Below are 248,128 nucleotides of genomic sequence, written 5' to 3'. Positions count from 1 at the left end.
TACCAGGCCCCGTCCTCCGGCCACATCAGGGAGGGGTCAGTGAACAAGTCAAGGAGCGACGGGAAGATGCTGTGAGCATGGCCAGGCGCGTGCAGGGGCAGCGGCTGCTTCCCCTCCCTGCAGAACACACCACCTAAGAGAGACGCTGCTCATAACTGGAGATCAGCAACATGCCCAGTTCACAGACAGGGAAACAGAGGCACGGTGGGAGCAAGTAACTGCGGAGGGGGATCAGTTATGGAAGGAATGCAATGGGATGAGGCCCAGGTATCTACCCAAAAGAATTAAAAGCCAGGACTTGGCTGGGCGTGGTGGCTCACGCCTGTAATCCCAGCACTTTGGGAGGCCAAGGTGGGTGGATCACGAGGTCAGGGGCTCGAGACCAGCCTGACCAACATGGTGAAACCCTGTCTCTACTAAAAATACAAAAATTAGCTGGGCGTGGTGTTGGGCGCCTGTAGTCCCAGCTACTCAGGAGGCTGAGGCAGGGGAATTGCTTGAACCCGGGAGGCGGAGCTTGCAGTGAGCCGAGATCACGCCACTGCACTCCAGCCTGGGTGACAGAGCGAGACTCCATCTCAAAAAAAAAAAAAAAAAAAGCCAGGACTCAAACAAAAACTTGTATGTGAACACGCGTAGCAGTGCTGTTCACAATGACCAAAGCCAGGAAACACTCAAATGTCCGTCAACCATCACTGGATGAACAGACAAAGAAAAGGTGGCACATCTCAGCAGTGGAATAGCATGCGGCCATGAAAAGGAAGGACACTCTGATCCAGGCTGCAGTGTGGACGATTCTTGAGAAAATGAGGCTGAGTGAAAGAAGCTAGACACGACAGAATGTATATCACATGATGCCATTTCTACAAAATGCCCAGAGTGGGCACATCATAGAGATGAGCACAGACGGTTGGTTGCCAGGGCTCGGCGGGAGGAATGGGGTTTCCCATTTCGGGTGATGGAAATGTTTTGGAAGCAGAGGTGATGGGGCTCCACCCTGTGAATGAAGCCAGGTTGCATACTTTAACATGGCGAATTTTGTGTTATGTGCATTTTTTCCCGAATAAGAACAGGACGCCGCTGTGGAGGGGAGAGACCGCTCACGGGGACTGGATGGCCAGGAAGCCACTGCTGTGTGCCAGGCCCCTTCCAGGCTTGGGGTCACGCCCCCTCATATTAGGCGTGGCCACCACCACTGACTGTGGTCCTTGGAATGCGAGTAGAAGAGATGAATGTATGTGATGGACACTTCAGGGACAAAGCTTTTAGGAACTGGTGCCCTGTTCTTCCACTCTCCCCCACCACAGGGGACCTGAGGCCTTGTGTTGAGACAGCACCGGCTGCAGGCAGTGGCGGAGCCTCTGTCATTCAGGTCCCCAAGCCACCAAGGAGCAAGAGACCCATCCCCCACCGCACCGACCAGCAATTCATGGCGTGAGCGAGACCCACACCTCCATCAATAAGGCCACAGAAGAATCAGGGGTGTGTGTGGCTGCAGCAAACCCAGATGGTCCTGGCCACCCACCTGCCCTGAGGGGCCAACATTTGAGCTCGGCCCTCAATGAGGTGAGCAGTGACCGGCCTAAAGGAAGAATGCTCCTGGCCAAGGGAGGAGCAGCGGGAAGGCCCCACAGCAGATGTGTGCCTGGTGTGTTCAAGGACAGTCAGGGGCCGGCAGAACCCGCAGTGGGAGGCACAGGCTGTAGGGTGAAGCACTGTGCTTCCTCGTCAAGGGGTGGGAGCCCCTGACGGTTTTCAGCAGGGAGGTATGCCATCAGATGTGGGCTCTAGGAGGACACTCGGCCATGTGGACACTGAGTACGTTGAGAAGCAAGTGACAGAATCCCAGGCTTCCCAGTGAGGAAATTTAGGAACTCACATAACGGGAAGTGCAGAGGGACTGTGGGCTCCAGGACAGGGTGACCACACCCAGCTGTGCCTCTCTAAGATTTTCCCCACCGTCATTCTCAGGCAGGTTCCCCTCATGCTCACAAAAAGGCTGCCTGTCTATCCGGGGACAGGAGGGAGCTCAGAACCCACAATAAGCCTCTGGTCACCTGTCATTGGCCCAAAGCTGGCTAGGGTAACCCACCCTAAACCAATCACTGGCCAGGAGGAAGGGTAGCCAATCTGTGATTGGTCAGCAGTGACAATATAAAAGCCTCACAACCCAGCCATACAGAAAAGGCTTTGGGAGCTCAGACCCTCAGAAAGCCCAGCTCCAGCACTATTCAACCACTTGCCATAACTCCCCACTGCCTATAGGGCAGAGCACAAACTCCTGAGTATGGTATTCTAGGCTCTGTGTCTCTAGATGATTTCACCCTTGCAATGACCCTGAGAAGTTAATATGATTACTCCCTTGAGAGATGAGGCAACCGAGGTATGGGGAAGTTAAGTAACGTGCCCAAGGTCACTCAGCCATCAGGTGGTGGTGGCAGGACTCACACTCAGGCAGTGGCCCAGAGCCTCCTCTGCCCACACCGCCAGCATCTGACCAGCCCCCTCCATGGACGGCCATGATATTTCAAGCCGCTGCCTGAGGTTTTCCCTGCGGGTCATGCCGTTCACTCCATGGCGGGCACGTTTGCTCCCTGGTCTTCACAGAAAACCAATTCGGGCGTCCCCCACTCAAAAAGCCTTCCTGGGCTCACTCCACTTAGCAGCCTGAGGCCTCGCCTCAGCACTTCCCCTGTCCTGAGTGACCTCCAAGGCCTCGCCTGTGAGAACGAGAACGAGGACGAGGCTGGGAACAGGGCGACCTGAGACACTGTGTGGAAAGGACGCCCTGAAACCCCCGTGGTCCCTGCCCTGTCTCCAGCCTCCCTGCCGCACCAGCAGTTTCTGCTGATGGCCCCAGTGTAAACACACCAAGGCGGGGGGAGAAGAAGTGTCAGCCCAGCCTTAAACAAACCTGCTCAGCCGGAGATGGGGAGCAGGCTCGCAGGCAGCATGGGCTCTGGCTGGAGGGATTTGGATGGGATTTAAGCAGGACTTGGTTTACAGAGGGAAAAAATAATTATCTACAAGGCCTCGGATAAAGTAAAGCCCATTTGTTCCTGAGTGAATGAAGGAACACGTGGAAACTGACGATGTCTACCTGAGACTGGGCTCAGACAGTTACTCAATGGGAGCCCGACTGGAGGCTGGCCGTAGGAAACAAGCGGGCTGACCCCCTGTATCCACTCGAACCGGCATCTCTGTGTGTGCGCAAGAGCCAAAGGCCGGCTCAGGCACAGCCACCCTGGCAGCACATCAGAATCATGGCAGAGTCCTTAAAATGCTGTGACCGGCCAGGCACGGTGGCTCACGCCTGTAATCCCAGCACTTTAGGAGGCCGAGGCAGGCAGATCATGAGGTCAGGAGTTCGAGACCAGCCTGGCAAACATGGTGAAACCCCATCTCTACTAAAAATACAAAAATTAGCCAGGCATAGTAGCGGGCACCTGTAATTCCAGCTACTCAGGAGGCTGAGGCAGGAGAATTGCTTGAACCCTGGAGGCGGAGGTTGCAGTGAGCCGAGATCACGCCACTGCACTCCAGCCTGGGAGACAGAATGAAACTCTGTCTCGGAAAAAAAAAAAAAAGTGCTGATGACCAGGTCTCTGCCCAGACCATTAAAGTCAGCCTCCCTGGGCCAGGCCCGGACATCTGTGTTTGATGGGAACTCCCGGTGATTCTGATGCACAGGCAGCCATGGGCACACACGGGCTCACTTGGCCCCACACAGCCACGGACCAGACCCAAACCACAACTGTTGCCTCATTTACTCCTCACACGGCCCCAAACATTGCTGTCCTCACTATGCAGATGGGGAAACTGAGGCACAGGGAGGCTAAGTAACTGCTTCTGGTGGGAGGCGGTGGGGCCTGGGTTGAGATCCAAATTTGCCATCCCAAAATGTCCCCATCACCCCGTTGATGAGTCATTTTTTTGTTGCCTCCTCCCTCAGATCAGGGTCCCCAGGGCAGATACTGTCCTCATCAGACCTGCAGTCCTCAAGGCTGCGTCCTGCCTCCTGACTTGCTCCACAGGCACCTGTGGGGAAGGGGCTGTGTGCTGGCATGGGTGGTCCTGGGTCTGAGTCCGGACTCTGCCCCCTGCCAGCTAGGTGGTCCAGGGTCCGCATCCCACGCCTCTGAGCTGCAACCCCTGGGCCCCTGGGTAAGGGCTGGGTCCTGGCAGGCTTCAGGGTGGGGTGGGGGCTGGTTCCTGGGTCTGGGACTCTGGGGGAGGCAGCTCTGGTGGGCAGGGAGGTGTTTCACCCCTGCCCTGCCCCTGCCCCTGCCCAGGTGGAGGACATGACACATTAAGTATTCCCCCGGACGGTGGACAGTGCTGGGAGGCTTCCCTCACCCTGCCTGGCAGTCCCACCTAGATGGACCCAAATGCAGAGTGAGGAAGTGCAGAGCCCATGGCCCAGCTCCCAGCAGGAAGAACACTGAGCCAGGGGCAGCCTGGCCCTGAACACTTGTGGGACTTTGGCAATTACTATGCCTCTGGGCTTCAGGTTCTTCATGGATAAATTAAGGAGTCTGGACCCAATCCAGTCGGGGCCATGTTGCCTGCTCTGCTGGTCCACTGGGCCGGTTGCCCAGAGGGCCGGGGAGGGGGTGTCCATCCAGGCTCCTGGGGAGCAACAGCCTCATTGATTGGTGACGCCTGCCCAGGACCAGCCAGGGATGAGGCAGGCGTGCGCCAGGGCTTCTCTCCTCCTGTCACCCTGCACCCACAACCTGGGAAGGGAAGTTGGCATTAAGCTACACATTTCTGCCTCTACTGGTGTACAGGCCTGAGGGTGATATGCAAGTGACTGAACAATTAGAGAGCAGAGGGGTTTCTGTATTAAAATTTTTAAATAAATTAATAATAAATACAAATCAGTGGAAAGAAGAAATTAACAGTCACCTGCTTTCTCCCGCCCAGAATTAATCCTTGCTAATGTCCTACGAGGGTTGCTTCCAGTCACTCCAGGCAACTTTTTGCTGTTCTTTAAGGAAGAAAAGGACGTGTGTTTATAGAACGGCACGAGCTCACCGTAAAGATGTCACACACGGCCAGGATGTACAAAGGTGAAGGTTGAAAGCCACCGGGACACTGCTGCCTGGAACTAACCCCACATGGTGGTGGCCGGCCCCCCGGCGGCCTTCTCTGCCAGGGTCCTGGAGAAGGACAGATAGACACATGGTCAGTTGGACAAGTGAGGCGGATCTTCCACAATCCATTTCTCTTTGGATGTTGATGGGGCTCATCTGAGGCCCATCCCAGTCTCTCTGACAGAAATCTGCCCCTGAAGGAGGGTGTGGGGCATGGGGGCAGAGAAGCCCTTCCCAACAGCTGACCTGGCTCTAACTCTCCAACTCTCAGCGTGGCTTTAGGGACTGCCTGCCCCATCTGCACTGAACGGGGCCGGACCACACCGTGGTTCTAACCCACGTGGGTTTTCAGACCCTTCACAGTCCCAGTGGACCCTCATGGCACACACATGGGCAGTTGCACACACACAAAGTCTAGGGGTTCGTGAAGCCATTGGAGCTGCCCAGGACCCCAGATCCAGAACTCTGAATCAAAGGATGTTGCCCCCCCACCCACCCCAGCTAAAGGGACGAAAGGTTCTAAGAGCTTCCTCTTGGAGAATATTTTCAAATGACCTGACTGTCCACCTGCCCCACACACAGGTGTCTGGTAGAAACAGAGACTGGACTGGTGGTCAGGACCCCAGGGTCTTTGCTGGGTCTGAGAGGGCCACACCCCCTTCCCTACCCATGACCATGCCCAGTCTGCCCACTCCCCAGACACCCACAGGCGGGACACAGCAACCATCTGCTTCTAGACACGATCCCGCAGTAGCCCATCCCCAGCTGTCCTGCCCCTGCCCCCAGTGATAGGAGGCCCCACCCAGAACTGGCCCTCAGCCGTGACTCCCGCCTGAGACCTACTGCCCCTCCCACCACCCACCAGTGGGGTCTCTCCTCCCTCCCCTCCAGGAAGCCCCACCTGCTCCACCGACCGCCAACCTTAATCCCACCTGCCACGCCAAGCAGGGCCTTTGGGGACGGGGCTCCCCCAGGTCTGGCTGGGGTCTGCAGAGTTTCTCACTTGCAGCCCTTGCACCCCATGGCCGGCCCTTGTGAGGAACAGCACAAGGTGGCTCCGTGCCCTGCTGCAGGGCCACCGTCATGAAGATACTGCCGTCACCACCATCGCTATCATGACGGCCAATTGTCCCTTTGTGTTTGTGGATCTGCTACCTAGTTTCCTGCCAGGCTCAAGGCTCTCATGCCCCCCACAGAGAAGGGCCTGAGTCGCAGGGTCAGGGAAGGCGCCCAGTCTGGGCACAAGGCTCATTTCCTGAGAGCAGGGTGGGGGGCGGGGGGAGTGGGGACTGGAGCCCAGAGTCCAGCTCATCAGAGGGAACGCAGGGCCCAAAATCCAGACGCTCACCATGACCCTCTTCAAAAGCAGAGGCCCGAGCAGGATGGGAACCGGGGAGCTGACCATCCAAAAGCACCCCGGCCATGGGCAGCCACCCTGCAGCCTGAGAACGTGCTTGCCCTACCCAGCCTCCCTCACCTCTTCCCTGAGCTTCAGCCGCTCCCAGGAATGTGCCTGCCCTACCCAGGCTCCCTCACCTCTTCCTGAGCTTCGGGGGCTCCCAGCCGCCCCCACCAGCTAAGCACCTTCCGGGCCTGCTCTCTGTCCTTCTGACACGCCTCATAAGCAGGAAGTGGCCTGGGGCCCTGCACAGGCAGGCCTGCTGGATCCCAGACCCCAGCAGCTCTACTGTGAGAAAGATGTGGGGAGCGCCTGGGAGGGAATGTGGGGAGAGCCTGGGAGGGGATATGGGGAGAGCCTGGGAGGGGACTTTGAGCACCTCCCCATTCCTCACTGGAAAGAGGACCGCCAACCCCACCCCGGGACAAGGCGCAGAGGTCATGAGAAATGCCCTACGTAGGGCCACCTGGTCTATGAGAGGCCTTCTTAAGGGGGCCAGAGTAGATGGGGGGTAACCTGCATCGGGTTGAGTACCCTGACTGCTGACTCCAGCCAGAGGATGAGCCCTGATCTCGCTCACACACTGAGCCCTGATCCCGCTCACGCACTGAGCCCTGATCCCGCTCACGCACTGAGCCCTGATCCCGCTCACACACTGAGCCCTGATCCTGGTCACACACTGATCCCCTACCCTGGTCACACACTGATCCTTGGTTCTAGTCACAGCCCGAGCCCTGATCCTGGTCACACAGTGAACTCTGACCCTGGTCACAGGCTGAGCCCTGACCCAGGCCTCACACTTGACCCCCCATATGGCCCCACGAGTTGGTCAGGACAGAGTCCAATGCTCTTGACTCCAAGTGAGCCAGCTGAGGCTCTGAGCCATGAAACCCTGGCCTTGGTCAGGGGCCATGCTGGGACCTGAGCCCGGGGCTTAGACTTTGAGCCTAGTTCTCACTCCCACCTCCAAAGCACCTGAGGACCTGGCCTCAGCTGGTACCCTGGAGGAGCAGTGACAGAGTTGGAGGAGGTAGCCCCTCCTGGATCAGCACCCATGGGGCTGGAGGCAGAGAGGGTCTGTGCCCCAGACAGTGAACAACGGCCGGTAGGGGTCCAGAGCCAGGCAGAGCCAGGGCTGCCAGTGGGGGCTGAGCTCCCCTGGGAGGCCTCCAGGAAGACCGCTCAGGACAGAACAGGCCGATTTTAGGGGGTAGCAGAGACAGGGAAGGTACTTCCTTAGTGAGAGACTCCATAGCTCTTTGGACAACCTCAAACTGGGCCCCACCAGCAAGGGCTGGAATTCCGATCCCAAGGAGTCCTTGTCTCAGCCCCCAGGGCAGGTCCCGGCTACCCGCTGGTCCCTTCTCCAAGTCTCAGGTTTCTCGTCTGTAAAATGCAGGAGACAATCAGGTTCACAGTGGCTTGTAGAAACTTTTGAGGCTGTGTGCATTTCAGGGTCTGGCTCAGATTTTAGAAAGACAGTGAGATGCACGTAGCGGAGGTCACATACACCCCATGGGGTCTGGGAAGCACCTCCACCACACACACTGATACTTCTGCCACGAGCCTTATTGGTATGCCCACCGGGAGGGATAAATGGATGCTGAATACCCTCGGGTTGGGTCCAGTCAGTTTACGCGGCTGAGTGAGCTTGTGTCAAACCTACCTAAATGCTTCCCTGTCTCAGAGAAGTTTGGATTTCGGGGTCCTGGGCTGGGGCTTCAGCAGAGGCACGTGAGATCTGGTCTGCAGCCCCCGCCAGGGCCCCGCCTACCCTGTTGGGACCGCCCATTGGCGGGTGCCATCCACTCCCCTTTGCTCGGTTCCCAGCGCCCTCCCCCGCCTGCCAACCGGGAGACTTGGCACCAGCCTTCCGGAAAGTAACCTACCCCGCCAACAACAGCTTCCCTCCTCCCATTCCCGCGCACTCCTCCAGGGCGGCAGGCAGTCGGCAGAGGCAGCAGGCCTCTATAAATAGTGGCCCTGACTCCTCCACCGCCTCGCTGGGGTTGTACCCCCACTGCCCAGATGGACAGACCCAGGTCGGGAAGGAGACAGGCTGGGACTTGCCCAGGGCTCCCCTGGGAGGTAGGGGTCAGCCCTGGTGAGTAGGGGAGGAACCCACTGCAGGAGGGTCTCCGCACAGGGAAATGTGAGGCTCACAGCCATGGGAGCCGGTCCGAGGCCCTGGGCTCACCTGAATGGTTCAAATCCTGGCTCCACCTCCCAGTAGCTGGGTGGTTCCTCAGAGCTTAGTTTCCTTGCTTATGACAGTGGAGGTAACATCAGCGGTCCATCCCACTGCCGCCATCCCCCAGGACCACTGCATCCCTTTCACTTACTAAGAGATGGTCTCCTGGCCCCTAGGAGGAGAGGGCAGGGTGAGCAGGTCCAGCTCTTAGGAGCCAGAATGAGATGAAGCTGCTGCAGGAAGGACTAAGGTTAGAAACGGGAAAGAACTTCCTGTTCGTAAGAGCAGTGTGTGCCACCCCGGAAGGCTCTGTGGGAAAGTTTATACAGGCAGAAAAGGGGCCCAAGTGCCTGCAATGGGGCCATGGCAGCCTGGAACCCTGCCCTTCCCACCCATTTTTAAAATGAGTAGGCATTTGCATTTATTGAGCTTCTACTATATACCTCCCCACATGCTCAGCAACAGAAAGGAGGAAGAAACCAGCGAAACGTTGGCCGTGTCTCAGAGGAGTCAAACATTTGGCTGGAGACAAACTTGGCCCAGGAAAATCCCAGCAATTGATCCAGGCCCAGACTGCCCTCAGAATTCAGGGCTAAGACAAACCAGTCAGGGCAGGCTTCCTGGAAGAGGTGGCCTTGTGGCTAGAGGCTGGTTTGGATCCGTGGGAAAGGCCTTCTAGGTGGAGAGAACAGTGGGGCAGAGTTGTGCAGGTGGGAAGGCTCTCAGGCTTCTGCAGAGACAGTGAGGAGAGACCTTGGGGTCACATTCTCGGTCCTGAGCTTGTGGCCAGTGCTTGGGAGGGCTTGTCCCAGAAACCCGGAACCCAAGTGACTTCCTAAAAGTTGTTCTCAGAGCCAGAGGGTTCAGAGCCTGGGTCTCCACGTCCTGCTCCTTAGAGGTCACCAGTTTCCCTGCCCACCAGTGCCAGATGTCCAGCCAGTAGCTTTTAGCCTGTGCTGGCCTAGGCCATTTTGGCCACTCACAGTGACCAAAGCTCATTGCTATGAGGGAAGGTGGAGGGGTTGGGCAGAGAACAGCAGCTGCCACTGCAGCGTCCCCACACGGACACTACCCCTGGACATCCATGCTCCCTGCTCCTGGGCCAACGAGGAAGCCAAGGTCAGGAGAACCCGGGTACCCGGGGCCGCTCCTCTGAGGCCTGCCGAGCAGACAGACACAGACAGACACAGCTATTCCTGTCCCAAGGGGCCATCGGGGGCTGGGAAGTGCTGAAATAGAAAGCAGGTCCCCAGCCCTGCTGGGGACGTGGCCTGTTCTTGACCTGGGTGGACTGGGCCAACTCTAGAGGGAGTTGCAGCTCAGCCCAGCCTGGCCAGTTTGCAGTGGCTGGCCTGGGCCACCCCGGGCAGGCGCCTGGGCCCAGGAGGGATCTTAGACCTCACACTCTCTCCCCTGGGGTTCCCGGGCTGTGGGGTCCTTGTCACAGTTCCCCAGGTGATGGGTTCCTGGAGCTTCCAGAGAGAAAGCTCTGGCAATCTGGGGGCTTTGTAAGGGCTGAGAGACTCCAGGCCTGGTCCCAGCTCCACCCTCCTAGCTACATGACCTTGGGCAAGTGACTTTGCCTCTCTGAGCCTCCCTTTCCTCTTCTGAAGATGGGAACAGGATGCCCCATTATAAGATTATTTGGGGGAATTAATAGACCTGAAGTGCTTCCCCTGTGCCTGGCCCGCCAGAAGCTCTCAGTGAGCAGCAGCTGTTATAGGCTTGTCTCAGTGAGCGCTGCATGTTGAGTGACTGACCTGCTAGACCAGGGGTTTCAACCCGTGGATCACATCCCAGGAGGGCTCCACGCAGCAGTGCCTCATACTCTGCCCTGTTTTGTGTTCCAGTGCCTGGGATAAGAGGTGCCAAGCAGGGCCCGCATGGCCACCACCCCCAGCCACCAAGCCTGCTGGACCTGTGCTTGCTCTGGCACCTGTGCTGATCCCACTAGAGCCCCTCCCTGGCTGGGCCAAGTGTCAGAGGAGGCTGTGGAGAGAGGGAGCAGGGCCAGGCCCCTGAGAGGGTCCCGGGGCTTCCTCTCTCCCTCTCCCTGGGGAGTCTATTGCCACAGCATCCCCAACGTGGGTCAGACCCCAAAGGCTCGGCCGCCTCCTCAAACCCCAAGTGGAAGGTCCCGGGGTGGTGGGAGCCCAGTGGCCTGGCCTCTGAGCTCCCAGGTTCCTGCCTGACTCTTCAGGGGCCCAGCTGTGTGAGCCCGAGGGAGGGAAGGGACTTAGTCCCCTTGCTCTCTGTGAGGACCCTCACCAGGAGGTGGGCGGGATGAGAAGTGCTGGTCCAGGCACAGGCCAGGTGGAACGGGACACACGGGAAGCCCCCCACGGTGGCAATCCTCTTCCTGCTGTCTCTGCCCTGGGGGAACCCACCACTCACCCAGCACCTCCTGGGCTGGCCCTGGGTGGGCCTGGAGACCCAGATGGTGGGAACTGCACCCCCTCCCAGCTGTAACCTGGCTGGCCACAAGAAGGCCAGGGCGTGAAGGGGCACCCCTGCCCAGGTGGCAGGAAGGCTGGCATGGAGCTGAGCTGCCTCGGAGCTTCGATAGCTGAAGCCCCTCTCCGGCCTTCATCTCCACATGTATAAAAGGTGGGGCCAACTTGGCGGGTTCCAAGATCCTCCGGTCCCAGTGTTCCCCCTGAGGCCCTGCTGCCCCATTCTGTAAGCTAAGACTCAGCCAGCCCCACACACATTCCACACTCCACACTCAGACCTCACCCCAGGCTCCTGGACCCATGGCAAGGCCAGGCAGAGCCAGTGTGAATCCTGGGAGAGCCTGCAAGGCTGGTCACCAGCAATCCCTCCCAGATTGGGTCTTAGGAGCCTGGGGCTTTCCCTCTGCTTTCTCACCAATAAGCCCCGCGCCGCTGTCCCCCGCCATTCCCTGCGGGGACCCTCCCTGGGCTCCATGGGGCTCAAGGCTGCAGCTTCTTCCGTGTGGGCCCCTTCAGCAGTACCAGCCCACACTGAGTCTCACCACCTTGTGCCAGCCGTGGCCAGGGCCACAGCCCTGCCAGACCCCACGATGAGGCAGTATTCTGTGGGTGCCCCTTCCCACAGTCCATGAGACTGGGTTTAACAGAAGGGTACTGGGGGGCTGCAAGCCAGGCATGGTTCCAGCCAGGGTCTGCATGCTCCATTTGCTGTGTGACTTTGGACAGGCCTCCCTCCCTTTCTGGGCCTCAGTTTCCCTGTGTGTAAGAGCAGATGGTGAGACAAGATGCCCTGGGGGGAACCCTGAGTGTTTAGCAGGCATAAGGGGGTGCCTTGGGGCACCGAGGGGGCCAGCCCAGAGGGTAGCAGTCCCAGCAGCCACCCGAGGATGACTCCCTAGAGCCCCAGAGCCGCGCGCTAACTGTGCACCAGGCACAGCACCAGGTACCCTGGACGTCCCCAGTTGTGGCTGGGTTCCAGGCATTCAGCCAAGACTGGCCTGGATGATCCGGGACTCTGGGTACTTCCCCACCCACCTCTCAAAGGCTCTGCCCTGCAGGGTCTCATAGCCTGCCCTGGTTCTTCTAGCCTCCACCCCTGGAGCCCCGACACGCTCTGCTACCGTGGGGTCCGCGTCTTCCCCTCAGATAGGAGGAGGCCGCAGACTGGGCCCAGGCTGCCCCCTCACTGCTGTGGGCCTTGGGGCTGGTCCTGTCCCTGTACCCCCAGCCCAGTTTCCTTGGTTCCCACTGTGGGGCTGAGCCTCCCTGTGGAGCTGTGATGTGGCCGGCAGGACCCAGCGCTTCCTGAGAGGAGGGACGCCCCTTCCCAGCCGTGAGCACAGGCCACAGGGCCAAGGCTGAGGATCAGAGCAGACAAGGGAGGCGCCAGGCTGGGCTTGAACCCAGGGCTGCACAAGGGGCCCCCACATTCCCTGGACGTGCAGGCTCACCTCTCCCTGGGGCAGAGAAAGGCTCCTGCCCACCCCAGCTCAATGGCAGGTGCCTGCCCGCTACCCAGCAAGTCCAGAGTGCAGGAGAGGGCCTGTGGGCACTGGACCCCCCAGGAAGGAGCCTGCAGGTCTCCCGATCACCCCTCATCTGGAAGCTCTGCACTCCCCTTCTGCCCCTCCTCCATAGCTCTGGCCTCTCGAGTAGGTGGGAGTCCTGCAGAGCTGGCTGGCATCACCCCACCTTCGCAGGTCCCCTTGGGAGGACCTCACCCCTGGACACATGGCAGGAAACAGCTGCCAGGGTCCCGGGGCTGTTTACATCCTCGAGTGGCACCAAGACGAGGGTCCCTCAGGAGGACAGATGAGGTCTGCAGTGTCAGGCACCAGCAGGGGTGGCAGAACCCGCCTGTCACCACCATCTGCTGTTCCCCATTATCCTGTGCCCTCTCCACCCTGTGGACTGCTCAGTGGCCTGTTGTTGGCTTCATCCCTCAGGATGGGGACCCTACAGTGCCAGCACTGCCCGTGATGGGCAGGGCTTGTCAGTCTTGATTGCAGCCTTATGGGATTCCCAACTGCAGCTGCCACAGCGAGAGGGCCTTGGCGTCACAGGCCCATCCTCCCGGAAGCACAGGCTCTCGGACCCTCTCCGGGGTCACCGCAGCTGCAGGGTCGGGCCTTGGAGTCAAGGCCAAGGGTGGAGGACAGGAGCCATGGGTCCACCTGGCTCCCATGGAGGTTCACAAGGGGCCACTTCTGCCTCCTGCCCAGGGTGGCCTGGTAGCCCTGCTGGTGGCTCATGTGAAGATATCATTGTGGCGCTTCCCTGCACCCTGTCCCTTGGGGAAGGAGGAATGGTAGGCTGCTGATGCCTCACCGCTGGCGGGGCCTCCAAGGATGCTTCCATGGGCTTGAGAGGGCTCTCCACCAGGCCCAGTTCCCTACAGTGTCTGCCCAAGGGGCCCCTCCCACCCTGCAAAGTGTGCCAGAGCCCAGGATGAGCAGCAAGTAGGCTGGAGCCCAGGATGAGCGGTCCTGCCCTGCGAAGGGCCAGTCAGACACACCTGAAGGGGTCCTGACCCTGGGCACAGCCACTCTCTGACATCTGACCCCTGACCCCAGTCACAGACAGCCTGGCCTGACCTGCCAGCTTGGTAAAGATGACAAGGAGGAAATTGTCCCTGTGCCCTGTCTCCTCTGAGGGTTGTGGAGTGTTGGCCCTGAGCTCGGGACCCCCATCCCTGGTGTCCCCCCAAGAGGATGCCTGGGTCCTGCTGAGAAGAGTCTCCCTGGGGGAGGAGTCAGGGAGGCTGGCCTGGGCTGTGACCCCTCCCCAGGCAGTTCCCCGCTGTTTGCTGGGGGACCGTCTCTGAGATTTCTCTGAGAACAAGCCTGAGAGTGCAAGGCTGGAGCCCCAGGCCCTCAGAGGTGGGCATGAGGCCTGGCACTGGTGCGGTGACTCAGCCACCCTCGCCTGCTCAGGAAATCTGAGCCTCCTCTGGCTCCAGCCCTGCCCAATCTGGGCTGCCTCCAGGCCACCCCCACACAAAAATGACATTGCATCCACCCCCACCTTCCACAAGCCCGGTGAAACCCTGCCTGCCAGGAGCCAGTCCTGGTCCAGAGAGGTGCAAGAGGCTGGTGGCCAGAGACTCCTGTGCCTCTCTGGGCCTCAGTTTCCCCAGCTAAAACAGACACAACGATGTTCTAAAGGAGATAATTGTGCCTATGGGCTCAGCCCTGCAGCCGCAGGGAGGCTGCTCCAGAGTGAAGAAACCATCCTTTCCCAGAACTTTCAATGGCTCCCTGTTGCAGCACTCTGGTACCCATAGAGGCTGCTGAGACTCAGTGTAGAAGTCCCCTGCCCACTCCCAGCTTTGCTCCCCAGGAAATATTCTGATGGCCTCCTGTCCCTCTGCCCATCTGGGCTGCCTGCCTCCTGTTATACCTCCCTCTGCCCCTTCCAGGAAGCCTTCCCAGACGGCCTCCCTCCCCAGCAGGCTGGGTCAGGACCCTAGGGCCCACCTACTCTCTCCTGTTGGTCTGCATTACAACCAGCCTGAGCTCGGGAAGGCCCAGCCCCTCCCTTGGGGAGCCTTCCCTGAGTCTCCGGTGTGCAGTACAACCCACTCAGCAGGGCCTCGGCACTCAGGCGGCTGGAAGGTTAAAGTGTGAGTATCAGCAGAAGCACACGGGATGGGAACAAGAGGAGATGGTGCTCTCGGCAGAGGAGACACTAACTAAATGGCCCCAACCGCTCCCCGACAACCCCCGCTGCCACCCCAGGCTGGCCACAAGGCCTCCTGGCTCTGAAGCTGTCTGGGGAGAGTGGCCCTCCAGCAGCCCTCTGGGATCAAGCCTGTTGATGAGCTCACGCTTCCTCCAGCACTGAGGTCCGGGTCCCACACACTCTCCCCACCTGCTGGCCTGGGTCACGTCCAGGTCTTTCCCACACACCTGACCCCACATGCCACATGCCACCGGTGCATGGGTGCAAACAGAGGCCCAGATGCCAGGTGTGCAGGCTGTCGGTCACGGATACACACAGACACAGCCAAACCCAGGACACATGCAAAACAGAGAGCCATGCAGGAACCCAGGCTTGCGTGGGCTGAAGCTTCCGTGCACATGCCCCCTCCCGGGAAGGAAATTGGGCTTTCGTGTGCTCCCACCTCCTGTCCCACACACAGCACACACAAGTGCCAGCCACCATCTCCTGGATGGTGCAGCTGAGACTCAGCCCCTCCGTGCCTCAGTTTCCCCCTCCTGCCCCGCACACAGCACACACAAGTGCCAGCCACTGTCTCCTGGATGGTGCAGCTGAGGCTTAGCCCCTCCGTGCCTCAGTTTCCCACCTCCTGCCCTGCACATGGCACACACAAGTGCCAGCCACCACCTCCTGGATGGTGCAGCTGAGGCTCAGCTCCTCTGTGCCTCAGTTTCCCCCTCTGTCTCCAGTGGGTGTGGGGACTCTGGTGCCCCAGGCCCCTCTGTGCCTCGGTTTCTTCTTCTGTCTCCAGTGGGTGTGGGGACTCTGGTGCCCCAAGCACCGTCCCTCAGGCTCTGAGCCTTGGCTCCTCCTGGGGGCGGGGAAGGAGCCTGCCCCGCCCCCACCCTGCCTTTGCCCAAAAGGAGCCCCAAGCGCTGGCCTGACGTCAGGCCCTAGGAAGGCGAGGTCCGGGCTGCATGCAGAGCTGAGAGCTGAGGACTCCCATCTCCAGCCTGCCCGGGTGAAGCGCGGTAAGTGCCCCTGTGGGCTGGCCCCAGCCTCCCTCTCCCCAGCTTCCCTAAACAGGAGGCTCCTGAGCTGCTCCCTGCAGGGGTTCTCACCCCCAGCCAAGCAGGAGTGGGAAGGGCAGGGCAGAGAAACTGCCTCCAGATCCGGGCTGGGGAGAGCTCAGAGCAGGTCCTGCTGGACAGGGAGCCATTTCTCAGATGAGAAAACAGAGACCTGAGGGAGAACATGGGCGTGAGCTGGGCTGGCTGCATAAGGGGGAACTGCTCTGCTAGGTGCCCACCCAACTCTGGATTTCATTCATTCACTCATTCATCCCTCCGTTCAACACTCACCGAGCATCTGCTGGGTGCCCAGAGCTGGGTCTTGGTTTCCCCATCTGGCAAGGCAGCAGGGTGGCCCACAGGCCAGGCCAGGGACAGAGTTGGGGGACCCCAGAGGCACTTGGCAGGCTCTGGGGCCTCAGCCACCACCACCCCGCAGCTGGGGCAGGGCCATGGTGAGGGCTTTGTGGGCATGGGCTCCAAGCGCCATGCTCCCTCTTCAGAGTGCCCGTCCTGCCATCCCGCAGCTCAGGCCCTCTGCAGCAGCCTTGGTGCTTTCTCTACCCCTTAGGGGTGGGGAAACTGAGTCCCAGGGAAGGCTTGCTTGCCAGCCCTCAGTGTGGACCTAGAAGCTGGCTCCAGCCCCGCGAAGTTCGCCCTGGGACTGCGCTGTGAGAAGGCGGCAGGACAGGGTCCCGAGGGGGCAGCGGGCTGGGAACTGGCCAGCAGCCAGGGTGCTGGCGGGGCAGACGTGGAGCAGCTGGCGACCTCGCAGGACGGGGAATGCACCCTGCAGGAGGCTGGGCCTGTTCACTTGCCCTGTCTTCTTCCTTCAACAGCTGGTCATCCTGGGTCTTCCCTCCCCTCTCCCCCCAGGACTCATCCAGTCGCTGGGCTCCAGGGCGGTCTGCTGAGTGGCCGTGGCAAGTCGCTGCCCCTCTCTGAGCCACACGGTGTGGGCCCATCAGCAAAGGCGGGGTCTGCGGCTGGAGAGCCAGGTGTGGGGGCCATGCAGTTTGGACCATTTCTGAGCAGCTCCTGGAGCCCACGGGGTGGCCTCGTTGTCTTCTTGTTAAGTGGTATTAGCATCTCCTCTTTATAGATGAGGAAACTGAGGCTCAAGGAGATCAGAGGGGTGTTCTAAAATCATCCACTCCATCACTCAGCAGTGACTCAGTGACTCAGAGGGGCCAGCCAAGGCCAGGGCCCCTGAGGCACTCCAGTTCAGTGAGGGAAGCACAGCGAACAGGAAAGCAGGGACATAGGGACCTGCGCGTGGCAGGGCACCGCGAAGGAAGCCAGGCGGTGCAGGCGTGCGGGGCTGCGGGCTCTGGAGGGCCTCCCTGAGGAGGGGCGTCAGGGCCCAAAGAACCTTAAGTTGATCCCCTCACCATACGTCCCAAAGCCCTCCCCACGCCCCCGGTGTCTCACAGAGCCCTGAACACAGACTCTCCTTCCCACCTCTGGCCCTTCATGCTCACTGTGCCCTTCCTGCTGCCGGGAGCGCTGTTCCCTCTGATTGTCCTGAGGCCCATCCCGGCCGTGACCAGCCACCTCCCACCCTACCCTGAGCTGTCAGCTCGGAAAGGTGGGGCCAGGTCTGCCTGGGACCCATTTGTGCCCACAGTGCTGGGGTCTAAGTCCTGGTCTGACACCTCCAAACTGCACGGGGCTGTGTGGCCTGGGGCCTCTGATTCCCTCCACACACAGGGCTGGGTGCCGCAGAAGGCTGATCCCAGGCACTGGGACAAAGTGCCAGCAGGCAGATTGAGGCAGAGCTCAGCCCCTCCTGCACCCCAGCTGGGTGAGCCTGGACGCATGACTTAGCCCCTCTGTATTGGTTCCCCACAGGCACAGTGGGGTCGGAAACACCCACCCAGGGGCATCTTGAGGGAAGTCAATAAGACCCTGGGAAGGATGAGCCCAGCGGGTGCCCTTCAGATTGCGGGATCATAGCTCTCCCCCTGGGGCAGGGGCGTCCAGGGCACTAGGGCATCAGAGGGGCTCAGGGAGGGCTCTGTGGAACAATGACTGTGGGTGCCCGGAGCCTTCACCAGGTGGCACAGGGAGAGAAACAGCATTCCAGGCAGAAGGAACAGCACATGCAGAGGGAAGAGGCTGAGAGGACCAGGCTGAGGATCTTCAGGCGGAAGGACCAGGCTGAGGCCAGGCAGGTGTACATGACAGAATGCCTGTCCCAGCAGCTCCTGGAGAGGCTGAGGTTGGGGAGGGGTTTCAGGAGCTGCTGCAGCTACGGCTATCCCAGCTAGAGGTGAGCAATGAACCCGGTGATGGGGAGGAAAGGAGGGGCTGGTGGGTGACACGCAGGACCTCCAACTGGCCATGCCCCTCCCAGAGACACCCAGCTAGAGGTGAGCAATGAACCCAATGATGGGGAGGCAGGGAGGGGCTGGCAGGTGACATGCAGGACCTCCAACTGGCTATGCCCCTCCCAGAGACACTGGTGCTTCCGTTAGAGCCACAGTCTCAGCAAGAGGGCTCTCAGCTGGTGGAACTGAGGCAGAGTCGGGCCAGATGGGGCCCAGGTGTCCTTCCCCACAGAGCTCAGTCTGTGCCCACCAGTGACATCTCTCTCTGCACTGGGGTGGAGGGAGCCCTGGCCTGTGGGCGTGGGGGACAGGCAGAAAGACTTGGCTTCTGGCCAGGGCCACCTGGGACTTGCTAGGTGACCTGGGGTGAGTCTGACCCCATTTGGAGAGCTCAGCAAGCACCCACCTGCCTCTTGGTGGAAGAAACAGAGGCTCAGACTTATCAAAAACAGCAGATGATATTCAAAAGCAGATGCTGTGAAACCAAGAATAATCATAAAAATAAACAGGCAGACAGTTCCCCGAATCATGGCTATTTTAGCCCTGGAAGGCCATGAGGGCCACGCCGTCTGGGGTGCAGGCTCAAGCACACACAGACCCGTGGTCACACATGCGGCCTCAGGGCCCCGAGAATCCCCTTGTGCACAAACTCCTGGTCCAGAGATGCCTAATCCAGCCCCTCTGCTCCCCAGCCCGCACTCTGCTCCACTCCGGCCTGTGCCGGGTCCTGCCGGTGGACCTGGGTCTGATTCCCAGCCCCACCAGCTCCATGCTGGGTAACCGTGAGGACACCACTCACCCCTCTGGGCCTCCAGTTCCTCATCTGTAAAACCTGGGATTGCTGTGTGGATGCAAAGCGCCCTTAGCAGGTGCTCAGAGCCCCTCTGTGGGGAAAAGACTGGGCCCGTCCTCCACACGTCCATAGACAGCACACAGGGTCCTGAGCCAGACCCCCAGGCAGGCTCAACAGCCACCCTGGGCCATCTGCTGCCCTGGGGCCGGGGCCACTCTGCTGCCTGGTCTCACATGTGGCAGGACAGAGGCAGACAGGCTGCTGGGCAGCCAAGAGAGAACTCCCAGGTTGGTGGGGTGGGTTTGAGAGGAGCCCAGGGAAGTGAGGACATAGCCCTCCCCACCCACCGGCCAAGGACGGAGGCCGGCATGACCCTGGTGCCCCCCTGGAGGCCTCTGGGCAGGTGCCAGCACCCCAAGCCCGGGGGTCTGGCCTTCCATGGCCGGGTGCCCAGCAGAAATTCAACAAGCTGTGGGTGAGGGCAGGGAGGCAGCAGCCCCCATCAGTGCTCTGGGCATGGAGTAGTGGTGTGGCCATTGGGATGGATGGAGCAGGAACCCCCAGGGAGGGGACAGGGTCAAATAGCTTCCATGCTCCATGCTCGCTCCCACCCCTTGGAAGTTCCCAGGACCGTGAGTTTTACAAAGGCTCTGAGAAGTCCTGCACTGAGCACACGTGTTGGCCCTGGCCTCTCCCCACTTGTGAGCGGGCTGGTCCAGACAGGGCCCTATCCAGGTGCCAAAACCAGGAGCCTCCAGTGCTCTTATATCGCACGCCTCCCATGTTGGGGGTGTCTGCAGTATTTCTCACTTAGTCCAGCCACCCTGCCTGATTTCATTCATTCATTCAACAAATATGGTTCCCAAAGTCTCAGGTGAGGGAACTGAGGCTCCCAGTGATGAAATCATTTGAGACTACCTTGGCCAACATGGTGAAACCCCATCTGTACCAAAAATACAAAAATTAGCCAGGTGTGGCACGGGCACCTGTAATCCCAGCTACTCCAGAGGCTGAGGCATGAGACTCACTTGAACCCAGGAAGTGGAGGTTGCAGTGAGCCGAGATTTCGCCACAGCACTCCGTCTCAAAAAAAAAAAAAGAAAGAAAGAAAGAGTGGTGATGGGAGATAGAGGGTGGGAAGGAATGTAAGTGTGGACACAATGGTCAGAGTGATTAGGACGGGCTTCCGGGAGGAGGTGTCAGCCTTGCTCGGCTGGGAGGACTCGTGGGTAGTGAGGATGGGGCTGGGGGTGGAAGCCAATTCCAGACCAGTACCAAGACACTGGGTAGGCAGGTTTCAGAGGGGGCCAGGCCAGGTGGCATTCACCCTGAATGCCAGGGTGAGAAACCGGGCCACACCTTGCCAGCCCTGATGGGGCTTGCTCAGGGCGTTCATTCAGACAAGGGGGAAGACGGGTGCTGCTCTCTGCCAGGCCAGTCTGGGTGCTGGGCTGGTGGAACAGATGGGAGCTCAGCCCCCACCCACAGCCCCGCCTCAAGATGCTCAGAGTCCAACAGGGAAGCCTGCAGCACATAGCAGCGCCGTGGGATGAACCCTGGGGTTGAGGAAGCGCAGGGTGCCCTGGGAGGATGCACCAGGGAGAGGCAGCCCAGGGAGGAAGAAGGCTTCCCTAAGGAGGCAAATCCAAGGGGAGTCCCAAAAACGGGCATGAATAAGCCGAAAGGGAGAGCAGGAACAGCTTGGGGATGGGCCTGGAGGGCGCGGGGAGTGTTTAGGCCCTGCTAGTAGTTTCGCCTGCAGAAGCATCAGTCAGGTGCAGTGACTGGAGAGGCACATCCCCAGCCCTGCCCGGCAGTCCAAGCCTCAGGCCCCTCCCAGGGAGAACCCCCAACCCGGCGGCAGCCCCGCCTAGGAAGGCTGTTTTGTGATGTGATACCTACGGGGAGGGCGTGAGGGACATCCTCCTTCACCCTCTGCCCCCTCCCCTGGAGGAGCTCAGCGAAGCCTTGAAAGGCCGGGGCTCTGGGAGGTGTGCCCACCTGGAGGGGTGGGGGCTCTGGGGGTCTGCCCACCCGGAGGGGTGGGCCAGAAACAGAAAAGAAAGAGATGCCGCAGCACACCTGCCCCTGCCCCGCCACACCTGCAGCAGGTGCTCTGTCTCAGCCAAGGCCCAAGACAGCCCTGCAGGGCAGCGTGTCCGGCCATTCCCACTTCACAGGAGGAGACACTGAGGCTCAGAGAGGACCCACCCAGGTCAGAGCCCTCCCTCCAGGCTGGCGGGGGCAGTGAGTAGTGTGGGAGCTGGACCTGGTCTAGGCTGCACACCCAGGTTGGAACAGAGCTTGCCCCCTCGCCCTCTGGGTCCCCCGCTGGCAGCTTGTCCCATCCTTTCATCACTTCCTGTGTCTGAGCCCCTACTCTGGGCTGGCACATCAGGACAAGAACCCCCAGGGGAGATTCTATTTTGCCCACTCTACAGATGAGGAAACTGAGGCTCAGAGACTGTAAGGCCACATAGTCCGTTCAGAGATGGAGCCAGGCTTTGGCAGGGCCATCCAGGCCAGAGCCAGGGCTCCATGGCCACACTCCAGGTCCCTACCCTGCTGGGTCTCCACTCACTGACTCTCAGCCCTGGAGAGCAAGCCCTCGTTCCCTCTGTTCTGTCCCCAAGGAAGTACCTGTGTGTGGGTGGGGAGCAGAGCTGGCCTGGGCCAGTGGAAAAGAGAAACCTCCCAGCCCTGGCACAGCCTCCAGGCCCTGAGCCCCAACACCATGTCAGCACGATCAGGACACGGTGCCAGTCCCTGCCCATGAGACTCTGGCCAGTTGGCCCCCGCCATGGAGTCTGCTGTCTCAGACAGACCCAGGGTGCCTGCCAGGAAAGAGGGAGGAGACAGGACCATCTCCCCCACACCCAGGTTTGGCTTAGGGAAACTGGGCTTGGGGACAGGGCCCTGCCTCCCCTCTCCGGCCGGCTCTGAGGGTAAAACCATGCCTCTCCCCTCAGTCCAGGCTACCAGGGCGAGGCAGAGCTGTGGAAGGCACGAGTGACCCCATTCAGCAGATGAGGACGGCCAGCCTACTGACCAGGCCCAGGTCTCAGCTGAGGGAGTGGCAGGGCTGGACTCAAACCCGGGCCTCTGTGCTGGTGACTGCTCATCACCCGGGCCCTCCGGAGAGCAGAGTCTGTGCCTCTCCCACAGGCAGAGCCAGGCTGTCCCAGGAGGGGCGGAACCTTCTCCTTTCCCCAGGCACTCGCCAGGGAGCCACTTCCATGGGCCCCTGCAGGGTCTAGAGTCCCCGCTTACATTCCTCCTCCTTCTGAACAAAGAGGGTGGTGAGTGGGAGCCCCAGAGAGGCCCCTTAATAATCGAATCGGGACATCCGTCGCTGTGGGAGGCAGGTGGGGGTTGACAATATGGAGACAGAGACAGCCAGACGAAGCTGGGAGAGGAGGGCAGAGACAGGGACAGAAGGTCCGGGCCAAGGGCCCACGTCGTGGCTGGGATCAGGGCTCAGAGCACCACAGGAATCAACGCCCATTGTGCTATTAGGATTGGGGTCAGTGTGTGACCAGGGTCAGGGCTCAGAGTGGGACAGGGATCGAGGTTCATCACATTACTGGGATCATGGCTCAGTGTGTGACCAAGATGAGGGCTCAGCTTTGTTTGAGATCAGGGTCAGACCCTTAGTGCGGGGAATCAGAGCATGCTTTGCTAGCTCCCTCTCCTCTCCGGTCTGGCCTCTGGGGTGTCCGGCACATTCTGCCCATCCCCCCAGCTCCAGAGGCCGCAGAGCCCCCACATCCCTAGCCAGGACCCCAGCACGGCAGCGTTGCTGGTGAGCCTGCTGGGCTGGCCCTGGGGAGTTTTCTGGGACAGCAGAATTCCCAGGGGCCAGCATCACCCTGGGACTCACTCCCAGAGGAAACGTTCTGTGTTGTTTATGATTTGTCTCTGATTGGGACACTAATATAGGCCCCGTGCAGACAAATTGGAAAAGCAAAAGGCACATAGAAAGGAATCCCAAAATACTTTTTTGGCCATGCAGTCCCTCAGTCCAGCTGCAGAGCCGCCTCGGCCTTTTCTGAGAGCGTTTCATCCACAGCAGGGGAGGGACGCATCTCCTTCGGGGGGACCTTCTGGGGCTCCTGAAGCCCACAGCCCTGAGACGCCAGGTTCCCAGCCCCCATGTGCCCAGCCTCCTCTCCTCCCCTGGCTGCCTGCTGTGCCCCAAATCCCCTGTCTCTGGTGGCCCACCTCGGCTGAGGGAAGACAGATCTATTCATCCAACAAATGCACCCATCAATGCCCGCGTGTCAGCGCCTGGAGATAGAGAGCTTGCTTGCAGTCGGGGGGAGCTGGGAGCTGAGCCTGGGCCCTTGTGTGGTGGGGGTGGCAGGAGGGGCTGGGCACAGGCCTGGGCAGCACTTGACTCATCCCAGCAGCCTCCAGGGTAGCACACACCCAGGGCTGGGATCCCAGAGGCAGAGGGCATGCTGGGTGACCTCATGCAGGCACTGACCTCTCTGACTCTGAGGAAGAAGGTGGCCGCTGACTGGAGGGACCTGGCCCTCTGAAAGCAAGAGTTCTTTTGCTGCCCTGAGCCAGGCCAGGGGCTGTTTGAAGGCAGGGCTCATTGTTCCCCAGGGGTGGGATGGGGCCACACACTGGTCAGAGGGAGTGGCGGGGCACAGCCTGTTTACAGCAGGGGCCACCAGGAGGGGAAGGGATAAGGGTCCTCCCTTCTCCAGCAGGTGGGGGAGGGGCGCTGTGCAGAAGAAACGGCCCACGAGCCTCCCCACCCTGCCTGGCCCCAAAGGCTTCTCCTTTCTCCTGAAAAAGCCAGAAATGCCCTTATATGGAGGGTCAGCCCAGCTCTAGGGTGGGGGTAGGGCCGTTAACCCTTCATTTATAAATAGAGGGATAAATCACTGCCGAGTTAAACACGCCAGGGCAGGAACATAAACAGAGTGGGTGGCTCCGGCACAGCCCCTCGCCCGCCCCCCACCCCGGCCCCCCTGCCCAGGCCAGACGGGAGCTCAGTGTTTATTTGACTCACACCCTGGCTCCAGGCTTCAGCCCCAGCCAGCCACCCCACAGGGGCCTCTGTCTCCTTTTCCGTAGTTTGGGGGGATCATAGGGGTGCCCGCCTCTCAGGGCCAGTAGGAGCCTGGGGTGCCCAGTGAGACTGGTCCTTGGCTCCCATGCAGCCCCACTGGACAGCCTAATTCCCTTTGTAAAGCTCCCTCATGTGGACCCCCATCCAGGGCATTGACCTGATGCTGGCCTGGGAGGAGGGGAGAACAGATGGGTGGTCCCAGAGGATGGGGGCCATGACGGTGGGTGTGGGGACAGGGGAGTGGGCAGGGCAGTCAGAAGTCCCCACCATGAACAAGGCTCTGTCCCAGCAGAACTGGTTCATCAGCCACCAACTCTGCTGGCGCTGCTGTGCTGACCCGCTTGCTTAGTCACCCCAGCAGCAACGCGATCCCAGTGACATGGATTAGGAAGCAGGTAGAGAGGTTCAGTGGCCTACCCGAGCAAGCACACTAGTCAGTGGCACAGCTGGGGCTGGAGCCAGGCCCTGGAACTGCACACTGGAGCCCCGTGATCTTGCCCTTATCAGCTCTCCATCCTGAGGACAGCCCTGCACTGCACGTGTTTCCACCTCCTCCTCGTGCCAGGACGGTCGCAGAAACCTCCATATTTTGTCAAGTCTCCATGCTGGCAAGTGCCAGTCCTGGAATTTGAACACGTGTCTGACTCTGAAAGCCTGTGCCTTTTCTGCTGATGTCCGAGGCTCCCTCTGGGTAGAGCCAAGGTAGCAGGCATTTGAGGCCCCGGCCAGGTGAGGGCATGGAGATGGGGGCTGCTGGGCGTGCAGGGGCAGACGGGCCAGCTGAGTTCTGGGCCTCAGGGCAGGGCTTAAGGCCAGGCTGGCGCCTGGGGTGACCTGGTCTCCTTGCTTCCAGGCCTGGGGTGTGCTGGCTGCCGTCATGCCCTCTGTGTCTCCAGCGGGGCCCTCGGCCGGGGCAGTCCCCAATGCCACCGCAGTGACAACAGTGCGGACCAATGCCAGCGGGCTGGAGGTGCCCCTGTTCCACCTGTTTGCCCGGCTGGACGAGGAGCTGCATGGCGCCTTCCCAGGCCTGTGGCTGGCGCTGATGGCGGTGCACGGAGCCATCTTCCTGGCGGGGCTGGTGCTCAACGGGCTGGCGCTGTACGTCTTCTGCTGCCGCACCCGGGCCAAGACACCCTCAGTCATCTACACCATCAACCTGGTGGTGACCGATCTACTGGTAGGGCTGTCCCTGCCCACGCGCTTCGCTGTGTACTACGGCGCCAGGGGCTGCCTGCACTGCGCCTTCCCGCACGTCCTCGGTTACTTCCTCAACATGCACTGCTCCATCCTCTTCCTCACCTGCATCTGCGTGGACCGCTACCTGGCCATCGTACGGCCCGAAGGCTCCCGCCGCTGCCGCCAGCCTGCCTGTGCCAGGGCCGTGTGCGCCTTCGTGTGGCTGGCCGCCGGTGCCGTCACCCTGTCGGTGCTGGGCGTGACAGGCAGCCGGCCCTGCTGCCGTGTCTTTGCGCTGACTGTCCTGGAGTTCCTGCTGCCTCTGCTGGTCATCAGCGTGTTTACCGGCCGCATCATGTGTGCACTGTCGCGGCCGGGTCTGCTCCGCCAGGGTCGCCAGCGCCGCGTGCGGGCCATGCAGCTCCTGCTCACGGTGCTCATCATCTTTCTCGTCTGCTTCACGCCCTTCCATGCCCGCCAAGTGGCCGTGGCGCTGTGGCCCGACATGCCACACCACACGAGCCTCGTGGTCTACCACGTGGCCGTGACCCTCAGCAGCCTCAACAGCTGCATGGACCCCATCGTCTACTGCTTCGTCACCAGTGGCTTCCAGGCCACCGTCCGAGGCCTCTTCGGCCAGCACGGAGAGCGTGAGCCCAGCAGTGGTGACGTGGTCAGCATGCACAGGAGCTCCAAGGGCTCAGGCCGTCATCACATCCTCAGTGCCGGCCCTCACGCCCTCACCCAGGCCCTGGCTAATGGGCCTGAGGCTTAGTCAGCAGGGCTCTGCCAGGGGCCGAAGGTCAGGACTCATCTGGGCATGCCAGCGTGGACACCCACCATGCCAGGGGTGGCAATCGGTTCCATCTCAATTGATTGGTGATGGCTACCCAGAACACCACATTGAGCGTCTAAGGCCACTGTGCTGTGGTTGATTAGCAATGTCTGCCACTGGCTCTGATGGGATGTGGTGGCCTGAATGCTGGTGATTTGCTGTTCCTGGGGTATAGCACGTCCACTGAAAACTCACAGGGGTAGCCGGGAGCTGCTCCTCACTTTGGCCAGTTTGTCTCCAGAAGGAGTTCCTCAGAAAAAAGGGCAAAGTGGATTCCATTGATTAGAAGGATGAGATGAAAAAGAAAAAAGAAAAAAGGACAAAGATTATTTAGGTGCTGGGAATTCCCAAGAGAGTTAAGAAACAACCTGAATTCCCGAGAGAGCTAACAACAACAATGCTCCCTCCAACACACACACAGGAGGAAGGACAAGGACAGAAAGAAAAGGCCAGGGAGCATTCGTGTTGCATTAATGGAGGTGGGGGGGTGCATGTCTCTGCAAGACCCCCTCACCTGAGGCCTCCGTGAATTGCACGATAAAACGGCAGACACCCACAGTGCTCTGCTGTGAGCAAGCACTTTGATATCTAGGTTGCACTTGAACCCACAACAACCCACAAAGGAGAGGCTATTTTTCATCCATTTCTTGGTGCTGGAGGGGTCAAGTGACACACACAGGGGCCACAGCTGGGAAATGGCAGGGTCAGAATGAAAACCAGCCCCACCTCCTCCAGTGCCCTTGCACCTCCTTCCACGGAGAGTGCACGATCTTCCCAAAACCCCCACTCTAGGAATGGCCTCAGAACGGCTCGCCTGCTGCCCCAGGCAGAGGCAGTGCTCACAGCCCCATCCTATGGATAAGAAAACCAAGAACAAAGTCACGCAGCAGTGAACCCAGGCATGCCAGGTTGTGGCCACCATCTCCCCATGCAAACAGCCATTTTCCTCCCCTCCGGGGGCAGAGAGGACATGACCAGCTGCTCTGGCCCAGCTCACTATGAGTCCCCATGCTTTCACTAGGGAGGGAGCTTTTCTCTGGCTGGGGCCTCTGATCATCTCCTCAGAGCTGGACTCTAGGATTTCCTCCCACGTGCCTTCTGCCGAGTGTCCAAGCTCCCAGCCCTTTCAGGACTGGTAATGGGGAAGGGAGCCTGTGGTGAGGAAGAGGAGTGTGGGACATCCCTGGCACTTCCGGCTCTGAGGCCCTGCCATCAGACCTGGCCATAGCCACTGAAGCAGGCGAGTTGGGCTCAGGTCCTCAGGCCAGGCCTTTGGCTACAGAGAAGTCCTACACACTCAGGGTGACCGTGGCCTGTGTGGCTGGGAGCAGGATGGGGAGGAGGAGGAAAAGGCCGGGGCTCCCCGATTCAGCTCGAGGCAGAGTCTCCTGTCCCCAGTTTAGGGTCCTGGACTTTATATCCCCATGTTACACATGAAGAAACTGAGGCTCAGAGGGAGAAAGGGGCTTGCCAAGGTCATAGAGTGAGTGCCTGAGTCATCCAAGGCCAGTATTGTCCTCACCAACCCCAGCTGTGGCCATGTGGAGCAGCTGAGGTGGGGGGCACCAGCCCAGAAGAGTCAGAGGTGTGCCCAGCAAGGTGGTGGAACTGGGAGTGCTGCCAGGGCTACTTCCTCCCTGGGTCCGGATGCCCGAGAAGCAGTGGGTATCACCATGGCCGCCAGCATTCTTGATACTTACCAGGCACCAGGCACAATTCTGGAACCTTCCCCCAGCCCCCAGCTCTCGGGTGCTGCTCAGAGAGGGGCCGTGGCTTACCAGGGATGCGGGTTCCACAAGGCACAGGGGCCCAGCGTTCGGGAAAGGACACGGCTGGGGGACAGGGCTGTGCATGCAGAAAAACCCCGCTGACCACAGGTGCAGCCTTCACAGCGGCTTTCAGGCAAGCAGGCACCAACAGCGAGCGAGCCATCATTCCCAGGGCTGCGAGCCGGCACCCACGTGGTCACACGCCTAGAGCTGAGGAGTGAGGGGTCAGGGCTCAGGTGTCCTGCCCAGCCCAAGCCATGAGCTTCTTCCAGGCTCATGTGGCCCACCAGTCCCTGAATGGCCTTGCTTACCTGGGACCCCTCCACCCACGCTCACAAGTCATCCAGGGCCAGGGACTCTGGACTCCATTCCTCCAGGGGCTGTGGGTCCTCTTGCTCCATCTTAAGGGGCGCCCAAAGCCCCAGAGACTACCTGCCGGCTCCCACTCCCGCCTCTCAAGCAAGCTCTGCACGTGGCCTGGAGTATGACACCCCTCTGCCCTTGGTCCCGCACTGTACTGTGAAGACCCCTCCAGCCCGGGGCTGCAAGGAGGCAGGGGCCAGGGGGAAGGAGTGCTAAGGTGACGGGGAATGGCCTGGGCAAAGGTAAGGCCAAGCGCCCGCCTCGCTGGGGCCAGTGAAGGGCCTTCCATGCAGCTTCCCGGCCCCTCCCCTCCCCTACCAGTCTTCCCGGCCCCTTCCCCGCCAGTCTTCCCTGCCCCTCCTCCACCAGTGTTACCTGCCCCTCGAGCCTTTGGCCTCCCCATCAATGACCCCCAGCCTGGCTCCATTCCTGGTTGTCACTCTAATTCACACTAAAGAGTGAATGGCTGACACTTGAGGATTGCTGTGCTTGAAGAGGCAGGGCTTGCAATTTTTCTGGAACAATCCCTTTCTTCAGGAGGAAGGGTCTCTAAGGTAGGTGAGCCAGGTCCCCTCCTTGTCTCCAAGTCTGAAATCCCATCATTCAACTTGGGTTCCTCGGGCCTCAGAGGCTTCTCAGACTATAAGAGGCCGGGAGAGGAAGGACATCCTGTCCGAAGCAGGTGCGTCCACTACCACTCATGCTGGACAGAACAGGCCGCCTGTCTTCTGTGGCCAGGGACACAGGCTTGGGGCCCATCCTCAGACCTCTGAGAACTGCCTGCCAGCCCCCGATGCAGAACCCTTGATAGGCAAGCCTCAGTTTCTCCACACCCCACTCCTCTTTCTCCTCTCCTCAGCCTTACAGCTGGAGGGCAGGGGGCTGGGGAAGGGGGTCACCCCAGTGCCCTGGACTGGGCCCCACAGCTCCCCCGGCTGCTTGCTTCCTCCTTCTGACGGCCAGCTCCTTCCCACTTCAGCCTCCTCTGTGGGCACCGAGGCCCAGGAGGTTCAAAAGTCAGACCAAGACTGTCCTTGGTCCCACAGGGGCAGAGGTAAGATCTGTGCGTGCCCCCTCTCCACACTCACGGGGACAGGGCGTGAGATCTTCGCACCCCCTCCCCATGGTCTCCCTTTCCAGATTTTCAAAACGCCCAAGTGACGTGAAATGGTGTGTGTATTTATATCCGACGTAAACAATCTCCTTCACGAGATGTCCTCGTCTGGAATTAAAGCTGTTTATTCTATTCTTGCCCACGACTCTGCTCCTGGGCTGGTGGGGGACATGGAGCTGGCGGAGGGTATGGAGCAGGGTGGCAGCCCTACGCACGCTCCAACTCTGTGTCCTGCGGACCAGCAAGGCTCCACAGGGAGGCAGCGGCAGTGGTTTTGTGGTTTTGTCATCCCTGCTGGGAGGCAGATTTAGGGGCCTTGAGCCCTGCCCAGCTCTGATGGGCAGGGGATGGAGGGGGCACAAGTGGCTGACTTGCCAGCAGGGTGTGGGCATAGCAGCTGGGTGGGGGGCATGGACCAGCAGAACAAGGGGCTCCATCCCTGATCCCGACCCTGCCTACCCAGGGCAAGGACGTGGAGGTGGGCGAGGCAGCCAGACCACCCACAGCCACTGAGTCCTATCATATCAGCAGAGATATGGCCTAGAGGGAGAGGGAGGGGATGGGTCAGCTGGTCCAACACACCAGGGAGAGGGAGCACTGGCCTCCTTGTGGGCCTACTAAGTGCCGCTGAGTGGCCCCTTCACTGAACCTGGGAGGGTGAGATGACCACCTCCATTCCTAGAGGAGAAACTTAGGCTTTGGGGGTGGCCAGGGAGGGGGCTCAAACCAGGGCCCCCAGGTGCCCAGTTCTTTGTCTCTGGTCTGGCCCAGCAGAGCTCTGGGTGGGGAGGCGCTGTCTGGGGGCTCATCACTCCCACAGTCTGGCACCCGCGGCGGCCGGAGGCGTCTGGATGTAAATATTAGGGCCTGTTTAGATTAAAGCTCCATTAATAGCAGGAAATGTTGCCTGGGTGCCTGCCCCAGCTTCCTGGAGGCCTGAAGGCATGGAGCGGGGTGGGGATGCACTATCTGCGCTGGACACCCCCCCGTGTGCCCTATTGGAGCTGGACACCCCCTATCTCCACCCCCCCACGCACCCTGCTTGCCACCTGGCTTAGCAGTTCTGACTCCAGCCTCCCTGCCTCTTCACACACAGCCCCTCCTCTCTCCTTCAGGGCCTCTGCAGCCCAGCGCTCTGTGTTCCCCACCCCGTCACCTCCTGGGGCAAGTCCTCACGGGATGAGAGGGGACCCACGTGGCCACATCCGCCCACCCTCCAGAGCTGGGCCCCCACCCGAAGGGGTCTGTGCACCCAATTCACAGAGGAGAAAACTGAGGCTTAGAGACATCATGGGACCAACCCAACGTACCCAGGCGCCACCTCAAAAAGGAGCTGGAATTCCCCTCCCAGCCCTGCCTGACTCCAGGGTCAAGGCCACCCCCTACTTCCTGACCCCCCATCAGAAAGCTGTGGGCCAGGGAGAGGGAGCAGTCAAGCTCAGCGTCTGCAGAAAGTCTCTGGCTGTGGAGGGGCGGGCCCAGGTGCAGGAGGGAGTGGAGGGGTGAGTAGGAAAGGTGGGAGGAGAGAGAGGGGCCGAGGGGAGGGGCTGCAGCTGGAGGGCCAGGACAGGCCTGGGGAAGTGGCTCCGCCCATGAGACCACACTCTCCTGCTCCCAGTCCTGTCCCCTGCCATTCCCTCCCCATGGATGGTCCCTCACCCCATCTCCTCGGACCACCTCCTGCTCCATGACTCCTGGCCCCCGCCCCACTGGCCCAGCAGCCTGTGCCCAGCCCCAGCCAGGGCCTTCCGCTTGTCAAGTCCCACCCCCTCCTCTGCCCCTACTCTTCCTGGGGCCGCCTCTTGAAGCTGATTCCTCCCCACCCCACCCCAGGACAGGCCACAAGGCCCAGCCTCGCCCTCCAGATTGGACCCTGCCCCACCTTTCCTCGGCCTCACTGAGCCCTCAAGGACTCAGCACGGATGACCCCTTCACCATCCCTCGGCTAGTTCTGGGCCTCCAGGTGTGTCTCCCTAACTCTCCCCTGCAGCACCTCTCTGGAACTCAGCTGGAGCTGAGGCCAGGCCCCCTGCAGAGCCCTGGGGAGTCCTGAGCTCTCGTGGCTCAGCTGCAGGAGTGCTCAGATCCTAACCCCATGTGGCCAGCTCCAGGGAGAACAGTCAAGTGTTGGGCACAGGACGGGGTCACCCAGGAGGGCTCCAATGAGGAAGAGGTGCTCAACGTCATTCCCTCCTGGTCCTCTCTTTGCCCACCTGGGCCAGGAGGGACTTCTTCCAGATGACTCCCAGCTGGGCCTCTCCTGGAGGGTGTGGTGCTGGGAGCGCCAAGTGCCGCACAGACCTGGACAGGCTGGCAGGGCAGGGGTGTCGTACCCCCGTTTTACAGATGAGCTCACCTGCTGCAACCACACACCCTCCTGCCTAGTCCAGCTCGGCCCCTGATTCGCTGATTCCAGGTCACCTCTGAGCCTGGGCTTTGTCCCTGTAGGTGGGAGCCTAACACCAAACCGCAGGTGCCCCTCGCACCCGCCCAAGGGAGGCAGCGGAGGCCTGGCCGCTCGGGGGTCCCCCTGAGACCTCAGCCATGTCCCTGCCCCTCTCTGGGCCTCAGTTTCCCCATCTGTAATCCAGAGCTTAGAACAAATGGTTCCCTAGCCCTGGTGTGCGAGGTACCCACCCAGTGCCTCTGGGCCCTGCCCACCTCCTCTGCTGCCCCGGCCCTCAGCACAGCCTCCGCCTATCACGCCTGCATGGGGACGCCCTCACAAGTTGACGCCAAGGGCTGACGTGGGAAAAGCTCTTGTGTTTATAAGCCAGCCCCAGGCTCTGTGCCTGTCCTTCTCCTACAGCCCCCCAGCTTCCCAGGGCACCGGCGTGGGAGTCGTGGACAGAGAGGGGAACTCGCCCAACACCACAACCCAGGGAGGCCTCGGGACACTCTGCTGAGATGGAGTGGGGGTGGGGCATGAACCTGGGGGGGAAGAGTGGGCCAGGTGGGCTGTCACTTGTCCTGCACTGGAACATCAGGGACCCGGGTGCCTCCCTGGCATGTCACAGCATCGAGGGGCCCCTGGGTGTCCAGCGTGCTGTCTGACCACCCAGTGAGAGCTGCCCTTCAGACTACCACTTGACCCCAAGGGCCAGTCAGGAAATGCCACATCATCTATGTGCTCAGTATTTCAATGACATTATAGCATCACTGGGTTTTGGGAATCCTCGGTGTTTTACATAATGGGAGTCCACAGGCATCTTCAGCCACCAAGAGTTCCCGGGGGAACAGGCACTGACCATCTGAACCTGGTGTGCCTGGGTGGGGCTCCCAGGGGACTGGGAGGGCTGGGTCCACCACTCTCCTGGTACCTGCCCTGCTGTCCATGAGAGGCTCATCCCCTCCCAAATGCATTGCACATTTTACAAACTATTCTGCTTGGAAACTCAGCAAATGAGCTACCTGTCGGGGAAGGGGGCAGCACCGGGGCCCAACACCCATCAGACTTCACATCGGGGCCAGCCTGGGGGCTGAAGGGCATCGGATCCCCTGTGTACTGCAGGCATCCAGGCGGTACCAGTGGCCTGGGGTCAGGGTCCTCCACTCACCCCCACGGGTGCCCCTCTTAGTGGCCTGGTGGGGGTGCAGGGTTGAGGTCCAGGAGTCTGAATCCCCCACCTCAACCATCCTCTCCAGAACAAAGCCATGGAAGGGTTTTGGGGAGCTCCCAGAACCCTAACTTGGGAGATCACAGAGAGGCTGCCACAGCCCAACCCAGAGCAAGCCCTCCAGAATACAGCCCAGGTAACAGGATGGCCCAGCCGCCAGGCCCCTGAATCACACTAGCCCCTCGGCAAGTTACATGTCTTTCCTAAGCCTCAGTTTCCTCCTCTGTCAAGGGGAGATTGCGGACACCCTCTGCCTTAAGGCAAGGTTGCGGGAATTAAGTGAGTGTGTGTGGATCTGTGTGTAGGCACGTGTTATGCATGCCTGCGTGTCTGTGTGTCTACATGTACGCAGGCATTCATGTGTACATGCAGGAATGTGTGTGTGTGTGTGTGTGTGTGTGTCTCAGTCCACTTTCTGTTGCTATAACCACATGTGCAGAACACCACAAACTGGCTAATTCCTAATGACTAGGAATTAATTGGCTCAACAAATTCCGGAGGCTGGGAAGTCCAAGATGGAGGGGCCCCATGTGGTGAAGGCGAGACAGATAGAGAGACAGACAGAGACAGAGAGTGTGCCAAACTTGTCCTTTCCTAAGGAACCCACTCCCAGGATGATGAACCATTCCCTGCTTTTACCTTTTGTTGCTTTGGGGGAAAAAGAACCATTCCTGAGATAACGTATTAATCCATTCATGAGGGTGGTGCCCGCATGACTCAAACACCTCCCAGTGGCCCCTCATCCCAACACTGTCACACTGGTGATCGAGTTTCTGACATGTGAACCTAGGGGCACCCGTGCAAACTGCAGCAGTGTGCATGTGTGAGTGTGTGTGTCCATGTACCTATGTACAGTCATGCGTCACTCACTGACAAGATACATTCTGAGAAATGCATCATTAGACCATTTCCTCATTAGGGGACCGTCACAGACTGTCCTTACACAAACTCAGATGGAACGGCCTCCAGCACCCCTCGGCTCTACACCGTAGGCTTTGCTCCTAGGCTGCAAACCTGTACCGCGTGTTACTGTACTGAGTCCTGTGGGCGATGTAACACGGTGATAAGTATGTGTGCAACTAAACAAATCCACACATAGAAAAGGTAACGCACTGTGCCACAGTGTTACGATGGCTGGGACATCACTGGGCAACAGCCATTTTTCAGCTATTTAGAATCTGATAGGACCACGGTCATATACGCAGCCCATCACTGACTGAAACGTTGTTATGTGGAGCATGGTTGTATATGTGTCTGCGTATCTGTGTGTATGTACGTGTATATGTATGTGAGTCTGTGTGTACATTGTGTATGTATGTGCATATGTGTATGTATGTGTATATGCATGTGAGTCTGTGTGTGTGTTTGTGAGTCTGTGTATGTATTGTATATGTGATGTCTGTATGTACGTGTGTGTACTGAGTCGCTGTGTGTGTCTGTGTATGCACGTGTGTGTATGTTTGTGTTTGTATGTATACATACATGTGTGTGTATGTGAGTCTGTATATGTGTGTGTACATGTATTTATGTTTGTGAGTGTGTGTATGTACCTATGTATATGTATATATGCATGAGTCTGTGTATGTGAGTCTGTGTGTGTGTATGTGAGTCTGTGTGTGTCTGTGTGTGAGTCTGTGTGTGTATGTGAATCTGTGTGTGTCTGTGTGTGTGTATGTGAATCTGTGTGTGTCTATGTGTATGTGAGTCTGTATGTGTGTATGAGTGTGTGTATGTGAGTCTGTGTGTGTATTTGAGTCTGTGTGTGTCTGTGTGTATGTGAGTCTCTGTGTGTGTATGTGAGTCTGTGTGTGTATTTGAGTCTGTGTGTGTCTGTGTGTATGTGAGTCTCTGTGTGTGTATGTGAGTCTGTGTATATGTGAGTCTGTATGTGTGTGTGTCCGTGTGTAAGTCTGTGTGTCTGTGTATGTGAGTCTGTGTGTGTGTGTGTGAGTCTGTATGTGTGTGTATGTATGTGTATGCGTGTGTGTATGTGAGTCTGTGTGTGTATGTGAGTCTGTGTGTGTGTATGTGAGTATGTGTATGTGTGTGTGTGTGTGTGTGTGTGTCCTCCCATGGTGTTTGGCACTCAATCAGTGATTGAACTGAGCTAATGAAAGGAGCAGGGCTGTCCTCTGGACAGTCCCCAGCACGTTCATTCATTAATTCAATCAACAGTTTATCTACCCACCCTGTGCCAGGTATAACTGAGGGTCTCACTCCCAACAAAACGTCTGCCTCCCCATACACACCCTTACATCCATGCACCATGATCACAGTGGCCAACCCCTCCAATGGGGCTCATTCCCCTGGGGCCAGCCCTATTTGCTCTGGGCTTTCCCTGGAACTTGCACACACATAGGGGTGGGCAGAGCTAAGGGGGCACATTCTGGGCCCCAGCCCAGCCTGGGCGAGCCCCTCCAGCTGGCCCCAGCCCCTCCACTGATCCGCTGGGAATGCCGGCAGGATGGAAGTGCCTGGGGCATGTGACCACCAGGTGGCGCTGCTGGCCTGGGAGCGGCTGCAGAGGCACCAGGACCCTCTGACCTTCCTCTGCCGCCTGTCTCTCAAGGCGTCGTCCCCAGAGCTGAGCAATCCTGGAAGAATGCTCAGAGGATCTGTGACTTCCTGACCGGCCTGGGAGAGGTTCTCGGACTGCCCCTCCCTCTAGGTCTCTTTCCCCACCTAGGGGAGGGCTTGCGCTCAGGGGTCACAGCCTCGAGAGAATGTCTGCACTCCTCCTTACCTGAGTGGCCTTGCAGGTTCCTTTGCCTTCCCAACTTGGGGACAAGTGAGGGCGTCTTCACTGTGTGCCTGCCCCATGCCAGCCTTGCAGATGGAGCGCAGATGGAGTCGGGTACAAGTGCCCTCCACCCTCCACCCTCCACGCACAGGCAGGCTAGCTCCTCCCTCCTCTGTATACCCGGACAGGAGGGGTTCTTATAATGCCCTCCTCCCAAGCAGAAGGAGGCTGAGGCTCAGCGAAGTGAGCCCTCACTCTGCCCGGGGCACACAGCTGGGGGCAGAGCCCACTCCTCACCTTCGCCTTCTCTCCAGGTCCCGAGGCGGTGTGCTGCCTTGCAGAGCGAAACTGTTTTCCCTGTTGTAGAGATGGGTGGGGAGCATGCTGGGAGACAGAAAATGCCCTGTCTGGAGTCACCCCAGCGAAGAGCAGTGGGGCTGGGGCTGGGCAGCTGTGTAGGGGTCAGGGGGCCGCTGGGGAGCTGCCTCTCCTTCTGGATGACAGGCTGCACTTGCACTTGTGGGGGGAGCCAAGAGCCCCACGGCCATCCATGGTCCTCAGGTTAAAAACCTCATTCATCACCTGTGAGCCCAGAGAGGTCAGAGCCCCCCACCCCGAGTCACACAGCCTGGCAGCCGAGATCGCTGTGTGGGCAGGAGCGAGAAACCAGCCTGAGGGCTCAGATGTCCTGACAGGCAGTCCTGAGCATTGCCAACCAGATCACTGGCACCTGCCCCAAAGCCAGTGGCGAGGGAGAGAGTGCTTGGGTGTGTGTCACTCGGCAGTCTCTGGCCCCTTGGGTCAGGCAGAGGGGACAGGCCCCACCTGTAGGGACAGAGGGAGACAGTGACAGTGTCCAGTAGACCCTGGCCCGACAGCTGGGCCACGCCCCTGCCTGTGTATCCATCTGCCCACTGTGGTTCAGCTGAGGGGGGACTGGCCTGGCAGGTGGGCACAAGGCCCAGGCCCCAGATTCCTGGAGAGGTCGGTGGGAGCTCCTGTCAGGGGGCCCCAGGGAGCGGGCAGTGTGGCCACTGGGCCCTGAGACCCTCTGGGGAGCCAGGGCAGGGCCAGGCCAGGGGTCTTGCCAGCCCACTCCCACTCCCGGGCTCCGAGTCGCCTGCCAGCTGTCTCACTTCCTTCCCGTCCACCGGCCCGCAGGCCACCTGCTGCCACCTTCTCCAGCACTCGCTCTGCCTCACCCATAGGCCTTTGCTGGACTGGGGGAGGCCAGAAAGATGGAAACAACTCCAGAACCCCAGAACCTTGATTCTTTTTGTTTGTTTTTAGTTTTGAGGCAGGGTCTTGCTCTGTCGCCCAGGCTGGAGTGCAGTGGTGCAATCACAGCTCACTGCAGCCTCGACCTCCTGGGCTCAAGCGACAGCCACCCTCACCCCAATGCCCACAGTAGCTGGGACTACAGGCACATGGAACCATGGTCAGATCTTTTTTTTTTTTTTTACTTTTAGTAGAAATGGAGTCTCAACATGTTGCCCAGGCTGGTCTCCAATTCCTGGGCTCAAGGGATCCTCCTGCCTCAGCCTCCTAACGTGCCATAATTATAGGCATGAGCCACTGTGCCTGGCTGATTCTTTAAACCAGGATTTGAAATCCTTTCTTCATATCTTGTCCCTGCAATAGCTAATAGTTCTAGAACCTTCTATCCATTCACTTCCCTCTTCCCCTGTGGCATGACCCCCACAAGTCTCTCACAGAGGAAGCCTCAGGCCACAGTGCTTACCAACGACCCCTCTAAGGGGACAAGTTGGGGGCCAGCCTGAGGGAAGGGGCTCCCACTGTGTCTGTGTGGGAGCCCTTGGGAGACGATGCTGGCCCAGCAGGGTGGGTTCTGGGCCTGCGGGGGAAGGTGGCGATGCCACACCTGAGAGCCAGCCCAGGGGTCCGTGGGGCCACGGGTGCAGGGGAAGGTGGACAGGCCGAGTGGTCAGATACACTGCCCACCCCTAGGGCCTACCTGAGCCCATGCTAGGTACATAGTGGGGCTGTGTTTGTGGGGCTGGGACCAAATCCCAGGTCCAGCCCTTGACTGTTGTGTGACCTTGGAGCAGGTGAGTTCACCTCTGTAAGCCTGTTTGCTCCTTGGTAAAACAGCCATACTCACGCTAACTTCTTGGGTGGTTGAGATGAAATTGTGGGAAAGGGACAAGGCATTCAACTTAGCACCACACACAGCCCATCTATCATTCAGCAAGCATTTATTGAGCACCTACTATAAGCCTTGGCATGGAATCAGGATGAATGAGGGACAATCCCTGCCCTCAAGGAGCCCGCAGCTGCAATCCCGGGCAGTGAGGGCCTGTCGGAAATGTAAGCTGGGCTCAACTGCCTGCTAGAGAGGTGGGGAAGGCTTTCCAGAGGAAGTGACATTTAGCTGGGTTTTGAAGGATGAGTAGGAGTTTGCATCTGGAAGTGCATCTGCTGCAGCAGGAACTGTCGGGGCAGAAGTGGAGATGCGGCTGTGTTGTGGAAGCACAGAAGCACAGGGGTCACAGGGCCTGGCCGGCTGGCAGAGGAGCCTCAGGAAGGTCACCTCCCCTCTCTGGGCCGCAGTTTCCCTGTCTCTAGATGAGGATAAACGCGCCCGCCTCCCAAATGGGATAGTGGCTGTGGCAAGCGCGGGGTGAATGCTAATGTTCTCTATTTAATTTTCCATGTTCTGTTTTGAGGCCAGTCAGGGTTATTTCTGTCCACACTCGACTATTTCCAGGCCCAGAGTCCTCCTTTCCCACAGAGGACAGCGCTGGGCCTGCCCCAGCCCACTGTCTACTCCCAGGCCGTGGTGGGAGGCCAAGGGCAGGGGGCACCTGGAGAAGAAATGCAGACTCAGGATGGATCAGAGGCAGGGTGGGGACCCAGCCACCCCAGGAAGCCCAGGGCTCCAAGGGCCCCGTTTGGTGTGCCCAAGGCCGAGCAGCCCAGTTCCAAGCCCCTTTTCCAGGTGAGGTGGGACGGAGGATCCCATGTAGTCAGGGGAAGAGAGCAGAAGCATTCACCACACCCCCCAGGACTGCCCCGCTGCTGCCCGGCCTGCCCAGGCGAGGAATCTCCCCATCCCCACAGCCACAGCCTGGTGTGCCCCACCCGGCCTCCTCCCTGTTCTCTCAGCTTCCCAGTTCCCACCATCACCCCCATTCCGGCCCAAGGGGCTGACCCAGGGGTGTGACATCAGGGAAGACAAGAGGTGGGGTTAGGGCGCTGCCTGACCTCCTACAAAACAAGCTGCCTTCCTGGTAGCCCTGGGCAGCTGGCCCAGGGATGGCCCATGGGGGCCCCGCACTCTAGCCAGGTTACCTGCTGCTGGCCAAGAAGCTGGGTGCTCTGGGCTGCCTCCCTGTCCCTTCTGCAAAGCCCCTGATCCCCACAACCTCTCTCCCACCCTGAGAGCCTGCCAGGGGGTCCTTCCTGGCTGTCCCTGGGCTCAGTCTCCTTGTCGTGGGGCACAGGATTGGGTGGCAGGAAAGAACAGGGGTGGCTGGGGCTGGGGCACAAGGGGGGCAGGGAAGAGACACAGAGTGCAAGGTGGGGAGGGACAGGCACAGCTGGAGACGACAGTGTGTGGAGGCTCCAGGCAAACACATCTCACCTCCAGCACGTTCTCAGCAATCCATCAGTGTGACTGCCCCTGGAACGTGCGGGGGCGCCAAGGCGGAGTTGCAGAGGCTGTTACTGATATGTATCGTGGGGTGAGTCGGGGTGGGGGACGCATATCCCCACTCAGAACTCTGCATCGTAGATCCCATGCGTCTTGACACCTTCGTCTGCTAACATCTAGAAACCTTAGCATTTGAGAACCTTCAGATCCAAGGGTTCTGAGAGCTTAGAATTGTAGGATTTGTGAATTCTAGAAACACAGGCAAGAAGATCACCTGTAGGGTGTCTCCTCTGCTCATGCAGCCTGGAGGGACCTCTCGGTGATCCCCGGCCAACCCCTCCCCCGCACTCAGCCCAAGAACCAGCCTCAACCACCTCCCTTCCCAGCTCAGCCTCACCTGCTGCCCAACCTGCAATACCTCCTCCCATCTCCCATCCTCAGACGGCCCATCCCTCCTGCAAGGTCCAGTCCGAAGTCGTCACCTCCCCCAGGAGGCCCACCCGTCCTCCTCAGCCCAGCCTGACTCTCAGGATCAGGCTCACCCTGCGGAGGCTGAAGCCACCAAGTCATAGTCCCAGTCCCAAGGGGAAGACAGGCCTGGAGCAGGGAGAGGTGTGGGCAAGAACACAGCCTCGGTCCCACAAAGAGGAGTTCAAACCCCCGCTCCAGCCCAAATGGCCCGGGCAGTGCCCTCACTCGTCTGCTTCAGCAGCCTCACCCGACCACTCACGATGGCTACAGATGGAAACTGCCCACGCATCTCTCAGCAGCTGAAAGGATGACTCCACAGTGGACGATTACTCAGGTGTAAAAAGGAGCAAAGCACTGGCACATGCAATAATGCGGAGGGACCTGAAGCCACCGTGCTAAGTGAAAGAAGCCAGACATGAAAGGCCACGTGGTGCTCACACCTCCAGAGATGTCCAGAACAGGCAAAGCCAGAGACAGAGCACAGACGTGCTAGCCAGGGCTGGCTTCCTTGGAGGCTCCCAAGGAGAATCTGTTTCCCTGCCTTTCCAGCCCCTGGGGGCCCCCCTGGACTCCATGGCTATGGGGGCAGGTGCCAAGGCCCTGGAGCAGGGCACGACCACCAGGACCCATTGGGAATTGGCATCTGACTCCCTTCCACCGCCCCGGGTGCCCCCATTGAGGAAGAGCAGACTCTCAGCAACTGTGCCCAGAGTGGCCTGGCCCATCAACCATGTGCCCCCTCAGCCTTCCTGCAGCCATTCAGAGACAGCAGTAAACACTCCTCCATCCCAGTGTGTGGGCCCAAAGCTGAGATCCCAGCCCAGGTCTCCCAGCTCACAGCCCTGCCCAGGGCCACCCTCCTGCTAGACGTCACCACATCAATGAGCATCTACCCCGTGCAAGGAAGAGGCCGGCGATGGGGTCCAGGTGAGGGGACAGCCAAGCCCACCAGGCGGTGGCCTTCCCTCACCTGCCCATTCTGGGCTAGGTCAGCTCTACCTGGAGCCCGAGCCCAGGCCCCTCCAGTGCCCTCTGCTGACTGCAGCAGACTGACCACCCTGGAGACCCTCCTGCCCCTGCCCCGAGACCCTCCATGCCACCCTGCCTCCAACCTCTGTCTTCTGCCCCTATTGCCCCTTCATGGTCCTGCAGGCCACCCATGCTCTGTAAATCCAGCCCACCTGGGCACCCCATGAGACCTCGGACCGGTCACATCCTGGTCCCTCCTCTTCCCCCACCCCCACATCCGACTGGCACTCCCTTTGGGCAGCTCCATCCGGTGGTGTCCTCTCTGAGTCCCAGGGCCTGCATCGGGTGGTGTCCTCTCTGAGTCCCAGGGCCTGGCACTCAGCAGGCCCTGGGGACATCAACCAGGGGCCCTTGAAGCTGTGTCCCTGGACACAGTTTCCCTGCCCCAAGCCCTGGCACATTCGGCCCAGGCTTGGCAAAAACTCCTTGTCCTCCAAGGACTCGGCTGCACCAGCCACTCAAATAAATTGATGTTCCCATCTCCGCTGACTCATGGATGAGAACATCGGGGTTCCTGCCAATGGCCACACACACCCCCAGCCCCACCAGGGAATAGCCCTGCACCCTGCAGGGACAATGTCATGAGCCTGAGAAGCCACCAGCTTCCCCTACTCCATGAGCACCAAGCTCCAGCCTGCTTGAGCTGTTGGGGGCCCCCTGCCTTGGCACTGTTCCTAATAGAGCCTAGGACCTTGTTTGAGCCCTACAAGGAAGCAGGGACCCCAGGCATCATCTTACAAACAAGGAAACTGAGGCTTGGGGAGGGGAGGAGCTTGTGGGTCCAAGTTCCCTGCCGGCTGTAACACTGTAGGAGTCAGAACCTGGCCAATGCCTGGAGGGGGCTTCCTTGGCCAGGGCTGAGCCTCAGGCTGCCCCCACCCCATCTCTCCCCGACTCCCATTGCATATGGAAACCAGAAAATCAATCCTAAGACCCCCAGCCAAATGAACGGACCCTCGTCTTGGCCAAGGACATTCCAAAGTGAACCTGAGAAACGAGTTCAGGCCACGGTGGGAAGCGGGAGACGGACATACCTTGTTATCCCCCCTCCCTTTTGGAATGACTGGCAGAACAGTCTTTCAGTCTGATAATAAACATCTCCCATCCATTCTCTCTGCAGTCTGCTGCCTGGAGGCTTCATCTGCATGATGAAACCTCGGTCTGCACAACCCATTATCTTAACCCAGACATTCCTATCTACCGACAATAACTCTTTCAACCAACGGCCAATCAGAAAATCTTCGAATCCACCTATGACCTGGAAGCATCCCCGCTTCCGGTGGTTCCGCCTTTCTAGGCGTAACCAATGTACAGCTTATGTGTATTGATTGATGCCTTGTGTCCCCCTAAAATGTATGAAACCTAGCTGTGGCCCGACCACCTTGAACACATGGTCTGAGGGTCTCCTGGGGCTGTCATGGGCCCCCGGCCATTCATCTTTGGCTCAGAATAAATGTCTCAAACACTTTACGGAGTTTGACTTTTTGTTGATGTATACCTCCAGGGAGGCCTCACTGCAGACTTACTGGGCCGCGGGGGCCTCAAGGACCAATATGGCCCCTCCTCTTGGAACAGACGGCCCCAAGCCAAGAGGACTTGGGGACCCTGTGGCCCAAACGGGTCATTTCACAGAATGGGAGACGGAGGCCCACGTGGGGAATGGAGGAGAGCGAGGTGGAGCAAGGCCCTTCCCAGCCCTGGGCGGCCCCTTGACCCTTTTGTTCCCCCTCGCTGCCAGGCCTGTGACTGGGTGGGCCTGGGTCTGCAGCCCTACGGGGACCGGAGGGACAGCTGAGTGAGCAGAAGGTGCCTTGTGGCCAAGGCACAGAGGCGTCAGGGCCCAGCTGCGTTCAGCAGGAAGAAGGTCTGTGAGTGGAATATGGGGGTGCAGCAGGGTGGGGGGCAGCCAGCCTGCAGCTCAGATGCTGCGCTGGGGCTTCGGCCGTGACCACGCTCAGCCTCTGTGTCCTCCCCGGTAAAGTGGGAGGAATCGCCTTCCACACAGGACTCAGGGCTGGGTGAGGGCTGGGCGGCCACCACCACCTGCCCTGGGGCAGCAGGAGCTGCAAAGCCAGGCTCAAGGCCTGGGGGAAGGAACCCGGCGCTGGGTGCCCAGAGTCCAGATGAGATGGGTGTGGGGGGAAGGAACCCAGCGCTGGGCACCCAGGGCCCACACGAGATGGGTGTGGGGGGAAGGAACCCAGCGCTGGGCGCCCAGGGCCCACACGAGATGGGTGTTGGGGGAAGGAACCCGGTGCTGGGCGCCCAGGGCCCACACGAGATGGGTGTGGGGGGAAGGAACCCGGCGCTGGGTGCCTAGAGTCCAGATGATGGGTGTGGGGGGAAGGAACCTGGCGCTGGGCGCCCAGGGCCCACATGAGATGGGTTTGGGGGGAAGGAACCCAGTGCTGGGTGCCCAGAGCCCACGAGTTGGGTGTCGGAGGAAGGCGACCCCACCCAGGCCACCCCAGCCAGGGCTCAGGGACTTTGCCCACATGTTACCCTCTGGATCTTTCGGAACATTCTGCTGAATAAAAACTGGATTTAAAAAAGAGGCCAGGCACGGTGGCTCATGCTTGTAATCCTAGCACTTTGGGAGGCCAAGGTGGGCAGATCACTTGAGATCAGGAGTTCAAGACCAGCCTGACCAACATGGTGAAAACATATCTTTACTAAAAATACAAAAATTAGCCAGGTGTGGTGGCACATGCGTGTAATTCCAGCTACTTGGGAGGCTGAGGCAGGAGAATCACTTGAAATCTGGAGGCAGAGGTTGCAGTGAGCTGAGATTGCGCCACTGCACTCCAGCTTGGGCAACAGAGTGAGACTCCATCTCAAAAAATAATGAAAAATAAAAAAGGTATATTCTATGAAACTCTATTTGGGGTGTGATCTCATTTTTAACAAGTATTTAAGAAGTAGGCTGGTGCAAGGTGTTTCTAAATGCTTCACAGTGTTATCTCTAGCAAACATTTCATCTGACGGTCTTTTGAATGAGTAACTCCTGAACGTTCGGCAGAGGAGGTGGGACAGAAGACAGAGGGCAGGCAGGGGCGTCTCCCTTCTTATCAAGGTATGACTAAGGGCACAACCTTATTTCCAAACAGAACAGTGGACAAACCGGGAGAGGGAGAGTCTGGAGAGATGAAGCGATACTATTAGTGCGGCTGACATGTCAATCACGGGGCTGGCACCGTTCACAGCTCTGAGGCTGCTGGATCTTTCCTGCCTCTCACCTCTGCTCTGCTCAGGCAAGCCTAGCCAAGCAAGGACTGGAGTGGGGGTGCTGTTTTCCAGTTCACAGAGGAAGTCACAAGGCCCTAGGACACTCAGGGCCTTGGGAAAGCCAGCCAAGGACCAGAACAGATGTTTCGGCCTGACAGCACCTACTCTTGGGTTAAGCATCACCCTCGGTTTGAAAAATAGAAGTGAGGCCAGGAGTGGCTCACGCCTGTAACCCCAGCACTTTGGGAAGCCAAGGCGGGCAGATCACTTGAAGTCAGGAGTTCAAGACCAGCCTGGCCAACATAGTGAAACCCTGTCTCTACTAAAAATACAAAAATTAGCCGGGCGTGGTGGCGGGCACCTGTAATCCCAGCTATTCGGGAGGCTGAGGCTGGAGAATTGCTTGAACCCAGGAGGCAGAGGTTGCAGTGGGCTGAGATTGCACCACTGCACTCCAGCCTCGGCGACAGAGCAAGACCCTGTCTCAATAAATAAATAAATAAAATTTTTAAAATAATTAAAAAAAAAAACAGGCCGGGCACGGTGGCTCATGCCTGTAATTCTAGCACTTTGGGAGGCCACGGTGGGCGGATCACTCAAGGTCAGGAGTTCAAAACCAGCCTGGCCAACATGGTGAAACCCTGTCTCTACTAAAAATACAAAAAATTAGCTGGGCGTGGTGGCGCACACCTGTAGTCCCAGCTACTCAGGAGGCTGAGGCAGGAGAATCGCTTGAACCTGGGAGGTGGAGGTTGCAGTGAGCTGAGATCGTGCCACTGCACTTCAGCCTGGGTGACAGAGCGAGACCCCATCTCAAATAATAATAACAATAATAAAACAGAAGTGGGTAGGGCACGGTGGTTGACACATGTAATCCCAGTACTTTGGGAGGCTGAGGCAGGCAGATCGCTTGAGCCCAGGAGTTCAAGATTAGCCTGAGAAACATAGTGAGACCCCGTCTCTACAAAAATAAGTAAATAAATTAGCCAGGCATAGTGGTGCCCACCCATAGACCCAGCTACTCAGGGGCCTGAGGCGGGACGATTGCTTGAGCCTAGGAGTTCAAGACCAACCTGGGCAACATAGGAGACTTTGTCTCTATAAATAATTTTTAAAAATTAGCCGGGCCTAGTGGCACACCCCTGTAGTACCAGCTACTCGGCAGGCTGAGGTGGGAGGATGGCTCGAGCCCAGGATGTCGAGGCAGCAGTGAGCTGTGATCGTGCCACCGCACTCCAGCCTGGGCAACAGAGCAAGATCCTGTCTCTAAAAAGAAAAAAAAAGAAGAAGTATTCGTAGGAGGATCACAGAAGACCCCCAACACCCTGGTGATGTCACCCTGAAGTCCAAGAGAGCCGAGGCTGGAGTCTCGAGGAGAAGGACCCGGCCTGGATTGGGCCGCAGCCTCGGCGCTGGAGCCAGGCCTAAGACACTGCTCTCTATCACGCTGGGTTCCCCCCGCGGTGCTGCACAGCATGGGCTGGGCACCCTCTCTGGGATCAGTTTGCTCCCTGCAGGATGACAGGGTGGGCAGGGACGTGTATGGGACTCACCACCCACAACAAGGACCCAGGTCCTTCCCCATCTGGCTGGGGTCAGCCTGGGAGGGGCAGGTGTCCGCCTGCCTGATGCATTGCCTCCTGCTCACCACCCCCAAGCAACACTCCGGTCACTTCTTACTTCCATACCAGGTCTTCGCACTTGCTATTCCCTCTGTTTCCCATGCCTTTCCTCAGGAGAGCTCCTATGCCTCCAACACACAGCTGGGCCGCTGTGTGGTCTGGGAAGCTGTCTCTGAGCAGAGGCAGCCACTGTGCCCCATGCCCCGTGGGCCCTCGTCCTCACCTCCATTCAGCTGTGGCCCTGCTGGATCGTCACCATCCAAGTTGATACTCTCTCCCAGGGCCCCGTGAGCCCCATCAGTGCAGGGAGAGAGGCCGAGGGCAGTGGGAAGGTGGGGCGGGGACACACCAGGACACAGGAGTCTGCTGGATCATAGCCAAGTGCGTGGGGCCCACCCGACCAAGGAAGAGCAGTGGGACCCAAATTAGGAACTCCCTTGGGAGGGGAGCAAGCACTGGAGAAAGCCCAGCCTGCCCTGCTGCCCTCCGCATCCCTGCGGGCTCCTGCCCCGCTGCCCTCCGCGTCCCCGCAGCCTCCTGCCCGGCTGCCCTCCGCGTCCCCGCAGGCTCCTGCCCGGCTGCCCTCCGTGTCCCCGCAGGCTTCTGCACCTCTAGCTCACACCACAGGCTGCCCAGGTGGGGACCTGACCTCGGCTCTTCTCACCCACAACCTCCTGCACCAGGGCCAGCAAATGCTGCCCCTCCTGCTGTTCCCCAGCTTAATTCCCAGCTGAAAACAGAGCAAAGGCATTGGCAAGACCAAAGCCACTTGTTTCCCAAGGACCTGGATTCTGAAGCGGGTGCCCAGGTGTACGGCCACACTGGACACCCTCTTGATCATCTCTGGAGCTGAGCTAAGGCCAAGGGCTGGCCCCAGCCCTGGCTGCCTAGTGACTATGCCCAGAGGCCCAGCACAGAAGGCGTAGCCTGCGGAGGCGCTGGGCAGAAGGACGGAGCCCTGAACATGTGCAGAGGACACACTGCCTGTGGGCAAGCGAGGCTGTGGGACTAAGTGAGCAGTGCAAGGTGCACCACCCGCCGGCAGCCCTGGGCAGGGACCCCCATCCATCTGCTACGTGCTCCCCCAAGGCCAGCCAGGTGTCTCTGCTGGAGACAGTCACAGTTTGTGATCTGTTTATCTGATTAGTGTCTGCCACAGACTGTCAGCTCCAGGAGGGCAGGGTTCTGTCCTGTCCCTTCCAGCTGGACCCCCACGTCCTAGCATAGTGCCTGACGTATCACATGAGCTCGGCCCATATTTGTGAGAAGAAGAGGAAGAGGGAAGGAGAGGCAGGCACCCCAGGGCCGACACGGAGGGCAGGTTGGAGGGTCTGGGAAACTTATTCAGAAGATGGGCATGGAGCATGAGTGAGTTAGCCTCCACAGCAGCTCAGGGTTTGAGTCCTGAGAGCAGAGTTCAGCGCAGGTGAGAAAAGGCCACATCCCAGGAATGAGGAGCTGGGCCTGACACTTTCCTACGTGGCCGCGGACGGCTCTCCTTTAGGGACCACGTGCACTCGCTGCCATCTCTCTCTGGCCCTAGGAGGGACGAACACCCCGATACCTCCATTTTCACAGAGGAGCAGCGGGAGGCCCAGAGGTGAAGGTCCTCACCAGGCATGCAGCTAGGGTCTGTTCCTAAACCTGTCCTGTGCTGCCCCAGGTGCGGACAGGGGCTGAGGCTGAAGCAGAAGCCGGCCTGCTTGCCTGCTCTGTGTTCCCTGAGAACCCTGGCTGTCTAGTGGGGGCAACCCTGGCACGCCCAGAGACCCCGCGCTGTGGTGGGGGAGCCCCTCACAGGCCCAGGCGCAGGTGCATGTCCTCCCTGCCCCAGAGGCCCTCGCCTCCTGCCGCTGCTGGGGGCCACCCTGGCTGAGCGCCCACCAAAGTGTGAAGTGCTTCCCGAGGGAGTCCCTGGGGAAGCCCCAGCCCCGCCTGCTGTGGCTGCATCAAGGAGGCGGCCTTCCTTCCGGGCCCATCGCCTGGGCCTCTGGGGTCAGGCCTCGGGTCACCCTCCGGCTGGGACAGGAAGCCTGACATGAGTCTGGAGTTGGGGGTAGGACAGGGCCGGGAGCCAGCCCAGCGGGATGGGGATGCCGGCTGTCTGGGCAGACACCGGTGGGGTCAGGGAGGAGGCTGGGGCAGGGTAGCTGCCCTGTGACCTGCCCCCCAGGGATGCCGCAGAGCCCAGGCCCGCTGCTTCCCTCCGGTGCAAGCTGGGATGGGCTGGCAGCTGAAGGGAGGGCCAGGAACCCCACCACAGCTCCAGGCCAGGCACCATCATTCCTGCCCTGGAAAAGGGCTTCCTTCCAGCCTCCCTGACTCTACTCCGGCCACCACAGCCCGATGTCCATGTATGTGTCATCCAAGACTGCGGCCTGAGTCTCATCCAAGATGTCATACAAGACTGCAGCCTATCTTCTGAGTACATGAGGTGCAGCTAGTCTGAATTGAGTTGTACGGTAAGCATGGAATATGTCCCCACCTAGTATGAGACAGACTGTGAAATATCTCATTCATAATTTGTTATATGAATGACACGTTTAAATAATATATTGGATATATTAGGTTCCATAAAATATATTACTAAAATAATTTGCATCAAATTCTTTTTCCGTTTTCCTAACGTGGCTGATAGAAAATTAGAAATTATTCACGAGGCTGGCATAAGATTTCTAGTGGAGAGTGCTGTCTCTGTGCCGACAGAGGGAGTGTCTCCAATCTAATTCACACCAGTCCCTTCCTTGCTTAAATAAAGCCCATCAGGTCAGGGGAAAGTCTCCCATGTCCAGTGTGGACTTCTCCCAGGACTCAGTCTCACCTCTGCCCACCAACCCCACTTTCCAGCTGCCCCGTGGTGCCACATCTTCCAGCTGCCCCCGTGGTGCCACATCTTCCAGCTGCCCCCGTGGTGCCACATCTTCCAGCTGCCCCTGTGGTGCCACTGCTGGGCCTCTGTAAGCTGCTCCTTCTCTAGGAGTGCCCTTCCCTAACCCTGTTTCCTCCTTTGTCTAGGGATGTCTTCTGGGCTTTCACAGATGCCTGGAGTGTCACCCTTTCTTCAGTGCTCCCAAGCCCACCTCCCCTGTCCACCCCCAGCAGCCCCTGCCTCAGCCCCGCTGGCTTGGGCTCCAAGAGGCGGGGCACCGTGCCGGGGTCAGGGGATTGAGCAACTTGCCTCGCAGCATCAGTTTGCTCATCTGTGAAACAGGTGCCCCATTCACGGGACCCACATCCCAGGCAGTCACTCAGCTCAAGTGAGGTCATCTAGACAGCTCCCTCAGGGCTGCCGCACAGAAGGGAATCTTTGGCTGGAGGATTAAATGTCCAGGTCACCAAGCTGGCCACCCTCCTGAACAGAGCTGGTGAATCTTGAAAGAAAAAGAAAAATTGTTTCCTGAGCAGCAGCCCCGAACTGGGCCCGAAGGTGATCGCTAAGCAGGTCTGGCCCGGCGCCTCTTAGTGCTGAGAGGGCCCCTTCACTTAGGGCAGGGCTGGCTTTCAGACCAAACCTGGCCAGCCACCTGTTTCTGTAGGACTGCAAGCTAAAATGGTTTTTACATTTTGAAATGGTTGAAAAGAAAACTAAAGAAGGGGCCAGGTGCAGTGGCTCACACCTGTAATCCCAGTAGTTTGGGAGGCTGAGGCAGGCAGATCACCTGAAGTCAGGAGTTCAAGACCAGCCTGGCCAACATGGTGAAACCCCGTCTCTACTAAAAATACAAAAATTAGCTGGGCGTGGTGATGTGAGCCTGTAATCCCAGCTACCAAGGAGGCTGAGGTGGGAGGATTGCTTGAACTTGAGAAGTGGAGGCTGCAGTGAGCCAAGATGGTGCCACTGCATCCCAGCCTGGGTGACAGAGCGAGACCCTGTCTCAAAAGACAAACAAACAAAACAAAAACCAAAGAACGATAATATTACATGAAGTTCTACTTTCAGTGTCCATGAATCAAGTTTCCTGGGAACTCAGCCACACCCACTCCTTTACATCTGCTGTAAGGCTGCGTGCAAACTGCAGCTGCAGAGGTGAGTCTTACAACACAGACCTCACAGGCCGCAAAGGAGAAAAGATTTACTCCCTGGGCCCTTCCCAAAAGAGTTGGCCAACCCCTGCCTTAGGTAATCCTCCAACCCCTTGGGTAGGTGCTATTGGCCAAGGGGGAAACCGAAGCACAGGGGGGCTAAGTGTGTCCCCTGAGGGCGCCGGCCTTCAGCTGTGCTCCTACCCATCATGATGCCTGGTGCCCGCCCCCATCCCCAGGACCCAGAGGTCAACTACGAGTCCTGCTTTTCCCGCCCACCTCACACCCGGTCTTGGTGTTGTCTTGTTTTGTTGGCTGTGTGCCGTGTTTAGGAATCACTCACACTCACCGGAGGCCCTCGTCTGCTGGGCGTCGCTCCGTGCCTCGCACACATCTAAACAACCTTAACAACCCCCTGTCACCTGCCGGGGCTGCCAGAACAAAGTTCCACTCGCTGGGCGGCTGAAACAACAGGCATTTATTGCCTCACAGCTCCGGAGGCCAGAAGTCTGAAATCAAGGTGTCAGCAGGCTGGGTTCTTCCGAGGGCCAGAGGGAAGGGTCCGTTCCAGGCCTGCCTCCTTGGCTTGCAGAGGGCCATCCTCTCCTTCATGTGGCACATCTGTCTCCGAATCTCCCTTTTTCCAAGGACACAGTCACATTGGATTAGGGCCACTCCAACGACCTTATTCAACTTGATTACCTCTGTGGAGACTCCCTCCAAATAAGGTCACATTCTAAGGACTTCAGTTTGAATTTGGGGAGTCACAGTTCAACCCACAACACCCCAAGAAAGAAACTCTCCACCCCATTTTACAGATGAAGAGGGCTGGGACCCCTGCTTCAAGTGGGCTGGGGGCTGCAGCCCTCCCTGGAGAAGGAGGCTCCGGGAGAAGGTGGCTCCCAGCCTGGTGGGGTGAATCAAGTTTACCAGGGCAGTTGTTGCAGCTACATTTCAAAATCTGGCCCTTGCAACAGCCTCCTCCTCCTCTGCCTCCTCCTCGATTAATTGACCTCAGGCACCCACAGGGGTATCGATGTCTCTTCTCCCGGTCCCACCCCACCTGGGGAGCAGCTCTGGCATCTCCAGCCCTGCCGCCCCACCGCCGGTGGGCATATTCTCCGCTCAGCCTGCTGCTGTCTAGCCGTGTGCCCCAGCAGGCGTCTCTCTGTGCCCACCTGTGAAATGGGTGTGATGAGGCTCGAGTGAGTTCGTACCGTAGCAGGAAACCCCGAAGGAAGCCCTGAGCCCTGGAAGGAGCTTTGCGGGAAGCAAGCTGCCGGAGACCCCACCATAGGCAGTCACAGCCATCTGCTGAGCTCCGGGGTGAAAGCTGGCAAGCTGGGGAAATCTCTTTAGTGCTTAGGGCACTCCTGCAGGGCTGGACTCGCCTAACGGCGGGGTAGGCAGAGTAGGACTGGACCTCAGGCTGCCAGGCTAGACCAAAGCTTCCCCTCCTCCGCCCCTCCTTGTCCCCCCGGCCCCTCGCCCTCCCTGGCCTCCAAGTCCCCACCATCTCCAGTGAGGCTGTCCGGACGTCTGTGTCTTGAGCTGGTCCCAGCGTCTTTGTTCCTGCTCTGGAATAGGGATGGCTGAGAAAGCATTTGGGAGGGGCGCTGCGTTTTAGTTTAGATTGGAGGGCATGGGAGCTGGGCAAGGCCGGGCAGCATCTGACTGAAGGAACAGTGTGTGCGAAGAGGCCAGAGTGTGGATGACCTTTGACCCCAGGCCCTCTCTGGGTCCTTGCCCCCGCCACCCCCACCCCCGCCTTCTGTGGCTGCAGCCCTCGAGGGGGCTGGCAGCCTTAGAGGGTCTCCAGGCCTTGCTGTTTTCGCAGCGCTGCTCCTTCAGCCGGGAACGCCTTTCCATCTTTTCCGTCTGCGGAGACCCTGCCCGCCCCTTACCTCCTCCCAGGAGTCCAGCCCCCGTGTGCCCGTCACGTCCCTGGGCCTCAGCTTCTTCATTCACAAAGTGGGCTGATCCTGTCCTTGCCGCCCCTCGTGGTGGGGGTTGGTTGTAGGGTCGGCAGAGCCCCCGGGAGTACAATCCTCTGTGAACCGCAGGTCCCATGATGTGCTATGTGTGTCGGGGCCACGGCAGGTGGGGGGCCTCAGACCCCAGCATGGCAGGCACCACATGGCAGCTTGCTCAGCAGCCCCAGGGCCTCCGCATCCCCCGGGGGGTCGCGTAGCAGCAGCCACACCACGGGGCACTGCTGGGGTCAATGCCCAAGGCCGGTTGGGCTCAGGACCAGGGCCGGCTGTTGTCTCTTGGTTTTTCTTCACTCTTCTGGGTTTGACATCGAGGGACTGCCACGTGCTGACGCGAGAGCCCCCTCTCGCCCCCAGAGCTCAGAGTCAGAGCCGGGGCTGTGCTTCCCGGGGTGTCATGCTAGGTGACCCAGACTGAACGCTTCTAGTTCCCCAGCAGCTTCAGGGAGCCTGAGAAGCTTCCGGAAGGAGCTCACTCTCAGGGGTGCTATGGCCTTGGGGCTGAAGAGCTTGTGTCTCATTGCTGCCGTCTCATTGCTGCCCCCTTTATGCAGGGCCTATCACCCCCTCCTGCAAGCCCTGTGGGCCGGTCGGGCTGCATTCCCTGTCACGGATGAGGAGACTGAGGCTCGAGGCAAAGGCTCCTCCCACCCACTGTGGGCAGAGTCCTGGAAGGAGCACAGTGTTCTTGAAGGAGCCTCCAGGGATGAGCAGAGACCTTATTCAGGTGACCCCAGGATTATGGCAGATGAGTGTCCTGGAGCCACCTGAATGGGGGATCAAGACCCCCCAGCCCCACCAAGTCAGCACCTCCTATAGCAGGCTGGCCTTCCTGGAGCCTCCATGTGGCACCACTTCACCCAGGGCCACCCATTAGTCCCCTGTTCCAAGGGCCCATGAGGTGGGTACTGCTGGTGTTCCCACTGTACAGGTGAGGAGACTGAAGTAGAGCCCAGTGCTTCCCAGTGGCCAAGATTGGAGCCAGGATTCCAGCCCAGCCCCCTCCACCACACCCCACTCATGGCAGCGAGGGGAGGGAGGGTCCCCAGACTCCTCGTCAGGAGAGATACGTGAGGCCCAGAGGAGCGCAAGGCCTTCCAGAGGGCTCCAAGCATGGCCAGGACAGACTACACCCTGGACCTGCACAGCTTCTGGTGGCTTCACCCTGGGGAGCCCACAGCCCGGGCATGAGACTTCTGGTCTTATGTCTTCTGCAGGCCGGTCAGCAAGACTCTGTGCCTTGAAAGGCCCTGGTTGGGCGGAGCAGCCATGTTTAAGGTGGGTGGGTTTTGTTCCTCGCTGGCCTCCCACAGACCAGGCTCTGGGCTGGGCACCAGGACGGGATGGTCAGCCTTAGTCCCTGCAGAAGTCACCATGGCGTCATCACGGAGGCCGCTGGGAGGTGGGAGCTGCGCATCAGGGTCCTCCCCTGAGAGGCATCTGTCCACCTGATCGGTGCTGTGCGTGCAGGCGGACACTCAGGAGCCTGCACACAGGACTCGCCTGGTCAGCGAGGCCCACATTTCCAAGCCCAATGGGCCCACAGGACAGTGGCAAAGAGGATGTGGCTGGCATTCCTTGCAGAAAGGAGGGGTCTCCTCGAGGGGCACCTGGAGACACATCCCAGAACAGCTGCTGGACCGAGAGCCAACAGGGCGTCTGGCACAGGCAGATGGAGCAGCAGCCGCTAACAGGAGGACAGGCGGGGTGGCCTTGGCTCTCAAGGACCCCCACTGGGGCCCAGGCCAGGGCAGCAGGAAGAAGGGGCTTTGGTCCAGCACCCGGCCAGTTCGTCTTTCTCTGAAGCTGTTCAAACCCTTAGGCCCAGGGCAGACTGCCTCAGGAAGACGTGAGCGACAGACAGAAACGTGTGTCAGAAAAAAGGGGCAGGGGACAAAATGAAAAGCAAGACACCCTGGCGCTGGGGCATGGGACACTGAGGGACTGTGTGTGTGAGCAAGGGACAGGAGGGGTGTGTGTGTGCCTGTGCAGTGGGGCACACCCAGCGGGGCAGGATCCGTGGGCACACATAGACCAGCGGGACAGTGGCAAAAGGGGAGTATGGGACAGCCGCCGGTGTGTGCATGTGGATGTGTACATGTATGTGCATGCACACGTGTGTGAGCCTGTTCACCTGCAGTCTGAGGCAGAATGTGGGCATGCCTGTGCACTCTCAAATCCCCATCTGGTGCCCCGGTGGCCCCCACTCAATGGGCTACAAATCTGTCTCATTGGCCTCAGAGAAGCGAATGCTCACAACAACCTATACCAGTGCCATGTGCTATACACATGGGGAAACTGAGGCACAGAGCGGGGAAGCAGGTTGTCTGATGTCATAGCTTGCAGAGAGTGGAGGGGACTCCAACACCTGGATCCAATTGTGCCTGTGCCCTTTGACCCCACCCCAACTTGGGGCCAGGGTAGCCAGGATGCATCCTCCAGGTGGGCCTGGGGTTCATTCGTCCATGAAGCCAGCCCCTCACGGCCCTGGAACAAGGGGGCTGAGCTGTGGTGTGTGTCACCTGCTGGGCCAGCATTCAGAGCAGAATCCATGACCCTCCCGGGCCTCTGTGAGGGGAGGTCACGGCCGAATGTTGTAGATGTGGGAAGTTGGCCTCAACCCTCCATGTGATCTCCCCCAGTCACAGACCGGGCTCCCTGGACATGCCTGCCTCCCACGGTGGCTGTGCACCTGCCCTCACCCTGGAAGCTGGTGGGGCTGAGGCTTTGCCTGGAGACCCAGGAGGGTCAAGCCCAGCTCCTCAAACCCATGTTCTCTGGAGACTAAGGAGGGTATCCCAAAGGCCCAGACCCCCCACGGCTAGGGGCCCCCAGCCCAGCTGCGACCGCAGAAGTCCGTGCTCTGGGAAAGAGCAGGTGGGGAGGGCATAGCCTGAGGGTGCTCCAGGTGTGGGGTGCCAGCAGGGTCAAACCAACCTGGCAGGTTGAGCAAGAACTGGGTTAGTCTTGTTCATTTCTGTACCCCACCCCTGCAGGATGAGAGTGACCTTATTACCGGCCTTGAGGACAGCCTGGGGCAATGGACAGAGGGGCCAGGGCTCTGCCTTCCCCTAACGAGTGTCCAGGCCACTGGGCCACGCCCAGGCCCATTTATGCATCGGTAAAGGGTGATCAGAATATGGCCCTAAAATTGCAGGTGGCCTCAAATGAGCAAGGGATGAAAAGTGTTTAGCATGGAGAATGCTCCATAGATGTCAGCTGTCATTGGTCATCGAGGCTCAAATGGCATCATGGCTGTGAGAGCAATGGGGTCATACCTGTGTCAGGAACCTGAACAGGAGTTGAGTGGGGAGCAGGGGGTGAGGGGCCCCACAAATGCCCAGTCACCTCTGAACTCAGAGATGGTATACTCCCACATCCAGCCCTTTGACCAACACAAGGCTCCAGTCTTTTTATTTTGTATTTTATTTTATGTATATTTATATTTTTATTTATCTATTATTATTATATTTTGAGACAGAGTCTCACTCTGTTGCCTAGGATAGAGTATAATGGCATGATCTCTGCTCACTGCAACCTCTGCCTCCCGAGTTCAAGTGACTCTCCTGCCTCAGCCTCCCAAGTAGCTGGAATTACAGGCGCCCACCACCATGCCTGGCTAATTTTTGTACTTTTAATAGAGATGGGGTTTCACCATGTTGGCCAGGCTGGTTTCGAACTCCTGACCTCAGGTGATCCACCTGCCTTGGCCTCCCAAAGTGCTGGGATTACAGGTGTGAGCCACTGCGCCCAGGCATTTTTTGTATATTTTTATTTTATTTTTAATTTTAGTTATTTATTTACTTATTTTTGAGGTCGAGTGTTGCCATGTCGCCCAGGCTGGAGTGCAGTGGTGCAATCTTGACTCACTGCACGCTCTGCCTCCCGGGTTCACGCCATTCTCCTGCCTCAGCCTCCCGAGTAGCTGGGACTACAGGCGCCCACCACCACGCCCGGCTAATTTTTTGTATTTTTAGTAAAGATGGGGTTTCACCATGTTAGACAGGATGGTCTCGAACTCCTGACCACGTGATCCACCCGCCTCGGCCTCCCAAAGTGCTGGGATTACAGGCGTGAGCCACAGCACCCAGCCCTTATGTATATTTTTAAATTTTTAGTAGAGACAGGGGTCTCACTTTGTTGCCCAGGTTGGTCTTGAATGCCAGGACTCAAGCAATCCTCTCACCTCAGCCTCCCAATGTGCTGGGATTACAGGCGTAAGCCACCGCGCCCGGCCTTACTTTACTTCTAATTCGAGTCCTCTTGCTGGGGAAGAGGCTCCACTATTAATGACCCTGACCGCTCTTGGGATCAGCAGTCTGGACTCTATGGCTGGATGACTTTGATGTGTCACTTAACTGCTCCAGGCCTCAGTTTCCTCATCTGAGCAGAGGGAATAATGATAGCACCTGGTCCAATGAAGCAGGCTCTTAGAGGGTTGGATGAGTTGCTGTGAGAGGTGCAGGCCCTTCAACCCCACCTGCGCCCTGGCTGCTCCTGCCCTGTCAGCAGGCTCAGGTCTCCTCCTCCTCCCAGCCAGCCCCTGCACCCCAGCCCTTCCTGCTTTGGGGCCTCAGAGTTATCCCGGGGAGGCAGCCCCCTGCCCCTCCAACAGCCCACTCTCTCCCCAGCCCTGTCTCTGGTCTCTGGGGATGGGTTGCAGAGGGAAGGGGTGGGAAGGAGTGAGAAGAGGAGTCAGTTTTGGAAGAATTCTCAGATGGAGAGGCCTCAAAGGAACTGGTCGCCTGGTCCAGGCCTCGGGGTGCAGGAGTGTCAAGAAGGAAAAGATGATTCTGGAAGCTCTGTGAAGAGGGACATGGAGAGAGGGCCAGGCTGGACACCAAAGCCGAGGTCTCGGGGAGGTGGGAGGCCTGGGCCTAGCAAGCCAAGGCCATGCAGCTCTGTCCTCCCAGGCGCCCACCTGCCCAGTCCCTGCACCTGCACAACCCTGCACAGATGGCAGAGCACAGGGCCTCGAGGTCCCCCAGGCAAAGCCTTCAAGCGAGAGGTGGGCAGATGGGGCCTTGAGGCTGCAGGGGTTTGGCCATTCCATCAAGCTCCCAGAAGATGGCACCCACCTGGGGACTCAGCCACCAAGGTCCCCACACACCCCAACGTGCCCCGTGTTGGCTTTTTTCTTTCCAGGGCACTACCCACCCTCACCTGCTCTGCTGCCCTGGCCTCCACCCACCCTTACGCACCCGTCCTCCCCCTTCCACCCGCCATCCTTGTCTGCCTCACGCAGGTTCATTCCTTTCCATTGTCTTCCAGACTCTGGTCCACCCAAGGTGGGCGGCCTGCAGAGCAGGGAGTGCCCACCGGCTGCTAGAGCAACTACTGTCACCTGGCAGGAACTGTCACCTGGGGCCCCCTCAGAGCCCATGAAGACCCACTGTCCGATAACTGAGCCCTCTTCGCGCACAGGTGACTCCAGCTCCCAACACTTGCCAAGCACTCATCTTGGCAACCAGCCTTTGTGCCTTTGCTCGGGTGGTACCTGCTGCCTGGAATGCCCTCCTGCTCCCTCCTTCAAGTGACCCAGCCTGCAAAACCTCCTCCAGAGAGCCTTACTGAGTACCTGGGGAAGAATGCCTCCCTGGCCCTTCCTGAGCCTCTAAGTTATCTTGGTGTGTTGTACAATTGAGACCCAACTGGGCTGCCTGGGAGATGGGAGGTCATTCAGGGCTGGGACTGTGGCTAAGTGGCCCTTGAGTCTGTAGCACCTAGGACAGGTCCTGGCACAGAGAAGATGGTTCTCAAATGAAAGAGAAAGAATGATGAATGGGGCTACTGGTTCAGTGAAAAGAGACCAGGACACCCTGAGTCCACTTTAGGGCTGTGACTGTCACATGGCCCTCATGTTGAGTCCTGGCCTCAGTCAAAGACTGAGTCCTGATCCCACTCATTACTAATCCTCATAACTGACTGTCCTGATCCACACTGAACTCTCTAGTCACATTCTGAAACCTGATCCTAGTCACAGGCTGCACTGTAACCCTGGTCACACACTGAGCCCTGATCCTGGTCACACACTGAACCCTGATCCTGGTCACACACTGAGCCCTGACCCTGGTCACACACTGAACCCTGATCCTGATCACACACTGATCCCTGACCATGGTCACACTCTGAGCCCTGATCCTGATCACAGATGGAGCCTTGACCCTGGTCACATGCTGAGCCCTGACCCTGGTCACATGCTGAGTCCTGACCCTGGTCACACTCTAATCCCTGATCCTGGTCACACACAGAGCGCTGATCCTGTGGTTCACATTGAGCCCTGACCCTGGTCACACACTGAGCCCTGATCCTGTGGTTCACATTGAGCCCTGACCCTGGTCACACACTCAGCCCTGATCCTGGTCAAACTCTGAGCCCTGACCCTGGTCACACTCTGACCCCTGACCCTGGTCACACTCTGAGCCCTGACCCTGGTCACACTCTGAGCCCTGATCCTCGTAACACACTGAGTCCTGATCCTGGTCATACTCTGAGCCCTGACCCTGGTCACACGCTGAGCTCTGACCCTGGTCACATGCTGAGCCCTGACCCTGGTCACACTCTAATCCCTGATCCTGGTCACACACAGAGCCCTGATCCTGGCCATACTCTGAGCCCTGACCCTGGTCACACTCTGAGCCCTGATCCTGGTCACATGCTGAGCCCTGACCCTGGTCACACTCTAATCCCTGATCCTGGTCACACACAGAGCCCTGATCCTGGTCACACACTGAGCCCTGATCCTGTGGTTCACATTGAGCCCTGACCCTGGTCACACTCTGACCCCGGTCACACTCTGACCCCTGACCCTGGTCACATGCTGAGCCCTGACCCTGGTCACACTCTAATCCCTGATCCTGGTCACACACAGAGCCCTGATCCTGGTCACACTCTGAGCCCTGACCCTGGTCACACACAGAGCCCTGATCCTGGTCACTCTCTGAGCCCTGACCCTGGTCACACTCTGAGCCCTGGCCCTGGTCACACACTGAACCCTGATCCTGGTCATACATTGAGTCCTGATCCTGGTCACATGCTGAGTTCTGACCCTGGTCACATTCTGAGCCCTGATTCTGGTCACACTCTGAGCCCTGATCCTGGTCACATTCTGAGCCCTGATTCTAGTCACACTCTGAGCCCTGATCCTGGTCACACACTGAGCCCTGGCCCTGGTCACACACTGAACCCTGATCCTGGTCATACTTTGAGTCCTGATCGTGGTCACACACTGAGTTCTGACCCTGGTCACATTCTGAGCCCTGATCCTAGTCACACACAGAGCCCTGATCCTGGTCACAGACTGAGCCCTGACCTTGCTTGGACATTAATCCCTGACCCTGGTTATATGTTAAATCCTGATCCTTTCCTCGACTTAGCACTGGCTCTCATTTTACCCACTAAGCCCTGATCCTATTCGCTTCCCGGCTGAGCCTGACCCTGTTGACTGAATCGTGACCCCTTTGCTATCTGCTGTGCCCCTCCCTCACCAGGTAGCCTGGAAAAGTGCTCCCAGCTCAGCTCCACCCAAATCAGAGGTGGGCCTAGGAAGTGGCTGCTCAGGCTGTGGTTAAGGAGGGTGGAGCCTCCCCTCCCACTCATGGGTTGCCGGGCAGTCCGCTGCCTCCACCCTTCTCCACTGGCCCAGGGTGGCATCAGCACAGCCACCCCCACCTCCCAGCGTGCTGTCGAGGGGCTGACCCCGGGCACTCAGCCCAAATACTCAGAGCTCCTTGGAGCCGGAGAGCCCAGTAAACACCCTGGAAAACAGGCCTCCTGGCACCACTGCCTCGGGAAATGGGGTCAGCCCTCTCTGCAGCCTGCGTTCCTGGCTCCGGACCTCAGGCACCCCGGGCAACTTCTACTGGGCTCTCCCATCTCAGGGCCAGACAGTAGCAACCCTGCCATGGGCAGCTGTCTAACAGGCTGCCACCCTTGACCCAGGATGCCCTGCCGCACCCAGTCACTGTGGCCCCAGTTGCCTTTGGCTTTAGCATTGCTCTCTCCCACCTCCCTTATTTTTTCTCTTTTCTTTTGAGTCAGGGTTTCACTCCCATTGCTCAGGCTGGAGTGTAGTGGTGCAGTCTCATCTCACTGCAGCCTCAATTTCCCAGGCTCAGGTGATTCTCCCACCTCAGCCTCCCAAGTAGCTGGGACTACAAGCGCACCACTATGCCCAGCTAATTTTTTGTATTTTTAGTAGGGACAGGGTTTCACCATGTTGGCTTGTCTTGAACTTTCAGGCTCAAGTGATTTGCCCACCTCGGCCTCCCAAAGTGGTGGGATTACCACTGGCTCACTGCAGCCTCAAACTCTCGAGCTCAAATGATCTTCCCTCCTCACTTTCTGGAGTAGCTGGGACTATAGGTGGGTGCCACCATGCCTGGCAAATTTTAGAAATTTTCTGTAGAGACAGGGTCTCACTATGTTGCCCAGGCTTCAGTTGATCTTCCCACCTTGCCCTCCCAAGTCTTCAGATTACAGGCATGAGCCACCATGCCCAGCCAAAACCACTATTTGTTAAGCGCCTGTGGGGTATTGTGTACCCACGCCTAGACCAGTGCCCAGCATGAATGGGGCGCCATTGAGGCTTTGCTGAGCCAACGAGGGCTGGCTTCACTCCCACATTTTCCCTGGCTTCTTCTCACTAGAGCCTTGGCAGTGAGGTACTAGCACCCCACTTCACAGGCGAGAAAACTGAGGCTTCAGGAGGCTTATGCAAGCTTTTACAGCCGCATCCTACTCCCAGCCCTCCAGTGATTCCGCCCTGCAGCTTCAGTGTTTACCAAGAATCCGGCCACGGCTCCTCCACTGCCAACACCCTGCCTGCAGCCATCAGCTCCCTGAATTGTCAAGAAGCTTCCCACGTCCTGTGCCCTCCAGCCACCCTCAGCAGCAGCCTGAGCCTTTTTAAAACATCGAGATCCCTGAGTCCCTCCTCTGCTCAGACCCTCCTGGGGTTCCTGTACCCCACTCGGGGGGGCTTTGCTGGCCACCTGCTATCCATAGCAACACCCTCCTTGCTCTGCCCTCTTTGTGTATTTAGTACCACCTGGTCTTCCACTATGTATTTATTGCTATGTCCTTGGATGTAGCGCCCTTGAGAGCAGGGACTTTATCCGTTTTGCTTCACACTCCACGGGACCCTGACCACCCGTGCTTCTTGCAGAACGGGAGGATGCATGAATGAATGCAGGCGTGCATGAACGCAGGAGCGTGTGAGCCCGTGAGTGAACAGGAAAGCATCAGAACCAGGATGCGCCTCATTTCCACTAGTTTCTCCAGGGTGTGCCGTTTCCTACAGGGCCTCCTCCTAGGGGAGGGCACATTCCTGCACCCACCTGTACCCTAGACAAGATGCAGCTGGGAGCCAGGCCAGTCACACTCGCTCATTCACTCCTTTCTCGTCCGTTCCTTTGCAAGTTGTGAACTGTGTACCAGGGACCCAGGGACGGACAGGGTGGGCTAGAGCCCAGCCACATAGTGCTCACAGTTGAGGGCAGAGGGTCGAAGGCAGCTGGGGCTGGAAGGGGGCTGGCTGGCAGGGCCAGGAGAACTGCAGCAAGGTGGCTGAGGGCAGCCCTACTGTGCCTGATCGTGGGGTAGGGGGTGTCTAACTCCCACTGAGAGATGAAGCTAACTCCTCTTCCCGTTCCCTCTCTTCCTTCAGGCCCTTCCTCAAAGTCCCCTTCAAGGGGGACTCTGCCTGCCCCTTTCCCCGCATTTCCACAGCAGCTATCGCTGGCCGGCTTACTGCATGTCACTTGCTTCCTTGCTCCTTGGCTGTCTCTCAGCTGGGATGCAGATTCCAGGAGGTGTGGCCTCCCTAGCATCTATGTCAGAGTGCCTGGAGCAGAGCAGGTGCTTAGTCAATGTTTAGTGAATGAGTGAATGAACGAATGAATGATTAGAAATCACATAGGCCAGGCTTTGGCACCCAGGTAGGTCTCAGTGAGTATTAACTATTGGTGCAGTGACACTCCAGGTGAGCTCTGGTCCTGCCCTCACCTTTTAGGCCCCCATCTGTAAGGGGAGACCAGAACTGACTCCACAGGGCTGCTCAGAGGCTCCAATGAGACTGTGGACAGGACAAGCACGTTGTAAAGTATAGGCGGTTCTTTAAATGATGATTCAGGACTTAAAGCCTAGGTGGGCCTTATTTTTGCTATGTGCTGGGGGAGGCAGGAATTATTGAGAGCTGGGGTGGTCTGGGAGGGCTTCCTGGAGGAGGACACATGGGACAGGCAGACCCAAGGGAAATGGTGGGCACTACCGGCAGGATGAGCAGTGTAAGCAAACGCAGGAAAAGGGAGAGCCAACCCAGAGGGCTGAGGAGGCTGCTGACTAAGCAGGGGCAGGGGTGGGAGTCCAGAGACGAAGCTGGGCTGAGGACCACGGCCTGGAGGGGATGTCTGGGAGGGAGGCTTACCCTGGGTTCTGCCCTGCCCTGGTGCCATCAGCAGGTGGGGCCTGCCACCGGGGTCCTGGGTGGGGTGACCCCAGACACCACCTGCCTTTACCCTTCACTGTGAGAAGCCGTGCCGGATGCTCCACCCTGCTGGCCGCCCTGGGTGGCTGCCTCCCTGCTTCCTTTCCAGGTCACCCTGGTCATTTGGTTCATGGCTATGGCTCCAGTGCCAGCCCCTGTACTGGGCCCTACCCCTCCTCCCCATCCTGACAGGTGGGCTAGAGATGCCAGCAGATGCAGCAACCACTCCACACTCTGACAGTCTAGGAGCCCCTGGCAGGCCCTGTGACCTTGTGGAAGGGGGCACGAGGACTCAGAGCCAGATGGCCTGGGTTCAAACCCTGGCACAGTCACTGACTCGATACGTGACCCTAGGCCAGCTACCTCCCCTCTCTGTGCCTCAGTTTCCTCTTCTAGCAGATGGGGAATCTAATGGCAGCCAGCGCAGGGCTGCTGTCAGCACGAGATGACTTTGATCAGGCGGGGGCCCAGCTGGCTTCGGAGCCCTGTGGTAACTGATCCGCATCATTATCTGGGCCCTGACCAGCCCAGCTGAACAAGCACTAGCCAGCCACTGCCCCACTAGGCTCTAGATCCAATTTCTCAGCCCCGCCCCATATGCCCCACACGCGGGCCTCAAGGAGCTCTTTAAGACCCCCATCTGGCCGCTCGAAGGCCTCCCCAGGAAAGAGGTCAAATGCTGAGGCCCTCAAACCTGGACAAAGTCGGTGTCTGATCGTGTTGACTTATTTTACAGGTTTCATTGTGGGATATAAGACAGCTACAGAGAAAGGCATCGCAGAGCTGCAAGCGTGCACATCCTGCTGCCGGGCGGGCGTGGAGCCTGTCCCAGCCCCTCACCCGTCTCGTGCTTCTGAAACCCGGCCTTTGCCCAGGGCGAGCCCATGTGGGGAAAGCCTTCAGTGAAAACCTGCCTCAGTCTCTTCTGGGGAATCTTCAGGGTCTGCCCAGGCCTGGAGGGCCAGCGTCGTGCTGACGGCCACAGCCAGTCCTGGGCAGCTGCCCTTTCCTGGCACTGTGGTCACTGATGAGCTCTTCCTAGTAAATGACCTCCGTTGGGCCCTGCACTGTCATTTCCTCACATAATCCTCTCATACAGTCCTTTGTGCTAGAGAAACAAAGATTCTGTCCACCTCACTGATGAGGAAACTGAGGCTCAGGGAGGGGATGGGGCTCACCCAGGACACAGAAGCAGTGGAATGGCCTGGATTGCATTGAACTTCCAATGAGACACACCAGTATGGGGAGCCGTGTGGCCCCAGGTGTCCATGTGACCTGGGGTATGACCCCGAGTGGCTAAATCACTCCATCATCAGGTAGCTGTGTGACTCCTAGCGATTGTGACCGTGGGCAATCGCATGCCTTCAGGTAGCCATGAGACCCCAAGAAGCTCACGATCATAGGATGCCACATGGCCCCTTGGTGGCCATATGACACCTGGCAGCCATATGACCTCAGGAAGAGAAGCCGTGGGACCCCAGAAGCCCATTGCTCTGGAGCCAATTCAGGTACCTGGAGGTTCTGACCTGGATTCGTGTCCCGGCCCTGGGGCTGCTCTGAAAGCCCTTGGCTGCCCAGGACACTGGGCAGGCACATGGTCTTTAGGGTCTCGGGTCCCCTCCTGGGCAATTGAGATCCAAGACCTGCGGGTTGTGGACCCACTCACCTGCATCCCAGGGCTTTGGCCCCTACCCTCTGTGGAGCTCACACCCTCTTCATTTTGCCTTGGGGCTCACAGAGATTAGGTATTTTCTCCAAGGTCACACAGTAAGCTAGAACTCTGCTCCTGCGCTCTTAGCCACACCTAAGCAGAGGCTGCTCCTGGGGAAGGGGCGGAGCAGGCGGAAGGACGCTGGCAGGGTGAGTAGACACAGCCTGAACATCAGCGCCCTAAGCCCGAGAGCCAAGCGGGGCAGTGTCTTAGGAACACCTGGTGATACATGAGCGTGCTAATTGACATATTGGGGTTTTGTGAACGAGTTTGTTTAAAAACGTGTTTGTTGCTTTGAAAAGATAAAAGATTTGTGAAGGAGCACAGGAGGTGTCACTAAGGGACTGTCTGGCTGGGACACTGCTTCAGCTCGTCCCCTCTCTTTTCTCCCTCTTCAGGGCCCACCCACTTGCCGCCCCCACCCCACCACTGTGTAGGCTGCGGTCTCTGGAGAGAATCCTGTGCCTCCATTCTCTAAGGAAGCTGGGCAGGGGTTGAGGGCAGCTGGAGCACAGCAGGCCCTTGGTTAAAGGTGGGTTGTTGTTGGAATCATAGTAAAATTGGAGCCAGTTCAGGGAGGGCTTCCATATGTACCACCTCCCTCCCTTTCCTTTCGAACTGGGATCAATGGTTGTTGCTCTCGGACACTTCCTCATGGCAGGAGAGCACCAGGGACACTCCCAGAAGAGAAAATGGCAGATGCAAAGGTCCGGGGATGGGCTCAAATGGGTGGCACGGACAGTCACCTGGTGTGACAGAGGAGAGAGCCAGGGGAGGGGGGACCTGCCAGGCCCGCCAGGAATGTGGAGCTCCTGGCGCCCGCGGGCTCTACTGGCACCCGCATGCCTCACCAGCCCTCTAGCCTCCACCTCCGTGGGGGCTTCCTGCCCGGAAGCCCTCCTGCTCTTCCTAGGAAGAGAGGCTGCTCAGGCAAGTCACGCTACCTCTGAGCCTCGGTTTGTTTGTCTGTGCAATGGAAAGGCTGACAGAGGGCCAGGGAAGCTGAGGGCAGGGGCTGGAGAAGTCTGAGTGGCCTTCATTCCTCCTCCTTCTCTCCTGGTTTACCGGTTGTGCGGAGCACCTTCTACCTCTCTCCCATGGCCCAGTGTCTTCTCCACAAGGTCCAAAGAGGGCAGTCTTGTCTTTTCAACCAAGGTAGGAGCTGTCCATACCAGGTCACCAGCTGGCCTCTGGCTCAGAGCAGGTCACAGCCTGTTTGTGGGATGTGGACGTTTTGCACCAAACAGGCTCTTTCCTCTTCATTTACGAGGCACAGAGGAGAGGAAGGGAATGATGCCCAGCAATAGTAAGATGGGTGTGTTCACGGACGTCATTCATTCATTCATTCATTCATTCAATCAGTCAGCCTGTTCACCTAACACCTAACCAGATATGACCCAGGTATAAATCCCGGCTCTATCACCTACCAGCTGTGCGGCTACAGGGACCAACAACCTGTGTCGCAGCTTCCTCCTCTGCAGGATGACACCCATCTCACAGGAAGGTGTGCACACATGAGCGCTGGGGATGAGAGGGGCCTGGCCCTGCTCCAAGGCATCCCCAGGTGAGGCACGGAGAAGACAAGGTTGGAACCTAAGCAGTGATGGAGGCGTCACGCCCTGGACTCGTCCCAGCATCGGGGAGGTTGTCACGCTCACAAAGATGCAGGATTTGCCACAGCATTTGTGGGGCCCTTCTTAAAAGCTGTGAAGCATTTAAAGATGGCAACAGCAGAGCGCTAAGCCAAGCGTGGAGCTATTCTGAGCACTGGGTATGTGTGACTACACAGGTCACACACCCATGACAGCTAAGGGCCCAGGAACGCCTGCTTCAGAGCCAGGCCAGAGTCCGTGTCTTTCTGACCCCTGGGCAAGAGGGCTTCCCCTGTATCAAGCTCTCTCCTCACAGGACTGGGGAGCCAGCCATTTAAGGAGGGGGTGGAGTGGGGCAAAGATGTGTGGGGGCCCTGAGGATTCCATTCCCCGGCTTCCATGGGCAGCTGGACAGGGGGGCCACAGGCCACTGACACATCTCACCCTTCTTGGTGGTGGCAGGTAATATAAGGCCCTGGCCGGGTAGGCTGGGAAGGAGTGCTGCAGGGTGGCCCTGCCACTGCCCTCTTGCATAGGCATGCACACACACACGCACATGCACACGCACACACGCACACGCACACACACATGCACACACGCACACACATGCACACACATGCACATACATGCACACACACTCATGCACACACACTTGTTGAGGTGCTTGCACAATGGGGATATATTTTTTCTTAACTTTACTCTGGTCTCTGTGTTTAACTCCAGGTTATAGAAGTAAATTAGTCGGATGTTTCCACATCTCAGGCTTAGAAACTGCCTTCTAAGTTTCATTCACGAGAAACTTCATGCCTACACTTACATTCTTTTTTTTTTTGAGACAGGGTCTTGCTCTGTCATCCAGGCTGGAGCACAGTGGTGCAATCATAGCTCACTGTAGCTTTGAACTCCCAGGCTCAAGCGATCCTCCTGCCTCAGCCTTCTGAAGGCTGAGATTACAGGCATGTGCCACCACACCCAGCTAATTTTTGAATTCTTTGTAGAGATGGGGCCTAGCTATGTTGCTAGGCTGGTGCATATACTTCTATACTTGCATTCAGTTACTCTTCTAGAGGCTTTTTTTTTTTTTTGAGATGGGGTCTCATTCTATTGCCCAGGCTGGAGCGCAGTGGTGCGATCTCAGCTTACTGCAACCTCTGCCTTCCAGGTTCAAGTGATTCTCCCACCTCAGCCTCCCAAGTAGCTGGGCCCACAGATGCACACTGCCCCAATCAGCTAATTTTTGTATTTTTAATAGAGATGGGGTTTCGCCATGTTACCCAGGCTGGTCTAGAACTCTTGAGCTCAAGCAATCCACCCACCTCGGCCTCCCAAGGTGCTGGGATTACAGGCATGAACCACCACCATGCCCAGTCCCAAGAAATACTTATGGAGCACCTACTACAAGGCTGATCCTAGACTGGGCTCCATGGCTACCATGGCTGGTACATACCCCACCATGCGCTCCTTAAGAAGAGAGATGGGATCATGTTCCCAGCTCCAGAACTAGGACCCAGCAAAGCGTGTGGCATATAGTAGGCACACACTCAGTAATTGGTTACTGCATGAATGACAATGAAGACAATTCAATCAATACCAGCAATTTGTGAATAAACAAAGTCTTTACCTGTTCTGTCCTCTTGATTGTATTGTCATTTTAAAAAGCATCATTTTGCTATTTTGTTTAAGCTTCAGGACAACTTGTGAACTAGGTACTATTAGAATGCTCACTTATAGAAGAGGACTCAGGGAGGTTAAGTAGGCGCCCAGGCTCACACAGTTGGCTCACAGCACACCTGGAATTGCCGCTGCCTCTATCCTTTGGCCATTGAAAGAAAAATCACCAGGGAAGCAGATGTACAGTTTGAGCACTCATGATGTGTCTGATGCTGCTTTGGACTGTCTACAGACCATTGATGTACTTATTAACCCTCTGTTGAGATACTGCATACACATGGAAAAACACACACGTCTTTTTTTTTTTTTAATAGAGATAGGGTCTTACCATGTTGCCCAGGCTGGTCTCAAACTCCTGGGCTCAAGCAATCCACCCGCTTTGGCCTTCCAAAGTGTTAGAATTACAGGCGTGAATCACCGCGCCCCACAGGCACATGCATCTTGACTGCACAGCTGGAAAAGTCATCACAAACTGAGCACACTGTAACCAGCACTCAGACCAAGACACAGAACACAGCCAGCCCCCAGACACGTCCTCCGTGCCCGGCTTCCTGGCTCTGGCACCCCTCCCTCCAAGGGTAACCACTATCCTGACTGCTACCCCCATATACACCTTCTATCACTTTATCCACATGGAAACAAATATGGCTTTTTATCCTCTGGCTTCTTTTTCTCAACATCATTTGTGAGAGTCATCCATGTTGTTGTGTGTAGTTGTTGATTATTCACTGTCATTGCTGTCATTCCACTGTGTGAATATATCACAATTTATGTATCCATTTAATGGCTGATGAGCATTTCAGTAGTTTCCAGTTTGGGGCAATTATAAACACTGCTGCTATCAACAGAAACACAATGTTAGGTGTGTATCTAGGAGCAGAATTGCTGGGTAATCAAGGCCTTTCAAAAAGATTTTGAAAGTTGTACCACTTTGCATCTCCACCAACAGTGTCTGGCAGTTCCAGTTGCTCCATTTCCTTGTCAACACTTGATACTGTCAGATTTTCCCATTTCCAATGCTCTTGGAGGCTCTGCTCTGCACTTCACTTCTAAATTCCTTTAGCAACAGGTGAGATGGATCTTACGATTTCTATTTTACAGATGAGGACGCCAAGGTTCTGAGAAATGAAGTAATTCCTCCAAAGCGACTTAAACCCTGGCAAGGGTGCAGGGCTGCGACGTTAACAGGGTTGGCCTCAGCCCATCACATCTGTCTGTTAAAGCCGCCTCCCCAGACCTTGTCTTGATGGGGTTTCCCAGCAGTCCTGCCCTAGGGATTGTGGCCCTTCTACACGTGGGGAGAGACGGATCAGTGTCCCTGGCCAGGGCCAAGCCTGAGAGGGAGGCCCAGCCTCCAGGAAGCTCCGGGTCGGGTCTTCGTCCTGCCCCGCTCTCCAGGTTGGAGAGGGGACCTGCAGAGCGCGGGGCGTTGGGGGAGTTGGGGACGGGGGGGGGGTGGTCCGGGACCAGGTAGGAGGTCTTCGGAGGGTGGCAGGGAGGGGAAAACAGGAGAGTTTTCTCCTGCAGCGGAGGAGGGGCTGCAGCACCTGGATGGGGCCCATGTCGCCGCGCCACGGGCAGGGGCGGAGGGGGCGGGAGGGTGCTTGCCAAGGGGCTGGGCTGCCGGGGGCCGGGGCCTCGTGGCTAGCCCGACCCCTCTGCGACAGAGTGGCGAGAGGAGCAGGGAGAGAAGGTGGGGACAGGCGGGGGCCACCTCCTGCGGCTGCGGAGTGGGATGGGGTGGATTGGGGGCCAGCGCTTTAGGGGAGAGAGGGCGGACGCTCGGTGCGGAGGGGCCGGGGCCGGGGCCGGGGCCGGGGGCGTAGCGGGAGGAGGGCGGGGGCGGGGCTGGACTAGGGCTGGGGGCGGGGCCATGGCGAGACGGGGGCGGGAGCCGCGGCGCGCGCGGGGGCGGGGCAGGGGCGCGGCGGGGGCGGGGCGGCCGTTCGGGGGCGGGGTGGGCGGCAGCGGAGGCCAATGAGCGCGCGCGGTGCAGACCCCGCCCCCCGAATCCCCGTCCCGCGGCGGCGGGTGCTGCATAGTCATGAGGCGCAGGGGCCGGCGCTGCGTCAGCGGAAGCGGCGCGGAGCGGCTGTTTCCGACCCGATAAAGCGGCGTTGTCTCCGCGCGCCGGCCGCAGCCTCGCAGCGCTCTCTCCGCGCCCGCGTCGCTGACTGACCGCCCGGCCGGCCGGCCGAGGGAGCAGCCCCCGCCCGGACCCGCAGCCGCCTCCCGACCCCGGTGCGCCCGGGGCTCCGCGCCCCCGTCGCCCCTGCCCGGCCCGGCCCGGCCGCCCCGCCGCCCCCGCGGCCCCGGCCGGAGGAGACAGGTGAGTGGCCTGCCGCCCGCAGCCGCCTGCCCCGCCGCCCCCTGCACCTCGCACCTGGGCGCCGGGCACCTGCAGCCTCCCCACCCCCACCTCCCGCACAGCCTCGGCCTCCAGGTCGGGTCCGCGCCGCAGCCCCAGCCCCGCACCTTCTCCGGGGGAGGGGACGTGCCCCCACCCGGCTTGCGCTGGCTCCTAAGGGCCCCCCAGTTCCTTCCCGCCTCCTCTTTCCGGATTGCACCTGCCTTGGTCCCCAGCCCTGCAGCCTCCCTGATTCCCCCTACGCCGGCCCCCACCCCGGAGCGCGCGCCTTCATTTGGACCCGGCCCCCTTTCGCACCCATCAGTCCTCCCCGCCCCCAGTTCCTCGGGTTTCTCTACCCAGAGAGGAGCCTGGCGCCTCTAACTCCTGGTCCTGACCCTGTCTTGTCCTTCTAACCCCTGCCTGCTATCTCTAACTTATGAGAATTCAACCAGCGATACACCACTCGCAAAGTGGCCTCCTCTCCCCTCTGTCTGGACCGGTCCTCCCAACCGAACGCACTTCCTTCTTCCCCTCCTTTCCCTCTGCCCAGTGCACACACGACCCTGGCAGCACTGCTAGCCAGTGTCCCCCACCTCGGACCCCCAGCCTGCACCGCCAGACTGTGGCTCTGCCCCGGTCTCATCGGCACTGCGCTCCCTTGTGTCCCTTTGAAGATACCTTGATTTCCTGAGACCGACCTTGTCCCTGGAGGAAAGAGGCCAGGGCATCAGTTCATCCGGGCCCAGATTCCCTGCTCTGTAGAAGTCCCCGCACCTTCTGCGTCTCAGCACCCGCTGCCCCTTTCCCCTTTGCGCTTAACCCGTTCCTCCCCCAGGTATCCTGCTCTGGATTGGAGCACTTCCAGCAGCGGCTTTTCCAGCGGAGGCGGATCCACACGGGGCCCAGCCTCCTGGTTAGCTATTCAGAATGATTCTAGAAGGCGGGGGCTAGGGAGGGCTGGGAACGGCCTCTTGACCTCCTAAGGAGCCTGAGGTGTTTGTGTCTCTCCAGTGCGGGTCGCTGATGGAGTGTGGCTTCAGGTTCACAGACCTAGCCACTGACCCCCATCTGATACCTCAGCTGACTCCAGCAAAACAGGGCTTGTCGTTTTTATTACTGTTTTGGGGGCTGTCTTTTCCAGTCTAGGACCCGGAGCGAGGAGGGTTTACCAGATGAGTGATTGAACTAATTGTTGTGGGGTCAGATGATTCTTGTGGGCTGGTAGATTCTGAATCGAAGCCCATTTCTGCTGGGGAAAAGCCACTGCATCTGCCCAGCATTACTGAGAGCGCCCTGCGCTTCCATTCCCCAGACGGTCTCATCCTTCCTGTGTCATTGGCAGACAGGTGGAATGTGGTAGGAATCTTATCCTTCTGTTATTTTGTGCTGGCTTTAGGAAAAAATAAGAAAACAAAAAGCTGGAGTATTGGTGTACAGGTTAGGGAGTGTAACACATGGGGATCAGAGCAGGTAACACTCACTGTCCTTAAAAGAAATGTATAGTGTCCTCACTTTTCTGCTAGGTTTGAATTATTGTTAAAAGAACGAGCAGAGATTATTTAAATGCTTGGGAGAGGTTTTGCAGAAGCCACTTGAGGATGAGAAGAGGCAGCCCTGCAGGTTCCGGGTGGAGGAGACTCAGGCGCAGTAAAGAACTCATGTGTTTCTAGAGAGACGCTGGGGAACTAGGTCGTCTTACACATCAAGGATTTCACACCCGTTCAGGCTAATTGTTTTTGTGGCAGTGGCTGTAAAGGAAAGAAGCAAATCGTTTGAAATGTGTTTGAAATACACACTGGGTATTTAAAGGTGTGTTTTTTTGGCCCAGGTGTTCACAGGGCGGGGAGGGGGGAGGCTGCCCAGGGCCACCTCCCGGGCCTCGTGGGGGGGGAGTGGCCTGCTGCCCTGCCGAGATGCGTGCTGCAGCTTTGGCCCTTGTCGCATCGTGAAAGCAGATCAGAGATTGGACTGGGTGAGCTCCAAGGTGTGTGTCTTGCAGCTTGTAACACCCTCTAACTTTGCTTATTGGAGGGGGGTGGGGGAGGGGCGGAGCAAGCCTGTAAACCGGATTCTGCCTCCTTTCCGTGAGCTCTGAGATCCCGCCCCAGCCCGCCCCGCAGATCTGCAGGGAAGGAGAGGGCTGCGGCAGCGGCAGCTCCCCCCTTTCCTGATGGAGGAAAGGAGCCGAGGAAGGTATTTCAGCCAATCTTGAGGTTGCTTGGTGGTGAATAGATTGTATCTGAGTTGTCAGGAGAGAGGTGGGGAGGACAGAGGAGTGCAGCGCAGGGGTTCGGGCTGTGATTGTCGTTCTGACCGTGGTGCATCCCAGTGCCCTCTCCCGCTCTTCCCGAGGGCCCCGACGCCCAGTGGCTGGCTGGGGTGGTTTGTGACCAACAGCCTTGTGGCCTGGCACCGAGTGAGGGTGACTGACAAGCACTGTAGGTGGCAGACAACCCCAAATTGCCAGTGCCCTTCTTGGGAACACCCCTGGCAGAGTCGTGTCTGTAATTTGTGGAGCCAGAATATGCTGGAAGCCGCATTCCTGCTAATGATGGGTGAGGACTGTTCCTCGCTGGCCTCCTAGGTTCCCCAGGTTTTCATCACTGCGTGATTATGCTGACGAAGGCGCACTTAGTGAAACACCATCAGAAGGGTTGTCTCCACCTGAGCCAGGAAACAGATTTGACCAGAGGGAGCAAACCTCCCAGCCGAAGAGCAGCCTTGTAGAAAGGAAGGGGTGAGAGGACCCCAAAAGCAGGCGTCTGCAGTGGGTTTTCACGCAGAGGACCTGAGCGGCTGCACCTCCCCCACCGGCTCCTAGACAAGGTCCCCTTGTTTAGATTAGCTTAATTACCCCACCAAAATCAATGAACAAGGATCTTTTTAAATGTGAAACTTTCAAAATGTGCTTCTAGTGGCCTTTTCCCCCGAGTATCAAATGCTAAGCCTTTGTGAAATCAGGCACTTTCAGAGGACCGGGAGACCTCTTTAATGTTCGTGGAAATGAATCTTCTCTACCCTGAATCAGGAGGGGGCCTGCCGAAAGGGAAGCTTAACAGGTCATATTGTCATTTTCAACCCCTTGCCATTGGGGTGGAGGTGACAGGAGAAACAGCATAGTGTTTACGAAGTGGCCTCCTTGGCAAGTGACTTTTGGAGGAGGCATTTTAAGAAGATTAAAAACATCCACAGACTTAGAGGGCAGCCGCATAACCCACTTAGTGTTTCATATCCCTGATAGAGTGGCCCTTTGAGAGCCGTGGATGGGTCGCTATTGTTCCCACCTCAGAGGACGTGGGTGTTAGTGCCCCAGGAAGACGGGACACTTGGTAGGGGTCATTTGTTGAGTGCGACTAGTTAGATTGCGGGAAACAGCACAAAACCCTAATGATGGAGAGAAGGGCTCTGAGTTCTCTTTGGCTCAGCTGCTGTGTAGCTTGGGGACTTCAGGTGAGAGGGAGAGGAAGTTCTCTCTCTCCCCCCCCTTTTTTTTTTTTTGAGACAGTCTTACTCTGTCACCCAGGCTGGAGTGCAGTGGTGCGATCTTGGTTCACTGCAGCCTCCACCTCCCAGGTTCAAGCGATTCTTTTGCCTCCGCCTCCCGAATAGCTAGTACTACAGGTGCACATCACCATGCCCAGATAATTTTTGTATTTTTGTAGAAATGGGGTTTCACCATGTTGGCCAGGCTGGTCTTGAACTCCTGACCTCAAGTGATCTGCCTGCCTGGGCCTCCCGAAGTGCTGGCATTATAGTCTCTCTCCTTTGCGTGTGTGTGTGTGTGTGTGTGTGTGTGTGTGTGTATTTAAGAGTCAGGGGGTCTCACTGTGTTGCCCAAGCAGGTCTTGAACCCCTAGGCTCAAGTGATCCTCCTGCCCCAGCTTCCCAAGTAGCTGCTGGGTTATAGGTTCATACTACCACAGCTGGTGGGATTTCTCTTAAGTTAGAGGGGCTGGGCTGTAGCTGCATTATTTTGAGGGTCATCCCAAGGCCCACCTTCCTGTCTAGTGAGGGCTCCAGAACACAGGTTCACTCTCAGAGTCTGTCGGGAGCCGCGGGGGGGGATAGTGCTGGGCATTTTGTCCCCAGTGCAGGAATAAGGGTGCCAGCCAGTCCAGAGTGGGATCCTGAGGCAGCTGAAGGGATTTGCGTAACCTTTCAAGTCACTGAGCTTGGCCATCTCACCCTCCCACCTCTACTGGGCCCAGGCCCCAGTGAGGGAGGTATTGTTCAGACCTGGGTCTCGGTACTTTCATCCTCCTAAACCTGTTGAAGGATTTTGCTGGCAGTGAGAGGAAACTGCATTCCTGAACTCTGGCCCAGAGGTGCTTAATTTGCTGCATTGAAAAGTCCCTTCCAACCTGGGATTCTGTTACGCTACTTGCTCTGAGTTTTTGTAGTTTGCCCCAAGGTTTCTCTTGGGGTTCTGCCTTGAAATCCTGGAGCCATCTGAAATGACTGGCAACCAAATTTTTCCTATTTCAAAGAAAGGAAAATCTTGAGTGAAAAATGCATAGCAAACCCTTAGATAATAAAGAGGGATCAACACAGTGCTTACCTGGTCAGGTGTGGTGGTCATTATACTTTTATATATGACCCTTATTGCACAATTTTAGGAAATCACTCAGGCTGGGCACAGAGGCTCGTTCCTGCAATCCCAGCACTCTTGGAGGCTGAGGCAGGAGGATCGCTTGAGTCCAGGAGTTCCAGGCCAGCCTGAGCAACACGGCAAAACCCCACCTGTACAAAAAAAAAAAAAACCAAAAATTAGCCGGGCACGATGGCACGTGCCTATAGTCCCAGCACTTTAGGCGGCTGAGGCGGGCAGATTGCCTGAGCCCAGGAGTTTGAGACCAGCGTGGACAACATGGCACAACCCTGTCTCTATAAATACAAAAAAATTAGCCAGATGCGGTGTCTCACATCAGTGGTCCCAGCTACTCGAGAGGCTGAGGCGGGAGGATTGCTGGAGCTCAGGAGGTCCAGGCTGCAGTGAGGGGAGATCACACCCACACTGCACTCCAGCCGGGGCAACAGAGTGAGACCCTGTCTCAAAAAAAAAAAAAAAAAAAAGACATTGTAAGGCCAGAAAACAAGAAAAAACAGAAAATAAGTTCCTTATCACCAACAATGTAGTCATCATTTTAGGGAAATACATTTATTCAAGAGCATGGTTTTTGGTTTGGTATATATGGGAAGGGAATATTTTGTAAGTTTTTTGAGGGGGGAGGGGTTTGACATCTCCACACTGGAGATGAAATCGCATATTAAGAGCATGTTAGACACGAGGCGAGGGGGACTGCCTGAGTGTCGTAGAGGCAGCTCTTTCGCTGTCAGTGATGAATGAGTTAGGAATGTTTTAGAGTTACATTGCTGTCAAGCAAAGGCCTGAAAACATTTTTGCTTATGTGTTCTGTAAAATAACTTTGACGCCTGCCGCGGTGGCTCATGCCTGTAATCCTAGCTCTTTGGGAGGCCAAGGCGAGTGGATCACCTGACATCAGGAGTTCGAGACCAGCCTGGCCAACGTGGCAAAACCATCTCTACTAAAAATACAAAAATTAGCCAGGTGTGGTGGTGCACGCCTATAATCCCAGCTACTTAGGAGGCTAAAGCACAAGAATGGCTTGAACCTGGGGGCAGGGGTGGGGTCGGGGGGAGGGAGGGCAGCGGGGATGGGGGTGGTGGTGGTGGTGGTGGTGATGGTGAGTGGCGTGGAGGTTGCAGTGAGCCAAGATTGCGCCACTTCACTCCAGCCTGAGCGAAAGAGCAAGCCTCTGTCTCCATCTAAAAAACAAAAAAAACTTTGAAAAACTGTAGACACATTTTTAAGTTGATGTTTAAATTTTTGGTCCTAATTTGAAACAACTGCAAAAGATGCAATTTCTAGTATAATGTTGGCATTTAAAAGTAACCATTGTATTGCTTTTTAAAAAGTATCCAATGTTAGATATCCTAATGATACCTACCATCAGTCACCCTTTTAAAAAATGAACAAATTGTTTTTAACAGTGTTGACAAGGCAGTTTTTTTCTTTGTGAACTTGTATGTTTGCTCCATTTGAAAGTCTTTTCATCCCTCATTCTTTTTTTTCTTTTTTGAGACAGTGTTTCCCTCTGTCACCCAGGCTGGATTGGAGTGGTGGGATCAGGGCTCGCTACAGCCTTGACCACCTAGGTCCATGCAATTCTCTCTCTCCAGCCTCCTGAGTAGCTGGGACTACAGGTGTATGCTATCATGCCCAGCTAGTTTTTATTTTTATTTTTTGCAGAGATGGGGTCTCACTGAGTTGCCCAGGATTTTTTTTTTTTTTTTTTTTTTTTTGAGATAGGGTCTCATTCTGTCCCCCAGGCTGGAGTCCAGTGGTGAGATCATGGCTCACTGCAGCCTCGACCTCCTGGGCTCAAGTGATCCTCCCACCTCCGCCCTCCAGGTAGCTGGGATTATGCCCAGCTAATTTTTCTTTGTATTTTTGGCAGAGACAGAGTTTCACCATGTTGCCCAGGCCGGTCATGAACTCGTGGCCTCAAGCGACCCTCCCTCCTGCCTCAGGCTCCCAGAGTGCTGAGATTACAGGCGTGAGCCACTGCACCCGGCCTATGGACTGTTCTCCATACTTCTCTGTGACAAAAGTATATATTGCAATTTAAAACATTTCTGTGATCATTAGGCTAAGTTAACATCCAGAAGAATGTTTTATGTCATTGTAATTATCAGTACAGAATTGATCACAGAAACATAAATATCATTGATCTTGATAAACAATTACTAAATGCACAAAATACACTGGAAGGAGGTCTCAAAGAGCTGGGGGGTGGGGCCCGTTTAAGGTGCCTTAATTAAAGGGATAATTGAACTGTCCCTGGTACCGGGTACATCTCTGTTGCTGGAACGTTCCCTGGGAAGAGTGCCTTCCTCTTGTCTAGGTGGGGCAGGCAGGCTGGAGGTGGGGGCTCCCTGGGCACCGGGACTTTCTCCACAGCAGCTTCTCAGGCAGTCCAGTTTTAGGCAGGCGTTTGTGGGGACCTTGCGGCTCTCTGAGTTCCCCACACCGGAGGCCCCTCAGGATGCTCCTGTGTTTGCACGGGTCGCTTGCTGTGCTGTGTTCACACACTTGGTCCACAGGTAAGGCCCACGCCACTTCGTCGGATCACGGTGTCCGTGCTGCTCCATGTTAAGCTTTACTGTTTAATTGCCTGTTTTCTAAATGCGCAATGTTAAAGGGCAGAAGATGAACCATTTCACGAGTAAGCACGCTGCGGCATTTTCATCTGGTTGGGCTAAAATGTAAGACGGTGGAATTGTGCCTTGGGTTAAATTTTAATTTGACAGAAAGGTGTGTTAGAAGCAGAGAAGACTGACATGGCCAGACTTTAGATTTGCTAGAGGTTTTTGCCTGGCAGGAATCTGGTCACCCTGCTCCGCCCTTCTTCCTGCACAGGGCATCGCTGTGCCTGTTCCGGAGCAAGGCAGCTGGTCTCAGGCCATCAGGTTGCCGTTGGGATCAGGGCCATGGGGTGGGTTGGGAAGGTGGGCCTCTCCCCGAGAACCAGATGAGGCTGGTCCAGGGCGTTGACACTTGGCATCCCTGAGAATTTGCTCAAATCTGGAGATGCTCAAAAAGTAGAAAGATTTACTATTTTTAGCCTTTAGACCTAATGAAATTTGGTATGAAAATCAGTTTAGTAACCAAAAAACCACCACTTCCCATCCCACTCAGAAACAGCACGCTGAGGACTGAGAGCAGTAGAACTTTGCGTTGTGTGATGGTTTTATGACATAAGAGGAGATTTGACGGACCTGGGGTCTCTGGCGTCTCCCAGCTTTGTTGGAGGAAAGCAGGCTACTCGCCCAACTCTGTGGAATCGGTAATGTGGGTCCGGCTGAAGTTTTAACCTGTCTTCTGTCCTCAGGGCTGGCCATTAGGAGTCCACTAAGAATGTGTCGCTTCCAATTCAGCCATGCAGCTATTTGGGGAGGCGATGATGTCCTCAGATCATGGGGCCAGTGCCTTCGTTCCAGGGATGGGTGAGGAGAGGAGCAGTTCCACGGTCATGTTCTAGGAATCCTGCGGTTTAAACAGTGAAGAACAGGACCAGGAAGACAGGCCAGCCCCTAATTACCCCACAGAACCGGATTAAATCACCCTGGAAAGGGGATCCTCCATTGGTCCCTTCTCCAAAGCAGCAAATCCTTATATTTTCATGGTATTTTGGGTATTAATACTGAAATCAATGTTTCAGTCTCTTAAAAGACTTTGAGAAACATTTTGGCTGCTGAAGAAGAACAGGTACAGCAGAGTCCAGCTGGTTCTAGAAATTCCTGCCCTAACCTGGGGCTTTACTTCAGTACGCAAATCCGCTCCCAGCCAGGAGTACTAGAATAACTGCTAGCGGTTTTTTTCGTGTTGCTTACGTAAAACGGCATTAAAAGCTTGGCGTGTGGAAGTCCTCCCCCATCAGGGCCTGCGCACCACCACCCTCTGCTGGATGAAGCCGGATCCCGGGGCTGCGGCCATGGCCGCTCTGCTGTCCCTAACCGTGCCCATTTGAAGAGCAGCTCTGATTTGGTGGCGAGAACGACGCCCACAGCTCAGGTGGTCTTGTTATGGACTTGCAGCCTGGAGCTGGTGTCTCTAGTGTGACAGGTGTCTCCCTAGGTAAGCCGAAGGGAATATCAAGGCTGTTGAAAACATGTCTAGCCCGCTACTGAGCTATTGAGGTGTCGAGAGTGTTTTTAATTCTTAAAGGCACGGGGCTCCCCGTCCGCTTTCTCCTTCCGTAGAAACATCATGAAGCCTGGCATCCTCGTTGTGGGTGGGGTGCAGGGAGAGTTTATAGTCCGGGCTGGGCCCTCCTTGGCTTTGTGACCTTCCAGAAGCCACCCAGTGCTCAGAGCTTCTGCTTCCGTGTGGTAACCGGGGTGTGTGAGGGGTTTCTGTCTCCAGCACTCAGTAGGCGCCTGAAAAGGGGTCACAGCAGCACTCACGCTGCTAGACAGTGCGGCATCTGCATCCGTGCCGGGCGCCCAGCTGGGACCTCTGGAGCAGCGCCTGGTGGGGGCACTGGTGAGGGAGAGGAGCCACCGGATACGGCCGGCCTAGTGCAGTTGTGGGCCACTGGGTTGCACTGCTCATCAGCTCCCCCCACCCCCCACTGAAAAGTGCCGTTTGTCTTCTGCCTGGAGAAATGCGGCAGTGCCCTCCATGCCTTGGATTCGACTTTGAGGCACCTTTGCGGTCACTCCCCATGCCAGGTAGCTGCTGCTGGAGGGGGCTCTGTGGCCAGCCCTGCTGTTGGCCCACGCAGCATGCTGGTTCCCACACCCCTCCTCCCTGGCCAAGAGCTTGGAAGGAAGGACTCCTGGCTGCCACAGGTATGGGCAGCTGTGCCCAGCTGGCACTGCCCTCTGGGTTGGCTCCCTGGCTCCTGCGGAGGTCAGGGAGGAGGTGCTGCCGCTCCAATTTGTTTCCTTGTTTCTTTCGGGCTGGCCACTTGGCTTGCTGGGTTGAGCCTTTGGTGCCCAATTTTGCCCTCTTGTTGGGCACTGTCACTAGGCTCAGACTGTGAGCTAGCAGGGGACTGGGCCTGCTGTGGTATGTTCCATTCTGGAGATGGTCCCCAGGTGGCTGCTCAGTGCCAGGCTCAAGGCAGGTGCCTGAGAAGACAGCCATCTGGGCAGGGTGATGGGGCAGGCCTGGGAACCCCGAGGAGGGCATCTGACCCATGGCTGGGTGCGGAAAACGTCTGAGCAGGTGGTCCTTGAAAGAAACAGAATGTTCTTCTTAAAAACTTCTTACTGTGGTTGTTTTCAGACATGCCTAAAAGTAGTGAAAATAGTGTAATCGTGTTATCCCCAGATTCATCACCCGTTAGCAATTCTGTCGACTCTCACTAGTCTTTGAACTGAGTTTTAAAGGACATGGCCTGTGGGATGAAGGGAAGAGCTTTGCAGAAAGAGCCTGGGGAGTGTGGACACGGGGGATGGTGGGCCAGTCGGGCTTGCCACAGGGGCTGTGCCCACAGCAGGTGGGCCTCCCGGGCAGCGCTGTGGCCCACCATCCACAGCTGGAGTGAGAAGCTGGGTGAAGAGTCACATGGAGAAGGTTGTTTTTTTTTTTTTTTTGCAATTTTGGGTGTCATGTCCTTCTCTTTAATACTGTGGCTGTGTGTGAGAAAGATCTTGCTAACTTTTCCTGAAATGAAATGAGGTAATGTTTAAAGCTAATCAAATTTAAAATAAAATTGGAACCGTTTTTTTCAACAAGTGAACTAGCCAGTGGCAGTTTTGCTAATTCAAAAATCTACGCAAAAAGAAGAAAGCATTTTGCCATTTCCTAGATCTCTGCAAATGGAAAGTCCGCAGGTGCAGGCTGTGTGTGGCATGGCCACTGGCCGGGCTGTCAGTCCCGGGTTGGTTCCTGACAGTTCATGCCATCTCTGCAGCAGCGAGGCTGTGTGCTGATAAGGGCCCGTGGCTGGTGCCAGTTTGTGGTTGTAAAGTTCAGACAGGTTTTTGATTAAGTTTTCTGGGTCTGTGGGAGAGCCTGGAAGCCCTGTAAATGCAGGCTGTGGTTTCTGCCTGGTGATGATAGGGTTCTGGGAAATAGATTTGAAACATTTCCATGTGGATTTTCTCCTGATCCCCTCAGAGCCTTGTCCATCTGGGGATTTATTTTTGCCCACACAGTTCTGCCTCGGCTTAGCAGGCCTTAGGCGTGGACCCCAGGCCTGCCTCCCCCGCCAGCATCCACTTGCCGCATTGCCAGGCAGAGTGCCCGGCGCCCACCGGGTGCCCGCCTCTTCTTGGTGGAGCCCTGTTGCATTTGGCTTTAATAACTCAGAGGGGAAGGCAGCCAGGGAGCTGCCTGTGCTTCCTGAAGCACCAAGTGGATGGTGTAGAGAAGAACCAGAGGAAGCAGTTTCTGACCCTCCTCCCAAGGCCCTCACTGGTGTTTCTGGTTCAGTGTGGCAAACCTGGGGGGGGACTCAGTAACTTAGGGTGGTCAGACTGCTTCAAACACGTACCGTAGACCAGGTGGCTTTGCAACAACAAAGATTTCTTTCTCAAGTTCTGGAGGCTGGAAGGCCAAGAACAAGGCACAGGCAGGTTGGTGTCTCCTGAGGACCCATTTCTTGGTTCAAACATCGCCCCTTCTTGCTCTGTCTTCATATGGTAAAGGGCGTGAGGGTCTTTCCCTCCACTTTTTTTTTTTTTTTTTTTTGGCAATGGAGTCTCGCTGTGTCACCCAGGCTGGAGTATAGTGGCATGATCTCGGCTCACTGCAACCTCTGCCTCGTGGGTACAAGCGATTCTCCTGCCTCAGCCTCCTGAGTAGCTGGGACCGCAGGTGTGCGCCACCACACCCAGCTAATTTTTGTATTTTTAATAGGGATGGGGTTTCACCATGTTGGCCAGGCTGGTCTTGAATTCCTAACCTCAGGTTATCCACCCACCCCAGCCTCCCAAAGTGCTAGGATTACTGGCATGAGCCACCATGCCTGGCCTTTTTTTTTTTTAATTTTTTAAATTTTTTTTTTTTTTTTTTTAAGAAATGAGGTCTTGCTCTGTCACCCAGGCTGGAGTGCAGCGGTGCAATCATAGCTCACTACAGCTTGAATTCCTGGGCTGAAGCCATCTTCCTGCCTCAGCCTCCTGAGTAGCTGGGACTACAGGCGTGTGCCACCATGTCAGGCTAATTTATTACTGTTTTTTGAAACAGGGTCTCACTCTGTTGCCCAGGCTGAAGTGCAGTGGGCAACTGCACTTCAACTCACTGCAACCTCTGCCTCCTGGATTGAAGCGATTCTCGTGCCTCAGCCTCCTGAGTAGCTGGGATTGCAGGTATGAACCACCATGTCTGGCTAATTTTTGTATTTTTAGCACGGACCAGGTTTCACTGTGTTGGCCAGGCTGGTCTCAAACTCCTGGCCTCCTGTGATCCGCCCACCACAGCCTCCCAAAGTGTTGGATTACAGGCGTCAGCCACTGTGCCCTGCTAATTTTAAATATTTTTATATAGAGAGGGTCTCACCATGTTGCCCAGGCTGGAAGCCTGTTTCCTAGGGGCCAGGCTTGGATGGTGGTCTTGTCGGGCTGACCCCGGGCTGTGGACACCTTGTCCCTTTGTGCCAGAGGGGCAAGGGCTCCAGCACCAAAGCCAGGGAGCCTCTGACCTTACGAGATGAGCTCCGCACCATCCTGGGCGGTGCAGGGCTGCTGGCTGCTGGGGCGCTCAAGGCCTTCAGCCTTGAGAAGTTGTTTTTTCTCATCACGTTCACTCAACCAGGGTAACCTTCCCAGGTGCTTCCAGCCTCTGGAGACCTTTCAGACTGATGTTGGGTTCCGAGTGGTCAATCGAGGGTCCTCAGTCAGTGCTGCCGTGGGGCAGTTCAGGGAGATGGAGCTGCTTGTGGAGCCGTTTACCCTGTTTTCTGCATCCCCCTGGGTGCTGTGTTGTGGAAGTGGGTGTTCCAGACCAGCTTCTTTGCATCTTAGATGCCTTCACGTGATTGCAGAAGGGATTTCCTTATACCTGTCCCCTGCTGAGTGCGGTAGTTCCTGATAACACTTAAACTTTCAATGTTAATAGCCCTGTGATGCGCTGTTATCTCCATTTTAAAAAGAGAGAGATCTTCATGGAGGAACTGAGCCTAACTTGAAGGTGGCGGCCCTGGGAGTTCCGCCTGGTGCCCTTGGGCTCTTCCTGCCAGGACTGGGAGGTCCTGCAGAGATTGGATCCTGGTGCCTCTCTCAGGGGCCTGGGGCAGATCTCTAATTTCTGTGAGCCCCAGGGCCCCACCCATAAAGCAGGTGTGGTCCCAGCTTCCCTCCTGCTTTCCCTTCACCCACAGGGGCTGCCTTCCCTGGCTCACGTGCCTCCAGCCTGTGGCAGCTCCTCTCTGACCACACAGCGCTGCTTCCTCCTGTCCAGTGTGTGTTCTCACTTCCCTCTCTGGAATGTCCACACCCCTCTGCCAACCCAAGACAGACAGGCCTGCCCGCAGCTCTCTCCTGAAGTCCAGTGGGAGGACTGTCCCCGGAGAACCTGGGGAACCTGCTGCCCCCACTCTGCCGGGTGTGAATGCTCCATTACCTGCCAGTTCCTGACTCACTTTCCTCACCTTCGAGCTGAGGCTGCCACTTGGGAGCGCCCTGGGAGCCCCTACAGGGTGAGATGAGGCCTAGGTTTGGCATTGGCCCTTGGTGGGGCTCTGCAAGTGGTGACTTAGGAGCTGATTCCCTCCCAGGGTGCCTCCCTCCCAGGGGTCCCGCACCAACTGGGCCTGGGGCTCAGCACCGCCGCTCCCCTCTCTTGTGCTGCCCTCTGTCTTCACATGTGTGTTTCTCCTGCCATGCTGGCTGGTGGCCCCCATTTAGCATGCATGGGTTCCCTGGGACGTGGGTTGCCACGTTGGGCTCACAGCCGTTCCTGCCACAGGAGTGTTGGTGCAGTTCCACTGCTCACAGGGAACTGGCTGTGAGGGGACCGCTCTGGGGAGGCCTCATGGGGCTCCACAGTCCCAGCCTTGGACCAGCAGGGACCGTGTGTCCCAGCAAGCCTCAGGCCAGCCTTGTCCCCACTGGCCGTCTGCCTGCAGTGCTACCTTGGAATTGGGTTGGTGAGGCAGGGGCTGGGGTCAGGGCTGCCTCTGCTGACCTCCTGCTCTGCTTCTAGGCAGGGGCTGGCCCCGGTGCACGTTCCCTCTGCACGCACTGGTCCCTCACGATGCGGCTTGTTCATTCACAGCAGGCGTTGACTGAGACCTGCTTCTGTCCAGCCACCCTGACCAGTCGCTGTGGGTTTTCTCAGGTGGCACATTGTCCCCAGGAAGCTCAGGCAGGGTCCCTCGGTTGGCCCTGGGGGAGTGCTATGCTAACAGTACACAGAGACCCTGGTCCACAGAGATCCTGGGCCACGGACTCAGGTCCTCCTGGTCTGCAGCGTGGCGTGCTCAAGGGTCTTCTTTTTGCTCCCAGCTGGCCTGAATCCCCAAACCAGATGTCTCAACCCTTGTTCAAACCATTTTTTCTCACTTTTTCTTCTGTAGATCTTTACCGCAGATGATTTTTTTTTTTTTACATTTACTTTTTTTTTTTTTCTTGAGATAGAGTCTCGCTCTGTTGCCCAGGCTGGAGTGCAGTGACACTATCTCGGCTCACTGCAACCTCCACCTCCAAAGTTCAAGCCATTCTTGTGCCTCAGCCTCCCAAGTAGCTGGGAGTACAGGTGTGCACCACCACGCCCAGCTGATTTTTGTACTTTTAGTAGAGACGGGGTTTCACCATGTTTGCCAGGCTGGTTTCAAACTCCCAACCTCAGGCAATCTGCCCGCCTCGGCCTCCCAAAGTGTTAGGATTACAGGCATGAGCCACTGCTCCCGGTCTGTTTCCATTTTTTGATTGCAGAGAAGTTTTATACACAGAAAATGCATTTCCGAGCATGCCTTCCCCCTTGTCCCAACACTCTAAGCTAAGCTCAAAGGCAGACGTTGCCACACTGTCTTCAGTGGAACTTTGTGGATTCCACCCTACACTTTGTACAGTGCCATTGCCATGCATTTTATTTTCTTTTTTTTTTTCGAGACGGAGTCTCATTCTGTTGCCCAGGCTGGAGTGCAGTGGCGTGATCTGGGTTCACTGCAATCTCTGCCTACTGGGTTCGAGTGATTCTCTTGCCTCAGCCTCCCAAGTAGCTGGGATTACAGGCACCTGCCACCACTCCTGGCTAGTTTTTTGTATTTTTAGTAGAGATGGGGTTTCACTATGTTGGCCAGGCTGGTCTCGAACCCCTGACCTCATGATCCACCTGCCTCAGCCTCCCAAAGTGCTGGGATTACAGGTGTGAGCCACTGCGCCCGGCCGCATTTTCTTTTTCACTTTGTGGGCTTGAGGAAGCAGGTGGCTGTAGTCACAGCGAACTGCTGGCGTGCATTACGTAGGCCCACGCATCCAGCCTCAGTAGGGGGGTGGGGGAGGATGGTGCTGTCCTCGAGTCACCATGCATGTGGGTGTCCAATCCCCATTTCCGATGACTGACCTGTAATCTGGGCCCTAGGGGGTATGTAGGCCCCTTGCCTGAGTGTCCCAGAGTCAGGCATCTGCGCACTCATCTGTCCTGCAGTTTAGAACCAGCTTCAAGGCTGATGGTTCTAGTCTTGATTTGTTAACAAGCTGATGGAGAACTTCTTAGAGTCAGCCCTTCATCATCGTTGATAGGGTGTGGTTTTTGTCACTGACACCTTCAGTGACCCATGAAGACTGTGTATGCCTGTGTGTGTTGTGGAGCGATGTTAGTTGCTGTGTCAGTCAGGTCCTCGTGTTACCAGGCGGCAAGTGGCACCCGCAAGGAGAGAGAGAGAGGAGGCAGTGGAAGGACTGGACCGAGGGTCGGGCAGGGCTGAGGGACACCAGCAAGGAGGGGTGAAGCCTCATGCTGCTGCTTCCACTCCAGGCCCAAGGGGCACACGGAGGGAGCTGTTACTGGAACCCCCCAAGAGAGCAGGGGTGCAGGAGCGGGCCGCAGCCTTCCGAGGAGGGACCCGAGGAGCCTGTGTGCTTGGCCAGCCTCCCGCCCTGGGCGCGTGCGGGGCTCTGTGCTCCACGGCCTCCTTGTGTGGTTCCCTGTTGGGTGGGAGCTGTGGCCATAAGTTTACGGTAACTTAGAGCCTTGGGGAGGGAGCAGAAGGAGGGGTCTGTGTCGGCCCACATAGCTGAGGAACCTGAGCCCAGAGCGGGCCCAGTGTGCCACGTGGCCTGAGCCCACAGCTGGATTGGCGGGCCCAGAATGCCGCGTGCCCTGGTCGGGGATGTATGCGGGTCTCCTGAGTGTGAGCCGCTTTCTCCTGTGAGAACCTGCCCCAGGTTGTGCATGGGCACCCGCTTGTCTGGTCTGCCGTGTGCAGCTTCGAGGTAGCTCCAGGGCGGTGAGGGGCGGGGAGTAGGGCCGTGAGGTCTGGTTTCTCTGTGCTGTGATACCTAAGTTAGCGCATGGCCTCCCAGCACCAGGCACGCAGGAGCAGCAGCTCTGAGGGCCAACGCGGTGGCCAGACCCCAGAATCTGAGGGTTGAGCGGTGGTGTCCCAGCCGCTTCTTTAAACCTAACATGCAGATGAGATGAACGTTTTATCTGGATGACGGCCTGTGCTTTGGTTATGAAATGTGAAACCAGTATTTTGCTGTTTTTTTCTAGCTCAGTCTTTCCTTGGCTGGGTCTGTCCTGGGTTACTTTTCAAAATGCATGAGTTAACACCTATACAGAGGGTTCACAACAAGCTCACACTGCCCTGGCAAGCCACGCCAGTAACATTGACCCAGGGACTCCACTCCAGACACCACTGCTCGCCTGATTTGTTTTATTTGACAGATGCCAGTAGTTTTACCTGTAGTCGTTCATACGTTTGTCCATTCCTCTTGGATCAGTTCTAGAAAATGTGGTTTGACTGTTACTTTCTGACATCACCAAGTACGTGTTTGATGAGCTTCAGAAAATAGCTCTGTAGTGATCTGCGCTGTTACTTATAGCTTTTCCTAAACTTAGAATCTATTTTCCTTTGTTTCTATTTGCCCCCCTTTTTTTGTTTTGGTATGAGCCTAAGTTGCCCAACTAAATTCTGAAGTAAACTACAAAAGGGAGGACTGATTAAAAAAAAATTATGAGAAGATAATAACCACATCACAACAAAAATTCCTTTGGCCAGTCAGATGAACGTGTGTGTGTCCCCCAGCCCTCTTTCTCCAGACTGGGCTGGTTCTCTATCTTTTCTGGGTCATGGATTCCTTTGGAGATGTGGTGAAAGCTGTAAACTTGTTCTCACAAAAATGCAAATAGATGCAATTTTGTATACAGTTTAGGGAGTGTTTTGCCAGTGCGGTGGCTCATGCCTGTAATTCCAGCACTTTGGGAGGCTGAGGTGGGTGGATCACCCCCAGCACTTTGGGAGGCCAAGGTGGGCGGATCACTTGAGGTCAGGAGTGTGAGACCAGCCTGGCCAACATGGTGAAACCCCGTCTCTACTAAAAATACAAAAATTAGCCTGGCATGGTGGCAGGCACCTGTAATCCCAGCTACTTGGAAGGCTGAGGCAGGAGAATCGCTTGAGCCCAGGAGGCAGAGGTTACAGTGAGCTGAGATCACACCACTGCACTCCAGCCTGGGTGACAGAGTGAGACCCAGTCTCAAACAAAACAAAACAATTTAGGTGTTGTTTATGTGTGTCCAGGGAAGATCCTCCCCAGGCCCCCCCGCCACATCCCTGCAGTCTCTGGACCGCAGGGTGAGACCACACGCAGCGTGGGCTGCCTGGTCTGTCTCTGGACCCAAGGACAACGTGCTTGACCTGGTCGTTCATGGGAGCTGTGTTTGGCAACCCTGGAGGAGGGCGGCCTGGTTTCATCCCCAGTGGAGATAAATCCCAAGGGTGGCTGTCCTCACGCCTGGGTTGTTGTGTTTCATGTCGTTGTCATGACCGAAACTGGCCGAATCTGCAGAACGACTGGAACGCTGCCATGGTGGTGGCATGAACACCTCATATTTACTTTGTGGGGAAACATCAGGTAGTTAAAATTAGCAGTGAGCACCACGGAAAGTCAAGGTTGTCCAAAAGAATTGTGCAATGTCACATTGAGAAATGTGGCAGAGATAAGACTTGGCAGCGTTGGAGTGGCGGGTGGAATTCTCAACCCTGAGCCCAGCCTGAGTGGGAGGGCCGGGCTTGGAGCTGCGGCACTTGGGGCCTTTCTGCCGGTGCCGAGGAGTCCTGGAGAGGAGCCTGGGGTCAGACACCTGCACGTGTGGTGAGCTCACAGCCAGATGTGCACCACGCACTTAAAAAAAAATAGATTCCTTTATACACAGTGCAGTGTTAGATGACCGTAGATGTAGATCATGTATAATATATACATATATACGTGTATATATTATATATGGACATGTATAATTATACATATGATGTATAATGATAGTACTGTCTAGCATAATGTAACATAATATGTTTTTTGCTTTTTACTTCTTTAAAGTTCTTTGTAGGGCGATGTCTGGGTGTTGGAGTTCTCTGCTAGCTCATTTTCCCTGCTGAGGTGAGGGACTGCATGCTTTGTATGGGACTGAGATCTGGGATCTGAAGCTGTAGGGCCGGGGGCACCTCGCTCCAGTGTCCAGGACCTCCAGGGCAGAGTTGGCTCTTGGTGCTCCTAGTGCTGAGGACTTGGAGGGTGGTGAGGCCTTGCCTTACCTGGAGTGCTCCCTGGGCTGGGCTGGAAGACCCCGGGCCATGGGCTTTCTCTAGCCCTCACTCCAGGCCTCCCTGAGCCCCCCTCTGCAGAGGCCACAGCCGCAGGGGCCCCCTGAAGGTCCCTCTGGCCCCTGACCTCTTAGCTTCTCTTACTACAGGAAGCTGACCCTTTCCAGCATGGCGTCCACCAGAGTAGGAAGCCGGCTTCTCAGCAGGCCAGCCGGCTCTTCTCCGCCCAAGGAAAACCCAGTCATACCCATTTGTACAAATCGCCTCTCTGCACTCTTCAAATAAAACTGATAATTCTCAGCAATCTGTTTCCCATCTGGAGCCCTGAAAGATTAGAATCCTTGTTTGAATGCTGAGCCACGGTTGAGATAACATCTTTGTGACTCTCAGACTTCACTCCAGATGACTGTCTGTCATAGATGGAAGGGGTGAGTGAGTTAAGGGGAACTAAGGCGTGGAACTTAGGTTTTTGATCAGTGTAAGATTTAATGTCTTTCACTAAAAAGGACAAAAGTACAACCCCTGTTGGCTCCGAGTCTCCCAAGCAGCAGCCCTGTTTCTCACTCCTTCTCGAAAGTGCAGTGTGCACTCCCCCGCCGTCCCCACCTCTGCCCCTTCTGCTCTCCCTGGCCTCTGTGCCCACTGCTCCCTGGCACCGCCTTCTCCGCTCATCCTCTTCCCCAGGCCCTGACTCCATCGTGCACCTGGCTGGTTTCATGGCCGGCTGAGGCCCTGCTTATTCCTCTGGGACCACATCTCTGCCTGTGCCTCCCTCTTGGGAGCTGGGATCCTTTCCTGGACCTCTTTTCCCACCCACGCCGAAGGATTAGCGCCTCGATGTTACTGACTCATCTCTGACTGCAGTCCAGACTGCTCCCCAAGTTCTCCTGCTGTGCCAGCTGCCTGGCCATCTGCATTTGGACGGGGAGTCCCACAGAAAATGTGGCTGCACAGGGACTTGTGCCCCTTGCCCTCGTCTTCCTGTCATCTTTCCCAACCCAGCAGTGGCTCTGCATGAAGTAGCCAGGGCCGGCACCCTCCGTGAGTGCCCCAAGAGCATGGGTCCCATCTGGTCCCTGCTGTGTGTCCAGCACAGACCTCAGGCAGTGTGACCCCGCTCACTGCGGCTTGCTGGGCCCTGGCTGCCTCAGTCCTGCAGGACAGGACAGTGCCATAGTCAGTACACAGGTCCCTGGCTGTGTGAAGTAGGCCTGTAGGAGAAATTCCTGTGTGTAGACTAGCTGGGCTCCAGGAGATCTAACTTGGTGGGGCAAGAGAAGGGTGCTTCTCATGAGCGGTCCAACCAGGCGTGGTCCCCATCAGACACGGTCAGGGCTTTTGCCTGGAGCCTTGTCCCGTGGTGGGTCACTCTGTCGTATGTGAAAATGTGGCGTACCGGTGCGCTTGCAATTTGCATTTCTCTTACTGGACGTGAGCTTGAACACCCCTAAGTGCCATTTGTATCTCCTTTTCTGTGAACTTTCTGTTTCTGGTGTTTGTGTGTTTTGCACTGGGCGGCCAGCCTTCTGCAGGTTTTGAATGAGCTGCACAAGGGCAGCCCTCGAGGCTCTGAAGGGCAGCGTGAATATGAATTCCCAGCCTGTCTTAAAAAATTTAAGACATACTCAAGCCTGTCGCCCAGGCTGGAGTGCAGTGTAGTGGCAGGATCATGGTTCATTGCAGCCTAAAACTCCTGGACTTAAACGATCCTCCCACGTCAGCCTCCCAAAGTGCAGGGATTACAGATGTGAGCCACCACCAAAAAGGAGGCTGTTGACATGACATAGGCTTGAAAGGGGCAAGGAGGGTGGGAGAAACGTGGGGGTCGGTGCAAAGCCGTCTAGTCCCCCTCGGTGGCTGGGCAAGAGGGTACGAGATGGAGCTGTTCCTTCTCTAAGCCCCGTCTTCCTCCAGGTGCCCCTGGCCCGGGCCCTCCTGTGTGCTACCCTGTGGACTGTGCCCTGGGAGGTCTGAGAGCTGTCTCCTCACCGCCCCCCTGAGGCCTGTCTGCAGATGCTGGAGATTCTAGCTGTTCCACCCGGCTGCCTGCTTCTGCCCAGCAGAGAGCCTGCTGTACCTTGGCAGCTCTTGAATGGGGTGGCAGGTGAAAGGAGGCACTTTTCACCTGTTATGGCCTAAAGCATTCTCTCGCTAGACTGAAAAGATGCCGCACAGAAGATCCTTTTAAGCTAAATACATGCTAGTGTTCACAGAAAAGACAGTACTCAACTGTCTGTAATTGTCCAATCAGCCAAGGAGGCCAGAAGCCCAGCGTCCTGGCCATGGAAATGGGAAACTCCAGACTTGCCGTGAAGGGTTAACGAGGGACTTTGGGGAGAAGGCCGGTCTGTGGCAGGGGCACAGTCTGCGCTCCGTGCCCTGCGTGTGGGTTATTTCCTCTTGTGAAAACACCTGTAGTATCCAGGTGACCTCACCTATCAGAGCATCAGAGCAGCTGAGTCACGATGCTGTAGTTAGTATCCGCCGGGAGAGGTTTTCATAGCTGCGGTTATGTCTTCTGCCTGTTAAAATCAGTCTTTTGAAGAAAGCATGAGCTGTGCTGAGTTTATAGTCTGTTTATTATAGGTTGCTGCTGGGCTCTGAAGGCCTCTCTCTCATGATGATACACACACCTTCGTGTGTGGTTTTCAGTTGTAGAATGAAAGCGTGTAGAAGTGGAAGGAACCGGGAAGTGGTCTGTTCACACCCTAAGGCCTCGCACATGACCTGGAGCGGTCAGGCGACTTCCTCAAGGTCACACCGTGCTTGGTCGTCCTCAGATGTTTTCTGATAGTCTTAGGATTTGGTGATAAAAATACTAACTTGGATGAGTTCAGGAGGGAGCCCCGTGGCCGCCGGCGAGAGAACTCTGCAGCTCCTCCCCACCGCAGCTGACATTGAACTATGGAGTTATTTTGGTTGGCTTCATTGTAAGGTTTAAAGTAGTTTGTGAAGAGCAGCTGCTTCTATTTTCCCCAAGTCTTGAACTTAACTGGGGGAAGATGGGGAAGAGGTTGGAGGCCGTGGTATGGGGTCGGTGGTGGGGAGCGGGGGGGCGGGGAGGCTGCTGCTGATAAGCGAACAAGTGGGAAAGTTAAAGCTGGGGCCTTACCCATTCCTGGGGCTCCTGGCTGATAACAGGGGGTCACATTTCTGGGGGGCAAACTCTGAAGAAAGTGTGAGTAGGAAGCAGGGTCAAATGCAGATGGGTGCAGTTACTCTTTTAAATATTCAATGGGGGAAGTACTTTTCTTGTGAAGTATAAATTCCTGGATTTGCACCTGCCCTCATCTGGAAAGGGTTTCAAGTGGTTTAAGTAGGGCATGTGGGTAAAGGGTGCCCCGAAAGGGACCAGGAAGATACATTGGCAGGCTTCCGCGCTTACCTGGCTCTGCTTGTAACATCCGCGCATGTGAGGCCACCTCTCGGACTGAGTTTCCTGAGGGCACAAATCCCATGTCCCACGCAGGGTGGTGAGGGTGGAGGCCTTTTCTGAACATGCAGTAAACCACCACCGCCCATTCTCCTCAGCTCCCGAGGGAAGGAAGGGGTGTCACAAGCCCATACCTCACCTTCCCGAGGAGGGGCTGTGGGCACCCAGTGCCTTGGGCACCCGAAGGGCTGGAGCCAGGCCTGTCTCCCCTTGTGCCTTTTTGACTCCTCTGGGCATAGCTCACGACCAGGAAGTCCCCAGCGGAGGGGAGCCAGTGTGTCCTTGGTCCCTGCAATGCAACTGCCCACGCCTGTGGGGTCAGTAACAAGAGCCACAGAGCCACGAGGTGCCGCTCACGTCTGCCCCCACCCCAGGCAACCGCAGGCCCCTTCACGCTGCTGGTTCTCCTGAGGAACAGTGTCAAGGAGGTGCCCAGCCCTGTTCTGTTGTGAGAAGCACCACACTGGTTCCAGAGGTCTTGAGGGTGCCCTATTGGGACCATGGCTAGAACTCATGATCTCACATCTTTAGGATGCACTCGGGAAAGACTGAAAGCCAAGGATGTGTTCAGGTGCCCTCGGCCGGTCAGAAGGGGGCACGGGGCATTTGCAGACCCCTGCCCGGTGTCGTGCTTTCAGCCATGGGTCGTGCTCCTGCCTCTCAGTCTTGTCCTGTTGGTCCTCGTTATCCCAGGGCGGCGCTTCCCTAACTTGGGGTGCGCGTCTCTTTGGGAAATATGTTTAAACGGACGTGGCCGTGGATGTGCAGTGGGTGGAGTGCAGACCTCATAGGACTTGTAAAGATGCATTTGCTGGAGGCTGACTGCTCGTGTGCGGTTTATACCCCTGGTCTTGTCTGAAGTGGGGTCCTTCCGCAGAAAAACATGACACACCGTGACCTCGGGCCAAGTGCGAGGCCGGTCACTGTGGAGTGGGGATTTGGTAAAGATTTAGTGAAGGTCGAACCCGTGTAACTGGGGAGCACACAGGGGAACCACCTATCTTCCAATGTAGGCGAGGCCCCGTCATGGCGCAGACCGAGGAATCTCAGCCACGGCGGTGAAGGAAGCCATGAGGCTCCGTGACCCGAGGATGGCCGCTGGGGTGCGGGCGCGTTGTGGTTCCCAGCGGACGCTCTCTGGTGGCTGCTGTTGCAGGCAGGGCAGGGCAGTGACCACGTGCTGAAGGCAGGAGCTGGCGTTTCACCCGCCCTCCGTCCGTGCTGGACCCCGCTGGGCCGCTGGAGAGGAGAAGCTGCCCGTGAGGTGGGGGAAGTCTGCTTGGGAACCTGTGGCCCCGAGCCCCACTGCCAGCTCCGGACCCTGTTCTGCTCAGGCCTCTGCTGGCTACTGGTTCCTGTCAAGCCGGCCTTGCTGGGGGGCCGAGGCCCCAGGGAGTCGGGGTGTGGGGCGGCTCTGCATGCCACGGTGGACGCTTGGGACAGAGCTCCTAAATGTCAGCCGTGGCAGGGACAGGGGCGGGGCAGGGGGCACGGGCAGCTGTTCTCTTCCACAGTCAGGCCCTGGTGGGAACACAGAAGGGCCTCCCGGGGTGGGGAGGGGCAAGGAGCCTCCTGCCCTTCAGTCCTTCTTCATGGGACCCAGGCAGACACAGGCAGGCTTCGTACTGGGTTAGGCGTTTCATCCCCCAGGAGAGCTTTACTCTAACCAAATAAACAGAGTAGAGTTACTTGGGGCCACTGGCCAAACTAGAAATATTTTGGATCTAGTGATCTTTTTCTTTGGGTCACTGTTCACCGTAGGAGGTTTTGACCTGTATTCCATTTCAGAATAGGAAGAACGGCTTATTTTTCAGAGTGGCAAATAAGGAAAAGAATGAGAGTATCTCAGAGTCTCTGTTTTCAGCGGCCCTCCTGGGAGAAACATTTTTTATATACACCAGACGCCCTTGCCAGCCCCGCCAACTTTCCTTCCCCGGATGGCCGTGGAGTGCCGGGGGTGGCCCCTCCCTCCCGAGCTGATGCGAGGAGAGACCCGCACTGGCTGGGGTGGGCGCTGGGCAGGTGCCCTCAAGTGCACACTGCCACCCTGGCCCTGTGGCCACCTGTTCTTTGCTCTCGAGGCCCCAGGTCCCTGTGCCCACCAGCCGAGCTCTCTTTTGGGCTGTCCTTCTTAAGTCCCAGACCTCAGCGTCTTCATGACTTGACAGTGGACAGTTGACCTAGATGAACAATTGATCTAGGTGGACAGTTGATCTAGGTGCGGGTGGTTTGGGGGAAGGTGACTGTCATCAAATAATCACTGAGTCATTAAGCAAATTGCATAATGTGTACATGAAAGCCAGTGGAGAAAATATATCAGCAGTCCTAGTTAAAGGAAGCTCCTGCCATTAGGATGAGCAGGAAGACTTCACGTCTCAGGCTTCCTCAGCCTCTTTAGGTGGCATGAGCTCCACACAGCCTGATTGGGTTTGAGCTTGTGAAACTCTCCTTCCGTAGAGCTCATGTGCAGAGCTGGGCTTTGATGTCCCTAAGTGCTTTGTAACGTGCTGGTTCTGGGAGTTTTCTGTTTTCAAATGTCCAGCCATCATGGGCCCTGCTGCAGTAGGGAGCAGGGTGGAGCTGGAGGTTTCCCTTTGTAACCTGGCTGCTGTTGATTCTTCTGGGTCCACGTGGAAGTGTGGCTGGGCTGTACCCACACTGCCACTTTTCTTCTGCTCCTTCAAGCTGCCCAGCAGTCACTGTAGGAAAATCCTTGAGGCTTTGCACTTGGGTGGCTGAAAGCTGACTGACCACAGCCCGGTGGTGCCCTTTGTCCCTTGCTGCCCCCTGGGACTAGCCTAAAGCGTAGGCGGGGTTGACACCGATGTTGATGCCTGGAATTGATTTCTGGAGCGGTTGGGACACCCAGGGATGCAGTGCGAGAAGCCTTCATTGGTTCTCCTCTCTGCTGCCTTCTCCTGCCTGTCCCAGGGTGCACTGCACTGGGAGCTGGAGGTAGGCCTGGAGCTTTGGGGCTGGGAGGGAACCTTCCCAGGACGTGAGACTGTTGGGCCTGCTAGGAGGCCAGGCACTGCCACTGGTGCCCTTTAGAGAGAAGTACTGAGTGCCGCCTGCTCATCTTCCTCATGTTCGCAGAGGCTGCAGTGTTCTTGAGGTGTCGTAGCCTGGGCTCCCCCCAGAGTCATGCTTCAGAGGTTCTGTATCTAGCATCTAGCTCAGGACTTGAGGAATCTCATGTTCGTGAGGTTGTGGGATAGGAGAAGCAGTGATGTGACAAATTTTGGATGCAGAAAATCATAAAATCACAAACATTCCAGAGGCAGTAGGGGTGGTTTATCAGCACTTCTTTATCCCTTCAGGTTTTGCCAGAAACTTCTGCCGGCCTCTGGCGCTGAGCCTCAGGCAGGATGCCAGTCTGCAGCTTTGCCGCAGGTCTGTGCAGGTCTCCGGCTAGGCCTGATGGCCTAGGCACGAGGCCATGCTGACATCGTGTGACCCCTGCTCTGCATCTCTGACTCACGTGCCAGCCAGCCCCACTTCTGGGCACCCAGACGAGAAGTCACTGTGGCACTTGAGCGGGAAAGGAGCTGAGCTCAGGCCCACGGACTTGCAGCTGCCTGTTCAGGCACTGGAGGCGCACGGCAGACTCTTGCGACATCGTCCCAAATCGCGAAGGCGGTGCCAGCCCTGGGAAAGGTGGTTGACTTCTTGGCATCTGTTACCTGTAGCCCAGGCCTTGGACGTTGGGTTGAAGTTTAATGTTGTGAAGTGCAAAGGGGAGGTGAGTGCAGAGTTCATGGAAAAGGGAGGACCGCATCCATGAGCTGTGCACGGGGTGGTGTGAGCTGAGCGCAGCGCGCCCTGAGCGGCGGCGGCCTGGAGAGAGGGCAGCGATGGAGGCGGCGCGCCCTGAGCGGCGGCGGCCTGGGGGGAGCAGCATCCACGAGCTGTGCACGGGGTGGTGTGAGCTGAGCGCAGCGCGCCCTGAGCGGCGGCGGCCTGGAGAGAGGGCAGCGATGGAGGCGGCGTGCCCTGAGCGGCTGCGTGCCCTGAGCTGCGGCCTGGAGGGAGGGCAGCGATGGAGTCGGAGGCTCAGAAGTGCAGTTTGGTGGAGGCGGGGCCGCCTAGCAGGTGAGCTTGACTAGTGGCTGCTTAAGTTTGTGCAGCTGCCTTCTTCAGGCTCGTTCAGAGCAGCTGGCCAGTTTTCAGGAAATTCGAGGAAACTCCATCGTGGGGCCACCTGGGAAGGCAGGAGGAGCATAGTGTCAGGTCGGCTCTGCTCACGTGTCATTGTCCTCTTTGCTGAGGGCCCCCCCTTGGCCTCCCGGGCTCCGTTTCTGCCCTGCCGGTTTGAGGTTGGGCAGGATCAGCTCAGATGCTCCTTCCATCCTTGACGTCCTGAGACCCGGGCCTGCCTATATTTCTGACGATCGTCCTACTTCCAAAGGAGGTTCCCATGCATGCTTCGATTTGCTCTGGGCTTCCCCAGATGAGGAATTGGAGGTCAATCCTGGGAGCCCCACGGCTGACCCGTGTCCTTGCCAACCATGTGTCCTGGCGTTAGGAAAGGTGCCATGCAGCTCGGGGCAGGAGTCACCACGCGTCCTGGCGTTAGGAAAGGTGCTGTGCAGCTCCGGATGGGGGCCAGGCTTTCACTGGCTTTCTGATAACCAATGCGAAACACTTATTAACCTAAGGTTTTCGTTTTCTAAACCAAAAATATATCCCTTTTAGTGACAACTGGGTAAAAATCCTAATGAAACCAATGATATCATCATTATTAGATGATTCTTTTATTCTTTTGAGCGATTGAAACAAAAATTAGACCATGTTCAGTAGCTGCTGCTTTTCAGCTAGATGGTCCTGTGTTTTGTGTCTCTTTCAGGCTGAGTCTGTGTATGTGCAAACACTGTCATGTATTGAACCAAGGATTTGACTCATCCTAAGGCCATTTCAGAAAGTCGCCTTAGTTGACGGTACCTTGTCTCTGAGAGCAGTCGAGGGGCCACGTGCTACCGCGGAGCTTTAAGGCCAATAGCAACCGCTCTGTCCATGACAGCCTGCTGTGACAGGCACTGTGGTGTGGGCCAATAGCAACCGCTCTGTCCGTGAGAGCCTGCTGTGACAGGCACTATGCTGTGTCGCCATCTGCCCTTTACAACATCGCAGTGTTGCTCCCATTTACAGGTGGGGAAACTGAGGGCTGAGCCTGTCACAGTCACAGCTACTGTAGGAGACTGATTCAGAGTTTTTTTTGTTTTTTGAGATGGAGTCTTGCTCTGTCACCCAGGCTGGAGTGCGGTGGCGTGATCTCAGCTCACTGCACCCTCCGCCTCCCGGGTTCAAGTGATTCTCCTACCTCAGCCTCCCGAGTAGCTGGGATTATAGGCGCTTGCCACCACACCCAGCTAATTTTTGTACTTTTAGTAAAGACAGGGTTTCACTATGTTGGCCAGGCTGGTCTCGAACTTCTGACCTCAGGTGATCCACCCGCCTCAGCCTCCCAAAGTGCTGGGATTACAGGCATGAGCCACCACACTTGGCTGAGACTGATTCAGACTTTTAAAGTCTGTTTCTCTACACCAGGGGAACTCGTGCGATGCTGAGAGGATGCCTGGACTCCGTTGTCTTTGAGTAGGAAAATGTGCAGGAGAAGGCAGCCTGGTGTAGGACGCACAGCCCGGTCTTGCGGAGACCTCACGAGGCCCTTTTCCTTTCCCTGCCCTGTGAGAAGCAAGGTCGTGCTAAGACAGTCCTTCGGGAGGTGCCCGGACAGGGACCTGCTCTCTGCACACCCACCTGTTGGGGAGGATTCCAGTTACCTGTGCGAGTCAGGCTCTGTCCTGACAGCTTGCTTCCTGTGTGTGTGGAGCTGCACGCTGTCGCATTACATGAACAAAAACCCCCATGGTGGAGGTACGGGTGGGGCAAAAACACACCCTGCAGAGGGTGGGCCGGCCTAGCACCCACTCAGCCTGGCTGTTTGGAGTCTCAACCTGGGATTGCTGATAGCAGGGGCCCCGAGTGACCCACTGCCCTCAGAGCTGGCCCCAACACCATGTTGCAGGGGCCCCGCGTGACCCACTGCTCTCAGAGCTGGCCCCAACACCATGTTGCATTTGGTTACCCAGGTTACTTAAATGTCTTTCAAGAAAGTAAGTTGGAATCAAATCTAAGCTTGAATGCTCCTTTGTTCCCTTTTATTCCAACAATCATCTTAAAACCTCTCCTTTTAGTTAAGTCCGTTTTCCACCTATTCCTGTTTGCTGTGGGTGGCTTATCTGTTGCCAGGCGCCTGGCCATCAGGGATCCAGGAGACAGAGTCGCAGTCCTGCCCTCACGAGCCGGTGACCCCAGGACAGGGTGGGCAGGGGGCACGTGGGGCCCAGAGGATTGGTGCCCTTACCCTGTCTCACTCACAGTGCCCAAGGTGAGTCCTGCTGCTCAGCTTGCAGGGGGCTGCATGTGGAGTGTGACACGGGGTGAGGGGCCAGCGTGGTGCTGGGTGCAAGGAGGTGCCTGGGGAGTCGAACTGTGTGCGGCAAGGCTGGAAGCAGTGCCTGGGCCCGTGCCTCGCTGCCCTGTGGCCGCCGCTGCTGCCGCTGGTTCTTGCTTTAGAACTGCTGTCTTGGCAGCTTTCACTTCTCATGTAGGCGAGTCCCAAGCTAATATTTATCCTCCAAAGTATCTTAACAATGCTAGAGTGCTGAGTGTTTGGGGGGAACTTTATTAATCTTTGAAAGAGTTATTGTTACATTGATAAACTGAGGCACTGTTTACAATAGCCAGATTGTGTTTGGACTTGGAGCCTTTAATTCTGCCGTTAGTTTTTGTTCGCAGATGGAATTGTTTTGGCTGTTCTTGTAAAGACTCCTTTGTCCGTGTGGGTTTTGTTTGTTGCCGGCCAGCGCGGGGCGTGTGCCAGGGAGGGCAGCCTGGCCAGGGAGGGGTGCGCGATGCACCAGGTCAGGTGTTTCCACTGCATAATTGGCAGGCTTCTCGGGAATGCGAAATTGTGTACTTGAAGCCCCCAACTTTTTATGAATTGTCGGTTTACAACTGAAGGCATCTCCTTCCAGAGGGAAAGCTGGCCTCCCTCATCAAAAACTTGCAACGTATGTGAAAGAGCAAGTGACACACGTAAGAATGGGGGTAGAGGGCATTGAGGTATGGTCCGTGGGATTGCAGTTGTAAAGGAAAATGACACTCTTAGCCGACTTGCTCCTTCAAACAAAGTCAGCTAAGAGTCTGTCCTGCGGATGTTACTTTTCAGTAAAGCCAGACTTGTCCTGGCTCCCCTCCAGAGCCGTTTCCTTCACCTGGCAGCCATCCTGGGCTTCTGAGTAGGCGGATGGGAGGCAAGGAAAGGCCGCCTGGCACGGTGGGGATAGAGCCAGGGCCCCGAGGCCACAGGGGCTCCCACGAGCATCGGCCCTTCCTTTCCAGGCTGCGTGGGGGAAGGAGGTGAGAGGAGAACCAGCAGAGCCTGGAGGTGGGTCCCGCAGAATGTGGGAGCCATCACAGAGGTGGGGGTCGTGGGGTGAAGGCTGGAGCTGGAAGGTGTGGAAGCCAGGCCCAGCCGAGCCTGTGGAGAGAAACTGTGCCCACAGGCTGGGGGCCAAGGTGGGGGCTGGGGCTTGGCTTGTCTGGCCTTGAAGGGGACAGAGCAGGCTGAGGTGTGCTGCCCTGGAGGCTGGAGCCCTGGCCCCCAGCAGCCTGGCAGTGAAATGTGCCTGGGGGCAGCAGGGACAGAGCCCGGGGCAGAGGATGCCCCCAGCAGGTCTGAGCAGCCCTTGCTGCGTCCTGCAGTGCTGCCCACTCCCTTGCGGGTGCGTCTGTGCCTTGTTGAGACGTTAGCAAGGAGCCCAGCTTCCTCTCTGGTCAGCTGACTGCATTGCATTTTCCTGCTCTCTCACAGTTCCTCTATTTCCTCCACTTGCTTGCCTGTGCTGCCTATGCTGCCTGTGGGGGCTGTGGTCAGCACTCAGCTGCTGGTGGCTAGGGGGCGGAGGCCTGTCTCTTCTTCGGCTGCCCGCCCCACCTCCACTGCAGGTGCTCACCCCTGTCTCACCAGTGTCCTCGTGGGTCGGCCACCCGCCCTGCCTCCACCGCAGGTGCTCACCCCTGTCCCGCCAGTGTCCTCATGGGTTGTGCTCACCCCGTCTCGCCAGTGTCCTCGTGGGTTGTGCTCACCCCTGTCCCGCCAGTGTCCTCGTGGGTCGGCCACCCGCCCTGCCTCCACCGCAGGTGCTCACCCCTGTCCCGCCAGTGTCCTCATGGGTTGTGCTCACCCCGTCTCGCCAGTGTCCTCGTGGGTTTCACAGACCGAGGAGTCCCAGTTGGCTCAGTTATTGGGTTGCACTGAGATCCCATCGGGGAAACCCACTGTCTCACGAGTGTGGCCTCAGCCCAGGCTCCCTATGTGCTGCGGGAGCTCAGCTCAGCTGCCTGGTGCTGGGGCTGTCAGAGGGGGGGGCTGCTGCTGAGGCAGGTGCAAAAGTGTAAGGGTGTGTCCTGGAACTATTCGCAGATGAGAAGTGTGCTGTATTTAAAACAGTGACTTATAAGCCGGACATGGATGTTGGCATGCATCTGTAGTCCCAGCTGCTTGGGAGGCTGAGGCAGGAGGATTGCTTGAGCCCAGGAATTTGAGGTCACCAGTGAGCTATGATTGCACCACTACATTCCAGCCTGGACCACATGGTGAGACCTTATCTCTTAAAAAAAATTTTTTTTCACTTTGTGAGGCTGAAGCAGGCGGATCACGAGGTCAGGAGATCGAGAGCATCCTGGCTAACACGGTGAAACCCCATCTCTACAAAAAAAATACAAAAAAATTAGCTGGGCGTGGTGGCAGGCGCCTGTAGTCCCAGCTACTCTGGAGGCTGAGGCAGGAGAATGGCGTGAATGCGGGAGGCGGAGCTTGCAGTGAGCCGAGATCACCCCACTGCACTCCAGCCTGGGGCACAGAGCAAGACTCCATCTCAAAAAAAAAATGTTTAAAGATAACACAATTTGAAGATTTTTTTTTTTTAAGAGTAAAAGGGTGGACAGTAAAATCTAAAACATCTAAAGTACATGAATCATGTTGATTTTATCATGTCTGTGATAAGCTTTCAGGTCTTACTGTCATTTGGAGTTCACATAAAGTAAATACAGTTTATTGATGAATTTGAGGACTCCATTGTGACCAGAGTAGCTTGGCTTAATTATTTTTCTAGGTTTAAACACTGTTGTGTGTCAGCTTCATGAACCTTTGTCCAGCACTTAGCAAGGTTTTAATATTCGGGCAGGGATCAGTTGACATTTCTGAAACTGGTCTTTTTGGTAGCCCATGATGGTCCTTTCATTCCGGTCCTCGCCGGACCCGGACCTGCCTTGTGTCCCCAGATGAGGAAGATTCTGATGAAGTTCACCAGTGTCACAGGATGCAGACAAAACGATGTCTGTCCACATGTGGCCGGCGTGTGTGGCTTTGCATTGCCCGTTGCCATCGTGGCGCTCCCATCTGTAGAGGGCGGTGCGGGCTCCTCACCCCTGTGCTGGGCATCCTTCAGAGCCTGGCTCGCAGGTGTCCAAGGGCTCTGCCTGCCTTCCCTTGCTGCCTGGAGCTTGCTGGAGGCGACGTCCTGTGCTGGCTCGCAGGCGGCCATCCGATCCTGGAGGGCAGTGCTTAGGCCGGGGGGACGTCAGCACCTAGGAATTAATGAGTTGGAAAGGTGCCCGTGATATCTTCAGCTGAGGAGCCCACGTGAGGTGTTTGGCCTTGGAAGCCCAGCGCTGTCTGGGCCTCAGGCAGGGAGGATGCTGTAAACTACCCAGACAAGAAGTAGAGCTTCTGAGCCCGTGTGGGCCTGTAGCAGGCCATGTCCTGTGGTCTCTTTCAGCCTGGAAAGAAGGGAAAAGGGCAGTCGACTCCTTTCTCCCTGGTAGGCTCAGTGCCTTGTAGTCGGGGCTGACTCATAGATACCTGTGAGTGCAGTGCTGTGCAGAGGCGTGGGCGACACTGGGGCAGAGTCCGAGTGAGGTCCCCGCCAAGGATCCTGGAGGAATGAGTAGCACCTATGTTCCAAGAACATTTGGGAGGAACCTGCTGTTTTCCTGGGTGGGGTTATGGACCTGCCACTTTCATGCTGTTGCCAGATCGGGGAAGGCTTCTGTAGTGTTTCCGTACCAAATAGCTGGACCCACTAGCACCTCAGTGCAGTCAGCTTTTCAGACTTGCTCTCCCTACTGAGCTTCAGGAGCTGCTCGCATCGCAAACCTCTGTTGGAAGGTCTAGGCCATCTGAGATTCAGTAAGTCATCTTAAAACACTCCTGAATGTCATATCACTTACCCAGACTTGTGTGATGTTGGACAGGGAACCAGAAAATCTGTTTTTAAAGGTAATTTATTGTTTGTTTGTTTTAATTAAAAGTAAATTTGGCCAGGCAAGGTGGCTCACACTTGTAATCCCAGCAATTTGGGAGGCTGAGGAGGAAGGATCACTTAAGCCCAGGAGTTCAAGACCAGCCTGGGCAGCATAGTGAGATCCCATCTCAAAAAATCAGCTAGGTATGGTGCCATATACCTGTAGTCCTAGCTTCTTGGGAGACTGAGGTGGGAGGATTGCCTGAGCCCAGAAGGTGGAGGCTGCAGTGAGCCGTGATTGAGCCACTGCACTCCAGCCTGGGTGACAGAGTAAGACCCCGTCTCAAAAAAAAAAAAAGTAAAGTTTAGGTCCTATAGGAGCAGAAAGACTCTATGAAACATGCATAAATAACACCTTTTTATCTGCATCCGTACCTTTCTAAAGAACTCAATGTGATCATAATGTAGTTTTAACCTGCTTAAACTTAGTAGTGGGTAAGTATATTTGCATGTCAACAAATTGTCATTCATCATGATTTTGTGATTTTGTATGTGGATATGCCATGCTTTATTTTACCAATCTTTTTTGGATATTTAAGGTTTCTTAGTGGTGTAATAAGCATTGCTCTGTAGTGTTTCATGGTTGTTGTTGTTGTTGTTGTTTTGAGACAGGGGTCTCACTATATTGCCCAGGCTGCAGCACGCCACCTATTCACAGGTGGAGTCGTGGTTCACTGCAGCCCCGAATTCCAGGACTCAAGTGCTCCTCCTGCTTCAGCCTACCGAATAGCTGGGACCACAGGAGCATGCCACCAAGCCTGGCTTCCTGTGGCTTTGTTTTCTTATGATAAGTTCTAAAGGGTAAAATTTTGGGATCAAAAGTTGTACGCATTTTAAGGTTTTTGATACATATTAACCAGGACTCCAGTTTTTAAGAAGTCATTTTTGTTGACTTCGGGACTGTCCCAATTAATTCCCTAGGAGATATTGTTCATCTTGAACGTGGCTGCTGTCCATAATCCCAAGAAAACGCTTGGTTCTGAACAGCTGACTTTTCCAGATAAATGAGGGGCTGCTCGCTGAACTATAGACTGACTTTCCTCGTCACAGAAAATGGAGGACCACGAGGTTATGGGATAACTCCTCTCTCGTAGAGGAGGGGAGATGTTTCGTGGGTTTTTAGTCGAACCGATGTGGTTGGCGGAATTCAGAGCTGGCTCCTGCCGGCACCACGCCCTGTGGAGTTGTCCAGCCACTTCCCTGCATGAAGACAGGAGAGCACGAAGAGGAAGTGGCCATTCTGCCCTCTCCTCTGTCTCCCATCCGCAGTGGCCCTCTGAACCGGAATGCCCCTGGGGCCCCCTTTTCCTTGTGGTGAACCCCTGTTGTGAGTTTACACAAGGGATCCACGAGAAAGTAGAAGGGTTTTGCAAAGGGCCACAGAGCATCATGAGATACTGTTAAAAGTGTCACCTTTAGCCCATGTTTTTAGTGGCTCAGCCATGCCATGTCATCCAGTAAGTAGTAGAGGTGACCCATTCTGTCCCTCGAGATGGCTGACCTTCAGCCTTAGTTTCAGGCGGAGCCCCTGGTATTGAGGAGAGTGAAGGGGAGAGGGTCCCATGGTGGTTTTGTTGTTTACTTGGTCTTAGAAAGTAGGAATAAATCTAGCCCCAGGCCAAGGCCATATGTAAGTTTTGGTCATTCACCCACATTTCACTTTTTTTTTTTTTTTTTGAGACCGAGTTTCTCTCTTGTCACCCAGGCTGGAGTGCAATGGCACGATCGCGGCTCACTGCAACCTCCGCCTCCCGGGTTCAAGCGATTCTCCTGCCTCAGCCTCCCGAGTACCTGGGATTACAGGTGTCTGTCACCACGCCCAGCTTATTTTTGTATTTTTAACAGAGACTGGGTTTTACCATGTTGGCCAGGCTGGTCTTGAACTCCTGACCTCGGGTGATCCACCCGCCTCAGCCTCCCAGAGTGCTGGGATTACAGGCGTGAGCTACCACACCTGGCCCAAACTTTACATTTTGTTTGTTTGAGACTGAGTCTCCCTCTGTTGCCCAGGCTGGAGCGCAGTGGCGTGATCTCAGCTCACTGTAAACTCTGCCTCCCAGGTTCACGCCATTCTCCTGCCTCAGCCTCCAGAGTAGCTGGGACTATAGGCGCCTGCCACCACGCCCAGCTATTTTTTTGTATTTTTAGTAGAGACGAGGTTTCACCGTGTTAGCCAGGATGGTCTCAATCTTCTGACCTCATGATCCGCCCGCCTCGGCCTCCCAAAGTGCTGGGATTACAGGCGTGAGCCACCACGCCTGGCCCAAACTTTACGTTTTTTAAAGACGAGCTTTGACATTAACATTGCTGAAATATCCGTCATACTTCCCTTCAAACACACAGACGTCGTGTGTCCTGAGTGCACACCATAACTGAAAGAGCTCCGTATCATTGGACAGTCAGCCATTTCCATTTTTCACTTTCGTAGCACAACGTTCACTATGTTCTTTTCTGCTTGAGGTTAAGTTCAGGACCTGGAAACCGCTTTGATTTGACTTGATTGTACATGGAAGCACCATCAAAAGGTCTAATTCCATCTTGGCAGTCATTAGTGGTATTCCTCAATTGTGCCCTGTCTGTGAGGTCAGTTCTTGATTATATGTGTGTGATGTGAGGGTTTCTGCTTCCATGTTTGGATACCATTTAGCTGCTTCGCGTGCTGTCAGGAACACGCGACCTGCCTCTCCCACGCTGCGGGTGACAGACTCAGTTTATTTGTACCTGGGTTTGCTCCTAAAGTAACCGCGACTCAGGAGACCTAGTTTATCCTAGGACTTATGGGCATTTCAGGTTGATACTGGCGCTTGATTTTCCTGAATTCCCAGCTGAGATTTCAGGGGATGCGCAGGCTAGAAGCATGCCACCGTTTCCATGGCAGCCAAAGCGTCCTTCGGACCCTGGCACACACACCAGGTCAGTGCTTGAGCATTTGGAAAGAAGGGCACACCCCTCATTGCCTCTTAATTAAAAATCCAAAAACCTACTCAGCTGATCGTGCAAATCAAGGAGACTATATACAGGTAAGAAGGGAGATGAGCAAAACTTTGTGTGTTCTAACAGAAGCTCAGTGGCGCAGAGAATATTTTCTTTTGGGGGCAGCGTGTCCTTGTTTTCATGTGATTTCCTCTTAAATGAGCTCTTCTCGCGTGTTTGCTACGTGTCGGACGCTGCATCTTCTTCCTGTTGACATTTAGGTAACAGTTTGTTTTGGTAGAAGATGAAGAGGGATTCTGTTTAAAAAGGTGTCTTATTTCAAATCCTAACACCTTAACCCTTAAATTTTAGAAAGTGGAGTAATAAATGCTTTGATTCGATGCACTATTGAGGAGTATTTACCATCATGTAAATTGTCACTGGCCTTTGCCTGTTTAAATACACTGTTGCGTTTACTTTCTGTCTGGTGTTGTGGAGGGAAGGGGGAGAGCTTGGGGTCCTGTTGGAACTCGGCTCCAGGCAGCGCTGGCGAGGAGGCTGTTTGACCAGTGTGCCTAGGACAGCACCACTGAGGGGCAGCGGGCAGAGGGTATAGCAGGAGTAGGGGGGGTGAGGGCCTAAGGCTTGCAGGTGCCATGTGGCAAGGGCCCTGTGGTTGAGCTGGGCTGGCAGGCTCTCCGGAAGGGTTTGGGGAGCCAGGCGGGACTCCGTGAGGTGAGGAATGGCTGGTCTGACTCTGTGTTGTAAGGTACCGCCCTGTTCACAGTACTGACAGCGGGTACTGTGGGTAAGGGTGGAAGCTGTGAAACCAGTCACGACCCTCCCGTGGTAGCCTGGGCAGGAGATGCACTGGCACGGACGTGGAGGAGAAGGTGGGAGGGGAGGTTCTGGGTGCACTGGGAGACAGAGCCCGGTCTGCGAGATCAGCCGTAGCGCGTGAGCTGGTGAACACACCACACACCACTTCCTGTTCAGATTTTGGCTTTAGTGTATTTTGGGGACTGTCCTGACCTGTGTCAGCAGGCTTCATAATCATGCTTCTAAACTGAATGAATTTCTCTGATTAGAATATGGCAACCGAGGAGACTGTATTTCCTGTCTTTATATAGTTTTGAAGATCAGGAAGATCAATGAAAATGAAAATTTTTGAAAGAGACACTTTCAGCTCAGCCTGCCTGTGTGTTGCGTGCACATGTGTGTGAATGCATGTGTGTACGCAGGTGTGTGTTGCATGCACACGTGTATGGGTACATGTGTGTACGCAGGTGTGTTGTACACGTGTATGGGTGCATGTGTGTGTACACAGGTGTGTGTTGCACACGTGTGAGCGCATGTATGTGTACGCAGGTGTGTGTTGCATGCACGTGTGTGAGTGCATTCTGTGTGTACGCAGGTGTGTGTTGCATGCACACGTGGTGTGTGTGTTGCGTGCACACTTGTGTATATACACTCAGTGCCTGTCCTGTGCTGTGTTGGTGCTGGGGTGGTGTCAGGAAGAGTGTTGGTGAACTGCGGACTTCCCCTGACATATGATCATATCTGTGAGAGTGGCTGTCCCCTGCCAGCTGTTTGAGGGATAGAACGGTGTCTGCTGGAGAAGAGCTGAGCTTCCCTGGCCCCTTCTGAAATGGGGTCAGGAAGGGGATCAGGAGGGGGATTACCCTGATGCCTGCTGCCTGCTCCCATTTGATCCACCCACACAGTCTCTTGAGGTAGGGGCTGGCACCCTGTTGTCCAGCTGTGTGTGGCCTTTCTGAATGATGTGGTTCTTGGGCATCTGAGCCAGTCGCCAGCCATGTGCCCTGCCCCACAGGCTCTGGGAGTTCCTGGTAGGATCCCACAGCTGTTGGCAAGTCTGAGGTTTGCCTTTGCAGATGGAAAAATGGCTTCCAGAATTGAGTGTGGTGCCAGCCAGGAGAGCCCAGAAGCTGTGAGGTGATGCTCTAGCCTGTGGTGCAGGGGCCTTGCCACCAGCATCCTACAGTTGGCCTGTGACTTCACCGGCAGGAAGGTCATCTTCTCCAGGAAGTCTCTGGGAGCTCTTCCAGTAAGCTCAGTTCCCAGTGGATTTCCTAGCCATAATGTGTGGGGTTAGCCCCGTGTGCTGGGCGCCGGAGGCGGGCAAGCGTTCTGGCTCATCAGTAACTATGAGAACAGCATTGTCGACGTCAGTCAGAGCCTTTGTGGGAATAGTGCCATTGTGGGTCCTTTACTCTGGCTTGGCGTTAGCACCCAAGGTGCTTCATTTGCTCATTTACAGGTCCTTCTGAGTCCCTGTCTCGCCAGGCCATGCCCTCTGCCTGCCCCTGGGGTCAGGGATCTTGCCGTGGCTGGGGAGACACAAGCACATGACTGACTAGACAGGGAGGTACGAGCTGGTCGAGCTGGTGGTGCCGTGGGGACCCAGAGGAAGTCCACCTGTTGTCTTGGGGTCCAGGGAGCCCCCTGGGCTGGGGGAAGGGCCCTTTGGTATGTAGAGTTTACTGCTGAGAAAGCAGGCCCAGCAAAGGGAAATGAGCTTGCACCAGGCCTCCTGGAGGTCTGGGCGAGTCTGCGAGGGTCACGCTGGCATTGGACACGGGACAGAGACTCTGTTACCCTGGCTAGAGTGCAGCGATGCGATCTTGGCTCACTGCAGCCTCCACCTCCTGGCCTCAAGTGGTTCTCCCACCTCAGTCTCCTGAGTAGCTGGGACTACAGGGGTGTGCCACCACACCTGGCTAATTTTTTTTTTTTGTAAAGATGGGGTTTTGCCATGTTGTCCAGGCTGGTCTGGAACTCCTGAGCTCAGGCGATTCTCCCGCCTCAGCCTCCCAAAGTGTTGGGATTACAGGCGTTAGCTACCGCACCGAGCCTTTTTTTTTTTTAATGTATTTATTTATGTAGAGATGGGGTCTCACTGTGTCGCCCAGGGTGGTCTTGAACTCCTGGCCCCAAGCAATCCTCCTTCCTCAGCCTCCCAAAGTGCTAGGATTATAGTGGTGAGCCACCGCCCCCTGGTTTTCTTTATTGATGGAGTAATTATGGGTTAGACTGGCCCCTCTGCCTTTAGCACTTAGGGATTCATTTTTTTTAAAGACCATCTGGGTGCCTGCGCTGCGTGTGTGCTGGACCCAGAGGTAGTCCAACTGCGCTGTGCCCTCAGGGTCTGTGGGGCAGGAGGCAAGGTCTGCAAGCAGGCGTGAGAAGGGCAGGGCAGGGGTCTGGAGGAGGCGGGAGGAGACTTCAGGGCACTGTCTGGGGCTTGGGCCAGGCTGCCCTGTATGGTCAGCAGAGAAGTGCGGGGAAAGACATGCTGGGGGCATGCACACTGGGCTGCCTCTGCTGTGGCGATGCCAGCCATAGACACACTGTGGCCATACAGTGTCCGCTCACTCCTGGGGGCCCTTCCAGATTTTCCTTGATTCAGTTTCTTCAAACTTAGGGTATTTTACAAACACAACACATACACACGCACAGATGTACAGACACAGACATGCAGAGATAGACACAGACATACAGACACATATAGATCCATCCAGAGATGCAGAGACAGACACACACAGACACAGACACACATACACATGCCCACACAGACACACAGAGGCAGACAGACAGACACCCCCACACACCCCCCGCACAGACACATAGGCAGACATTGACACACAGACACACCCACACACACACCCACACAGGCAGACATCGATACACACACGCAACACAGGCAGACATCACACACAGACACACACACACAGACGCATAGGCAGACATCGACACACATACACTTGGCCTCTGCCCACTCCCCTCTGCCGCTGCAGATTCACAGCAAGCTCTAATGGAAAGGAGAGCAGAGAAGAAGGATGGATGTGTGGTCTGCTGTGTGTCCTTTTCGGTTTCTGAAGTGCCCTGACTTGTGGCACAAAATGCACAAAGAGGGTTATCAGAAGACTTAAGGCACAATTAAGCTTTAGATCATTCATCTCTGAAGTGCTGGGGTGTTCTAACTGGGACACTCTTGAGGGTGAAAGGGGGGACGTAGTAGCTGCCCCACCAGGGTGACAGCGCAGCCTGGAGCTGTCGGGTGAGGCGGAGCTCGTGGCGCCCCCTATACAGCATATGACTCAGGAGTGGCTGCAGTGCAGACTCTTGGTCTCTGATCCAGTGGGTCTGGGGTGGAGCCCCAGAACCTGCAGTTTAGGGAAGCCCCTCCACACTGATCCACATGAGGCGCGCTGAGTGTTTGGAGGATGCCAGGATGTCACATGCCTCGTTGAAACTGGTGTGAACTTTGTATTTCTTTAGCCCATGTGTCTGGGACTAGAGGCTCGTTGTATGATCAGAGGCAGCCAAGCTGGGTTTCTCCAGGTGATGCATAGCACACCTGGAGATGGGCACCTCCACGATTGGACACTTTGTTCAGCTGTAAGCAGGTGGCACAGAAAGCTTCCCCAAGTACGCGGCAGTCAGCATGGATGCCCCTTAATTCCTTTCTCATGAAGAGTTTTGGTTTCTTCCTAACACTGGACAACCAGGGATTATCAGGAGTTTTTGATTGCCTTATTTATTTATGTAAATACAAGGACACAACATTGAAAATCAACAAACTACTTTCTAGAGCAGTTTTAGGTTCACAACAAAATTGAGAGGAAGGTAACAGATTTCCCATGTGCCCCTGCCCCCACTCCCAGCCTCCCCCAGTGTCCATGTCGCCGGCCAGAGTGGGACATTGATTACGGTGGATGAGCCTGCAGTGGCACGTCTCTGTCACCCCAGTGCGGAGGTCACGTCAGGGTCTCCACTCTGGGCGCTGTAGCTCCAGTAGATTGGCAAATGCATAGTGACATGCGTCTGCCATTAGAGTGCCATACAGAGTAGTTCCACTGCCCTGACACCCTCCTCAGCCTCTCTTCTTCCCCAGGCCCTGGTCACCGCTGCTTCTTTTACTGTGTCCTTGATTTTGCCTCTTCCAGAAAGTCGTCTAGTTGGAATCACGCAGTTGGTAGCCGTTTCAGAGTAGCTTCTTTCACTTAGAAATACTCATTTAAAGTGCCCGCATATCTTTTCGTGCATGGCGTCAGAGCTCATTTCCATTTAGCGGTGAATGACACTCCATCATCTGGATGTTCCACGGTTTATTCAGTCACCTACACGAGGACGTCTTGGTTGCTTCCAAGTTTTGGCAATGACGAATAAAGCGGCTCTCACATCTGAGCACAGGTTTTTGTGTGGACATAAGTTCTCAGCTCTGTTTGGTAAATACCAAGGAACTTGGTTGCTGGGTGTCATGGTTGAAAGTATGTCTGGTTTTGTGAAAATGGGCAAACCGTCTTTCGAATTGGTTGCTGCATTTTACATTTCTGCCAACCGTGTACGAGTGTTCCTGCTGCCCCACATCCTCACCTGCTTTTGGTGTTGTCTGTGCCCTAAGCTTTGGCCATTCTCGTAGGTGTGTGGTGGCACCACAGCTACAACCCCTTGAGGACCTCGAGTGTGGAGTGTCTTTCCATATGCCCATTTGCTGTCTGTGTATCATCTTTGGTGAGGTGTCTTCAGACTTTTTGCCATCTTTTCCCCCACATAGCAAAAGATCATTTATTGGCTCTTGTTCTTCCAGCTCTTTGCTTTGAAACTGAGCAGATGCTACTCTTTAAGCCTCAAAATCCAACACATCATGTGCATCCTACTTTCTATAATAAGAATCCATCTCACACAGTGTAAAGCCTTGCCTTGCCTCAAAAATGCAATTCCCCGGCACTGTCCGGCGTCATCAAGTAGTCACAACATTCTTGCCCGCACAGGGCTTCTGTGAACTCTTCAGGCACGCATGTGCACAGCCGTACGCTTGCTGGTGAGCCTGCCTCCATCCCTCAGCATCTCCACTCCAGTGCAGGAGCCTGGACTGTTGCACTGTGTAGCCACGCAGGCCCCACGGGACACGGCAGCAGGTGGTCTGCCGGCTTCCCAGAGCTGCTGCCCCGGCATCATTCCTGAAGGACAGCAGTGAAGCTGCTGAGCCCAAGGGAAGGCCAGAGTCCAAGGAAGGCAGTGGAAGTGTCACGGAAGTCTCCTGGCTTGTGGTGAATGCAGCACTTGCTATATGTGCACACAGATCTGGCCGTTCACAGGCAGGTCACCTGCCCCGTCCTGCCAGCCCCTGCAGTTCAGGGACCCGCCCACTGCTGTCCTGGGGCTCCCTTGCTGTGTCGTGTTGCTTGACTATGTGCCTACTCTGAGTCCAGTATAGCTCAAGACAGCTTGCCAGGCCAGGGTACCACGAATTGTTAGAAAATTAATACTTCATTTCCTCATTTCCAGTATCTTAATGGTAGAGTGATGGCGGACATTTGTGGGAATAAGGCACTTCAACATCTGGGCCCTCTTGTTAGGTCTGTTTTGGAAATTTCCGCCCTTCCAGCACACACTGCTTGCCCCACACTTCCTGCCCAGCCAGGCATGCGCTGAATACATGTGGGGAGGAACTTGTAGAAGAGCTCATTTTCTTTTCGTTGAGTTTTAAGGACTCTTTGTATATTGAGGATGCCAGTCTTTTATCAGATATGTCTTTTGCAAATACTTTTACCCCGTTTGTGGCTTGTCTTCTTCTTCCCTTGACACACACTGGTTTCATGCTGGAAGTCAGTGGGATTTCTCACATGCTTTTCAGGAAATAGCCTTAGACGCAGAATCGCCAATGCTGCTGTTAGTGTTCCTCTCCGTGGCCATCTGGAGAGGCAGGAAGACACGTGCGGGCCGTGACTGGGGGAACTGCATTGGTAAAGATTGAACGGGGCCGTCCGAGGCTGATGGTGGTGGTGGGTTTGTCTGACTGTGGGTGCCCCTACTCATGCCTGTTTCTGGGTGGTGGGTGCAGAAAACACACAGCCGTTCTCATGAGCCGGCCCTCATCAGCACGTGCCGCCCACAAGCGGTGTCTGCAGCCCATGGCATCAGGCCCATGCGTGCGTGTACATGCGCTTCGCGCGTAGGGGCTGTGAAAGGGGCAGCACACGTTTGTGGTCACCGTGCGGACGCGTGTTGTCCGGACTCGCTAGACCGCTTCCCAGGAAGCATGGCTCACGGAATTCTCCTGTCGCTGTTGAACGCTGGGACTGTGCTGTAGATCTGAAAGTTTCACCCAAGCTTGAGGTGTGTGTCAGCAGCAACTCTCCAGTTACCTTTTTGGTGAAATTTAAGTTTACAGCCAGCTTTTCCACTCAGCAAATTGTAGGAAGTCATGTGTTTTGGCATCAGTTACCCTTAAATTAGAAACAGGACAATAGAGGAAGTTGTTGGTTGGAACAATTGTAGTTTCGCTTGTCTGAGTGCATCTGCGAATCATAACAAAATTGTTGTCACCGAATGCCCCGACAGTCGCTGGAACAGATTCCAAAGGGAAGCTTGCTTTTCCGTGCTAGGGAAAATCTGCCCGAAAAGTTTCACTGTTCTTTTGAATATGAGATACTAGAACAGGTCACAGCTTAACTTTTGAGCTTCTCCGCATTTTAAGCAGCTGAGGCGGCAGCAGCTCAGGGGTACAGGATTGCCTGTGCTGGGGGAAGGAGGAGCGTGGCCTCCCTTAAATGGGTTCAGTGTGACGTCATGCCTCAGTGGGGAGTTTTCAGCTGTGTACTAGAGAAGAATCATTTTCCTTTTTTCAGATAATGCTCTTGTGCTTATATAAAATAGTTTCCTTACAGAAAACAATTTGCTTGCTCTAAGAAAGTGACCTCACGGCTGTAGTTTGCTGGGCGTTGGACTGGTTTTATGGTATCTGATTGCCCCCGCGCAGTGTGAGAACACGCCCCGCGCTGGCACCCAGCCCCTCCCTGCGCACTCCTCCCTTCTCTTCTCAGAGCTGCTTTCCTTTCATTTCTTGTGAGGCCCTAGAGATGAAGTGACTGGGGGAGGCCGTGAAGGGAAGGATTTCAAACTGCCTCAGAGTCTTCGTGTTCAGGAAATATGCACCACATGGGCCCTTGTTCCAGTCCCAGCGAGGGCTGTGGGTGAGGAGGACCAGAGGGCCTCGAGGTGTCCACTGTTGTCTCTCGGGAAATGGACCATCACATCCAAACATGTGTCCATAAACTTTGGAAATACAATCCATCTTTAAGTTGGCAGCTATGCATATTTTGGTAATGGTTTGGTAGACTTGTTAATTTGGTTATATTCTTTTTTTTTTTGTCCATTCTCACTCAGACAACAAAAGAATTAGATTATAAACTGAAAATATAAGAATGAATAGCCTTAATTAGATGGGAAGGGACACAGGGGCCTTTCCAGCATGATAGACGGGTTCTGTCTTGATAGGAATTTGTTGAAACTGTCTGGGTAGTACCTTCTCACTGCATGTAAATTATAGCTGACTTCATAAACAACACTTACCAGCTGTCATGATCTAGCCAGTTAGAAAACATAAGGGCAGAGGAAATCCTATTTGCAGTGACCATGACAAAGTTAATTAGGAGAAAACAACGTGGAAGACCATGGAAGGACTGCTTTTAAGTTCTCCCCGAAGGCGTCAGGGTGGACTTGGACAGGTGCAGGAGCGCTGTTGTTCTTGGAGAGAACGACTCAGCAGCCTGAGGATATTGGCTCCCCCCAGGCTAGTTTATAACATTAATGGAATCTCAATAAAAATACCAACAAAGACTTTTTTCCCAGAGCGAATCAAAGTTCACGTGCTCATAAAGTTCTTGGCAATAAACATGAGAGAATTATTAGGACAGCACTGATGGGGAATAAGCAGCAACATCAGGACCCTCCCCTCCCCCAGCAGAGGTCGAGATGTCCCGGCAGCCTCTCTGCCTCCCGCAGCTAGGTAGACAGGCACATGGGTGGGACAGATTGCAGCCTTGAGAAACGGAAACAAGTGCACGCCGACATTTGGTGTGTAATAAAAGAGCAGTCTCAGGGCTGGCGGTGGACTCTTAGATCAATCATACTGCAACACCCAGAGGGCCACTGGGAGATGCAAAGTGGCTCCTGACTCACACCACACTCGAGCATATGGATCCAAGGCCTCACACGGACCCACATAGTTTTCCACTGGGAGCTGTCATCTGGGTTGAACATTCAGTAGCCTGTTACATGGATTTCCTGACCGGGACACGCTCTTGCCTTCTTAAACGTATCAGAATTTGCTGGTACCTTTCCCATAGGCTGCGGACCCAGGAACCTGTCCTTCAGCCTTGGCCCTTTAACTGAAGAAATGCTCAGACTGGTTCTTCTGGCACCAACCCGGAGGCCACCAGCTCTCCTTTCAGAGTGGCCAGTGCTGGGGCCGGGTCACCATGGCCTTCTCTGTGTGCTGTCCCCTGCAGTTCCACCCTCTAGATCTTTCGGTATTCATAGCCACTCCTTGACAAGGTGATAGGACCCTTAATTTATTTATTTATTTATTTTCTTTCTTTCTCTCTCTTTTTGTTTTTATTATTATTATTATTATTTTTTTTTTTTTGAGATGGAGTCTTGCTCTGTCGCCCAGGCTGGAGTACAGTGGCGCAGTTTCGGCTCACTGCAACCTCTGCCTCCCGGGTTCAAGCGATTCTCCTGCTTCAGCCTCCCCAGTAGCTGGGATTACAGGCACATGCCACCATGCCCAGCTAATTTTTGTATTTTTTTTTTTTTAAGTAGAGATGGGGTTTCACCATGTTGACCAGGATGGTCTTGATCTGACGTCGTGATCTACCCGCCTCGGCCTCCCAAAATGCTGGGATTACAGGCAAAAGCCACTGTGCCCGGCCATGACCCTTGATTTTCTAAGTAAACACTTAAACTTTATTTATTTATTTATTTATTTATTTATTCACAGTTTATGTTGACTTTATTTCTTTTTTCTTCTTCTTTTTTTAAAATTTTATTATTATTATACTTTAAGTTTTAGGGTACATGTGCACAATGTGCTGGTTAGTTACATATGTATACATGTGCCATGCTGGTGTGCTGCACCCATTAACTCGTCATTTAACATTAGGTATATCTCCCGATGCTATCCCTCCCCCCTCCCCCCTCCCCTTACCCCACAACAGTCCCCGGCGTGTGATGTTCCCCTTCCTGTGTCCATGTGTTCTCATTGTTCAATTCCCATCTATGAGTGAGAACACGTGGTGTTTGGTTTTTTGTCCTTGCGATAGTTTACTGAGAATGATGGTTTCCAGTTTCATCCATGTCCCTACGAAGGACATGAACTCATCATTTTTTATGGCTGCATAGTATTCCATGGTGTATATGTGCCACATTTTCTTAATCCAGTCTATCATTGTTGGACATTTGGGTTGGTTCCAAGTCTTTGCTATTGTGAATAGGGCTGCAATAAACATACGTGTGCATGTGTCTTTATAGCAGCACGATTTATAATCCTTTGGGTATATACCCAGTAATGGGATGGCTGGGTCAAATGATATTTCTAGTTCTAGATCCCTGAGGAATCGCCACACTGACTTCCACAATGGTTGAACTAGTTTACAGTCCCACCAACAGTGTAAAAGTGTTCCTATTTCTCCACATCCTCTCCAGCACCTGTTGTTTCTGACTTTTTAATGATCGCCATTCTAACCGGTGTGAGATGGTATCTCATTGTGGTTTTGATTTGCATTTCTCTGATGGCCAGTGATGATGAGCATTTTTTCATGTGTTTTTTGGCTGCATAAATGTCTTCTTTTGAGAAGTGTCTGTTCATATCCTTCACCCACTTTTTGATGGGGTTGTTTTTTTTCTTGTAAATTTGTTTGAGTTCATTGTAGATTCTGGATATTAGCCCTTTGTCAGATGAGTAGGTTGTGAAAATTTTCTCCCATTTTGTAGGTTGCCTGTTCACTCTGATGGTAGTTTCTTTTGCTGTGCAGAAGCTCTTTAGTTTAATTAGATCCCATTTGTCAATTTTGGCTTTTGTTGCCATTGCTTTTGGTGTTTTAGACATGAAGTCCTTGCCCATGCCTATGTCCTGAATGGTAATGCCTAGGTTTTCTTCTAGGGTTTTTATGGTTTTAGGTCTAACATGTAAGTCTTTAATCCATCTTGAATTAATTTTTGTATAAGGTGTAAGGAAGGGATCCAGTTTCAGCTTTCTACATATGGCTAGCCAGTTTTCCCAGCACCATTTATTAAATAGGGAATCCTTTCCCCATTTCTTGTTTTTGTCAGGTTTGTCAAAGATTAGATGGTTGTAGATATGTGGCATTATTTCTGAGGGCTCTGTTCTGTTCCATTGATCTATATCTCTGTTTTGGTACCAGTACCATGCTGTTTTGGTTACTGTAGCCTTGTAGTATAGTTTGAAGTCAGGTAGCGTGATGCCTCCAGCTTTGTTCTTTTGGCTTAGGATTGACTTGGCGATGCAGGCTCTTTTTTGGTTCCGTATGAACTTTAAAGTAGTTTTTTCCAGTTATGTGAAGAAAGTCATTGGTAGCTTGATGGGGATGGCATTGAATCTATAAATTACCTTGGGCAGTGTGGCCATTTTCATGATATTGATTCTTCCTACCCATGAGCATGGAATGTTCTTCCATTTGTTTGTATCCTCTTTTATTTCATTGAGCAGTGGTTTGTAGTTCTCCTTGAAGAGGTCCTTCACATCCCTTGTAAGTTGGATTCCTAGGTATTTTATTCTCTTTGAAGCAATTATGAATGGGAGGTCACTCATGATTTGGCTCTCTGTTTGTCTGTTATTGGTGTATAAGAATGCTTGTGATTTTTCTACATTGATTTTGTATCCTGAGACTTTGCTGAAGTTGCTTATCAGCTTAAGGAGATTTTGGGCTGAGACGATGGGGTTTTCTAGATATACAATCATGTCATCTGCAAACAGGGACAATTTGACTTCCTCTTTTCCTAATTGAATACCCTTTATTTCCTTCTTCTGCCTAATTGCCCTGGCCAGAACTTCCAACGCTATGTTGAATAGGAGTGGTGAGAGAGGGCATCCCTGTCTTGTGCCAGTTTTCAAAGGGAATGCTTCCAGTTTTTGCCCATTCAGTATGATATTGGCTGTGGGTCTGTCATAGATAGCTCTTATTTTGAGATACGTCCCATCAATACCTAATTTATTGAGAGCTTTTAGCATGAAGGGTTGTTGAATTTTGTCAAAGGCCTTTTCTGCGTCTATTGAGATAATCATGTGGTTTTTGTCTTTGGTTGTGTTTATACGCTGGATTACATTTATTGATTTGCGAATGTTGAACCAGCCTTGCATCTCAGGGATGAAGCCCACTTGATCATGGTGGATAAGCTTTTTGATGTGCTGCTGGATTCGGTTTGCCAGTATTTTATTGAGGATTTTTGCATCAATGTTCATCAAGGATATTGGTCTAAAATTCTCTTTTTTGGTTGTGTCTCTGCCAGGCTTTGGTATCAGGATGATGCTGGCCTCATAAAATGAGTTAGGGAGGATTCCCTCTTTTTCTGTTGATTGGAATAGTTTCAGAAGGAATGGTACCAGCTCCTCCTTGTACCTCTGGTAGAATTCGGTTGTGAATCCATCTGGTCCTGGACTTTTTTTGGTTGGTAAGCTATTGATTATTGCCACAATTTCGGAGCCTGTTATTGGTCTATTCAGAGATTCAACTTCTTCCTGGTTTAGTCTTGGGAGGGTGTATGTGTCGAGGAATTTATCCATTTCTTCTAGATTTTCTAGTTTTAAACTTTATTTTTAAATTATTTTCTGACTTCCCCTAAAGTGCTTACAGAATCCCCAGGGCTTTGCAGAAATAAAATGTTTGGAAGCAGCAGCTGCACCAGGTGGCATCCTACTGTGAGCTGTTGGGTGTTGTCTTCAAGATACTCACTTTAAAACTGGGTTAGTCCAATGGGTGCATATCTTTGAGGAAATTAAGGTTGGTTAACATGAGGTGGTGATGTTGTAGTGGTTAATTTAGCCTTGTTAAGATTACTGTTTGGACAGTTGCCTCAACTTTGCCTGCTCTTAGAAGCTCAGAAGCTTGCATTGGTGTTGACACCCTAGGTTGATAACATTCCTTGGATAAGTTCATGAAGCTATGAGACATTTGGTAGATTTTTGTACTTACTGCTACTTTAAACAAACTCAAGATGTCTAAAGATATTTGTTGTTTTCATCAATATAGATGCCAGTGAGGTCACCTGTGTAAAATCTGTGTACTGTGCCCCTGCCCCTGCCCTGCTTGAGGAAGGGAAGCCAGCTGTGTCCATGCGTAGACTACTTGCGTAACAGGTGACACCGGTGCCATGCTCATGCTGTTTCATGAGGACTTCAGGGACGCATAAGCCGGTGGCTGGTCACCCGGGGCACCTGGGAGTGACTTCAGCATAGCTGGTGGGGTGGGGAATGGTTTTCCAGTGCAGATACCCCATAGTAACTATCAGCTGATCAGCCTTATTCATTCATTCGCTTCATTTGTTCATTTAACAAATCTTGTCAAGCTCTTGCTGTGTGGCTGGAAACGGTGCATATGGAAGGGAAAGCCCAGGTTCAAGAAGCATGGACGTTGCCCATTGTGGACCGATGCTGGGAGATCTGGGGACAGATGAAAGCGGGGGATGAGGGTCTCTTGAGGGGGCTTCTCTCACTGCTTGGCAGGGTTTTGCCACCTACCAGTAGCTGTCATAATCCTTTGTGCAAGATGGGGATCACCCGTTTTAAAGGGGTCCAGTGAGCCCTGAGAAGAGTCTCTAAAAACGGGGTGGTTGAGCTGAAGGTGGGAAGGGCAAGAGGAGATGCACGGGAGGAGATGCAAGAGGAGATGCATGGGAAGGGCAAGGGAGATGCATGGCCGGTGGTGTGGGCAGAGCCAAGCTCAGGGGAGAGACGGAAGGGTGCAGGCTGGCGGAGAGGCAGCCTGCTCCGAAGGGTGATCCCTCGACCGATGGGCAGCACTGCCCAGGCATGGTTCTGGAGCTGGGGGGCCTGAGGTGGGGCCTGTGTGCACGGCTGAACGTGCAGCGCCATCACTGGCGGGCTGGGTCAGCAGTGTCCCAAGGCGTGAAGCCGTCTTGCTGGCCCCTCAGCCTGCTGAGCAGCGGTGTCTGGCGGCTTGCCCTGACCGTGGCCATGCGGATACTCTCGGGGTGTGGGCTAGATGCCTTTCCCACCCAGATGCTGGTCTCCCTCCTTTTCATCTTCTCTTTGGAAGGCCAACTTTATACCAGTTGTTAGAAGTTTGCTAGGAAAGCCCCAACATGTCAGAGGAACTCCAGTGAGGCAGCTGACTTTCCATGTCAAGGGAGTGCTCCTGCACCACTCTGTCCTTCTGTGGACTTGTGACTCTGTTACTAAGGACACAGGGCCCTTGCTCCCTGAGGGCTTAGTTTTTTGAAATCCTCAGCTATTCCCAGGTAAAAAGACATCTTGTTTTAGAGTCTGTTTTTTTTTTAAAAAAAAAAAAAAAAAAACAAGGTCTCACTGTGTCTCGCAGACTGGAGTGCAATGGCATAATTGTAGCTTACTTCAGCCTTGAACTCCTGGGCTCAAACAATCCTTCTGCCTCAATCTCCTGAGTAGATGGGACTATAGGCACATACCATCACATCTGGCTAATTAAAAAATAATAATAATTATAATAATTATAGAGATGGAGTCTTGCTGTGTTGCCCAGGCTGGTCTTCAACTCCTGGGCTCAAGCGATCCTCCTGCCTCAGCCTCTGGAGTAGCTGGGATCACAGGTATGCACCACCATGCTATCTTTGAAAAAAGGGTCTGACTGTGTTGCACAGGCCGAATGAATCTTTAGCTGATCCCTAAGACCTTTTGGTGGCCATCCCTGTGGCCCCAAGGTTGGAGTCCATGCTCCATGTGAGAGGCTGATGGTTGCCTGGGGCTTTTCTCTGTGGCTCCTCAGTGATTCTTACGCAACCTGCTCTTTGCAAACAAGGTGCTGAGAAATACCACTGGCTGGAGCGCAGCTGAGCTGCTTGGGAAAGGAATGGCCTGTAGCGTTGCCGCCTACACTCCTGGCCTTGGGTCGTCTCGGCACACGGGAGCGTGTCCGGTGTGTTTTCCAGTTCTGCTTTAAGTCAGGACTGGACAGTTTAGGTGGCACGGAGCAGAGTGAGGCTGGGGGGTGTGGGAGCCAAGCAGGGCTCCACCGTCGCCTTCTTTCCTGTTAAACAGAGAGACTCTGGCGACTTCCTGACCCTAGACCAGGCCGGAGGGCAGCAAACTGTGACCCAGGGGGCAGATCCAGCGCAGAGCTGGGATTTACAAGAATGACCAGCAAGCTAAGAATAGGTGTTGTGTTTTTAAAGGATTGTTTAAAAAAAAAAAAAAAAAAAGGAAGAAGAAACAAAAAAGGAGAATGTGCAACAGAGACCATCTGTGGCCCGAAATCCCGGAAATGTTCATCATCCAGCTTTACAGAGAAAGCTTCAGTGTCTGGTCTTGTCGGTGGACTCGGAATGGAATAATCAAGGGGTGAAGCATTTTTAAAGAAAGCCGTTTCCCTATTTAGTAATAACCCTAGAACAGAGTGTCTCCCTTTGGTGCTGTTGACGTTCTGGGCCAGGGCCTTCTCTGCTGGAGGCTGTTCTGTGCACTGTGGTGAGTTGAGCGGCATCCCTGGCCTCCGCCTATAAGATGCCAGTACTGTCCCCTCCTCCCCCTGTTGTCGCAAGCAGAGATGTCTCACGTCATTGCCAAGTGTCCCTGGAGGGTGCAGAGTTGCCCCTGGTTGAGAATCACTACCTTAGAATAATTCATACATTACTTATTACAGACATTTATTGCCTAACTCTCAGCTCTTACTGGAACGACTCTTAGGAACAGAGACGGCTTCACTTCAGGCACAAGTCTCCGAGGACACTGTAATGGGACAAAGAGCCGATTGAGCAGGCATGAAGGGTCTGATGTTTATAATTAAGTCATTAGGATTTCTTAGAAAACTAATTGCTTTTGTTCCTGCCCAAAACCCAGCTGATGTTTTCAGTCTTTGCAGACATGTCTGGGTGTTACTTCTTCTCACAAAAATGACTCTTCTTACCTGGTGGAAGAAAGCAGTTAAAATCATTGACCCTATTCTGGTACAAGATTGACAGACTGAAAACAGGGAAAATCGTGATATTTTCTGTTAGGAATGATTCTGAAAAGGTGGGGGCGGAACAAGAATAGCAGAATGTTGGTCCTTATTAAACCTGGGTGGTTTCTTACACTATTCTGTTTACTTTGCATATGTTAGAAATAGTTCTGGCTGGGTGTGGTGCCCCACGCTTGTAATCCCAGCACTTTGGGAGGCCGAAGCAGGTGGATCATGAGGTCAGGAGATCAAGACCATCCTGGCCAACATGGTGAAACCCTGTGTCTACTAAAAATACAAAAATTAGCTGGGCGTGGTGGCATGTGCCTGTAATCCCAGCTACTCAGGAGGCTGAGGCGGGAGAATCACTTGAACCTGGGAGGCGGAGGTTGCAGTGAGCCGAGATCACACCACTGCACTCCAGCCTGGGCAACAGAGCGAGACTGTCTCAAAAAAAAAAAAAAGTTTCATTACACAGTTTTTTGAAAAAATATTGCAGTAAGGTGACAGTTTGGAAACTCTTGTTTTAATTGAGATGTTTCTACGGTAGAGGACATTTGGAAAACTTGAAAGAATTCTCAAGGGCTGTCGTGTGGAATCGTAGCGACATTCGGGGGACGTAAGAAGCAAATACATAGGTAGCACCACTTGAACCTTTGGTTCTTAAGGAATTAGTAGGCATTCTGGTTTCCGCTGCAGCGTGAAAGAAGATGTAGGGAGGAGCTGGGACGGAAGAGCCAGGCGCACGGCTTCCTTCCAGAACCTCCTGTACAGCGGAGTCTTCTCCCTCCTGGGGCCCACGCGCCGGGGACCCACCTTCTCCATCAGGGCTGTGTGAGAGAGGAGCCGAGTGAAGACAGCACCTCGAGGTTTCTGATCTCCTCTGGGGAGAAAGAGAGGAGGAGCTAATTAAGACCACCTTTGGTTCGCTGGAAAGTAATGAGAAATATTTTTATTGAAACCAGTTGTTGGAAAAATTCTCAGTAAGGTATTGGCCCATAGACCTACCTTAATATAAACTGTGAACACCATTTAGGTGTGTTTTTAGGGGCTCTAACACTTCAGTTGAACCGAACCCCATGTCTGGAGACCTAACTCCAGAAGTCCTGAACTTGGGGTGTTCCACATCCCCGATCTTATCTTACCTGAGGAGAGATTGACCTCATTTCCTAAAACATTTCCAAGGTGGCATTTCCAGTTAGCTTATTGCTGCATTATTGTATGTGTTTGCCCAGGTGGGGAATTTGTCACCAAGCTGGGTTTGTCACTGGAGGCAGGGTGGTGGAAAGCCGAGGGTTGGGGTGATAGGGTTCCGTAGACCCTGGGAAAGCTGCGTGTGGGTTGGGAGTCTCCGAACCCCTAGGTACTATAGTCAGAGTTTGGCACATGCGTACATTTTTTTCTGGAGAGAAGGTCTATAATTTCATTTTATTCCCAAGAGGTTTTATAACCTAAAGGCCAATACCACAGGAGTCCAGGTGCCTTTGGGTAGACTTCGAACTCCCCCCGGACAGAGAATCATGCTATCCTCATTGCACCCAGCCTCCTACTTTTCATTTTTCTTTTCTTTTTGTTTTTTGTTTGTTTGTTTGTTTTTGTTTTTGTTTTTTGAGACAGGGTCTCACTCTGTCGCCCAGGCTGGAGTGCAGTGGTGCGATCTCAGCTTACTGCAACTTCCACCTCCCGGGTTCAAGTGATTCTCCTGCCTCACCCTCCTGAGTAGCTGGTATTACAGGCGCCCGCCACCATGCCTGGCTAATTTTTGTATTTTTAGTAGAGATGGGCTTTCGCCATGTTGCCCAAGCAGGTCTTGAACTCCTAATCTCAGGTGATCCACCTGCTTCAGCCCCCTAATGTGCTGGGATTACAGACTTGAGCCACCGTGCCCAGCTGCTTTTTATTTTTAATTTCCACCTCTCCAGGCAGGGTCTACAGTTTCCCTTTTTGGCTGGGCACGGTGGCTAACACTTGTAAATCCTAGTGCTTTGGGAGGCCGAGGCAGGGTAGATCGCTTGAGCCCAGGAGTTGGATACCAGCCGGGTCAATGTAATGGGGACCCTAGAAAAATTAGCTGGGTGTAGTGGTGCACGCCTATAGTCGCAGCTACTCGGGAGGATGAGGTGGGAGATCACTTGAGCCCAGGAGTTTGAGGCTGCAGAGAGCCATGGTCGTGTGACCACACTCCAGCCTGGGCAACGGAGCGAGACGTTGTCTCTAACAAATTAAACTTTTTTAAACAAAAGTTTTCCCTTTTGATTCTCTTTTGCCTACCTCCCCCACTTTTCCCTTCACCTCCTTACTTCCCTCTCATGATATCTGCAGCCACAAAGGGTGTCGCCAGCCGCCTCCAGCCTGCTGGAATAGTTACGTGCTGTGGTACACAGGGTGGACGATATTGTTACTGGCCAAAGAGTGAATATTTCCAGCGTTTTTCTGTCTGTTCTTTGATCCTGCTTTCCTTGATCGCCCCACCTTTGTCCTTCCCCAGGATTCACTTTCGTATGAGAAAATGTTTTTCTAGAAAGTAGGTTTGGTTATTTGCACAGACGTACCCAGAGTGAGTGGCAGAGAGCTGTGTGATCTTGGGTCAGGCCCTCGGGGCACACGGCTTGCTCGGGGGTCGGGCGGCGGTCCACAGGGCCATCTGGTGGCCGTCCCCTGACTCTCTGGCCGGGTTGTTTTCCTCTTTTGCAGATCATCCAGTCACTCGATGGGGATTACCAGCGGACCACCTGTTTGTATCACCTTCCCACCTCTCTGTAGCAAGAAAAATCACTTCAGCACCTCTTCAGTAATAATGATGAAACTGGTATTAACTGAATGGCAATTATGGATTTTTAACTCTAATTCACAGTAAACCAGCAAGCCATATGTTTAAAATCCAACCAAAAATCGTTCTGTGTTGCTGCATGTCTCATACCGTTGTGAGAAGTTGTGAGATAGCCACTTGTGCAAAGAGGAATGTAAGTGTTACCTGCCCGAGGAACACAGCAGAAGCAGAAAGAGAAGACGTCTTAATTTATCATTACAGATATATGAAAGCATTATTTATATAGATAGAATATATAGATAAATACATATATTTTTGGTGGTAATGAAAATGGCTCCGCAGAATGCCGACCCGGAATCTATGCAAGTTCAAGAGTTATCCGTGCCCCTGCCGGACCCGCAGAAAGCCGGAGGCGCAGAGGCCGAGAACTGCGAGACCATCAGCGAGGGGTCCATAGACCGAATCCCCATGCGCCTGTGGGTGATGCACGGGGCGGTGATGTTTGGCAGGGAGTTCTGTTACGCCATGGAAACCGCTCTGGTCACACCAATACTGTTGCAGATTGGTAAGTCTCCTCCCCGTCTGTGCGCAGTGAACGCTGAGCGGAGTGCTAGCGGACTGGGCGTGGCTCTGATCCTCTGGAGGCAGAGGATGGTGCGTCCTGGAGAGCCCCGGGCACAGGAGTCTTTGTCTCCTCTCCCTTCAGCCTGCCCTGATGGTGGTTTTCGTCTCCTGTTTTCAGCCAGGTTTGGGGAGGAGTGATCTTCGGATGTTGACGTTGAATTACAGTTTTGGCAAAGTGGTAGCTCAGCATCTGGGGCAGAATTGGCACTGATAAGTACTGGCTCTCGGCCAGGGCTCACCTCTCCCGCTGTCCCTGCCAGGCCACAGTGAACAACGAGCAAAGGGCAGGGTCGCCAGCACTGACAGTCACTGGCTGTGTCATGCAGGCGAATTCGGGAGCCCCTCTGTGCCACACACTGATTCTTTGTGTGTAAAGTGATTGCAATCGCAAACCAACCCTAAGAGGGTCCCAGGTGTGCTTAGAACAGTGCCTGGCTGTGGGAGATACTGGAAGATGCTGTCATCTTATCATTGTTGCTGTTGACTTGAATCCAAGGTTATTGTGGACAGTAGATGGCTCAGAGACAGGCATTTCCATAAGCATGGAAATTCACAGGCACGCACAGGTGGGCATGAAAACATGGAAAATCACAGACGCACAGGTGGGCATGAAAACACGGAAATTCACAGACACGTGCAGGTGGGCATGAAAACACGGAAATTCACAGACACGCAGGTGGGCATGAAAACATGGAAATTCACAGACATGCAGGTGGGCATGAAAACACGGAAATTCACAGACACGCAGGTGGGCATGAAAACACAGAAATTCACAGACGCACAGGTGGGCATGAAAACACGGAAATTCACAGACACGCAAGTAGACATGAAAACAAATTCACAGACGCGCAGGTGGGCATGAAAACACGGAAATTCACAGACACGCAGGTGGGCATGAAAACACGGAAATTCACAGACACTCGCAGGTGGGCGTGAAAACACGGAAATTCAGACGCACAGGTGGGCACGAAAACGGAAATTCACAGACACAGGTGGGCATGAAAACACAGAAATTCACAGACGCACAGGTGGGCATGAAAACACGGAAATTCACAGACACTCGCAGGTGGGCATGAAAACACGGAAATTCACAGACGCACAGGTGGGTATGAAAACACGGAAATTCACAGACGCACAGGTGGGCATGAAGACACGGAAATTCACAGACACTCGCAGGTGGGCGTGAAAACACGGAAATTCACAGACGCACAGGTGGGCATGAAAACACGGAAATTCACAGACGCACAGGTGGGCATGAAAACACAGAAATTCACAGACATGCAGGTGGGCATGAAAACACGGAAATTCACAGACACTCGCAGGTGGGCGTGAAAACACGGAAATTCACAGACACGCAGGTGGGCGTGAAAACACGGAAATTCACAGACGCACAGGTGGGCGTGAAAACACGGAAATTCACAGACACGCAGGTGGGCATGAAAACACGGAAATTAACAGAGACGCGCAGGTTGGCATGACCAGGCTCGCATGGGCAAGATGTGGTGTTTCTTCCAGATTACCGGGCAGCAGAGCGGGGACCCTGTAGGGAGTCCCCACTGGCAGTGTCTTGGGCCCTAAAAATCTTGTCAGAATGTTTATTTTCTTTACGACCTAAGGAAGTTTTTAAAAAATCTGTCATTTTCCAAACCCTTAGCAATATAAGGTGTCTGGGTAAGAGGCAGACAGTTTAGAAGCATCAGTTTTATTCTAGAATTCAACATATTGCATGGTAAAGTATTTTCAAGCCTACTTATTTTGGTTGTTTTAGGGATGTTTGGTGATACAAACATAATAAAGTGTTTCTTGTTCCGTGAGCGCTCACTCAGCCTCGCTGCAGTGCGGATCCCTCGGTTATGTGCACGGATCTGACTCCAGCGTGAAATCGTAGCATTTTATTCGATTGTGTGTGGGGCAGCCCCGCTGGCATCAGCACTGATTTCCTGTCACCCTGCCGTGGGAGCTGATGCTGATTATTACCAAAATCACAGGAGATACTGTGTCCATCCCTCGATCTTGTCACTTAATACATTAATGAAAAAGCACTCATCTTACTTTTCCAGTGCTTCCATGATTGTATTTCAGCGTGCTTTTCCGTCTGCAATCCTGTGTCTTTTTTCATCTTTAAAAACCTTGTTTTGAGAAGGCTTCATGAGAAGGCCAGAGGACCTGGGGCTCAGACAAGGTTAGAGGACTCTTTTCTGGAGGGTCGGGGGCTCGGACGTAGGGGACCGGGCGCAGTTCGCGCTCTTGTTCTCTCCTCTGTGTGTGTCATTCTGCATGTATTCTGCTTGTGCTCCTTGGGTGCCCATCATATCCTAGGGCACGGAGGGTGGACAGGACCCACATCTGTGGGCCAGGGGGCTTAGCTCTGTGGCAGGGGGGGCGCTTCGAGAAAGAAAGTGACCCGACCAGCGAGGGAAAGAAATGGGCTGGACCAGTGTGGGAAGGCCTTCATGGAGAGCAGGGCAAGGGCTCTTGGGCATCACATCCAGAGGCTGAGGGAGGGGAGACCTGGCTGTGTTCGTGGAACTGAAGGACCACTTTCACGACTAGACCTTAGCCAGGGAGAAGTTGGGTAGCAGTTAATTTTACTAAACATTTATTTCGTCCCTTCAGTATGTGAGGACTTGGCACCGAGTTAATCATGAAAGCACTGTCATAACAAAGCTGAGGCGCTTGGAATAATGAATTGGGCACCATCCTTCAGTTTCTGGACAACGACTTGTGGTCGTGGTGACAAATACAAAATTTAGAACCTCCGGTTCCTGAGAATAAGTGGATGTGATAAAGAGTCATTAGGAACTGCTTTTCCCTAATTGTCTCTATGGCAGATGATGTGTATTGTGGCTTTGAAAACCCTAATACTTCCACGACACCTTGGAATTTTCATACTTTATAGATGGTGAGTCTCAATTTCTATGCACGTTTCATTGTTTTGTTTTGATTATTTATTACATGAGACTTGTATAGATTTTAGATAATTTAGGAGGACAAATACAGATGCTCCTCAACTTGCAACGGGGGTATGTCCCAGTAAACCCATCGTTGAAAATACCTTGAGTCGAAAATGGATTTAACACACCTACCGCACCGCACGTCATAGTCCAGCCTCACCTTCCTTAACCATGCCCAGAACACTCACATCAGGCTGGGCACTCTGGCTCATGCTTATAATCCCAACACTTTGGGAGGCCCAGGTGGGAGGATCACTTGAGCCCAGGAGTTCCAGCTAGGGCAACATAGTGAAACTCCGTGTCTACAAAAAATAAAAAATTAGCTGGATGTGGTGGTGCACACCTGTAATCACAGCTATTTGGGAGGCTGAGGTGGGAGGATTGCTTGCGCCTGGGAGATGGAGGCTGCAGTGAGCCATGATCATCCAGCCTGAAGACAGAGTAAGACACTGTCTCAAAAAAAAAAAAAAAAAAAAAAAAAAACACTCACACCAGCCTATAGTTGGGCAAAATCATGTAACACAGAGCCTATTTTATATAATAAAGTGTTGAAGATCTTGTGTAATTTATTGAATACTGTACTCAAAGTGAAAACCAGTGTGTATGAGGACTCAAGATATGGTTTCAAGTGAATGCGTACGGCGTTCACGTTAGTGTGAAGTTGAACAATCATAGGTCCCACCATCATAAGCCCAGGACCTGTCTGCATATGTACTTTACTACACAATATATGTAGTGCATATTGAAGGTAGCTTTACAAAGTTGCAGGGGTGTCTGTTCCATAGATTCCATATAAACCTCCAGAAATGCTGACTGAAATGGGGAGAGTTGTAGTAAGCGGTTAGGCTGTGGCAAACTGACCCTCACCAGATGAAAGTAACCTTTATTGACCCTGAGCATTACAGAGTTCACGTAAAACTGTAAGCCCTGGTCTGTGTTCAGCAGGAGAGCAGGAATCATGAATAGAAGGTATTTTTACGGGTTATAGGAACAGGGCTTTAATGAGTTTGTTCTTAGACGTGCTTAGATTGAGTCCAGACAACAAAAGGCCCAATTTATTTCTCAGAGTTTGACTGAAATGACACTTACAAGGGCAACGTAGTGACCAAAGTTTTCCCTGATCGGAGTTGGAGTTTCTTAAAAAAGTTGTCTGCCGTCCATACCCAGAGCCACAGTGCTTGTGATTGGATTTGGAAATACTGTTACCTTCACTCCGGGCAGTTTGACAGTTGGCATGAGATGTCCACGGTGGTGTGGCTGCCACCATTAGGACCTAGAATATTTTCATCACCCCAGTGCTCCCAAATGCCCCCCACATCAGCCCCCGCTGCCCCCAGCCACCACCAGCCTGCCTCTGTTGTCATGGTGCTGCCTGTTCTGGAATCGATGTAACTGAAATCACACAGCGTATGGTCTGGCTCTTGTCACTCAGCATAATGCTTTTCTGATTCATCCATGTTACTGCATGAATCAGTACTTTCTTTGCTCCTTTTCTGTGCTGACTAGTACTCCACTGAATGGACCTGCCATCATTTGTTTTCATTCATCAGGTGGTAGAGATTTGGGTTGTTTCCATTTTGGAGGCTGTGATAATAAAGCTGCTGTGAACATTCACCTGCAAGGCTCTGTGTGGATGTGTTTCATTTCTCATGAGTGGTTCACTGGGAGTGGCTTGCTGGGTCCAGTGCTTTCCAGGGTGATGGTACCGTCTTGCATTCCCACCGCAGCGTAGGACAGTTCCGATTTCTCCACATCCTCGTCAATGTTTAGTGTTTTCAGTCCTTTTCAACTTCATTCATCGAAGTGGGTGTGAACCATATCTCACTGCAGCTTTAATTTGCATGTCTTTTTTTTTTTTTTTTTAAGATGGGGTCTCACTCTGTCACCCAGGCTGGAGTGCCACGGCACTATCACAACTTACTGCAACCATGACCTCCCTGGGCTCAGCTGATTCTCCCACCTCAGCCTCCCAGGTAGCTGGGACTACAGGTGTGCACCACCACGCCCATCTAGTTTTTGTATTTTTTGTAGAGATGGGGTTTCACCATATGTTGCCCAGGCTGGTTTCGAACTTCTGGGCTCAAGCCATCTGCCCACCTCAGCCTCGCCAAGTGCTGTAATTACAGATGTGAGCTACATGCCTAGCCTGTTTTTGGTTTTTTTTTTTTTTATATATTCTTACACTTTATTGAGACGAGGTTTTGCTATGTCACCCAGGCCAGTCTTGAACTCTTGGGCTTAAGTGATCCTCTTACCTTGGTCTCCCAAAGTGCTAGGATTACAGGCATGAGCCACTTTTATTTATTTATTATTTTTTTTTAAACAGGGACTGTTTCCCAGGCTGAAATGCAGTGGTGTGATCACAGCTCTCTGCAGCCTCAACCTTCCTGGGCTCAAGTGATCCTCCCGCCTCAGCCTCCTGAGTAGCTTGGACTATAGGTACGCACCACCACACCTGGCTAATATTTTAAATTTTTTAGGGAGATGGAGTCTCACTATGTTGCCCTGGCTGGTCTAGAACTCCAGGGCTCAAGTGATCCTCCTGCCTGAGTCCCAGAGTGCTGGGGCTACAGGCGTGAGCCACTGTGCCAGGTTCCTTTCCATTTTCCTAATGATGTCTTTCAGAAAGCAAAAGTTTTAAATTTTGATGAAATTTGGTGTATCAAATATGTTCTTTTTTTTGTTCTTTTTCAATTAAGAACTCTTTGCCTGACCTGAAGTCTTTTTTAAGAGCTGGGGGTCTCACTGCATTGCCTGGGCTGGAGTGTAGTACTGTGATCGTGGCTCACTGCAGCTTCAACTCCTGGGCCTGAAGTCTTAATGATTTTCCCTTATGTTTCCTTCTAGATGCCTCAGTAGTTCTCTCACCTAGGTCTGTGATCCATTTTGAGTGAATTTTTGTATACCGTAAGAGTTGAGGGATTCCCCCTCCATCTGGCATGTGGAAATTGAGTTGTTGCAGCATCACTTGTAAAAAGCCTGTCCTTTCCCATTGAAATCCATGGCACCTCTGTTGGCATTTACTGGCTACCTATATTGTGAATCTGTTTCTAGGCACTGTTCTGTTCCATTGATCTATATGTCTGTTCCTGATACAACAATTGATTGATTTCTGTAGTTTTATGGGGCATCTCGAAATTAGGAAATATGCCTACCTTTTGGAACTTGTTTTGGGCCAGGCGTAGTGACTCACACCTGTAATCCCAGCACTTTGGGAAGCCAAGGAGGGAAGATTGCTTGAACTCAGGCGTTCGAGACCATCCTAGGCAACACAGCAAGACCTCGTTTCTAAAAAAGAAAAAGAAAACTTGTTTTGGCTGTTGCAGGTCTTTCACATCTCCATATAAATTTTAGAGTTATCAATTTCTACAAAAAGCCTGCTGGATTTTTACTGGGATTTCATTGAATCTATAGAGAATTGACATCTTAATTTTGAGTCCTTCAATCCATGAACATAATATGTCTTCTCAACACACTTAAGTCTTTAATTTCTCCTAGGAATGTTTCATAATTTTTAGTATGTAGGTCCGTCACATACTTAAAGTATTTCATTGTATCATGTTATTGTAAATAGTACTGCTTTAATTTCCGTTTCTGGTTGTTCATCGTTCTATAGAGTAGTATAAGTGATTTTTATATATTGACCTTATACCTTGCAATTTTGCCAAACTCACTTAGTAGTTCCAGTAACTTTTAATTGTAAGACCTGTATTGATGTTCCTTCTTTCCTGATATTGGTAATTTGATCAGCCTGGTTAAAGGTTTATCAATTTTGTTGGTCTTTTCAAAGACTATGCTTTCAGCTTCATTCGGTTTTTTCCTCTGTTGTTCATTTTCTATTTTGTTAATTTATGCTCTTATATTCATTTTGTTTTCTTCTGCTTACTTGGTTTTAATTTGCTCTTTTTCTAGTTTATTATTTTTCTATTATTAGATGGTGTCTCACTGTGTTGCCCAGGCTGGCTGGACTGAAACTCCTGGGCTCAAGCGATCCTCCTGCCTCAGCCTCCTGAGTAGCTGGGATTGCAGGTGTGCGCCACCACAACTGGCTACTTTTTCTAGTTTCTTAAGGTGAAGCTTATAGCATTGGTTTTTTTAGACTTTTCTTTCCTAATAAAATCATTTATTAGAAATGGTTTCATTTCTAATAAATTTGCTGTTACACAGAGGGGTCAGGGAGGAGTATAAAGAGACTCTAAGAGACCCCTGAGATACCCTCTGTGTGACCCCGGTGACCTTCACCCCTTGGCTTTCATGGCCTTGTGCAATGCCCTCCCCTTGAGTAATTCCTGTTAAGCAATAGAATATGGCAGCATTGAGGGGATGTCGCCTGACGCAAACGTGTGACTCCACCTTGCTGGGAGACCCTCTCTGTTGCTGCCTTGGCCTGCACGTCTTGAGTAATTCCTGTTAACCAATAGAATATGGCAGCATCGAGGGGATGTCGCCTGATGCAAACGTGTGACTCCACCTTGCTGGGAGACTCTCTCTGTTGCTGCCTTGGCCTGCACATCTTGATGAATCAAGCTGCCTTCTTGGAAAGACCCATATGGCAAATAACTGAGCAGGAGGCCTCAGCCAACACCCCCAGGGCCGAGGCTCTCAGTCCAGGAGCCTGTGAGAGGCCCCAAGCCAGAGCCACCCCGCAGAGCTGTGCCTGAATTCCCGGCCACAGGAGGTATGTGGCCGTAACTGTTGCTCGGTGCCGCTGGGTGGTGTGCAGTTTGTTACACAGCAGCAGGAAACTAGTACACGTGCTCAGAATATTCTGTTTGTCAGACTCTTTGCACTGCTTCCCCCTGTATAACTTCGGGTACATTGGAATTTTTCCCATTGTCTCAATCCTCATCTTGGTAGAAGGGGTACGAAGGTACTACAGAAGAAGCATGTTTGTATCGATAAATATCGCAGCAGAAACCTTAGATGATAACTCGTTTTGAAATATCAAGCAATAGCAAGTCTGCCCTTTCTCTCTTCCCCAAAGAAAACTTTCCCTTTGAAAATCAGCAAACTGGAAGCTGTGAGAAGCAAATTAGCTCAGTCTCTGCCATCATCAGCATCAGTAGAGGAGTTGTTTGGAATCTAGGAGCAGCCAGCTAATGCCCGTGTGTGTGAGGTGGCCCTTGATGGCAGTTTCCTAAAGCGATTCAGCCTGCACCATCCTTACCCCAGGCAGTGTGCTGTCTTCTTCAGAAGTTAGTGGTGACACTGCCTGTGATGCTGCTGGCAGACAGTGCTGCTGCCCCTGGGAGGCCCCTCCCTTCCCCCTGCCCTTGACTCCTGGGCCTAAGGCTGGTCTGGGGTTGGGACACGCTGAGGCTCTGTGAGTCCCATCTAGCTCTAAGAGTCCAGCCTCCTCTGAGCGGCAGGTTGGGAGTTGTCTGCCATCAGGTGACTTTGGTGTGCTTATGAAGCTGAGACCAGATTTTGGGGTCTCCTGGGAGCCCCTGATGCTCTGGGATTCTGCGGCTGCCCCCAGGTCAGCCCTGGGGGAGGCAAGCAGTAAAGGGGGCTCTGGGAACCCTGGACAGAAGACGTGATGGAGCGGAAGGCCCATTGTTCGTTGAGTGATGAATTAACACTTTCCTTCATGATGATGATTCAAGTCCTGTTTCTGGTTTCTCTTTCATTTCCATTATTTGCTCAAGTGACAGAGATTTCCTGTCCCTCCTCGAAACGGTGGTGGTGGAGGTAGCAGCAGCCAGCAACCCAATGTTGGCTCCTCTTGGAGAATCCAAACATCGACCATGTTCCAAGTGTGTAGCCTTACTTATCTCAGCAGATACCAGCACCTCCTTTCTTCTGGAAACGTGTGCAGAGTTGACACATATGATGTGCTTAGAACAGAGCCTGTAATTGTTAGCTGTTATTACTGTCATTATCTTTTTCTCCACTTGGGTTCGTAGTCAGCAGCCTTGGTGGTAACTTGTCAAGGGCCTGCCTCGCACTTAGTGTGGAAAAGTCACTCAGTGGGGCAGTTTGCACCTCATTCATTGCACCCCACTCTAGCCCAGCCTCCACCTCCACACCCACCCCCCCGCCCACGTCTTCTTGCTGAATGCGCAGGGATGTCCTCATTTCCAAACTCAGAGGTTTTCTGGGCCCTGGCGCTGGCCCTGTCTCCCATCGCACAGGGCTGAGTGGGCCTGGCTTCCGGCTCTGCCCTCCCTCACTCTTGTCCTGTGTGTGTCCCGTCCTGAGCCCCGTCGGTGTCACACTGGACAACTCCAGGGTCTGTCACATTCAGTATGTTTGAGAGAGCAGTGCTTTTGAAAATGGTGGCATCTTGGATTTGATGAAATACAGCCCATCTCCAGGCCAGACTTGTCTCTGCAGCTGTTTACTGCTCACATCCGCCTGGCCTGGCCCCCCTGCATGCTCCCACTCAACGTACTCCACAGTGTGTGCATCTCTTCAGTGTTCACATGTGCTCCAGGACCCCCTGCAGCCCTGTCTTTCCACCCGTTGTTCCTGAAGGTTGCCCTCTCCCTCCTAGACTGTGCATCCCCTAAGGACAAGGTCCAACTCACCTTTGTTCCCATGCCCAGTGTGGAACAAAGACTTGCAGGACTGAATGAGTGACTTGCTGATGAAGGAGAAATTGACCTGCCTTGGATGCCTCATATGGCCACATGCTCCTGTCCCAGGCCAGAAGCTGATGTGTTATATTCCGGAGGAGGCTGGAGGCTACTCTGCCTCCGGCCCAGGCATGGGCTGGACTCCATCTGGAGCTGCTCACTTGGAGGAGGCACAGGGGAACCTCCTGCAGGCAGGGCAGGGAAGAGGTCTTTCAAACCCAGGTGTTACCAGTCAGCACTGTGCCCGAGACAGAACCTCCTGTGACCTCAGGACAGGCGGAGCGCACCATGAAGAATAGGGGCAGTCTCCCAAGTAGCCGAGTTGATTGGGAGGGCAGTTGGGTATACAGCTGACCCTTGAGCAGCTCAGGTTAGGGCAGTCAGTTGACACATACCTTCTATATTATATGTATTATATGTTTATAGTAAAGTAACCTGAAGAAAACATAGCTAAGAAAATGATTAAGAAGAGAAATGTATTTCCTATTCATTATGTGGAAGTGGACCGTCATAAAGGCCTTCATCCTCATCTTCATGTTGAGTAGGCTGAGGAGGATCAGGAGCGGGGGTCTTGCTGTCTCGGGGGGCAGAAGCGGAAGAAGATCTGTGTAAGTGGACGGTACAGTTCAAACCCACGTTGTTCAAGGGTCAGCTGTATTTTAATTTATTTTTGAGACAGGGTCTCTGTCGCCCAGGCTGGAGCACAGTGGTGCGATTACGGCTCACTGCAGCCTTGACCTCCCAGGCTCAAGCCATCCTCCTGCCTCAGCCTCCCAAAGTGTTGAGATGATAGGTGTGAGCCACTGCACCCGGCCTGTAGTTAAATCTTGAAAGGTTTTTGGCAAATGTCATTTCAGGTGTAGTATGGTTGATGGCAAGTGGTTTTGTTTTTCTGACAGCGGAAGGAATGGCTTTTCCTGTTCTTAAAAACCCTTTCTAGTTTGTGGGAATGAGAGCGCCATTGACACAGATGCCACTGCGCTTCGTGCTTGCTGCGGCAGGGGGCACCTGGCGGAGCTGCTCTCGGTCACATCCCCACACCGCTGTGTAGGCTTGCTCAAACCTCGCCCTCCCTCCGACATTGGAGGACCTGCTGAGCCACATGCAGTGTCTTGGGACACAGAAGGCAGACATGGGGTCCCCCTGACTTTCTGGCGGCCCGGTGGGGAGGACAGTCATGGAAACAGGTTGCTGCAAGGTGGTGCTCAGAGGGGGACTGACAGTGTGTGGAGGGACCCCGGAGCGGGAGTAATACTCCCAACTCTAGCAGGTTTTTCTGTGGCTCCCAGCAAAGCCTTGGAGGTGGAGCCCTCTGTCACCACCCTGCCGGCTCCCCGCTGCACACGGGCTGGCTTAGGTTTGAAAATCCCATCGCCTCTTGTGAGAGATTCTATAGCCTCCTACCACATTGCGTGGCCTGGGATACACATTCAGATGCACATTCAGCTTCCCGCGGTGTTTGTATAAACCCAGGATGGTGGTAGATGGGCTCCCCCAGCGCGTGGCCTCCAGTCTCAGGCCTGTGCATTGAGGTGCTCGTGGAAGACAGTATCTGCCGGCTCTCTTCCCAGCAGCCTGTGAGTGAGAGCAGGGAGTGGCAAGCTGCCTAATGGAGGAGTTTGACTCAGCGACTTGTCCAGGGTCAGTGTTGGGCTTGTTATCTGGGGCACTCACCGATGTAGCACGGGAGCTGCAGCAAGCTACGAACTGAGCAACTTTGTATTCTCATGAGACCCTCAGGCTCTTTTCCCAGCACTGTCTCGCCCGTTCTTGATAATGGGGGAGGATGGTGTTCTTTCTGATACTGGAGCCCGCGTTTCTAATCACAGCACTTCCCCCACTGGTCTAAACATCCTCTGTGGAAAAACAATGTAGAATTGTCACAGCCAGGAGCCACGTTCATTCCCGCCGTGGAAGTCACTTGGGCCTGGCCTATTAGATACCTAGGTTTAAGAAATTTAAAAATCACGATGATTCCAGTACTTATTTTATTTCTTAAATTCTATCTGTCACATGAGCTGGATTATTTAGAAGACTCTGGGCCTTTTGATCATCGTCCTGGTCATCACTCTTAGCTGTGGGGGATTTTGTTTTTCTTTCACGGTGAAGTTTGAGTCTGTGGGTTTTTATTTTCAGTTGCCAGTTGTTCCCTGTGATCTCGGCTAAATGTGCGTATAATGATGGCCACACTTGGCGGGATGCGCCTCTCTTTTCATCTCATCTGTGCAGGGAGTTTGAGGATAGGCTCCCAGCCATGAGGAGGGCTGCCTGCTCTTTTCTGTCTGACCTGGAGATTCGGGCTGTCCCGCTGTCCGTGCGAAGGCCACCGTACACTCCCTTGTCTTGTCCCTGTATGCACCATGCCTTCACAGCTGCCATCTGTGTCCCGGCAGGAATGGCCCTGCCCCCACTTCTGCCTGGCCAGGGTGGGACCTGAATCCTTGATTCCACACAGCCACGTCCTTTTCTGAAGGCGCTCTAGAACAGAAGCAGTGGTCCCTCCTAGTGCTGGGGGGATTGCTGGGCTCCCAGGCCTGGGAGGAAAGGCTTGGAGGCAGTGGGGGTGCCCAGACCTCTGGCTGGCTATGAAGGGAGAGACAGCCCACCTGTCCCCAGAGGACCCTGTCAGCACCATCCCCTGAGCAGGTCCTGCCCCACAGAGCCAGCCCACCAGCGGTTCCCAGACCTGACTCAAAAGGGAAGCTGTTTTTCTTTTTTTTTTCTTTGACTGTATTGTAATGGATGCAAAGGCACTGTTTTTAAAATATGAATTCTACTTTCTTAAATGGACAGCGCCTTCACCAAGTTCAGAGTTGAGAAGTTACCATAGGGCAGACAGCGAGGTTTCCGTCCACTCCTGTCCCACAGCCTCCCATCTCCCTTCCCCGAAGGCAGCAACATTCCCAGCTTCTACACAGTCGCACCCTAGGCAAGCGTCCTTGGACCTCGCCACTGTCCCCAGAGCAACTCTTGGAGAACAACAGCGCAGATAAAGCCTCTGGTTCTGTGTCCACCACGTTGCCGGTGAGCTGTCTGTCGCCCTTCTTGGCTGTGCTGCACAGTGCCCTCCTGGCTGTGCTGCACAGTGCCCTCGTGGCTGTGCTGCTGCTCCGCCTGCCCGCAGAGCCACTGCTCACCGCAGCCTGGCCGTTTGTGACGCTGTGTGTGTTATGCACTACATTTCCACACCATTTATTGAATGATGCACTTCTGGAGGAGACTTTTAAAAATATGTACATTCTTAGCCCCAGGCTGAGTCCCATAAAGGAGATGAGAGCACACCCACAAACCGGTGCCCATAGGCCCACAGCGCCCCAAAGCGGGGAGAGCGGGAGGGTGTGAAGTGGCCCCGATGTTAGTCAAGACCCAGGAAGATACTCCCCCTCCCATGGATCCGGGCGGCTGCCCCCAGCTGCCCTCACAGGACGGTCTGGAGGGGAGAGGAGGGCTTTGTCTGGGAAGTGTCCTGCAGGCCCCACTCTGCACATCCACATGCGTCTCCACTGCAGCACGGCAGGTGATGCGTGTGGTGTCTCAGAGCTAGGATCCAATCACAGTGTCGGGCAGCCGGTTTCTCATTTTACTTATTTATTTGTGAGACAGGGTCTCGCTCTGTCACCCAGGTTGGAGTGTGGTTGTGCGATCACGGCTCACTGCAACCTCTAACCTCTACCCGCCAGGCTCAAGTGATCCTTTCACCTCAACCTCCCCAAGTGCTGGGACAACAGGCACTGTCCCCACCACTGGGCCTGGCCTGTGGTCACTTTTTAAAAGCGTGCTGTGGAACCAGGCTGCTCTGGAACTCTTTGGGAGCCGACCTTTCCAAAGAGCCAGCCCCCAGTCTCTGAGTCACGCTCAGCTCCGTTGGAGCACCCCTTCCCGCTGGGATGTGTTTTTCCCATGTAGCCGTTTTCCCTCGGGAAGGAGAAGTCCAGTCTCCCCTCCTGTTGATTGTTTTCTTCTTGGTTCAGGAAGTATACTCAGGGGAAAAGGAAAATCATGTAAAAGAAAAAAGGGGCGTTCTTTTGTTGCAGTCTCAGTTTGACTCATGAGTTAGAACTGGATTAACGTGAGAGCCTAACTTCTCTCCACTCAACGAAGATCGTGAGCAATAGAACATCCGAGAATGAATAAGTGACGTCTGCAGATTTATTTGTTGGGGAAGTCAGGTTTATTCTTGTCCGTCTCAATTCAGGAGGCTGGGCGTAATGACTAAAGCTATGCTCACTTTATATCTGTCCATTTGTTTAAAACACCAGACTTTCCATTCTTCATTGTCGTTTCGTGTGAATCGAGATTCCTAGGATACGGTTTGTTGTAGCTGGAAGCTCGCCTTTTCTTCCTCTGGGAAAAGTCTACTCTTGAAAAGCCTGCCTCACACAAAACACTGGAAGTTTTAAAACATACATTAAGCGCTGGTCATTGCCCTCCACTCCCTGGGTTGTGTGGGGCCCTGACCATTCTATGCTGGGTGCTGGTGGGAGCAGGTGTGCAGAGATGACCAGGCCTCAGCCCCGCACTGAGTCACCTGCAGAGGCCATGCCCTCCAGAGCCCAGTCTCATGAGCCCAGCCCTTCTTAGGAACTCAGCGTGTTGTCTCTAAAACCGGCAGCCGTCTTATGCAACTGACCATAGCTTAGTGTTGAAATCCACCTGAAAACACATCTTTGGCAAGAATTGAGAAACACATTCCTACCATGTTCAGGTGAAAATGCACCTCATGATGCTGTGTGTGTGCGTGCGTGTGTGTGTGCGTGCGTGTGTGTGTGCTTTGCTCCTGCACCCTCCTGGAGTAAGCACTTACTTTGCTAAGCAGGTGACTAAGCAGTTGGTTACTTTCCTTCTGCAGGACGTATCTAACTGGGCAACTGTGTGAAACTTGGAAGCTGAGCTGTGTTGCAATTCCCTTGCCTGGGAGGTTGGCAAGTATTTTAATAGTGCACTTCTGCAGTTCAGGTACACTCGATGCCTTTCTAGGAGTTCCTCTGTGTGTGATGACACTCTGAAAGGGGTTCAGTAAACGTATTTTGTTTTGTCTGAAAACACCCACTGACCCAGGGGTGTCTGTGGATAGCACACTCTTGGTTTGTCTTCCTGTTTTGAAAAACCACACTCAGCACCTAGCTAACCCTAAACAGTTTCCTTTTTGGCAGGAATAATTCCTAAGGGGCATGTTTGCCGCAGTCACGTGGGTAACCTGGTAGGGCTTTGTCACAACAAGCATCTGGGGACTAGAGTGGACCCTGCAGAAATTCACCGCGTGGCCCAGGCAGCAGCCCTGGCTCATAGCAGCCGGGTGGTTAATTTTCTCCATCATGCTTCTGGTCTGATGGTTCTTTCCTCCCTATACTAACTCGGATGAGCTGGAAACTGCTGTTGAGGAACCTGGGGAGACTTTACTAGAAGAGTACCTTGCACTGGGGTTTCCCAGGCGCCCTTCATAGCACCTCCCACAGTCTGGGCTTTCATGGGGCTGCGTGTCTGCAGCTCCTCAGGGCAGGGCAGCCTGCTCTGCCCCGCGCCGGCCCCCTGGCAGCTGTACTGTGGGTGCAGGCACCCCACGTCTAGCATCATGCCTGGTATTGGGGAGGGTGCTACGTAAATCTATACTCAAGGGCTCCTCAAAGTTACAAAGTGAGCAGTGTCTCCGTGGGGAATGGGTGGTGGATGCTGGAAGAGGCTGGAGAGCTTGGTGCCTGCTGCCCTCCAGGGGCCAGGGGGAGATGCGGTGGTGGGGGAAGACTGTGAATGGCCACAGCTGGATAGACTCGGTGAAAAGCTGTGTGATTCCACTCATAGGAGGGCCCTGGAGGTGTCAGATTCATAGAGGCAGAAAGCAGAATGGTGGAGGCCAGGGGCTGGGGGAGGAAAGAGGAGTGCATGTTTTGTGGGGACAGAGTTTCAGTTTGGGAAGATGACGTCGCTCTAGGGTGAGTGGTGATGGTTGCACAGCAGTCTAAGTGTGCTCACTGCCCCTGAGCTGTGCACTTACAGGGATTAAAAAGGTCAATTCGATGTTGTGTATATTTGATCACAATAAAAATGTGAAAAAAAAAGGGGCGACTTTACAAAGCTAAAAATTGGATTTCCTGCTGACTGGAGACTTATAGCTTGATGGTGACGCAGGTCCAGGCTTGGAGCTGCGACTGCCCACTCTAGTCCAGTGGGAGAGGGTTTGGAGACTCGGGCACGCGTCTGCTGCCCAGGAGTCCTAGGCGTCCACGGAGCAGCACAGGTGGCCCGTGGCCAGCTAACCGCACACTAGAGGGAGAACCACGTATGTGGGCTGGGCAGCATTCAGGAGATCTTGACCAAAATAGTTGAGAAACTTCTTGTGCAAGGATGTTTTGTTTAGACTGGGAAGCCTGGATTTCCTTGCATTTCAGATCATTGTATTTTTTAAACAATAAAATGTCAACTATGGTAATTTTTCCCAAAGAGTTACACGCCTATTATTCTTTCGTCAAGTACTTACGGAGCACCTACCTGCTAGATGCTGGGCATTGTGCCCAGGGCTGGAGGTGAAACGGGCAGCCTGAGGCCTCCAGCTCACTTGGAGATACGAGCACGTGACCTGGCGCTCCCAGTTCGGTGAGGTGAGAAGCGTGCTGAGAGGAGACACTGGCCTGCTGAGCACTCGCTCCAGGGATCGTGGAGCGCCACTTCCGGGAAGGCGTGGAGGGCGGCAGTGAGGGACACCGTGTGGCTTTGGGGTGAGGGTTATGATTTTTGCCCTGGAGGCCCTCCAGGTCTGGAGGAGAAAGATTAGGAAGGACGGTTAAAATATGAGGCATTTCCTGCTCGCTTCTAAAGGTAAGCGTGGAGTACAGGGGAACAGGGCAGAGGGACACCCAGCGCAATGCAGACAGAAAGAGGGGCTGGAAGCCAGGAGGCAGTGCCCCCAAGTTGCAAGGGGTCACTAGGGGTCAGTGAAGCAAGGGTGGCCCTGGGCACAATCTGGGCTGTGGTGTGGTGGGGAGACTGTGGCATGTTATGGAAGTGGTGACTAGTCTAGCATGGCAGAAGTCTGTGAGCTCAGTGCAGAGTGGTGTTTCAGGCAGGGAAGGACGACATCACAGGAGGCCTTACGTGCCACTCCAGGGAGGTGATTTACAGAGAAACCTGAGCGATTCAGCCTTTTTTCAATATTGTGCATATGAGCACTGGTAAAGTAACAGTAGTTTTTAAATCCCATATAGTAAGCAATATATCATATTTTGGCAATTTCCAAACTTACTAGATCGCTATAATTTTCAAAATCTTAGAACATGAACCATACACATTTGAATTAAGACCAAAAAAATCAATTATTTCTGCCGAAAAATGATCATTTAACAAAAGCCAAAAGGAAATTAAATAGTAACAAAACAGCACAAATGTGTTTGAACTGATAGGACTGGATACCAGCTAGCTCAGGGACCGATGGAGGTTTGTGTTGATCTGTGGGCCATGTGTTAGTGCTACCCTCTGGCCAGCCCTCCGCGCCCTCATCCACTGGGCACCGCCCAGTGGCTCTCTGAGGAAGGGCGCACTGTTCTCAAGGGAATTACTCCATAAATGTTTAATATTTCCCTAAAACATGTATCAAAATAAAGTTAAATTATGGAAATAAGTGGGCTTTTTGTGAAAGTAAGTTTTAGAATAAAATGCGGCAGTTACTTTGCCATTAAAAGCAATTAGTATACAATGTGTCCACCAGCAGGATGCTTCCCAGATGATGATCATTTTGTCATTTAAAAAAACGGACTATTTAGATCTTACAGAAGGATAGGTACACGTGTAATTATGTCAATAGTATGTTAATAGGATTTGTCTTTGGGTGCAGAATAGGTTGTTTGCCCCCTTTTTAAAGTGAAGCATGGACTTGGATGTGCAGACGTATTTTCTAGCTTATGAACTATTTGGGAACATCACAGAAACATTAAATGTTGAGTTGGAAGTAACTGTTAGACACTTGATATGTGAGGATTTAGGTGTAGATGTGTTACACAATGGAAAACTTTGGGGAAACTGAGAGTTTGAGTTCCAGTTTGAAGGCAGTCAGGGCTGGGCGAGAGGGAAGATCCAGGGACGGCTTTCTCTGGACGCCTACATGTTGAGTTAAACGTGGCTTGGGAAGCCAGTGCCTGGGCTTTGGTGTTAGGGACGAAAGTCCTCAGGGACAGTCGGCACTGCAGGCTCTACTCAGGCAGCGGAGAATCCAGGCACTCACTCTCATGTTTGTTTTTGTTTTTGTTTTTGAGACGGAGTCTTGCTCTGTCGCCCAGGCTGGAGTGCAGTGGTGTGATCTCAGCTCACTGCAACCTCCACCTCCCGGGTTCAAGCGATTCTCCTGCCTCAGCCTCCTGAGTAGCTGGGATTACAGGCACATACCACCACACCCGGCTAATTTTTTTATATTTTTAGTAGAGACGGGGTTTCACCATGTTGGCCAGGCTGGTCTCGAACTCCTGACCTCAGGTGATCCGCCCGCCTCAGCCTCCCGAAGTGCTGAGATTACAGGCATGAGCCACCACGCCCGGCCAACTCTGATGTTTCGTACATTTCAGTCCAGTTGTTTATTTAACTTTTTGAACATGCACACGCTTAAATTTTTCATTCGAGAACGTGACTAATGAGAATTGCTGCCTATGTTTTGATGGCATGGTTTGTTTTGTTTTTTACCTCGGAGCAGTTTTGTGCAATGCCTGCCCCTCTCTCCCTCTTCCATAAACCCAGGGCCTGACACCTAAGCTCTGAAACAGTTCCCCATTCTCTGCCAAGCCCAAGGCCAGCCTGGCTCCCTGTGGCTTTGTGTTTTCTTCGGATAATTCACCAGTTCTTATAAGCTTTACGTTGGAATCGTTGTGGGGTTCACAGAGGGTCTTTGGTCCTTCATATTCTCCAGAATACGAATATGTCCTCCTCGTCACCGTTACCCTTGCTAGACCATGACAGCCGAGCATGATTTAACTGCAGCCACACCGGAAGTGCACTCTGCAGACACACCCGCTGTGCCCTGGGTTGAAATGCCCCTCACGGTAACCTGACGCTCATGATTTATAAATGGGGCCGCCTGTGTGTCTCATGCATTTAAATTGCTTCCCCTGCATGAAGAAGGGGGGTGGCATTTGAGCAGTCAGTGCTGTTCCCTGCTGGTTTCATATCACCTGGTTTTCAGCACTGCTGCTGCTGTGGGTCAGGGACTTCAGAGTGTGACAACCTTGGACAAGCCTTAACAAGCCAAGCCATGGCTCCTGTGGGTAGAGAGCTGAGCACGGTCACCTGCATCTCCACTCGGAGATGAAGCAACAAACCCAGTGCTGGAGAGTCAGTTTCGGTTTGCAGAGTGCCTTCCGAGCACCTGCTAGGTAGCGGGCGCATTCCTGTCCTCGGGGAAGGCAGACCAGCGCGGGGACACACATTTAAACAGCCAGTATCATGGTCACCAAGGCGGACAGCCGTGCCAGGCTGGGGAGCAAAAGCTCACAGTGACACAATCCCAGGAGGTCGAGTCCTGCTGGAGCCTGGCTGTGCTGGGGGGAGGGGCCAGAGTGGAACGTGGAGGTGAGCTGTGTCCAGCTTTCCTGTGCCAGTCGAGACCTCTCCAAAGCCTGTTGTCATCAGTGTAGTTATCAGGGAGGTCACCTCAGGCCACCGCCACAGCCCTGACAGGGCCTAAGGGCCCTCTCCTGGCAGCGCGCAGGAGAATATCCCAGGGCAGGCAGACTGCATCAGGACCTGGGGTAGGTTCAAGCTGGCAAGTAACACTCCCTGCCCACCTCTGGACCCTTTGCTGGTGCACACGGAGTCCTGTTGGGGAAGCCAGGCCACTTGCAACCCTGTTTGGGTGGAAAGATGCTAAATGTAGTAACAGGAAAGGGAAATGTCAAAATGGGGTAGCAAATAGGGTTCAAATTGCCAGCCACGAGCAGGGAACAAACACGGACGCCCTTCTTCCACACTGGCCAGGAAGCCCACCCCGCACCCTTCAGTCCTGGGAAGAGCCCAAGCTAGGCCCACGAGGAGGTGGCCTCTGTCTCTAGAAACCAGGGCTCCAAAGGGAAAGGTGACCTCCTTGAGGTCCTGACGGTGAATGAAGAATGTGAATTGGAGGCCAGCACTTTTCCTTCAAACCGGGCTGCCTTCCACCAGCACCAGCAGGCTAGGGCTGAGGTTTCCGAGGGACGAGATGTGAATTAGGCCTCAGTGGACATAGAGAAGAACAGTCCCCACTCCCTCAGGTGAGCGATGCAGGCCCCGATGTTGGTGACGATTCACTAATGGTTTATGCCAACAGTGAGCTGTTCAGGATGACTCAGTTCTCATAAAAGCCTGGTGATGATGTTTACAGATTTCTGCAGATCAGGAAACGGACACTCAACAGAGCTAGTAGATGGTAGAGCTGGGATTCAGACTCGGAATTCAGCCTCCACTCAACCATGGGGCCCTAGTGCTGGCCTCTGAAGCCCAGCTCAGCCCAGAGTCAGGTCCAGCCACAGACCCGCTGGACCTGCCTAGCCAAGGCGCTGCACCAGGGAAAAGCACAGCAAAACGGGTGCCACGCTCCACAGCCGTTTCCCAGGGGCCTGCCGTCTTGGGCAGAAGTGTCATAAAGGGAGATATTGTTAGAGGGTTTTTTATTTCATTTTATTATTTATTTGTTTATTGTGAGACAGTCTCACTCTGTTGCCCAGATTGCAGTGCAGTGGCGCACTCTTGGCTCACTGCAACCTCTGCCTCCCGGGTTCAAGCAATGCTTGTGCCTCAGCCTCCCAAGTAGCTGGGATTACAGGTGTCTGCCACCACGCCCGGCTAATTGTTTTCTATTTTTGCTGCAGGTGGTGGGGTTTTACCATGTTGGCCAGGCTGATCTCGAACTTCTGGCCTCAAGTGATCTGCCTCAGCCTTCTAAAGTGCTGGGATTACAGGTGTGAGCCACCGCACCTGGCTGTGTTTTTTTTAATTTTTAAATACCCAAGATCTTTATTGATAAACTGCAATAGTAACCATCAGTAAGAATTCATTTTTTCCTTAATTTCCAAAAACTTGCTAGTTTTAACTTAATAGCATTCTCAAGCCACATCTAAATCAGTGTGTGGCAGTAGGCAGGGTATAATGAACGAATGTCTGCAGCCCAGCTGTGTGCTGGAACCAGCTCATCCTGGCTCCTGAGAGCCAGCTTAAATTTTCAAGAACTTTGCGGGCTGGCCGTTAACACATCCATTGTGAAAAAAGTTACTTGCTTACAGTTGATTTAGGTTAGCAAAGTTAACGCGCACTTAGCACTTCCTAATGCCCGACTCCCTTTCGCCTTGGTGTGTCTGCCTGCTGTACCTGCGGGGCAGAGGTGCCGCTCAGCGCTGGCTGCTGCTCTTCTCCACTCCTGTTCAGCGACGTCACCTCAGCAGCTTGAGATTGGGCGGGGTGGTAGCATCTACACCATGGAAAGTGGCAACCACTGAAAGGAGACGCCAGTCCAGCCCAAGCTGGTCGTGAGCGTTCACCCGGGAGCCATTGAGTGCGTGTGTTCCCGTTGCAGCTGGTGAGCGCTCACCTGGGAGCCACTGAGTGTGTGTGTTCCCGTTGCAGCTCGCGAGCGCTCACCTGGGAGCCACTGAGTGTGTGTGTTCCCGTTGCAGCTTGTGAGTGCTCACCTGGGAGCCACTGTGTGTGTGTTCCCATTGCAGCTCATGAGCACTCACCTGGGAGCCGTTGAGTGTGTGTGTTCACGTTGCAGCTTGTGAGTGCTCACCTGGGAGCCACTGAGTGTGTGTGTTCACGTTGCAGCTCGTGAGTGCTCACCTGGGAGCCACTGAGTGTGTGTTCCCATTGCAGCTCATGAGCGCTCACCTGGGAGCCGTTGAGTGTGTGTGTTCACGTTGCAGCTCCCGAGTGCTCACCTGGGAGCCACTGAGTGTGCGTTCACGTTGCAGCAGCAGCATTCCCTGTCTTCACCTGAGGCCTTGGCGTGATTATTCCATGCTTGGGCATTTGGGGTGTTTCTGGCCCTTTGTTATAATCAAAGCTACAAACAGCAGTATATAAGGGTGGCAGCTGGATTTCCCATCTGTCCCTAATTCAAACCATAAAGGCTTATAGCTGAAGGGGACATTTGCTGTCATCTTGTCCAAGCCTTGGACGTAAACCAGCCCATGGCCAAAGCATGGCGCACAGAGCAGCGGGGCTGGCATTTGATGGACTGTTGAGGTTCCCCGGCCCCATGTGTGGGAGCCTGAGGGGGGTTCCCCCGCCCCCTCCAGTCCCTAGCATCTGTATGAGCTTAGGCAGATGATATAATCCATTGGAGGCTCAGCTTCACCCCTGAAGACCCCTTCTGTAGGCCAGCGGCAGAGGGGAGATGCAGAGCCTGAGTCGGGCACTTGGCGTGTGGGGCCTGGCCCCACTGGAATGTACTGTTCCTGCCATTTTCACTGGGCCTGGGCAGTGCTACGTGACCTGGAGCCTTGGTTACCCAGGCACTACCTTCCAGTGCCCATGGAGGGAGGAGAACCTTGGTAAAGAACTGAAGTGGGGTCTCCTGATCTCGGGCCATTTGCCCTCACCAGGCGCTGTTGAGAGGTGTCGCTGTGTACTGGGCCTTCGCGCACACAGAGCAGTCTCATGTGGCAGTAACTTCCTAGTGGGATCCATGGCTCAGTGCCGTGTGGCGAGAGTGTTTCCTACTGTGCCTGTCAATGTAGTGGGCTGGGCAGGGCCCACAGTGGCTGTGTGTCTGATTGGGGAGGGTCCCCCATGGTCCCTGGGTCTCTGCCTGCACCTTGGCTCGAGGGTTCTTTGTCTGGAAGATGCCAGGTGGCCAGGTGACCCGACCACTCGGTGTGGGTCCCACAATGCCAGCCGTCCGCCCACCTGCTGTTGCTGGGTGCTCCCCCACGTGGCATCCGACTCCGGGTAGCTGCGCGGCCCTCTTGGAGCAGCCCCTCCTAATGTGCCCTGTTCATCCAGTGGTGACCTTGTGATCCAAGCCTTTGACCTCGGGGACTTGGCTGGTCCAGGGAGTACGAGGTTGGACCAAACCGGCCTCCTCATGGTCCTCCCCCCACCAACTTGCAGTGTGGCCTTCACGGGGACCTGCGTATCCCAGCCCAGGCACCTTTGAGGGGTCCCTGCTGCCTCTAGCGCGAGGGGCCACGCTCTCAGCCCAGAGCCAAGGCCTTCCCAGCCTGGCTGCCCCTGCCCTGTCTCCGGCGCTCCTTCCCACACTGTGCCCTTCATCCTACCCTCCGCACCCATCCTGGGACCTGCCAGGTCCTTTCTCTTCCGGGGTGACCTTAAGCCCTAGAAACGTGACCGAATGTGGCTTCTCCCACACTAGTGTTCTTTGCAGAGAGGGCCTGTCTTTCCCTCCATTTTACAGGGGAGAAGAGAGAGGCCGGGCGGGGTGGGGGAAATGCCTCACTGGGTGTCACACGCTGTTGCCACCGCCACCACAGCGTCCCCGGAGCAGGAGGTGCTGCCCCAGCATCCGCATTCCTGGATCCCCGGGTGGGGCAGGCCTGGTTCCGCGTCGTTGGGGCCGTCATCAGTGCCACGTTCCCAATTTGGCTGGCAGAATGCAGTCACCACGCCTGTGCCACATGCTCTCCGGCAGCATTTCTGTTCTTTTCATTTCTTCAGAAAATGGACAGTGTCAGCATTGCACTTCCCTGGGCAGGAGACTTTTCAGGTGGCTAATTCCACAGGAAGATAGTGTCAGGTATAGGTGCCGGGGCAGCGGCCAGACTGTCCCCAGACACAGCGTGCGCTCGGGCAGCAAGGCCGGGCGGCAGAGGCAGCACTGGCCTGGGCGCTGCTCCTGGCAGCCCCCCAGCCACCAGGGCCCTTCCTCCCCCGCTGCTTACCCCATCCTGGAGCTGGGCACGCTTGGGGCTTCAGACCTTCACGTGGCCACCGGAGCTGCTGTCTCAGGACCCCTCTCCGGCACAGCTGTTTGTCTCCAATACAAGGACTGTCCTGTGAGTGTGCAGGGCTCTGCTGGCCGTGCTGGGAACCCTCGGCACCCATGGGTCTTCGCGGCCGCTTCCCTCTCTGCCTTCTGTCCTGAGAGGCTTTCTGATGGAAGGGCGGGGACTTCAGGAGCGGCCCTCCCTTGTTGAGATGGGGTGTTCTGACAGCACCTTTAACTTTAAAGACCTCCAGGGCCCAGCCCTGACAGCCACAGTGGGTCTTATTTGAGTCGGTGATGCAGAAACAGAGGCCTGTGCTTCTTCAGCTTCTGGGAAACCTACTTCCAAGAGTCTACTCACCGGGCCGGCTGTGTTGTGGAAAATAGTCTAATGCGGCCTCTGACATGTAATTCATTTACCGAGAGTAAGTAGACTTGCAGAGAACTTTCTTATCATCGTGTAATGGTGCTGTGGTGTTGTCCTTCCAGCATTTTGAACTCACTGCCCATGGACGTCATCAGAGCACCACGGCCTCGGGAGTGCAGGCAGGGATCTAGTGTCCAGCGCTGAGCTGTGTGCACCATGTTCTCCTTTAATCTCCATAATGCCCACCTTTCCCAGCATGCCCCTTTACATGCAGGGCAGCACGTTCAAAGCCCAGGCTGCTCCAAAGTCCCGCAGCCAGAGTGGGGTGGGCTGCAAGCTCAGAGCTGAGCATTTCTGCTTGGAAGCCATGTGGCCCCTGCTGTTGGCCAGGCTTTGGCTGTGAGGGAGGTGCAGGTAGGGAAGTCAGGCTCATCACCCAGTGGGTCTGTTGTCAGGGCCCACCTGGCACGCACTGGAGTGGCAGCAGGGTCTCTGCCATGGGTGCAGGCCGTGGTCTGCGGGCGCCGTCACCTGCCACGTGCTTGTTGAGAACCTCCTACGATGCGGTCCTGGATGGTCCCGCTGCCTTGAAGCTCGTGGCCTTGACAAGGGAGTGCCTGGACGCCAGGGGAGCTGCCCCTACCCGGGGAAGGCACTGGCTGGACCCTCCCCAGTGGCCGTGGCTGAGGTTCTGAGCGGGATGTGAGCCTGGTGTTTTCTAGAAGAGGAGGTGGGGTGGGGTGGGCGGTTGGAGTCTGGTGTGGAGAGGGAAGCGGCCTGGCATGGGCTGTCCAGCCAGTGGGTAGGGTAGGGTGTTGTGGGCTGCAGGCAGGAGGCGGGACTTTGAGGGCCCTGGACGCCGCGGCAGGTGCAAGCAGTGGGTTTTAGGTGGTCACTCTGACTGCAGGTGGCGGGTGGGTTACGGAGGATGAGGGAGGAACCAGGGGTCAGTTGGAAGCCTGCTGTGCTCACAAAACTCTGCTCCTGAGAGTGCAGCTCTTTTAAGGGCACTAAGCAGTTATTAAGTGTCAGGTAAGGGGGGAGGTAGAGTACTTCAGGCAGAGGCAGCAGTGTCTTCGAAGGTCCCATGGGCGGGAGGAGCCGATGGGGAGACAAGTGTACGGCGGGGATGTGTGGCCGAGGAGGCAGCGGCACCTGGCGCCAGGTGGGCTGTGGGGCGGGTGGTGTTGGTGCCCGGGGTCCTGACAGCATGAGTGGTGGGTGACAGAGCCTTTTCTCTGAGTTAGGGGACCCCAGAGGAGGTCTAGATATGAAGCGGCACATCCAGAGATGGGATTGGGATGTATTGAATTAGAACTTTCCTTTCTCTCTTCCAAGGCCTGGGGTAGCTGTTGGCTTCTGGAACTGATTGACCCCTGAGCTTAGCCAGGGCTGCAGGACATGGCCTGACCTGCATTTTGTGCTCTTCAGGAAGCTTCCGGAATCTCAGGCCAAAGGCCATACGGTTGTTTATACAGCTACGATAACATCACTGTGTCATCACAAAGATGTTTGCGTGTTGCAACATCTGTTTTAAAGAGCCGAGGATGGGTGGCTGTGCTGATAGGGCAGAGAGCAGCCCATGCTCCAGCTGCGGGGAGTGCCTGCCCGAGGAGCTGGCCAGTGAAGACAGGTGCCTGCCAGTGAAGACAGGTGCCCACAAGCTGGACACAGGGTCGGCTCCGAGACAGGACAGCAGCTGCGGAATATTCCCGCTGGCTTTCTGGAGCGTCAGCGTCCTGCTTGGGTCTGGCCAGGGGCCTCTAGCCGGGCTGTTGAGGCGCCCCTCCTTGTTGAAGAGGAGAAACGGTGGCCCCCTGGGAGTTGCTGGAAGGCGCCTGGCACAGGGCAGCAGGGACAGCATCATCTATGGGGAAAGCAAGCCCAGCCTCAGGGCTGTCCCGTCCAAAGACCCTTGTGAGTCCACTGAGGTCAAATCAATGGAGTCTTCAGAAAGGTTAGAATGCTCAATTTCAAAACTGCTGCCTCCACCCAGATCACTCCATCTAAAGCTTGCGGTGAGCCACAGCCTCTGGGTCACCCAACAGCTCCACTCCGCACAGCTCTCCCCTCAGGGCTCTGCCTCACCCTCTGGAAATGAGGTGCTGGGTCCCGGGTTTCAAGTTTCAATTCCTCCTCTCCTACAAAAGGCCAAAGCCCGGGAACTTATTGTCCCCGGCCCTTCAACGCCAGATTCTCCCACAGGGTTCGGGGAGCCATGGCTGGCACTCCGGGAGGGGCTGGGTAGGCCGTGGGAGTTGGAGTGGGAAGGCGGCACATGTGAGAACACTCAAGGTGCTGCTGTCCCCTCCACCCTAAATGATGGGCCGGTTTGTAGTAGGCTCGGGAAAAGCACCTAAGCTTGCCCCTCTTTTCACCCCCTCCCTATCTTCCTGTGGCTGTAGTGGTTCTGGAACATTCCTTGCAGCTGTGGGGCCCTCGCCAGCACAGAGCCTCAGTGCCGGGGGCCCAGTGCCAGTGGCCCTTCCCCTCTTGCAAGCAGGTGGCCCGAGCCCTGGGGGACCCGGCTCCCCCGGCCCAGTGTCTTTCCTGTCTGGGGCCCTTCAGAAGTGGCTCCTGACAGTGTTCCTTGACTTAAATTCATCAGAGGTCACTCAAGGATGCTAAGCCTTTCCCACGCAGGACTTGTGCTCACGAGTTTCGCCGCACTGTGGCATTTGGTCCCAGCACACAAGCATATCTTGATGTGGAAGCTTTGTCCATTGAAAGAAAGAATGCAAGTTCCTGTTCCCATTGCAGATCTTTTGTTAAACATTTATAGGCGACTTTCCCACTCCTTGCCCTCCCCACCCCTGCCAGTCTCCCCTCATCAGAAAGTCCCAGTTTATCACACACGGCACTGTGAACGGGAGCCGCCACACGTGACCCGAGCGTCGCCCGTGACCTCACACAGCCCGCGGCCGAGCGGTGACACAGTATTTCCTGTGAACGGGGAGCCTTCCTGGTCTCACCATTGTTGTTCAACTTTTCCCTGGGAAAAAACAAAACTTATTTACTGGGCCCAGCGTTGTGTGTGTTTGGAGCCGGGCTGGGAAATGCCCCGTCAGAGGCGTCCCAGTGGCAGCTCCCTGCTGCGAACGGGGGACACCGAGTTCTCACCGCCGGGGACGTCGGAGCAGGACCTGCGAGGCAGGGAGGCGGCAGCTGTGCCCTCCCAGGGCCGTTTTGAAGATATGATGAAAAATGTTTATTTTTCTTGCCAAGATGCTTAAAACAAAGGAAGCTGTCCCCTGATACTCAGGACCACTCACTCCTGCAGCCTGGCTCTGTGGGCACACGGCAGGCGTCCCGTGGCCGTGCTGCCTTAGGTGCTGGGGACTGAGATGGAGTCGCTGACTTCCTATTGGGCTTGAGCTTTCCTTGCAGCCTGGAATTGACTTTTAGGCTGACTGGGGAGGGAAGAATGAGACAGACACTGCTGGCCCTGTCCCGGCCCCCCGGCCTGTCTCTCCATCCTCGGCCTGACCTGCTCATGGTGTCTGCGGCCTTCACCCCATGACCACTCCCGAGGGAAGCCTCCTGCGACCCTGGCAACCCTCCTGCCTTGTGTACCCCAGTCATGGGTCTCCTGCTCTGGCCAGATTCTGGATTCCTCCAGAGGGGACAGGCCAGCACCTGGGGTGGCGCCAGGCCCACCGAGAGGTTCAGCAGTGACAGCTGTCGTTGGGTGTAGATGCTTGGTGCCAAGGCGTGCCACCCCTTCCAGGGAAAGCACGTGGGGCAGGGCACCTTGCGCACCAGCATTGAGAGCGCCCCAGCAGAGGCCCATGTGCTTCTCGCCGCACTGAGCATCGTGGGTGGGAGGCACGGGCGGTGGTGCCACGGTGGGCTCTGTGTCTCCACTGATCCCCTTTGAATGTGCCAAGTGCCAGTCCCAACGTGTAGACTTGGGGTTGTCCAAGCAGAGGGGAAAGATGGAGAAAGGAAGCCCCACGATGTCTTGTTGAGGACTGGAACGCGGGCCCTGACACCACAGGGTGTAAAGTTAAAATCACGATGTCAGGCCGTGAGGAACGGTCCAAGGCTTCCAGGCACAGTCCATGGCAGCTGTGTGGTTTGAGGGGCTGACCTGGGTCCCAAGGCAGGCCGGCCAGAGGTAGGGGTGAGTTAGTGGGAGTCAGAGAGAGGCGTGGGGAGGCCTGACCTAGGGCTGGGGGCTGGCAACACAGGAGAGACCAGGGCCAGGGCCGCACGGAGGCTGGGGCAGCTGTGGGGGCTATAGGAGTCAGAGCTGAGGGCAAAGGGGAGGAGGCTGGCGGGTGGAGGTGCCCAGGGAGGCCTGGGGCCGGGTCCCACCAGGCTCTGGAGGGGCCTGTGGGACAAGGGTGGAGAAGCAGCCTCCACAGGAGGACTGGGAGCCGAGGGCCTGGCCCGGGCCCAGTGGTTCCCCCCAGTGCCCTGTGTCTTCTTGTCTCCCGGGATGAGAAGCCTCCCTTCTGGGCTGGGGACGGCTGCCTGGTCCAGGGCTGCTCCGGACCCAGCGTCTTCCCGGCTCCCGGGGTTGGCAGCACGAAGGCGGGACAGGCCTGTGCACGCAGCGCCTCCTCTAGATTAGGTGGGCTGGGTCGCACCTGCAGGTCCTCCCCGCCCTCCTGACACCCAGCCAGCGCTTGGGGTAGAAACCAAGTAGGAAGTTGACGGCTGGAAGAGGGAGTGCCTCGGTTTCTCTCTTGGCACCGCTTTTAACCCGACTGTTGGCCTTCGTTGACGCAACACAGGGTGGCTAAAACTTGGATAGTTAACTCCACTCTGCCTTTCTTGAAGAACCCACAGGCAGAGTTAGGGTGGAGTTAGGAGATGGGGCGGGAATTTCAAACCCTCGTGTTAAATAAAACCATGAACACTCTCAGAGGAATATAGCAGTGTAGTCTATGACACATCATTCACAGTGTCTAGGATACAATTCAATGTTATCAGACATGTTTTTTTTAAAAAAAGAAAAGGCGACCGTTGCTGGAGGACGGCAGCAGTGGAGGCTGACCCACGATGATGTCGCATGTCACACTGGTCAGATGGGTGTGCGTAACTACGCCCAAGGACAGAAAACACGCTCAGAATGGAGAGCACAGAGTCCCAGCAGAGAAATGGAAGCTACAGAAATAGAGCCAAGTGGAAATTCTAGGTCTGAAAACTACGGTATCAAAATAGAAAATGAACCAGATGGGGTTAACAGCAGATTGGAGGGGACAGAAGAGTCAGTGGACTTCATGATATGTCAACAGAAATGATCATATAGAGATTAAAGCCTGAAAAAAGAAATGAAGAATGCTCCAGGAAACAGAGGGATGATCTCAAAGGTCTGATGTCTGTCATGGGAACCCCAGAAGAAAGGAAATAGAGAATGGGATGTAAAACCTTTGCAAGGGGCAGGTGCAGTGGCTCACGCCTGTCATCACAGCACTTCGGGAGGCCGAGGTGGGCAGATTGCTTGAGCTCAGAAGTTTGAGACCAGCCTGGCCAGCATGGCGAAACCCTGTCTCTACAAAAAATACAAAAATTAGCCGCCGGGTGTGGTGGTGCACACCTGTACCCAGCTACTCGAGAGGCTGAGGCACAAGAATTGCTTGAATCCAGGAGGCCGGAGGTTGCAGTGAGCTGAGATTGCGCCACGGCATTCCAGCCTGGGTGACAGCAAGACCCTGTCTCCAAAAACAAAACAAAACAAAAAACTCACAGCTTTGAAGTAAGACATAACAGGATGAACGGGATGTTTTCTAAACTTGGTGAAACGTATAAATCTACAAATTCATGAAGCTCCAGAAAGCCCAACCAGGATGTGTGTCCAGAAATCCCTGTCTAGGCTTGTCATTGTCAAACTGCTGAAAAGCAGCAGTAAAGAGAATCTTTAAGGCAGCCAGAGAAAAAAAAGATCCATGACATACAAGGGGACACTCATGGGAATCACCACAGCTGCCCTGTCAGAAACCATGGGGTTCAGGACACAGTGGATCACATCTTCAAAGATCTGGGCTGGGAGGAATTAACCCAGAATTCTGTGTGCAGCAGAAATATTCTTCAAGAGTATAAGTGTAATAAGGAGAGTTCAGACAGAATCCAAGAGCATTTGTCGTCAGCAGAGCCCCTCCTATTAGAAATGCTAAAAAAAAAAAAAAACTACAGAAAATCCTTCAGGATTAAGCAAAGGGATATCAGATGAAAAGTCAGAGTTTTCAGAAAGGAAAGAGGACTGCTGGAAATGGTAAAGTGGTTTGGTTCAGGTCAGCTAGTGTTCGAGCCCTCTGTGGGTCACAGGTCCCATCTGGTGCCAGACTGGGGTGAGTGGTGGAGAGAGAGGAGTGAGCAGCTACGGCCCTCTGGGGGCACGGTCTCTCGTGAGTGCATGTGGGTGGCCGAGGTGGCTTCAATGCTGTGTGGAAAACGCAGGACCTGGCATGCGCAGGGTTGGCGGGGGCCTCCTGGGTGGATGGCCCCCAAGGAGTTTGAAAAGGGACAGCAGGAGGGGTTCCCAGGCAGGGAGGTGAGAACCAGCGCGCTGCTACAGGAGGCACCGAGAGCCCTTCTGGGTGCCCAATCCAGAGGAGCCAGGACCGCACACAGGCTCCGCAGCTCTGCGAGGGGCTGCCTGGCACGGGTTTGCCGACATACATTGGTACAGTCTGCATGTGGTGGGAGTAATGACTGCTTCCCATTCTTTCTGAAGTTTTGAGTGTTGCGCCCTCTGCGTAGTTTTGATAAAGAGACTTTTCTGAGAAATAGGCTTCCTGATGGATCATTATTAACAAGGGCAGGGACTCAGTTCTGGTGAAGCTGAGGAACCCGGGTCTGCCATGTAAACTCTCACCCATCCAGCGGACACGCTTCACATACTTCTCGTTTCCTGAAACATCAGTCCTTTCTGCTGACTCCAAGTAGGAATAAAATTCACCTTTCCTGAAGTTGTGTGCAGTGCAAAGGTCAAAGCAAACACCTTACATCCTCGGCCGAATGCATACATGTTTTAGCACATTAGCAATAATTTTGAAAGGTGCTTCCCTCCGCCTCTGAAAATGATTTCCTCCTCCCACACAAGTTTATTTTTCTTGCTAGCTCAACACAATATTCTCAATGGCTTTTGGCAGTGTACAATGTTAGCCAGATGAGCCGCTGGCGTGCCAAGCACCTTTATTTTGTAAGGAAGTGTTTTACTGACGTATAGTATGGGGGGAGGGCACAGATCTCAAGTCCCCTGTGGGATGAATTGGCACCGCGTGACTGGAGCGTGGGACTCCCATCCAGATCAAGAACAGACACCCGACCCCACTTCAGCCACTGCCCCCTGCCCCCTGCCAAGGGCAACCGGCACCCAAGTTCTCACAGTGGAGGGTCCTTTCCACGCCTTTGGACATCACACGACAGGCATCAGAGGTGCGTGGTCGTCTGTGTGGCTGCTTCGCTCAGCGCTGTGAGTGGGCTCGTGCGCACGGCTGCACAAGGCGGCCGCTCGTTCCCGTGCTGTGGTGCTCGTGACTGCCGACACTGTGTGCCCGCCTGGTTGGTGATGGACACGCAGGTTTCTGTGATAGGGAGGCAGCGTGTCAACTCAGGGACAGAGTTTGAAATCAGGTAGCCCTGGGCAGGAATCCTAGCTGTGTGACCTGGGGTGGATTACCTAACCTCTCTGAGCTTCAGTTTCTCTGTCTGCAATAGGCACCGTATTTCCTACCTCCCTGGGTGGTCAGGAAGGAGAATGTGAGCATGACAGGTGCCATCTGCAACCCCTTGGCTCTAGCTGGAGACACTCATGGTGCATCCCCCTGCCTCCACTCAGTGCCCACACAGAACAGCCTTTTGCTGGCTGTGGGGACCCTCTGCAGGACCCTCCATGGTACATTTTCAGCCAGTGAGGTCCAGAAGTCGTGGGCCCTTCCTGCCTCTGTGAAGCTGCAGTCACCGTCCTGCTCTTGTAGACTGTCTGGTGTCAGGGGACAGTGGCCCTGTGCCTGCCACCCTCAAAGTGGCCTTCAGCAGCCCCGAGGCCCTGGACAGCACCAGCAGTGTGGAGGGGCTCTCAGCCCTGTGTCCAGCCCCGGGCGGGGCGCCCTCCATGTGCCTGCACAGTCAGTGTGTGCTGCCCCTTAGGCTCGGGCCAGTGCAGGTGGGGCCCACTGGCCCTCCAAGGCCTGGCTGCTTTTCTCTGGCCACCTGATGCTTACAGCTGGGGCCGGGTTGATTTCAAGTCATCTGGCCTTGCAGAAAAAGGAAAGTCTACCCCGTGGAGACAACCTGAGCAGGGGATGTGCGCATGCGTGCATGTACACAGAGGCACCTGCCTGTCGCGGGGCTCCCAGGCAGACTGTGGCAGAGCCCGGCCAGTGCCTGCGTGTGCGACGGCCCTCGTGTCCCTTGCAGGCCTTCCGGAGCAGTACTACAGCCTCACCTGGTTCCTGAGCCCCATCCTTGGCCTCATCTTCACACCTCTCATTGGGTCTGCGAGTGACCGGTGCACCCTGAGCTGGGGCCGCCGGCGGCCCTTCATCCTCGCCCTCTGCATTGGCGTCCTCTTTGGCGTTGCACTTTTCCTTAACGGCTCTGCCATCGGTAAGTTTCTCGGCCACACCTGGTGTCCTCACAACACAGATGGGGTCCTGGCCCTGGGTAGCTCCTCTCATTAAAAGCTGAATGGTGTTGAATATTCAGGCTGACCCTCTGTGGGCCTGGCTGGGCTGCCGGGGCCGCCCTGGCGGTGACCACCCCTGGCGGTGACCACCCCTGGCAGCGCCGAAGCCGGCCCCATGTGGGAAAGCCGGAGGAACCTGTTCACAGGGAAACGCTTCCTGTTGTGATCATTTGTTTTTAATGCGTATCTGACACCCCGTCCTGTTTCCAGCATTCTTTCAGAAATTATCTTGTCTTTTTTTGTTCTCCTTTTCTTCGACTTGGTGTTAAAATGTCCAGAACCTGGTTTGATGTTTGTGTTTTGCCTTCTTGGTTGTTGTTTTCTTTTGAATTAAAGCAACTCTGTGTGGGAAAATAGTTTTTGCCTTGAGGGCACCCATCAAAACTGTTAAAACATTTTTCTGGCAAGAACTTTTTGAGACAGAGGAGCTTAATCTGTGTTCTGAACTAGAGGAACTTGCCCCGGGCCTGCACTGATGCGGACGGAGCTGAGGGAGTTAAGCGGCAGGAGGAGAGGCCCCGGGACGCTTCTCAGAGCCTGAGTGGGCACTGGCTGTGGGGTGGGCTTTGTCGCCAACAGGCGATGCCTCTGATTGCGTGTTGGGGGTGCGGCTGCCCTGGCGCCTGCTGGGCGCGGAGCTGCCGGCCCCCTGCCTGTCCGTGTCCCTCGAGAGCAGCCCTCCCCTCCCTGCTGGAACAACGTGGCTTCCCAGGGCTGTGTCCTTGGGGGTGGTCCTGCCCAAATGTGACCCAGATGGCAGCCAGCTTGGGAGCCCCAGCCCCTCTGCCTCGGAGCCGTCGCCTGCCCGTGGTCTGAGGAGGCCAGCAAGGACCACCTGGGCAGAAAGCCCTTCTCCCGCGCCTCCCACGGGACAGGTGTATCTGTGTTCAGGCCTGGGTCCCGGGCTCTGGCCCCCAATTCCTCTAATCTTGTCAGGAGGGCACTGCTTGTCTCCCTGGTGGGAAGTGGAGACCCAAGGTGAGCCTCAGCCATCAACATTGATCTGGATTCAGGGGCAGACTGCCCTGAGGCAGGAGGGACATGGGTGGGACTGCTTTTGAGTGCCGGCAGCCCACTGCAGGAGGACTCGTAGGTGAGGTGCGGCCACTGGCATCTTTCTCTCCAGAGCCACGTCTCCTGAACCCAGGCTGCCCCGAGAACTTGTGTGCAAAGCCCCTAGAGTTTGGGGTGTCGTTTCCTTTCAGACCTAGAGCAGGCCCAGCGAGACCCCCTGCGCCTGCCTCGCGAAGCCTCATCAGTGTCCCCTGCGGGTTGTCTGCGGCATGAGCGCCTTTCCCTGTGGGCGTCTGCACTACCATGTGCGGCCTTCTTAGCGACAGTGAATTCGTGCTTCCAGCACAGCAGCCGTCCTCTGACAGCCGGGGTAGAAAGGTCTATTCTTCCCCTTTCTGTTTGAAAAACGTCAAGGGCGCGTAAACCCTTGGAGGTCCAATAAACAGCTAACCGAATGGGGAGAAAAACCCTGGAACCCTCAGAAGTGCGTGGAATAAAGCCCAACTCCTTTCTGCTGCCTCTGTGCCTAAGAGCCTCTCTCTTGTGCCGGAAGGCTGGCATGGTTTTGTGGCCGTGCCCCCTCCGCATGCCCCTTCCATGTGGCTGTTTGCTATCAGGCCCACCCTGGCCAGTGCTTGAGGACCTGACCGCCCTCCCGTGTGCTCTGCGCAGGTCTGGCCCTCGGCGATGTCCCCAACCGGCAGCCCATCGGCATCGTGCTCACGGTACTGGGGGTGGTGGTCCTGGACTTCAGCGCCGATGCCACCGAGGGGCCCATCCGCGCCTATCTGCTGGACGTGGTGGACAGCGAGGAGCAGGACATGGCCCTCAACATCCACGCCTTCTCTGCCGGTAACGCTGCCGCACCGAGGCTGGGTGGCCGGGGTCCAACGTGCCCGGGCCTGGTGTGGGGAGGCGACAGGAGCCTGTGTTGTCAGCGCTGCCTCATCAGGCTGCATGGAGGGTTGAGGCAGTGGGCAGGGTCTTAGGGCTGGAAGGTAACCAGGGGCAGCCCCTCCTGACCACCGAGCACAGTGGGGCCAAGGCACTGAGGAGCCTCAAGGGGCAGGAGGCCAGGCCTGCAGAGGGTGACATGCATGCTGGCACAGTGAACCTCCCAGCCCTGCACTGACCTTGCCCTCCAGCAGGGCAGTACTCCCATCCAGGGTGAACGTGGCCAGCTCCGTATGCAGAGGGAATGCCCTTCAGTGCAGAGAGGCGCACACTTGTGTCCGTCCTGGGGTAGTCTGCCCTTCATTGATCAAGGGGCAATTCTGTTGGGTCAGAATTCTCAGACCCAGCGGCAGCTGCAGTTTCTTGTTTTGTTTTCCTACTGCTTTCTCCTTCTCCATCCCCTGACTCCCATCATGAGGGCAGCCCCGGCCCCCTGGTAGAGGGAGAGGCCCTCCCAGAGCTTTCCCCCCCGTGGCCTGGTGCCACCGGCTCACCGGCTGCCGCTTCCTCCCACGCAGGCCTCGGCGGAGCCATCGGCTACGTGCTGGGTGGGCTGGACTGGACCCAGACCTTCCTGGGCAGCTGGTTCCGGACCCAGAACCAGGTGCTCTTCTTCTTCGCCGCCATCATCTTCACGGTGTCCGTGGCCCTGCACCTGTTCAGCATCGACGAGGAGCAGTACAGCCCGCAGCAGGAGCGCAGCGCTGAGGAGCCCGGCGCCCTGGACGGGGGCGAGCCGCACGGCGTCCCTGCCTTCCCAGACGAGGTACAGTCGGAGCACGAGCTGGCCCTGGACTACCCGGATGTGGACATCGTGCGCAGCAAAAGCGACTCGGCGTTGCACGTGCCGGACACCGCGCTGGACCTGGAGCCCGAGCTGCTGTTCCTGCATGACATCGAGCCCTCCATCTTCCACGACGCCTCCTACCCCGCCACCCCCCGCAGCACCAGCCAGGAGCTCGCCAAGACCAAGCTGCCCCGCCTGGCCACCTTCCTCAAGGAAGCCGCCAAGGAGGACGAGACCTTGCTGGATAATCACTTGAATGAAGCTAAAGTCCCAAACGGAAGTGGCTCCCCCACAAAGGACGCCCTCGGCGGCTACACCAGGGTGGACACGAAGCCCTCGGCCACGTCGAGCTCCGTGCGGCGGCGGCGGCACGCGTTCCGCAGGCAGGCCTCCAGCACCTTCTCCTACTACGGCAAGCTCGGGTCCCACTGCTACCGCTACCGGCGCGCCAACGCCGTGGTGCTCATCAAGCCGTCGCGCAGCATGAGCGACCTGTACGACATGCAGAAGCGGCAGCGGCAGCGGCACCGGCACCGGAACCAGAGCGGGGCCACCACCTCCAGCGGGGACACCGAGAGTGAGGAGGGGGAGGGCGAGACCACCGTGCGCCTGCTGTGGCTCTCCATGCTGAAGATGCCCAGGGAGCTGATGCGGCTGTGCCTCTGCCACCTCCTCACCTGGTTCTCTGTCATCGCCGAGGCCGTGTTCTACACCGACTTCATGGGCCAGGTCATCTTCGAAGGCGACCCCAAGGTGAGTGCTCGGCCACCGGAGCGGGGCCGCTCTCTCTGTCCACCTGCGGCTCACGGAGAAGCTCACGGGCTGGGCCGGGGGGACTCTTCCTCGTGCCCACGTGTGTCAGGGAGGCCACACGGTGCCTCCCGTGCAGGTGAGGGACCCGCGGCAGGCGGCTGGCCCACGTGCGCCTCTGGGAACTTGGTGGGGGCCGTCCTGGCGTCACGGGGTGGGTTGCAGTGAGGCCCGCGGTGAGCAGTCGTGAATGCTGATTCTGGTGTGAACGGGGTGTCTGTTACTGTGTGTCAGACTACCCCAAAACGGCAGCTAAGATAATGGCCTGCTGTTGACCATGCCAGGCTCATTGGCGGCCCTTCTGGTCCCTGTGGTAACGGCTGGGTCACACCTGTGGCTGCGTTTGCCAGGAGAACCAAGGTGCCCTCAGCACACGCTCGGGCCTCCTGTCTCCATACGGTCCCTCCCTTTCTGGTCCAGTCTGAGCTGCTCCATGCAGTGGCTCCGAGAGGGCCATGGCGGAGGCTGCGGCTGCATCACTTCTGCAAGTCCAGACCAGCCCAGACTGGGGACCGGGAGACACACAGAACCCCCCGCCTCTTGCCGCGGTGGCAGAGTCACATCACAGAACATTCGTGGTCTGGGAGGCATGGAAATGCTTTACAGATAGCAAGCGACTTGGGCTGGGCTCTCCTCCTGGATGGGACTTTGCTGTCACCGCTCTCAGAATGAGCAGCCGGTCAGCAGTTCCCGTGGGAAATACGCTCCTGGCCTGGAGGGCCCAGCAGATGCCCTCGTCAGCCCCCGTCTCGTTTCCGGAACAGGCCCCCTCCAACTCGACCGCCTGGCAAGCCTACAACGCCGGGGTCAAGATGGGCTGCTGGGGCCTGGTCATTTATGCTGCCACTGGTGCTATTTGTTCAGGTAAGAGCTCCCCAAGTCAGGTCAGCACTCGCACCCCAGAAAACTCAGCGATTAGAAATGCAGACGAGAGAATCCTGCACCTTAGAAGCTGGGGCCATCAGTCGCACTGACTTCTGGGTCCCTCAAAACAGGGCCGCCCCTTGGGGGGAAGCATCGAAATTCCCATATCCTCGTTTTAGGGAAAAGGCCGCTGTGGGCTGGCACCAGAAGCAGTGTGGTTCTGAGACCCTTTTGGGGCCTGTCCTGCCTCTGCGGTCCCATGATGCTGTCCCACGTCAATGGCGCCTCCAGACACGCTGTCCCTGGCCCCAGCACAGAGCTGGATGGAGGCCTGGCGATCAGAGCAGTGGAGGAGCAGGGCCCAGGCACGTTTCACCCTGAGGGATGGGGCCGGGGTGACAGGCTTCCGTCCTGCAGCGAGGCTCACCGGGAACCAGGGGTAATTGGGTCAGGGGTCTCTGAGCCGAGTGTGAATCGGGCTGGCCTGCCTGGACTCTGAACATGGGGAAGGCCAGCTTCATTTCGGCCTGAGCCAGATGTGAGGATGGCCGAAGTAAATGCCTCTTGGTCAGCGGCAGCCGGCGCATTGGTAAACGGCGTTGTCACCGCTTGAACAGAGGAATTCTCAGCAGAGCACTTTCCCAGGGGAGGTGCCGTCTGAGCTGCCGCATCAGGAAGGGTGAGGGAAGAACAGAGCGGTGCCCATGAGAAAAACCAGCAAAAATGTGTGTTCCCGAGGCAGGACTGTCCACTGCTACCCACATCAGGAGAAGAAATCGTCCTGGGTGTATGGCCAGAGAAGGCCACTGAGTGGGCCCAGATTGGCCTGGCAGGGCAGGGGGCCCCTGGGAGCTGCAGGACGGGCGGGGTTATGGGGTCTGGGACAAGGAGGGCCAACTTCTGTCTGTGGTGCTGGAGCCACTGGGCATCCCAGCGGGCCCGTGAGCTACAAATACATGCCGGAGGCCTGTGCCAGCTGTGCCTACCTGACCAGTTCTGGGTTCAGCTGGAAGGAGTAGAGGTCGGGGGGATGTGGGGGGCGAGGGGAGGGATGGTGGAGGGAGCCCGACAGGAGCCAGCCGCCTGCCCACTGTCCTTGTCCCTGTGCCCCTCTCTGCAGCCCTGTTACAGAAGTACTTGGACAACTACGACCTGAGTGTCAGGGTGATCTACGTGCTGGGGACGCTGGGCTTCTCTGTCGGCACAGCCGTGATGGCCATGTTTCCCAACGTCTACGTCGCCATGGTCACCATCAGCACCATGGGCATCGTCTCCATGAGCATCTCCTACTGCCCGTACGCCCTGCTGGGCCAGTACCATGACATCAAGCAGGTGCGTCCACCGTAGCCCTGAGATCTGCGCTCCAGCCTCCTGAGTGCCTTCCCTCCATACAGAGCAGAGCCCTGTGCTTCCCCGGGGGGACATTCACGACACAGATGGCCCTCCTTCCTCTCCGGTTCTGAGATGGCCCCTTCCAAAGCCCACAGAGCCACCACCTGCCCCTGGTTGGTCCCTGGCCACAAAGCGTCTTCTCCTTCAGCCGCCCCCACCCCCCTAGCACCTCCAGAGGCTTCTGGAGGCAAAAGCACTGTCCCTGCCCCTTTGGTCCCCTCAGGCCCAGTCACATTTCCCTGAGGGGGAAGCTCCAGCCCCGTGTTTTCAACTTGGATGGGAGGAAAGCCACCCAGGTATGCCTAGACTTCCTGGCGGCCACATTTAGAAAGTGAAAAGGCCAGTGAAGGCCATTTTCATAGCATATTTATTCAACCTGGTGTATCTAAAACATTATTTCAGCATGTACTCTATATGAAAAAAGTCATCGAGATACCTTACACTCTTGCTCATCGTTGAAATTGTGTGTATGTTACATCACAGCACATCACACATGAGACGAGCTTTATCTCAAATGCTCAGTAGCCGCAGCACAGGCAGACTCTTGCCTCTTTCTGGACTTTATGCAGCTGAAACATCTGGCTTCATCCTCTAGGATTCACTCATGTGCTTGCTGGCGGCAGCACGGCCAGCCTTTTCATGTCACAGTGTGTGGCCAGATGCACCCTGCTTTGTGAGCCTTTGGGTGCTTCCAGGTTGGGGCCGTCACAGGTAGCACTGCACGAACATCCCTTGCCACAAACACCTCCTGTTGTGCCCGTGCTGTTGGTTGACAGTCTCCTTGGAGTAGATGTGGTGTGTGTGGTTTGAGGTGGGGGTTCAAGACTTTTATTTTTTTCCCTACATATGGGTGTCTGCCTAGGTCATGACCCAGCACTGCTCCCCGCCCCTCTGTGCAGTGCCACCTTTGCCATAAATTGGGCTTCCGTGTAAGCATGTGTTTCCGCTCTCTTCTCTTCCGCTAGTCTCTCTATTCTTGCACAAATATCAACTGTCTCTCACTAGTTTTATGATAAGTCCTGAAAACTGGTAGTAGAAATCCCTCAACTTTGTTCTTCAAGATTGTCTTGGCTATTCTCAACCATTTATTTGTCATCTAAATGTTAGATTCAGCTTCTGGGCTTTTAAAATTAAAAACAAATTATATGGGTCAATTTGGGGAGAGTGAATGACTTTGTAGTATGGAACTTCCTATCCCTAAGTGTGACATACCCTTCTATTATTAATCCTCAGTGCATCAGTGTGACATGCCCTTCTATTATTAATCCTCAGCACATCTGGAGATTCTTTGGGCCATCTACTTACACAGCCACATCATCTGTGTCTAATGAGCTCCGTTTTCTCCTTCCTGATCCTTTGTACCTGTTACTTATTTTCCTTGCCTTCTTGGAATGGCTGGAACCTCCAATACTAAATACGTAGAAGTGGTGTTTGCTCTTTCAAACTCAACAGGGGAGTATTTAATATCTTACTAGGAAGTATGATGCTTTTTTTTTTTTTTTTTTGGAGACAGAGTCTCGATCTGTCGCCCAGGCTGGAGTGCAGTGGTGCAATCTCGGCTCACTACAACCTCTGCCTCCTAGCTACTCAGCCTCCCGAGTAGCTGGAACTACAGGCGCCTGCCACCACACCCAGCTAATTTTTGTATTTTTAGTAGAGACGACAGTTTCACCATGTTGGCCAGGCTGGTCTCAAACTCCTGACCTTAGGTGATCCACCCATCTCGGCCTCCCAAGGTGCTGGGATTACAGGTGGAAGCCACTGCGCCCAACCCAGAGTATGATGCTTTAATTTGTGTTTTTCTGAGAATGTGTCCATTTCATCTGCACTTTCAAAATTATTAGCATTAAATTGTTCTCTTATGATCTAATGTGATGGAACCTATAGTGATAACACCTTTTTCCTCCCGTATTAGTTATCTGAGACTTTATTGATTTTATTTGTGTTTCAAAGAACTTTTGGCGTCTTAGTCCTCCCTGCCACGTGTCCGCGTGCTTGCGCGTTCACTGCCGTCCTTTGCTGTCTCCTGCCTTCCGTTATGTCTTGGTTTAATTTGCTGTTGCTCATTTCTTACTCTGATTTCCAAGCTAATATTTGCATTTAAGGTCAGTTTCCCTCCACACACACCTTTAGCTGCACCATGCAGGTTTTAATGTTGGGTTTTCTTTTAAAAGATTTTTATAATTTTCATTACGATTTCTATTTTGAACCATGAATTATTTAGAAGGACACTGATGAATTTCTGACATTTGGGCTTTTTCCAGTTGTCCTGTTGTTACTGATTTCCAGTGTGACTTCTTAATGGCCAGAGAACATACCCCATGTGGTTGCAGCCTTACAGTTAGCTGAGGCTTCCTTTGTGGCCCAGCACATCACGCGTGTTGGTAAATGTTCCATGTATGCTTGGAAAGAATGTGGGTCCTGCACCTAGTGCCCCGTCTCTGTCTGGGAGGTCAACCTTGACATTGCTTAGCTCTTCTCTTCCTGCTTCTGTCTATTTTCTGAAAGGTAGATAACCATCTCTCACTGTGATTATGGCACACACATTTAGAGCTGCTTTGTTTTTTAGCTTCTTAGTGGACTGACCTTTTTTTCACTATCTCTAGGAAAAAGCCTTTGCATAGATGCTGTCTAATGGTAGTAATATATGTCCAGCAGTTTTCTTTTGTATCTTTGTGCAAGAAACACAAGTGAAACTGCTAACTCTTTCCGTGGGTCCAGCCTTTGTTGCACGTGGCCACCTGCAGTTATACTTTGGGAGGCATCAACCTGGGCTCACAGCACCCCTCCCCACTCAGCCCCTGCTGGAGACCACCAGGGTGAGGGGGAGCCCGCCTGGTGGAGCCTGGCCCTGCCACCTCCTTGAGACTGGAGGCCAGATTCCTGGGAAGCCCACGTCCCGATTGGATTGACAGAGTTGCTTCCACGCCTGCCCTCTCCTTGAGCTAGAACTTCCCACCTCTTCTGCCTGTACAGTGCTGGACAGGAGCTGGGGGATTGAGGGTGCTCAGGCAGGAGTGGTTGCCAAGAGACTCGGTGGAAGACGGGTCATGTTTCCAGGCTTCTGGGTTAATACTCACAGTTTTGAAGCGCGGGTGGCAGCCACCTTCTCCAGCCGCTCACCGCCTCGTGTTTCCTCTCTTGCAGTACATCCACCACAGCCCCGGGAACTCCAAGCGAGGGTTTGGCATAGATTGCGCCATCCTGTCCTGCCAAGTGTACATCTCGCAGATCCTGGTGGCCTCTGCCCTTGGGGGCGTGGTCGACGCCGTGGGGACTGTCCGTGTCATCCCCATGGTGGCCTCTGTGGGCTCTTTCCTGGGCTTCCTGACGGCCACATTCCTGGTGATCTATCCCGACGTGTCAGAGGAGGCCAAGGAGGAGCAGAAAGGCCTGTCTTCCCAGTTGGCCGGCGAAGGCGGGGCCGGCGGAAACAGCGAAAAGCCCACCGTGCTGAAGCTCACGCGGAAGGAGGGCCTGCAGGGACCGGTGGAGACGGAGTCCGTGGTCTGAGCCGCACTCCCGTTTACACACATTCCACCGGGCGGGTGGGCGGGCGGGCGGGCGGCGGGGCCAGGCCATGGGCGGGAGCAGAGAGACACCGCGGAACCCTGCAGATGCTGTGGCCGACCCGGCAGTGCGGGCCAGAGCCCCTCCGCCCCCATAGCCACAATTCAGTAGTCGTAGGGTAGGTTTGAGCTACTAAGCAAATACCACACTAACCACTTTTTCGATAATTAAAAGAATCATTTGAAATATTTTTTTTAATTGAAAAAGATCTTTTAATTTCAGCTCTTTTATTCTGCAGGTGTATTATTCTGCATGTTTTTAAATGATATAAAACATTTATATAGACAATAAGCAACTTAGAAAAAATAAGATTTTGCATTTCTAAAATTATAATTGAAAACAAAATCTGACATTCTCTGCTAGGTCTTATCTGAATGCTTCAGATAATGGTAGTGTAGTCAGTGACTAAAATATTTTTATCAAATTTCCTCTCTGTAGACGCCTGCAGGTATTGACGTCTGTCAGATCTCGTCACATTGGCTGGTGCCGCAGCTGTTGGAGAGTATTTTTCTTTATGATTATTTTAGAAAAAAAATTTTCTTTTCCACAATGTGGTTCTCTTAGAAGAACGACGTATCTTCTTTTCCTCAGCGAGTTGGACACATTGTGCCCAGGGCAGCCCTGTCCTTGGGCAGCGGCCGCACACCAAAGCTGGGAGGAGGCTGGTCCGGGGGGCCTGGGCAGAAGACAGTGATCTGCAGGGGTGGCTCCCAGACACCCTGCCCAGGGATGGGCTGGGCACCACCTGGGGGCGGAGCATGAGCTCCAGACGAGCTCCTGCGTGCGCGTGTGAGTGTGTCTGCGCCCAGCCATGTGACCCCGCTCGTCCCGTCTGAAGGACTCTCCTAGGAGGCCAGGTTGCCCCTCCAGACCCCTCCCAACGTCAGGGGGAAGGAAACGGTTGACTTTCACTGCACTTTGATTCGTCTCTAAACCATTTGCTGGGGATTCCTGAGAGCAGAGCTCCCAGCGGGCCCTGCCTCCCAAGTCCCGCCGCAAGGCTACCTCGGGTGTGTGGATGTGCGAGGGCCTCCCCCGCTTGCAAAGGGGACATGCGTGCTGGAACCTATCGGAACTCCATGCCTTCCTCGCCTGCTCACCTGCTCGACGCTGGAATCGGGACAGGTGCAAAGGGAAGCAGACGTCTGGGACAGCTAAGGCCCGTGTCACCGGAGGGCTCCGCACAGTCGTTCTGGTTTCAACGAATAAGCAAAACTCGGGCAAGTACTGCAGCTATTTGGAGATGTTTTCCAAACCACAGTCTCTTTAGAACTAAGCCGATTTGAAACGGTCGGTGTAGGCTTACTGAGATCAGGAGACAGGGAGGCCCCGCACATCACACAGATAAAGTCAGACAATTGTAATTAATACTTTTGCTGCCTCAAGTTGTTTTTTAAATAAAGTACTTTGAAATGCATGAGAATCATGCTGCAATATGATCATTCTAGAGCAAATATATATATACACGTATATATATTTCAAGATGAAACTAAAGCAGTTTTTAAATAAATTACTTGAATTTTCTGTGTATTTAAAGGAACGACTGTTTAATGTACTTGATGGGCCTCTGGTCTTGCCGTGTCTCCTGCCGCTGGTGGCACTTTGTAGATTGTGTGTTTGTGTCCGGGTGGCAGTTGGGTACCTGCTCACGCACGGTGTGTCTGCCAGGCCACGGTGTCCCAGGATCGCAGAGGGCTGACTTCAAGACTTCAAGAACATTTTCTGGATGTGTGGAAACTTGAGAATGGCCTTGTGAATCTCGTGCTTGGACAGGGCAAGTCCGACTACTGAAAGTGCTGCCAGCTTTGCTGCGAGCCCTCCGGCCAGCGGGAGCCCCGTGGGCTGGGCACTGTGGCCCTTCTTCTCTGGGGGACGGCACCCCTGGCTTCCTCACCTCGGCCGGGCGTCCGTGGCAGCTCACTCTATGCAACTTGATCCTCTAGCGGCTTTAAGACTGTAGATCCCCTCTCTGAGACCTGGCTGTACTTGTCAGGATCTCGAGGCACAGCTCCCGTCTTAGCTGGTTTCTCCAGCTTCTCGTCCTGACGACTGTAAAACAGTTGGAGGCAAGAAAGCAGTGGATGTGGGGTGGCAGTGGCCTGACCCGAATCAAGATCCGACCCAAACCACACCAAATGTGGGTTCATCTGGGGGCCACCCCTTGCCTGAGGCTTCCCACCCTCATCTGAAGGCCCAGGGGCCGGATCCAGGGCTCACCAAAGCCGATTCCTCGCCAGCTGGGAGTGCAGAAGTCTCAGGGCCTGGCTGTGACTTGATTTTTAGGAGGAAGAGGGGCTTCGCAACCCCCCTCTGAACAGTGTGTTAACCCTTGAGATCCCAGCCTCGACTAATCTGAAGTAAGGACAACAAAGGCCATTCAGTGCCCTCCACGTGGCCTTGCCACAGTCACTGTCAGGGTATGAACGTGCCGGAAGCCAGTGCCAGCCAGGGACAGGCGTGACTGTTGTGTGCTCCTCGGTGACAGGAGTCGGTGGCTGCACACTTTGTAGACTCGTCAAGCTGTCAGCACTTCAGGTGTTTGCAAGCAAAGCCCTTCTTAGTGTGCAGGTCAGTGTGCAGACCCCAAATGAGGGGACCGCAGGGGCTGGGGTCCAGGGTCAGTAGAGTCGGTTTCTGGAGCTGCCTTCCTGGGAGGCAGGTGTGGGTGACCAGGGCTCTGGCGGTGCGTGTGGGCCCGGCCTGGCCACAGCGCGGACCAGGTCACGACATCTTTAGCCTCAACCCCTCCCTTGCACTGAGATTATTTCCAGATTGCACTCACTTGAAACTGTCCGTGTCGTCACCTTGTGTCTTAAGGGAAGCCGAGAAGAAGGGCAGGCGGGCAGGCTGTCTTGTCTGCAAAGTGCCATTGCGCCCGCAGCTTGTGTCGGTCAGGCTGCAGCTCAGGTGTCTGTGGCTTCTAACCTTGTACCTCAGACAGATGCGGTAACAAGGCGGGGCTGGGGACGCCGGTCAGTGTCAAAGGGGAGGTGCTCTGGCTGATAGCCTTGCCCGAGAGGGACGAGGAGGCCGTGCGGGTGCCCCCTGGGGAAGCTGGCCAGCCATCCAGTGCTGAGGATGCAGCTGGAGTTGGGCTCATGGCACCCTTGGGGTGTGGGCTGTGCAGGCTGCTGGCCTGGGTGCCTCTGCACACTGAGTGGAGTGTCAGGCAGGGTGTGTCGGTTGGTCGAGTCTTGTGTGATGTGCGCAGACCAGTTACCAAACTAGGATAATGTTGGTCTCATTTGTGGTGGTTTTGTTCCCTCTACAAGTCAGCTAAGTAAAGACTCTTTTAACGAGCTTCCCCTTAACACACGGCAGAAGTTTCCAGGTGCAGGAATGCGAGCTGGCGGGAAGGGGCAGAGGCCGTGAGCTCTCAGCTGGGCCGGCCTGCCTGTGCCCCCTTTCCTGGGTCTGTCGGCAGACTGGCATCATGACGTTCCCTGGTGGCTGAAGAGCTAGCTTTGGAGTGTTGTTTTTCTCACTCTCAGGCAGGGGCCTTAGCTGGAATCATCCGACCTGCCACTGAACACGCCAGTGCTGTGTGCTGCCTCTTGGACACCTGCCCTTGAAAGCCTCAGGCCCCTGGGAGAAGCACTCTGTCCAGTCCTGTCCCCGGGGGGAAGGCAGGGCCACTGAGCCCTCCTCAGATGGTTAGTGGCTTCCAACAGCCATCAGGAGTGTTTCTTGAAGGCCCCAGGTGTGGAGGACTTGGTCTGTGACCATCTAGAACCCCAGAGCTGAACAGGAAGCTGCCCTTGCAGCAACAAGAGGGCTGGAAGGGGGGGCTGCAGGCCACCCTCGGCTCTCCCACTGCTGGGGCAGTGATGTTCGGGTGACATGTTTGAAAAATACTCTCAAAGATAGCAACTGTTCCCTTATATGGCTAATGGTTTGTGCAGCCACCAGCGATGGCGGCCCCTATTAGAGACCAGGTTTGTTAAAACACCAAATATTGCTGTCCACACTAGACATTAACCGGCTTCAGAAAAGATGGACACCTTTTCCCACGCTGTTTCGCTTCTTAACTTTGGTCCAGCTTTAGCCACCACACAGCGTGTGAGGGACTGCTGCTGCGGAGTCAGCCTCGTTTGTCCCTCCGCCTCCCACCAGCACGTGCCGCTTCTGAGAGACACCAGCTCCCTGCCTCCAAGCCTGGTGCCACAGGCCTGTCGTGAGGGACCCCTGCTTCCGAGAGCTCCTGGGGGGGTTCTGCCCTTCACCACCTGGGAGAGGTGTCAGTTCAGTTCCGAGTTGAACAAGGCCCGTGCACACAGCATGTTGAGGGCCCAGCCGAAAGTTCTTGTCACCTCCTCATGCAAAGCCAGCCATCACTCTCCGGCCAGAGCTCAAGGTGGCCCCTTGGCCAGCCCTTCCTTGGGTCCTCCAGGAGGACTGAGCACCCCTCCTAGCAGCATCCCTCGCCCTCCACAGGGCTGCCAGGGGCACGTCGCTCTGTGCCGTGGACTGAGACCATCCCCTGGTGACAGAATGACCCGTTTGTTGGAAATGCCTCGTTGCCAGAGAAACTCCCCAGGCATCTCGGAACGAAACTATTTAGTTCCATTGTGAACTGGCCACAGGACAGCTTTTTATCAACTTATTAAGTTGGAGCACTGTAATCGCGCTTGCTGAGTTAGCGGTGGTGGTAAGCGTGTGTTAAACACATAATGTTACGTTTTAGGAGGAGGTGGTCGTAAGGCAGTGTCGTGTCGCTCATGACTCTTCTGTTAGTTGGGTAACAGTGGCCTCATGTTTGTGTCTGTGTGTACACAGAGCCCTTAGGTTCTGCTCTGTCTCTTTGCCAGGTGAATGTTTGTGGCATGCGCTGCTGTCCGCGCCCCTCTGTCCTGCGCAGGGTTCAGCTGTGCAGCGCCCTGATTTCCTCCATACACACAGAACCTCCTTGTGTCTGTTTCTCTGTTCCTCTGTGGCTGACTCAATAAACTTTTCCCTCTGACATGATGATGTGGGTGTGTCTGTCACTTCCCTGTGGCCTCCTGCCCTCTGCCTTCCTGGAGCCTGGTGGGTCTAGTGGGCTGTCTGAGGCCTGCGGAGGGGAGCTGGGCCCAAGTACCAGAGCATTTGCTTCCCAGAGGCCCCGCCAGCTGGCAAATCTGGGGCCTGTCCCTGGAACCCACACACAGGCCCACCCAGGTGGGGTTGAGGCCTGGGCCTTCTGCAGGCCTGTTCTGGTGGAGCCGGGGTGGGGCCCGCGGCCTACCTCTGCTGAAGGGTCCCTGACTGTCCCTGGAGCCAGTGTCTTAAGGAGGCAGCCTGCTTGCTGTTGCTGCCAGCAGGAGGGGCCGTGCTGGGCTGAGGACGGGGTGGCCTGGTGTGTGCACCTGGCTTTGGCGCCCCAGGGGACATACGGGGTCCTGGGGCGGCTGGAAGAGCGCTCCATTGACCTTCCTACAGGCAGAGTGAGTCATCTCTGTCCTCTGGCACCCCACTGAGGGCTGTGACTGGCAGTTGGCAGTGGAGGAAATGAAAGGGAGGGGACTTGCCCCGGGTTACCCAGCTGCTGGGGTTTGAATCCGGAAGCGAGTTTTCTTCAGTGGCTCTTCTGATTTGTGGGGCGTGGAAGGGGTCCCAGCAGGGCCGGGGTGTGGGGTAGAAGGGATCTGCTCAGACGAGGGAGAAAGGGACAAGGGACTTTGATAGTTGGGGGGTGTCACCACGGGGCTCCTGGATGGGACCTGCGCAGTTGGGGGCCCACGGAAGCCAGGAACCTCCGGACCTGGGGACAAGTCCCAGCTGGGCCACTCTGGCGCTGTTACCTGGGCGCCCTGCTGCAAAACGCAGGCTGATGGCCCTGTGGTGGGGACTAAAGGGATGGTCGCTGTCCTTCGGCCAGACGAGAGTGGGACGGAGATCCAGGGCCGCCCAGACTCTGCACCCAAGGCCCCATTTGCCATCTGGGACCCTGCTTGCCCTCTGGGACCTTGCCAGGGACCCTGCCTGGCGCCCTGGCTGACGCGAGCCCGCGGCATCCCCTGTCGTCCTCCCGGTGCGTGCGGCCCCGCCATGTCCCGCCCCGCCGTCCCTGGCAGGGAGGGGCTGTGGAAGCCTCCGCCCACCACGGCACGCCCGGCACCCCCAGACTCGTGGCTGGGCTTTGGGAACACAGGTGGAGGCCCAGGGCGCGGAGGGCGGCGGGACCCAAAATCCAGGCGCTTCCCTCCCAGGTGGAGGAGGCAGCGAGCGAGAACAGCTTCCTGCAGGGGACGCCCGGCCACCGCGCCGCAATCCCGCCGCGGCCACAGAGACGCTCCCCGCCCCGGAACAGGCCTGAAGCAGTGGGAGCCCGAGACGCTGGGAGCCCCGCACCCCGGTGGCCGCCCGGGGCCCAGTGCCTGTGGGCGGGGAGGTGGAATCGACACCCCCACCAGGACCCCCGCCCTCGGGTGGTGGGCGGCCGTGACGGCGGCGCAGGGGCCAGGGGCGTGTGTTCCCCCGCCCGCCTCACCTGGCGCGCGGGTGCCTGGCCCACCTGAGCGAGCACCAGACCTGCACCCCGCCAACCAACGCTCCCCCGAGCGACCAGGCTAGGAGGGAACACCCGGCGCTGCGCCCCTTTCCTGGCCTTTCCCCAGGATGCTCACCAAGGATGAGCCCTGCGTGCCCAGCGGCCATCACGGGGCAAGAAGAAGTCGCCAAGACAGAGAATCAGTGACCCAGGCCTCCCAACCCGGTCTTTGTTCGTTTTTGAGACGGAGTCTCACTTTGTCACCCAGGCTGGAGTGCAATGGTGCGACCTCAGCTCACTGCAACCTCTGCCTTCCAGGTTCAAGCGATTCTCCCGCCTCAGCCTCCCGAGTAGCTGGGATAATTGACGCCCGCACCCGGCTAATTTTTGTACTTTTAGTAGAGGTGGGGGGGGGGGTCTCACCATGTTGGCCAGGCTGGTCTCGAACTCCTGACTCAAGTGATCTGCCCGCCTCGGTCTCCCAAAGTGCTGGGATTACAAGCGTGAGCCACCGCGCCCGGCCCGTCTTCACATCTTTGTCTCCACACTACTAATGTTAATTTTTTTAAACGAAATTTGAACCACTATGCAGAGTTTTGCAACCTACATTTTTTGTTGTTGTTTAGCAAAATATTTTCAACTTTCCTTGTTCCTGCATGTAGACCTACTGCATTCTGCAATAGCTGTTAGCATTGCAGGGTGTAACTTCTTTTTTCTTTTTTTTCTTTTGAGACAGGGTCTCCCTCTGTTGCCCAGGCTGGAGTGCCCAAGGTTGGTCGTGGCTCACTGAAGCATCCTGGGCTCTGGCCATCTTCCCGCCTCAGCCAGGTGAGTAGCTGGGACTGAAGGTGCACACCACCATGCCCTGCCTTTTTTTTTTTTATTTTTTGGTAGAAATAGGGTTTCCCTATGTTGCCCGGGCTGGTCTCAAACTCCTGGGCTCAAGCAGTCCTTCTGCCTCGCTCAGCCTCTCAAAGTTCTGGGATTACAGGTATGAGCCACTGTGCCTGGTCTTGTTTGCCCATTTTTAAATTGAGCTGTTCATCTTGTTACTGATTTGTAAAAACTCTATATATTTTGGATAAAAATTCTTTGTCAGATATAGTATTGCAAATATTTTCTTTTTTCCTTAATGATATATTTTGATAAAGTCCAATTTATCCATTTTTTCTTTAGTGTTTAGCTTTTTTGTGTGTTCTCTCTAGAAAAATCTTTGCACCAAGATGGCAAAGATGTGCTTGTTTCTAGAGCTTCTAGCTTTACATTTAGGTGGGTGAGCCACCTTGAGTTAAGTTATGTGTAGTGAGGTAAGTGTTGAGCTGCTTCCCTTTTCCATACGTTTATCCAGTCATTGCAGCACCATTTGCTGAACAGACTTTCATTACCGAATTGTCTTGGAATTTTTGTTTTTGTATAGTCAACTGACTTTATGCTTGCGCATCTAGACCCTACGTTGTGTTCCATTGATTTAATTACCTATATTTATGTCAAATCCTACCGTTTTAATTATTGTAGTTTTTTAGCAAAGCATAAAGGTATATGAGTCCTCTGGCTTCAGCCATCCCACCTGGCTTGATCTTCTTCTTGAAGGTTATCTTAAATATTCTACTTTGCATTTCCATATATGTTATAATCAAATTCTCAATTTTTTTAAAAAATTATGTTAGCATTTTGATTGGGATTAAATTGAATCTATCAGATCAATTTGGAGATAACTAACATCTTTACAATATTTAATCTCCCAGTCCATGAAAATGGTATATCTTTTATTTCAGTCTTTAACATTTTCTGTCAGCAATGTGTTTGAGTTTTCAGTCTTTTACATCATTCATTAAATTTATTTCTACTGAATGTGTTTTTTATGCTACTGTATTTTAACAGTTTACAAGTTGTTTGCTGTTAGAATATAGTAATGCAATGATTGTATATTGACCTTGTATCCAGTACCTTATAGAAAAAACTAGAAAAATATTCTAGTTTTTAAAATAGATTGTTTAGGATTTATATAAATGGTCTTGCTGTCTTCTAATAAAGATTGTTTTGCCTCTTCCAGTACAATCATCTTTTTTCCCCCCTCAATGTTCTGCTGAACCAGTACAATGTTTATGCCCCCCCTTTTTTTTCCCCCTATTGCCCTGGCTAGAATCTCTAGTACAATGTTAACAGGAAGGGGGAAAGTGAATATCCCTGCCTTGTTCCCATTCTTGGGGGGAAAGCAATTAGTCTTTCACCGTTAAGTATGATGCTTGCTGTGGGTTTCTTGTAAATGCTCTTTATCAATTTGAGGAAGTTCCCTTTTTCTGCATCTATTGAGATGATCGTTACGGCTTTTCTCCATTGTTCTACTGATGTGTTAAGTTACATTGATTGAGTTTTGAATGTTAAATTCACCTTGCATTTTGCAACCCCACTTGGTCAGGATATATTAACCTTTAAAAATATTGCTGGTTTCGATCTGCTATTATTTTGTTTAAGAATGTTGCATCTGTGGTGGTTTTTTTGTTTTGTTTTTGTTTGTTTTGAGACGGAGTTTCGCTCTTGTTGCCCAGGCTGGAGTGCAATGGCGTGATCTTAGCTCACCGCAACCTCTGACTCCCAGGTTCAAGCAATTCTCCTGCCTCAGCCTTCCAAGTAGCTGGGATTACAGGCATGCGCCACCAAGCCTGGCTAATTGTTTTTGTATTTTTAGTAGAGACAGGGCTTCTCCATGTTGGTCAGGCTGGTCTCAAACTCCCGACCTCAGGTGATCCGCCCGCCTCGGCCTCCCAAAGTGCTGGGATTACAGGCGTGAGCCACCATGCCCGGCCCTTTTGTTGTTGTTGTTTAATTTAGGTTTTTGAGGAATAGGTGGTGTTTGGTTACATGGGTAAGTTCCTTGGCGGTGATTTGAGATTTTTGTGTACCTTCACCTGAGCAGTGTACACTGTACCCAATGTGTAATCTTTCATCCCTTGCCCCTCTCTCACCCTTCCCCACCGAGTACCCAAAGTCCATTGTATCATTCTTATGCCTTTGCATCCTCGTAGCTTAGCTCCCCATATCAGTGAGAACATACGATGTTCTCTATCACTTAGAATAATGGTCTCCAATTCCATCCAGGTTGCTGTGGACACCATTACTTCATTCCTTTTTTATGGCTGAGTAGTATTCCACGATGTAAATACACCACATTTTCTTTATCCACTCGCTGATTGGTGGGCATTTGGGCTAGCTCCATATTTTTGCAATTGCTAATTGTGCTGCTATAAATATGCATGTGCAAGTGACTTTTTCATATCATGACTGATTTTCCTCTGGGTAGATACCCCAGGAATTTTGCATCTATGTTTCTGATGGAAATTGATCTATAATTTTATTTTCCTGTAAGATCTTTGTCAACTATCGGTTCATGCTGGTCTCCTAAAATGAGTTTGGAAGGGTTCTCTCCTCTTCTATTCTTCTGAAAGGGTTTCTGTAAATTCTATTATGCCATACTTAAGAGTTTGTTAGAATTAACTAGTGAAAGCAATTGAGTCTAGAGATCTCGTCTTTCTGGGGGATTTCTTCTTTCTGGGAGATTTTTGACTACAAACCAATTTCCTTTATAGACTTAAGACTCCTCAGATTTTACTTCTCCTTGTGTTGGTTTCATAAAGTTATCTTTAAGAAATTTGCATATTTTAAACTAGTTATTCATAATATCCTTGTGATGTATGTAAGATTTGTATCTCACTTCATTCCTGATACTGGAATGAAATTCGTGCATGTGTGTGTTTTTCTTGATCAGTCTTGATAGGGGTTATCAATTAGAGAACGAACTTTTGGCTTTGCTGATTGTTTTCCCTTTCATTGAGTTTTGGTCTTTATTATTACCTTCCTTTACTTATTTTATTTAAACATGCTTTTATTTTTCTACGTTCTTATGATTAAAATTTAGATAGCTGATTTGAAACCTTTCTGCTAATAGAGGCATTTAAAGTTATAATTGTTCTCCTTAGCTACATCTCATACATTTTGGTTTTTAATTTTCTTCAAAAATGAAGAGATAGCATCTCCCTATGGCTGGTCTCGAACTCCTGGGCTCAAGGGATCCTCCTGCCTTGGCTTCCCAAAGTGCCAGGATTATGGGCATGCACCACCATGTGCAGCCTGCATCCCATACATTCGGATATATTGTGTTTTCACTATCATTCAGTTCAAAATATTTTCTAATTTCCTTTGTGTTTCTTTTTTGACTGATTGGGCTATTTTGAAGTATGTTGTTTAATTTCCCAACATAATTTTGAGATTTTTAGGCATATTACCACCGTTGATATGCCATTCCATGTCTGTGTGGTCAGAGAACATAGTCTGTAATATTTAAATCTTCAAATTTATTTTATAGCCCAGCATGTCATCCAGCTTGATGAACATTCCACGTGCACGTGACAAGAATGGATATTCTGCTGTTGTTGGCTGTAGTGTTCTATGTCAGGTCAGGCTGGTTGAAAGTGTTGTTAAATCTATATCCTTGCTAATTTTTGTTTACTTTTTCTATCATTTTCTGAGAGAAGAGTGTTAAAATCTCTATGATTGTGGATTTTGTCTGTTTTCTCCTATAGTTCTACCATGCTTGCTTCATCTCTCTTAAATCTCTATTATTAGTTAATTCATCTTCTTGATGAATTGACCTTATTATTATGCTTTTTCTGTTTGGTTCTTGTAGTAAACCATGAAGTATGTTTTGTCTGATAGTAATATAACCATACCAGCTTTTTAATATTTACTGTTGGCATAGTAAAACTTTTTCTTTTTCTTTGTTTTCAGACAGGGTCTCACTCTGTCACCCAGGCCGAGTGCAGTGACATGAGCACAGTTCACGGTAGCATTGACCTCCCAGGCTCAAGCGATCCTCCCACCTCAGCCCCGTGAGTAGCTGGGCCTACAGGTCCGCACCACCACATCCAGCTAATTTGTTAATGTTTTTATAGCGATGGGGGTCTCACTGTGTTGCCCAGGCTGGTCCCGAATTCCTGGGCTCACGTGATCCTCCTGCCTCAGCTTCCCAAAGTGCTAGGATTATAGGTGTGAGCCACCACATCCAGCCTAAAACTTTTTTCATGCTTCTACTCTTATCTCATTTGTGTTTTTATATTTAAAGTGAGTCACTTGTAGACAACTTATAGTGGGTTTCCTTTTAGACCTAGTTTGACAACCTGTGCCTTTTAGTTGGAGTGTTGCATCCATTTACACTGAACATAATTATCAGTATGGTGAGGTTGAAGTCTACCATCTTGCTACTTATTTTCTACCTGTCACATCTGGCTTTTTATTCCTCTATCACTGCTTTCCTGTCTTTTTGGTGAATCTTTTTTAATATTTCATTTTGTAGCCATCCCTGTGGGGGTGTCAGTGATGCTTGGACTCCACTAAGTGCACCATTGTCCTACTCCATCTCCTTCGAGCCTGCTGTCAACCTCTGCACACATGGCCTCGGCCCCTAGCCCTGGATGACCACCACTGGACCCAGCAGAACGGCAGCAGTGGTTTGCTGGCCCAGCACCTAGAGCTGCAGAATATGCTCCCTTGACCCTCAGGGAAAGACGCAGAGCTAGTGAGACTTACTCTCTCCTCCACCACCAAAGTGAAGGTGAGTTTACCCCTCCCTCATCCCAGGATCCTCCCTGAATGGGCCAGGGGCTGCTGCTAACACATCTCAGGACCGCCAGCTTCAGCCCCGCTCCCAGTGCCTTGTTAAAGGTGAGAGCACTAGCGGAAAGAAAGGCGGCACGTCAGGGCAAGAGCAGCTTCTGAGGGCCTCTCCAAGCCCAGCCCTGCCTCCTTGGCAGTGAGGTATGCCCACAACCTCCACTTTGCTCTTAGTACTGGGGCCAAAGTATCCTGGGTGTAAAATGGGGATGATCCTCTCCGTGCCACGGGGTCCTGAGGATCATACACAGCAGTGCCTCTAAAGCGCCTGGCACAGCAGCTGACCGGAGCACACGGGCAACACACGGGCAACACACAGGCAACAAACAGGAGCTGGAAGAGTTTCCTGTGGCTGCCAGAACAAACACCACAAACCAGACGTGGCGGTGGGGGGTCATGCACCCGACATTTATTTTCTCACCGTTCTGGAGGCCAGAAGTCAGATCCAGGTGCCGGCAGGGCCACACCCCCTCTGAGGGCTCCGGGGTAAGAAGCGTCCTGGCCTCTTCCAGCTCCCCGTGGCTCCAGGATCCTGGGCTTGTGGCTGCGTCGCTCCTGCCTCTGCCTCTGCCTTCACGTGGCCTGTCCCCATGTGTCTTTTCCTCTCCTCCTCAGGACATTTGTCATTGGATTTAGGGCCCACCCAGAATCCAGGAGGGGCGCATCTTCAGATCCTTAATGACATCTACAAAGACCCTTTATCTAAATAGGTCAGATTCACAGGTCCCGGCGGTCAGGACATGGACATACGTTTTTGAGGGCGCCATTCAACCCGCAACGGGAGCCATCACATTCTCATTTCTCCTTCCTTAATGTTCTCACGGGCCCAGCACACAGGCCAGGATGGAGCATTCTTTGAGGTGTTCCTGGGAGCCCAGCAACAGACTGGGTGTTCAGTGTGCCCCTGTCGGTCTCCACGTGGGCCCTGCAAGGAGGAGCCACCCCCGTTTTACGGGGGGTTCAGGGCTTGTGGCCAGATGCGCAGCTAGGCCTGGATCAGGCTCCCGTCCGGCCCCAGTGCGTCTGCCGTGCCCATGACCCCGGGCTGTGTCTCTCAGAATCCGCCAAGATTCCAGGGCAGATAACTGCAGAGCTCCCCCGAGTCCTGTGCACGCCTCGGCTCACACTGCAGCTCAGCGGCAGCAACGCGGGTGACAGAAACCAGCTCTGTGTCTGTGAGCCTCTGCCTCACCTTCTGGGGGATGGCACAGTATTGCTCCAAGACATGCAAACTAACAGCTGCGGGCAGCAGAGACAGTGAGGCAACCCTGCCGCACTCTCCAACCATGCCCTCCTCAGGCATGCGGAGAAAGCACCCCTTCATCTGTGCAAGGAATCCTCAAGAAGCAGACAAAATTCATGCACCGTTAATTCAGATGTTACAGTCACATCCAGTGCTAAGGGCTGTCCTTTGAAAACGGCTGAGGTAGACACATCTTCCAAGAACAAATCATAGAAATGTTACCAGGCGATTGTCTTCACAACCTCTGCGTCAGTGATGGGGACTTGGGGGTAAGTTTTTGGTTGGTGTTGTGAACAGTGCCAGCTCCCTAAAGCAAGCTTGCTTTTCTGTTGTTTGAAATACTGCAGGAGAACTGAAATTCTCTTAAAATATACCGGTTTCCGGTTCAAGAGAAATACTTTTTTGCACCAATTTAATTCAGGTTTCTAAAGCCGAGGCAGGGATGGCATCACAGTCTGTTGAATGAATTCCAGCTCATTTGGGGCCTTTCCATGACAAATCATTCCTAATGGAATCTCTCCAAAGCACAGGGGAAAAAAATCGAAGGCATCAAAGTGCCCTTTCCATTTCAATAAACTCCACTGGCCAGGATTCTGTTTGCATAACACAGAATAAACATGGAACCCAGGCCTGCCCAGCACATTTACTCCCTGGTTAGCACCTCTGTTCACCTGTTTTCTCTTTTATATGAGTGACCATTTCCTAAAACGCAATCAATCAATCACTGTCAAGTAAGATCTTGAAATTATCACCATGGAGAAAAGACATGAAGAGTCTGCATTAAGGTAACGTGACCGGTGCCTAGAGTGAGGAAGGAGCACGTTTCAGAATGGTCCCGGGTCATTTTCAAGACCTTCGCCCCGTCACTGTTGGATGAAATAAGGAGCCGGACATCAGTGTTTATTAAACCAGATTTATTCTCCACAAGCTGAAGATACCTGAGGTTACATGAGGACTGGCATTAAATAATTTATAAATGTATTTCTGACAGACTTTTATCATAAGGATTCATGTGTTTACAAAAGCAAAATCCAACCTCTCCGCAGCTAGAAAGTGGGAAGGTGCCCGGGCTGCAAGCACAGCCTTGGGGGAGGATGAGGCCACATAATTCTCTCCGCCCGCACTCTCAGAACGCCCCAAGAAGTTAGTGGCTATGCAAAGCCAAGCCTTGGGGGAAAACCTGGTCCGTGGTGTGGACTCTCCAAAATGCAGACCCAACCGGAGGCCGGGCCCGCCTTTCCATCTGGAGGCACTGCAGAGCTTCTGAAAGCGGCCCATCCCAGGAGCCTGGCAAACACCCCCAGAGACCCTCAGGATGCGCCGGCCCTGGGGCTTTGTCCTGAGAAGCTGGGGCTCCGTGGCCCAGCTTGTGGATGGGTGCCCAGGGGGCAGGCCCCATGTCCTCAGCACGTGCTGACACGCTCCCTCCGGCTCCAACAACCACACCAGAACCTTCCATAGAACATTTAAGTAATGAAATCTCAACATTACAGTAAAAAGGTGCAAAGGGTCTCTTTTGCAAATATTTATGTACAGCTAAGATCTTGTTGAGTTCAGTAGAGCATGCTGCGCGTACACATACGCAGTGTGCACACGGATTCGGGGAACTGAGCGGCACGCTGGAAGACGAGATCACACGTGTGCACACGGATTCGGGGAACTGAGCGGCACGCTGGAAGACGAGATCACACGTGTGCACACGGATTCGGGGAACTGAGCGGCACGCTGGAAGACGAGATCACACGTGTGCACACGGATTCGGGGAACTGAGCGGCACGCTGGAAGACGAGATCACACGTGTGCACACGGATTCGGGGAACTGAGCGGCACGCTGGAAGACGAGATCACACGTGATGCTGTTTTACTTTTGATCCCATGTGCTTTCCTGGGCATGATATTTTAGATGGAACTTTTTCTGGTCTGGAATCTTTGGTAGAAAAAAGGTCTCTAGGATGATTATAAAAATGTTGCATCTATTAAAAAGAAAAGGAAAAAAGACAGCTTGCCTCAGCTGGCCCAACCCCTGTCGCAAACACCTGATCGCAGGGTGGTCCCCTCCACCTGGGTAGGCCCTGTCCACCTTCTGTGATGGGAGAGAGCCCACAGTGGTTACCCGAACCACCCTTCTCAGGCCTCGCTGGAGGCCCCGGGGCTCCCGGCTCCCTGTCATGTGCCCAGCCCAGTGTTCCTCGGTGATTCGTAAGGACTGGGTGAGTGAATGAAGGAAGTAAGGAAAGGTAAAACCAGAGACGTGAGGGCCACGGGTCACCTGTGACTCGGCCAAGCTGCTGGCTCCAGTGCCAGCCCCTGGTTGTGGATTCCAGAACTTTCTAGGCAACAAAGTAACCTCCCAGCAGAGGTTATCACCAACAAGACGCAGCTGCCTGCCTGAGACACACCCCAACAGGAAACACCCTTGGTGCAGTTTAACCAGGGGGCCCGAAGGCCTGAGAGAAGGTGCGTGGCCATGGGTCTCGCGGCTGGCCACACGGTAAGTGGGCTCCATGCTGAGCCTGGGCTGCTCTGCCCTGCCACCCCTCCAGGCTTCTGCTCCTGGCAGGCTCTAGGGGGCAGCCAGTCCCCACACATAGGGCACAGTTCCACTTGGCAGACTCAGCCACGTTTATTCCCCTTTCCAAATGGCGACCTTCCCCTCCTCCCTGCCCGACCCACTCAGCACGTATCTGTCCTCAGCCGAGCACAGCGTCCTCACGGTGTCCATGTGCGCCACCAGCTCCTTCTCCACGGTCTTCCTCTCGGCGTCAATCACGTAGATTTTCCCCTTGGGTGTTCCCTGCCCCAGCCCTCGGCTGCCCACCCAGACCTGCCAGGGAGAAACGGGAGGGGTCAGCAGGGAAAGAAGCCCCTCCCAAGAGCACCAGGGCTTTGCCCGGCTACCCAGAATTGACGCGTGTGTCTCCAAATCTATGTCCTTCCTGGACAGGGCCTCTGCCGCCTGAGGGTCAGGGCCGCCTGGCAGGTGCACAGGACCCTTCTCGGGCTTAGAACCTAATGGCCGAGGGGCCTCTGGGGAAGAAGACTGCATTGCCTGCTGGAAAAGTGCTGGGGTGCATCTTAAGTGTTCTCACCAAACAACAGCCACCTGTGTGAGGTGACAGATATGGTAATTAGCTTGTGATTATTTCACAATGTATACTGAAATATCACCTTGTATACCTTAGATATATATAATTTTTATTCATCAATTATACCCCAGTTAAGTTATGGGGGAAAACACTAAACGAATTCCGCCCCACCCCCGCCGTGTCTCCGACTTGCTCGGGGCCTGGAAGTCCAGCTTTCCTTCCAATTTCTCCCTTTTCAGATGAGAATGTCTAACCTCTGCCTGGCCCAGCCTTGTGTTTTGGGAAGAGACAGCCTGTTCTAGCTGCGCAGGTTCACGGTGCAAGAGGGGTTGGTTCTGCCCCAGGTGGGACCCGTCCACGGCTCACCCACATCGGAGGGCTTTGGCTTCACTTGGAGATTTGGGGCTCAGAACTGACGCTGGAGGGACTAGGACTTCGGGGGATGTAGTGATGGAGGGGGTGTATTTTGCAGGTGGAACAGATGTGGATTTAGGGGGCCAGAGGGCAGACTGTAATGGGTTGAACAGTGTCCCCCCAAATCCATATCCTCTCTGAACCTCAGAATGTGAGCTTCTTTGGAAGTAGAGTCTGCAGATAGACAGTTCAGATGTGGTCACACTGGTTAATCCAGTACGACCAGCATCCCCATAAGAGACACACACAGGGAGAGAGAGTGCCATGTGGTGCAGGCACAGGTTCGAGTGCCACGTCCACAGCCAGGGCACGCCAAGGACGGCGGCCACATGAGCAGGTGGTGGAGAGAAGGGCCTGCAGTGCACGCTCCCCCCGAGCCCCCGAGGGAAGCGGCTCTGCCGACACCTTGGTTTTGGACCTCCAGTGTCGAGAACTGTGAGAAAATTAAGTTCTGTCATTTGAAGCCATCCAGTTTGGGGGAATGCGCTGTGGAGTGCTTGGACCACACCATGAAACCAGCACATGGTGACCTGTGGGCCCGTTGGCACCAACCCTGCACGTGCCTGTTAGGAGGGGAGCCCTGAGAGGCGAAGGCAGGAGGGCACGAGGGCGTGCGGCTGGCTCTCGGGAGCATGGGGATGCGGCCAGGGCAAGCGAGACCTGCCGGGGATGCTGGGGATGGCGGGCCCTCCACCCTACCTGCTTCTTCACCCGGATCATGCAGTTGATCTCAGAGCAGTCCTTGAGGGGCACCCTCTGCGGGGGCTGGGCCAGGTCCTTCAGGCTCCAGATGTAAACCTCGCTGCGTCCTGCACAGGCCGCCCACAGCTGCTCCTCCTGAAACACAGGGCACGGTGTGGGCTATGGGCCCCGGGCCACGCGCGTGCTGGGCCCACAGCCCCTGCTGGGATACCTCAGGAAGGAGCTGGAAGGCCAGGAAGGAGGTACTGGTGTCTTTGAAGTTCTCCTCAATCTTCAATTCTTGATGGAGGGATCCATTCATTTTCATGACCATGATGCTGTTACCTGTGCCTGTGGAAGGAAGGAGCTAGGATGGGGCCAGGCAGTGTCATTGGCAACATAAGACGCCAGCACCAGAGCCGGCCTCACTGCTCTTTCCAGCGTGGTGATGGGGGGATCACCATGTGCCACCTGGCGCCTGAGGCGTGCACGGGTGAGGACTACTGGGAAAAAATGCAAGCTAGAACCCTGGGTCTTTAAGAAGAAATGAGGCTCACCGGAAAACGTCAATATATGGGCAGTTTCTTAATTTTTCTTAACTTTCTTGAAAGATCATTGACTGCTTAAGCAAAAATTTTAAAGAATATATTATTGGGAGTACCACACTTGATACTGTTGTAAGCTTCTTACCCTATCCATGAAGCAGTATCATAGTTAGTTAAGGAGAGGGTGATCGGTTAAGGTTGCATATTGCAATTCTTAGAGCAACCGCTGAAAAATAAAACAAAAATATAATGCTTAAAAACAGTAAAGAAGATTAAATTGAACATAAAAATATTCAATACAAAAGAGGGCAAGAAAGGAAGAACAGAACAAATAACATGAGGGGAAGAAGGACAACCGTTGGCTTGCACCCAACCACGTCGCTACCGGCCCTGAAAGTGAGCGGAACAGTGGGCAGGGGCCTGCACAGGCGCTGCTCCCAGGGAGGCGTCAGCGGGCACCGGGCACACGACAGTGCTCAGCACCATCAGCCATGAGGGAGCCACAAATCCAAACCACAAGACACCACTTCACTCCCGCGGGGACGGTGTCAGTAAAAACAGGTGAGAACCAGTTTGGGTGAGGATGTGAAGAAACGAAGCCTGAGACTGCGGGTGGCGTGGAAGCTGCTGCCGCCACTTCAGAAAACAGTCTGACAGTTTTTCAAACAGTTAAGCAGAGTGAACCCAGTGCCCACTTGGGGCAGGGGAAGGACGAGCAACTTGTTCCATGTGCACACAATGGACTATTACCCTGCAAGAAGGAACGAGCTATTGATATCGATACTGAGAACGTCAGCGATGAATACTATAAACATCCTGCTGTCTGAATAAAGCCAGATACAGAAGAAGGCCTACTGTAGAGTCCATTTGTAGAAAGTTCTGTAAAAACCAAATTCAGATGACAGAACTAAGAGCACTTGTATCCCCTGAATGAGGGCACGGCCTGGAAAGGGGCACAGACGCTTTCAGCTGTGATGGAAACGCTGCGTGTCTTGATTTGTTTCGTGGTTATGTAGTTTAGATGTTTGTCAAAACACAACAAACTGAGCACTTTTTGGTGAGCTTTACTATATGTGAAACACGCCTCCATTACAAAAAAGAAAACGTATTCCCAGCCGTCACTCATGTAATCTGGCACATGCCGAGGAAGACCTCAAAGTGCCGGCAACTTCTGTGCTCTGGGGCGTCCAGAAATGCAGACACAGCCGCCAGGCAAAGCACCTGCTCCTCCCATCGCCCCCTGGCAAAATCCCCAGTCTGGGTCCACGGAGAGTCCCAGGCTGCAGCTCTGTGCCAAGCAGCCGAGGGGAACAGAGCACGGGCTCGCCAGCTGCCCCCAGGTGTGGAGACATGACGCACACAGAGGCCTCCCAGGAGGAGCAGCCGTGACTCCGGGGGACATGTGGGCCAGCTTCAACCCCAGAGCAGGGCACAGCGAAAGCCAAGGTGAGGGGCAGGAGAGCAGTGGAGCGTCCAGGCAAGACAGGCATCCCGTCAGCCGCTGGGTAGAAAGGCAGAGGGAGGCCTGGGCAGCCCCCAGGAGCAGCAGTGCGGGTGGAGTAAAGGTTGCTGCGACCACAGAAAGGGAACCCGAGTTTAAAACAAAGACCGGAAAGGCGTGAAGCAAAGGAAAGAGGCTTTCTGCTCTCGTTCAGCATCCTTTTCCCAGAGCAGGGAGGCAGGGTGCCCGCTCTGATGGCAGGGGCCGGACTTACAGCACCACAGGCGGCCGCCGTGCAGTCTGATGGACGTCAGGCCACCTCTCGGCAGCTGGAAGCGGCTGGTCACCTGCAGCGTGCTCACATTCCACACCAGCACCGTGCCGTCCATGCTGCACGAGTACACGTCACTGGGGGCACAAAACACAGACACACACCTTTAACTTGGGCCCCTGAAAACACTGCGCACATTTTAACCCAAGAGAGAACCAAGTCGCCATGAGAGAAAATGTGCTCAACACGGATAACCTGCAAACGTAACCTGCAAACATAACATGCAAACATGCAAACATGATAATAACATGCAAACATGCTATGAATGCAGCCACAGCCAGGCTTGGCTCAAATGTAACTGACTCGGCAGGAAAAGGCGGGTTTCTCGGGACGCCCACCTCTCCCACCACCGCGGGCCGCAGGCTCAATGAGGTGTTGTCATAGTGCCATGACATGACCATGAACTGAAATGGAACCTCGTCAGCGGGCCCCGTTCACACAAGGGACCAGGGAGCCAGCACGATCCTCAGAGCTCTCGGGTGACATGGGCTGGCTGCAGGTGCAGGCGGCTGTGGGCGGGGCTGGGCTCGAGCCTGCACCCTGCGCCACCCCTGAACCTCCTGAGCCAGCTTTGCTTCCAGACTAGCACCTCCCTACCCACCCCAACAGAGCCTGACACAGGCGCCCCCGACACTAAGTCAGGGGAAAAAGGAGTGGGGAGTGTAGCCCCTCACCCAGGGCTGGGGCTGCCTGGACCAAGTGGGCAGCCTTGAGCACTTTCCCCACCATGGGCCTCTGCTCAAGGAGACCCCAGCTCCTCCTCCCGTCTCCCTGGATGCCCACTGTGTCCAGTGCTGCTCCCACTGTGGGAAACAGCAGCGAACAGGCAGCCCAAGGCCAACACTGAGCACTCAGGCGATTATCAGGCGAGTCCAGGCTTCTGACACCATGGCTGGTGCACCTCTGGGAGGCTGTGCCCTCTCGGGGCTGCCCCATGCCACCGTGCCCACAGCAAGCTCAGCAGGAAGGCCGGATGTGGTGCCTTCATCACCACGCTTGGCCCACATTGGTGTCATGGGTTCTCCGCACCCGTGAGCAGAAGCAGACCGAGGACACCACCCAGCTTTCCTCGTTCTAGATCCACTTCACTCTACACCCCGCCTGGCCCCTGTGGGCACAAGACTTGGGAACCCTACCCGCTGTGCCTTCTGCCCACCCACAAGCCAAACAGTCCCTTCTCCCCAGCAGAGCTTACTGCACCTGGGTGCCTCCTGTCCGTCCTGCACAATCAAATCCGTGACACTGGAGCAGTGGGCTGTGAGCTGCTTGTTGCAGGACATGCTGTGGACGTTGATGATGTAGATGACGGAGTCTTCCGAGCCAACCCACACCTGGTTCTGGTCGGCCATCACCATGCAGTTCTAACGGGAGGCCACAGGAACGTGAGAAATCAGTCAGTCTCGATACTGGTGAAGTCATATTCTATACATTTACTGCACGTGCTGAATTAGCGGATATGGAACCACTGCTCATAGGGGACACGCCGGCTCAGGGTCCTGGGAGCCTCTGGCCCTGACGTTGTCATCCACCTATCAGTGCATAACCTTGTTCTCCGCATGCTCTGTTCACAGACACCTTATTGACTACGTATGATTGATTCATTAACACGAAACCCACGGCCGCCAGCACTGTCACTGCGGCCTGAACCAAGTTCATCTCACACATGCATTTTCTCTGCAAGACACGTCACCGCCTCCTTGTGCTTAGGGAGCTCCATGCTTGAGGCTATCTTAAATGGCAAAATCACCAACAAAAAGCAAAAAATGTGAAAACTGTGGCACCAATCAGGCCGAGGAGAGGACACTTGTTGGCCCAGAAAATCCATATCAGGTGACTCAAGTTTTTCCCCACTCTGTGCATGTGGATGTCTGTGGATCACCAAGAAAATACCACGAGTATCTGTTTTGGGAGTTACAAGTAAATATTAGCAGGTGGTCGAATTTGCAAATACGGAATCTCCAAATGATGAGACCGACTGTATGTGAACAAGCAGAACTGGCAGTGCTCCCAGTGTCTAGAGAGTGTGCTCAGGGTTTCTGGCTAAGCTAAGCAGAGTCAACATAATGATTGCTTTTAGACTCTTTGAAATCAGAATTTTTATTTTTATTTGTTTGTTTGTTTATTTTGAGACAGGATCTCACTCTGCCACCCAGGCTGGAGTGCAGTGGCATGATCATGGCTCACTGCAGCCTCAGCCTCCCAGCTCAAGCGATTCTCCCGCTTCAGCCCCCCGAGTAGCCGGGACTACAGCCATGGGCCACCACGCCTGGCTGATGCCACCACGCATGGCTGATGTTTGGCAGTTTTAGTAGAGATGGGGTTTCCCCACGTTGCCCAGGCTGGTCTCGAACTCCTAGACTCAAGCAATCCTCCTGCTTCGGCCCCCCAAAGTGCTGGGATTACAGGCGTGAGCCACTGCGCCCAGCCTTGAAATGCTTATAACTAAGAACGAACTGAAAAAAATTAAATTTAGAAAAATAATTTCCCTAATTTTTCCTTTTTTGTTGTTTGGTTTAAAGCATTACTAGACTTTTGTCAATATTTTTACTGTATCATGGATCCTATTACTTTGTCATCTGAGACTCATGATTTGAATATGGGGGGAAATGATTTTAGCAGGCTCTTACTACCTTCTAACATGTAAAGTTTGCTATTCAGGTATCTCAGAGTGGTCCCACCCTCTTGGTGGTATGTATTTGAGTTCACAGTATTTGTTTTATAGCAGTTTTGCAAGCACATACTGTGCCATGGGTTTTCCCACATTATTTTTAGACAAGGGAACACGGCCATCAAAACTGATACCATGGCCGGGCGCAGTGGCTCACACCTGTAATCCCAGCACTTTGGCGGGGCCGAGGCGGGAGGATTGCTTGAGCCCAGGAGTTTGAGACCAGCCTGAGCAGCACGGTGAAACCCCATCTCTACTCAAAATACAAAAATTAGCCGGGTGTGGTGGTGCGCACCTATATAGCCCCAGCTACTCGGGAGGCTGAGGCGGGGGGATCGCTTAAGCCAGGAGGTCCAGGCTGCAGTGAGCAGCGATTGCGCCACTACACTCCAGCCACGGGCAATGGGAGAGGGACCCTGTCAAAAAAAAAAAAACAAAAATGATACCAGCCAATGCCTAATACATACTTAGGTATATACTCCACTGGAGTGTTCTTTTCACATTAAACATGTAAAAAAAAAATCCTATCATGCTCAAGGAGTAAGGCATGAGGATTTCTCAGCAGATCCCATGATGGGGTGGCTGCTTGGAGGGTGACCAGATAGGAGGAGAGTGTAGATGCGAAAATATTTTGAAAACTATAAAATGCAATTTAAATGTGAACATCATCTGCAAATCCACGAGCAAGAACAGGAGAAACATGGACAAAGGGTGCGCAGGCCACGGTGCGGGGGAGTGTGGGGTCGCAGAGCACGGGCAGCTACTCAGCGGCCTCTCGGGCGACAGGGAAGCGCACACAGATCCGCAGGGAGGGGCAGCTCACAGCGCTGACGGGCAAACAGGGAAAATCCCCAAGAAATGATGGTCTGCAGGCAGGAGGGGCCGCTGGGGGCCTGGAGGGATGAGCAGGGCAGGAATCCCAGCTTCCACACTCAAGATACCATGGTCATGGAAGAAGCGACACACCATGGCACTGCCAAGGACACACTACTAAAAATGTATTAACAGTTGTACTTGTTTTAAAATTATCAGAAACAATTCAAACTTGCTTTAAATCAGGGGTGTGCACTCTTGTGGCTTCCCTGAGCCACAGTGGAAGAAGAATTGTCTTGGGCCACACATAAAATACACAAACATTAACGATCGCTGATGAGCTAGAAGGAAAAAGATTGCAAAAAAAACTCAACATATGTTTTAAGAAAGTTGTTCACAAATTTGTGTTGGGCCTCATTCAAAGCCGTCCTGGGCCACGTACAGCCTGCAGGCCACAGGTTGGACAAGCTTGCTCTAAATGAGAGGAATAATGTGTGACGAGTGGACGCTGAGTTTTGCTGGGCCCTGGTCTCTGCCACCTGGCACGTGGGGACAGGTGGATAACACTCAAGTCACTGCAGAGGCAGCTGTCTCCTCTTTTGCTCCAAAAGAGACCCAGTAACCACTGTGCCACCAGGAAACACCAGAGTTCCCAGGAAACACTGCAGGTTCATTTTAAGGCCCTGGTCCCTGGGAACCTTAGTGCTGCAGTACAGGATGGAAGACATCGTTCCCAGCCTGGGCAGCATGGCAAAACCTCATCTCTACAAAAAATACAAAATTAGCCAGGCATGGTGGCGTGCACCTGTAGTCCCAGTTACTCAGGAGACCGAGGTGGATCCCTTGAGCCCAGAAGGTCGAGGCTGCAGTGAGCCATGACTGAACCACTGCACTCCAGCCTGAGCAACAGAGCAAGACCCTGTCTGAAAAAAGAAAAAAAAGAAGGAAATTGTTCCCAAAGGGTAGTGTGAAGCCTGTAATAAGCAGGCAGAGACCACAATGGCTCCACTTCAACAGAACTGACGTCTATTTTTCTTATTTTATTATTATTATTATTATTATTTGTCTGTTTGAGACAGGGTATGGCTCTGTCACCCAGGCTGGAGTGCAGTGGCACAATCTTGGCTCACTGCAGCCTCGACCTCCCAGGCTCAGCGATCCTACCACCTCAGCTTCCCAAGTAACTGGGACTACAGGCACGCTCCACCATGCCCGGCTAATTTTTGTACTTTTTGTAGAGATGGGGGTCTCACTCTGTTGCCCAGGCTGGTCTCAAACTCCTGGGCTCAAGGCAATCCACCCACCTCAGCCTCCCAAAGTGCTGAGATTACAGGTGTGAGCCCCTGCAATCTATTTTTAGATGGGGGCCTGAAATCTGTTTTTAGATGAGAAACTCAAAGCCATTATCTTCTCCTTCAATAAGGACGTGTAAGTAGAAGTTTGGAACAAGCTTACATTTAATTTGAAAACTCCAGGTAAAAGTTAAGACCCCCTGTTTACAGAAACTGAGTGAGGCTGTGGAATAGCTTGTATCCTACTGTCGAATATGGATGGACACACTTGGGTTTCAGAAATCACATGAAGTCAGAGGCTTCTTTCCTGACGCTTCATGTACTCACCACTTTGGCAGTGCCCACTTTAAAGGAGCGCTGGTGGATGGTCCACGAAGAGGCATCGAACACGGTCACGTTGCCCTCGCTCAGAGCACACCATAACTTGGGGTGAGCATCTTCAACTTTCTCGGCTGGGTCAAGATGCCCTAAAGAGGAGAGCAGCACAAAACTGTTAGGAGGAAACGCTTCTGCTGTAGCAGCAGGTGACTGGTGCCCTTACTCAGGTGTCTCCTGGGCCCTCCTAAGTGCCAGGCCCGTGTTAGGTGCTGGACGTAAAAAGACGTGCCTAGGCAGAAGCTGCCCTGCCCTCTGGGAGCTCAGAGTCAGGGGGGCAGCTGGCTGGTGAGAGGGCCACAAAGACAGGGGCAGAGCCACAGGCAGACGCAGAGCCGAATGCCTGTGAGCTTTGCTAAGCCAGGACCTGCCAGCTGAGTGAGCATTCACTAGAGGAAACAGCCAGGCAGAGGGAACTGGAAGAGGAGCAGGTGGACACAGAGGGAGGGAGGGAGGGAGGGAGGGAGGGAGGGAGGGCAGCTGGAGAGACGGCGGCAGGGGCCATGGTGCCCCCCACACCCTCATGTGCAGCGGGCTCCGCGTCTTTCCCAGCACTGGGTGGCGTCCATCTTTTTAATTTCGGCCCTTCTAAGGGTGTGGAGCTTTTGGCTTTTAAATTGTGGTTTAATTGCATTTCTCTAATTGCTAATGAGCCTGATGGCTTGAACTGGCCATCCCCATGCCCTCCTGTGGGAAGTGTCTGTGTCTCGTTCTCCCTAGTTTGTGGCTGTTATTTTTTTTTAATCTTTTTTATTTTTACTTTTTAACAGACGAGGTCTTGCCATGTTGCCCGGGCTGGAGTGCAGCATGTTCACAGGTGCGATCGCAGCAAACCACAGGCTCCGAGTCCAGGGCTCTGGCCACCCTCCCGCCTCACTGGGACCACAGGCACGCCCGGCCAGCTGTTCCGGTGTTCTGGATATGAGCCCCTAACTGACTCCATGGTGCTGTATTCATAAATTACGTATGACATATAAAAATACCATAAAGCAAAAGACTGGTGAATCTGACTACATTAAAAGCAATGATTTTAGCAGCACCCATTTTAAAGATCCTTCCCAGTCTGCAGCTTACATTTTCACCCTCTCAAAAGTGTCTTCTGTCCATTTCCTGTGGCAGGGTCTGGGGAAGGGGCTGTAGGTGCCGTGTCCGGCCATGAAGATGGCAAGAAGCCTCTGAGACAGTCCAAGAAGCAGGCCCAGGAGAGGGACAGGGTTGATGAGGTTTCCAGCAGAAAGCAAAACAGACCAGAACCTCAAGGGGCCGAAAGCACAGGCCGCAGGGAGGCCCAGTCACAGCTGGAACTAAGACCCCTGGCGGAAAGCACGCTGCTCCCTCTGCCTGGGCGGTGGCGGCCTGGACTCCACTCCTGTTTCAACACCTGCACCCCCGCCAGGACAGCTTTTGCCATCTTCAGCTAGAGTGCGCGTTGCCCTGGAGCCTGTTGCACTTTCAAGCATAAACTTTTCTTTTTTTTTTTTTTTAATTAAAAAAAAAAACAAAAAACAAAAAACAAAAAAAAAAAACCTGACAGTGTCACGTGACGTCATTAGTGGCTTCTCACCCGTCATTCCCACCTGAGCCTGCCAGAGGGCGCTCTTTGGTCTTCTACCCTCAATTTTGTGTCACCGTGAATTAAACCAGCTCATTTGAAAGGAGGGAAAAAAAAGTGTCTTCTTTTTAAAATCATTGCTTTTGGCCAGTTGTGGTGGCTCACGCCTCTAACCCAGCACTTTGGAGGCCAAAACCGGCAGATTGCTCAAGCTCAGGAGTTCAAGACCAGCCTGAGCAATACGGCAAAACTCCCATCTCTACAAAAAAAAAAAAAAAAATACAAAAATTGGCTGGGCATAGTGGTGTGCACCTGCAGTCCAGCTAATCAGGAGGCTGAGGGGGGAGGATCGCTAGAGCCCAGGAGGCAGAGGTTGCAGTGAGGTGTCATCGCGCCACTGCACCTGGGTGACAGAGCCAGACCCTGTCTCAGAAAAAATAAAAATAATAAAGTCATTGCTTTTAATATAGTCAAATTCAACATTCTTTTCCTTTATGGTTAGTATTTTATATATAATTTATGCATTTTTTTCTTTACCATAAAGTCATGAAAATATTCTTCTACCCTATCACCTAGAAGTCTGCTTGCTTTCATTGTTCACATTTGCCTTTTACCACCGCGTTGAGATTTCGGCCCCCTTGGGCCTGACCGCAGGGCAGTCTGAAGGGGCGAGGTTTCACCTTTCCCCTGAGGATATTCAAGCGACCCCCCGCCCTGCAGTGCCGCCTCCGTCCTGAGACCAGAAGGGCAGGCCTCCCGGTCTTTCTGGGGTGCGATTCCAGTGGTCTGTTGCTCCCATGGGTGAGACACTGCCGTCTCTGAGAGGCACGCTCCCCATGGGCAGAGCCTGAGCTGACCTGTGGCCTGGCCTCAGGGCTGGTTCTCCTAACTCCTAGGAGCCTGTCGGAGACCCAGCCCCAAGCTAATGGGAGTAACAAGACTCCCCCTTCTTGATGGGGCCTGACCCCACCTCTTGTCCCTGCAATCTCACAAGGCTTGCAAAAGCCCTGCTCGGCTACCAGCTTCTCGGCCACCCCTTCCAGAATCGGCAGCCACAGGAAAAGGCGGCTTCCCCATTCTCCACGGCTGCTTTGCACGCTCTCTGCAGGCCTTCGAGATGCTCCTGGAGGGGATGCCACCTGAACTCCTCGCCCGTCATAACAGGAAGCCCAGAGTGAGTTTCATTTCAGGGAAACCAACCGGGACCTAAAAATACCATGTATTCAAATGCCATGGTCAAAGTGTCTTGGTCTGTGGAGTTATCTCTGGCGAAGTCAGCACAGAGCCCGGCTTAGACACATCAGGTAGGGCTCACGCGGGGCGGCCCTGATGACGCTGCCTGCTCACTCAGACAGGGTCTATCGCGTTCCTGGGTTTCTTGGCCTGCCATGAAGAGAGAAAAACTCTCTTATGGGGAAATCGCTTCACACACAGCTTCTCTGCCCACCTGAAGCATGAGCTCCGTGTGTGAATGGCCAGGTGCTCTGTGAAGCCGTGGACATGGCCTGTGAGAGGGGGTGACACCTACATCTGCATCCCTGACACCTACGGCTGACACCTGCAGACGCAGATGCAACAAACAAAGTGACAATTTTAAAAATCCCTTCTGGGCTGGCGCAGTGGCTCACACCTGTAATCCCAGCGCTTCGGGAGGCCAAGGTGGAGAGGTATATCGCTTGAGCCCAGGAGTTCGAGATCAGCCTAGGCAACATGGCGAAACCCCGTCTCTACACAAAAGTTTTAAAATCACCTGGTTTCGGTGGCACGTGCCTGGATTTGGTGGTACAAGCCGATGGTCCCAGCTACCCAGGAGGCTGAGGCAAGAGGATCGCTTGAATCCAGGAGGTTGAGGCTGCAATGAGCCATGACTGCACCAACTACACTCCAGCCTGGGCAACAGAGCAAGACCCTGACTCAAAAACATAAAAAATACACACAAAATACAAATCTTTTCTGCCGAGAACTGTATTCCTTTGTTTTCCACACTGTAAACCCTCAGCATAAGCTTCCCTGCTGCATTGTCCATAAGCCAAAATTAAATAAAAGTATTTTCCACAGTTTCAACGTGCAACATGACAGCCATCTTTTTTTATACCAAGACCCTTGGCCGCACCCATTTCCTTCTCCTGCCACCACCCTGATGCGGCATGCAGGGTCCCAGGAAAGCCAAGCACAGGAGGCAGGTGCAGCCGCACCCAGCGGAGAAGAGGGACTGGCAGGCACTCAGGGCCGCTCAGGGCCACACAGACTCCTTGTCATTCCAGTTTCTATGACAACAAATATCTGAGGCGCCATCACCTTATCACCATGACAAGAGGATCCGATTAAGAGCTTCTGGGGAAACGATGTGAGCGAGAGTGCTTTAGAAAGTGCCAGTGTTAGCCAGGCATGGTGGCGGGTGCCTGGGGTCCCAGCTACTCGGGAGGCTGAGGCAGGAGAATCACTTGAATCCAGGAGTTGGAGGTTGCAGTGAGCCAAGATTCACCACTGCACTCCAGCCTGGGTGACAGAGCAAGACTCCGTCTCAAAAAAAGAAAGAGCTAGTGTGACCGTCGACTGCTCTAGAAGGTGAGGGACGGCAGCCCTGGGGCGGGAGCTCAAGTGCTGGCCCCATTCCATCTCCCGTGGGCTCTCTGGCTCCAGTCACCGTGAGGCTGAGTCCATGGAGCGGTCGTGCCAGCTGCACACCTGTCACTCAGCACTTCACCTCAGAAAGCAACAGGCACCTTGTCCCCACTTATCCCGTGACACTGGCTCCCCTTTCACTTCAGGGCTGACCCTGAACCCAAACCTAAGTGCATCAGATTGGCTGAAAACTGGCAGCGAGGAGCGGGCAGAGGGGCCTTACCCGGAGTGTAGAGCAGCACATCCACCGCTTGTGGGAACGCCTCTCCCGCCGAGGGGTTGATTTTATGCTTCAGTGTTTCCAGGGTTGTCTCCGGAAGCGTCATGGGCACTGAAAGACAAGACACTTGGAGTGTTACTGTTGCAGCCTCAAGGAAACAGACGCGATGCAACGGCCTCACGCACTCTGATTTCTGCAGAATATCAGCTTGCAGGTAAAACTTCTTAATTTGTGAAGACGAAGGTCTCTTGGACCCGGGGCACTGAAAGAAAGCCATGCACCCTCGGCCTCCTTTCCTGGTTGTCACCTGGTGTGCGAGTGAGTGGCCAGGCGCATCCCCCACCTGTGTCCACACCACACCTCCATGCCCCTATGCCTCGAGCTGCCTTTGTTTAAACACAGCCTTCTTCTCTGCTCCTGAGCCATCCCATCTGATCTCTAGCTACACCCAAACATGACACAGTGCCCAGCAAAGCGGAGATATAAAATTCTCCTCAATAACGAAGCCCTCCCAAGATGAAACCCAGAGACCTAACCCACGAGCGCGGTTTCCCAGCCTAGAACCAGGGGCGTGTTGGGCTGGATAATCCTGGCTGTGGGCGAATGCCCGGCATCCTGTGTGCCATGGGATGTTGAGCATCACGAGATGCCAGTAGCACCTCACACACAACCACAGATATCTCCAGGTGCTGTCAAATGCCTCTCCGCAGTGAGGGGGTGCAACATCGCCCCCCGTTCAAAACCACTGCTCCTCAGGATATCCTAATGCTCCTCTTGCTATCCAATCCAACCCATGTTTCCAGGCAAAACCTAAAGCGGCCTCCTGCCTGGAGGCCCCCGGGGACAGCCTGCTCTGACACGGCTCCTCATTGCTGCCCGGAGGCCCCTGGGACCAGCCTGTTCTGCGGTCCCTCCTGCCAGCCCCTGCGGGCGCCTCGACCTCCTGCGTCCAGGACTCCCTCAGTCCCTGCCATCCAGGGCCTGCCCCTTAAGTGCTTCTCTTCCATCATTTTGTTACTGTCATAGCAACCTGATGAGATTGGTCCCGTTATCCCCATTTTGAAAAAAGAAAGATGAAGAAACCGACACACATCGACATCCGTGATCAAATGAAGATCACACTGTCAGCAAGGGGTCGACCAGGACTCCGCACGAGGCTGGCGGGCTACACCGGGCTGCGGTGAAAGCCAACTGGCCGCGGCCAACGCCTCTTCAGCTCCTGCCTCGGATTATGACATCTTCGGGTATTATTTAATTCCGTACAGTCTGAGACCTTCCATCATGAGTTGACCATAAGCTACTAAATTAAGCTCAGGCTCGTGTGTCCTGAGCTTTACACATGGGAAAATGTTTCCGGATTTGTAACGAGGGAGCGGGAGCCAGCGCACCACACCAAGTGACACCAGCATGGCGGCTCCTCCTCTGCCGTCATGCGCTGATAACAGAGGCGTTAGAAGGCTTTCCTGTAAACGCCCGACAGAGATTAGGCATGAGTTTGGAATGAGATCAACGGCTGAAGTAGGGGGTTTGTTTGATTTTGCTCCCAAGGAAAAAGAAAAGAGCAATCAATGTCTGGTTCCAGGACTGTCAGACAAAAGCTCCTTCAAGCCACTCAGCTGGCCTTGCAGGAACGCAGGCACCTGAGCCCGGCTGCTGCTGCAGCTCAAGGTCCCTCTGGGTCATGTGGGAGAGGGATTCTGTACCCAGAAAGTGGCAGAGGTCCTGCAGTTGGTGACAGATGCCACAAAGAGAGCAAACTGTGCCCAAGGAAATAAACACGTAAGTGAGGTTTGTTCCTAATTCTGCGACTTTTTAAAAAGCCAGAGTCCCCTAGATCTACGCCCAAGGGAAATGAAAACAGATGTGCACACCAGAGCTTGCACATGAATGCTCACAGAGGCCACGCCAGTGCTCACTCACTGATGAAGGGACAGACCAAACGTCCTTCACCCGAACGGTGTCTATCACTCAGTCACAAGAAGACCAGAAAACCCTAGGCTTGAAGATCACCTTTCACAAGAAAAAAATGGGAGTCCAGCACCAGCCTCTATGGCTTCCAGAATGCGAGAGCCAGATGCAAATCTACAGGACAGTCAGAGGATTCCTGTCTGGGGAAGCTGACCCAATCAATAAAAAAGCGGATCCTGACGTGCAGGGCCTCTCCTCACTCATGCAGCGGTGAAGCCCGTCAGTCAACAGGCCAGCTGTGTAGAGGTTCCCAGCTTCTCAGCAGGTGTGTTCCTAACTGCAAGTCCCAGACACCCACTCCCCACCAGTCAGAGATTCCAGGAGCCGCTCCACAACCTCCCACAGGTTTCTACTCTGCTTCAGCCAGCCAGAGGAAAGGCGGCTGTTTGTAACTACGAATCACCACAAATGCTTGCAGTGTACATGGCAATGCTATCGAGACATTAAAACGACGAGGTGCCTCAATTGGATGCGCAAGGGGCTCCAGGGTGCACTGTGCAGTGAAGGAAGGAAAGATGCCGGACAAGGTGTGCGACTCGAGAGTAAATTACAAATATAAAAGAAAAAACTGGGGGATCTGGGCTCGGTTCTACTTAATAAAACAGACATCGACCAGATAAAATCACTTAAGGCGTGTAATCAGGACAATGATCCACGCTAAGAACGGGCTTATCTTACTTTCGTTACTCGTCTTATCAAAGTAGGATAACTTGGAGGCAGCGTAGATGGCGCCTGGTGACTGCAGTGTGCCGACGACGGCGTCCATCAGCAAGACGTTGGTCAGCGCCTGCTGGACGTAGTGAGGGTCCTAGAACAGAAACATGTGCGTTTCAAAACAGCAAGAATCACTAAGATCAGTTCACCGGAGACCTTGTTGCAACACACAGGACAATCCTTCCAAAATGCATTTTTCCAAAGTGACATGAAGAGTTTAAATCACGGATGAATTTGGATTTTATGTCATATATTTCTTCTCTTACTTAAGACAAATATTGATTGTTTATACCAGGGCTCAGCCAGTGTTTTCTAGAAGGGGCTAGGCAGGAGGCATTTCAAGCTTTGTGGCCAGTCTCAGCTGAGATCACCCACACTGCCTGCCACTGCGGCATGGGAGCACCGAGGGACATTTCATAAACAAACAGGCAGGACTGTGTTCCAATAAAACTTTACTTACAAAGACAGTCCACTGGCCCACGGGCTTTGGTTTGACTATGCTGGTTTATGCTATGTAAACCAGTGGGTATAGCATCAGATGGCTAGTCTAAAAGCCACAGGGCACTGGAATCTTAGAAAGGACCCAGTCCCCCTCTGCCCTGTGACCGGGAACTTCCTGTAATAACAGCAGCCCTCCTGCTGTGGCCCCATCTGTTCCTCCTAGCACTGCCACTGTAGTGGGTGCCATCGTCCCCGGCATTTCTCTGAGGATTAGTGGGGCTACACACCTCTTCATAACCTGGTGAACCCTGTGAGTTCCGCGTTCATGGTCTTTGCCCATTTTCTAAGGCGTCTTCCTGTCTTGTGCCACCCTTGAGCAGCGTGGATGCCTCCTCTACACACCACCGGCCCATGGTTCCCTTCATTACTATGCAATTGTCATTTGATATCATCAAAGCTATCAATTTGGCCCAAAGTAAATTAAGGTACAACAATCCCTAGAAAAATCATCTCAACCCTGTGGAAGGAAAGCAGTACTGCCCCTGCCGAATTCCAAATCCTGTGACTGTGAAGAGTCGCTCAGAGCAGGGAAGCCCAAAACACCCAACTCCGGCCTGCGGGTGTGGACAGCACCAGCACCGTCCACCCCCGGGGGGCCCCACTCTCTGGGATGTCGCCAGTCTGGAGCGGGCAGTGGGGCACCCACACCTGCCCAGACTGCCCTGCGTTTTCTCATCATGCTCTTCCATAGCACCATGAGGCCTCTCGCTGGGTCACACAGACCACATCTTCAATGCTTCTGTCAAGATGGTGTCTGACAAACTTACTCTGCTGAAGACACTCAGACCCGAGCCCAAGCACTCACAGCTGAGGACCGCCACAGGACCCACAGGTGGCGAGAGGCCCCTGAGGCAGCCACAGCAAAGGGCAGAGGGGACCCGCGTCTCCCACCTTGTGGTCATCGGCCAGCTTCTTCCCAGCCCACATCTCCTTCACCATCAGGTGCCAAAGGTCACACTCGGTTTTCAGGTTGGCTTCGAAGACTTCTTTCTTGGACGCCACTCTGATTTTTAAAGTGGGTATTCTCCGAAGTACAAACGCAGTACTGGTTCTCTTGACCTCCTGCAGAGGCAGAAAAGAAAAGTTAGGAATGTCACACTCAGAGAACACGTGGATTCACCCAGAGACAGAGGCAGAGCGGGCTCTGGAATGAAGAGGCAGATGGGCTGCAGGCACACACCCTGCTGGCACGTGGAAGGCAGGGCCCCGGGCGAGGGGCAGTGTTCCCATGGACGGCAGGTAGGATTCGCCCGCGGTGCGGCACCTACACCCACCCACACAGCTGGGCTCGCCCAGTGTCCGAAGGCAGCGCATTCTTTCACACCCTTAAATACTTCTCTCTCCCTCTTTTTGTTTTTTTTTTTGTTTTTTTTTTTTTTTTTTTTTTTTTTTACTTCCATCTCCCTTTCCTCATATTTATTTACATTTCTTTGGAATTCTAGAAGGAAGTCTGGAAAAGCAGGTGTGGAAAAAGGTATAAACTGAAGGCCAACAGCAAGATGGGGATCTACTGGCCGAGCATTTACTATGGGCTGCGGCTGTGGCTTGACTGCCTTTCTGGCTTCTATGACCACTCAGCAGGTGATCACATAAAACATTCGTGTATCTGACATGCCTCTTACAGTCCCCTTAAATCTGGGAAAACAACTATAAGGCGTAAGAGGAATCAGGATGAAATTCAGATTTCCTCGACAGGGAAATTGACTACCTTTAGAGTATAATGTTAAAACTGTTCGAAGATTTTTTAATTGTTATAAAATAAGCTTGTTATGTTTTATATGAACCAGGTCCGACTGTGACTAGAAAATGTGAGCTACTGTAGCTCACCGTGGCTGGCACGTGGCAGTTTCTCAGTAAACATCTCATGGATGAACGAAGGCGTCCTACTGTCCCTCATGAGAATGTCAGCCCACATTCTTACTTCCTGCCTCCCAGATGCAAGCCAGCTGTGTCAGAGAATCAGTTACCATTCTAAGCATGCTCCATATGCAAACTATTCAATCTCCACCACCCACTGAGAAGGTATCAGCCTTATTCCTGCTTTACAGATGAGCAAACTGAGGGACAGGAAGGCATTCGGTCTGCAGAAGGGCTGCAGCTGGTACTTGGCAAGGCTGGCAGACTCCTCAGGGGCCCACTCCAGCCATCTGTCTCCTAAACACAGGTGGGGTCTGGCGCCGTCTGCCTGTGCTGTCCTTACCTCTATATTTCTGAAGGTGGAAATCTCCAAGTAGCCTGGCCTTCCTTCGGTTAGGAGGAACAGGCGCTTCTGGGTCATGGCGATCTTGCCAACGCCTAGGTTTGTCTTGACGGAGCTGGACAACTTACACACACACTCGTTTTTATCCAGGTGTTCCATCACCAGCCACGGCAGACTGACCTCCTGGGCTTCTGCTTCCGTCTCCTTCCAGCAGTTGTAGAAATCTTTGAATGTTTCTGGGTCGATTTGTTTCTCCTGTCCTTAGTTTGATAAGAAGAAAAGAGAGGTATCTTACAGCCACATACCTCGGGAGCCCCAAGGGCTTCTCCATGACCTGAAGAAACCACGCACTACCGGAACCCGGCAGCAGGTGGCGCCAGCACTCAGGGCGCTGGATGGAAACTGCCTAGAAGGTTTCCCAGGGCCTTCCCGGCAGCCCAGGTGTGTCACAGCTGTCAAGGGAGGGGCACACGATCTAGGCTGAGCCCGCAGCCCTTTCCAGCCGCCCGCTCTGGGATGGCCACGGGACCTGCTTCAGGTAGTCACAGCAACGCTTACCTTTGGGTAGGAAAGTCCTTCCGGACAAGGACACTCTTCTAACGGGGGCAAAGACCTTCCGCATCACTAGAACTGGTGGCCACTGTCTTGGGGTCACAAGGGGAGCTAGTCCTAGGATGAAGCTAACGCCGGGAAGGTTGGATCCTTAGCGCCACTGCCCTGCCACTGGGTCGGCCTCTCCTGTAACTGGCCCGACCTCCACACTCTTTGGTTACCAGCAAATCATTGACTTTTGTTGTCTGCAACTGAAATCACCTCCGCTGATGAGAAGCAGTAACCTTCCCACGAGGCCAGCACTCACGGGCTCTGGAGTCCGAGGAGCCTGAGCCTGAAGCCCGCTTCACGACCTTTCACAGAGACTCCTGGCAAGTCGTGGAACGAACCTGCTTATCTGTCAGCGGGAGATGGGACGACCCCTCGGAAATCCCAAGTCCCTGCCGGCAGGTCCTGCCAACTCAAGCCCCTGGCCTGCCTGCTCGGCTCTGCCTCCACCCAGTGTCCCTCTCTCCGTCCCCTGACGTGCAGCAAGTCCCCCTCAGTTCTGCACAGGAAAACCCTCCTCAGTGGCTCCTGCCTTCAGAGCCACCCGCACTCACAGCCTGCTTTGCGTGGCACTCAGAGCCACTTTTCTCAAATGTAGAGAGGAGTTCCCGCTCCCGTGTTTAACACTCAGGTCTGCTTCTGTATACCACAGCCACATTCTTCCAAGATTGGGCCCCACCTACCCACCCCACAGCCCAGCCGTACCAAGCATGCTCCCAAACAGGTCGTGTTGTTACACGCACGCACACACTCATCCTGCCTGCTCACACCAGGAAACTCCTACCCATCCCTCAACACCCAGGTAGGCATGCCCACGCACGCCTTCCCTGATAAGGCAGAGACATCCTGGCCAGGCCACTGCTGAGCTGCACACATGCTTCCCTTATGGCACTGCTGTATCCAGCAACACTTGCTACACCCCAAGAACCAGAATCCACTCTATATGGGGTCCCACTGAATCCTTACAGCCACCTTATGAGGTGGCTCATTCAAAAGGGGAAACTGAGACACAGAGAGGAAAGCCCTTTGCCAGCAGACCTGGGCCGTGAGGCTGGGCAGACGGTCTGCCCAGAGCTGGGGTATGCCTTCCCTGCTGGTCGCTGCTTGAAAGGGGAGTACCTGTGACCTCAGATCCTCAGATCCTCAGATCCCGAGTCTGAAACAGCAAAAGACGTGGCTAATGGTCCAGCTCCGCCACGCCCTGTTCCGATTCCATACCAAAGCGTCAACAGCGATGCCTGTCTAGGGAATCCGCTATCATGTCGTCACGGCAGCAACTAAAAGACGACCGCCACGGGAAGGAAGTCGGCGCTGTCACAGGCTCAGGAGGAAATTTCCTCATCTCTAACATCTCACTTCCGAGTCACAGGCACTGCGGGCCCTGCAGGGGTGAGCTGAGCGGGAAGGCAGGCTTCAGCACGCGGCGCAGGCGCCAGGCGGTTATGCGAAAATCTCCACCAGGTGGCGGGATTCCCGATGAATTATTCTTTTGGCCTGTCGGTATTTTCTAGTCACCAGATCCAAACAGAAGAGAAATATGCACCAGTAAGGGTCTCTGTAGGCCTAGTGCAATTGTTCCAAAGAAGTCACAGAAGAAGACAAAGGAGGATGCTGTGGCCCAGTGGGCGGGGCCTGTCAGGCCAGGTCTCTGCAGCCCCTGTGCTGGGCAGCAAGGTCATCTGTGAGGTCGCGAAGAGCATGGGGGTCCTCTCCTGACTCTGTACCTAAGATTGTTTGCCAGAGTCTCTCTTCCGTTTTAGAAATACCACTCAATGCAGCCACCTCCGCCTCTGACTGGGGTGCCTCAGCCTACACTTCCCAGGGGTTCTGAGTTGCTGGATTTATTTTAGTTTTTATTTTATGTATTTCTTTCTTTTTTTTTTTTTTTTTAATTTAGAGACAAGGTCTTGCTCTGTCACCCAGGCTGGAGTGCAGTGGCGTGATCATAGCTCACTGCAGCCTCGAATTCCTGGGCTCAAGCCATCCTCTAGCCTGGGCCTCTCGAAATGTTAGGATCACAGGCGTGAGCCAAGGCACAGACTCTGGGTTTAAGGCAGAAGCACTTGTTACATGAATCACATCACATAAAACAATCTTTTGGTCAGGTGGCCAGGTGAGGAGAGGCCCAAGAAACAGGAAAAGGAGAGCAAGTGAGAGTGAATCGGCGAAGCCATCACCTAATGAAGGAGCCAGACACCCTGAGTGTGGAGCCCCAGCCATGGGTCCTGCCCCTTGCGCCACTCAGGGCAAATCTTCTTGCTACCTGGTCCACAGCAGTTACTGGGGGGCTTGGCAGGGTGAAGTGTGTGTCACCAGAGCCTGACACAGCTTCTTCTCACAGATAACAGCGCTGACCTCAGTGTGAGGGCGCTCAGGGCTCTAGAAAACCCCAACCAAGGGAGGAGCAGCAAGACCAAAGAAGTCCCATCAGGCAAGAAGCAACACTCACCGCAGCTGCCACCGGTGCTCAGCCAGCCTGTGGACACTACGCCACCAGCACTGCAGCAGAACAAGACAGTGCATGCCCAAAGTCACTGTGCAAACCCACCACCGTGCACACCCACAGACACTGTGCACACCCACAGCCACTGTGCACATCCACTGTGCACACCTACCACAGTGCACACCCACACTGTGCACGCCCACCACTGTGCACACCCACTGCCACTGCACACACCCAGACACAGTGCAGCATGCCCACCACTATGCTCACCCAAGACACTGTGCACACCCACAGACACCGATATGCACACCCAGACACTGCACGGCCACCACCATGCACACCCACTGTTCACACCTACCACAGTGCACACCCAGACACTGCACACCCCACCACCACCATGCACACCCACGGCCACTGTGCACACCCAGACTGTGCATGCCCAGCACCATGCACACCCTTGGCCACTGTGCGTGCCCACTACCGTGCACACCCACGGCCACTGTGCACACCCACTGTGCATGCCCATCACCATGCACACCAACAGTGTGCACATCTAGGCACTGTGCATGCCTACTGCAGTGCACACCCACAGCCACTGTGCACACCCACTGTGCAGCACACCCACTGTGCAGCACACCCACCACTATGCACACCCACAGCCACCATGCACACCCACTATGCACGCCCACAGCCACTGTGCACACCCACTGTGCAGCACACCCACCACTATGCACACCCACAGCCACTGTGCACACCCACGGCCACTATGCACGCCCACAGCCACTGTGCACACCCACGGCCACTGTGCATGCCCACAGCCACTGTGCACACCCACAGCCACTATGCATGCCCACAGCCACTGTGCACACCCACTGTGCATGCCTACCACAGTGCACACCCACAGACACTGTGCACGCCCAGCACCGTGCACACCCACTACTTTGCACACCCATGGCCGCTGTGCACACCTATGGCTACTATGCACACCCACAGCCACTGTGCACACACACCAACACTGCACATTTATGACCACTGTGCACATCTGTGGACACCAGGCACACTCATGAGCCCATGTGATCCACAGCAGCTGTCATGCACGCGGTTGTTGCACACGCCCACATAGACACAATGCCCAGTCCTCATTTGTCTCCAGTTTCACACAAACACCAGCCGTTAACCTCTCTCTCGTCACCCACACGCCTCCAATACAACTGTTCCTGCTCAGCTAGGTGGCGTGCAGGCGACGTCACCATTGGAGCTGCCCATGGACGTCTTGCTTCTGCACGGCCATGCTGGAGGTGGCAGACATGTCAGCGTCCCTGGGGAAGGCCACCTCACGGGCAGCTGCAACAGGGAGCATATTGGCCTTGCACTGTTAATAGCATATTTTGCCATTAAAGTATGTAATGATGAAATTGCAATATTTTCTTCAATAAAATCTCTGATGTATTCTTATATCACATAAATTCGTCCAAAGATGGTGACATTGAGCTCTGACCAAACCTTGTTGTTTTTTTTAACAAATGCCCATTTGGCCAAAACATATATTAGGTGCTGCTTTACATTGGTAACTTCAGGCTCACATATCCCAGAATCAAGACCATTTCCTAACCTAATCGGCAACATAAGCAAGGCCAAAGTGACAACAGGGCCACTGATGGCATTATCACAAGCAGCCAGGTCTGCTGGACAGGGCCCACACACCCTTCCCGGGCTCCCTTGCAACTGGGCGGCCACATGACACGATTCTGCCCAATGAGAGGAAACAGAAGGCACTGCGTGGCGGGGGTGGGGGTGCCTTAAAAGATGGACGGACCCTGCTCTTGCGGTGCTGATGCCCACGCGCTGGCTCGTGACCGGGAGACAGCAGGCCGCTCCAGGCCACAGAGGAGTGACAGAAGGAGCTGGCGCTAGATGACACGGAGGAGCCGCCATGCATGCCCTGGACTCCTGTCATGTGAGAGACGGTCACCCCCAGTGGGATTCAGCCCCTGCCCTGCCCCCCAGGTGGCTCCTGGGTGGTGCTCATCATCCGCAGGAGCTCGATGGAAGTGGGGCCCACCCTGCCCTGCCTGGCTGGTGCAGCATCTCAGTGTCCCCGAAGCACGGCACAGGGAGTGACCACAGAGCATCTGAGCTCACCCTCATCGGACTCCACAACTGGGACCAGCGAGGCCACGATCTGATGGCTTCTGAGCTCACCCTCATCAGACTCAACAACAGGGATCAGTGAGCGCACGATCTGATGGCTTCACCACGCAGGGAGAGGTACAGCGCGCACACACACGCACACTCTCACACATATACACACATACACATTTTCACACCCACACACATTCATATACACACATACACACTCATACACACACTCGGCCATGACATCCCTCAGAGCCCACGGGCACGATAAGCAAGGAAACTGCATTCCGCAGTGCTTGTTTCACAGCCGGAAGAGCGACCTGCCGGGCCTCTGTCACCAGGACAGCTTTTCCCAAGGGCCTGAAGAGCCCTACACAGCCCTAAGGAAAGGAGAAGCAGCCCAAGATAAAAATGGGCAAAGACCATGACAACACAGCTCACAGAAAAGAAACCAGAACTGCTTCCAAGCACATGCACTGTTTGTGACGTCAGTGTGGCATCCTTGCACGTTCACAACGGGCGAGAGTCGAGACTGAGGAATGTGTGCTGCCTGGGAGCATGGAGGCGCAGCCCCCGCCAAGCCCGACTGACGGTTCTCACATCTCAAAGCAGGCCTTGGGTACACATCTCAGAGGAACTGACCCACACATACTCCAGGAAACAGGTGCGACACCACTGATGGTGAAACAGGTGGACAAATGGTGCCCACACACTACATACAGCACAGGCAGTGGTTGAAGTGAATGAACCCAACGGATGTGGAGCAACACAGATACGTCTTGAAAACACCATGAGTAAAACAGCACGTGCAAACTCAGACATACGGTGTGACAATTCCCATTCTCCCATTTTTGTGTTTAAACTCACGACCACTAGGTACTGTGTCAGGTGCATCCATTTGTAGTAAATGCATAAAAACATGGCCAGAAAAGAAAGCTCCAGCTGGGGACAGTGGCTCCCTCTGGGGAGGGAGGGAGAGAGGCACACGGAGCCCCCGCTGGGTCTAAGCACAAGCCCACTGCACTCCACGGGAAACGCAGCAGGTGTTAGTCTGGGAGCAGGACCCTGGCATTTGTCCCGTGTCCCTGCTTTTGCATGTGTCTGCAGCATTTCAGCCGAGGCCATGGTTCTGTGTAGATGCTGAGCAATTCTCCCAGACAAGGAGCGTCTTCATCTCCCATCAGCAATTCTACGTCCCTTCCACCCACACAGAGCGCAGCTCAGAGCCCAGCCTGGAGACAGGCTGTATAAGATCTCAGGACAGGCACATTGCCTAAGGGCCCCGCCAACCACACCCGTTCCCAGGTAAGTGCCCAGGGCAACTGTAAAGACCACGGTGCTGCAGCGGTCTTGCCTGCCACCTGCTGGCGGCTTACCTCACCACTGCTGTTACCTGACCACTGTCGTTAAGTATTTAAAATATATAGGGTCAGGCATGTGGCTCACGCCTGTAATCCCAGCACTTTGGGGAGCCAAGGCAGGTGGATCACCTTGAGGTCAGGAGTTTGAGACCAGCCTGGCCAACATGGTGAAACCCTGTCTCTACAAAAATACAAAAATTAGCAGGGTGTGGAGGCGCATGCCTATAATCCCAGCTACTCAGGAGGTTAAGACAGGAGAATCACTTGAACCCAGGAGGCAGAGGTTGCAGTGAGCCAAGATCGTGCCATTGTACTCCAACCTGGGAGACAGAGCAAGACTCCATCTCATAAATAAAGTAAAATAAAATATATGGGCCCAACGCAGAGGCTCACTCTTGTAATCTCAGCACTTAGGGAGGCCGAGGTGGGTGGATCACTTGAACCCAGGAGTTCGAGACCAGCCTGGGCAACATACTGAAACCCTGTCTCTACAAAAAATACTAAAATTAGCCGGGCACGGTGTCACGTACCTGTAGTCTAGTCCCAGCTACTCGGGAGGCTGAGGTGGGAGGACTGCTTGAGCCCAGGAGGTGGAGGTTGCAGTGAGCTGTGATTGCCAGTCCACTCCAGCCTGGGCGACAGAGCCAGACCCTGTCTCTAAATAATAAAATCTGTGATGGTGCCAGGCGTCCTCTTACCTACAGTCAAGGCCTCGAACAGCCGGTGTATGGTGCTGGCGTCCTTCACGATCCCTGACTCCTGGACCCGCTTCATGAAGTCGCCCAGCTGCATGTGCTTCTTGGGCAGCTTGAAGTTCTTCACATGGTCGTCCAGCTTCGAGGCCTCGTGCGGCTTGTCCAGGATCTCGCTGATGAGCCTCATCAGCTCCGGCGCCTGCTCAGCCCGCTCCCACTCAGGGGCAGACATGGATTCCACCGTCCTCTTCACCAAATCAGTGGGAAAGATCCGTATGTCTGTTTTATACAGATTCTGGAAGTCCAAGAGGGCGTTCAGCAGCTGTCCCTGCATCAGATAAACGAGCCCTCGGAGGTACAAATAGCGGGCCAGGAGCAGAGAGTTATCGGGGGCCAGAATGCACATGGCCTCGCTCAGCATGGAGACAAAGCGGGTATAGTATGCCTGCACGCACTGGCTCTCCAGCGGAAAGTGGATTTCGGGAATCTTGAATGTATATGGGGACTTCGGCGTGACATTCAGAACTAAAACATTCAGGGGGAAAAGGAGACCATTAGCACAGATCTTCCAAATGAACACGTGTCCCTGTCACATCATCTTGTCAAGGACAATGTTTCTCTGGATGCAAAATAAAATGAGAATGGGTGTGCTCCCTCCAGAAAGCTCCACACACCCACCCCCCTGGGAGGCATGAGAGAACCCTCACTTTGCTTCCATGGTACCCCAAGGAGAATAGCAGCTAGCATTCACTGAACAATTTGGTTTGCTACAACTAGTAATACTACTGAGGTATCGGGTACTGAGGCTTTATCTGAGGATGAAGCTAATAGCCTAAGCCAAGATGTACTCGCTAGGCAGGATGAAGCCTTTTAGAACCATTGTTTCATTTACCTTAAAGACAACTCAGGACAGGGGTATTATTACTATAGTCCCGTTCTACAGATGCGGAAACCAAGGCTTCCACAGCCTGGGTTACTTGTCCCAGGTACACAGCGACTAAGTGCCTGAGCCAAACTTCAACCAGGTGTGTGTCTCACACCAACTCCTTCTATAGATGTTACCTAAGGGCCCTCCAGGAGCTAGGCACCAACTGGGTGTTGGGTTTCCTCTTCTCCCAGGAGCTCCAGAGGACCAAGAGAGCAGGAGGAGGGTCATGGGGGCTCCAGGGGAAGGTTCCGAGGGCAGGGAAAGCAGAGCATGCTCCCAGGGTGAGTGGGCACAGGGCATCTGCCAGCGGCAGACTGACAGATGTTCAGAAGAGGAACCACAGAACCAGGGAGGTGAAGCTGCCTGCCCAGGGTCACACAGCCAGGGGCAGAAGGCTCGGACCCCACAGTGGCCTCCAGAATGTTCGCTCTGAGCTCCAGCGCTCAGCTGATAAAGGCAACGTGGTCTGTCATTCATGCGCACTGCCCCTGCTAGACCATAGCCCTCAGGGTCATCAAGGTGTCACTCATGCAGCTCCTGGGGTCCCAGCACAGTGATCAGGAGGAGCCACATGGTACTTGCTGCCTGGGCCCGAGACAGCAGCAGCAGGTGCCCTGGGGGTCAAGGCCCCGGCCTCCCGACAGTTTCTCCCATTCACTAGGGACAGGACGTACCTCCCCAAGAAGGCGCGAGGCTGGGCTTGGCCTCTCCATGCAGTCCCATTTCTGTGGAAATGTCCCAACCACAGTCAAGCCCCCTCCCCATCCCTGGCCCTGCTCACTTTAGCCCTGGCCCTGGAATGCCAGCTCCACGAGGGCAGGGGCACTGGGCTCCTTCACAGCTCCGGCTCTAGAAAGTGCCTGGTGCGCTCCCTGCCTCCTATCACACGTGTGGATGTGTAAATATGTATTTATACACATGCAATCCACACATACAGAGACAGGCACAGCCTACACCTGTGAAGGATGCCGAACCATGCCGAGCCCCCGTTATCTTTAGCGGTGACACTGGGTGGCAGAAAATACAGACAAGAAATAATTTTCTAGAAGGCATACCTTGGCAAAATGAATATTCTAAACATTTCAAATAACTCAGCTGCTAAAACAAGCCCACTCGTCTCTCCTGAAACAAGTCCCAGTTTTGCTCAATGACTTGCAGTGCAGGAATGGTGGGACCGACACACAGCACCACGGTGGGGGGCAGCCCTCACCTCCGCTGCTGCCCCTACAGCCTGCGGTGTCCGTCAGCCGGAGCGAGGAGTTCCTGGGTGCCAGCTCAGGCATGGCAATGTCCTGCAGGTTGGGCATGCTGACCACCATGCGCCTGTGGGTGACACACAGGTGCGAGGACTTCCGGGAGGCTATTTTCTCAACGGTCGGTCTCCTTGGACTTAGAAGCATTCCATTTATTCTGGGGTACGAAAAAGCAACGCTTTAGTTTATAGACACAATAATGATTGAAGAATAAGCCTAAACTAAGCATTTTTCCCAGTGTGATGAAGAGCATGTGACACTCTTGGACACCAGTGGAAAACAGACTGGTAAGAACATGTTGCCCAAATCTCACCAAGTGCAGCCTCAGGGGGACCCAGACACAAGCCCAGAAGAAACCAGCATAAGCCAACAGGGGCCCTGACTGCAGCGGACACATGTTGGAGGGGGCTCAGGAAGAGAGCAAGGAAGAGATGGAAAACAGCAGGCTTTGAGGATGGGGGGAGGTGGGAAGAGAGAAAGGAGATGGGAGAGAGCAGCAGCGAGGAAGACGCAAGGGCCACAAACCACGGGGAGCATGCTAACATCGGGCACGTTTCAAGTGTTCCCTCAAGAAGTAGAAACAGGCCAGGAGTGGTGGCTCATGCCTGTAATCCCAGCACTTTGGGAGGCTGAGGTGGGTGGATCACCTGAGGTCAGGAGTTCAAGACCAGCCTGGCCAACATGGCGAAACCCCATCTTTACAAAAATAAAAAAATTAGCCGGGCATGATGGTGGATGCCTGTAATCCCAGCTACTCAGGAGGCTGAGGCAGGAGAATCGCTTGAACCCAGGAGGCGGAGGTTGCAGTGAGCGGAGATTGAGCTACTGCACTCCAGCCTGGGCAACAAGAGCCAGACTCCGTCTCAAAAAAAAAAAAAAAAAAAAAAAGAAGTAGAAACGCGGAGAGAAGAGCTTCCTAGCTGTCGCCCAGTTCATCATGAGTTTCTAAGCACAAGGCATTTCCCATTGACTTTCTCATTTACTCATTCGAATAAAACTGAGGTCCTTGAACACTGTGATTCCTAAAGAGCTGCGGATCCAAAACGCGACAGTGAAGCACCTGTCCTCCTCCGACTGGGTGTCGAGGTCCATCTGAGCAAAGGCGTCCATCCTCCTATTGAGCCGGGCTTTAAGAAAAGAATGGAACATGTAGGTGTCTAAGACCTGGAAAAGACAGAGGGGCTGGTCACTGGGCTGTGCCGACTCCCCAAGTCCCTGCTCCAAAGCCCCTGAGCCTTCCTGGCACAGAACTGGGCATCACCACTCACACCCAGTGGATACTGACTGAGTGAATGAACTCGAGGGTTTTCTGCTCTTCCTCATTCACACAGGAGAAGAAATGGCTGCCATACATTCACACACTGGGTCCCACATACCCACCCCATGAACAAAAGAGTATTTCATCATAGCTACAAGAGGTGGACACAAGCTTCTGGCCATAAGGCAGTAGACAAGGCTCAGACATATCCTCCTGACATAAACTATGAGGAAACTCGATAAAAAAGAGGAAACGACTGTTTTCAGATGCTGGATGAGAGGCAGGCTCGTGGCTGGTGCAGCTCCAGCACTGAGGACATGGAGGGAGCTCACAGAGGCTGAGGCAGCTGGAAGCCTCGGGCAGGGCTCTGGAGAGGAGGGAATGACACAGGGAGCTCCTGGAGCCTGCATCAGGGTCTCCCTAAGCCTTTGCTGCCCAGTCATAGGGCGAAACCGCATCAAACCAAAGAGCGACTGGGAAGCTGTAAGCAAATCAACTCTCCAAGCTCACAAGGCAGAGAGCCAGTCACGCTCCCAACAGCCAAGGCGGAGGGCCCTGGCTGACCCCCCAGCCATTCAGGAGACACCCGGGGCAGGGTACATCACTTAGCAGATGGGTTAGGCTATAAACCAACCCTAGAGAAAGGCTGTTCTCGGCCCACCCCAAAGCTGTAAAAACAAACCCCCAAAGGATCAAGGGGCTCTTCAGGCAGCTTCAATCGCCTGCCAGGGCAAAGCCCCCAAGGTGATTACTTTTTTGTAATAGTCACAAACGGAAACAACCCCAATGCTCAGTAGCAGGTGGACAGAAGAACAAAGCGCACTGTGTCCCAACCACGGGACATTCCTAGCAAAAAAAGGAGCTGCCGCAAAAAAGGAGCCGCCGCTGAGACACACAGTAGCCCAGCTCGGTCCGAGGCAGGAGGCTGAGGGAGAGAGACAGACAGAGCGCAGACCGCAGGACTGCACGGCGCAAGACTCTGAGATGGGCCAGCCGTCTACGGGGACGCACACAGGTAGAGCTGCCAGGACCTGGGGAGGGATGGGGCAGACTGGAGCCATGGAAATGTTCTACGTCCAGGTTGAGGAAGTGGTGATACAGATATATACATTTGTCAAAATCCATCAAACCACACACTTAAAATGGCCATATTTTAAGTAAATTATACTTTTTTTTTTTTTTGAGACGGAGTCTTGCTCTGTCGCCCAGGCTGGAATATAGTGACACCTTCTTGGCTCACAGCAACCTCCACCCGCTGGGTTCAAGCAATTCTCCTGCCTTAGCCTCCTGAGTAGCTGGGATTACAGGCGTGCACTACCACGCCCGGCTAATTTTTGTATTTTTAGTAGAGATGGGATTTCACCATGTTGGCCAGTCTGGTCTCGAACTCCTGACCTCAGGTGATCTGCCCGCCTCGGCCTCCCAAAGTGCTGGGATTACAGGCATGAGCCACTGTGCCTGGCCATAAGTAAATTATACTCTTAAAAAGCTGATTTTTTTTAAAAAGAGGGAGAGCCACGTGGTCAAAAGGAACCATGCTAAAACAAACTTTTTGGAAAAATTGATACACTTGAGAACACTTATTCTGAAAAGTATTTAAATACAGAAAAGGATAATGGATTGAACACACACAGGCACACCCAAATCCCACAGCTCTCACCTGCTTATAAAACCGATGGTCCCCTGGAGCCCTGGTTTTGAGAAATTCTTCACTATTAAAGACTCTGTGTTCATAATTTAAATGATTCTTTACATCCCTAACAAAGAGAAAGAGAGTCTGAGTGCTAAAACTTTCTTAAATACATGAAAAATATACCACTTTTAGTAGCAGAAAAATGGTTAGAAGAGATACGAACTTTGAAAAAGCCGTGTTCTTCAGAAAGATTCTTGATTACCAAAATGATACGACGTGGATGTATTTTGTGGTCAAGCATAAATTTCCCCCAACTAGAGCGAAAGTACAGGGGGCAGTGTTCCTGTTCTCACCTTCCTCCAGCCCACTAGTTCCTTATGCAAATTAGGACACAAAAGTCAGTTGCGGTCCACACACATGAAACTGAGTTCAGGGTGGGGAGCCCAGAGGGGCAGCCAGACTCTCCAAGTGCTGACCAGCTCGGCCGCCAGCCTTCCCGGACAAGTCACTTCACCTCTGTGTTTGTTTGTCTGTTTGTTTGTTTAGACGGGGTCTTGCTCTATAGCCCAGGCTGGAGTGCAGTGGCACAATCTTGGCTCACTGCAACCTCCACCTCCCAGGTTCAAGTGATTCTTCTGCCTCAGCCTCCCGAGTAGCTGGGACTACAGGTACTCACCACCATGCCTGGCTAACTTTTATATTTTTAGTAGAGATGGGGTTTCACCATGTTGGCCCTCAGGTGATACACCCACCTCGGCCTCCCAAAGTGCTGGGATTACAGGCGTGAGCCACCGAGCCCGGCCCACTTCACCTCTTTGTACCCGGTTTCCTCAGATCATGTTACAAACTCGAGATTTTAGCACATGGTCTCCCAGATCTAAAGTAATATATAAATAGAATGAATAACCTTACAGGGCATACTTAGTACATAATGTGTTCAGTGTTTTCTTGGAGAGAATAAATTATTTCATCTAGGGGAAATAAAGTTTTATCATATGTAATCATATTTTCTGCTTCTTTTTTTTAAAGAGCCGGGATCTTGCTATGTTGCCCAGGCTGGTCTCAAACTTCTAGGCTCAAGGGATCCTCCCGCCTCAGCCTCTGGAGTGGCTGGGACTATTCTGCTTTTCTGTCAACTCATTGAGTTTGTAAAATATTAAGAAATTTAAAAAAATTGTTCATAAGATATTTCATCTTCAAAGAACAAAAGGAAAACAACATATTTAGGACCACACTAATTATGCCTCTTTGAGCAGAGATAATATCACATGTCTGTAATACACCATCCCATTTTTTCCTAATAAATTATTCGCTTTATGCAAACAAATACATCAAAAGAATAGGCCATTCAGGCTGGGCGCTATGGCTCACACCTGTAATCCCAGCACTTTGGGTGGTCGAGGCAGGAGGATCACCTGAGGTCAGGAGTTGGAGACTAGCCTGGTAAACATGGTGAAGCCCCGTCTCTACTAAAAATAGAAAAAATTAGTTAGGCGTGGTGGTGGCAGGCGCCTGCAGTCCCAGCTACTTCAGAGGCCGAGGCAGGAGAATTGCTTAAACTTGGGAGGCGGCAGTTGCAGTGAGCCCAGATGGCGTCACTGCATTCCAGCCTGGGTGACAGAGTGAGACTCCATCTCAAAAAAAAAAAAAAAAAAAGGCCATTCAAATTTCCATTTTGAAATAATCACGCAGAGTACGATCAAGCCAGCAGGCTCTGTGCTAACCACCTCCCAAAGTGGAAGGCCCCTCAAGAACAGAGGAGGCCAGCATCGGGGGTGCCTCCTTCACTGCTGGACTCAGGGAGCAACCAGCAAGAAGGAGAGGAAGAACACTGCCAGAGAAAAGGAGAAAGGGTGGGAGAAGCCCAAAGGCTTTTGCATTAAAAACTACTTATCTATGAAGCTATCATTTTTGCCATACATTCCTTAAGTGACTGCATATTTAGGCCAGAAATAGCAACTCAATACCTGTACTGTATCACACTGAAATAAACACACTTGACTTGTCCACTTAACCAATTCCAGCTCAAGTGCTTGGGAAGCAATAGCATGCAGGAGGTAGCTAATGCTGTAATTAGTGGAATGAGGAGAAAGAACACTTGCTAACAGGCACATCTTGAGTGCCCCACCCGTCCTGTGGCTCTCCCATAGATGGTTTCATGATCTAGCTTATGAGTCACATCAAAATGGCCTGTCTGTCCCTCACTAGCCCCTGGATGCAGGCCTCTCGGGACAGAGCCCTCCACGGACTGAGCCAGAGCCCGGAGCCAGCACAGGCCAGAGTGACAGGTGCTCCCTGCAGGTTTATCAGATTTGCGTCTTCCTAGAGGGCTGTCCCAAAACAGCCACCTGCAGGGGGTCACCAGGAGAGGGCGTTAGTAAGGCACAGTCACCAGCAGGAGAGGGCGTTAGGAAGGCACAGGCAAGGTCAGAATCAAAAGAACAAACTCCCTGTAACTGCTGATTGTTACAGTCACGAGAAAAGCTTTGGCAGGGGGCGGGGACCACTCATGTTTGCCAGGCAAATGGTACTAATGGCCTGCCCTCTGGGGCGGGGTGCACGATCCCCATAGAATGGATGGCTGGCTGGTTACCTCCTCATGGACACCGGGAATGTTCTCTCACGTACCTGAAGATGCTCACAAGCAGCTGCAGGGTGGTCTGCTGTATCTGGCAGTTAAGTTTCTGCTGCCAGGACCGCCGGTGGGCTCGGCCCTCCTTCAGGTCTGTGCTGGAGAGGAGGTGGGCGGCGTGCAGCTCATGGTGGAGCTGGAGGCTCTGCACCCTGGAAGGAGGCAGACCGAAGCTAGCTCAGCCCCAGCACCACTGGCCACGGCCACTTACCAGCACACAGCCCACCAGGTAAATGAACACTTCACAGACACAAATACCGATCAATAATTTGAGGGGCGGGTGGTCGTTAAAGTACATCACTGGGGCTGGACGCGGTGGCTCACGCCTGTAATCCCGGCACTTTGGGAGGCCGAGGTGGGTGGATCACCTGAGGTAAGGGAGTTCAAGACCAGCCTGGCCAACATGGTGAAACCCCTTCTCTACTAAAAATACAAAAATTAGCCAGGCATGGTGGTAGGCACCTGTAATCCCAGCTACTCGGGAGGCTGAGCCAGGAGAATCACTTGAACCTGGGAGGTGGAGGTTGTAGTGAGCCGAGATAGTGCCACTGCACTCTAGCCTAGGCAACAGGAGCAAAACTCTGTCTAAAAAAAAAAAAAAAAAAAAGTACATCGCTGGAAGACTGGAAGAGTGGATTCACCTCCACACATGGACTCACATGGGCCTCGACTTGGACTATGCACACTTCACCCAGGCCAGCTCATTCCTGTCCTGCCACTGCAGTGAGGGCACTCCCCCTTCTAGGTCACCAAAGGCTTCCAGGTCAGGCTGCCTCTTGACGGGTCACTCATGGCTGCCTAGAAGGGACAGTCACAGCTCCCCCATGGCTTCCCCTCTGTACTTCCTGCCCAGGCAGGATCAGATGCCCCTCTGTGCCCTGCAACAAACGTCCCGGGTGTCACCACTCTTAGCCCACCAGGAGATGGCCAAAGGCTCACCCCAGAGGGCCTCACTCAGGGACAGGAACTCACAGATATCTGTCAACCCTGAGCCACCATGAGATTGGACCCCTGGCCTTCCCAACACCACTAAAGGCTGCATGTCTAGAGGGACGTTAGAAATATACAAAATAAACAGAACCAACGCATATCTGGTCACACATATTTCTTGAGCACCTACTGTATGCCATACACTGATCTGTGTGCTAGGGATGGGTGGTGGACACAGGCCAAGCCCCTGCCTGCATGGCACTTCCATGTGAGTGGGAGGCAGTAGGAAAAGAGACAAATCAAGAAAACAGGAGATAATGAGGACATCAGGCAGAGACGCACATCAGAGCGATGGGCTAGAGAGACACGGCAGTCAGACTGAACGGGCAGAGAAGAGTTCTCCCAGGAGACGACCTGGAACCGGAGATGTGACAGGAAGACACAGACGGGGGACTTGATGGACCCAGTGCGGCCCAGCATGGTAGGGGGAGTGGGAGTGTGGGCCAGGTCAGCATGGCCGGCAGGAGCCAATCTTCTCTGTGATGGGAAGGGTGCATTGGCCACAGGCCCCTGCCACTGCCTGACCCTCCTGGAGGCAGGGACAGGAAAAGGGAAGAACGGGATTCTGGGTGGAGTGGCCCACCAGGGGATGGTAGCAGGCAGGCACGCGGCGCCAGGGCCAGGACCAGGGTTCTCTCCAAACGTGCTGAGCAGCAGCTGCTGCGGGGCCAGCCCAGCCCTGGCTGACCAGACTCACAGGACTTGAGCAACTACCCTTGCCTAGATGGGTCTCAAGAACTGTGATGTTTACCAGCACCAAACTGGCCTTTCATCTGAAAGAACATGCAGAATGCCAGGGAAAGAAATTTTGATGACTTTCCTCATGTAAAAAGGGCTATGATGCCACCTGGAGTGGCAGCTTCTCTTACTGCATCTTCTGGTGCAGGGACAGTGGGGTCTGAAGGAGATGGCCATCCCCTCCCCCGGAACCCCATGCCTCCCTCACCCAAGCACGCAGCCAGCATAGCCCTGAGCTGGCGACCCTGCCCCTGCTGCCCAGGGAGAGAGCGACTTCCATCAGAGATGAAGACAGCAGTGAAGAGAGTGACCAAGAGCCAAGGGTGCTGGGGAAAGCTGGGCAAGGAGGGGGCTGCCCCGTCCCTCCCAGCCACATGCTCACATGCAGAGAGATGCATATTGTACTCCAGAGCCCCTTGAGCAGGCGCCCCCACGACACCGCAGCCCACAACCTGTATCATGAGCTCAGAGGCCTCTTATAGACAGGTCACCCATGGCACATGGATTAGCTTGTGTTTGCAAAACAGTCTCCAAAAATGAGGCTGTGGGAGACACGACATCCTGCATCCCCATTCTGGGGGATCTAGCCAAAGCGGGGTCCAGCCTCCGTACCGTGTGTGTTTCTATTCCAGAATTCTAACAAGAAGATGAGGACGCAGGCAGAATCCTACCTTCCTGGGAATGCTCAGAGCTTCAACACAGTCTCACAAAGCTCAGTTCTATTACAGAATGTCACGCTCTAAAAGTCAAGGAAGCAGCTGTGGCTTACCAGAAAGTAACTGAGATGATTGGGAAAGCACGTGTCTCCTTCAAAGTTCACGCAGAGGACAGTTGCCAACAGAACGGCTGCTCAGGTGCCCTTGGCTGGGGAGGAGAGCCCAGCGATTCCACAGCCCGAGCAAGCAGAAACAAGCCTTGCCTGTGCAAGACCATCGCTTGGCTTTAAGGCCTTAGGGAATTTTTTAAGATGCAAGAACAATAATAAAGGTAGTTCTCCGACTGGGTATGGTGGCTCACGCCTGTAATCTGAGCACTTTGGGAGGCCCAGGCAGGTGGATCACCTGAGGTCAGGAGTTCGAGACCAGCCTGGCCAACATGGTGAAACCCTGTCTCTACTGAAAACACAAAAATTAGTCGGGCATGGTCATAGATGCCTGTAATCCCGGCTACTCTGGAGGCTGAGGCAGGAGAATCGCTTGAACCTGGAAGGCGGAGGTTGCAGTGAGCCAAGATCACGCCACTGCACCCCAGCCTGGGTGACAGAGCAAGACCCTGTCTCCAAAAAAAAAAAAAAAAAAAAAAAAAAAGAGGTAGTTTTCCTAAACATTTTTCAGAAACCTTCCAGGTAGAAGGAATAATCCACACCAAGGTAAGAGTCAGAAATCAGAAAAGCCAGGTGAAAGGCCAGGCCAGAAACCGCCCTCCTCCTTCCCACTCTTCCCAATGCAGACAAAGGAAGGCGAAGAGAAGAAAGGTGATGGCTGACTGAAATCCAGACTGCATCACAGGCTTCACCAGAAGCAAGTACAGCCCGGCTGTTTGCAAAAAGCATAAGCGCTCCCCTCCCTCCAGCGTCACCTCCACGACCGCACTCAGGGCCTGGCTGCAGTTGGACCCACAGGTTGTGAGGACTCAAGAGCAGGATCTCTCCTCCTGCTATCATTTTATAAAATGCTGAAGGGAAAAATGAGCTCCGCAGAGCAACCCCGAGGGAGCCCTGGCACTGAAGCTGAGTCACTGCTTGGGGCTCACCCAACACCTCCGTCCTGACGTAATTAGCAATTACACCTCCTCTCACCCTCCCCTGACCAAAGTCCCTGCCAAGCCTTTGCACCTCGACAGAGACCTCAGAGCCCCAAAGCATGAAATATTATTTGACACTTGTTGGAAAAAGTTTGCTGACGCCTGATCTAAGCCAATGAGGTTGAGTAACAGAGGTGAAAGAAAACATAAACTATAAAACGGTGTGAAAAAATTAAGTGCCAGGCCAGGCACGGTGGTTCATGCCTGTAATCCCAGCACTTTGGGAGGCCAAGGTAGGCAGATTACAAGGTCAGGAGTTCAAGACCAGCCTGGCCAACATAGTGAAACCCATCTCCACTAAAAATACAAAAAATTAGCCAGACGTGGAGGTGCAATCCCAGCTACTCGGGAGGCTGAGGCAGGAGAATCGCTTGAACCCGGAAGGCAGAGGTTGCAGTGAGCCAAAATTGCACCACTGCACTCCAGCCTGGGCAACAGTGCGAGATTCCATCTCAAAAAAAAAAAAAAAAAAAAAGGAAAGAAAAAGAAAAGATAAAGTGCCAATACAGTGGCGGGAGTGAAAGAAATGGACAACTTCTAGCTCGGACAGAATGCGTCATGCCCATCAGAACCCAGCAGACAAACTCAAGGGGCAGGGGCCATGGCTGTCCTGTCATTAGTACACAGGCACTGCCCAATTCCGGGTATACGACGGGTATGCAATACACATCTAGTGAATGAATGAATGAATGAATGAATGAGTGAATGAATGAATGAATGAATGGATAGGGAACTTCAAGGATCACAGGCACAGGATCCTGGGGCACAGCACAGAGGTTGAGTAGGTTTCCTCTCAAGAGACAGGATGTGACTGTCTCTTGACTTGAAGTAACATTCAGACAAGATTGGAATAAAGACAAATCACTTTCATTTCAAAATATTCATGGCCGGGTGCGATGGCTCACGCCTGTAATCCCAGCACTTTGGGAAGCCAAGGTGGGCAGATCACTTGAGGTCAGGAGTTTAAGACCAGCCTGGCCAACATGGTGAAAACTGAAAATACAAAAATTAGCCAGGCATGGTGGTGGGCGCCTGTAATCCCAGCTACTTGGGAGGCTGAGGCAGGAGAATCGCTTGAACCCGGGAGGCAGAGGTTGCAGTGAGCTGAGATTGCGCCACTGCACTCCAGCCTGAACAACAAGAGTGAGACTCAATCTCAAAAAAAAAAAATTCACAAATAATTTCCAAACTATAATATATAAAACATCTATCAATTACATAAAATTGGAAAAGATACTCGAAGTGGCAAATACAGAATCTGAACAAAGACGGTCTGAAATTCATACTATTAATGTTTCCCGTTACCTCTGAATAAACGTCTGGGCTGCCAGGAGGGGGACATCAGGAATGTCCACGTTATCATCCGTGGACTTGGAGTAGGTGATGCTCCCATGATCAATATTTATCAGAACTAAACCGTCGGCTTCCTAGAAAACAAGGAATCATCTGTAAAGATTGATAAAAGAATTTTGGAATTTGTATACCTCTTTGAAAACACATAAATATGTTTTGAGTTCACTAAGACAGTGTCATCATTAATTAAATGACCCTCTTTAAAATGCACACATAGGCCGGGTGCAGTGACTCATACCTGTAATCCCAGCACTTTGAGAGGTCAAGGCAGGCAGACTGCTTGAGCCCAGGAGTCTGAGACCAGCCTGAACAACACAGTGAGACCCTGTCTCTACAAAAAATTTAAAAGAAATTAGCCAGGTGTGGTAGCGCATGCCTGTGGTCCCAGCTACTCGGGAGGCTGAGGCAGGAGGATCCCTTGAGCCCAGGAGGTTGAGGCCGCAGTGAGCCGAGATCACACCACTGCACGGAAGCCTGGGCAACAGAGCAAGACCCTGTCTCAAAAAATAATAATAATAATAAAATAAAATAAATGCACACATAGCCTCATATTTTCTACACAAAAATCTAGTATATATCATGAGCTATGTTAATGGGCTAAATTTGATTAAATATGCCTTTCTCTTATTTTTCTTAATTGTGGTAAAATAAACATAAACTGTGTCAACATAACCAATGTTAAGCGTGCAGCTCGACAGTGTCAGTGCATTCAAGTGGGTGTGCAAGCATCTCCCCTAGCCATCCCCAGAATGTTTTCATCATCCCAAAACTGAGACTCACTATCCAGCACAGCTCCCAGCCTCCCCTCCACAAGCCCACCAATCTGCTTTCTGTCTCCATGAATTTGACTCCTCTAGGGACCTCAAATGAGTGGATTCACAAACAGCATTTGTTCTTTTGGGACTGGCCTATTTCACTCCACGTTGATGTCTGTGAGGCTCACCCATCTGAGGCATGTGTCAGAACATCCTTGCTTCTTCAGCCTGAATAGTCCATTATTTGGAAAGACCACATTTTGCTTACCCATATGCCTTTCTCTTTCAGTGAAGATTCCAACACAGGCCGGGTGCAGTGGCTCATGCCTGTAATCCCAACACTTTGGGAGGCCGAGGTGGGTGGATCACCTGAGATCAGGAGTTTGAGACCAGCCTGGCCAACATGGTGAAACCTCGTCTCTACTAAAAATACAAAAATTAGCCAGGCATGGTGGCCTGTGCCTGCAATCCCAGCTACTCAGGAGGCTGAGGCAGGAGAATCGCTTGAACCCAGGAGGCGGAGGTTGCAGTGAGCTGAGATCATGACATTGCACTCCAGCCTGGGCAACAAGAGCAAAACTCCATCTCACAAAAAAAAAAAAAGAAAAAAAGAAAAGATTCCAATACATGTTGTTGACAAGGTTTCTCCTACCCTGGAACAAACACTGCATGTACTGCTTTTTGGGAGTCTTGGAGGGAGCATTCCAGAACTCCAGTGAGGGCACCACCAACCTCCAACATCCACTGTGTTGGCTCAGCTCCCCAGCCAGCTCCGCCCCTCCAAGCACCAGAGCATGGGCAGGGGCCTGGGCTAAGAGACCGCATAGCCCTGGAATATTTGAGATATGCACATGATGACTTGGAGAGGCTCCTGTGACAGAGTACACAAATACTGAGTCACGCACCCGAGCCCTGCACTTCAACAGCCCCGGAATGCAATGCCAGGTTCCTGGGGAAGGCCCCGACTCCCCGGCTCTCATTCTGGGCCCCGCCCTTTGGAGTGCAGTTCAGGTGGCTACATGAAATATGTGCAAACACATTCTTGGCCTCAAAACCTTACAAGGCAAATACACAAAACGCTAAAGCAGCGAGGCACACAGCCGGTCCCATGGACGTGTTAACGCCCAGCGTCTTTGGGAGACACAAGCGTTTGGTGGAGGCGCATAGGGTCACTGCCAGCTCCTTCCTGCAGATCCCACCGCCAGCCACAAAACACAAAAACAAAACACCCAAACAAATCCAGAAGAGCAGCTGCCTCTCCCGAAATCTTTCCCAACAGGTGAGTGCCTCAAAGGTGTCCCCCACTGCTGACTGGAACTGCCAGGTGAACATGTGGAAGAAAGCTGTCCTCCTAAAAGAGCCTGAAACACAATTTTGTTCCCCTAATGACTGAAAAAAGAAACAACTTTAAACTTCACAACACAGCTTATTTTCTCCTCGTCTGCGAGGCGGGATGGATGACGCTTTTCCGTTCCTTCCACAGAGGTCTGCCTGGCCTTTTCCTGAAGTGTGTTTTCCCCAGTGAGTCACTCGCCTTGGCAGGAACACACAAGCACTGTTCTCCCCCGCAGCGGGGACCCTGGCCGGGCCCAGCCAACGGGCCCTTCCCAGCACTTGTGGGGGAAGCATCTGGACCCTGGGATTTGCTTTAAAACGCCCCGGGAAAAGCGGGGCTGGGGGTGACTGCGAAGCTGCCAACAGGCTGAGGACTGTGAGGGGTGCATGACACACGCTGTGTTCTTCTATTTTTGTGCACACTTAGAAATGTTCAAAATGGGGCAAGGCATGGTGGCTCACGCCTGTAATCCCAGCACTTTGGAAGGCCAAGGTGGGCGGATCACTTGAGGCCAGGAATTTGAAACCAGCCTGGGCAACATGGTGAAACCCCGTCACTACTAAAAATACAAAAATTAGCCAGGTGTGGTGGCACATGCCTGTAGTCCCAGCTACTCAGGAGGCTGAGACAGGAGAATCGCTTGAACCCGGGAGGCAGAGGTTGCCGTGAGCCGAGATCACGCCATTGCACTCCAGCCTGGGCAACAGAGCGAGACCCTGTCTCAAAAAAAAAAAAAAAAAGAAAGAAAGAAAGATATTGTTCAAAATGGAAAGTTAAATGTAAACCTACCCTGTACAAACCACCAATAACACAGGAAAAGATGCCCAACATCATTCGTCACCAGGGAAATGCACATCAAACCACAGTGAGATACCAGCTCCTCCTCACCGGGTCGGGGGGAGGGCTGCAATTCAAATGGCAGACAGCAACCAGCGCTGGCGCCGACGTTAGGAGAAGCTAGAACCCCCGTACTGCTGGTGGGAGTGTAAAACGGCATGGCCGCTTTGCGAAAACAGCTTAGCAGTTCCTCAAAGGGTTAAACAAAGAGTTGCCTTATGACCCAGCAATTCCACTCCTAGGGACACACCCGAGAGAAACGAAAGCACACATCCACACAAAAACTTGCACACAAGTGTTCAGAGCAGCCAAAAGGTGGAAACAACCCACACGGTCATCACTGAAGAGTGTGATGAAGATTTTATCACGACGACCTCATTGTGAGTGGATGGACAAAACTCGGTCTATTTATACAATGAAACCCTAGTCAGCAATAAAAATAAAGGGCTGAGAGATGCTACCACGTGGAGGAGTCTCAAAGCCATGACGCGAAGTGGAAGGAGCCAGATGGAAGGATAGCGCATGGAGCGACTCTGTTCCCACGAGAGGTCCAGAACTGGCAAACCCAGAGAAAAAGCGCATGGGTGTGGCTGTCAGGCCCTGGGGGCTGACTGCTAATGTGTGATGAAAATTTCCCTTCTAAAATTGGACGGCGGATGATTGCACAACTCTATAAATATCCTAAAACCCACTGATTCATACATTTTAATTGGGTAAACTTTGAGGTATGTAAATTGTATCTCAATAAAGCTATTTTTAAAAACCAAACCCAGTCCACCTCCTGGCATCATCACAATATTTAGCACAAATTCATCAGCTCACCAACTAAAAACATGCTGTGTCAGATCCACAGAGGGATCACAACAGCACCACCTATGAGCACCTGCTGCAGGCCCAGTGCTGGCTACTGCCTCACTCGGCCCTCACCGGGACAATGAGGTGGGCACACTCACTGTCCTGTCTCCACTAGGAGACTAAGGGGTCCCGGCTTCATCACAGGACAACGACACAGTGAGTGAACAGCCACTTCTCACGGTACCCGTGACCTCTCTGCGGCACACAGACCCCGCCTTCACCGCGGAGCACTTTCAGACGCATCTTCCCATGTGTCCCCGTGATGGACTCACAGGAATTTAGCATTCCAAATCAAAGGTTCGCTACCTAACCTTGCTGACTTCTTCGAAGTGGTCGAGATGGCAGCCCATCAGGAAGGACGTGGGGGCCATGACGAAATCCAGCATCTGGTCCGACAGGATGGGCACGAAGGGGTGCTGCCACTGCAGCGGATACAGGTAGGCCATGAAGCACTCGGTGACCAGCGTCAGCAGAGCCCAGTCCGAGGAGAAGAAGACGATCCGCTGTTCCGTCAGGATGCATGTCAGGATCTGAGGGGAGAACCCGCCGCACTGAGTACACGCTTTAAAAAAAAAAAAAAATACAGACAGGGTCTCGCTGTGTTGCCCAGCGCAGGCTGGAGTGCAGTGGTGTGATCATAGTTCACTGCAGCCTCGAACTCCTGGGCTTAAGCAATCCTCCCACCTTGGCCTCCCAAGCAGATGGGACCACAGCAACGTGCCTCCACATCCAGCTCAGTGTAAAATTTTTTTGTAGAGACAAGGTCTCCCTATGTTGCTCAGGCTGGTCTCAAACTCCTGGCCTCAAGCAATCCTTCCACTTCGCCTCCCAAAGTACTGGGATTACAGGCATGAGCCACCGCACCCGGCCCATGTACACACTTCTGATTCAGTACAATAAAGAGAAAATGCTCATAAACACACCACCCAACCAAACCAGACTGACTGCGGGCTCTTCCCTGGTCCCTCAGCTCCATCTGCCAAACAAAAGCCACCTGAGACTCTGCAAAGGGTGCCATTTGCAAATATCATGCACTGTAAGGAACACTGGCTTTAAAAAATAATAATAAACATTTCGAGTATACCAGTCGGTGCATTGTGGAATAAACTCGCATCTTCATCATCTCTGATCGTTGCTCTGATGCCCCACTAAGGCAGGGAGCACAAGACGCGCTCGCCGGGGCGGGGCCGCGTACCTGTAGCACCTTCTCAGGCCGGAAGCACAGCAAGGGCAGGTGAAGGTCCAGGTCCAGGATGGGGCTTTCGAGGTCTGCTCGGGCAGGTAACACAATCTGGAGCGACTTCATGTTAAATACCTACGACAACCAGTTCCCATCATTAGTTCAAAGAGCTGCTCCGGGCAGAGGCTGACATGCACTACCGTCACTATTTCGGTGCCCAGGGCATCAGAGTTAGAAAACATTTCTGAAGACACAGGCTGCCATGTTAAATTTTGCAGAATAACCAAACGGTCTAGAGATATACAGAACTGCCGATAAAGGCTCAAACATAAATTAAGTACTTAATGTCTTTTTCTAAGTAAGCCAAAATTCCTTAAGCTCTAATTAATCAGCAAACTACTCATTGTCTAGACAGAGATAAACTACAGGACAGATATTTGTCCCAATTAACACAAATTCTAAATCAAGCATGTTCAAATTATTCTTAGGTATTACATATTCTTTTTAGTTAGTGTATGCTATGAACTCTCTTTTAATAGCTTTGACAATTTAATAGTCAAAGCTCCTTCAAGACATGTGCATTTCAAATTTTAAGAAAGACGTTTTTCTAAATGTATTACTTTGAAGTCACACTTCAGTTCAAATTCTGTATTCACAGAATGGCTACTGAGACACGGCTGGACCTGGTGGAGGAAATCCAGAGGAGAAGCTTCAGTTCCTTCACTGAGGGAGGGCTTCTGAGCCTGCCAGGAAATGGGCTGCAAACAACGAGTTCCTGCCACCCGGGTGCTGGCACGTGGGAGGCCCTCAGGAAATGCTGGGTGCCCAGCTCGGCACCCAAAGCTCCAGGAAACGAGCGTAATGGACGGATCTAAGTGTAGGCAAAGCACAGGGAGACAGAAAGGAGAGACATGATCAGAGCAGACAGCTGAGACTCCATCAAGGGAACGCCTGGGAGGGTAAGAAATCAAGCGAAGCAGGGAGCCTGGGGGAGAAAACAGGTCACAAACAAGGTCTCCCGTGGCCCTGCTTTCTCCCAGTCACCCAAGTCTGTATTCTAAGCATGCCTGCATGCTGAAAACTGAAAACTGAAACTGAAAACAAGAAAAGGTGGTAATTTCTTGGTGGTGGGGACACCAGCGTTGCTTCCTAACAAGACGCAGGTCCTTGAATAACATCGTTTTGTTATAATGTTGATGAGAAAAAGGAATCGCGTCCCAGCGGGGGACACCTTCACATTCTCCTCGTGCCCGTGCCCAGCTAGGTTTTCTCCAGGTCCTCCTGAAGCCCAACCGGCACATATGGACAGGTCCCCGTGTGAGCAAGTGTGGGAGAGCGTGGGATTGGCCCTGCCATGGGACAGCATCCGGCCAGGGCTGGTTCCCGCCTTGGCCCTAAGCTGCCGGGATGACCTCCGTCCACCCTCAACCCTGAACTGCAATAAGCAGGAAAATGATGTTCCTCCTTACTTTAATTAATTGTTCTTAAATGTGTATACAGCTCCCATTTACTTCAATGTTTAATATCAGAAGTGCTTTGGGTCTTTATTTAGAAGTTTGGTGATTTTTTTATGACCAGTAGTATGCCACAGGAACTTAACTCTTGTCTGCATCAATTAGTTTATGGTGAAATTGATTTTGTGACCCAGGGCTTAATGTTGCAGTTTCTGAGAAACTGCCAGCCACGCTGAGGACCTACTGTGCTTGGGTCTCTTTGCTTTCTTGTTACCAATTTGTCTACAGAAGCAAGCCATGTTAAAAATAAGGCAAATTCGGCCGGGTGTGGTGGCTCATGCCTATAATCCCAGCACTTTGGGAGGCTGAGGCGGGCGGATCACCTGAGGTCGGGAGTTCAAGACCAGCCTGATCAACATGGAGAAACCTTGTCTCTACTAAAAATACAAAATTAGCCAGGCACGGTGGTACATGCCTGTAATCCCAGCTACTCGGGAGGCTGAGGCAGGAAAATCGCTTAAACCCAGGAGGTAGAGGTTGCGGTGAGCCGAGATTGCACCATTGCACTGCAGCCTGGGCAACAAGAGCGAAACTCCTCTCAAAAAAAAAAAAAAAAAAAAAGGCAGATTCATTTATGTGAATAAAGTTCTTTTATGTAAAAGAAAAGAAATCAAAGTTAAATTATCCAAGTTGTGGCACAGTATTAATAATTGTCAACTTTACATGAAACATTTTCAATATTTCAAAAAACAAATGTGCCAACCAGCTATCCAATTAAAGATTTAAAAAAATATATACAAACGCTAATCACTCCACCAGCCTTTGGTTGGTCTCGGGTGCATGCTAGAGATTTTCCAGCATATAATATTCATACTCTCTGAAGTGGGCTGTTATTTCACCCACTCCATAGATGAAGAGACTGAGGAGAGAGATATTTAAGGTAAACAGTTTCCAAATCTCAGCTTGATTTGAGCCCCAGGAAAGAACAGGTGTCACATACAAAGCAACATAGAAAATGACTCAGGTACAGTACAAGAGAAGAGTGTGTGTGTGTGTGAGATTTTGCACACCCAATTAAGCCAAAGATTTGCAAAGCAAGTAAAATCAGTCCCGCTGGCGGGCAAGAAAAGGCAGGTGAGCGCAGAGTGGGGCTGTTTCTAGTCTTTGCCCTGCTCCGGCTGTTGGTCCATGCACCATCAGAGGAAGGGGGCTGAACGGGAACCAGGGAATCAAGGCACAGGGCACGGCTCTGTCCTCTACTCCCTGTGCCATGGGGCCCCCTCCCTCCTCCCTCCTTTCCACCAGCATAGATCAGAGATAACCCGGACCAGAAGTAATGAGGAACGCACACACACGCATTCAAAACACAAGACCCATCTCACTACTGCTCTCGAAAACAGCCTCTAAGCTTGCAGTGGGTTCTAGAAGATATGGCTGGGTTGGCTCCTGCATCAGATGAGAACCTTGGCCTACACTGACCTCTTGGATTTATTCAAAACAATAAACACTCATGTATGACATTCCCTAAAACAGATCACAAGCATTATACCAACTTAGAGCCAGTAGCTAATTAGACTTGGTATGGGAGAGCTGCACTGAGTCAAGCCTGATAGAGACTGAGTCACTCATTCAGACACACGCACGGGACGCAGATCAGCGGGCACTGACTGGCTAACACAGGAATCCGAGGCATCCCTGCACACGCTCGCCCACCACACAGCTCACTGCTGGGCAGCTCTGTGCGGGCCCGGCTGTGAGCTCTGGATATGCGGTGCTGGGTGTGGCCTCTACCTTCGTGCAGCTCAGAGTCTGATGGGGGAGACAAACATTAAACAAAAACACATGCACAGAAGCCCTAATTACAAACTGTGCCGTGCCCTGCGGGATGAGAACTGGGTGCTATCGGAGAGACGGGGAGCGGGGGTCACTCAGAGAAGACGATCCGAAGACCTGACCGCTGAGAGTGACCAGAGATGAGCCACAGCTGGCCACAAGAAAATGGAGGAAACAGTGTTTCTGGAAACAGCGTGTGCAAGGGCCCTGTGGACCTTCAGGGGATGGACACGAGTCCAGTGAGGCCAGACATCAGCACGCCAGGGGGAGTGGCATAAAACAGAGCTGGACAGTGAGACAGGGTCCAGGCTGCAGGACTGAGGAAGGTAGACGGTGAGAAACTGTTGTGGGGCTTGGGGAAGAGAAGCAAAGCCCAATGTCCACACGTTAATAATCTCTGCAGCCACTGTGCAGAGGACAAATGGAGGGGGCGAGAATGAACCCAAGCAGACAGGCCAGTGGTCCCCAAGTCACGCAGCAGGGAGCAGCTGGTGACCCAGAGTGAAGTGGCAGCAAGGAAATGGGCAAACTGGAAAGGAACGCTGAAGGTAGCCCGGCGAGGCTGAGTGATGGACGGAATGGGTGAGGGAAGAGCAGGCCAGCGGCAACCCTCAGTCACCTTCCTCACGGGTGCGTCGAGATGAAGGAGCCAAGAGTCACCAGGCCAGGAGACCCGGAGCAGCGCTGGGAGTGCTACGCACGCATTCCTTATGTTCAAAGGCCGAGTGCAGCTCATTACTGCTGACCCTGAAACTGCTCTCAAGTCAGAGGTCTGGCTCTGTTCACGGATCTCACAGGCCCTCAGTAAATACTTGCTGCGTTTACAGAACAAGAACATAAACTTTGATGACCTCACTGCACATACTGTTGACAAGAAAATGCCAACTATCCACATAAAACACGCGGCCGATAAACGTGCCCTACAAAGGCTTCTGGGAGCAGAGCTGACGGAGACGGGTGGCCTGCTCCGTATCTGGACTGGAATGCACCGGCAGGATTTTCCACCCAGCAGACTGCTGGGGTTGGGGTAATGTTAAAAACGCACATTTTAAGTTCACAATCATGTGTCTTCTGATACAAGAAACTTATTTTTTCCATTGTCAGTAAAGAAAAATGTAGAAGATCAAGATTAATACGTATAATCTTTCAGAGGACTAGCACAATGAAACTGAATCGACATTTACTAAACACTTTGAGACGTTTGACGGGTGTCTATTAAAGGAAAAAATAAAAAGCAGCATCCTAAGTACAGTTAAAATTAGTTTGGAACATGCTGAGTCAAACGGGTTTCTTCACATAGCTGAGCAACCTGACATGTTTCTCAACAAACAAAAGGGGAAGGTGGCCAGCCACATCTCCAGCTTCACTTAACCCCAAACCCTGTGTCTTGAAATCGCCAGTAACATCTCTCAGAAAAAAAACCAGCCTGGGAAATGTTTGCCTGTTCATTAAGTAACACAGTACTACATCTAAGAGTAACAAAAAATATAAAACCAGTAACTTCTCATTAATCACACTGTACACGAGAAAACACTAACAAATGAAATACAATATCCAGGGCAGGCGCGGTGGCTCACGCTGTAATCCCAGCACTTTGGGAGGCCAAGGCAGGGAGATCACGAGGTCGGGAGATCGAGACCACCCTGGCTAACAAGGTGAAACCCCGTCTCTACTAAAAATACAAAAAATTAGCCGGCGTGGTGGCACATGCCTGTAATCCCAGCTACTCTGGAGGCTGAGGCAAGAGAATGTCTTGAACCCAGGAGGCAGAGCTTGCAGTGAGCCGAGATCACGCCACTGCACTCCAGCCTGGGTAACAGAGCAAGACTCCGCCTCAAAAAAAAAAAATATATATATATATATATATATAAATAAAATATTCAATATTAAAGACAAATAAACAAATAAATGAAAAATCTGTAATTTGAATAAATTCTTCTACAAAAGGATTCAGGTTTCCATGTATTATCTGCATAGGGAGCTATGAACTGACATGCTAACCACTGAAGTGCCACAACATATCACTAGCTCTGTTTATCACAGGCCACTCTGCAAAACTCAAGTCTAAATATTTAACTTTTCACCTTTAGAAAGAGTATATAAAATGTTCCCATAAGGACCTTGAGAAACATAATTTAAGCACAGTGTTAATGGAAAAACCAAACTCTATCAAATATTTTAAAGGGGTTTATTCTGAGTGACCGTGGCCTAGGGAACAGTCTAAAGAGTGGTCCCCAGAGGGCCGGGTTACAGTTTGGTTTTATGCATTTTACAGAGACAGGAGTGACAGGCAAAGACATACATCAGTCCATGGAAGGTTGAGGTTGGTTTGGCCCAAAAAGGTGGGGCATCTCAAAGAGGAAGGAGGGTATAAGTCATAGGTGGGTTTCAGGGATTCTTTACTTGGCAATTGGTTGAGAAAGATGAGCTACTGTCTAAAGATCTGAAGTCAGTGGGAAAGAAGGCCTGAGTCAAGATAAGGGGGTGTGCGGCTGAGGCCCTTGCTACATAAATGAAGCCTCACAGGTGGCAGCCCTCAGAGAGAAGAGATGGTGAATGTCTCTTTTCACACTTTAAAGGTGTCAGGCTCTCAGTTCATCTCTCCTAGATCTGGCAAAGGCCTAGGAAGGCAGGCCTGGCTGCATGAATAGATTCTCTACAGATGCAAATTTCCCCCACAAAAGACAGCTTTGCAGTGCCATTTCAAAATATGTCAAAGAAACATATTTGCAGTAAAATACTTTGATTTTCTTCAGGGTCTGCTATCTGTCATGGATGCTATACCAGAGTCAGGCTGGAAAATAAGCTACATTATACCTGTTTAAGGAGCTCTTATGGTTTGTAGGGAGTGACTTAACTCTTGCTTTGTGTGACCTTAGGTTTTGTTCATAATTTGGAATCTTATGGCCACAGAGAGTCTGTTCTGTCGGTCTTAGGATCTCCATTTTAACCTAATGCTGGTCAGCTGTGCCTCAACTCCAAAAGGGAACGGGCATAACAAGGCGTGTCTGACCTTCCTTCCTGTCATGGCCGGGAATTTCATTTTTAAGGTTTTTCTAGGGTCCTGTTGGCCAAGAGGGAACCTGTTCAGTCAGTAGGGAGGCTTAGGATTTTAGTTTTAGTTTACAACCCTATACACAAACACCCCATACACTCACGCAAGAGGGAGAGGGTATAACCAGGCATGTCTGACCTCCCTTCCATTCTGGCCAGTCATTCTGTTTTTTGGGTTTCTCTGGGGTCCCCTTGGCCAAAAGGGGGTCCAGTCAGTCAGCTGTGGGGAGGCGGGGGGGTTAGGATGTTATTTGAGGTTTACAACAGCTACAACTTCAGAAATAGTTGTGAGCATTTACATTATCTTCAACATCTTACTTTTACTATTTGCAAAGAAAAAACAGTATAATTTCAGATATACTTTACCAAATGGAGCGGTCCAGGTGGCGGGCTGGGTATTAAAGACAGCTTCGCAGCGAAATCTTTTATATGACTGTCCACTTCAAAATCTTTACAGGGCTTCAGATGAGCCAATAAACTGAAATTCGAAACACAAAACTCAAACCGCAAAATAAAGATGAGAACCCAGTTGCCATTGTTAGCATTTCTAATCACACTGAAATCTCCCCAGGGTCTGCAGCAGCAGCTCCAGGACCTTTCACCAAAAGCAGAGTCACCAAGCTGCTGGATGACAGCAGAGTGGCCCCAGGTCTGCGGTAGTGCCTGACAGGTGGCACAAAGGGAGGTATATTTTGGAAGGGGAAGGCCTGGTCATGCTCTGTTTCCTCATCTGGGTGCTAGTTACATGTGTGTGTTCAATTTGTGGGAAATCACTGGAATTTGTGCGTCTGTCTGTATGTGTGTTTTACCTCGGTAAGGAATAAAAGAACAAACACCTGGAAGGAGAGTGCTTGAGAAAGTCTGTTTCCAAAATGGACTCTGACTTTTAAAGTACTGTATACAATTTAAAACTATAAGAGGGGTGGGTGCGGTGGCTCACACTGGTATTCCCAGCACCTTGGGAGTCCGGGGTGGGAGAATCACTTGAGGCCAGGAGTTCAAGGCCAGCCTGCGCAAAATAGTGAGACCCCCGTCTCTACAAAAAATTTTTAAATTATCCTGGTGTGGTGGTGTGCGCCTGTAGTCCCAGCTACCTGGGAGACAGAGCTGGGAGGATCACTTGAGCCCGGGAGTTTGAGGATGCAGTGAGCTATGACAGCGGCACTGCACCGCAGCCTCCGTGGCAGTGAGACCTTGTCTCTCAAAAAAATTTGTAAATGAAAATTAAAATACCCAATGTAAATGACGAGTTAATGGGTGCAGCACACCAACATGGCACATGTATACATATGTAACAAACCTGCACGTTGTGCACATGTACCCTAGAACTTAAAGTATAATTTTAAAAAACTACCCATACTCTGATTCCCAAAACACAACTAAATATATTCTTGCCCATTTTTTGTCCCTGTGGAGACATATTTTGCATATTATCACACTAACAGAACCGATTTTTTTAAAACTACAAATTCGTGTTGTCATACTGCAATTTGAATTTCTGTCATTTGCCTCTTCTGGCTGTATTCTGTTTCTGTATTTCGCCCCTTCTAGTTCTGATCACACAGCAATGGGCAATGAGAAAGAAAGAAGCATGAAAATGAACACATTTTCAAGTTAAATATGTGTTTGCTTTAATGTCTAGCAGGAGGATATCTGTTGCCAATCACACTATGAAAGGTCAATTGCTGAATAAACACACATAACATCGACCAGGAGGTGGAGAGAACACCTCCTTTCTTCCTGTCTTCCAAGGGCATCTGTCTGGCGACCACCCATTCATTTCAGCAAACAAAAGGTGGAAATAACCATCTACATTTTACAGAAGAGGAAACTAGAGATAGTGAAAACGCTGTTTACCTTCAAGTAATGAAGATCATCAGTTAGTAAATAAAAGGGGACCATGTACAGGCTTGGCATTCTGTCACTTCCTGGGCGCTGGTGACAGACATTCAACAAACATGCATGTGCTCAATTCACCTGCTCATTGGCTACGACCAAGTCACCTCTCTGTTCTCAACGATATTTTATGTCTATGGCAATAAAATGTAGGCTAGACCCAAACTATGTCCAAAAGCCAGTTATATTTTAAGAAGTAAACCACTAAAGTGCTGGGATTTGAATTACGAGTCATTGATTTGAACAGTAAGGTTCCTGCTCACTCTCCACGGGGCTCGTCCCTCTGGTCAAGGCAGAAGGTCTCAAATGACTGTGCTTTGCAAGAAGCAAGAACAGCACCAATTCAGCGATTTGCCGTGGCTCATTCTCCAGCACGATGACACAAAAGGGAACTGTTGTTAACTGCTTTCTCCTCGGCCTTTAATCAAACAAATACAAATTCTCAGACTGTAACTTTATGAGACTCAAAAGAAACGGCTCCATGCACAAGTGCCCACTGGGACTGACCATGTCTGAACTTGGGCTACAGCCCCCAACGTCACAAAAGCATCCTTTGATAATGAGAGCCCACTGGGTTCTATACGATGTCTTTCTGATTTTTCAAAAGTTCTTTACGTCCTCAGCCTTTCTACTCACCATCAGCAGGGAGACAGTTACAGATTCTACAAAACAAGATGACAGGGTCTTGCTCTGTCACCTAGGCTGGAGTGTGGTGGTACAACCACAGCTCACTGCAGCCTTGAACTCCTAGGCTTAAGCCATCCTCCTGCCTTAGCCTTCCCAGTAGCTGGGACTACAGGGACACACCACCAGGGACAACTAGTTTTTAAATTGTCTTTTAGAGACAAGGTATTGCTATGTTTCCCAGGCTTGTCTCAAACCCCTGGGCTCAAGCAGTCCTCCCATCTTAGCCTCCCAATATGCTGGGATTACAGGTGTGAGCCACCACACCCAGCCAAGGTCATCTTTAAAATGTCAATAAAACTCATTGGAACAAACAGCAGCCTCCTAATATTCTCAGCTAGGAAAAGAGTTTTTCCTAATATATGCCTTTTTGTGAAAAACTAAACAAAATGAAAATCCTGAACATCAACCTTACTTCCAACAGTGTGGCTTCATCCCTTTCCTACCATGCCATTACCGTATGTTACCAGTCACAGAGAGGAGCGCCCGCTGCCACACCCCCTGCCCACTGCCCCCAGCCTTAAGCAACAGCCTAAGAGGCACAGAGAACTGCCCCTCCTACTGCCCCCAGTGCCCGGTCCCCCGGCTCACCAGGAGAGGAACAGAGAGCTGCCCCCCCACCACCTCCAGCCCCCTGGTCCCTTGGCTCACCTGGAGAGGCACAAAGAGCTGCCCCCTACCACCCCCGGCCCCCGGTGCCCCAGCTCACCAGGAAAGGCAGTCCTTGAGGGAGTTGTAATAGGGGAACCTGGAGACCACGCACACCGCGAAGGGCACAAAGCAGCCAGGACACTCCCGGTGCGTTTTGCCATTGTAGAAACAGTAGTCATCCTACATGAAAAGCAACAGCGACATGGTCACCTCCCCACCTTGGCAATTCCAGTATCTGTTTCCAACTGGGTCACGTTTCAGCACACAGCAAGCTGAGAGTTCACCATCCCCACCCCTGCAACGCGTCCAAGCCAGCACCGGCCCTCCGGTCGAAGTCTATGGGGTCCCTATTTGGTGCTTGCACCATTTGAGGTGCTGAGGCTATAAAGAGAGCAAGATGCATTCCTGCCCCAGAGAAGCTGACAGCCTTGAGATAAGAAGGAACACACGATTAGAACACAGTAAGACCCAAGACACACAAAGGACTCTGCTTTACAAGGGGAGAAAATGCAGGAGCCACGCACAGGAAGCGGCACCCACACGTGCCCAGGAGGACAGAGCAGGAGAGGCCTCAGCCTGTGTGGGAGCCACGGCCGCAGGGTTCTAGAAGGCCCAGCACACTGTGGAACTTACAAGTGGCAAAGTATTTGGGGCTCACCAACTGGGCTCAGGGGAAGTGTTGTTAGTTTGGGGTTTTTTGTAGGGATGGAAGGGCATGATGATAGCTTCAGTGTGAGAACTTGCTGAATTTAGGGTACTTGTAAGATATCCAGGTAAAGGGAGACGTCAGGAAACAGCTACATCATTTGTCTATCTAGCAAAATTTAATAAACATCCACTTTTCTAGGGTCAGTCTACTCAAGTTCCAACCCTGCCTGCTCTGTCATCTCAGGCAGGTCTTTTAACCTCCCTCTGCCACCATTTCCTCATCTGTCATTTCCCAACCTCATTCGTTGTGGTTAGGATTAAATGAATGACTACACAAAGTGCTTACATCATGCCTGGTGCTGAGCTGCTCACACGCGCGCGTGGCTGCTGCTGCTATTGTTACAGTAGCCCGGGAGGAGCTGGAGCTACCCAGACACAATATGGTTCCCACCCTCAAGTCACGTAGTGTCGGTGGAAAGGCAGAGGAGAGTGTATGAGAGGGGCTGGGGCTGTGTTATCAATAGAACGATAGTTGGGGGCTGGGCATGTAGCTCACACCTGTCATCCCAACACTTTTGGAGGCTGAGGCAGGATTCCAGTAGTTCAAGATCAGCATGGGCAACATAGCAAGACCTCATCTCTACAAAAAATAAGAAAAATTAGCTGGGCATGGTGGTGCACACCTGTGGTCCCAGCTACTCAGGAGGCTGAGGTGGGAGAATCACTTGAGCTAGCCCTGGAGTTCAAGGCTGCAGTGAGCCTTGATCACACCACTGCACTAAAGCCTGGGTGACACAGCGAGACTGTCTCAAAAAAACAAAAAAAGAAAAAAACAATAGATAGCGTCATCCGGATACATGGTGAAGAAGGAGAGATGAGTGCTGTGGGACCTGGGGATACCCCGAAACTACACAGCTGCTGGAAGGCAGGAGAGGGACCAGGCATGCCCACGCCAGGCCGGCACACTGGGAACAGTGGCATCTGCTGTACTCATGCAAACCAGAGGGACTGCTCCTTTTTTTAACATGTATTATATTTAATGATAACGAAAACAAAATGCGCATTGCTCCTGGTAAGTGTTATTTCACAAGCAAACTCCCAAGGTGCTTTTCTGAAAGATCCAACATTGTGGATCCTTTCTCATCTGGAACACTGGCTACGTGGAGGGGCACCTTCTTCTCATCCCTCCATTAACATAACCCCGGAAGAAAGGCCTGGGGCTGCTGGCAGCCAGGTCACAGAGGCGGACGCTGGTCCCCTGCATGCACCGCCCGAGAGCTGACCTTGGTTCTGCTCTTGGCACACTGTGAAAATGACCTCTCCCAGAAACCTAAGATTATGCATTCAGAGCATCAAGTAGTACGCTTTGCTCCTGCATATTCATTAAGAACATCCGGGCCTGTCTGTGCTGCCCCATGAGCTTACAGGGACAGAATCCATGTGATTATACCTCACGCCTCCCAGCACTCAATGTCACATGTGTAAGCACGCTTCTACCAACAAAAACACGTGCCCCGGGCTCCGAGGGAATCCAGGCCAGCCACTTCTCTCGACTGCATGGAACTCACAGACTTCCTTTCATGGCACCAGGGCACCTAAACTAAGGCTCTGGCTCGCTTTTTGCTTCGGGAAACCCTCTGCACGTGTGCAGCAGGTCACCCTGCACCTTTGGATACATCGTTTCCCCTACGAGTTCCCCAAACGCCCACTGATTCACACACACGGCCCTACCCAGACAACACTCCCAATATGTGTGACAGATGTAATGTGTTGTAAAGTCTAAACGCCAGTCGCTCACACCAAAGACAAAAGGCGGAAACAACCCACAGGTCCATCGACGGATACATGGAGGAATAAAATGTGGTCCATCCAAACGATGGAATGTCACTCGCCATAAAAGGCCACGGGGCACTGACACATGTGCCCATGCACGTGAACATCAAAACATGCTGAGGGAAAGATGTCAGACAAGCAGGCCACGTGCTGTATGAGTCCACTTACACGAAGTGTCCAGAATAGATACATCCAGAGACAGAAAGGGGATTAGCCGGCCGGGCGCAGCGCTCACACCTGTAATCCCAGCACTTTGGGAGGCCGAGGCGGGTGGATCACCTGAGGTCAGGAGTTCGAAACCAGCCCGGCCAACACAGTGAAACCCCGTCTCCACTAAAAACACAAAAATTAGCTGGGCATGGTGGTGGGCACCTGTAATCCCAGCTACTCGGGAGGCTGAGGCAGGAGAACCGCTTGAACCCAGGAGGAGGAGGTTGCAGTGAGCCGAGATGGTGCCACTGCACTCCAGCCTGGGTGACAGAGCAAGACTCCATCTCAAAAAAAAAAAAAAAGCAAGCAGATTAGCCATCGCCAGGCAGGAAGGGGAAGCAGGACTGAAGGCTTAATGGTATGGGGTTTTCAGGGATGATGAAAGCGTTTTGGACCTAGACATTGGCGGTGGTTGCACAATGCTGTGAATGTACTTAATGTTACGGAACTGCACAGTTTAAAATGGTTAGAATGGTGAATGTTGTGTTATGTGTATTTCACCATAATAAAAAATCTAAACCCAATTTCAGAGGGGAGTAACGGGAACCACCTACATGCAGGGGCCGGTAGTACTGGGCCACCACGCCGTAGGTCCTATTCCCGCAGACATCGGTCAGCACCAGGAAGTGGACGCAATCCTCCTTAGGTTCAGTGGCCACGCACACACCCCCTGCAGGCAGAAAGAGACAGAGAAGAATCCTGTTCTTGCCATGTGGCCTGGGTTACCCACGAGCTGACTTCTTCACAGTGTTTAGGACACACCTCCACAGTTAGCAGTGGCGGTGCCTTCATGTCCAAGGCGAGTTCATTCTTCCGATCATGCCTCCGGCCGTCTATCCTCCCTGAGTCCCTCCCCACATAGCAATTTCTTTACAAGCTCTCAAGCACCTGCTAGCCAGTGGCAGTGCTTGCTGGGCACAGCCGCCCATCTGGCGCCTGTCCCAGGTTTATAATCCCTGTGACCAGGAAATAGCACCAAGTTCTGAGGTGGGTGCTTATGCTAGGTGCTTCATCTGAGTTTCCTACCTCGGCCATTTTAACATTCCTGACGACCACAGGAAAAATAACGCCCCAAAACGCAAGCTCACCTGTTAACTGGAACTGGCAAGCCTGGGGACTAAGTGCAGGCCTGTGCTTCTTGCCCCAGTGAAACGGAAAACAGGAGGTGGAAGGGGGAGGCTCAGGCACACTGGGGGTGGAACCGCTGCAGATGAACTGGGTGTATTTTTAATCCATCTGCCAGCCACTGCAAGACTTCATTTTAAGTCAAAGGGGAAAAGCCTTCAATGCACCAGGAACAAATGGTTTTACCTGGAAGTTCACGCAGACTCCCTTCCAGGACTCAATTCTCCAAAACACCAGGACCACACGCAATGATTTACACTTCCCTCAGCTTTAAAATCCCCAAGGTAGGTCAAGCACTGTGGCTCACGCCTGTAATCCCAGCACTTTGGGAGGCTAAGGCAGGTGGATCACTTGAGGCCAAGAGTTCAAGACCAGCCTGGCCAACATGGTGAAACCCCATTTCTACTAAAGACACAAAAGTTAGCCAGGCGTAGTGGTTGGCACCTGTAATCCCAGCTACTTGAGAGGCTGATGCAGAAGAATCACTTGAACCCAGGAGGCAGAGGATGAAGTGAAAGGAGATTGTGCCACTGAACTCCAGCCTGAGTGACAGAGTGACGCTCCGTCTCAAAAAAGTAAATAAATAAATAAATAAATAAATATAAAAAATTTAAAAATCCCCAAGATTAAGAAAACTAAATCCCACAAGAGGAGGCAGTGAGGGGTCCCTGGCTCTGCCGCTCACGTCACTTCCCTCTGCCTGTGGGTTTCTGGGAATAGACCACTCTGGGTGGCTGGCAGCAGGATGCGCCCAGTGGTGCCCACCTCCTAGACATACCTGGGAAGCACAGCTGGGGCAGGGTGAGGAGGTCCACGCCGCCCGGGACGGCGACATCCTCAGGCTCTGACGCTCTGGGGGGCCCCAGGAGGCCCTTCCACTGCTCTGGTCTGGGCTTCTCTCTCTTCTTTCTCAAGGAGCGCATCCGGGTTTTACCGAGAGTGCCGCAGTTGGCACCGGCCGTTTGACTGTCCTCTTTACTGATAAAAGGAGGCACGAAAATGGACAGGACCTCTGGATCAAGAAGAGCAGAAAGATGTTTGACTCCCTTTTTATAAGCAACCTAAAAAAGGGAAAAATAAGAGTTACTGCCACAGCCTCAGCTCTTGTTCGAGGGTATCCTTTCTGTCTGAGCTTCACTGCTTGTTTTTCTCCTCCCCTCGGTGGCCATAAACACTGGCGCCTCAGGCTCATAACAGTAAAGGGCTCCTGGGAAGCTTCTTTTAGGAACCTGCCAGGCCCTATGTTCAGGGAAGCCACGTAGACTCGCAGAGCCTGGCTCTTCAGCTGTGGACATGGACAGCAGGACCTCACCTCCTTCCTATAAAGCACTGCCGTCCAGGCTGCGGACTGGGATCCACAGACCTGAGTTCAAGTCCTGGCTGTGCCTCTACCTCCTGGCAGCAAGCTTCTTTGTCCCTCCAAGCTTCCCTTTAAGCGGCGAGTACAGGGAATAACAGAGACAATGTGGGTCCGGTACTCAGCCCAGCGGGGCTGCCAGGAGCCCATGGATATACTGTTCAGCCCTCCCTGGGTGGGGGCAGGCTCTGTATATTGTCAAACCCCACACATACACATTTACCAGGGCCACGCCCTCCACACCCCCACGTGGGCCAGTGCTGCCTCCTTTCTACCACACTGATCTGGGAGGATGCATGGAGTGAGAAACAGCACTGGTGGGTACAGATGAGACATGTGCCCTTCCTCAGCTGACCAAACAGTCCCTCAAATCAATAAAAGGGGGGCATTTGGCCGGAATTCTTCTCAACTTTAACTTGGCATAATTTTTGTTTTTGCCTTTTTTCTTCCCATTCTTTCCTAAAATAATACAAAGCACATGGGCCATCCCTTCAATCTCTCTTCCATGTTACTACTATGCCCAATACAGCTCCTAGTACAGAGCTAGGACAAAACAAATACTGCTGCCCGGCTGATTTCAGATCTTTCCAAGGTGGACACCCTGCAGTCTGCGAGCAAGAAGGAAGTGGTTCTGGTACTAAACTAGCCCGAAACAGCAAAGCTTGAAGCAAGGGGCCCTGGGTACCCAAGGCATGGAGAGACAGGAGGTGGCCAAAGGCAGGTAGTCAAGGGTCTTTAAGGGACCCTAGAAAGGACAGCATTGCCGGGTGCAGTGGCTCACGCCTGTGATCCCAGCACTTTGGGAGGCCAAAGCGGGAGGACTGCTTGAGCCCAGGAGTTCAAGGCCAGCCTGGGCAACAAAATGAGACCTCGTCTCTACAAAAAATAAAAAAATTAGCCAGGCATAGTGGCACATGCCTGTGGTCCCAGCTACACAGGAGGCTAAGGCAGGAAGATCGCCTGAGCCCAGGAGGTTGAGGCTGCAGTGAGCTGTGATCACACCACTGCGCTCCGGCCTGGGTGAAAAAGCAAGACCTGGTCTCAAAAAAAAAAAAAAAGAAAGAAAGAAAGAAAGAAAGAGCTGGGCGCGGTGGCTCATGCCTGTAATCCCAGCACTTTGGGAAGCCGAGGCGGGCAGATCACGAGGTCAGATGGAGACCATCCTGGCTAACACAGTGAAACCCCATCTCTACTAAAAATACAAAAAAATTAGCCGGGCTTGGTGGCGCGTGCCTGCAGTCCCAGCTACTCAGCGGGGCGGGGGGCTGAGGCAGGAGAATGGCATGAACCCGGGAGGCGGAGCTTGCAGTGAGCCGAGATCTCACCACTGCAGTCCAGCCTGCGCGACAGAGCAAGACTCCGTAAGAAAGAAAGGAAGAAAGGAGATAGCACTGCCATCCAGAGAAATGGGACCTTGGCTGATAGAAAACGCACAGCCAACACTCAACATTCCAATAAGACACGGCAGTGACAAAAGGGGAGTCTTACGCTGGAAGAAATTTCAACAACGGCAGCAGTTTCCATCAGTAAGCACACTCTGATCTCTATATGACGATTTGCACGCTACATCACTCAAATTCGGTCAACAATTGCTTTACATTTGGAGAAAAAAATGTATCAGTAGGAACCAGGACAAAACATGGGAAATCCGACTGGGAGCGGTGGCTTACGCTTGTAATCTCAGCACTTTGGGAGGCAGATCACGAGGTCAGGAGATCGACACCACAGTGAAACCCTGTCTCTACTAAAAATACAAAAAATTAGCCGGGCGTGGTGGTGGGCGCCTGTAGTCCCAGCTACTCGGAGAGGCTGAGGCAGGAGAATGGTGTGAACCCGGGAGGCGGAGCTTGCAGTGAGCCGAGATCACACCACTGCACTCCAGCCTGGGCAACAGAGCGAGACTGTCTCAAAAAAAAAATAAAATAAAAATAAAAAATAAAAAATATGGGAAATCCATATTATTTTATAACTTAAAAGCTCTAGTGTAGCATGCATGAAAAGTCCATTTCCTCAATTACATGTCACTTTCTCTAAAACTTTCCTATCAGAATTGGACAGTTCTGACCTAACTAATGGTGCATATTCAAGGCAGCATATGAGATGAGTGAGCAGCCCTCCTCCTGGATCCTGGAACTGTCTTGATCTCGCCTCCCTTCTGGTTTCCCTTGGTCTGATGGCTCCTCTCCGGCCCCTACAGACCCTTCTCAGTCCTGCTCACAGGTTGCGACTCCCAGGCCTGGGTCCTTCCCACCATCCTCCTGAAGGACCTCAGCACTCACAGCACAGACCTAAACGGACAGCCCAAAGTCCTATTCCCAGCCCACACCTCTTTCCAGTCCCAGGCTTCCCCTGACTGCCTCCTGCCACCCCCACTGCACCTCTGGGGTCCCTTAAACTTACAGTCTCAAAAATTAAGCTTCTGCTAGTTTCCAAAAAGCCTGATCTCCACCTGTGTTCTCCTCTGCAACAAACACAGTGCAGTTCGGGTCTTCAGAGCTGGTACTCCAGCCCCTCGGGCCCCAGCCCCACCATGCCCCACCTGCAGACCCACACATCAGCCACTGGTCCTGGAGAGCCTCTCCATCAGCTCGATGCTGCCCCGCTGCACCATGTTTCCATGCCAAACACCTGCAAGACCCGTGGCTCCAGGCAGGTAGCAAATAACCAGAAGCAAAGCCTTGGAGGTTTCTGTCAGGAGAAGGAGGAAGATGCTGCCTCCCACCCAGCCCAGGGCTCCCCACTAGCATCTGTGTCCACTCTCCCAAAGAGGGACATCCCTGTCTGACCACAAACCAGATACTTTGTGGCCCCAACCCAGCCTTGAAGCATCACAGCCCCATCCCCACATTGAAGAAAGCAAAGAAAGAGTGTTTGTTTCACCACATCATGATACTGTATCTTCCCATGTGTCATACGTGGGCATGAGTCATAGGACAGTGCACCCCTGAGCAGCAGGCCAGCTCGCTCCCTAAGCCAGGATGCCCCCAAAGCCAAGCAAAACTAAACTCCCTGGGGTTCTCAGAACACACAGCACCTCTGCAATGACCCTGCTCTTCCATGGGCTCAGGCCCCAGCCCCTCGCTGCTCCACCTGCACGGGGGCAGACCCTCCACCCCCCACGCTCACTGCAGAAGGTCTCTGCCACCCCGCAGCCAGGGCCACAGGCTCCTCCAGGCCTCCACCTCCCAGCTCATCACCCCCTGGAGCATCTCGGCCCTGCCCAGTGGTATTTTACCACCTTCCATTTGAGCGGGTGCGGTGGAGCAGAGATTGTGTTGTATTCCTCTCTGTCCCCACATTTAGCAGAGACGATGACTGAGGCGATATCGTTCCTCATTCACACTCCTGGCACCTGGTGATCTCTTAGAGGCATGCTCAGCCTGGACTGAACACTGGTGACCACACTAGACTCAACACCCCACCTGTCATTCCTCTAGTTATCTCTAGTCACTTATAATGATGTGCCCCAGATCCGACCAACTTGGCATTCAGTAGTTCACCATACACCTGTTTTTTCTCAGAATGAAATCTCTGTTGTCTTTTCTCAATGGACAAGCAATACAATCTCATTTTTAAAAATAACAATATAGAGGCCAGGCACAGTGGCTCACGCCTGTAATCCCAGCACTTTGGGAGGCTGAGGCAGGTAGATCACCTGAGGTCGGGAGTTCAAGACTAGCCTGATCAACATGGAGAAACCCCCCTCTACTAAAAATACAAAATTAGCCAGGCATAGTCGTACATGCCTGTAATCCCAGCTACTTAGGAGGCTCAGACAGGAGAATCGCTTGAACCTGGGAGGCCAGAGGTTGCAGTGAGCCGAGATGGCACCATTGTACTCCAGCCTGGGCAACAAGCATGAAACTCCATCCCCCACAGAAAAAATAAATAAATATAGAAATAATAAAGGAGCTAATAGAAAGAGACGGCCCTCCCATAATTCCATGACACACTTTGCACAGGGTGGATACAGCCTTCCCATTTTATGCCTTTTTATGCATTTTATACATTTTAATGCATGTATAAACGTATAATTTTGTTTCATAAATGTAGTCATCCTACATAACAGGTTCCATTAGCTGTTTTAACTACTTCATGTGGCTGACCTCCCTGTTTACAACCGTACAGTATCACAATATCACAGCATGTGTCAACTCGGTCATGCATTGACCCAGCCTCCTCCCGAGAGATATGTGGGTGGTTCTCAAGTCTTCACCACGCTGAACAGAGCGGTGACACACACTTGCACGCACCCAGTTCTTTCCCTAGAATAAATTCCTAAAAATGGAAGTCTTGGCACAAGAGTGTTCCGAGGTTACTTGGTGATACAGGTTGTGGCTGCCCTGAACCACCAGACCCCGCCACCACCGAGACGCTAGTCACCTCTGCCAGTCTGCCGCAGGAGGTGAGGTCATTTCCCATTCTTCTGTCCCAGGTGCTGACTTATTAAACCCCTACCCCATAACCATCATTTTGGTTTTTAAAACTGCTAATTCAAAAGTAAAAACCAGAACACTCTAATTTACTTGAGTCACAGGTTAATTTCTAAGTTAGAGTACACAGTGGAATTCATCTTCACTATAAGATTGGCCATTATTAAGGGAATAAAACAGAAATTAATCAATTTTTTTTATTGCTCTCCAACTGTTTAGTTAGAATTAAATGAAATTTTAAATCCAGTTTCTTAGCTCACTGGCCACACTACAAGCTCAGTGACCACATGTGGCCAGTGGCTATTGTACCGCACGGTGCAAAGAGAGGACACGAACTGCCATCACCCAGGAAGGCCAGCTGGCCAGTGCTGTTCTGAAACTGAAAGTCAGGACGATGTCCACCAAAAGCCATAAAAATGGAGCTTCACACGCAAGAATTATGCGGGTGACCTGCACTACGCAAGGTACTCAGAACACTTTCTACTCCTATGTGGATTTATAATGGATCCTGTCACACCTATGTCTAGTCTCCATAGCAACCAATAATGGGGTTGGGGAGGGCTCTATAGTAAAGGGGTGGAGGGGAATGTAACTAACCACAGTAACTAACATTAGCCTGCACTCTCAAAGTCTCGGTCACCATTCCTAAAAAAACAAACACTACTCCCCCTTCTAGGAAATGAAACAAAAGGGCCCTCCACTATCCAACACGAAGCTGGATATTCCTCATACCTCCGGACCTCTGTTTTCCTGTGTCATCAAGAAGGAATGCCTGGGCCACAGAGAAATGGGGATTTGTAAAAGTCAAGGTAAAAATTATTTAAAAGCGGCCAGGTGCGGTGGCTCACACCTGTAATCCCAGCACTTTGGGAGGCCGAGGCCGGCAGATCGTGAGGTCAGGAGTTTGAGACCAGCCTGACCAACGTGGTGAAACCCTGTCTCTACTAAAAATACAAAAATTAGCTGGGCGTGGTGGCACACGCCTGTAATCCCAGCTACTTAGGAGGCTGAGGCAGGAGAATTGCTTGAACTCAGGAGGCGGAGATTGCAGTGAGCCGAGATTGCACCATGGCACTCCATCCTGGGCAACAGAGCAAAACTCTGTCTCAAAAAAAAAAAAAAAATTATTTAAAAGCCTTGGACATTCAAAATAGAACCGCCGAAAAAAAATCTAAATAAATAAAATCATATGTTTGGTTAACTATAACATTAATATTGACCTTAAAAGTAGGATGGCTCCAAGAAATGGAATCCATCCCCTAACGCTCCTTATTTTCTTAGTCCTTCACTACTTTTCTCTCCACCCTTTGCCAAACCCCTAACAGAATCAAAAGACAGAGTAAAGAGGGCAAAGTTAAGCATGCACAGTAGCAGACTGTCCATACTCTCACTTGACCTGGGAACATGAAAATGTTGCAGCGTGTTTAGTTCAGGAATGCACCACTGGCCAGGCGCAGTGGCTCACGCCTGTAATCCCAGCACTTTGAAAGGCTGAGGCGGGAGGATCACTTGAGCTCAGGAATTGGAGATGAGTCTGGGCAACACGGTGAGACCTCCTCTCTATTATTAACATAATAATAATAATAAAGAAATTGAAAAAAAAGAAAGCACCACTGCAAATATTCCAGTTGATTCGCCCTGCCGTCAAAAGACATGTGTCACACCAAGCAACTAACACCCATGTTGTAACTGCCCCAGAGGAAAGACGTTCAACGGCTGAGGAGACCACAGCGGCAACTAGGTCACTTCCTATTCGAAGAAAAAGGAGGAGATGCCATCTGGCAAATTCGAGGTAGGGAGACAAATCAATCGATGACGTTGCGAGGAGACAGAGGTCAAACGGGATCTACTGACATGACAGGGCGTTGAAGGGAAGGAAAAGTTGAGGGAAACGAGGAAACTATTTCCATAGGAGAATGCTTTTTCACTTAAGTCGAAACTGGCTTTGTACTGACGCCCAGCAGGGGAAACTCCCCGGACACTCACAGACATTCATCTGGTTACTTGCAGGAACATCTGCCTTTCCTGGTGACACCCTCTGCCCTGCAGTCTTCATTTTCCCTGGATAGCCCAGCGTCATTTAAATACTCAGAAGCCTCTCTTTCTATGCTGTTGTCTGCAAAGAGATGAACGGACCTGTGCAGACGGCTGGCCAGTGACGCCGGGATCTCTAGGTAACATGACCCAGTCACGGTGTCACAGACAGGCGGACCAGGAGGAAACCAGAGCCACAGATGGATTCCAGGGAAAGCCAGCGTTACAGAATTAAGAAAAGCTGGGGAACAAAAAGGAAAACGAGAATTTCCAAAACTGCCGCTTTCCCAGCAGAAGGGAGATGAAGTTGTCACTTTGGCTGCGAGGGTGCAGAGATGGAAGAAGGGTTGGGGGTGGGGGTGGTACTGCAAGTGAGAAAAATAGCTATAGGCTTCATCGCAAAGGGGTTCATGCAGAATACGAGAGGCCGGCGGCTAACTCTAAGACTTGCTCTCTCGTTATTCTGTGCCTGGTGCAAAACCCACTACTCAGGGGACAACACATCCCAGCATAAAGAATGAAATCATTTCAGCAGCGAGGGCTGGGCCCGCTAGACCGTGAGGCTCCGGCGGCTTCCACCCGTTGTCTGGTGCACCCCACCTTCAGAAGCACCTGCCCAAGATGGGGGCGACTGAAGAGAGAGGCCCCAGAGACTCTCCGAGGGGCGGCACCCCCAGATTCCCGGCCGGCAGACCAAGTTCGCAGCTCTCAAAAGACATGTCTCACAACAAGGGCCCCGGGCGGGGAGAGGAGAGAAGAGGGGAGGGGAGCAGGGCGCTGCTCCAGGGCACCTGCCTGAGCTCGGGCGCGATCCCCGGCCACAGGCGCGCGGGGTCACCGCTGGGGGACCGGGACTCAGCCCTCGGAAAGTCCGCGCCAACCCACAGGGCACCCGGGCGCCCGCTCTCCGACTGCTGTCCCGGCTGCCAACTCGCGGCCCACGTCCGCCTCAGTTTCCCCGCCCCTTACCTGCTCGAGGCTTCGGAGACTGTCCCGGGGGGCGCCCAGCAGCGCGCACAGCTCCAGCAGCCCCGAGGGCAGCGACAAGTGCGGCGACGCGGCCTCCGCCATGGCTGCCCGCTGCAGGTACCGCACTCGGGCGCCTCAGCCGCGCAGTCGCCCGCAGACCCCTGGGGACCAGCCGCGCCGCCTGGGGGCCGGGTGCGCTGCAAGCGCCGTCTGCGGGGCGGGGCTGGAGGCGGGGCCTGGAGGGGCGGGGCCCGAGCCGAGGCGGGGCCTGGAGAGCCACAGAGGATCCCGCGGGGAGACAGAGTTTGGGGGCGGGGCTTGACTGGGCGGGGAGGTTCTGGGCGGGGCCTGGAGTGGCGGGCCCGGCCCTAGGGACGGGGACTTGGGGGCGGGGCCGGTCCTGGGGCGGGTGCTGCTGGAGACCCGCGCGCGGTCGTCATTTCCTAACCCGCCTGCGGGCCCTGGCGCGTGCGCGGCGTCGGAGCAAGCGGCCCCTTCCTTCGGCCCCGCCCAGCCCCGCCGGCCGCCCGCTCCCTGGGGAACCGAGGGAGGAATGGGCGGGGTCCTCAGGTGCCCGGCGACGTCATCCAGCCCCCAAGGCTCCAGGACGCAAAGGGTCCCCTGATCTGGCAGTCCCTGGACCTACCCTGGAGAGCGTGGGGGGACAAAGGCCGGACGCGCCGCCCGCTGCCGCCTCCAGGAAGCCCTCCCTTGCCAGGGCAGTGGAGT

The 248,128-nt window shown here is 53.8% G+C and overlaps 3 protein-coding genes and 3 long non-coding RNA genes across 27 annotated transcripts; 4 read left to right on the top strand and 2 right to left on the bottom strand.

Annotated features, from left to right (window-relative positions):
* Positions 1-24,023: 24,023 nt before the first annotated feature.
* GPR20 (G protein-coupled receptor 20) lies at positions 24,024-30,699 on the top strand. Its single transcript, XM_016959946.4, has one exon. The coding sequence runs from the start codon at positions 24,953-24,955 to the stop codon at positions 26,027-26,029; it is 1,077 nt and encodes a 358-aa protein (XP_016815435.1). The 5' UTR covers positions 24,024-24,952; the 3' UTR covers positions 26,030-30,699.
* A 7,192-nt stretch (positions 30,700-37,891) lies between these two features.
* On the bottom strand, positions 37,892-41,963 carry LOC107976528 (uncharacterized). Its single transcript, XR_001720574.3, has 4 exons — positions 41,840-41,963; positions 40,036-40,171; positions 39,297-39,554; positions 37,892-38,169 (listed from the first exon to the last, which is right to left on the bottom strand). It is a non-coding gene; the product is annotated as an uncharacterized LOC107976528 (long non-coding RNA).
* Positions 41,964-69,262: 27,299 nt separating this feature from the next.
* SLC45A4 (solute carrier family 45 member 4) lies at positions 69,263-170,587 on the top strand. 6 transcript variants are annotated; one of them, XM_054657546.2, is made up of 9 exons: positions 69,263-69,455; positions 123,112-123,752; positions 155,969-156,157; positions 157,923-158,102; positions 158,723-159,744; positions 160,566-160,665; positions 161,786-161,997; positions 165,205-165,564; positions 166,066-170,587. In XM_054657546.2, exons 2-9 carry the CDS (start codon positions 123,512-123,514, stop codon positions 166,189-166,191), a joined length of 2,430 nt encoding a protein of 809 aa, XP_054513521.2. In that variant the 5' UTR covers positions 69,263-69,455; positions 123,112-123,511; the 3' UTR covers positions 166,192-170,587. The 6 variants fall into 6 exon arrangements, with proteins under 6 accessions (XP_054513521.2, XP_063672693.1, XP_063672694.1 ...); XM_063816625.1 differs by lacking the exons at positions 69,263-69,455; positions 123,112-123,752 and adding an exon at positions 140,036-140,156; XM_063816626.1 differs by lacking the exons at positions 69,263-69,455; positions 123,112-123,752 and adding an exon at positions 149,385-149,555 and having other exon boundaries at positions 165,205-165,557; positions 166,066-167,163.
* LOC134810694 (uncharacterized) lies at positions 124,643-124,934 on the top strand. Its single transcript, XR_010159341.1, has 2 exons — positions 124,643-124,699; positions 124,804-124,934. It is a non-coding gene; the product is annotated as an uncharacterized LOC134810694 (long non-coding RNA).
* Positions 170,588-172,832: 2,245 nt separating the features above from the next.
* On the top strand, positions 172,833-180,469 carry LOC104007776 (uncharacterized). The gene is made up of 5 exons (XR_010159340.1): positions 172,833-172,924; positions 176,460-176,549; positions 176,882-176,982; positions 177,447-177,704; positions 178,379-180,469. It is a non-coding gene; the product is annotated as an uncharacterized LOC104007776 (long non-coding RNA).
* Positions 179,906-247,701, bottom strand: DENND3 (DENN domain containing 3). Of its 17 annotated transcripts, XM_063816621.1 has the most exons (25): positions 247,400-247,613; positions 239,385-239,667; positions 238,036-238,151; positions 234,849-234,970; positions 231,926-232,037; positions 225,839-226,089; positions 225,234-225,353; positions 224,350-224,568; positions 220,208-220,329; positions 215,368-215,523; positions 212,767-212,863; positions 210,909-211,012; positions 209,806-210,005; positions 207,671-208,192; positions 200,433-200,692; positions 199,124-199,294; positions 197,696-197,825; positions 195,053-195,160; positions 190,605-190,744; positions 186,705-186,865; positions 185,448-185,581; positions 183,420-183,538; positions 183,206-183,343; positions 181,687-181,830; positions 179,906-180,979 (listed from the first exon to the last, which is right to left on the bottom strand). In XM_063816621.1, the coding sequence occupies exons 7-25, from the start codon at positions 225,342-225,344 to the stop codon at positions 180,851-180,853; spliced, it is 3,165 nt and encodes a 1,054-aa protein (XP_063672691.1). In that variant the 5' UTR covers positions 225,345-225,353; positions 225,839-226,089; positions 231,926-232,037; positions 234,849-234,970; positions 238,036-238,151; positions 239,385-239,667; positions 247,400-247,613; the 3' UTR covers positions 179,906-180,850. The 17 variants fall into 17 exon arrangements, 16 of the variants coding, with proteins under 16 accessions (XP_063672691.1, XP_063672684.1, XP_063672685.1 ...); XM_063816614.1 differs by lacking the exon at positions 225,839-226,089 and having other exon boundaries at positions 247,400-247,701; XR_010159339.1 differs by lacking the exons at positions 179,906-180,979; positions 225,839-226,089 and adding an exon at positions 183,878-183,958 and having other exon boundaries at positions 181,615-181,830; positions 247,400-247,701.
* Positions 247,702-248,128: the final 427 nt, after the last annotated feature.

This window comes from Pan troglodytes, chromosome 7, assembly GCF_028858775.2.
Source record: "Pan troglodytes isolate AG18354 chromosome 7, NHGRI_mPanTro3-v2.0_pri, whole genome shotgun sequence".
In the NCBI taxonomy this organism is placed as follows: domain Eukaryota; kingdom Metazoa; phylum Chordata; class Mammalia; order Primates; family Hominidae; genus Pan; species Pan troglodytes.
The sequence above is the reverse complement of the archived record's forward strand: the minus strand, read 5'-3'. Positions and strand labels throughout refer to the sequence as shown.

Excerpts from the sequence above, each read along its gene's own strand:
- GPR20 (XM_016959946.4), top strand. The coding sequence starts at position 24,953 with ATGCCCTCTGTGTCTCCAGCGGGGCCCTCGGCCGGGGCAGTCCCCAAT.
- SLC45A4 (XM_054657546.2), top strand. The coding sequence starts at position 123,512 with ATGAAAATGGCTCCGCAGAATGCCGACCCGGAATCTATGCAAGTTCAA. Across the intron at positions 156,158-157,922 it reads CCTTAACGGCTCTGCCATCG|GTCTGGCCCTCGGCGATGTC; the intron begins GTAAGTTTCTCG and ends TGCTCTGCGCAG. Across the intron at positions 161,998-165,204 it reads AGTACCATGACATCAAGCAG|TACATCCACCACAGCCCCGG; the intron begins GTGCGTCCACCG and ends CCTCTCTTGCAG.
- DENND3 (XM_063816614.1), bottom strand. The coding sequence starts at position 247,501 with ATGGCGGAGGCCGCGTCGCCGCACTTGTCGCTGCCCTCGGGGCTGCTG. Across the intron at positions 220,330-224,349 it reads ACTTCGAAGAAGTCAGCAAG|GAAGCCGACGGTTTAGTTCT; the intron begins GTTAGGTAGCGA and ends CTTGTTTTCTAG. Across the intron at positions 211,013-212,766 it reads ACCATCGGTTTTATAAGCAG|GTCTTAGACACCTACATGTT; the intron begins GTGAGAGCTGTG and ends TGTCTTTTCCAG.